This window comes from Cervus canadensis, chromosome 12 (assembly GCF_019320065.1).
Source record: "Cervus canadensis isolate Bull #8, Minnesota chromosome 12, ASM1932006v1, whole genome shotgun sequence".
Taxonomy (NCBI): Eukaryota; Metazoa; Chordata; class Mammalia; order Artiodactyla; family Cervidae; genus Cervus; species Cervus canadensis.
The window spans coordinates 25,182,195-25,470,552 of NC_057397.1; the positions used below are offsets into that span (position 1 = coordinate 25,182,195).

At 45.4% G+C, this 288,358-nt stretch overlaps 1 protein-coding gene and 1 non-coding gene across 5 annotated transcripts; both read left to right on the top strand.

Annotated features, from left to right (window-relative positions):
- The first annotated feature begins 13,413 nt into the window (after window positions 1–13,413).
- CHD7 (chromodomain helicase DNA binding protein 7) lies at window positions 13,414–197,910 on the top strand. 4 transcript variants are annotated; one of them, XM_043483121.1, is made up of 38 exons: window positions 13,414–13,536; window positions 73,084–74,930; window positions 112,516–112,946; window positions 126,183–126,324; window positions 131,147–131,284; window positions 132,355–132,420; window positions 141,039–141,094; window positions 147,307–147,421; window positions 150,740–150,823; window positions 152,763–152,900; window positions 152,997–153,118; window positions 153,491–153,734; window positions 154,922–155,098; window positions 159,916–160,059; window positions 161,495–161,750; window positions 166,611–166,821; window positions 167,374–167,569; window positions 167,854–168,021; window positions 168,535–168,714; window positions 172,020–172,130; window positions 172,216–172,421; window positions 175,131–175,330; window positions 175,486–175,645; window positions 179,950–180,039; window positions 180,511–180,614; window positions 181,949–182,078; window positions 182,503–182,575; window positions 182,737–182,794; window positions 183,701–183,929; window positions 184,176–184,384; window positions 184,598–185,248; window positions 185,996–186,156; window positions 188,362–188,589; window positions 188,791–189,234; window positions 192,597–192,818; window positions 194,120–194,260; window positions 194,463–194,567; window positions 195,995–197,910. In XM_043483121.1, the coding sequence occupies exons 2-38, from the start codon at window positions 73,260–73,262 to the stop codon at window positions 196,910–196,912; spliced, it is 8,979 nt and encodes a 2,992-aa protein (XP_043339056.1). In that variant the 5' UTR covers window positions 13,414–13,536; window positions 73,084–73,259; the 3' UTR covers window positions 196,913–197,910. The 4 variants fall into 4 exon arrangements, with proteins under 4 accessions (XP_043339056.1, XP_043339058.1, XP_043339059.1 ...); XM_043483123.1 differs by having other exon boundaries at window positions 185,999–186,156; XM_043483124.1 differs by having other exon boundaries at window positions 141,042–141,094.
- TRNAC-GCA lies at window positions 102,765–102,836 on the top strand. The gene has a single exon. It is a non-coding gene; the product is annotated as a tRNA-Cys (tRNA).
- Window positions 197,911–288,358: the final 90,448 nt, after the last annotated feature.

Consider the following 288,358-nt stretch of genomic DNA (forward strand, 5'->3'; position numbering starts at 1 on the left):
AGAGTGAGCACTACATTTGTTTTTACCCTATTATTATGGAATATTTAAACAGAGAGAGACAGAATTGTGTAATGACCCTTTACCCTGTCCCCAGGTAACACCACCCAAGTCCAACAGTCATCCACTGATGGCCACTCTTGTTTTGTCTGTACCCCACCATTCCCCATGCCCTCCCCCACCATATTATTTTGCAGCAAATCTCAGAAATCATATCAGTTCATCTGTAAATATTCCAGTGTATTTTTAAAATGTTGTTGTTGTTTAGCCTCTAAGTCATGTTCGACTCTTTTGTGACCCCATGGACTGTAGCCCACCATGCTCCTTCTGTCTGTGAGACTTTCCAGGCAAGAATACTGGAGTGGGTTGCCATTCCCTTCTCCAGGGAATCTTCCCATCCCAGGGATTGACCCCATGTCTCCTGCACTGGCAGGCAGTTTCTTTACCACTGAGCCACCAGAGAAGCCCTTTTAAAATGTAAGGACCCTTTAAAAAGCCTTAACCATGAAAACATTAATATGTCTAAAAATGAAAAAGAATCCCATAATATCAGCAAATATCCAATCAGGTCACATTTCCTCAGTTGTCTCATAAAGTTTTTGAAGAGTTGGTTTCTTCTTTGTTCAGATCCGGATCCAAATAAGGTCCACACATGTCACTCCTTAAATCTCCCTTCATCATTTGATTCCCCTTTTCTCTTCCTACACCCCCAGCCCCCGCAATTTATTTGTAGAAAACACCCATTCCTTGGTGCCCAAAATCCACCCTGTGAATTTTGCTGATCACATCCCTCTAGAGTTGTTTAACACATTGATCCCTCCACCCATCCAAATTTCCAGTAAACTATAGTCAGATGGAGAGGTGTGAGCTGATTCAAGTTCATTTTTCAGCAAGATGATTCCGTAGGTGAAATGATGTACTTCCATCAGGAATATTGTTTATTTAGGTGGCTTCCAAGTCTGTATCCAGCTTCATTCCTTTATCTTAGGCTAACTGATATTGGCCATCATCTCAAAATCAGCATGTCTAAAAACAAATTTATCTTCCCCCACACAAGCTTTCCCTCTTGACACCTTCTCTGTTTCTGCCATTTCTGCTATCCTTTTAAATGTCTTGGGCTCCCAGTCTCAGGGCCAAATTTCACTCTCCCTTTGCTCCCATATTCAGTCACAAAGACCTGCCAGTTATCTCTCTATAGGGTGTTAGCACCCTTTCCCCTTGCTTCCCCCACCCATTGCCCTTGTCCAGGCTTTAAAAGTATTACAATACCTGACCCCCGCCCCACTGGTCTCTCTTTCCTCAGTTCCATTCCATAAACTACCATTGGACCAAGGTCATACCTGACATCTTCCTTCAGTGTTGAATATTGGAGCATCAGATAAACAATTACTCAAGCTCTGGAATAGGCAAAGCTTCTCTCTGAGGATAATCCTGGATTTGTCTCAAGGGACACCCGTGGCCCCACACTAGGGGGAAGGCAGAGTTACCTGTCCTCCTGGTGAAACTCTGCTTGCTAGCAGCTTTCTCTGCTTTCCTGGTAGGACGTTCACACTTCTGTTTGTTGTTGTTCAGTCGCTAAGTCGTGTCTGACTATTTGCAACCCCATGGACTGCAGCACACCAGGCTTCCCTGTCCACTGTCTCCCGGGGTTTGCTCAGACTTATGTCCATTGAGTCAGTGATGCCATCCAACCATCTCATCCTCTGTCACCCCCTTCTCCTCCTGCCTTCAATCTTTCTAAACATCAGGGTCTTTTCCAATGAGTCGGCTCTTCACATCAGGTGGCCAAAGTATTGCAGATTCAGCATCACTCCTTCCAATGAATATTCAGGGTTGATTTCCTTTAGAATTCACTGGTTTGATCTCCTTGCTGTCCAGGGACTCTCAAGAGTTTCAAACACTTGTGTTTGTCCGGTCTTAAAACATATGCCTGGCTGTCGACCAGTAATACAGATCGCCAGCCTCCTCAGCCCTGCTCTCACGTCACCCGCTGGCTGGCTCTAATTACAAGCCAAGCACACAAACATCCAACAACACAAAGAACTCCCAGCCCAGAGAGGGACGTTCAGAGAAAGTTCCCTCAGAGACACGCTGTCTGTCTACTCTTCCAAGAACTTCACTGAGTTAACCAGTGACCCTCTGCATCCTGGATGCCCTTCAACCAAGAGACTCTTGAACATTATCCGGCTGATACTGCTCCTGCCCACAGCTCACCATCTGTGAGAATTCCCATGTGACACTTTCTTGTAAAATTCGACAAAAAGATCTGGTATTCACAGAGCTGGTATACCATCCTTTCCATAGAAAAAGCTATGAGTTTATAGTTTCCCTTTTTACGCTGGTTATCAAGAGGCTCAGATAAAATTGCAAAGTCCTTTTCATTAGAAATTTTACATTTTCTCCGAGGTTCTGATTTCCATTTGTATTTCTCCTTTAATAATTTTGGGTTGTTAATTATCTCATAAGCATCTTAAAATGCACTTTGGAATGATCCCGTGTGTGCGTTAAGTGAATAAAATGCTACTGCATTCCTCCACCCAGGCAGAGGTTCATTGATTTACCTCATCTGACTCCCAGTTTACTTATTCTGTACCTTCTGATGGGGACACTGCCCTGTTCTATGGTCCCACCAGCACCCCAAAGCCCACCCACCCCAGACACCTCAGTTCAAATGTCCCCATGAACCATTCTGACTCCCCAGCCTGGAGCAAGCTTGCCCTCCTCTGAGGGCGTTTCATGTTGTGTGTACACTCTTCATCCTCTACTTCCCATGCACTGTCTTTTATTGTTAGTTCTATAAGCTATTTTTTAAATTAAAAGTAATTTGTACATACAGTAGAAAATCGAAACTGTACGAGACAGGTTGCACAGGAAAAAGTATCTGCCATCCACAATTGCCTTAGAGGCAATCACTGTTGCTAGTTCTTTTTGTATCATTCCAGACACATCTGTGCATTTACAAACATATGGATATAGGCATATGCATACATATATGTACATATATGTATATATGTGTGTATATGTTTTCTTACAAATTCTTCTGTCCTTTTCTCCACAGCTATGAACATAACATACATTCTTCTGCATCTCGACTTTTTTTTTGGCTGCACTGTGCAGTTTGTGGGATTTTAGTTCCCCCACCAGAGATGGAACCTGCACCCCTTGGAGTGGAAGCAGAGTCCCAACTGCTGGACCACCAAGGAGGTCCCTAGACATTTTTTTCCAATACAACAGTATGACTTGGCAATGACAGCGCATCAGTACACAAATATCTACCTCATTCTCTATAATACCTGTGCAGCTTCTGTTGTAAAGATAAACCTTAATTTATTTGATTAGTTATACATCATGGTTGGCATCTCTCTGGCTTAATGTACTCTTTCTGAGGGCAATGCAGTGAATATAACCACAATTAGTATTGTCCTCCACAAATCCAGGGTATGGTATCTTCCACATAGGAAAAACTTAATAAGTAACTGATGGTCAACTTTTATCAGTAAATAGTCAAACAGAAAGTAATCCTACTTTATAGAAATGTTTTAGGAGTAACTTGAGAAAGTCTTATAGCATCAGCCTTTCAACTATGCCCATCTTTCAGTGACATTATCTGTGGTCTGGGCTTGACCTTGAGGTGTACTGTATCTCAGCTCATGAAGAGATCGCTGAGGAGGCCTGAGCCTGGGGCAGGGCCCCCAGGGAATGCACTGGGTCCAGCCAAGGTCCCGCCTTCAGTGTCAGGAGCAGGGAATCTACAGGACTGAGAGAAGCAGTCCGAGCTTCCCTGATGGGCTCAGTGGTGAAGAATCCTCCAGCCAATGCAGGAGACACAGGTTCCATCCCTGATCAGGGCAGATCCCTCACGCCTCGGAGCAACTGAGCCTGTGTGCCACAACTACTGAGCTTGTGTTCTAGAACCCGGGAGCTGCAACCACTGAAGTGCCCTAGAACCTGTGCTCCACAATAAGAGAAGCTACTGCGATGAGAAGCCTGAGCACCACAAGTAGAGAATAGCCCCTGCTCTCTGCAACTAGAGAAAAGCCCGTGCTGCAATGAAGACCCAGCACAGCCAAAAATAAATAAATCAAGGTTTGAGGCAAGGGAAATGCATATGATTATAGAACATGGTATCACTTCCCCCAATTCATTCTTACCCCACTGCCTTGATCTGTACCCTCTCTGAGCCCACATGTACTATTTGACTCTTGGTAGGAGATGTGTACTAATATTACATTTTCTCTTCTTGAGAGAGGTAATCAAGAAACAGGTTTTGGGAGAAGTATGTGTAGCTATGCTTCTGCGAATTTCAACCTAGGTAACTTAGATGTGACTTGAGGGCAGTGGCCCCACCGCAGCTCTGGGAGGATGGGACGGGGACCCAGTGGGTGAGACAGAGCCCCGGGTCCACTCAGCTCCCACCGCTGAGATCCCAGGAAGCTGTGCGTGCCCAGGAACCGGAGTCAGCCCTTGGAATGACATCCAGGGAAACTGCCGAGAGGAAGGCTTAGGAGACGGGTTAATAGGGAGTCTTGCTAGCTTTCTAAATGAAAAGCCCCAGCATAGTAGCTCCACCACATTAGAAACACATTAGAAACATATTAACAAGTAATTACTTTGGAAGAAGTTAACTTTGTAAAATTACAATTTAAGACAAAATTAGGAATATTTCTCCTTTCAGATTCAAGTGCATAGGATATGTATAGTTTTAAAATGATTCCTTTTTGTATCCAGCCATCCTCACGCTTTAAATGCAACGCTCATTCCATAACCATTTGTCACGTGCCTCATCTCTGTCAGGCACCCTGGTAGGTGCTGGTCTTGCACTAACCTCTCACAAATCTGAGTGCGATACTGGATGGGCGCATTCCCACAACCATATTTCACTGTGCAGTGGTGAGCAGAGAGGAGTTGTGTCTCCACTCAGGAGAAGGCATGATTCATGGCATCATTCTCAAGTCCGTCTTACCCAGAGCTGCAGCCTGAAGATCCTGTGAAAATCAGGGTGCGGACTCGTCTGTCAAATGTCTTTTTCCCCTTTAGAGCAGAGGTGAGTGTACACAATCGGATGTAAAGGAGTTCAGTTCACAGTGGATCGCGAGGAAGTCACGGCATCTTTCCACCATCACTGGATTCCTGTTTGGCGTTGAGAAGACCTGGGTTTGGATCCCACTTTTTCATTCACAGCAGGGCAGTCTCTCACGATGCAGATGCCTCATCTGTTGTATGAGCATGATCTGCAAAAGCCAAATCTAATATTTTTTTTCTACTGGGAATATTTTGACCAAGGAGGAAGAGGGCTGGAGCACCATGTGCTTGCAAGGGTTATTGGCAAATACCTAAACCAGAGTTAAATGTAGGAGCATCATGAGGTCTGACACATGCGGTATGGAATTAGGCAACCTTAAATTATGACCTGTTCTCATTTTACATATCAGAGTACAACTTTGAGTTTGACACAGTTCAGCCTAGAACTGTCCAAGAACTTGCAATGATAATATTATGTACTTTTATGTCCCCTGTATGATACTGACACTGCTGAGATCACCGGAACAAAAACAGCACCCGTGGCCTTGACCTGGTTATCACTGGAATCCAACCAGATGAGCCAACCAGCCACCCTGGAACTTAAGGGAGTAAAAGGAAGAGGAGACATACTCAGTTATTTCTCTGTTGTTGTTAATATCTTTCTTTCCCCAAAGAGGATTTGAGATGGCCAGTAATCTCTGCATAATATAATCACATACAGTCACGAGTTGTGTGCGATAATATGTGTGTGATTCAAAGAAAGCACACGTGATTGTGGCTACTTCATGAACCATACAAGGTGATCTTGCCTGGTCCCTGGGAGCCTGCTCTGGTGATGTGACCAACTATCCTCTTTGGTCCCAGCAGATGGCAATGACTCCCCCGTGTGAAGCTGGCAGTTTGGCAGTTTTCCAGTCCGACTCCTTTTCCCCAGGGTTGAACATCACTGAAGGAAGTTGCACAACAACCTGATGTCTCTGTAGTCCCAGCTCAGGACTCAGGGAGTCCTAGGACTCCAGAAGGGTCCTTTCACTTCATTTTCACAGCTTCTTTCTTCCCTGTAGAGATTGTTCCAAGACTTGAATCCTTGTCTCAAATCTCCTGACCCTCCGTGAACATTTGAATCTCAAGAGATGATTAACCGCTGAATTGAGGGGGGAAAGAAAAAGAAGCTTTTATAAATGCATTTGCTTAACTTTCTGACATCTCTCTCTACCCCAGCCTGTAATCTTACTGCCATTGTTGCCAGCCTTTCTTTGGTTTCAAAAAGCCTGGTGTTGCTCTTTCCATCAACCCTCTGCTGGATGCTTCTTCCTCCCAATAGGCCTGAATCTCCTATGTCATTTTCCCTCTGCCTCCTGGCTCCTGTCTCTTACTCTAAAGTAATGCAGATCACTGTCATTTTTTCTTTTTTTTAAACAACTATTACTCTCCCTTTAATGAGAGTTCTCCTGTAGATGCTACTCCATCTCTTCATTTCATAACTGACCTTCTAAGAAAAGAAGTCTGCAGTCTACACCATCTGCCTACACTTCCTCAACACCCATTCACTTTCTCTCCCCTCTGTGATTCAGTTTTTACTCTCAACTCTTGAAACTGCGAAGGTTAACAAAGACCAAGTCCATAAACACTTGTTATTCCTTCCATTCCTGTTCTCTCTGTGACACTTGGCACTACTGCCCCTTCCCTTCTAGAAACTCTGCTTCCTTGATGTCTTACTGGGTCTTTCGGACAGTGATTCATGTGTCTTTCTCCAGTGGCTTCTCTTTTTCTGCCTATCTCTTAACATGTGTTTTACATGGATAAGTAATGTTCCCAATGAATCACTCCTCCCTCTGGGCTCGCCTGGTGTTGAATCTGGGACCATATGACTTGCTTTGGCCAATGAAACATCAGTGAACATGAAGTCAGCAGAGTCTTGACAAGGGCTTGTTTCTTGGCACTTGCCTTCTTGAAACACTCCTCAGAAACTTCCGTGTCTTCTGGATGACTAAGATGAAAGACCAAGAAGAGAGAAAGGAGAGAGGGAATGTCAAAAATACCAGATTTTTCCAACTGAGTCCAAAGCCAGCTCACCCACCCACCAGATGAATCATACCTTTTTTTTTTGGTTCAAGCCGCTAAGGTCTGGGATGGCTTGATATACAGTAATAAACAACTGAGAAAACCTGGTATTTTAAAGATTCCTATTGTTGTCCTGCATTCCTCTAATGTTGCATATTTTTCCGGACATCCATTCCAATGGTACCATTCATATGTCATAATTCTTACACTTACGTTTCTAGACCAGATCAGTCTTCTAAACTCCTATCTCTTACTGGACATCCGCACATGAATATTCCACAGACCACTTTGAATTCCCACACCAAAGCATCAGGTTCTTCCACAAACTTCTTCCCGCTTATTACTTATCTTGGTTAGTGATGCATCTACTTACCAGTCACTCAAGGAGAGAACTTAGAAGTGAATCTTCAACCCCTCCCTTTCATTCACTTATCAACAATCAGTTGTTCACCAAATCTTATCAAGTATGTCACCTAACTCTCTCTCACATTTATCTCTTTATCTCCAACACCTCGAATGCTACCCTGGTCAAGGACTTCAACATGTTGTACTTGATCAAAAACCTCTACTGTCTCCCTGCTCTGAGGTTTGTTCTGATCATTTTCCAGCTGAAAATCCTTTTGTGGCTCCTCACCTATGGAATAAGGTAAATATTTCTTAATATGCTACTAAGCCCTTTCTGACCTGGCCTTCCTCATATTTCCATTGTCATTTTCTGCTCTTTCCCTGTGTATACCGTGCTCTGAGCCAAATTACTCACAGTGCCGACACTAGCCATCTGCCCCATGGATGTCTCAGACAGTTTTCCTGCCTGGTACCTCCCCTCCCCTGCCATCTGCAGAGTCCTTGAAGACTCAGATTAAATGTCACATCCTCTGTGAAGCCTCCCCTGCCTCTCTGGGCAGAAGCAAAATGAGGCATCTCTTCCGAGCAATCATGTACCCAGTCGTACCACGACTGTACACATTTTTAAAATTGTGGTGATGTGCTTGAATATCTGTCACCCCTGATAGAGTCAGAGAGCTCCTCCGGGGTAGGGGTGGCTTTATTTTTGTTTTCACAGTGCCCAGCACAGTGTCTGATACATGGCAAGCGTTCAATAATTACTGAATAAATAAGACACTGTATTTTCCCACTTGTAATGTTTTGTTAAAGTGCCTTATAATTGGCTAAGTTAGCACCTTGGATTTCCATTTATTAGTCTCAAAATAGAGACGGGAGACTTTAAGTGTTGTTGAACGTGACTTAGGATAAGTCTGGTGATAAGCCATGGAAGTTGGAGCTGGTAACTGAGGGGAGAGGAGGCAAGTGCCTTGTTCCAGGTGGGTGGCGGGGCTGTGTTGGAACCACTGCCTCCATGCCCCCAGCAGTGCTCATTTCAGACTGAGACCACCTTCTTCCATCACAGGGGGAGTGGTCCACCATGCTGCTCTGTTTTCCTGTGGGATGATGGCCCAAGTGACAAGCATTTAGGAACACCTTGAGTCTGAACAATAACATAGGAAGTGTGGAATTGATTTTATTTCTTCCCTTTTCTTTCCTTACGAGGGTTTCTTTTCTTTTTCTCCCTGCACCCCATTTCCCACTGTCTGCACCCCATCACAGAGGTCTTTCAAAAGAAAGATCTGACTTGTGACTCTCTGAAGTCTTCAGTGAGCCCCCACCCCCACAACACTTTTGGGGTTCAATCAAGGGCTTTCCTTGGTCCTGCCTACTTCTCCAGTCTAATCTGCCACCCCCTGACTCTACCATTTCTGTAAGCAGGTAAGCATTCATTGGGTACCTTTCTGTGAAGGCTCTGTGCCACTTGGGGATGCCAAAGGACAAAGCATAGCTGGTGTCCCCAAGTAGCTTACAACCTAGTGAAAAGATAGGAATGAATTGTAATTTAATGCAAACCACTATTAATGGGGACAAGTATTGAATGGATGAGAGGACAGCCAGCCATCTTGGGGGCTCAGAGAAGACCAAGCAGGACCCGCCCTCCATGTGCCACTTAGTATGGAACCACTTGCAATGACCTCTGCACACCAGGCTTTGAAACCTCTGGACCTTGTGGCCATCCATCCTGCTCTCTTTGTTCCAAGGAAATCTTCAAGCCCCCTTTCTTCGAGGAAGCCTGTTCTGCTGTCCCAGCAGCCAGAACCACTCCCTTCTTTCTGCTGCCACCGAGCGTGAACTCCATGTCAACAGGGAGCTCGCTGTGACCTCCACATAGTAGGCACTGGATCAGCGTTTGCTAAAACAACTAATGATTCTCTTAGGGAGCCAACAGTGGCCTGATTGCAGCCCTAGTGGCTTCCTTTCACCTGGTGTCTTCACCATTCTAATCTGGACGGTTGCTAGCAAAGGCAGTAGCAGCCAGGCCCATGACCAGTGGAATATGGAGGCTGAACTTGCACATCCAACCAGATTCTTTCCCCCATAAAAAGCATCAGCTAGGAAAGTTATGCAATCCTTCCAGTGATGTAGTAAATGCTTTTCAGGCTTCTCTTTTTGGTGCTTTCTTCAGCATTTATAGCCCTCTAAATACCTATAGCTTTATTTTTCTCTACCTTTTCTTTTTAAAAAATTTTATGGATTAAACATACTCAGAATTTATTCTAGTCAAGTTTTTAAAACTTTGTGAATAGCTATCACATATACTATTTAAATTCTATATATTTCCAACGACAGCAAATCATTATTTAATGACAAAATACCCTTCTGGAGCTTGCCAAAATCATTTGGAACCAAATTTGATCAATGATAAAGTAGAATAATACAGTTTTTAGTGGAAAAAAAGAAACTGGGCCCTAAAAAGGGTTATTTTCTATGACTTACAAATTGGCTCTGAACACAGTTTCAAAAGATGAGTTCCAAAAATGCATCAGATAAGTCCTCAACACTGGAATTGGTGTAACTGATTAGCGTAATTGATTTTAACAATTCAGAAGAACACATAGGGAAAAGCAGACAGCTTTCAATTGAGTGTATTCTAAATAAAATTTGGGTATTAGAGATTGTTACATTATTATTATGTTCCCAGAGACAAATATATATTTATCTAAGCAGTAAGGCAGATACACTGTAGGTCAGTTAGCATTAGTTTTGAGTTCCTGAAAGAGACTGTTTTCATTCATTTCATGGGGCCTAGAAAACATTTTTTTTTTTTGTTAGAAAACATTTTTGTAACAGGTCAAGTTGTCCTTGGAATTTTTCTCAACAGTTTTCTGGGGGCACCCACTCCATCCCACCTCTAGGCCCACCTCCAGGCCTTTTGCACCCTTCCTCTGCCCTGTGGCTACAGTGAACTCAAGCCCATCCCTAGGGACTGAGACTCTGAAGTTACCCATTTCTCTTAGCACTAAATCAAACCCACCAGCCCATTAGATCCTACATTCCACGAGGGCAGGAACCTTGGTCCGTTCTGTTCTTACTGTATCTCCAGCGCCTAGCACAAGGCTTGGAACTTCTTAGACACTCAACGTTGAATGAATGAAGAAATCTCTAAATTTGTTAGTCCCAGCTAGGTGCTGGGAGGAGAACAACCCATTGAACTAATTTGCACTCATCTGTGAATGACCAGGAGGAGTCCCTTATCTGTCCCTAAGGTATTTGCATACTCAAAGGGAAAGCTTGTGAATTCAAATTATTCTCAATGGGAAAACTTCAATAGTGGAGCAAATGGAGAGAAAACATTGGCGGGGAAAGGGTAGGGCTGGGGAGGGGGTGGAGAGGTTATGACTCCTAGCTAGGGCTGCCTAGGAGTCTGACCCTGAGGCCTTTCGCTTTCCAAGGCCCCACAGCTCTGCACTGTTAACCACTTCCGAGAGCTTAGAGACTCCTCCGTCCTGTGGGAACCAGGAGGGAGATTAACCAGAGAGGGGCTGCAGGGCTGCTGGTCTCCACCTTGAGCTTTGTTGTACTATATTACAGTCTTTCATATATTTCAAAGGGACGTGTCCTCACTTTCTAGTTAAATATACAAGGGCATGGGGGGATCTCCTCATAGTCAAACCTATTTGTTAATTAAAGGTTAACATATATTTTTGGGCTTCCCAGGTGGTGCTAGTGGTAAAGAACCCACCTGCCAATGCTGGAGACAAAGGAGACACAGGTTCAGTCCCTGGGTCTGGAAGACCCACTGGAGTACAAAATGGCAATCCGCTCCAATTTTCTTGCCTGGAGAATTCCATGGACAGAGGAGCCTGGTGGGCTACAGTCCATGGAGCTGCAAAGAATTGGATAGGACTAAGCACAGCACAGTATACTTTTACTTTATGTAGATATCATTTTTTTTTAAAGTTGGTAAATTGACTTGAAATATACCCACATCTGACAGAGAGCTGGGTATACTGTAAAGGATAGAGATAAACCCTTGTATGCCACATTTGAGTCCTCTAACACAATCTGTTACTAGTGATTTCTCTGCAGAACATGTGTCCTGTCTTTAACCCCACCCCCACCCCTACTCCTACCCACCCACCACACCCCCAAGCATCCCCCATAAGCTTTCACTGAGAGATGCAAACATAATGGAAATGTAAACCTGACCTCAGAATTCTGATTCTTGGTTTATGAAATGAACTATACAAAATGACAGAAGTTGACTTTAGTGTTTCCTAATTTTTTAACATAAGAATTTTCTGTAAGATCAGCCTTCTTTCTGCTGTTTATTTGTACATTTCTTGAATGAAACATTTACCTCTTTCAAAAGACCATTTAAATGTGTGATAGAAAAAAGCCCAAACCAGTGCATTTCAATAAATGACAGTATAACACATATTTAGAAAATCATTACTAATGTTAGGAAATGTTTGAGTGATTAAAATCTAGGATAATCAAACTTAAGTTATTGAAGAGTTGTAGTAGTAATGTAACAAAAGAATTTTGATTAATCTTTGCTTCAAAGAAATATATTGTGATAGCCTTAGCTCTACAGGATCTGAATGAAGAGAAATTATATTTTCTGAGTTTGTTTTGGAGTCCATTTTAATAGCAATTGGCTTTCCTCTGTATCTGTTATAGGTCCCTATTTGGTTGACAAAAGTTCCTTTCTTGATGTGAAAATAATGTAATCTTTAACCTAATAAAGTCCTCTTAATGTGTACAACTGTTGACGGTTTAAAAAATTTATAATTGCTAGGTATTTTGCAGATAAAAGGTACTTGATAAAGGTTGGTAGACCTATTTCCTGAAAAGAAAATTAGTAAATTTCTCCTGGTTTAATATCCATTTTGTACCGGGAAGGGAAACAGAGTAAGAGAATTGGGTATTTAAGGCTAGGCGATCATACAAAAGTGCCATTTTGGCCAAAGAATGATTAAAACACTCTAGTCCTGACACGTTTAATAATGGGCACACAACCTATTTCTTTGTTTCATAATCATTGCGCGCTCTCTCCCTTTTTTTGGCAAAGCAACAAATTCAACAAAATCAACGCCATCTAGTTAAACTTTTTGATTTAGCGGTGGATCCGGCTGTCCTGTCAACGAGGAGGTAAGACCAGCAGTGTGCAGAGGCAAGAGAAATGTATCTGAAATGGACAGAAACGTGCCCATTCTAAATAATTTCCTGTGGGAAAATCGTTCCAAGTTGAAGGATAATTACAGGAGAGACGTCCCAACCCTCCAAGTCGCTGCGGTCCGTCCGCGCAGCGTCGCAAGCCTTCCCCGCGGCCCCGCCGCCGCCGGGCCGCCCTTCCTGCCGCGGGCGGCGCACCCGGACTCCGGGAAGGTGCCGCGCGGGGAAACGTGGCACCGTCTCCAGCCCGCGCCCCGGGCGCTGCCGCGCGGCGCGGAGCGACCGCTCGGGGAGCCGAGCCGGGAGGGCGGCGCGGCGGCCGCGCACGGGCCCGCGGGGAAAGCCGCCCGCAGCGCCGGCGCCCGCCCGGGGACGGGAAGTGGCGCCCGGCCCGCCCTCGCGGCCCGCGGCCCCGCAGCCCCGCGCCGCCCCCTTTCTCTCGGCCTCTCCCTCGGCCTCCGCCACCCCGGCCGAATTCTTGCATAAATTATGCCAGGCGCGCCTGACGTCAGGTGGCGGCGCGCGGGCGCGGCGCGGCGCGGAGGGAGCCGGCGGCGGGCGGGCGCGGCCCCGCGGCCTCGGGCGCGCGCGGCGTGCCGGGCGCGCGCAGGCGCTGGCGTGCTGGGGCCGCGGCGGCGGCGGCGGCGGCGGCGGCGGTGGCGGCGGCGGCGGCGCGGGGGTTGAGCCGCGGTAGTGCGGACGCGCTCGTGCTCGGGAACTATCGGATTAAACTTGAATCGAGTGAAATTACACAAAGGAGCGCCGCGGAGGAGGCGGCCTGGGGACCCGGAGACCCTGAAACTCGCCAGAGCCCCGTTCGCCCCCGGCCAACTCCGCGCCCGAGGATCCAGCCCCCTGGCCGCGGCCGCCGAGCCAACTCCGGAGCCCGCTCTGCGTTTTGTCCCCCCCTCGGCACCGGGCGGCGGAGGAGCCCGCCCGCCCGCCCCGGTAAGCGCGAGAGTTCGCCGGGCGCCTCCGGGAGGGGCGGCAGCGGCAGGAAATCGCTCCGGGCGGGGGCCGGGGCCGCGCGAGGAGTTGGGAGCGAGGAGTTGGGCGTGTGCGGGGCGAGGGGCGAGGACGGGCGGGGGCCGGGGCCGGGCGCAGGAGCGCAGCGCCGCCGCCGCGGGGCCCGAACCCGCGCCCCGAGCGCCGCCCGGCGCCCCAACTTTTGCCTGCGTCCGCGGGGCTGGCGGCGGCGGGGGCGCGCGGTCCGGCCGAGGGTCACTTCCTCGCATGTAAATGGCTTTTTGTTGTGCTGCCGGCCGTGGGGGGGGGACGGGGGACAGGAGGGAGCGTGTCTGCGCGCGGGGGAGCGCGAGCGCGTTTCCTCCCGCCGGCGCCGAGCACGAGTTGCCGGCTCCATTCGGAAGAAAAAGGAAGGAGGAAAAGTTGGGCTGCAACTCCAGTGCGAGTGGGCGATGGGCGCGCGGGCGCGGGGCGGCTGAGCGGCGGCGGCTCGGGGACGACGGCGACCCCCGCCCCCCGCCCGGGACCGACCACGCCGCGCTCGCCGGGAGCGGCGGCCGCACCGGCGCGAACAAAGTGCGTCCCTCCCGGCGCGGCGGCGCCGCCGGCCCGCGCGGGGACGGCCACCGGGCGAGGTGGGTCGGCGGCGGGGAAAGTGCGCGGGGCGCCGCGTGGGGCGGGGGCGGCGCGAACACGCGGCGCGGGGGGCGTCCCGAGCCCGGCCGGTGCCGGCCGCGGGCGCGGAGTTGCGAGCCCGGAGCCGGGGGGCTCCCGGGGCTCCCCAAGTTCGCGAGGAGGAGAAGAAAGGGAGCGGGGCCGAGGCGGGCGCGGGGCGGCGCGGCGAGGAGGGGACCCCACCTTGCCGAGCTGGCCGGGCCAACGGCGGCGGCGGCTGCATAATAGCGACTTTAAGCCCCCGGAGGCAACTCGGCTCCCCCACCCCTGAGCCTCCCGGGGGTCAGCGCCCGCGGGGGGGGGAGGTCACTAGGTGCCCCTGAGGTGGCTCGGGTGCGCTCTGACCCCGCAGAGATCCGCGGCTCGGAGCGTGAACGGTCGAAGTGGCTGGAGGCCAAGCGGTCAGCGGGGAGAGGAAGGAGGGCGGCGGGGGACGCGTTGTTTGTTTGGTCGGCACCGGGGACGGGACTCGCCGGGGGTGCAGGGGCGCGGGCACCGGGTGGGCTGCCGTGCGGGGCGGCCGCGTCGGCGCGGGGCGAGCGCCGCCCGGGGGAGGGGGGAGGGCGGCGATCCCGGGCGCGGGGGTGGGGGGGGGGGGTCGGGAGGCTCCGGGGAAGGAGCCGCCGGCCCCGAGCAGCCATCATTACCGAGCCGCCTTTCTCCGGATGGCTGCGCCTCGAGGAGCCCCGCGCCGTGGGAGCGCACCCCGAACTCCCGGCCGGCCGCCCGCTTTGTGAGCGCCCCCGGGGAGCGGCCGGGCGGGGAGTGCCTCTGCTACCGGGCGGCCGGTTTTCCCGGAGGTCACTTTTAGAGATTGTTCACGCCTCGATTTTAAACTAGTTTTTTTCCCCCCTCTTCTGAACAGACAATGGACAAAAGAAAAGTGGCAATCCACATGGAGACTTTGCTTTTGAATTGCTAGAATTAGATACACTATCCAGCTCGCCACTTGCTAAGTATACTTTCTAGTTTCCCATTGTATATTACCTCGCCGTCGATTTAGACAACTCATCTTGAAATGTGTCCATCCTCTGGGCTTGATTTCGCAGCTGTATTAAATATTTTCATTTATTTCTAAAGGATTATGTGAAGGCCCTGATTTTTATTTTCAGAAAATTGTAATTCACGCTGTCTTTGCAGTGGGCAGCACCTTTCAAAGAGGTGGAGTGTGTGCTCTCTCCCCCCCCCATCCCCCCAATTCTCTCCCGATAAGGGGAGGGGGGGAGTACTCCCTAAACGTAATAATCAAATAGTTTAAAAAAAAAAAAAAAAGGCAAAACCAAACAAACTTCTCTTTATTTCCTCACATATCTATTCTGACGATGGCAAAAAAGAAATAAAAATCGTAGTGACTGTGATCTTAGCAGCATGGGAACCCGATTTATTCCAGTTAAAATTCCATTTAGGTAGTAGCAACGTGTGATCGTAGGTAATTCTTATTTCAGAGATAACTCGAGCAGTGATTCTCCGAAGTTGAACCCTCCTCCCAGCCCCCGGAGTGCGACATCTGTCGCGGAGTGTTTTTGTCTTGCTGTTGCACAACAGAAGCCCTCCAGTCTTTACCCTAAAATGGCAGCTTTCATTTGACTGGGGCCCATTCATTGACAATGATAATAAAGAGGCTGAAAGCTAGATGCTTGGGGCACGGAGCAGGACTGGGTTTGCCTTTCTAGGTGCTAGTAAGTGGGAGACATTTTATGTCTTCCAGATTTGCTCAGGAAAAGTTTCTTTTTCCTGAAAAATCTGGACTGTGGAAAAAAGTTACAAAGTAAACAGAATTTGGAAGTGGAAAGGGACTTGCAGCAAATTTTAGAAACTTAAGTTTTCTTGTTTCACCAAATAGTGAAATTATGACATCTTCCCTTCCCACTTGGTAACCAGATCAAGGGAGGTAATGAATTTTTGTGAGGCTTGTAACAGGTGAATTTCATCACTATAACACTCAAGAATTGTTTTCTAGCACTTTAGACTTCATTATTTATAGTCTGCTGATATTTTCTATTTTTTTTTCCTCCCTCTGCGCAAATCAGTAAATTGAAGCTTGGTGAATTCTAGGTTTTTCAGGATTCAAATGTGTTTCTTGGTAAGAAAAGAATGATAATAATAAAGGGACTGGTATATGAATTCCAAACTCTAATTATACTGGTTTAATCAGTGAAATTATTTTTGACTCAGTTAAAATAATTGCTTCCTTTTCTATGTCTTAAGGTGGAAGTTAGGATAGAGAGGTCGTTTATAGGTGATGGTGATAGTTAAAAACTCAAACATTATTTTCCTCTTTCGAGGAAAAAAATAACAGTTTTCTCCAAGTTGAGAATATATAAGTTGAGTTTAAAATAGCAGATCTTGTAACTTGGTTTTGAAACAGTACTTTCATAGATTCTCCTGTACTTGGTCTAGTTGTTAATCACTTTGGCTTACAGGACTATTTCCAGAACTTTTCCACCAGAGTATAGAGTTAAAATTAATACCATGGGGAGTACGTGTATAAAACTGTATCAAAGAAATGTTACACGTTTTTCTTCATACAGATGCAGTCAGTAATGTATTACCTGTAGTGTATTTTTTAAGCCATTAGGTCAAAAGAAAAAACGCATTTTCATTTATGAGAAAATAGAGTGCTTAGGTATACATGCCATGTAACCCGTGAGAGCAATCTCAGTGCCAAGGTTAGAGTAGGCATTTCAAACCTGGATGGAAAGCATTTTATTCCCTGTGCTTGAGAAAGTTGGCCTGTTGTGCAGTCAGCATTCATTTGGTTACTTTGGATTCAGTAATCACTAGTGAGTTTTCACTGTGTAAAAAGACAGATAAAAGGCAATGCTTTCCCTCAGAGGGTTCACTGTCTAGCAGGAGAGGGCCTTTTAAAGGTGCACAGATACCCACGTTTAACTTTCAAGGTCAACTTTGGAGGTAATAGTTATTCATCTTTTATTATCCATACATGGCCATCTTACAAACATCTACTATAAATAAGGCATCACAAGAATAAACATGCTTAGTCAGGGCTGAGCATTTAAAAAATGATTGACTTCAAAAAATGACCCTTAAAATTTCAGCTTTGAAATAAAATGATTTAATTCCAGTATTCAGATGGTTTCTAGATGTAAACAAACTAGCACTTGGATAGATCACATAACTAAATTAACTGGAGGTAGGAAGGGACATTTGGGGATGATGTTAGGAACATACTGGTCCTATGTGATTCTTTAATTGTCTTTTTCATTCACAAGGACACATTTGTATATCTTTAAAAGGGTATTCTTTTTATGCCCTTTTAGAAATTGAGAATTTTGTGTTGTATCTTTCCAGGTTTCTCAAACCGTTATGGTTTGGAACGATAAAATTTTCCTTTTTCTCTGGAAAACTTTATAATTCTTAGTTTTTTGTTTTTTTAAAGAAACTGACATTCAGAGATGATGGATGATGTTAAAATATAAAAGAAATTGGGAATAAGTGATCACTTAATTTTTCTACCAAAAAAATGAAGATGTAGTGATTTAATTTGGGTATTACTCAGATTGGGTTGCAATTATGGCAGAAGCCCAGAGCTGATCTTGGTGGTAGTTAAGAGTGGGGAAAGTAATTAAAAACACTACTGCCATTCTTTTATATTTAAATTCTATCAGTATATTAAAATTCTTAAATGAAACCACACCTGTGTGATAAAAATAATAAACAGGAAAGCACAATGATATTGTCAAGTAGAAATTCGTCTTGTGATCATTAGTGAATCTTTGGATATTTAGAGCATGAGGACCTTGCAGAGCTAGTCGAACTTTCTCGTTTTACAGATTAAGAAACTGAAGCCCAGAGAGATTAATTAAAGGAGTTGCCTCTGGCTGGCCACCCGGTTACTGCTGGGCAGTCTCAGTCATGGTTGTCTTGCTGGCGCCTAGCTGGGCGCTGCTGCAGGGAGATGCTGGGTTGGTCCTTGCTGGATGACAGAGCTGGTTCTGGAAGGGTCTAGCTCTCTTCCTACTTATATCTGACTCTGAAGCACCTTTTGGCTTAAAAACCCTATAACCCATGCTACCAGAGCTCTTAAAGGTGTTCCTAAATCAACAATATTGTGTTTGTCTCTACTGTGTAGTGGTTTGGAGGTTTTTTGGGGGGTCGGGTAAGGGGAGGTATGATTATGCATCTAGAGAAAGGTACAGAAAAATTATTCCAAGATTTGATTACTGTTTTCTCTTGAGAAGCATGTATTCCTTACCATAATTAGATTCTTATACCTTTTAACTCATGTTAGGTGACTGCAAACATGATTTTTCTTAGTGAAGTATTTTTGGAGGGTTTTGTCTTGTTTTTACTTCAAAAAGTAAAAACTTACCTTGTTAAAAATGAAAATAGCATAGAACAGTAATGAAGAAGGATTACTGGGTAGTAGGAGGCTGACTGGTCCCTTGGCCCGTTTGCTTGTGATCACGTGGCATCAGAGATGCTTGCTGTCTTCCATGGTCCTTTCGGCCTCTCACTACTGCTGTAGGTGCTAGGCTCGGCTTGAGTGGCTGGTGGCTGGGACTGTGATCGGTTTTCTGTTTCATCTGTTTTCTTGTTCATTGATTCAAGTACTTATTGGGTACCTGTTACCTACAAGGTGCTGGGCTGTACCTGAGTTAGGAATATAATACACGAGATGACATAGGAGACCCATGTGAAAGAGAAATAGAACTGCCACAGTGTCGTAGGTGCTATGTGCTAGATACCGGGAGGAGGGAAGAACACTTGTTACGTCTTAGGAGTGGCTTCAGCACTGCCGTCCAAGTGGTGCTAGAAGAAGGGGGCTCACCTGGAGGGTGGCAGCACATCTGAGGTCTACGGAGAACGGCCAGATGACACCCTAAGAGGTAGGCAGAGGCCAGCTTGGGCGGGGCTTACGGGATCTGGAATTTGGGATTAAAAAAAAAAGCAGCAGAGCCACCGATGAGTGCAAAGCAGTGCTTGACATGAGCAGGCTTGTGTTTTGAAGGCTGAATTGGCGGGTGGGGCAGAGGAGGGAGACTCAGGATGTTCCCCCTGGTGGTGAAGGAGCAGTGGTTTGGACTGGACTGGTGACCGTAGGGAGGGAGAAGTGGAGAGGTTGGAGAAACATTTAGGAGGCTCGCTGGATTGGACTTGAAGATAGATTTGTTCTCAGGGAGAGGAAGGGGTCAGGGAAGGTAGGTGTTCTGGTGTGTTCCAGGCGTGGCTGGCTGGCTGGTGATGCTGCTCACTGAGGTGGGGGGCACCTGGTGGGGCCAGGTCTGAGGAGGAAGTTCCTGGGTTCTCATCGCGTGTGACTGAGGGGGCCGATAATGGACCATGAAACCGCTGTCTCAGCCTTCTTTCCGTTGCTAGCGGCATTCGAAAACTTTCCAAAACAGTCTGCTAGCTTCCCCCCAAAGATGGAGGTATACAGTGAGCCCACCAGGAGACCTGACGGAGAGGGGAGCTTTGTTGCTGCCTCCTCTGTGGCACTCTGCTTGTTACCTGTTGAAAAGGACTTTGCTTGCTCATTCAGAGACGAGAACCCCTCCAGAAAGCAGACTTTGCCACATTTTGTTCTTCTGTCTCCACATTCCGGTGGCTGCTTTGTGTTGCTAGTTATGTATTGGGATGAGGTCCTTGGTCTCCCAGCAGTAGCTGGTGGGTGTCATAGTTAGCTCTGGTTGAATTTTAGGAGCTGGTTGCAGCCACATGTGGGTGTGGTAGAAATGAATACAGTACTTAGTGGAGGGAAGTACCATCCTTGGTCTGAACACTTAACCTGCTCTGGGTGGGGAAGGAGGGAGTATGTATAAACTAGTTTAATGTATCTTAAAAGTCACTTTGCTCAGTTATTATAAAAAATTGTTGTTCAGTCACTCAGTCGTGTATAAGTCTTTGCGATCCTATGGACTGCAGCTTGCCAGGCTTCCCTATTCTTCACCGTCTCCTGGAGTTTGCTCAAACTAGCATGATTGGTAGCAAATGAGAAGGCCATTTCCTTCTCCAGGGGATCTTCCCAACTCTGGGATAGAACCTGGGCCTCCTGCATTGCAGACAGATTCTTTACCATCTGAGCCACCAGGAAAGAGGTACTAATTGATAAATCCAGAAGTGTTTTGAAGTTTCTGAGAAAAAGTATGAAAAGCCTGAACATTTATCTTGAAACATTTTTTTTTTTTTTTTGAGGGAAGTGTTTGTATTTGATGTGTGTGTTTATAGAGTAGTGGTATTGTTGTTTAGTCTCTAAGTTGTGTCTGACTCTTTTGTGACCCCATGGATTTAGCCCACCAGGCTCCTCTGTCCATGGGATTTTCTAGGCAAGAATACTGGAGTGGTTTGCCGTTCCCTTCTCCAGGGTATCTTCCTGACCCAGGGATCGAACCCGAGTCTCCTGCAAGTCCAGTGTCACCCGTTTATTTTTGTTACAGGTCCAGCTTTGGTCTTGGTGTGCAGAGAGATCCTTCCTGGGTCTCATTGTCTTTGGTTGGGGTTCATTTCAAAGATGCTCTGCCTGACGCCGGTCCTCACAAGCCTTTTGGTACCACTGTGACTCCATCCCAGCTTCACCAGGGCCTGCCCCGCCTCCTCTGGGGTGGGCATGATTGTCCTTTGCAGGTTTTTCAGGGACTTGCCTTAGCTGTAGGGGCTGCTCCATCTGCAGGTTTTGCTCTCTCCTCTAGTAGTCTTTTGGAATTGTTTGGATACATTTAAACTTTAGGGGCAGTAATGGTCGCATGTGGTGAAATAGTATAGAAATGCTGGGTATGCTGACTTCAGGTGGACTTGGCTGGCGACCCTACAACAGTTTTTATTTCTAACCCTAGTTCTTCGCCTGGTTAGTTTCAAACATTTCAAAAAACCTTTAAAAATACATTGTCTGGCTTGTTCCCATCAACAGTATATTGGTTTAAGAAACCGTTGCCTTGTCAGGTGCATACATGACACTGGATGTAGGGTTGTGCCGTGTGGCCTCCAGTGGAAGAATAAAGGGGATGTTATCCCCACTCCTAACCCCCACCCCAGCTTTAGCCTGTGTGTCCTCAGCATGGGGCGGGCAGAGAGCCGCAGCCACTGTGCATGGGGCCTGGGTAGCCACACCAAGCCTTTGTGCAGGGAAAGGCAGGGAGATGACGTGCGTGCAGTTCTGACATGTGAGGGACTCTCCCTGGGATCCTCCACTCACATGTCAGAGATCTCTACACCATATTTGAGGTTCATCTGATAAAAGGGTGCATCGTTCCTCAGTAATTAATTTCCCCCTCTTTCTTCGGCAAGTTAGAGACTGCTTTAAATGATTAAAGAATCCACTTTGTTCTCTTTCTGTCCTTCTGAAAGAAGCCATAAACACTTCAGAGTTGGTCCTTTGATATTTAAAACATAATTAGCAAAAGTACATATTTTTTTAACACATGTAAAAAGAATGATCCCCTCTACCATGATTCGAAGCCAGCAAGTAGCAAGAAGCCTCTTATAGAATTACAAGTCTGCCTTATTTTCCAAGCCAGGCCTGTCCTGGCACTAGGTGAAGAATAAAATCAATTGGAACACAGGTGTACAATCAGCGTATGCCTTAGTTGTGACGTATTTTAAAGTGTGTGGGTCTAGAAATTACTTTATTTATGGATAGGACTAATAATGGATTGTAACTGTTAAGCCTGGATCCTCAAGGTGAACTTTTCTTTTTTAAACATCTCTCTCACAGTGTTTTATATTCTTGTATACTTGACCTTGTTTGTGCTTGGGATTTTGCTTTGGCCAATTGCAGGTGTATTGATCTTGTCAGAAAAATCATGCAGACTCATCTGGAGAATGTAAAAATCTTGATTAAATTAGGAAACTGTCTATTTTCTCTGTTAGCTGTGTGATCAACTGAAATAGTGCAGAAATAACCCATCAGCATTAAAGATATCATTAATCACCATAACAACTATCAGTTGATTTTTGAGCATTTCCAATTATGTAGGGCTTCCCCGGTGGTGCAGTGGTAAAGAATCCTCCTGCCAATGCAGGAGACATGAGTTTGATTCCTGGGTAGAGAAGATCCCCTGGAGGAGCAAGTGGCAACCCACTCTAGTATTCTTGCCTGGGAGATCTCATAGACAGAGAAGCCTGGTGGGCTATAGTCCATGGGGTCACAGAGTTGGACGCGACTGAACATGCATGTGCGTGCGTGCACACACACAGTCAGATAGGCAGTTGCTAAGTGTTTCGCTTACTCATTAGAGCAATTCTAGTAGGACAGGGGTCCCCAACCCCTCTGGTCCTTGGCTTGTTAGGAGCCGGGCCACATAGCAGGAAGTGAATAGTGGGCCAGCTGGCAAAGCTTCATATGTTGCTCCCCATCACCCACGTTACTGATGAGCCATCACCCCCACTCTTTGCCCAAGGCCCATGGAAAAACTATCCTCTGTGGAGCCAGTCCCTGGTGCAAAAAGGCTGGGGACCACTGCTCTAGGAGATAGAATGTTTACCCCCATTTTATAGATTCGGATGCTTGGACTGAGAGGTTAAATTGCCCAGAAGCACACATAACTCTAGTGTATGTTGGAGGAGGATTTTTTTAAAAAATAATATTTATTTTTATTTATTTGGCCATGCTGGGTCTTCGTTGCAGTACATGGATCTTTGAGCCTCATTGCCACACGTGGGATCTTTAGTTACAGCTTTTGCGAACTCTCAGTTGCAGCATGTGGGATCTAGTTCCCTGACCAATGGTCGAACCCAGGATCCCTATTTTGGGACCATGGAGACTTAGCCACTGGACCATCAGGGAAGTCCCTGGAGGAGGATTTTGAAGTTCACCAGTCTCCAGAATCTGTATTTGTGATCCATCACCAGGCTTATACCACTGCTGCCTTAATAGATAAAAGTGCATTAGAGATGCCAGCAACGCCCTGTAATCCTGTGTCTCCAGTCAGCTCAGGGTTTTCCGGTCACACTTGCTCTTTTTGTGTGTACTATACTTGGAGCGAGGGAGCGTATATTAATATCTTGGGATGTCTTGACTCCCAAGATGACCGGGTTCCACGCCTTGCAGCATCATACCCTTCCTATCCCATGAAGACACTGAGAGCAGTTGTTCTCCAGCAAGGTTTATTCTGTGGTGGCCGAGAACTTGAGTTGTGCCATCAGACGGATCAGCTCAGTGAATGATGAAACTGGGAATAATAAGTCTCCACCAGCCAGGGTTAGGGCGGAAGATGGCGTGAGATGCTTCAGCTTCAGGCACTCGGTATAGCTTATGGCATATTTATTGAGAAGTCACTAGTAGCTGACTCTTGGTCGTTGAATTTATCAAACCATGTGCCTTGGTTTTCTTTTTCACTTAAAAAGTCCCCATAATCCTGAGTCATGAGAGGCCCACTGTGGAGTCCAGCTGAATGGTTTGCCTCAGGAGTCGCCATCAGACTTCACAGATGTGTGCCTGTGTCCAGGTACAGAACTAGTTGTTGTTCCCCTGCCCAGAGGGGACTTGGATATCCCAGGTGCTGACGATCCTGCCTTTGAGGGAGCAGTCCCTTCCTGGCTTTGGGGATTCCTTCTGCTGGCTGAGTCTTGGTTGTCACGCCAGAGACCCCGTCATTTCTTCTTTTCCCCAAACCTGCAGTTCTCCAAAGCTGTGGGCACGTTCCATCGGCTCTGGCGTGGACGAACCTCCCAGTGTAGACCAGAGAGGCACAGGGTGTTCTCAGAACCTGTAACTCTAGATCCTTGAGCCTCTGAACATTGGAGTTAGCCCTCCGCTGCCCCAGATTCTGTCTTTTGCTTAAGAAGGAGACAAGAAGGACTCTAAAATGAGAGTAGATTCAGGGTGGGGTCTAGGACAGGAGTAGCTGCTGTTAACAGAAAATGAGAAGGTTCCTTGCCCCTGGAAACGTGAGGCTCTGGGGTTGGCTTCCTTGGTATCCCACTGCTGTCAGGACTGGCAAGGTGGTGCATTGATGGCTTTCATTTTACTTTATTCCTTTTTATTTTCCTTTAAAAGTGACTCCTAAGGGAAAATGAGATGGGGCAGGGTGGAAAGAGTTGACAGACATGGGCCTGTGGAAGTTCCCCGTATTCTTCGGTCCTTAACTGCAGGGTTAAAAACTTGTAGAAGCTTCTTGAGTCACGTGGACTTTTAAGAGCTTGACCTCCATAGCTACCATGTATGGAGCGTGGGCTTCATGTGAGTTTGCATTTTGCCAATAACCCGTGTACTTCATTAACTGTTGTCCCTGATGACAGAAGTAGGATTAATCAAAACGGTGAGGTGGGAACAGTAATTGCCATTTTGTAGGTGACAAAATGGAGATTTAGAGATTGTTTAATGCATGGTGCAGTTGGGACTCAAATCAGAACAGGTTTGTTTAAGAGCCTGTGGTGTGACCCTCTCTGCAGAAAGTGCTTGGGATGGGTGGTCACATTGGAGTGACCTTGGCCTCGGAAAGCCTGGAACAGCGTCTATCAAGACGTGCACACCTGTGCTTTCGAGGCCCGGCTCCCCGAGCCACACTAAGAGGCCCAGAGCTGCCCATGAATGGCTAATAGTCAGGGGGGCGTCTTTTCCTCCTCACAAGTCATATCTTATCAATTGCAAACACTTTCCACCTAAAAGACACTCACTCATTGTGAGACTCACTAGTGTTCCACCCTGTTTTTGTTTATCAGTCCAAAACGTGACCAACCACAGAGCATTCAGCTTGCTACAGAACTGGCCGTTTCTTTCCAGTGTTTATCCAAGATGTATTCATTCACATGGACTTCCCAGGTGGCGCAGTGGTAGAGAACCCACTTGCCAGTGCAGGAGATTCTAGAGACATTAAGGTTCCATCCCTGTGTTGGGAAGATCTCCTGGAGGAGGAAGTGGCAACTCACTCCAGTGTTCTTGCCTGGGAAACTTCATGGACAGAGGAGCCTGGTGGTCCAGGTGGTCCATCTGGTCACAAAGAGACACGCATGTGCACACGTGTGCTAAGTTGCTTCAGTCATTTCTGATTCTTTGCTACCCTGTAGACTGTAGCCCACCAGGCTCCTCTGTCCATGGGATTCTCCAGGCAAGGATAGTGAAGTGGGTTGCTATGCCCTCATCTAGGGGATCTTTCCGACCCAGGGATTGAACCCTCATATCTTATGTCTCCTGCATTGGCAGGTGGGTTCTTTACCACGAACCTCCCATTAAAACTTGGAAGTTTTGCTCTTTTTGGTGCACTTAGAAATTCAGTTTTTTTTTTTTTTTTTTGTGCTTTGTTTCATAGAGCTAGGTTTATCACCAGAATTAGCATTTTAAGGTTTCCATTTTCCCCTCATTAGAAGACAAACAAAATCCAGGTTGGTATTGGAAGCAAATTTTAAGCTTACAAGGAACTGCGTAGCTACTGTGGGCCGGTGAGAGCCATTCTGTTTAGCTGCCGAGGTCTGGCAGGAAAGGGGAACTGGCTCATGTCCGTCAGATGCTTAGTAGGGATGCACCGCTGTGATGCAGTCAGGTAATTTCCCACGTGGTTCACCCTGTGGGTGGTGACACAGCTGTGCCTGGATTGCTAGCAGGCAGGCATTGTCACCATAGACTAGCTGAGAAACCTGGCGTTTGTCTCCGTGTGGACGGAAGGAGATGTACTGCCTGAAGATCTGCACAGAAGCCTGGCTTTTGCTGATGGCGTGGTGACATCGGGGACTGACGGTCAGTCTCTGACTGTATGTAGCTCAGGCTTTTCAGAACTTGAAGAAATGCCCACATCACCGGTGTTATCCTTTACGGATCACTACCACCGTAATAATAACATTAAGAAGAATAATATCCTCACTGGGCAAACCTGAAAATGACTCAACTACCTGTGCCTTCTCTAAACAAGACTGCTTGAGCCAGCTGTTGAATTTGGAACGTAATCTGATTTGTGTCACCTACCAGCTCCAGGCTAGGGGTGAGAAAATGGGTCTATTTATTCAAAGCATTATAGCATTCACTCATATCCTTATGAGATTTTCTTGTGTGTCTCTTAACTCTTCCAATATTCTGTTGTGTGAAAGGAAACCCTGCTTTTCCTTTCCTTATCGTTTTGAGACAGGTGCATAGAGACTGAGGTCCCTCATTCCCAGGCAGAAAAGCTAACAAAGTACGTGGTGGATTTTGAGGAGGAGGGAGCACCTTCTCAGCAATGTCCTCCCCTCCCTTCTACCCGCCAGGATTCACAGGGACAAGGTGGTTTTGCAGAAATAATATATCCTTTGGCCTTTAAGGAAGAGGAGATGATGAGCAGGACTGAGGTCGCTTTTTCATCTGTTTTCTCCAAGTGACCTGTAGAATGGGTCTGTTCATGTGACCTTGAGGCTCTTATATAATTATTTCAAATGTTCATCTGGTAAAAAGTGATGGGTACAGTAGATATTTATTGGGCCTTAGAATGAACACAATCATCTGGTGGTATGTACGTGATTAGTTACTCAGTTGTGTCCGACTCTTTGCAACCCCTTGGACTGTAGCCTGCCAGGCTCCTCTGTCCATGGGATTTTCCAGGCAAGAATACTGGAGTGGGTTGCCATTTACTTCTCCAGGGAGTCTTCCCACATCTCCTGTGTTGGACACGGACCCTTTACCACTGAGCCACCTGGAAAGCCCCACCGTCAGCTGTGCTGCTTGTTGAAGATGCAGATTCTGGGAGCCCAATGATTAGCACTCATCACTTTCACTGCCAGGTCTCAGGTTCGATCCCTGGTCAGGGAACTAAGATCCCACAAGCCTTGTGGCGTGTTACAACGACAGCAACAGCAAAATGCAGGTTCTTCAACCCTACATTGGTTTTATTCCTGGATTAAAATCTCTGTGGGCCATCTAGAATCTGAATTTTTATCTTGATGCTTTTGGTATACTCTAAAAGGCCTCACGTTAGACCAGTATGTTAGTTATACAGTGAACGTACCATGGAGGTACAGAACAGTTCAGAAAAATGGTAGCATGTATTTTTACAGTATTTTTTTGAGCTTTGCAGGTAATGTTATTCTCTTACATGTGAGTGAGTGAAATGTAGCTGCTGTTTGGGATACCAGCTATATCAAGGGCAAAGGTGGACACATGGTTGAGCTTGGGAGCATAGTTTCCCTTAAAGGCTGTAAAAGGGATGGAGAACAGCATGTGTTGTGTTTACTCATTAAATTGTATTTTCATTTCTGCCACAGAATGCTTAGAAACTTGTTTTACGTGTAGTTCCAGTTTACATGGTGTGATTAGTGAGTGGATTTAGGGGACTTCACCAGCGGTCCAGTGGTTATGACTCTGCCCTTCCAGTGCAGAGGGGGATGGGTTCGATCCTTGGCTGTGGAACTAAGATCCAGCATGTTGCGTGGCCAAAAAAATTAAATTAAAAAATCTAAAAAAAAAAAAAAATGTGAAGTAATTAGCCTCCAACTAATAAAAAAAAAAAAAGAAAGAAAGGAAAAAAAAAAAAAAGTGAGTGATTATTACTACTTGGGGGCAGCCCGTTCCAAGGCGGTGTTATTTCCAAGAGCAGCTCAGACGTGAACGGTGAGAGTCGGGTGGCAGATCATCCGGTGGACTCGGCAGTGTCCAGCTCCATGGGACCCAGGTGCTCCCACAGGAGGTGATGGGAAGCAGCTTCTGGCTTTTTTCTCAGCCCTCCTCCTCCCTTCCTTTCCAATTTCTTCCTCACTACCTGCCCCATCCTCTTGCCCCACCGCCTCCCTGGGCATCAACTGGGAGGCTCTGTCAGGGTCCTGGGCCTTCCTTGACTCTTCCTGCTGCTTCCTGAACGCAGCCAGTGTCCTTCTGAAGGCTCCCATCTCGGCTTCTCTAGGGCCCTGCTCAGACCCACAGCTCCAGATCCTATTTCCAGGTGATTAGCTCCTAAAACTATTTTTATTCCCAGTATCATCCCCCAAGCTTCTGTTCTTCATCTTCGCAGCCTGTCTGAACCCGGAGTCTTCCCAGCACCGCCTCCTTCCTGCTTGAAGCCCTGGCCTCTCAGCCCCACGTTGCGCTCTGTGCCACCCTGCATCCCGGCCGCCTCTCAACTTCTGCGGGCTCCTCCGAGTCCAGGGGGCTCCACACCCTTGGGTTCTGGCGTCCTGGCTTCTTTGACTGCACTGCACCCTCAGGACACTCGCCTGCCCGTTAGCACACAGCGCCAGGCCTGCTGAGCCCTGGCCGTCCTTGTTCTCGTCGTCTGCACTGGAGGAGACGGCTGCCTGCCCTCTCTGCTCCCGGCGTTCTCCTTCATTCATTCCCGGGGCAGCCGGCAGCCTGGCTACGGGTCTGGAAGCTCCCAGGCTCCCACAGAGGGGTCCTGCTCATCACCTTCGAGTGCAGTGGGGCTGTTGGGTTTAAAGTCGAGACTTTTGGGGTAGGGGGTGAGGTTTCCCTGTGCCTGTCCCCCACCCCCACCCCCCCACCCCGCCACCTCCCCAGTGACAAGTGGTTCCAGCCATAGCTGGCTGTCCCCCAGCAGGTTCAGAACGTGAGTGGGAAGAAGAGGTGAGAATTCCTCCTCAGACCCCATTCCCACGTCCCTGGTGTCCAGTCGGAAGGCCTTTTCCCTGGTTGCTGTGTCCTGACTAGGTCCTTAAGATGCCCTTTGGTCTGTCTCATGATCTTCAGGTTAGCCCAGGAATGTCCGTAAGATATGATCTTGTGTTGAGGGAAAACTATTAAACTGGCAACTGAAATCCTTTTGTGGGAAGTCAGTTGTGCTTGAGCATGGCCTGAGGGACTGGGAGCTTTCAGAAATGGGCCTCCAAGTTCATGACAGAGTGAACTTTCTATACAGGCCTTCCCCAAGTCTGCTGTAGGAAGGACTTCAGTGAATGCAAAGACATGGCCAGTAAGGGTGGGGAGTATTCAGCGGTGTTTCCAGTTTCTACCTCTATAGGATAAACGGTGATTTCTGTGTGAGGTTGACTGTGAAGTCGTCTTAGGTTTTGGAAACGTGGATGTGTCTGATAAAAGCTGTTCTTTTATTAACACCTTTCAAAAGATCGGTAAGAATTACAAGCACGCAAATCTTAAGAATATTCTTGCTGACTTTTGGGGATGCCACTAATGTTTGCGAAGTGGTGCTCCTGGAAAATTGTAACTGTGCTGAGTTCTGCAGGAGATCTAAAACTGCCGAGTGTGGCTGTGAGGTGCCGGGTCGCACACCTGTGACACGGAGCAGGCCAGCGCCATGTGTAGTCAGGCGCTGCAGAGATGTAATGCTCTCAGTGGAGGAGGACATCGGCAGATGCGACCCGTGCTGCCTCGTGATAGGCTGAGAGGACTGAGAAATGACAGGAGCAGAGTCACAGAGGTACAGCCAGGCCAGGCCGCCAGGGCAAGCTGCGGGGCCGGGCAGGGATTGCGCCCCAGGGAGAGGGGCACCCTGCCGCACACCCGCCCTCCTCCCGAGCTCGGGGAGGGTCCGAGGTGGCCGGGGGGAGAGGGCAGGGGATGGACAGACAGGGTTGAGGGTGGACTGTGGTGAAATTGGTGAAATTGAAATAGTGGTGTAATTGGTGACATGCATTTGCACTGAGTGGGGGAAATGGCATGGTTAGTTTGGCAGTGTGTGAGGGTTTGGTGGTTGAAGAGGGACTGGAGGTGAAAAGTCAGCAGTAGAGCTCCACCAGGGGAAGGGGATTGAAAGGTGGAGTGGGGAGGTGAAGCCGGTGGGAGATGAGGAGAGGACCAGTCCTGCCAGGGGCCAGCGCCCACCTGAGAACGGCTTGGAAGCCTCTTTTCAGGAGAACCAAGGTTTGATGTTTTGAACTTAGATTAGATCCAAAAATAGGAAACATTTGAGGAGGGTGAGATGTATGAAAAGATAAAAAGATCACTTTAGAAAGCTTCCAAAAATAAAGCTACATCGCTCATGAAGTTGTACCACCAGCAAGCCAAAAAAATATCAAAATAGTAAACCCCCCCTCCTGGCTTTTTAAATTAAAGTCAGTGTCTTATAAAAATGATTTTGGAACTGTTTTCACATGTAGTTTGACTTTATTTCTTTAAATGTCTTTACTACTTGGGCACAGCATAATGTGAAAGAGTTCTGTAGGATTGTTCATATTGCTTTTTCAGAATCAAAATGGCACGTTGGTAGTTAGGGAATTTGTAAAAGTCTACACAGTTACTACACACGGATGTTGATCTGTTCACTGGGGTCACGCTTTCTTCTGAGTATGTGTTCCGACTTTTGGAAGACCTGCCTCACTGTGTGTACTTACCTGCTTTGATGGGTGCGTGTGGATCTATTAAAAAGACACATCAGCAAATACGGTAGAGAAACAGCTCTCGCCCATAGAAAAGCAGTAAAGGATGTGGCAGATAATTCATAGAAAGTTTAATGGCCAAAAACATGAAAATTTCTCCAGTTATGAAGTAATAAAAATGCAAATTAAAATGAGACCCTTCCCTCCTTATCAAATTAGCAAGGATTTAAAAAACATTCTTGATGTTGATGGAATGTGGTGAGACTTGCAGGCTCACCGCTGTCTGGGGTTCGGTGAGTATAAACATTTTGGAAAGTAGCTGGAGATTCCATATTTCCAGACCTTCATGAACAGCCATGCCAGTCGTATCAGTCGTCCATCCAAAGGAAAGATCTGCAGTCCAATCAGCTATGATAAGTTAGAGGTCACAGCATTTTGTTCTGACAGTGAGAAGTCTGGAATGGTTTGATTTGTGCTGTGTTCATAAGCTCAAGTGTGATGCAGGTGTTAAAGATCGTGTTTTTGAAAACCATAAAGCCTCAAAGAGTAGAGCACAAAATAATATATTAAGTATGGCTCCATGTTGATGCAAATTATTACCACAAGCCTAGGAAAAAAAAAAAAAACTAGGGTAAATACATCAGTTTTAAAAAATAAGTAGTTTCAGGGATTGGCAGTTTCACTTAGTTAAAAGCTCCAATTGCAGTTACGCAGGTCAGATTTGAATCCTTGCCTGGCCATTTACTGGCTGTATGAACTTGGATACGTGACTTCATAGCTCTGTGACCACAGGCAAGTTTTAAACTCATGAGACTCAGTTCCTTCGGCTGAGGCTGGGCGGGATGGTGGCAGTGCTCAGCCCCTAGGCCTGTTTTTATTCATGCAGTGATGTCTGAACTACCTCACACAGTGCTTACTGCGCTGTTTGCTCTCCACGAATGTCGACTGAGGGTTGTGTTTATTTTAATTTGTATTTTAAATTTTATTTTAAATATACTTTGATTCATCTTTACATTCAAATTTACATTCTTAAATATTTTCTTAATTTTATACTGAAAGGCACTTTGCATAATCGAGAAAAACAACTGTCACTATGCCGAGAAGCATCTCTTACTCCTGAGGTGGAATGAGGAAGCCTGACAGTTTTCAGTGTTTCCTGGTATAGACAAGAAAATCTTTAACAAGTAATTTCAACTACTTATTTTTCTGAAATTATTACCCCCAAATTTGCCTCTTCCCTTTGTTTTCTAGGTCACTGAGTGGTATTTGGATTATTTTTTTCTATCTTAAATTTTGTTCTGTAGTAAGTTGAATTTACGAGACCCCTGCCTCTTTTTTTTTTTTTAAAGTTTTCTGAAATCCAGGAAAACAAGAATCATCTTTGAAAAAACTTCTGTAGATGAGATCTGAATTTGGTTAGTATTTATTGTGCCCTTAGCGTTCAGATTACAGTGCTAGCTTCTGTACATCTCACCTAATTGTTTAAATATGTGAGCATGATTTTGGTATTGGGGAGGTGGAGGAGAAACCAACCTCCTGAAAGTGTTTGAGCTTGAGTTAAAAGGCTTGCTGTGTCTTGGAGTGAGTTGATGTGTGCAGGTGGGAAGTCTTAAGCATCTGGAACCTTTCTACCTTGGAACTGTGTCTTTTTCACAAAAGAAGCACACTGAGGTTGCGTGCAACCCGGAGAAGCCTTCAGGCTCTATTTTCTTCGAAGGAGGGCAACAGCTTTGCGCTTATAATAAAATAGCTTCAAAGCTTTCGTCTCCTTGAAGTTATGTTACCTTTCATTTATCTCAAACATTCTTTTTTATGTCTTCTATGGCAAACAGAGGAGAATAAGAAAAGGAAAAACAGATTTTTAACACTGTCTCCTAAGTTAATTATGAATAAACGGGTTGATGGTAAAACTTAAATGATAGGATCCGAAATACACACAGCCACATTGTATCACTGTGTTTCGTCACACTAAGATGGTGCCAGTTGTGAGACAGGTCCTGTTTCTGACCTGTGGGCACGTGAAATAGAAGTAGGGTTAGAATCAGTGAAATACAGTAATGAGTGAAAAAGGAGCACACCTCCACTTTGCAGTCACTCGTATTTTTCACTTTTGTTTACCGAACAAAAAGGAAAGTCGCCTGAATGCTCAGGAGTGGGAACTTAAGCCTCCAGTCTTCAGCAGAAAGATTTCATGGTGCCTGTCACTTGACTCACACCTGGAGCCATCCCCTGCACACCTTGCTGTGCCCCTTGTGAGCAGCATGTACAGCGCAGCCTGGATGGGCTCATGAATCAGGCATTTCAACATGAAGCTGCGTGGCTACCGGACCTAATGTAAGCAGACAGTGGACCACTTTTTATAGCGTTAATCTGCCAGACTGCTGTCAACACATTGGGTACCATAAAACAGAGTCACCAAGGCTATTCCACAAGGGTGATGCCAAAATCTATTAAAACTCCCAGTAAAACAAGAAACGTGCTGCTTAACCACTGAAAGCCTGACTTGACAAACAATCAAGTATTTGGGTATAGATTCCGAGTTTAGTGCTGGGTTAGTGCCCACGCGCTGCAAATGCAGAATGAATGGATTTTGCTTATGAGTTTAAAAATCTAATTATTCAGCGATAGAAAGCAAGGAAAGGCGGCCTTTCTTTCTTCTTTTTTTGCATCTAGGATAATTTCAGAGGATTTTGCATCAGGTAGTGTGAAGCTAGAATGAAGAGAACGAACATAGACCCCAAAGGGGACCCAGCATGACAAAGTCAGAGACGCGCTCTCCACCAGCCATAAGAAACAAAAATCTCCAATGAAATTATCACAATGTACAGATTCTTTAAATGCCTAATTGGAGGTCAGATAAGCAGCATGGTGGGAAGATCAGAGCTCTGGAGTCAGCCTGGGTTTAACTACCTTTGGAACCTTGAGCACGTTGCTTAACGCCCAGCCTCAGTTTCCTCATTGATGAGATGGGTTAGAGTAGCACCTGCTTCAGTACCAGCCCCTGATTAAGACCAGCAGTTATTTACACCGTCATGGCTTGCTTTGCTTCTTAGGAAAGAGAATGTGAAAGTGAGAGGTGTAAAGATTTAAGAGCCTCGGTGTCTATTAGTATGACTGTAGAGGTTTCAGATGAAGGTGAGAGAGAACGCCCTTTTGGGCGCTGCAGCGAGCAGTAGACAACTTGAGAGCAGTTAGTTATGAAGGAAACGCTGAGCGTACGATTGTGGCGACGACCTGTAGAGCATGTTCTTCTGATATCTCGGTCGGGGTTTTCTGGATTTCCCCCGTGTCTTGTGGTTGAATAAGGAGTGGTTTTAACATGGTGATGTGGACTTGGGTTATAACGAAGGGGGCAACAGGACAGGGCTCTCTCTGTCTTACACCACAGATTCTTCTCTCTTGGGTGATACGAACAATTACTTTAATGTCACCAAAGAATGATGTCCAAGAAGGACTGAGATGATTTCAACATTGCCAAATGTTAATATTTTAACTGGTTTGTTGCTGGTCACCCAGAGGGGAGTCAGGGGCGTGTGATAGATATGTTTTATTACATGATGCTTTTTTAAAAAAAAAGACAAAAAACTAGGATAACCTGTTCAGCTGCAGCCAGCCTTGCGTCTCCCTCCTGGCTATGAAATATGTCCCAGCTTCCCTGCTTCCTTCCTGAGAGCCTTGTCTCTGTTGGATGGGGTGGGGGTGGGGGCATAGAAAACCAGAGTAGGAACTAGGGCAGGACTGTGAGGCACCATCATCTTCTAGGGTCGTCCTTCACTTTCTGCTCTTAGTGCATCATGTGTTAGTTGAACTGGGTGTCCCCACCCCCCTTGTTTATTGTTATTGTTTCACAGCCAGAGCTTGTTTTTGTGGAATTATTTTATTATAATTTCATTTATTTTTTCTGTGCTGGGTCTTCATTGCCGCAGGCTTTTCTCTAGCTGTAATGAGCGGGGGCTCCTCTCTAGTTGCGTGCATGGGCTTCTCACCGCGGTGGTTTCTCTTGTTGGGATGCACAGGCCCTCGGCTGTGCGGATTCTAGTTGAGGCACGTGGCCTCGGCAGTTGCGGCGCCCGGGCTCTAGCGCACAGGCTCAGCAGCTGTGGTGCATGGGCTTAGTTGTTCCAAGGCATGTGGGATCTTCGCAGACCAGGGTCGAACCTGTGTCTCCTGTGATGGCAGGCGGATTCTTTACCACTGAGCCACCAGGGAAGCCCTGGAATTATTTTAGATTCCAAACATCCAAGTTTCAAAATATCATTCGGGGGACTTCCCTGGTGGTCCAGTGGCTACGACTCTGTGCTCCCAGTGCTGGGGGCCAGGTTTTGATCCCTGGTCAGGGAACTAGATCCCACATGCTGTAACTATGTCATTAGGAGTAAAGCTAAAGACTGGATCGATACTTGGTGATTGCTGGCCTTAGGCTCTTTCCGATCGTGCTGGCAGCTTTTACCTTCACACGCTGTGTCTGGGATGTCTCTAGAAGCTTACCACGGCATAGCAGTGACAGCTGTAGGAGGTGCACAGCCTTGTCCTTTGGTGCTTGGCATCACAGCGCATTGACCTGATGGAAACCACACCTGGATGAAGACAAGCGGAAACCCAAAGGAATAAGGACCACAGAAAGAGGAGACCACTGTGCATGACATCACACGATGGGGTTACACCGCATCGGGTGGTGAAATAGTCACGGAGACTTAAACACGTGGTCGGCTCCGGGGCTAGTCTCGAGGTCTCGCTTAACCCAACGGAAGGGGTCTACGCACCGGGGAGGTGCAGCCGCCGCCAGCTCTGCTGCCGGTGACCGCCGGAGGCAATGTCACCTTACAGGTGGGGGCGTGGGCTCTGGAGTCAGAACCTGGTTCTTACGTGGCCCTGGGAGAGCGCCTTGAACTTTGCAGGCTCGGTTCCCGAGGGAGCCAGTGCTGGGTGCACCCAGCAGGACCTGGGGGTGAGGAGGGTGGCGAGGACCTTCCAGAAGCAGGGGGCTGGCCTCACAGGTTGGAACAGTGTGTTCATGAGACTTGTGAGCTGAGTGAGGTTTGTGGATGATGTCTTTTTGGGCCGGAAAATAATCTGATGGAAAGTGAGGCCGCATGCAGTCATCACCCATCACATGCAGGCAGGTGACTGCATCTCGGCCGGGTCTGCAGACCAAGGCTCAGATGCAGAGTTGTGGTGCACACACCTTTATCCGCAGCAGCAGCGATACGGGGTTAGTCTCCGCCTTGTGAGACAGCCCTGAGTGTGAGGAAGTGCCAGTGAAGGGTCGTCGGGATGGACAAGATCACGGACATAGAGTAGGCCTTCAGTCGTGGGTGTCACCTGCAGAATGTCTGACGTTTCATCCTCAGCATCTTCATTTCTCTGAAGAAGTGTGAGTCCCTTGAGGTGAAGCAGGTCCTTGTTCCTCCTTCCTCTTTTCTACATAAACCTGGCCCTGTATTTGGGAGTGGATGGGACTTACTCGTAATGGAGAGGGTGTTTCTTAAAGGTGACACTGTGGCTTCTCCACAAAGCACTAACTGTCTGATTGTACCAGGGTTCTTCCTGGCATAGTTGTCTACACTGTATAATGGGAGTATATCTTAATATGAGTCACTAGGAATAGCTTTTTATCAAGTAACTGCAATTTTTAAAAAGAACTTTATTAGGAGAGGTGGATTTGGTGAGGGGAAACAAAACAACAGAAAACAGCTCTTCTCTTTGAAAGGTATCTGGTTAGGTAACAGCTGTATGTGAATTTAGAAGATATTTTTAACCTTCCTGGGGATTTTTACAAGCATCTCCCCCACTCTTTTTCGGGGCAGGCAGCGTCACCACTGAGGGTTGTTTGATTTCTCTGCAGAGGATGGCTACCTACTGCAGGCAGAGGCTGTTTCTGCCTCTTGAGCAAATCCTTCCGCCCCTGGTTGGGCTCTGTGCAGGGTGGGTGGGAGGAGGCCTGTGTTTTCTCCCTTGCAGTGTTGGGTTTTGGAGACCAGGCAAAAAAAAAAAAGAAAAACCCAGTTCCTCCACTTACCACTTTTGTGATTCAGAGAGTTGCTCGATGGCTTTAATGTCCTCTTCCTCATCTACAAATTATGGGCAGGTACTGCCTTAGGGGTTGTTGTGGGGATTGTGTGTGTGTGTTTGTGTGTGTGTGTGAAGCCCAGTGCTCAGCCCATAGTGAGCACTTTGTAAAATGTTAGTTACTTTTCCCCTATTTTAATGCTAATTTCCCATTTGTGTTGGGTATATAATCTCGAAGATTCGGGATTTTCTTTTTCCAAATGTTACACTTTAGACTGAATCTCCCCTCTGGTGTCCACCATAGGTTGCTGTATTCACATCACACCTCGACTCTTTTAGCTCTGATTGTGGTTTCCTCTTCAACTTAGCTGTCCCTTCCAACTTCCTAGACCAACTGGAATCTATTGAGTCCACTAACTAAATAAAGCTTTTTATATTAAGACCTCCTAGTGACAAGCACATGGGGAGGAGGAGACTGTGGTTTCAGTTGTAAACTTAAAAACAAAGTCTCTCACCTCAGCCCCTCCCCATCACAGCTTTGCAGTTGCCCGAGATCAGCTCGTTCTCTTAGGACCTGGAGCTTCATGGTGAGTCCAGTTACCTGCTTACCTGGCCGGTGATGGAGAGGGGTGCTCAGGTGAGGCACAGAGAGATGGGGTTATCCTGCAGTTTCCGCAGAGGATGTGCCATCCCCTAATTCTGCTGTGAAATGTCTTTGGCCAGTGGACTGGTGATGGTGCTGAAACTCCAGGACGTTTCCCTTCCTCTCCCATTGGTCCAGGTGGGGTTACGGGTAGGAAACAAAAGAAGACAAGGAAACAAAGACAAAAAGTTGTGCTTTCAGCCTCTCCATTACAGTACTTGAATCTTGGACACCGTTTCAGGGTAAGTTCTTGAAATCCTGTTTTGGTTAAAACTCTGACCATTGAAATGACAGTCTCTACCCCGTTGGCATCACCAGAGGTCAGAGACAAACTCAGGACGCCCCAGTGACTGGAAGCAGGGCCTTGGCCCTTTTGGTGTTTGTTTAGCTGCATCGTAAAGTTCCCTCTATTTTCTTGTGCACGCGCTGAAGCCTGCCTTGCTCACCCCTCCTGGAAGGGCCGTCCCACCCATGTTCCTACCACGGGGTGCCACCTTGGTTCCAGTCTCCCAGACCGCCCCCCTTCCCCGCATTGAGTCAGTTCTCCAGCTCCTGCTCTGTCTCCTCTCTGAAACAGCCCATGACCCCTGCCTCTTCCTGCATCTGACTTCATTCTGCCAGATTCATCTTGATCTCAGTCTGTCTCAGCTCCTGGGTCGGCAGTGTGAAATTTCCACTTACCTTTGAAGACTCTCGCCACCCACCCTCCCCTTACCTGACTCTCCTCCGCTCCCATGAGCTCATCTTCGCCACCACTGATCTCCTGCTGCTGTCTGATGGGTGCAGTCTTGGGCCCCCTTTCCTCCTGGTTCTCCCCTCTGCTTTTGTAAAAATTGAAGTATAGTTGAATTACAATGTTGTGTTAATGATTACTGTACAGCATAGTGACTCAGTTATATATACGTGCTGTGCTCAGTCATGTCCCACTCTTTGCGACCCCGTGGACTGTAGCCTGCTAGGCTCCTGTGTCCATGGGGATTCTCCAGGCAAGAATACTGGAGTGGATCGCGATGCCCTCCTCCCGGGGACCTTCCCAACTCAGGAATCGAACCCAGGTCTCCTGCATTGCAGGCGGATTCTTTACCATCTGAGCCATTAGGGAAGCCCCAGTTATACATAAATATATACATTCTTTTTTATATTCTTTTCCATAATGGTTTATTACAGGATATTGAATATAGTTTGCTGTGTCATACATCAGGACCTCGTTTTTTTTCCATTCTGTGTATAGCAGTTTGCATCTGCTAATCCCCAAATCCCAATCCAGCCCTCTCCCACCCTCCTCCCTCTTAGCAACTATCGGTCTGTTCTGTGTCCCCAATTCTATTTCTGTTTTATAAATAGGTTCATTTGTATCATATTTTACATTCCATATATAAATGACATCATATGGTCTTTGTCTTTCTCTTTCTGATCTACTTCACTTAGTAGGATAATCTCTACTTGTGTCCAAATAGCATTCTTTTTTCCCCTGTGGCTGAGTAGTATTCCATTGTATGTATGTACCACATCTTAATTCATTCATCTGTTGTTGGACATTTAGGTTGCTTCCTCGTCTTGGCTGTTGTGACTAGTACTCTTAAGAACGTGGGGGTGTAAATGTCTTTTGAATTATAGTTTTGTCTGGATATATGCTTAGGAGTGGGATTGCTGGATCATGTGGTGATTCTGTGTTTAGTTTTCTGAGGAACCTCCCCGTACTGTTTTCCACAGCTTACATTCCCACCAATAGTGTAGGTCCCCTCCGCTTTTTAAAACTTAATACACCACGCATCGTAAAGTTTTCCCCTTGTTTGAGTTTCCGCAGTGCTCATATGCTTGATTATATATTTTATCTCCCCCTCCCTAAAGTACTGGCCATAGAATTAGTTGTTTCTTTTAGTGTTTTATTGGCTGATCCAGAAGAGCAGTTACACTGTTTGTTGTCAGGGCTCTGTGCCCAGCGCTGGGCACACAGAGGTGGGCAGAACGATACCAGGGGCCCATAGCCCGTGGGATGGATGGATATGAAGCAGGAAGCCGCACACAATAACAGTCGTTTAAAAAAAGAGGAGTGCGTGGTGCTGTGGGGCGGGTCGTGGGCGCTTGACTGGGATGCACGACGGGCTCACCCAAGGAAGCTGAGCGTGAGCCGGGGTCCTCTTGCTTGGCCTGAGCCCACCGTCACGCTGTGCTGCACGCAGGTTGGTGGGATTCGAGGGGGTGGGGAGACCACTGCCTAGTCATGAGAGGAAGTGATGATCCCGCCTCGAGTGGTGGGCGTGGATGTGTGGACAGAGGCAGGTGGGCTGAGGTGGATTTCACAGGTTAACTGGGTAGTTGGGTGGGAGCCGTCAGAGGAAGGTGTCTTGGGTGACTCGCGGGCTTCTGGTTCACCTGCCTGGCCAGCTCACTGGGTGACTGATGACCGTGGGGCCACCCGGGCACCTGGGGTGCCTGTGATGCTAATGAGAAGGCCTTGCTCTAGGGCACGTGGTGGAGTACTGGCTGGATCTCCAGACCCACTTGTTCCCGCAGCCCCCTGGGTTGTGAAAGGTCCACACAGCCACACACTGGCTGTAGCAGTCACCACGGGGCAGGCTCACCAGTGTGTTCTCCCGTGCCTTCCAGACCAGGCGACATTCTCTCTCTCTGCTTTTTCTAGAATCAGATGGCAGAGACTTAGCAGGTGGGAAAGATCCGTTTGAGAGATTATGTAGGACGGTATGGGAGAGCAAAGGGCCAGATTCCCGAGAGCGGGGGAGGGGACGCAGGCCAGGTGTGGGGGACCAGCCCGACCTGTGGTGACAGGCCGGCAGGAGCAGTGGATGGGGGCCGATGGGAAGGGGCGCCTGTTTGCCCCACAGAGTAGGAAGTGAGGTTGCCTATTTAGGCCTTGCCCATTCAACCAGAGCATGAATTCACTGGGGACAAAGAGGTGTATAGGTGTAAACATGCTTATTTGTTTCTTTCATAGCTCTAGGTTGATGGTTACTGAATTGTTAGGCTTCATTGAAAAATTGGGCTCATTGAAGATTTAGACTTGTTACTTGGGCTTATGCACGAAATTTACATGTGCAGGATAACTTGCTGTTTTACCAAGTTTGCAAAAATATTAAATGCTGTTAACATAAGCCATACTCCATTATTCCTAACTACTTCCTGAGTGTTACTGACTTAATTTATGGTGAGGTATCCATAAATAAACCTCATGGGGTGAAAATGGCAGGATTCTTCCTAATGGTTTGATCCACGGGCTTCAGAGAAATACACGCCACCCCCTCACTGAGATGTAGATCTAAAGTACAAGGATAAAGATGACACACATAGAAAACAGAGGGAAGAAAACCACATGGTTCTTTACATCAACTCATGTGTGTTGATCAACGTTATGTAATAGAGTGAGTCACATTGGTACTGTGTTTTATTGCTTATCAGGCGCCTTAAAACTGGCATTGTAATCCAGATGACATTTTAGAGATGAAGAAATTTAGGATTTGCCCAAAGCCGCACACATAGTGGGTAGATGAGACTTTTTAAGAAATATATTCATTTTTATTTTTTTGGCGGTGCCAGGTCTTAGTTTTATTTGGCACACGGATTTTCCGTCTTCCTTGTGGCACATGAGATCTCCCCCTCACCCCTTTTTTTAGTTGCGGCGTGTGGGATCTAGGTCCCTGACCAGGGATCAAACCCAGGTCCCCCTGCATTGGGAGCGCAGAGTCTTAGCCACTGGACCAAGAGGGAAGTCCTGATGAGACATTCTTGACTCCAAAACAGTCAGCTGCCTCCTCACTGTGGGCATCCTGAAAGGATGAATCCCATTTTGTCAGCAGACTCCAGCTCTGCAGTTCCAAACAGCACGGAGTATTTACTACAAACCCGCAGACTTTTACGTGGTGATTATGCTCATTCCATCTGATTGTTGTTGGGTGATGTGGCAAATTTTCTGATTAATCTTTTATTTGTTTTCTAATTACGACTGTGCAGAATTATTTAAAATGGTTCATGTTTGAATGTGGATTAGGTAGTTAAGTCATTTTGAATTCTTAAATTGGTGTGACCTTTATAAAGTAGACAGGAATAATTTAGTATGGCACTTATTTAGAGTATATAATATTTTTAAACATTTGATAAAATAGTGAATTTTATGAGACCAGGGAGTATTTTTATGCTTGACTAGAATTCTGCATCTGGTTAAGTAGACACAATGTAAACCGTACGCTGAAACCAGGTCTGAGCAGCCTCGGTGATGAAAGGACCGCATGGGTTATCCTGGGCCACGTGTTATGTGATCGCACGTTACAGGCCTTATTCATGGAGGATCTTGCTCTAACTTTTGAAGAGTCATTATAAAAAGTAAGAATTAGAGTTGTAACACACAAAAAGATGAATTAGAGAGTAACACATTTATCTTCACATTACGAGGACAAAAGTATAGTCATTTCATTATGCTTTGCTGATATAAGATGTCTTAAATCTGTCTGTTAAGATATTTTGTCATGAGAATAAGCGAACATGCTGAAAGTTAATTTTCATACGTGAAGAAGAGGGAAGTTCTTTTAAACATTGTTTACCGTTAAAATCTGGAGTTCCCGGAGGCAATAGTTTTCATGCAGGATTGAAGGAGTAGAGTGGTCCTGGAGAGGGGGAGGGAGTAAAACAAAGCTGTGAATTTAGGAAGTAGGAAGAGTGTGGTGTGGGTGAATTTAGAGATGTGAAGTCTCAGGAGGCCCCCCGCCCCCGCCCCCCCCCGCCGCCCCCCGCCCCGGGAGACTCAGGTCTTTCATTCTTTTTTTTTTTTTTTTAAGGTCTTTCATTCTTAATGCCAACCTGACTTTGTGGCCATGGTATTTGTGACCAGGCTTGCCTGGGCCCTGAGCACCCAGCAGCTCCTGGCCTCTGTGCCTCTGTTCTCTTTTGCCCCTTGTCCATTCCACCCCCCCCCCCCACCTTCACCTGTCAAAATCCTATTTGTCTTCAGGTTCTGTTTCAAGTGCTACTTCTGTAAAGCCGTTTCTGATTCTTAGCCAAAGAATCTGGTGTCCTTACCTTATATCATCTTCTGTGTAGTTCTTGGTGCTCACGCCCCCTTGTAGATGACTCAGTCAGTAAACACACAGGGGAGACACAGCATCATCTTGCCTTCCAGTCGCTCGCAAGGCCCCCATGGGGTCCTCGCTGCCCGATCCTTCCCCTGGAGGGCCACCTCTCTCTCCTTGGTGCTAGGCTCTGCCTGTGGCACACTGCTTTTGCAAAATTTTTAAGATGACATTGCCCTGACATATCTAGACTCCTGTTTTCTTTTATAAGTTCTTTGAAGACAGTCTCCGTCTATTTTAGTATTTTTTTTAATTTTTATTTTATTGTTTTTTTAATTTTAGTATTTTTTTTATTAGTACTTTCCTGATTGTGCCTATTAAGGGTTAGGTCTGATTTCTAAAATAAATAGTTGAATTGTACATTCCCTAAGATGCAACCAAGGTGTTTTTGTACAGCTTGCGATATTTTGATTAACTTTGTGAAACGGATTCCTTTAGAGGGGGCAGTCCTGTGTCTAGAATTGATAGAATTCATCGTGACATTAGAAGAAGGTGGGGAAGGTAAGTATAGTATAAAAACCACAGAAACTCATTCATCTTATTTCTGTATCCCCATAGCAGACAACCTATAGGAGTAGGTTTACAGGTTTTGATTTAATTGAAAAAAAAACAAAATCAAAAGCAAACAACAACTCAGGTAAACGCTGTTATTTTGTAACTGAGTTATTCGAGTGCCAAATCGTGTTGTGTCCTGTTAGGGTTCATCAGGAATTTCTTGTTTACTTTTTATTCCCAGGACCAAGCATGGTGTCTCTCACATCCTGTACACTATTAAGTTTCTAAATAGAAATTGAAACTGTGTTTAAGGGTGAAAGGAAACTTTAGTTCTAATGACAACAACATAGAGATTGACATCTAAAGATAAGAATTTTCTTATAGAAGAGTTTAAAAGTGTCTTTTAGTAGTACTTTGCATCATCTCAAATATTTTAAATTTGTTATTAGCGTTGGGGTGTTTAAGACTTAGAGATTCACACATCCAGGTTAGTAGGAATACTTTTAGAGATTCTTTTAAATTCACAGTCTTAATTCCCTTAATAATGTTGTTCATGCTTGTTCTTGAAGGCGTTACAAAAATTCACTCTTAGTTTTGGGGAAAGAATTCTCCAGATTTCAGTTTCTTCTTTATATTTTGTGTAGATGTAAGGTTCTCTTGTTGTTATTTTTGGCCGTGCAGCGTGTGGGGTCTTAGTTCCCCGACCAGGGATTGATCCTGAACCCCTTGCGTTGGAAGTGCAGAGTCTTAACTGCTGTTTCTCCAGGGAAGTCCCTGAAAGATTCTCTTACGGCGTTTCAAAATCTGAATACATTTGAGATATCAAAATACATGTTCTTAATTCATTGTGATTCTCATGTAGGCTTTTCAGTTTTAAAAACCTTGTCACTATCTCCCTGATGATGGCAGTCCCAGCAGCAGTGTTCTTTTCAGTAACAAAACCCTAAATGCATGCCTGATGGGGGACAGATGCTGTGACCACCATGTGGATGGCTGAGTGGTGTGCACGCCACTTAGCTTTCTCTGTCTGCCCTATGAGAGATAACATCCTGTCTGTCTCTAATGGACCACCTGTGCTAACGCTGGTAAACTGCCATGCTAACAGAGAATTGACTTCATCAAATTTAAAATCTAGTTCTAATCAAGATTCGGAAACTCGATGTCTTCTTGGGTTGAGCTCGAAGGTCTGTTTTTATCTGCCCTCTACTGCTCTTGACATTGTCTTAGCAATCATACAATGCTGTACCTGAGTCCTTAATCTCCAGGTGTTCTGGGTGTGCATATCTATGTCACGGATGACGAGCCTGACGCTTTTAGGACTTAAAGACGGTGCATTTTTCTGAGACTAGAATGAAATGTGTACTTCAGAGAGCAGTGTGGTTGCAGGCGGCAGCCCCAAAGCTGCCTTGTGGAGTGGCTGCAGCTGGCGTGTTGACCGGCGGCTTGGATGTCTGCCTCCCAGATTCCCGCCCGAGAAAGGGCTAGAAAGATGTGTGTGCACTCACATCTGTGTGCTCATGTAGGCAGTAAAGGGCACACAGGAAACTTAATTGTCTTTGGGGAATGAGATCAGGGTCGGCGGTGGGAGAGAGAACTGAAACTCATTTTTCAGTTTTTATTCATCTTGGGACTTCCTTGGTGGTCCGGCAGTTAAGACTCCGTGCTTCCACTTCAGGGGCCACAGGTTTGATCCCTGATCTGGGAACTAAGATCCTATATGCCACTCGGTGTAGGCAAAAAATAAATTAGGTCATACTCTTCTGATGTATGTATGTGCACACACTAGATGTGAGTGCACACACCACATATCTTCTTCTCTCTTGTTGGATTCTTTCCCTCGTCATTGTCAGGTTATTTTCACACAAAATCAACCAGAGCCAGTTAACATTTGGAGAAACAATCAGTGTGATACTGCAGTGGTCCTGTCAGTTCTGTTCCACTTACTGGACCCCCAAAGTTTTGTCCACGTGGTGCTGTGAGAAGATGCTGCTGCCCATCTTCACGGCAAAGTGTAAACGTGAGTTGGAGGAGGTCGTGGCAACCCACTCCAGTATTCTTGCCTGGAGAACCCCATGGACAGAGCAGCCTGGCGGGCTACAGTCCATGGGGTCGCAAAGAGTCAGACACGACTGACTGACTTAGCACAACACAGGACTTTTACTCATAGACTCCCGTGCAGTCCCACATCTCAGTCCTGAGGGACGGATGTGGTCACCCCTGGGGAGAGCGTCTCTGAGGCTCACCAAATCCCATTTCAAATTCCATTTCAAGGAGAAGGTTATAATGGAGTCCAAAGCAGTCTCAAGGCAAAAGTGTGGCAGCCTCATCAGATACAGCTTTGCGGCCTGGTGACTTATAATGAGGGTGGCGTGTAATTAGAAATCGTCCCTGTCTTTTCTGAGTGCTGATGAAAACCACGGCTCAGAGGTTAATTCAAACAATAATTAATATTGGTCTCTGTCAGTGCAGGGTGGTAATGAAATCTCTCGTTATTTGATGACTTTGACTTTAAACATTGAGCGAGGAGTAACACTGCACACACATTGTGGGGAAGTGCAAAATGGGGAAGTTTGCTTTTCGAAAATTGTTGCGCACAGAATTTTGTTGCATCCTGCGATTGTCTATGATAGAAGCTCTAACACAACATGGAGATACTAATGTTGTTTTGTTTTCTAAGGTGATGCTTCTTTAGGCTGATACTAGGAAGGGTCTTCCCATTTTCTACTGTGTGTGGTATAGGCAGCAATGAAAAGTGAAAGTCGCTCAGTCATGTCCGACTGTTTATGACCCCATGGACTGCAGCTTGCCAGGCTCCTTGGTCCATGGGATTCTCCAGGAAGGATAAGGAGTAGGTGCCATTTTCTTCTCCAGGGGATCTTCCCCACCCAGGGATTGAACCCTGGCCTCTTGCATTGCAGGTGGATTCTTTACCTTCTGAACCACCAGATTACCGTCTGAACCCTGGCAGGTTACACATGCATATTGATCTAGAGACAAAAACCTCAAATGGCTGGCTGACTTGAACCTCCAGTGTCCTTTGCAACCTTGAAAGTAATGACTCTGAAAGTCATAGTGTCACGTTTACTGAACATGTTTCCTATGTAGAGTTGGGAGTTAACAAATGAAGCAGAAGATGTATTGTGAACGTAAGGAGGTGGTTTGGAGATGCAGTAATACCTGTTAATGCAATCACCTCTAGCTTTGCACACCTGTCTGTGCTGAGTAGAACTGTTTGACTAAAATAGTTTCTTTTCAGTGGCAGGAAGATACAAATGCACCATTGAGCAACTTGCTCTAAAGTCTGTTTTCGTTTATGAAGCGTGTGTTGGTGTATCACTGTAGCTTAATCTCTGAGGGTAATGTTTGATGTCATCATCTTTTATAGGGAAAAATAACAGAACAAATGAAGGGGATTTTTATGAAGTCTGACTACTTCAGGATGCCTAAGCAATAGAGGCTTTCTAACACATGAAAGTAGACAGAAGGCTCGTGTGGGCCATCACAGACCCTCCACCAGCTTCATTATTAACTCAAGGCTGGTCTTATTTCATTCACACACACCAGCTTGCCCTGTGCTCTGTATTATTTAGAAGCAGATCCCAGACAGCACAGTATTTTATTTTAAAATATTTCAGTATGCATCGCTGAAAGGAAAGATTTCTTTCTAAATTAAATTCCTGTAGAAGCTCGTGTGGACATTTTAAGGAAGTTTTTCTCATTTAAATTCAAAGGCCATCCTCCACTTCAGGAACAGTGTACAAACACCTTTTTTTTTTCTCCTTGTGCTGGAGCAGAGTGGGTGACTGGCAGCTGTGACACCTTTAGGAGCAGTAGGTTTCGTTTGATTTCAGGAGCCGCCACAATTCTGTTTGAAATGAGAACAATAGGATCAGAATGCTGTTTTGTTTACAAGGGTGTCAAGACCGTTTGGAGCCCAGAGGCTTTGGGGGAGCTGGGCACAGCTGATGAGACCTTTTCTGCAGCGGTCGCTCTCTGGGGTGGACCACAGCAGAGGTTCCCAGAGAAGGAATCAAGAGTAAGCCTCGCACTGCACTCAAAGTGACCTTTCCCTCCAAAGCCCCGTCTTGTCACTTCTCTGCTGAATACCCTCTGTTGGCTTCTCATTGTCTTCACACAGGCCAGGGATTCTGGCGTGATTCTTAGGACTTTCTCATCCTTCAGCCCCTCCAGGACCCTGGTGTCTCTGCCTTGGCCTTGAACCCTCTGCCTGCTTTCTGCTCCAGCTGCTGTGCAGGCCACGCCCTCTGCCGGAGCCCCGCCCACCCGCCTGGCCTCCCCTGAGATTCTGGTTCTGCACCCTGGTTCTGCCCCTCCTTTGCCTCCAGCCACCGTCTTTGCTCCAGGAGACCTACTCTGGCTGTCTATCGCCCAGCATAGGCCCCCTTCTCTCGGCCTCAGTAGCCTAATCTGCCTTCCTGGCCACCATCATGCTCTAATTACCCACATGGAGATGGACTTGCTAGCGACTAGAGTGGCTTAGCACCAGTCAGAACCGTCCTCTGTGCTGGGTGAGCAGACGGACTGAGGGCCCGAACAGCCCAGCAGGGCGGTGGTGGGGCATCGAGGGTGCAGGTGCCACAGAGGGAGGGAAAAGGAAGGACACCCTTCTGGCAGCAACAAATGAGAAAGAGAAACATTCTGTCTGGAACATTTGCTTTTCGAGTTTACGGGTTAGCTGAGTGCATGTCTCCTGGGGTGAGAATCGTGTCTGGGGAAGGATGTGAGGGTTTCACAGGTGATGGTGAGAAAGACCGGCCTCCTCAGGGAGTGCAGAGCTGGGAGCTGAAGCCCGAGGCTCGGCCCTGGAGCGTGTTCCGGTTCCCAGGACTGGGTGGGCCGTTGTTGTCCTCCTAGTTATGTGGCTCCCTTTCAGAATCGCCGGTCTCCCCTGTGCGAGGCGGGCATACAGAGGGCCCACCCGTGCCCGGTCCAGGGAGCTGTCTGAGCGCCAGCCGCAGGTAAGCTCAGGTGAGGCGGCTCGTGGGTCCGGGCCAGCTTCAGAGACGCCTCGGAACAAGGCTTCTCCATCTTCCATATATGGTAACACTCTACCTTAAAGAAACAAACGGAAGACCAAAAAAAGCCACATGACATAGTGGAAAAACCCTACACTTGGGAAGGAAATCCAGGCTCCTGTTTTGTTTCCAGCACTACCTTATACAGACAAAACCCTGGCCAGTTCAGGCTTCTTCCCCGCGGTGATAAAGGGAGGGAACGCCACCCTCACAGCCTGCTTCCCGGGACCGTGTGTCCTGCGTGCGACCAGAGCTGGGATCAGATCAGAGGCGGGAGCTGTCTGAGATGGAGGCCTGGGATGCTCTTTGACGCCTCCCTTGCTCCCCCTTCTCTCGCTGCATCAGATGTGTCCTCAGAGCCTTTTGGCTCTGCTGTCAGAACTATGTGCAGAGTCCGACACCGCCTGCCTCTTCTTCTGCCACCCGCCCACGTGGCCGCTCTTCCTGCAGGAATTCCTGCAGCAGCTCCCTGCCTGGACTCTGCATCCGCCCGCCACCTCTGGACTGTTTCCTGCAGAGGACCTAACTTTTGGTCCCTGCACCCTCTGCCCAGCGACCCCCCACCCCCCATTCTACTTCTAGACCTTCAGAGTCCTCTTCTGGGGGCTTCCCCATCCCCACTTTAAGATCACTCCCTTTCTTCCAAATTGCCTGTCTCCCTTGTGCTGCTGTAGTTCTTCTTTTGTTTTTCCTTTCACTTATTTTACTTGTATTTTACTAGTTGACTCTGACTCCTTGCTAGACTGCAGCTCAGCTCCGTGAAGGAAGGAGTTGCTGTCTCCCAGCGCTAGGGACAGTGCTACGCCTGGGGCAGGCACTCTAGACACGGCTCTGCCTAAAAGTTCACGGGAGTTCGTCACTGGAGGCAACGAGGTCATCACTGTGCTGCTCTGTGGGTCATGTTTTTGGCATGTGCAGCAGGTGAAACTTCATGGAAGTTATAATGTGGTGACTTTCAGCAATCAGGAATTTCTTCTCTTTGTGATAAGTCACCTTATTAATAACAACCTGATCAGCAAGTTATACTCCCCTGCGCCTGACATTGGAGCTTCCCTGGTGGCTCAAATGGTAAAAAATCCACCTGCAATGCTGGAGACCCAGGTTCAATCCCTAGGTCGGGAAGATTCCTTGGAGAAGGGAATGTCTACCCACTCCAGTATTCTTGCCTGGAGAATTCCATGGACAGAGGAGCCTGGCAGGCTACAGTCCATGGGGTTGCAAAGAGTTGGACACAACGAGCTACTAATACACTTTGGGAACACACACCCACCCCGTTCAGACTTAGGTTAAGGCTTTTTTTTTCGATCAGAGTAATCTTCGAGCAATGGTGTGTCTGTCTTCAGGGCATTGTGTTAGGGAACATGATATCTCTTGTCCCATTTACTGCTGAGGTTTGATTTGATCATTTGATCATTCTGTCTTGAAAAGGAGGTTATTAGAATTCCATGCACCACCTTAGTTTATGGTCAAATTAGAATTATAGTGATTTGCCTGCTTGAAAATGAAGGCAAGTGTGTCCTTGTAGTGTTTTCATTTAGTTAGTTGCTGTTGGTTATAATGTAAACACTTCGGTTAGTTCCTGGACTTGGTGATTGACGCCTTTGTGGAGAACCTCTCCTCTAAAAACTCAAAATAATTTTGCATTTGTTATTTCACTGTATGTTTGGTTCATCTGGAGAGAGAGTGGCTGGGGTCTTGATGTGGATGAGGCCTTAGTGGTGGTTCAGTAAGTGGCTGCAGTGTCTTCGCTGGCGCTGGTCTCTGGCCTCACTGTCACGTGGCTGCTTCTGCAATTAGACCTTAGCCGTGCAGGGCCGGTGGGTGGGAGGACTTGCAAAATGAGAACTGACGAACTGTATGAGTTGGAAGTCTGATTATAGGTTCACGGACAATGTCTTGCATTCTGGACCATCCCTCGAGAAATGCATAACACTTTGTATTTGGGAAAGAATTAGTCACGGTAGGAAGCTTTGGAGTTGATAGACTTCCTTTTTGATTCAGTTAAGTCTGATTTATGATTTCAAATGAGTAGACTGAAAATACTTTTTAGGTTTCTGAAGCAGGAATGTAGAAAATTTGGACATCTTTCATTTTGACTGTCCACTGTTGTTAAGAAATTTAGACAGATGAATCAGTTTTGTACCTTAAGAATGTTTGGAGTGTGTGTGGCGATTTCAAAGATTCATAAACCTTTTTCTCCAAAATTCCCTTGAAGGTGGAATGTGTTTCTGCCTTGGATTGACACGTTCTTATATCACTAGTATTGATTTGATATGCTCACTCTAGATTGCCGTGTTCACTTGATCAGCTTTTTGTGTAGGCACTCAGGGGGCCGTGGGATAACAGAGGGGCACTGGGCTTCCTGTGGCTCAGATGATAAAGAACCTGCCTGTGATGGGAGAGACCCAGGTTTGATTCCTGGGTCGGGAAGATACCGTGGAGAAGGGAATGGCAACCCACTCCAGTATTCTTGCCTGGAGAAGTCCATGGACAGAGGAGCCTGGCAAGCTACAGTCCATGGGGTTGCATAGAGTCGGACACGACTCAGTGACTAACACCGATTGTGTGCCCAGGTCTGCACTCAGGGGGCTCCCTGCCCACAGACCCTCGTCACCATGCACAAGGGTGTAAGTGCAGTGAACGGAAAGCAGGGGGCGGTGAGTGCAGAGCACAGGTGCCCCTGCTGACCTGTGAGGACAACAGGGCTTTGTGAGGTTTAGCCAACAGCATCACCAGTTTGAAGAACTTGGATGGAAGCTAGATCAATTTGACATAGGAAAAAGAATTTTAATAAACTATTTTTTCCTACCATCTGCCTGATCGTAAGTATGCTAATTCCAAAATATTCACACCGTAAAACATGTATAAGGTAGAAGGTGAAAGCCCCCACTCCAGTAAACTCTGGTCCACGAATTATTCCTCTAGGTTTTTAGCGGGAGGAAGGTTATCACAGTGCAGACACATTGTAACTCCCTTTTCTCACAGTACCTTGGCTGATCTTTTCATATTAACACATAGAGCTCTATTTCATCTTTTCCAAGAGCTCAGACAGCGACATCCTATGCCATGCCACTTCATCTGCCCATCCTCCTTGAATGGGCATCTGGGTCATTTCCTGTGTTCCCAGTTGAAATCAGTGCAGCCGTGAGGATGCGCCCTTCTCGTCCACCTCCATGTCCCTTTAGGGCATATTCTTAGGAAGGGGTCCCAGGCTGTCAGTTTTCTGCAGGGTGCCCGTCCTCCAAGCTCACAGTTCTTTCCGTGGTGTGGGGTTGCCCATTGTTTCTGCCCTTGCCAGTTTGGGACTTCTTGTCCTTCGCCAGTTTGGTGCACTTCTTCCATTGTCAGTGAAGTCAGGTGTTTTCCTTGTGTGGCTCGGTCTTTTGTGTTGCCTTAGCGCCTGTCCCCGACACCATGTGCCGTGTGGCCTCTGGTGCCTGGAGTCCCTCTCTAATTGGAGATCAACTGTGAGCCTGTGCCCCTTTTCTCCCTTCTAGGGAGACAGAGGATAAGGCTGTGGCTCTGAGAGCAGCCTCGTGATTGTTGCCACTACTGGTGCCTCCACCACAGTGGCTCCTTGGCAGCCTGCTTGATCTCTAAGCCACCCATTTCCTTCCTGTAATGGGGGTGACAAGGATGAAACGAGCGAGGGCATCTTGGCCTTCCCGCAGGGCCTGGCACCTGAGTGGATGCCCACCGCCAACATCAGACACCAGTGTGGGGGTGCCTTTCCTTCCCTCGGCCCCTCCTGTGGGAGCTCAGTGTCCTGCTCAGCCACTCTGGGTCCCCAGCGGGGCTGGGGTTCCCTCGGCAGGTGCTGCAGCTCCAAGTGACCCCTTTCTCCACGCCCTGGCGTGTTGCAGGCTCTGAGGCCAAGGGCCTGAATCAGCAGCACCAGCCTCACCTGGGGCCTGAGCATTCTTCCTTCTGAAGCCGGCCCCAGACTGCATTGTGTCCCTCCACATCCGTGTGCTGAGGGCCACCCCCCCAACCCCAGTGTGACTGTTTGGAGACCGGCCTTCCTGAAGGTAGTTAGAGTTAAATGAGGTCACAGGGGTGGGGCCTTAATCCAGTAGAATCAGTGGCCTCATAAGAGGAAGAGCACTATTTCTCCCTTTCCCCTCTTTTGCACAAGGAGGTCACGTGATCACACAGTGTGAGGACAGCTGCTTACAGGCCCAGGGAAGAAGCGTGAGGACGCAGCCTGCCTTGCCATTTCCTCAGTCTTGGACTTCTGGCCCTCAGAGCTGTGAGCCGTCCATCCTGGAGCGCCGGCCCCTGGTCTGTGCCATTGATACTTGGCGGTAGCAGTTCTAGCACCTGAGATCATTGTCCTGGCCGATGGCTGTCTGCCTGTGGCATCGTGGTTTCTTGGCCTTTGGTCCAAACATTGGAACCACCAGGAGGGCTTGGCGAAACCCGAATTCCTGGGCTCCCCCAAGAACTTAGAACTGAATAGGTTTGGTTGGTCTGGGAGGTCAAGTTTCTGCAAGTTCCCAGTGGTGGTGGGGCTTCTGGAGTAGAACCACACTTGAGAACCACTAAGCAGTGTGTGGAAGGGTTTCAGACAAGACCCCAAGAGACTTGAGGTCAGGGTGTTGGTGCTACCACCCAGTTACGGAAGTCCTTCTAAACTCAGTTCTGCTGTTTGTGAAATGGGGATAATGTTTACATCACTCATCTCATAGGCCTACAGAAGCTAAGACACATGAATCGAAGCTTCGGGTCCTCCTGATCTTCAGACAATAGGGTGGGAGCAGGAAGTGTCACATTCCTGTAAAAAGAGAGGAGCAGATGGATGGGGGCCTGAGGATTTTAATAGTAACCTCGAAGCAAAGGAAACTGTTCTGCTCCTCTTGCACCCTGGAGGCCACCCGGTCATTTGATTTGCTGGCTGTGGGGACTTTCTCTTCTCCCACTTCTCTTCTGTGCATCCCTCACCCAACTTGCCTTGACAGCCAGGCAGCCCAGCCAAGAGGCTTGGGTCGGACAGTCCGGTTCTCTCTTGTCAAGAATGTCTAGTTCTTTGGTGATTGTAGCATCGGAAACTGCTGAGTTTCTAGTTCTCCATGGGGAACTCTTGCTTTCTATGACCAGGTATTATATTTGAAAGGTGTTTTTGTTTTGCCATGTTTAAAATGTTTTATGGTATTAAAGTTTCAGGTGTGTATATGGTTACTGGTATTTTGCATTTTGAGCAGTGACTAGTAATGAGGGTCTTCATTATCAAGTTAGAGCTGTGGTTCTCAAATTTTGTGGTTTCACGGCCACTTTATACTCTTATTGAGAACCCCAAAGAGCTGCTGTTTATGTGGGTTATATCCATTGCTATTTACTGTATTTGAAATGAAAACTGCTTAAACATTTTATTTAGTTAATTTAAAATAACGTTAAATCCATGGCATGCTAATATAAACAATATAATTTTTATGAAAAATAATTATTTTCCCAAACAGAAGTTTAGTGAGAATGAAGGGCTTTACTTTATATTTACTTTAAAATATTTTAAATTGAAGTATAGTTGCTGTACAGTATTATATAAGTTACAGGTGTACAATATAGTGATTCACAATTTTTAAAGGTTATTCTCCATATATAGTTATTATAAGATGTTGGCTATATTCCCTATGTTGCATATTATATCCTCTATAAAAAATCCTTTATTTTTAATTGAAGTACATAGTTTTGCTTTACATATCTTATTAGTGTGTTGGCTTCAGGTGTATAGCACAGAAATTGTTTGTACATATATAGAGAGAAGGAAATGGCAACCCACTCTGGTATTCTTGCCTGGGAAATCCCATGGACAGAGAAGCCTGGTGGGCTACAGTTCATGGGATCACAAAAGAGTCAGACATGACTTGGTGACTAGACAACACCAACATAAATATATATTTCTTCAGGCTTTCTTTCTTTATAGGTTATGAGAAAATGTTGAATATAGTTCCCTGTGCTATACAGAAAGTCCTTGTTGATTATCTATTTTATATACAGCAGTGTGATGTGTTAATCGCAGCTTCCTAATTTATCCCTTCCCCACCCTTTCCCCTTTGGTAGCCATAAGTTTGTGTCTCTGTTTTCTTCTTTTTTTTGATTCCACATATAACTGATATCATATGATATTTATCTTTCTCTGTCTGGCTTACTGCACGTAGTGTGATCATTTCGAGGTTCATCCATGTTTCTGCACATGGCATTATTTCCTTCTTTTTTATGGCTTAGTGTACAGTATATCCTTGTAGCTCATTTTATACCTAATGGTTTGTACCTCTTAGGCCCCTGCCCGTATGTTGCCCCTACCCTGATTACTTTTTATTTTTGTAAGTCTCTCTTAATGTCTGGTTCAAGACAAGACAGAGTCTGATCGCTGCTGTACATTCCATCTGTTGTAATATGCTGTTTTGGTTGAAGAACATGAAGAAAATCTGGTATGCAGATTTGTAATTGAAGAGGGAGGAATATTTGAATAGCCTTTTCAGATAATTTGCTACTACACTAAAACCAAAAGGAGTGGTTTCTTAAAGGTTAGTTGCAGTGTGGACTCTGATGTCGTATGAGTGAAATTTTTGTTTCTGGTTTCATTAAAATTCGTTGGTGTGTTTTGCCCTTTGAATGGGTCTTTTCTCTATGCGTGGTTTTGTAACGTCATGTGTTGGTAATTTGGAAAATATTGATTCAGTGAATTACACAAATCGTTCATATGTTGACACATTTTATAAGACAATATTTTTAAAAATCACATTTGTTAATATCAGCACCCATTTAATCAGGAAAGTCTTTTAAGTTCTGGGAGGCTGTCAAGTTCACCGTGGTGGATAGAGATTTTCCAGAATTCTGGCTTTTGGTTTGGAAGCTCAGATTTTATCATTGGCAACAAAACTGTCAATTGTTTTCCTTGAAGTGACAGACTTATTTTGTTCACTTTTGAGAAGAACGCCTGCCAAATGCCTGAACAGCTATAGTTTGTCAGCTTCCTTTCCACTCCAAGTCAAAATGGTGCTCTTTGAAAAAAAGCTTGCAACTTGATTGTATGACCTCTTTCTGTATCTGCCCTGAACTGGATGTTTTCTTTATTGTCTGAGCCACCAGGGAAGCTTGGGTGGTTCCGAGCATGCACCACCCTCTGGAGGGACACGGGTTCAAGAGAGGTGGTGCAGAGAGCAGGTGTCTGTGAGTGTATGAAGGGCTGTCCAGAAGCATTCTGGAGACGCAAGTGTACGCTGCTGGTTAAAAGAAAAAATCCTCCTATCACAGTTGACTCAATACACCAGACATTATGCAAATGAACGTTGTTTTCCTTCAGCACAGTGACCTTGGAGAGAGAACGCTGCGGTCAGTGATAACAGGACGGCCAGGATGTTGAGAAGCCGCCTTATTTGGAGTTGCTGCAAGTTATGAGTAGCGCTCACGCCACAGGTCGTGTCTGGATGTCCTGTTTTAAAAACCGGATTGCTTCCCTGTCTGTTACCATTGGCCTGATGGTGTTATAAATACTGCTTGTCTAGTCTGAGAATGGGGGACTCGCTCTTCTGCCCTGTGGGGTATTCATTACAACAGCACCAGGCCCAGTCTAGGGGTCTGAGCACTAGGCCAAGTCTTCCTTCTGACCTCGACTAGCTGGGTGACCTTGAACAAAGCAGGTGCCTCCTCACCGCTGCTCTGTATGGTCAAGCAGTCGGACTAGGGCTCCGGTCTTTCAGTGCTCCCATTTCGAGTTTCCCAGGTTCTGGAGACGTGAAAGCAAGATTCCCAGCCCCCTCCCCATTCTGGGAAAGTGGCCTGTGGGGGGCTGGTCTGCAGCCTTCCTGTCCCTTCCCGCCAGCCCTGTGTCTGCCCCCAAAAGTTGCAGGTTAAGGTGGGTGTCTGTGTTGGGGGACAGGCAGTGTCATTGTCCATCCACCGCATGCCAGGCAGTCTGCAAAGAGCCGCCTGCGGCAGGTAAACGAGATCATGTCTAAGCAGCCCTTTGGCAGTGAGGGCATGGTTACGGTCATGTTCTCCTGGAGGAGGAAGCTGAGGTCCAGAGAGCTGCTTTAAGTTACCTGGGGCAGAGAGAGTGTCGGGGGCCGGATGAAGCTGGTTTTCTCCAAATTTATTGATGCTGCTTTTCTGCCTCCCCACCTTGGCCCCGACATTTCTTCCTTCATTTCTCTGTGACTGTTTCTCTTGGCTTTTCTAATGTGTAGACATACGTCACGATTGGGCATCGTTCATCTTTGATGAAAGGTGGTAATTTTATAAACCACCTTTAAATTTGAGAATAGTCAGTGGAAATTAAAGATGGTAAATGTTTATGTGAACCTGTTGTTGTTCAGTTGCTAAGTCGTGTCTGACTCTATGACCCCATGGACTGCAGTGCATCCGGCTTCCCTGTCCTGCACTGTCTCTAGGAGTTTGCTCAAACTCATGTGCATTGAGTCATTGGTGCCATCTAGCCATCTCATCCTCTGTTGGCACCATCTTCTCCTGCCCTCAGTCTTTCCCACCATCAGGGTCTTTTCCAGTGAGGCAGCTCTTCGCATCAGGTGGCCAAAGTATTGGTGCCTCAGCTTTAGCATCAGTCCTTCCAATGAACATTCAGGACTGATCTCCTTTAGGATTGACTGGTTTGATCTTGCAGTCCAAGGGACTCTCAAGAGTCTCCTCCAACACCACAGTTTGAAAGCATCTATTCTTCGGTGCTCAGCTTTCTTTATGGTCCAACACTCATATCTGTACATGACTAGCTTGTGTTGAAATGGGGTCCACCCAGGGTGCTTAGACACAGAAAACCGAGTATGAACTTGGGGACGAGTCTTGTGCGGGGCTCTGGGGGCCGTGCCTGGGGTCTCCCAGCTCCGTGGGAGGGGGTGGTCCATGCAGGGACCCGTCAAGCAGAGGGGACCCGCTTTGGACTCCAGACTTGGGGAAACGTCTGGTCGTCATGGGTCATTAGGGAAGGAGATGTTCTAAAGAAATGTTCTGTGATCTCTTCTGTGTTACAAGAGTGGAAGCCGAGGTCAAGGATGGTTTGAAGTTGACATCTCCTATGGCTTCTTGACGAGGGAGGCTTCCCACCTGCATGGTCAGAGCATCAGAGGAAAGAAGCATCCCAGGTTAGACCTCCGAGATGAATCCGAGTGGAGAATAAGCATTTTAATACAGTTTTTATACAAGGAAATGTATTATTGGCTAAGTCACCCTCACAGCATCCCTGAAGAAGACATTTGATGGTAATCTACCTTGTTACTGGAAAAGGAGGTTAAAGAAGTTACATCATACTGGTTTGTTCAGCAGATGAATGGGAAATAGAATGTTCCAGCACCTGGTTCTTACATCAGCGCTTTCTGGGGTGCCTGGAAGCTGTGTTCGGCCCTTAGGTTGGTGATTTAATGGGAGGCTGCAGTTGTGTGGGCAGCTGTGTCTCGTGATGGTGCTCAGCTGGAAGAGTGCATCTCCTGTCCTGTGGAGAAGAGGAAGTATGAGATTTCCTTCTTCTAGAAAATTCACTTCCAGCAGCTGTGGGGTCTCCTAACATTTAGGAAGGATTCCGGGGGCTGTCTGAGGTTCTCCTGAAAGTGGTGCCGGCTGGTGCCCTGCGGCCTCCCCTCCCTTTGTCCAGGTGGGCTGAGCCTGAGGGATTATTTGTGATGCCCTTGCATGGCATGACGAGCGAGCGTGTTCTGAGAGATGATATTTTCCTAACCCAGTCCCATGTGCTGGCTTACCTTTGGGGAGCAGTTGCTTTAGGATTACTAGTGAGTCCAGGCAATTTCACATTGAGAACTGAAGCTTCACTGAATTATTTACATAGTGTATGTGTGTTTGATTTATCTTTGTAATCACTTTATCAATTATCTGTGCTTCTTGAAATTTTGATTATTTTTCTCCCATTAAAAGTGTGAGTTTTGGAAGAGGATGGCTGTACTTTAAGTATAGCTGAGTCTAAGTGTAGACATGAGTCTCATTGCAAAGCTACATAGGTTAGCACCTTCAAATGGGGGGCCCCCTTTCCACCCCTGACTCCAGCCCCACAGGTGAGAAGCCGGAACAGAGAGGCCAAGTAACTGGGTCAGGGTCACTCAGCCTGGTCAGCATACTCTCTGTATCTAAAATTTCTCATTTGCGTAATGGATTGTGTGCCAGATGCAGTGCCAGGCGCTTTACATATACACTCCAGTCTTAATGAAGTAGAGTCGGTGGTCTCACCTGTGCTTTACAGATGAGAAAAGGAAGCTCGAGAACAGGATGGCATTTCACAGCTGGCTTCAGACCTGAGGTTCACAATGCCCTCTGACCCTGCCCCTTGGTTCTGTCAATTCTTGGGGTTTCCTGTGGTTCCATACAGATGTTAGGGTGGTTTGTTTCTTTGAAAAATGCCATTGGAATTTTGAGAAGGACTGTGTATAGATTGCTTTGGGCAAACTGGACAGTCTAGCAGTATTTTTTTTCTTTTGAACTTTCAATTTTGTATTGGGGTATAGCTGATAATAGAATCAGCTATTCAATTATAGCTGAATTGAAGAATTGATGCTTTTGAACTGTGGTGTTGGAGAAGACACTTGAGAGTCCCTTGGACTGCAAAGAGATCAAACCAGTCTATCCTAAAGGAGATCAGTCCTGAATATTCATTGGAAGGACTGATGCTGAAGCTGAAGCTCCAATACTTTGGCCACCTGATGTGAAGAACTGATTCATTGGAAAAGACCCTGATGCTGCGAAAGATGAAGACAGGAGAAGGGGTGACAGAGGATGAGATGGTTGGATGCCATCACTGACTTGATGGACACGAGTTTGAACAAGCTCTGGGAGTTGATGATGGACAAGGAAGCCTGGTGTGCTGCAGTTCATGAGGTCGCAAAGAGTCAGACATGACTGAGGACTGAACTGAAGAGCTGATTAACAATGTGATGTTTCAGATGAACCGCAAAGGGACTCAACCATACGTATATGTGTATCCATTCTCCCCAAACTCCCCTCCTGTCCAGGCTGCCATGTGACGTTGAACAGAGTTCTCTGAGCTGTGCAGTAGGTCCTTTCTGGTTGTCTGTTTTTATTTTTTAACTTTTTGTTTGTGTTGGGGTGTAGCCAGTCAGCAGTGTTGTGGTAGTTTCAGGTGGACAGCAAGGGATCTCAGCTATCCATCCAATCCACGAGCACAGATCAGCTTCCCATGTTTTGTCGTCTTTAATTTCTTTTTTCACAACCACTGCCTCCCTCCGAACTCAAACCCATTGAGGTCACGGGGATGAGACCACATTCTCTCATTTACTTCTCAGGCTCTACACCCTCCCCTTACTGTCCTGGAGGAGGAGGCAGGTCTTGTCTCCGGTGCTCTGGATCTCGCCCTAGCATCTCCCCTTCCGTGTGCTCCTCCTCAGACCCTTTGCTCTCCATGCCGCCTCTTCTTAGCATTTCTGTTTTACTGAGCAGCAGGCACTGTTCTCTGTGCTTTGTAAATATTCATGTACTTAATTCTAAGACCCCCCATCACATAAATACCCTTATTATCCCTCTTTTATACTGAGGCACAGAGAGACTAAGGGTTGCCTGACCTGTGATGGAACCCAGCATCATCTTTCTCACGCTAGGGAGATTCTCGTCCTTAGTCCGTCCACTTCCACCACTGCCTGGCGTGGTCTCCTCCTCAGTCCACAGCTGGGAGCCTCTGTACTGGTTCCCTCCTCCCGTCATCACTGTGACCGAGTGCTTGAGCTTCTGCCTCCAGTATTTCATAGAAACCAAAGTATTTGTATGAGCACACAAGAATATTATAATGCAGCAAAATAATTTTATGAAAAGTGATTTATCCAGTACCAGTTATTTTTAGCATGTTCACAGGGTTACTTTTTTAAAAAATACTGATTTGGCTATGCTGGGTCTTCCTTGAGGCATGCAAACTCTTAGTTGAGGCATGTGGGCTCTAATTCCCTAACCAGGGGTCAAACCCAGGCCCCCTGCACTTGGGAGCACAGAGTCTTAGCCACTAGACCACCAGGGAAGTCCCTGTGGTGACTTTTTAAATACTAGATTTACATTTGAAATTCTTAAATAGAAGCTGTGGACCAAAGAGGCCAGGTGAAATGAATAACATAATTTCTTTCAAACATTTTGTTTTGGGGTGCCAGGTAAGGTTATAGTTTTTAATGGTACTTGATACTGGATTGTTAGCATATATCGATGGAACTTAAAATGGGTGAGAAGGCAGTGTGTCGAGAACTTTGGACTTTTGGAGAAAAGATGTTTCACCTGCAATAAGCACTAAATAGCAGTTAATGCACTCTTTTCTTGGGTGCGCAGCGTATAGGTAGCACCTGAAGCAGGGAGAAGAAACTGCTGGGTCCTCTGGTTTCCGTTGATGGGAACACAGCAGGTCACGTTGCTCTGGGAGGTTCAGTCTGAAGGCTGGGGCAGGGCCTTACACAAACAGGGAGCTGTGACGCTAGACAGTTGTCCGCAGCTTGTGGCTCTCCTTTTAAATGGTTCAGCATCCATGGAGAGACAGAAGGTGCTCTCTTTCCCCCCGCCCCAGCCCAAGCCTCTCGCCTCCCTTGTGTGAATAGAACCTTAGGCGGCAGTGTTGCTCGGAGATTTCTCCCTGTGTTCGTGGGGAGGAGGGGGTGTTAGGAATATACTGGGATGTTACACATAACAGCTAATTCCTTAAACACTTTGGGGGCACCTGGTGTGGCATTCGGGGTGTAAAATGACAGATGGAAAATGCAGGGTCCTTTTTGAGGCACTCACCTCTGTGGGCATGCTGGGCATATTTATAGTCAACAGGGCAACAGTTAGATGTTTTATGATGAAAGAAACACTGAAATGCAGTCTGTTCATGAGTTAACCTTTCAGCAGGACAGAGAAAAATAGGGAAAAGCAGAAAGAATTCTTTTAATGGTAAAATAGCAGCATTAAAATTCATTTCACAAAAAAAGAGATAAAATATAAAAAAAGATAAATGATTCTGGTAGGTTAAAAACTTAACTATGAAGTTGATAGGCAGCCCATAAAAATTAATTGGATATTGATGACCTAAGCAGTTTCTCCTTTGGGTGAAGATTTTCTCCTTTACGTGGTCAGAAAAACCCTTTGTCCTCACCACTCTAGGACGAAGCATCCTTGGCAACTGAACGTGCAAAGCACTTGACAAGTGACCAGACCAGAGCCCCAAGGGCTTGTGAGGGTATTTCTGAAGTAGAAGCATGAGGTGTGTGGTCTGTCAGAACATTTTCTGCTCTTTCTAGGTGTGCAGTGTGGTCTGCAAAGTACAGCGTAGGCAGTTTTCAATTTAATGGGGCACTTGGATTTACATTCGGAATCTAGAAGGCTAGATTTAGAAAATCTGCCATCTTTTTTGTCATTGCCGCTGATCTTTAAAGACACTAAATTCTCAGTGGTAGCATGGTTTAAAACCTTTCTTTATTATTCTTCAGAATTATTTTATAGGAAAAATTGTGAAGATTTTCAAACCACCTCTGAGAAATGGGCATGAAGTGGAGAATATGCTGTTTAGAGGCCTCCTAGACGTGGGGCAGAGACCTGAACAGTGCAGGGTGGGTGTCATTGACGTGGACACCACCATGAAATGTAACTACTCAGCTTTCCTCGTCAGGATCATCATTTTATTAGCAACGGATGTCGAGGAGTTCAGCTCATGAAAGCCATACAGCTAGGTGGATTCCTCAGTAGACTCTTTTAAAGCAGGGTAGGTGTCTGGTCCTTTTTGTATTGTTTGATTAAACCAAGTAAAACATTCAATTATAAGGCGTCATCAGTAGCCTTAAATTATCTCGATTGTCCTCATTATGTGAAGCAAACGTCACACCTGGTCGTAGCTCATCTTCCCACTTTGCCTTTTCTTACATTACAGTCTACTTGCTGATTTGAGGTGAACTTAATATTGATCTGTGATCAAAGCGGACACAGTGTTGAAATTTATAACTACATACTAGGATCCCCTTTCAAACTGAAATGTAAAGTTTACCTGCAAGTTAGAATGAGGTCCTCTTGTGAGGGATCTTGTACACTGAGGTACTGACACTGTGAAAGTGAAGACTACTCAGGTAGTCACTCAAGCGAGTCTGACTCTTTGCGACCCCATGGACTGTGGCCTGCAAGGCTCCTCTGTCCATGGGATTCTTCAGGCAAGAATGCTGGATGTGGGTAGCCATTCCCTTCTCCAGGGGATCTTCTCAAACCAGGGATTGAACCTGGGTCTCCTGCATTGCAAGCAGATAATCTTGACCATTGAGCCACCAGGGAAGCTCAGGTAAGAAGTACTTAAAGCTAGAATTGGCTGATTGATTTTTTTTGGGAAATATGCGTGGCAGATCTTTACAGGTAGCTCTCAATGACACTGAAGAGTTTGGTGGTACAGTCAGACAGTAAAAGGAATGTGCTATGAGCGTATTGTAATCTTTTTGTAAACAGACATAAGGTGTGAATTAAATTACTTAGAATAATATAAAGAGTGTTTCATAAAGTGTATTTTCTCTGTGGCACACAGCTCATTGGGGAAAAGGCTCAGAAGATTTCAGGGTAATGAGGAGAGGGGTCAAGTTAGGGCTGAGCCTTTGCTCTGGGTGCGGGAAATACACACATACAGAGTTTGTGGATACAGCTTTCATCTTTTATTATATGCAAATATGAGTGAAGACATTTAATTGGCTAGAAGAGATATTAGCTTTATTTAGCTGCACACAGTGGATAGTTTAAACAATAGTTGTGTGTGTTAGTCGCTCAGTCGTGTCCGCCTCTTTGCGACCCCATGGGGTATTGCCCGCCAGTCTCCTCCATCCATGTGATTCTCCAGGCAAGAATAATGGAGTGGGTTGCCATTTCCTTCTCCATAAACAGTAGTTATTTTATTGTGATAGTTTTTGATAATGGTTTTGATTGGCAAATAGTTTTATGGTGGCATTGTGTTGATAGAATCTGCTTGTGTTCATATGTGTACTTATGGAAAAAATTTCCAACTTTGTTATATAAGTCAGAATAATTATGAAATAATGCAAACTGTTTGCTGTATATTCCAGCCTTAATTCCATTTCCTTCATCAAATATAGTCTTTTTAAAAGAGTAATTTAATACTGTAGTCACTGAGTAAGTAAAGTTTGTTTTCTCCCATTTTTCTGTCTGTAGATTTACCTTTTTGAAACGATGTATGGTTTCCCAAAATACTCTTTAATGCTCTTCCAAAGCCCTTCTCAACCTTCCTTAACAGTTCTGTTTCCCTTTAATATTGCTCATTTCCCTGATGGAAATTTGAATTTATGTAATTCCTTTGTATTTCTCCTTTGCATGTAATATTGTTACCAAAAGGAGGTGTGTGTGTGGCGGGTGGGGGGGATGGGGAGAGCCCTCTGGTTCAAAAGCCAGTAAACAGGCTAGGTTGGTGGAAAGGAAAGTTTGCTTTATTTCAGATGCCGGCAGCTGAGGGGGAGGGTGGTGGACATTGTCCGAGGGCCTACTCCCACCCTGACAAGCAGGGCCTGAGAGCTTTTATAAACATAATGGGGTGGGGGGTGCTCCATGCAGAAATATAGTACAGTCATCTCTACCGGTCATCTTCGATTGGTCATGAGTTGTCTGACTAGCATCATCTTGGTTGTTTTAGGTTTAGTTAATTTTAAGTTCCGGGATGCACTTGTTTCCATTTTTTTTGCGGTCAGTTCTTGGAACTGTGGCAGCTCGTGTCCTGGGTACAGTCTGGTCATCATGTAGTTAACTTCTCCACCTGGTGCTTTAGTTTCTACAAGACAACTCACAGGATATGGCTCAGAATATTATCTGTAGCCCTTGAGAAAGAACTAAAGGTCCTTGACTATGCTTAATGACTATATTATTATTTAGTCCTTAGACAGTTTTTTTGTTTCCATATTTTTCATTTTTCTGATTAATCTTATTCTTTGACTAAAGTTTTTCACAGGCAAAAGGCATGCAGAGGACATGGTTGGGGGGCAAGGACTATATGGTGCTGCTCCGTTTCAATATGGCATCTTAGGACACCTCCAGGTTACCCTGAGACCTCTGCCCTTAGTTGGCCTGGCTGTGTTGTTGTTTAGTTGCTCAGTTGTGTCTGACTCTTTGCTATTCCATGGACCGTAGCCAGCCAGGTTCCTCAGTCTGTGGGGTTTCTCAGGCAAGAATACTGGAGTGCGTTGCCACTTCCTTCTCACAGGAGATCTTCCCAACCCAGGGGTTGAACTTGTGTCTCCTGCATTCTTTACCCTCTGAACTACCAGGAAGCCCGGCCTGGCTGTGAGCTCAGGTTGATGGGTAAGGCTCCCTTCTCATCACATGTGCTCTGTTCTCGGAGGAAAATAGATAAATTATTTTCAGCTGCGGTATTGCTGAAGGTTTTTTTTTTTTTTTCCCCTTTTCCTTGAAGGAAAAGAACATTGGAGGTGTGTGTCCAAGGAGATTGTTTAACCACACTCTGTCTCCCTACCTTTCAACCAGGCTGAACTGGGGTACAGTTTTAAACTCTCTGAAACAGGATCCCCCTTACAGCTTTCCAGAACCTTTTAAAATGCAAAAGCATGCAGGAAATTGCCAGATCAGTTGGTTAATCAGTGACAACTGCAGTAAGTATACAAGAAGCGAGATTCTTCCAAGAGCAGTTGGCTGTGCACTGTCTTTTCAGCCTCTCAGCATGTTGCCCTTGGTGTCCTCCTGTGACTCAGGGTCTCTTTACAGGGGCAACCCTGGATCAGGTGGTCCCGGGGAGCCCCTTCCTTCCTTCTCTCCTTTTTTCACTCCTTGTAGGCTTGGCCCCCCCCAGATGTGTGTGTCTGTGTGTGCACACCTGTGCGTGCCAAGTCAGTAGCTTGAAATAGGTCTAGAGTGAGTGGGGAAATACATTTTCAAATGCCATTTTTTTAAAGTGGGTTAATAAGCATGTGGCATCATTGCCTTTATACACCAGTCAAATTTTGTTTGTCTAAACAACCCCAGGTTGTTTTACAGTATTCAGCAAGACACACTAAGCAATCACCACATGTCATAAAATTTGTGTTACTCTTCCTTTAGTCTGCCCGCACATACCCTTGCTAAGTGGGTTGAAGTACATTTCTGAAGTTGACCTTTTCCCCATCCCAAATAAATCACACAGAATTTCCATTTTCTTATTTCTGGACCTGGTTCCTCTTCATTTGCTTTCTCCTTTATCTACAATACAATTAAGGTAGCATTAAAAAGATAAGGGATAGATCGACATACTTCTTTCACATAGATGTTTGCCTGTGTGGACATGGGGTGTGCAGCTCTGTATTTGAACATTGTCCTCACCCCTTGTCTGCATGTAGTGTTGCTTATTTGAAGTGTTACTGGGACATGAACTGGTCTGTCATGGGGCACTCCGAGCTGCACGTGGGAAGATCACCATGGATGTGTTGTGTCTGCAGTGAGATGAGCAGTTCAGCTGTCTTCTCAGTGGCCTTAGTTCTTGGAAGGGATTAATTCAGGGGTGATGTTTCCATGTTGAATCACAGGTAGTAAAGGTAGCTCTCTAAAGGACATTGATTCTTGTGCTTTAGTGGGCAGCTTACGTATAGGATACTCTGCGTCTTTTGACCAATTTAGAAAAGGAAAAAAAAAGTGCCGAGACTGGGCACTTAGTATAAACTGTGAGATGAGTGCTGTTTAATTACTTGCCTTCAAAGAAAATTTATTAGCCCCAGGACTCTTACATAGAAAAAAAACCCACCTTTATCTGAAAGGCAGCTCAGAATGTCCAGACTCCTCAAAGTTATGTAGAAATAACTGAAGTATTTCTGCAAGAAACCTGTGAAATAGGGTGTTATGTAACATAGCATTAGATATTAATGTTAACTGCACTTTTTTTTTGTCTTGCAAAAATGATTGTCAAGCAGGTGGACGGATGTATCTTGAAAATTAAACCACTTTTGGATGTCCACTGTTTGTAAACCCTTACAGATTGAGACTTGGCACTAAGGGTTGTTCCTAGTCCTTTGGATGAGGTCAGTCTTGTTTCTTTGTGGGTCACGAATGCCAGGACATGCTTCCCTTAAATATAAGATGGCATGTCTTTGTTTTATGCGTGGTAATTCTTTGAGACCTGTTACCTGTTGTTGAGGGCTTCCCAGGTGGCTCAGTGATAAAGAATCCACCTGCCAATGCAGGAGATGCAGGTTCCATCAACACAGTCAGGAAGATCCTCTGGAGAAGGAAGTGGCAACCCACTCCAGTATTCTTGCCTAGAGAATCCCATGGACGGAGGAGCCTGGCTACAGTCCATGAGGTAGCCAAAGAGTCAGACGTGGCTTAGTGACTAAACAACAACCTGTTGTTTGTGGTTCCTTCTTAGTTAATCAAGGAGAATCGCAGCTGTAGCTCAAGAGGCACTCAGGGTCTGTGAGCAGGACTTCCCAAACTTCCACAAGTGCAGGAATCACCCGGGTGCCTCGTTAATAACACGCAGACCCTGGGGCAGGAGGTCAGAGTGGGCTCAGGATTCCGCACGTCTCACCAGCTCCCAGAGGGTGGGAGCTCCCAGAGGGTGCCGGCGGTCCCAGTGTCCTGCTTCAGTGGTGAGGCCGCAGTCTGCAGGGAGAGAGGCAGGTAGAGAAACCAGAACAAGGCCTGCTTGGTGCCTCTGTAGCTCCTGCGCCAGCGTGGTGGGAGTTCTAGGGAGGACTTTGGACTCAGCCTGCAGAGGGAGGGCTGAAGGGCAGGACACTTCCCAGGTAGGCGGTCACGGCCGGGGGGTGAGGAGGCAGGTGTGGAGGTGAGGCAGGTGTGAGGAGGTGGCCAGTTAAGTAAAACACAGTACTGGCACTGCTTTGACGGACCCAGCCTGGGTACTGGTGAAGGTTTCGGGGCGGAGGGAAGGGAACTGGGGAGCAGAGGATGGGGAGGCCAATGGGGTCTGATCACAGAGTGCCATGCAGTCTGCTGGAGCCTTTGGGTTCCATCCTGGGAGCTGAGGAACCGCTTTAAGGCTTTTAACCGGGGCGAGAGAGGACTCATGGCGTGGCCTCGAAGATCCTTCAGTCAGCCGTGTGAGCATGTTGAGACCCGACTCCGGAGAACCCTCAGCCTTAAGGTTTTATCCTTCACCAAACCACCACGCCTGATTACATCAGAAACAGCGTGAACCGGAGGAGACAGTAGACAGTGAGATGTTTGAGAGGAGCATCCCCAGGTTGGATGGGCAGGGTGTCCACAGGGCTTTATTAGGACAGCAGGCTACCTGGAACAGGGGCCCCGTCTGCTCCTTCAACTCTGTTACCCATCTCTATTAAATGCTTATGCAAAGTAGGTCCTCATTAGATATTTTTTAAATGAATGAATGCTGGGAAGGATTGAGGGTGGTTTTCCGTCATCTGGCTGGGTGGAAGAGGTGGGTGGAGGCAGCTGAGCCACACAATGAAAAATGTGTCTCTTCAACTATTATCAGCAGCGTTGGAGGCTGCCTAGTGATATAAATGGATATAAACACAGCTCTTATTTCCTGTTTTTGGTTTTATTTTTCATGTGGTTCTTGGACTAACGTAGACTTCACATCCTTTTTCATTCTTTCTGCATCTTTTTCTTCCAATAAAATAGTTAATGAAAATAATACACAAAGCTACCAAGAAAGGGAGTGGTGTAGATTTTTGGTTGTTAAAATTAAGCTTGCAAATACTTTATTTAAGCACAACTATAAGTGAAGAGGGCTTTGAAATTAATTATTCTTAAGTGTCTGAATTTTGTGTAGTCGAGAATCATTCCTCACTTAATAAAAATCATTTATTAAGAAATAGAAATATATGTTGGTATATATTACAGAAAGGATAAATTTTATAATTAAAAGTTAATTAGCATAAACTATGATATATGGAAAGAATACTATAAATTTCATCACAAGGGGTAGGTATGGACCTTTGAAAAAGAACACTAATCTCTGAGCAGTAGAAAATATTTTTTCATCAAAGAGAGTTGCTACTATTTAATATGGTCTTCGTCTAAGAACATTACCTCTAGGAAGAAAACTCTGTAGCTTTGCCATCCATAGTATTTTCTGCCCTGATAGAAGTGTTCCCCGTGTGCACTGCAGCCACCAGCCATGCCGGCCTGTTGAGCACTTGAAAGGCAGCTTGTGCGACCGAGCAGCTGAATTTAGAATTTTCTTTAGTTTTTATTCGTTTAAATAGCAACACGTGGCCAGTGACTGCCGCGTGGTTCAGCACAGTCATGGCCTGGACACACAAATGAGGGAGAAAATGTGGTCTTACCACGGGGGTGGGGGCTCCAGGAACGGTGTACTTTGGTCCATCCAGGAGGCAAACCTGGAGCTGACCGGCGGGGAGCTGATGCTGGTCACTTGGAGGTCTTCCTGCCGCTCCATCTGGGTCGGTGTGTGGGCTCATTGCCTCCTCCCACATCAAGCGGCGGCCTGGGCAGGCCCCTGCTTTCCCTGGCGGTTGCTGGGGGCCCATAGCATGGTGCAGGGATCACCGTCCACAGACCTGGTGATGGAGCTGGAAGGACTCTCTGTGAGGAGCAGCCCAGCCATTTGGAGCCTTCTCTGTGCATCCCTGCTGTCGGCTGGGGGTCCTTCCCCACTCTGATGTGATCTGTGGTCTGAGACATCGCCGTGGTTGTGCTGAGGGTGAGGAGGTGCCTTTTTTTCTGCCACTCCACACTCCCTTGGAAATGCTGCCAAGTGCTCCCCTCAGTCCTGAGAACAGCAATCAAATTATATCGCAAACCTCAGGCTCCTGGGAGGTGGGGGAGAAAAATGCAGAGAGAAGGAAGCGCATCAAGCTGTGTTACACTAAGGTGGTCACTGGCTCTACAGGGCAGCTGACTTCACACTTGCCCCATGGGTTGGATTCTTACGAAAAAGTGGGTGGCACCCGGATGGCATTTGACTGCCACAGCCGGATACAGAGTGCTTGACCTGCAGTGAGTATTTTGCCTGGGGAAAAGAAAGGTGTTCTGTGTTCACCTCTCTCCTGTCTGACTTTCCAGGTCACTGAGACACCAAATTAACACCTGACGACACAGACGCCATCCTACCTGAACCAGAGCATGGCAGTAAATTGTTGTTTATGCAAGCTTTGGAAAGTCAGAGATTACCTTCAAAATATTAATATGTATTTTCAGACAGCTTTTTCTTTCATTCTGGTGTGTCTTACTCCCTGCTTTTGTCCACCCCCCTTTCCTGGGTGCTGTTTACTTGCTTTTTGGAGTTGCTAGTTTGCAGCCTACTTACTCCCCAAAATATTAACCAGTAGCCTCAATATGGTGCTAGAATGGGCTTGCTTCCTAAACATTACAGACCGTATAAGTGAAAATTATCTTGAAAGGAAACTCTCTTCTGTTTGGTGGTTTCAGCAGTTATTTTAGTGACCAATCTCTGAATAAATAGGACCCCGTCTAAGACCTTTAATCTTTTGCCCTCGCTGACATTTCATCTGTACATTTTTCTTTGATCTTTGGGAACTGTTTGTCGTTAAAATATTTTGTATCAGAGGTTTACTCTTCTCAGTCCATAGAAGTGTTCTTCATCTGTAAAATGAAGAGAGGCTTAGATTAGGAGATCTGCAAAGCACTGGCCAGCTCTAAATTTTCATCACTGGTTGCACAGCAAGCCTCAGGTCAGGTGTCCACGACTCCCTTAGCTGGGCTGTCTCCTTGTGCCTCTTTTCACCCCAGACACACCCCCAGATACCTTCTGAACTCAGAAAATACTTGCTAGTAGGGTGCTGAGCAGAAAGACCTGATTGTGTCCTCATTATAGGTGTCTGTACTAAAATGTATATAATATCAGACACAGTTAAAGCACTTGTCATCATGAATTACCAAGAAATATTTTGTAAAATGGTATCCTAAATTTTATACCATAACCCATGAATCTTAATTTTTATTTAAAAAGTTTTAAATAAACTTTAAAACTACAGATGAATGTAACCTCGAAGAGGACAAAAGGGAACTTTGTTTTTATTTATTATTATTATTATTTGACAGCTTCAGGTCTTAGTTGCAGTGTGTAAGATCTTTTAGTTGTGGCAGGCAAACTGTTAGTTGCGGCATGTGATATCTAGTTCCCTTGACCAGGGATCGAACCCTAGCCGCCAGCACTGGGAGCACAGAGTCTTAGCCACTGGACCACCAAGGAAGTCCTGGAACTTTGTTTTTATTCACTGATACACCTCTGGCAGTTGTGATCAGTGCCTGGATCACAGTAGGGACTCAATAAATATGTTTTGAATACATAAAACACGATTTGAGATTTAACTTGATTTTCACTTAAAGCCAAATCAAACATAAATACATCTTGAAAATTTATTTCTGAAGTGATAATGATGAGAATTATTTGATAACACTGATAACTTGTATTTCTGTTTCTTATTTTTAATAATTATACCTGTGCCATCTTGTGTGGTGGCTATTGCACCCATGTGTTCCTTTCTGATTTGAAATGTGGCTCTAGTAGGAATTAAGAAATACTGTATGTGTGAAGTATAGATTGGGTTTCAAAGACAGTACTGAAAATGTAAACTGTCTCATTCATATCAGTTACATGTTGAAGAGATCATATTTTGCATATGTGGGATAAATAAAAATTATTAAAATTAATTTCACTCTTTTGGGGGCTACTTTTTAAATGTGACTACTAGAAAATTCAAAATCACCTATGTGGCTTCGTTGGACAGTGGTGGTGTAGACACAGAAAACATAGACCATGAATGGAGACAAGGGCCAGCCCTCCTGAAAGGAAGCTTATATGAATATCTTTGATAAGAACAAAATTAAGTGTTGCAGCTGTGACTTGGGAAAAGTGGGCATTCAAATGGTCTTGATCAAATTAAAAAAAAAAAAGACCAAAATAAATTAATTAGATTAGCTCAGATCAGAAATATGAAGTCCAGCTACCAGATGGATTCCTCGCATAGTCGCCAGCAGAGTGAGTCTCGAGGTCAGGAAAGGGGCAGGCTGGGTGGTGGCTGCCCCAGCAAGTGCAAGTGGTTACCAGGGGCAGACTGGAGCCGTAGTGTTTGGGCTCCTCTGCCTGGACTTCACCTGCCTGGGGCCGCAGCTCTGGTAGGTGGCACATTCACTGTGCCCCATAACTGCCGTTTTCCCTGCTGCTGGGAGGTGGCCCCTGGGTGGGAGGAGCAGGGAACCAGAGACCCAAGTGTTGGGTAGGATTACTCGCAATGTGTGTTCTGCTCTGTCCCTTCCCTGGCCTGAAGGCAAGTTCTCTTTCCCTTGCTCCTTAGCCTTCTAAAGTGAGTGCCAGCTCCCGGCTGCTTCTCCAGGCCGGCAGTGCTCGGAGTGTGGTGTCCCAGGTCATCCACTCCTCCAGGCTCTTTTTCCCTAGAGGCTAGCTGAGAACCCCATACAGTCCTCCTGTGACATGTGGAGGGCCTGGGAGGATGAAGCCATTATCCTATAAAATAAGGCCATCCAGGACATGCAACTTAGACGCTACCTTCCTTAAGCTAATTTGAAAGGTTATTTTGGTAAGTGGTTAGTCTGCACGGCTGGTTTAAGCTATTATCAAGTCCATTCCGGTATTTATTTCCTTGAAAGCCAGAATGAGCCTTGAATAAATGAAGACTGACTGTGTAGGCTTTTTAGGAGTAAATTCAATTTATAAATATTTGTTTCATTTGGCACTGGAGATTTCGACTGCTCCTGAGTTTGAATTTTAAAGCAGCTGTGTAGTGAAGCAGCGTGTCTGTAAATAAAATGGCTTTCATGCTCACCTTATTTCCACCCATCTGACCCCTGTTTTTGGAGAAAGTAAGATCAGAAAATTCACGGCAGTTAGCGGCCAAGTGAAGAGACCTTTGGCTTCAGCTGACAGCTGTCGCCTGAGCACTGCCGACCTGGAGACCCTCTCAGGTGTTCTGTCTGTAGCTCTGACAGCAAGCAGGAATGCTGTTTACATTTTCTGTAGGCGAAGATCCCCCCCTTGTTGGGGGCGTGTTAGAATAGGACGGGTGGAATCTGAATTTCGATCTGTCTTGGGGTGAGTTCTCAACAGTGCTGGAGGTGCTGGCCAGCCCTCCAGCCGGCCCCTTTCCCATGCTTATGTGGATGGGTGTCAGTAGGATTTATGGCCGGGCCTGTTTATAACATCCCTTTTGAAATTCTTCAACAAGATACTGTTTTTTCAAGTTGGGCAGTATCACACAATGCTTCGTGTGCTTATGAAAGAGGGGAAAAAAATGAGTTAAATTCCAAAGATGTTTAAGATTTTGGACATTTTTCCTATGTGAATTAGTTCTTTATTAGGCCTGTCGATTTAATTAGCATTGAAAAAAAAAACTTTCCTGTTTTGATTGTGGAAACATTGTTTAAATCCGTTATTTTCATCTGATACAGAGTCCTTAGGAAGTGTTTGCATAAAGCACAGAGTGTTACTTAGTATCCACCACGTGCTGTGACCCTGGGATGCAGATGGGCCGGCCTGCTCCCCGTTACCCTACCTGCTCTGGCCTGCCTGGTCCCAGAAGAGGTCAGGGCAAGGGAGAGGGCTGCAGAGACATTTTGAATTTTATTCTGTTAAAAGTTTCAGTTTTGAACAGTTTGGGTGAAGGCTTTCTGTCTCTACCAAAGAGAACGGTCATCGTTTAGAAACTGTCCGTCCAACTAGAGTCTGTCCGAGCAGACACACGGTGGTCCATTCCTAGAGCCTGGGGCTGGTGGGTGAGTGATGAACCTGTGGTGGGACTTCCTCTGGTGGGGGTGAGCGGGGGATGCTGGAGAATGAAAGTCTTCCTTCCGGTCTCTGTCTGGCCTCGTCTGTTTCTGCCATCAGATTTAAGGAAGTGATGAGTGGTCACACCACCTGCAAGCGGGCCTTCCAGTATTTTTGCCGCCGCTGTCTCCTTCGACGTCCCTGTTGCCATTTCCTCGTTGGTTGTATGTGGGCCGTAAATATCCAATTTGTACGAAATGACTGATTTTGGTATTTGTATAATCCTCTAGTCAATTTAACTAAGTTGAGCTTTTCACAGCCCTCGGTGCAGCGGCTGCTCATCTGATTACACTGCTCAGGGGAATAAGGTTAAGGGCGGGCTGTTGGTAACCGGAGCATTTCCAGGGCTTTAGTGCAGCAGATGGGCTGCTTGGCGATAGTCATGCATCTGCTGGCCTGCTGTGGCAGCTGCTGCTGCTTCATGTTGTGTTCTTTTGTTCTGTTCCATCCAAGAATGGAACGCGAGGAAGTGTAGTGAATGGATTAATTTAAGGTTAAGGTTAGTGTTTGCTTGCTTTCTAAGTAACCGATCATAACAATGCTTCTGGTAGAAGCTAATGAGTTTCTCTTAAAGTGAACTAGATTTATAAAATATGGCTCAGCGAGGGGGCTAGATTAGTATTGTTGGTGGAGACCAAATTCAAACGCGTAAAATGCTGGCAGGTTTTTTTTTATTATTATTATTATCATTTGTCCCTAATTCTTTGTTTTCTTCCTTCCTCTCCACTACCTCCCGATCCCTTCCAGGACCTCGATCCAGACTTTGCCTGACACTGCAGGGTCCAAGAGAATTAAAGAAATATGGAGTGACATGAAGAAGATTAGTCAGGATTATAGGCTCTGAGGACAAGCCCTCAGTGAAGTGAAGCACAGACGAGCTCCCGCGCTCTGGTCTGGAGGAGCCAGCCGTGTGCTGGGAGAAGATGGCGGATCCAGGAATGATGAGTCTTTTTGGCGAGGACGGGAATATTTTCAATGAGGGCCTCGAAGGCCTGGGCGAATGTGGTTACCCTGAAAACCCCGTGAACCCCATGGGTCAGCAGATGCCTATAGACCAAGGCTTCGCCTCCCTGCAGCCTTCCCTCCACCATCCCTCCACCAACCAGAATCAAAGCAAGCTGACCCACTTCGATCACTATAACCAGTACGAGCCGCAGAAGATGCACCTGATGGACCAGCCCAACAGAATGCTGAGCAATGCCCCCGGGAACGGACTGGCTTCTCCTCACTCGCAGTACCACACCCCTCCCGTCCCCCAGGTCCCCCACGGGGGCGGCGGGGGCGGCGGCGGCGGGGGCCAGATGGGCGTCTACCCGGGCCTGCAGAACGAGAGGCACGGGGGCCAGTCCTTTGTGGATGGCAGCTCCATGTGGGGCCCCCGGGCCGTGCAGCTGCCCGAGCAGATCCGAGCCCCCTACCAGCCGCCGCCGCCGCCGCCGCCACCTCCGCAGACCCAGCCGGCCCCATCGGGCCCCCCCGGGCAGGGCCACCCCCCGCACCTGCAGCAGCTAGGAGGTTACCTGGCGCGGGGGGACTTCTCCATGCCGCAGCACGGCCAGCCGCAGCCGAGGATGGGCCAGTTTCCCCCGGGCCAGGAGGGCCTGAGTCAGGGAAACCCTTTCATCGCTGGCCCCAGCCCGGGCCACCTGTCGCACGGCCCCCCGCAGAGCCCCGGGGTGGCCCCGAGCCTGCGCCACGCGGTGCAGCCCTTCCACCACCACCCCCCCACCGCTCTCCATGGGGACTCGGTGGCCCACAGCCCCCGGTTCTCCCCCAACCCCGCTCCGCAAGGGGCCGTGAGGCCGCAGACCCTCACCTTTAGTTCTCGGAGCCAGACAGTCCCCTCACCCACTATAAACAACTCAGGGCAGTACTCCCGCTATCCTTACAGCAACCTAAATCAGGGATTAGTTAACAGTACAGGGATGAACCAGAACCTAGGCCTTACCAATAGCGCTCCCCTGAACCAGTCCGTCCCGAGGTACCCCAGCGCGGTGGGATTCCCGCCCGGCAGCGCCCCAGGACTCCTGCACCAGCAGCCCGTCCACCCCAGCGGCTCACTGAACCAAATGAATGCGCAAACTATGCACCCTTCGCAGCCTCAGGGATCGTACGCCTCCCCGCCTCCCATGTCACCCCTGAAAGCGATGAGCAGCAGCGCGGCGGGCACGCCGCCCCCGCAGGTGCGGCCCGGCAGCGCCCCCATGGACGTGGGCGGCTACCCGAGCATGCCGCACCCGCAGCCCGCTCACCAGCCGCCCGGCGGCGCCCTGGGGCTCGGACCGAGGAGCCTGGGCCCGCGGAGCCTGCCGCCGGCGCGCCCGTTCCTGGGCATGTCCCCGGCCCCGCACCTGAGGCCCAACGGCTGCCCCGGTGTGGGCCTCGCCGACCCGCAGGCCGTCCAGGACCGCCTGCTCCCCGGCCAGCAGCACCCCGGGCCGCAGCCGGCCTTCCAGCAGCTGCCCAGCTGCCCTCCGCTGCAGCCGCACCCGGGCCTGCACCACCAGGCTTCACCCCCGCACCCGCACCACCAGCCTTGGGCGCAGCTCCACCCCTCGCCCCAGAGCACCCCGCAGAAAGTGCCTGTGCCTCAGGTAAGGGGGCGCGGCCTCGCGGTGACGCGGCTCTCCTGAAGTTTCCCTCTAACTTTGGGGAACGCTGCTGCACTTCCAGGTCCTTTGTCGTCTTGTAAGCTGCTCCAGAATCTCTCTTTTTTCCCTCTATTTCTTGTTCAGTCGTATCCGACCTTTGTGACCCCATGGACTGCTGCACGCCAGGCTTTCCTGTCCTTCACCATCTCCTGAAGTTTGCCCATGTTCATGTTCATTGCATTAGTGATGCCATCCAGCCACCTCATTCTCTGACACACTCTTCACCTTCTGCCCTCAATCTTTACCAACATCAGGGACTTTTCCGATGAGTTGTCTGTTCGCATCAGATGACCAAAATATTGGAACATCAGCTTCAACATCAGTCCTTCCAGTGAACATGTAGGGTTGATTTCCCTTAAGATTGACTGGTTTGATCTTCTTAGGGTCCAAGGGACTTTCAGGAGTCTTCTCCTACACCACAGTTTGAAGGCATCAATTTTTCGGCGTTCTGCCTTCTTTACTGGTCCAGCTTTCACAACCTTATGTGACCACTGGGAAGACCATAGCCTTGACTGTGCGGACCTTTGTTGGCAGAGTAACGTGTCTGCTTTTCAAACTGTCTAGGTTTGTTATCTCTTTCCTGCCAAGAAGTAATCGTTTTCTGATTTTATGGCTGCAGTCACCATCCTTCTATTAGTTCCTTAACTTACTCTCTCACTTAGTGGCTGTGCATTTATCTACTTTTTCAAAAAAATAAATGAATAAATCTTGAATCCTCCTGTCCCAGGACTTGTGCTGGAGCTAAGAGTGCATAGAAAAGCCAAACCCAGGTCCTGCTTGCAAGGAGCTCTGTTCTCATTGCCAGTGGGGAGGTGGATATTGGACCCAAGTGTTTTTCCCTTCTCTTTATTCTTCTATGCTGTTCTCTCTACCCCTCTCTCCGATTTAAAAATACACTGAGCCTTGGTTTCCAGCACCATTTCATGTGTTTGTGGTAGTGCTTCCCACCTCTTTTAGGAAATCATTATTTTTAAATAATTTTTATCAATCATATTTTCAGTTCAGTTCAGTTGCTCAGTGCTGTCCAACTCTTTGCGATCCCATGGACTGCAGCACACCAGGCCTCCCTGTCCATCACCAACTCCCGGAGTTTACCCAAACTCATGTCCATTGAGTCGGTGATGATTTAATTAAAAATTATAAATAGTATTTTAATAAATATTAAATTTTATTTTGTTGTTATTTTCCCTACAACATGTGGTCTTCTGAACCAGCTGTTGAATGTTAGTGTGAACTTAACTTACACCCTGCAGAAAATCATAGTAAACGACAATCCACAGAAAGGGTTCAGTCTCATAACAGATTTGGATACCTAGCACTGAAAGCAGAGGTCTTCCTTTTTGTCAGCTGGGATTTCATCTTACAGAATTTATAAGCAGACAGATTTAGGTTTTAAGCTCTAGTATTGCCAAAGACATCTTTCTATTATAAGTGTTGGTGTTTGTGCCCTAGGTCTAGGAAAAATAAATTAATGTCTGTACATAGAGAGTATTTGGAGTGCTGTTCAGAAATACATATTGATCTTCCACTGTGATTGCAGCCCTGAGCGTGGATGGCACAGTGTGATTTTAGAGCTGTAAGGCACAGTGCTCATTCCTAACGAACTTGTAATCAATTTGGGAAAACATGATCGATACGTGAAAGTATAAACCAGAGGGAAAGACCATGCATGGTTACGCGACAGGTGTGCAGAGAGGCGGTGCCTGTTGATGAGGGCGCTTGGAACCTGGTCAGGACTTAGCCAGGGGTGTGAACTGAGGACGCTTTGCAAGTACATCAGAGGGGGCATGGGTTGTTGAGTTCGCTGCAGGCAGGGCCTGGGCATAGAGGTCTATATTCTGCTTTAAAGAATTTGGACTTCACCAGTGATAATGGATAAGACAGTGCCTGGGCTGGTGGGGGAACCTGGAGATGAGCTGTGAGGCTGGAGCCCAGGTCTTGTGAGGACAGTGTGACCAGGGACCAAGGATTGGGGAATAGGAATGGGAGAGAATGAAGCTACATGCAAGTAAAAGGGTGGGGTCTGGAAGCAGAGCCTTTTAGGGGGCATCGAGGGTGGAGAGGCATTTAGATCAGAGACTCAGAATTTCTGCCTTGGTGGGACTAGGGAAGTGAAGGTCAGGAAGTCTCTGGGGGACTTCAGGACACAGTGGGGGTTTGGGGAAGCTGTGCTCACAGGCCTGACACACTTGGGAATTCTCAGGAGGGGTCCGGAGTTTGGGGGGTCACAAGGGCCTCAGCCACCTGGCCTGTGCTCCCCCAGAGAGAGCCGCTTCCTGTCCTGGAGCCTCACCTGCAGTGCTGGGAACGGGCTCCCGAGACTGTGGACGGCAGGGAGGGAGGGCAGGAGGGCTGTCTACCAGCTGCTGGGGCCTTGGCCCACCTGGGTGGCTCCTAGGGCCGAAAGGAGCTTGACCTAGTTCCCAGGAAGTATTCCCTTCTTGTTCCCCCTAAAGTTTGTTACTGAACATGGGATCTTCTCAGAGCAATGGTCCTTAGACATCTCCTGGTCCCAGCATCTTCTCTCCTCCCTGGAGGACAAGCACAGTGTGGGGGAGACTGTAATCCCATCCCTGGGTGGAAACTGCTGGCCTCCTCCAGCTTTCCCTCGTTTTAAGAGCTCAGATGTCTTAACAGAGGTTTAGAGGACATAGATGAGTGTGTGGGCTCTGAGTCCCCTAGTGCCTGGGGTCTGTGCCCTGGCAGATACCGGTGGCCACCAAGTGCATTTCCCTTTATCACCAGCTCCATCCTCTTGAGCACACCATCATAGACTAACCTGGAACTGTTTATGAGGTATATTAAACAAGTAGATTTGAGGTATTTTTATTATCTTAGTTGCCTTTTAAACATTTTTTTGCATGGTATTTGCTTTTTTTCCTTTCTCCTCAACTTTACAGAACCTCTTCAGCTTTTGAAGCACTCGGTTCTGAAAATTGTACTAGAGAAGCGTAAAGTCTCAAGATGACCGTAGGCTTTGAAATCAGAAGGGTGTTTGAATTACAGCTCTCCTCCTTATTTGCTTGGTGACCTGAGATAATTTCTTACCCTCTCCGAACCTCAGATTCATCATCAGTAAGATAGGAAGAAGTGCCCATCTCAAAGGGTGTTGAGGTCAAGTAGGGCAATATACTCATATCGTGAGAGTGTGATCTCTAGCCTGTGGTTGCTCAGTTTTGTCCGACTCTTTGTGGCCCCATGGACTGTAGCCCTCCAGGTTCACCTGTCCATGGGATTCTCCAGGCAAGAACACCGGAGTGAGCGGCCATGCCCTCCTCCAGGGGATCTTCCCAACCCAGGGATTGAACCCAGGTCTGCTGCATTGCAGGCAGATTCTTTACTGTCTGAGCTACCAGGGAAACCCGTAAATGTCAATTCTCTTTTAGGTTCTACTTTCTGATCTGCTGCAGTGAGAACCTTACTTTGTAATTCATGTCATTTCATGTGTACTGAATACGATATAAAGTCACTTTTATTTTTAAGGAACAGGCTACATGTTTATGAAATATGGCCTTAGTTATGAAACATTAAATTTGACTTGTGCAAATATCACCCCCCTTTTAGCCCATGTTTCTGGGTGTGGTGAGTTTAATGGAGTGGATAGTTGAGTAACCCCAACACCTCTCTCTCCCTAGGACTGACTCACATGCCACTCAAGCAAATCGTCTATCTGGTTATGTTTTGCTTTAAAACTACTAAAATTATTTTACACTTCGTATATGACACAATGGTGGTTCAAAACCATGCTGTGTAGCAGGGAAATTACCAAATTAAGTTGAAATATTGATGTAATTTGCTGAATTAGCACATTCAGATAGGATTATTGACTTTTTTATCTTGAGTTGTTTTTTTTTAATGTTTGAATAGAAGTTTATGTTTTTTAGATGTTTCATGGGTAGTGAACAGATATTTTTAAAATTCTATCACGTTTAAGTATCTTTGAAGATAAGTCTAACTTTATAATGAAGAGTCAGCAAAGGAGAATATTAGAACAGATGCCAGAGTTCATGGGGCCATATGTTCATTGTGTGGACACAGTCTTTAATGTTAGCTCCAGACTAGCTTGATGATTTGATGACACAACTTAGAGGGAAAGAGAAAACCTAGCTTCTATTTCTTTTCAACAGCTGATTAGGACAGTAGTTTCCCTCTGTATCTCAGACCACCCACCCTCCCTCCCTCCTTCCTTCCTTCCTATCAATCATTGAATAGTTCATTTATATTTTAATTTTTTTCTTCCAGTTTTATTGAGATATAGTTGACCTGTAGCCCTGTATAAAGTGTACAAGGAGTATGGTATAATGATTTGATTTACATACGTTATGAAGTGATAGAATAAGTTTCGTGAGCACCCATCATCTAAGTCCAAAATTAAAGAAGCAAAAAAAAATTTTTTTTTCTTGTGATGAGGCCTCTTCGGCTCTCCGCTCATATCAGCTTTTACATATAATATACAGCAGTGTTTATTATGTCGTACACTGTACCCCTGGTACTTATTTATCTTATAACTGGAAGCTTGTACCGTTTACCACCTTCCTCCAATTCCTTCTCCTCTAGCCCCTGCCTCTGGTAACCACAAATCTCATCTCTTTTTCTATGAGTTTTTTGTTTGTATTTCAGGTGTAATTGACCTACAGCACTGTAGTGTTAGTTTCTGTTACACGACACGGTGCTTTGAAATATCTGTGCATTTCAAACTGGTCACCACAGTAAGTCCGGTTACAATATGTCACCATGCAAAGAGGTTAGGTAATCGGGGGCCGTGTTCGCCACACTGTACCTTTCACGGCTGTGGCTCATTTGTTTTGTAACTGGGAGTTTGTCCCTCTCAGTCACCCTCACCTATTTCTCTTCCCCTCCACCCACTTCATTCCAGCAGTCACCTGTGCGTTCTCTGTGTCTATGACTGTTCCTGTTTTGTTATGTTTGTTCATTGGTTTAGCTTTTTTAGATTCCACATGTAAGTGAAATCATACAGTATTTGTCTTTCTCTGCATCTCAGTCCCTTTTATGCTCCTTAAAATTGTTGGTGCCTCTCAGGATTCTTTCTGTTTTTATTGTTTTTAACACCAAGAACATTTTATACTGGGATATAGCCAATTAACAATGTTGTGATAGTTTGAGGTGAACAGTGAAGGGACTCAGCCATATATAATTGACTCTCAAGATTCTTTATGTGAGTTTTATGTGTTAATATTTGTTGTCTTAGAAATTTAAAACAAGGACAGTTTGAAATATTTGTTACTTGTTTGCCAAATGAGTAAAAAATAATAAACCATTATGTGTTAACGTTCATCACATCTTCAGCTGCCAAGCAACTGTGTTCCAAGAGAACAAAACCTCAGTGGCACTGTTCACCTTTTCTGAGATGTTACGTTCCGACAGCTGCTTCCTCCTGCAGTCTGCAGGCAGGTCATGAGCCGCTGTCTGGCCAAGTCCACGTGCGTTCGGAGAGAATGCGTGTGAGAGGCTTGGTGACATCTCAGTGTCACCTACAAAAAAATGCCCTGAGCTCCCCGAGCCCTGCTCTGACAACCAGCCATGTGGAGGCGGCAGTGTAGACCTTGGAGTCCACAGTTTCTTGGTAGGAAAACTACCAACTGATTCCTGACCCCACGCCCCCAGAGCAAGCGATTCCACCTAAGCGGAGAGACAGAGCCCCTTGCTTTCTCTCCAGAATGAGGGGTGACCCACCCTCTTGGTTAAAGGCACAGGGGGAGGAGTGGGAACGTCCGTTAGAATCTAACCTGTTGTCAGACACTTGGTGGGGACTCAAAAGTGACCCATTGTCGTCGGGCAGGCGTTTAGAATTGCTTGCTGCGGAGTTGGGGGAATGACCCCAAGCATTCATCCCAGGGTCGCGTATGGTCAGAGCTGTTGGACTCCCTTTCCTTGGTTCATGGGAGCAGTTCGCAGACGCTCAGGCTCCCCATGCTGCTCCCTGGGGGAGAGGAGGAGGGCTTGTTGGGCGGAGGGGGTGCGGGCCGCCTCTGGAAGGCACACTGTGGGGGTGAGCTTGTGTGCTGGGGGCAGCTCATCACCCAGTCTTAGGAGGCGAGGTGGGGGCCTGGGAGGGTGTTCTGGGCAGGTGATGTGTCTGCTGAGCTGTGAAATACCAACTGAGTTGAGTGGAGGGTGGGAAAAGGTAGGCGAGGAGAGAGTTGGAAGGCTAGGAGACGTGAGGGCAGAGAGAGAGGGAGTGAGCCCAGGCCCCTGCGTGTCCCTCAGTGTTACTGGACTGTGGGACCAGGGCCAGGGGGACTCCCCTTTCCCCCGCATGACCCTCAGACCAGGCTCCGTGTCCACGGGTGCACTGGGAGGGTGCAGAGGGACCCAGCACCACCCTTGGGAAGAGGGAGAGAGTGGAGAATGGGGCTGGGTGGACGCCGGTGAGAACTACCCAGAGGGAAAGCTCCGGTTGTCATTTTCCTCTTGAAGAGCTTGTGGGTTGTCCTACAAGTCACCGGTGTACTTCTGAGTTTCTGAATAACTCATCCCGCTCAAATCTACAAAGGTGTAGATTCATTGAGTATACCCTGAGGTGGGCAAGTCCTGGTGAGGTTTTTAGGATATGCAACACTTGTGTGTGTGCACGGTCAGTCATGTCTGAGTCTGTGACCCCACCAGGCTCCTCTGTCCTTGAGATTCTCCAGGCAGGAGTACTAGAGTGGGTTGCCATTTCTTCCTCTGGGGATCTTCCTGACCCAGGGATTGAATCTGCGTCTGTCTCCTGCATTGGCAGGTGGGTTCTTTACCACTATGCCACCTAGGAAGCGCCACTGTGTCCTTAGAACACATATGTTTTGGATGCATTTGTGCTTCTCTCATTAATTTGGTCCTGAAATACAGTCATGGTGAAGGAGGACAGAAGCAGAATGCATCTTTAAAGGACCACTTAGATTGAGGTGATGGATAATAATGCCTGTGTCCTAATTTTCCCATGGGAGATTAAAAAGGATCCAAAAGAATCAGTGGTGCAGCTTTTCCCCTTCTGTCTTCCGTGATGTGTTATGAATAGCTTAAAAAAAAAAATAGCTTTTCTGGGAAACCCTTTTCCTGGTAAATGTCAAATAGAGAAATCCTCTCAGTTCACCCGGTACATAACAGAATTGCAGACACAAGCAGAGTAATTGGCAACTACTAAATACATTTCATGGAAAAAGTGGGCCTGCATCTTTTGCCTCGTTTATGAAAATTGTGGTCAGGAGTAGAGAAAAGGACCTTTTTCATTAAGAGTGGACGTGTCTCTGTGAATACCACTCCGGACAGACTTACACTTTGACACCCCTGATGATGTCTGGTGGAGATGAGGAAACAGACCAGCTCCGAAGGAAACGCGTATTTGACCTGAGTGGTGCCTGGGGGCTGTGGTCAAGGTGCCCACACTGAGAGACAGGCACACAGGGCCAGGCCTGCTGGAGCAGCCGCCCTGCTGAGCCCACCCCCTTCCCTAGGCTCTGGTCTTCAGGACACCTGGGGTTAGGGCAGTGTATCCCCCTCCTGGATGGATCCCAGTAACCCCCTGTCTTTCATGAAGCCTGAAGGTGCCTCTTCTGACCACCCCGTCCGGATATTTTACTGCTTAGTGAGCACCGCCTGCGTTTCCCCTGAGCACAGCTGGTTTATTCCAGAGGCCAGCTATTCAGGGGGTTAAAATGGAAAATGCCAAGTGTAGACTTAGAGCAAAGAAAACATTCTACCCCATCTGTCTTTTTGCCCCATACTCTGAAAGCATGAAATGAGCCGAATGCTAAATGGTAGGTAGTCTTGCCTCTGAGCAGCTTTTATTTTCTACAAGGGTATTATTTTCTGAGACTCTCAAAACCATCATAGATAACAAGAAGTTCGTTTTTAAATTGACTTTATGGATCAGCCTGCGTATGATCCATGTGCTAACTGTCCCAAGCAGTCAGTGAATTTTCTTAACTTTTAAGAAGTCACTTTTAGATACTGCTTTTTTACGTTGTACCTTGGTTGCCTTCATTCAGCTCCATCAAAGAAACATTTATGGAGTGCTTGTTAGGTGCCACGCACTGTGTTAAGGACAAGGTTGGTGGTGTGGCAGGAGGCAGGGAGAAGGCCAAGGCCTTCACTGAGGTGGATAGGGAGTTTTGTCATTGAGGTACAATCTCCTGGCCATCATTTCTGTGTGTACTTACTATGTTCTAGACCAGTGCTGTCCAGCTGAAATGCAATAGGAGTGGTGAATGCTAGCCACATGTGTTATTTTAAATTTTCTGGTCGCTACATTAAAAAAAGGAAATGATATATTAGTATTATGTATTTAATTAACCAGATATATCCAGGATATTATTCCAACACATAATCAGAATAAACCATTACTAATGGGGTACTTTGCACACGATTTGAGATGTAGGATGTGTATACAGGCAGAGCCCATCTGCGTTTGTATCTGCATAAAGCAAACCAGTAGCCCGCGTGGACCGTGGCCGCCATCCTGAACTCTGCAGTGCTCCAGTCTTTCCACAGCAGCTGCTTCCGGTTCTCTTGGAAAACAAGTCAAGAGTGTAAGAAAACTAATGCACATATAAATAAATTTAAAATTGTTTAGTCTAATAATGACAGTCAACCTCCAGTACAAGTGTCAGCACCCTCATCATAAGGTTGGGAAATTAGTAACCTTTTTAAAGGTATGAACAGTACACGTATTGTTGCAGGGGTGTGTGTGTGTGTGTGTGTGTAGTATTAGTATCAGTTCCTAAAAAGAGATTATCAAGGTGAAATTTCCTTTATTTGCACTTCAGAGAAAGCTGTCTTTCTACTTTATTGTAAAATAATGTAAAAGTAACATTTTTCTCAGAAAGATGAATTACAGCCATTTTTAAGATTTTAGTTTCAAGTGGTTTGGGGATACTTTTCATAGTTATTCTCTCCTCTCTTCCCCTTTAACTTTTCTTTGCTCCTCTGTGTCTAATGCTTGTTTCTTTATGAAACTGGTCCTTTATTTTCACTGTTACACATGCACTGCCACTCTTCCACCTCCACCCTGTTTTTTTTCCTTTCACCTTCTCTTCTCTGCTGCTTTTTCTTCTTCGTTTTATCAGTCGTTCAGAAAGGCAGCCTCTAGCACTGCAGAGAGGTAGTTGGCTAGGGAAGGAGAACTGGGAGAGGCTCAGGGGGACAATTAGGAAAACAGCATTGCTGGTCCTGACTTGGAGAATTTACCTTAATCTTGACATCTCAATATTAGTCTCTGTCCTCTGTAGTTACAGCTGTCGGTCTGCAGATAATCTCTAGGTAACCACGGGGAGCTGACCCTTCTTCTACCCTTGTTACTGGCTGCAGCTCTTTATCAGCGAAGGAAGTCAGTAGCAAACTTGTGCTTTTGCCTTGCGAAACCTTAGTAGGTGATGGTGCATCACCATGAGGGAGGTTTCATTTTTTTCTTCACTTTTAAAAAAACAAAAACAACAGAGGACCTTCTAGTGCCTGGGCCATGGCACTGGGTCCAGGTCCCGGTGGCAAACTTAAAGGGAAGTTGGCAAAATGCTAAGCTATAGCAGCACTTTAAAAAGTTGGAAGTCAACACTGAGGTGCTTGTGGTTCTACTAGCCTGTGCTCTGGTTTGGGTTGAGTGATGAGAATGATGATCTGGTAAGACTGGGTGGGATCTCCTTAATTCTTCTTCCAGTGATTGAATTAAAATCAGCACCCAGGCAGTCACTTGAAGGAAACACGTCATGTCGATGCCCATTTGTGAAGAGCATGGCGTTTGTGATCTGCTTTATAGTGTTTTGGGTCTGTTCTCCGTCACCTCCTGTGTTTAACTCTAGACAATTCCATACCACTGATTGCAGGAGAATTCTTAGACTTGAATGCTAACCAGGTGGAAGCAAAATCAATTGTTTTAAGTTGTAAGGAAGAGGTATTAATCTTGAGAGCTGTTTTGTTCTGTTTGTTTGCTTTGGCCATGGGTATCAAGTGCTGGAGAATATTGAAGGCGGTGCAAGTGGTGGTGGTGGAAAAACCTAGTTAAGAGTTCTTGTAATGCTGTTCACTTGTGCTTGCCTTCCTGGCCGTGGTCTGGTTGGACAGGTGGGCAGTGTTAGCATGAGAATCCCACCCCCAGGGAAAAGAAAAAAAGAATCCCACCCGCTCTCCCTGAGATAGGCTATGAAGCCCCTACCTTTTGCTTACCGTTGAGGGTTATGAGCATCACAGGGTGGATTTCCCTGTGACTGACTGTGTGTGTGTGTGAAGTCAATTCAGTCATGTCTGACTTTGCAACCCCATGGACTGTGGCCTGCCAGTCTCCTCTGTCCATGGGATTCTCCAGGCAAGAATACTGGAGTGGGTTGTCATGCTCTTCTCCAGGGGATCATCCCTACTAGTAAAAAGACAGTGACTTTTCAGATCATCCTTTCCCCAGATGCTAATGCAATGATATTTCTGGATGTACTTTTTAATGAAGGGATGGTATGTAGACTTAAAGTTCTTATCGAAAATATGAATACTTGAAGTTAAAGTTTAATATTTAGGTCAGGCTCCTAGATGGCCTTGTACAATGTGAACATTCTCTTTAACTAAGAAAAATATTATATAAAATTGTGAGATTATTCAGATGTGCACTTCCCTGGTGGTTCAGACGGTAAAGAATCTGCCTGCAATGTGGGAGACCTGGGTTCGATCCCTGCATTGGGAAGATCCCCTGGAGGAGGGCATAGCAACTCACTCCAGAATTCTTGCCTGGAGAATCCCCATGGACAGAGGAACCTGGCGGGCTACAGTCCACAGGGTCGCAAAGTCAGACGTGACTGAGCTACTAAGCACATGATGTATTTGTTTTCACTGTTAATGTAAAAAGCACCTCAAGGGACTTCCCTGGCAGACCGGTGGTTGAGACTTCACCTTCCAGTACAGAGGGTGCAGGTTCAATCCCCGGTCAGAGCGCTAATATCCCACATGCCTTGTGGCAAAACAAAAACAAACAAGACATAAAATAGAAGTAATATTGTAACACTTAAAAAGTGGTCCACATCAAAAAATCTTAAAAACAACAACAAAAGAAAAAAAAAAAAACCCTCAAAATGTCAGTGTGAAGAAGGGGCCAAACTTGAGTCGTACTATAGAAGTGACTAGAAATGGACGGTGGGAACTTACAGAGAATTTACCTTCATCCTGGCATTTTGCCATTACTGTGGCCCTCTGCAGTTCCGAGCCGTAAACCTCTAGCTGACCTGGGAGTGACCGTGGGCAGCAGGGGCATCGGGACCGTCACCGCTGTGATGTGCTGGCGCTGCTTTAGACCCCTTACTAAGCTCACTGTTTCTGGCTGTCCTCACGCTGCAAGGACATTTTCACGAAGGAGAAGTCACCAGATGCGTGGAGGCGCGCCAGGGATTAAAGGAGATAAGCGAGAGTTCTTTAGGGAAAAAGTTGGGTGATCTGATGAAAACTTTGGTAGCATTTTATCTTTATCAGCTATTCCTCCAAATGTCTGAGGTCCGTTTCACTTTAGCCGCATTACCTCAGACTCTGGGGGTGCTAACAGGGCGCCCTCGTCCTCCGTGCTGGGGTCAGAGGCCACAGTGGTCCGTGTGCTCAGTGTCTTAGACTCAGTCTCTGACTCCGCCCAGCATCTGTCTGCCCTGGAAATGATGGTGGGAGACCTAGCCTAGGGAAGGAAACATCCCAGGCTCTGATTTTGGAAAAGGTTTGTTCTTAGAGCTGAGCATAAAGCTCACAGCTTTAGTTTTCGCAAGCAAGTCGAAAACCAGTATTTTCTTATAAATAGTGGGCTTCCCTGGTGGCTCAGACAGTCAAGAGTCTGCCTGCAATTCGGGAGACCCTGGTTCGATCCCTGGATTGGGGAGGTCCCCTGGAGAAGGAAATGGCAACCCACTCCAGTATTCTTGCCTGGAAAATCCCAGGGACAGAGGAGCCTGGTGGGTTGCAGTGCATGGGGTCACAAAGAGTCAGATATGACTGAATGACTGATAACTTACAAATAAGGTGTCTAAGCTAGGGTGTCATTGGTGAAGGAAAAAATAACCAAAAATACCCAGTAGGAAACAAGTCATTTATAGAGCAAAAATGAGCCAAGTGTGACAAGCTTGTGTTTCCCTTGTTGCAGACTTGAGTGGTCATCCCTTCCATGCTGTGCCACTTTAGATGCTAGAATAATAATTCATATTAAACATAAATATAGTTCCAAGAGTAAGTTAATGGGAAGAGTCATCCGCTTACTTGTTTCATCTAGAGTTTACCTCCTCATTGCTTAGACGCTTCACACCTGCTTTTGGGTCTCATGGCCCCACCAGGCTCCCTGGTGAGGAGAGGGTGCTGGGGCGGGGGGAGGTGGTGGTGGGGGCTGGGAAGGGGGGAGGGTGGCATACAGGGACAAGGAGCTCTGAAGACCATGGGCTTCAGGACCCAGGCGTTGCATTTGAATCTCGCTTCTCCAGTGTTTTGCTTAGTAAAACACTTAGCCAAAAATTGGACACATCCCTAAACATTAGTTTCCTGAGAATAATATTTGTACCAATTGCACAAGTTTATTGTGAGGATTAAAGAAGATGATGGCTGTAAACTTTTTAGCATAGTACACAGCATGGAGTTAAGTCCCCAAGGAGCGTTAACTATTTTATTATAACTTTTGTAAATGTAGTCATTGAAATGAGCTCTCGGAATTTTTCTCCCCTTTTTCTACTCTTTCATCTTAACGCAGAAAACCGTTCCCTTATTTTGTAAAATAGAACATTGTGTTTCAGTGCCTTAGCATCCAAGATATCAGATTCTCCATAAAGCAAATGCAAATTGATAATACTTTGAAGGGGAGGGGGCAAAAATTGCTACCACATTATGGTATTTCCTTTTAATTGAATCTCAGGGAAATGGGATTGTTGTTGCCGTTTAGTTGCTAAGTCATACCTGACTCTTGCGACCCCATGGACTCTAGCCCACCAGGCTCCTCTGTCCATGGGATTTCCCAGGCAAGAGTACTGGAGTGGGTGGCCATTTCCTTTTCCAGGGGATCTTCCTGACCCAGGGATCAAGCCCTCATCTCCTGCATTGGCAGGCAGAGTCTTTACCACTGAGCCTCCTGGGAAAGCCCCGGAAACTGGATACTGTAGATAAAAGACTGACTGCTTTCTCAGTGTTGAATTTCTTCTCAGTTGTAACCAAGGTGAAAGCCATCACTTGGCGATCAGCACCTCGAGGCTGCTGGGGTGAAGTCAGTATCCTGTTTTGTGTTGCGAGGGGAGTTGACTCCTGTTCCCTCCGGCATCCAAGTGGTTAACCCTGAACTCTGTTTACACCTAAATATAGTAAGTCCTGACCTGGTTAAATACAAATGTAAACTTACAACTGTTAACCACACTTGAAGCGATCCTCTTCACCCAGTCATCCTGGCCCACATCTTGCCATGTCTCCACCTTAGGCTCTGACCCACCTTGAGCTACAGTGTTGAGTTTATTTGGTGAGTGTGTACCAGTCGCCTGAAGCTCTGAACGTGGCTTCATGTTTTACAGTGAAACAGTCACAAAATAGTTTGTTGTAGTTTGGCTTAGTAGCTGGATTTTAAAAGCCTTGCCTAAGAAGGTGATTCACATTTTAGAGTATGTGAGGTCTGCCACGTTGTCGACGGTTTTTATGCAGCTCCTAACACTGCAGCCGCTTTTTGAAGTTTGCTATTTTGAGCTGTGAAACTTTAGAGCCCCGAAGAGGCTGGAGCCCCAGTCTTGTTCTTCAGGAAAGATCACAGCTGCATCTTAGCTCCCATTTGGAGATAAGGAAGAAGCCCTTGGCTTATCATCTTCAAGCTTTATGCACCGCAGTTTTCTACATTTTATAAAAATATTGGTTGAAAAATGAGATAGGAAAAAAGTAAACGTAAAACCTCTTGGTTATTATCTAATGTCTAGATACAATGTGTTTCTCCAGTATCATGTGCAGGGTGTGTATACGTATTACTTTTTTGAACCACATTCTACAACCTGTGTGTAAAATGACGTGCTCCCTTCACATTTGTTTGTTGTTGTTTAGTTGCTAAGTTGTGTCCGACTTTTGCGACCCCATGGACTATAGCTGGCCAGGTTCCTCTGTCCATAGGATTTCCCAGGCAAAATACTGAAGTGAGTTGCCATTTCCTACTCCAGGGGGTCTTCCTGACCCAGGGATCGAACCTGCTTCTCTTGCGTCTCCTGAATTGACAGGCAGATTCTTTACCACCGAGCCACCTGGGAAGCTGTCCCTTCACATTGTGGAAATATTTACTGTAGAGTGGCTGCAATCCAGGCATGTCATATTCTTTCATTTAATTCATTGTTTAAGGGGGAAAAAGTCTCTAAGTATATTTAGCTGTGTACCGAAGTTTGTCAGAAAGTAGTATTTTCCAAATTATTTTTGAAAGAAAGTTTGCCATGTTTTTGCATGTCTCAGAGTAACCTATTGGTAGCAAATGTCTAGCCTAGTGCAGTCTGCGGACTTGCTTTGATGCTGAGAATTGTCACTCTCTGCTCTGTCCGGTAGAGAAGCCACCAGCCATGTGGGGCCCCTGAGCATCTGAAAAGAGGCGAGTGAGACTCGGGCATGGAAATTTTAATTTAATTTTATTTAATTTAAGTCTAAATAGCCATATGTGGCTGGCGACAGGCGTGTTGGACGGCTCAGTGTGTATAACCAAACAAGACAAATTATTTAAATCACAGGAAAATAAGATGCATCGTGTAGACCTAGAACGGGCAGTGTTTTGTTGGGTGTGTAGCTGGTGTCAGCTTTAAATTTCTGCTACTGTTCTCTCACCTCTCACTGCGTGGGCCTGGCTAGATGGTGAGATGATACAGTGGGAGAGAGCCACGCACGCACACGGTGATGCCGATGAGGTTCACCTCATGATCCTTGGAGTAAATCTTTGCTGCGTACCTGCCAATTATCACTTAACACTGTGTGGTCTCCTTAGTAATGTGAGGAGAGCATCTTGTTTTCAAGTATAAGTGATCTTTTAGAAAGCTGATGTTTAAATTTTCTTCCCAAAGACATTCCAGTCGAAAGTACTTTGTATAAAATGTGTGCTGTTACTTGTTCTGTTAGTTGAAAAGCTGTTCTTTACAGTTGGTAAAATTGTTTTTTTTCCTTGAAAAAGGTTTTTTGCAATTTTATGTTAAATTTGATGTTAAACTGTAAAATTTCAGTCCCCTCGTTCCTGGAAGAAGAAATTTCAGAATGCTTTCTCCAGGGTTGTGGCTGCTGGCTGCGTCCTGACCATCAGCCCTGCAGGCTGTATGTACTCACATCTCGGGGTGGACATGTGTACCCGTGTGGACCTCTTGATCAAAAACCCTAGGCCTTCATTTGGCTCTGAAGAAAAACAGAGAAACTTGAGTTGTTTTAAGATGTTACTTTAGGGTGAATTAGTTCTATTTTTAAGATTAATATTATTGTTCTCAAATTTTCTAATGTATGGTTAGTGGCAGAGGGTAAATGGAATCAATAGAAATCTAGGCTATAGTTCTTAGTCAGTATTTCTCCAAAAAGGATTTGAGACATTTTGACAAAGTGTGTGTGTGTGTGTGTGAGAGTGTGAAATAGAAACAGGAAATTGGGTTCTGAAATGGAGACCAAGGAAGCATGCTAATTACAGCCTCAGCTGCTGGGCTGGGCATCCTGGTGAGTGGACAGAGGGAAGCCGGAGAGGTGATCACTCTCATCATCAGAAAGAAGGAAATTTTTTTCCTCCTCAGAGATTTTTGTGTGTGTGTGGCATGAAATCCTGAGAGAAACTTTTTGCTTGGTATATTTTATATGTAGGAGGTGTTGACAGGCATCACAAATACTTTTTTTGACAAAAGTGGTCTTATAACAAGTGTAGGGATAGTTTTGGTTTTCCTGGTTGTTTTTCAGCTTCTGGTTCCTCCCTTGACCCCGGATGGTTCCGCCCGAGGGGGTGGCACTCAGGACCACAGACTGTCCTGTGGGGGCTGGGTTGCTGTGGCCCAGGGGACGCTCCCAGAGGCGTACACGGACCAACGATGCCTGAAGTGGTGGGTTGCACATCTGAGCTATCTCCACATTTCGAGACTTCTGGTCTGTTAATTAGGTCATGGATAGGCTTTTGGCAGATTATTTGACAGAAGATTGTAAGTTGTTTAGGTAATCAAGAATCTAAATTATTGTCAATATCTTCAATACCGCTGAATTATTTATTTTACATTTATTTGTTTTTTGGCCGGCTGGGTCTTTGTTCCTGCGATCAGGCTTTCTCTAGTTGTGGCGAGCAGGGTTGTTCTCTAGTTGCAGTGTGCGGGCTTCTCACTGCAGTGGCTTCTTTTGTTGAGAAGCACAGGCTCTAGGCACACAGGCTCAATGGTTGCAGCTCATGGGCTCACTAGTTGTAGTTCCTGGGCTCCAGAGCACAGGCTCAGTAGTTGTGGCTCACGGCCTTAGTTGCTACATGGCCTGTGGGATCCTCCCGGACCAGGGATCAAACCTGTGTCTTCTGCGTTGGCAGGCAGGTTCTTAACCACTGGACTGAAAGGGAAGTCCCTGAATTATTCATTTTTAAATAGTGAATTTTATATCCATGAGTCTTAACTCAATTTTAAAACAAAGAGTCGAAAGCACTAATTTGTATCTTAATGGTGGAAAGCCAGAGCCCTATTCTTCAGAAACCAGGTAAGAGGATTATCAGGTAAACAGTATGTCTTGACAGTTGGGTTCCTAGTAGGCATTGTCACCTGGATGGAAATCTCTCACCTGCTGCTGGCATTTGTGAACATAAAAATGGTTGTGGGAAAATCCAGAATTTCCTCTAGAAACAAAGTCAGTTAAGCCGTGGATCAAGACTCCAGAGCAGCTTTGCCCAGTGGAATTTTCTGGCGGATGAAAGTGTTTTATGCACTGTCCATTATGGTAGCCTGTAGACATGTTGGTTACAGACACTTGAACCGTGGCTGGTGTGACTGAACAGTTAAATTTTATCTAACTTTAAGTAATTTAAATGCCACATTCCCCCAGTGACTACTGCATCCAACAGAGCAATTGTAGAGTCGTAATTGATAAGGCAGAAGTATTCAAAGTGTTTTGTTCCCTACAAGAATATTGAAACAAAAAACTTTGAAAAATTGTAGTTTTTTTTTTTTTAAGTTCAAATAAATACCTTAAAAAGTGTTCACCTACATGACTGTTACCACTAAACAAGCGTTTACCCCAGCACTGCCCGCTGTGATATTTGTTAGTGGAACTCTTTGCTGCCAAGACTCTCCTGCCCTGGAGGTGACACTGAGCAGAACACCTGGTAACGTAAAGGCAGCAAGTCTTGTACACGCCTGGCGGAAGCCAGGATAGCCTGTGCAAAGGCCCTGGGGCAGGGGTGTGCTTGGAACGCTTGAAGGTGGCAGAGAAGCCGTGTGTTTGGAGTGGAGGGAGGGAGGGCTAGGAACTTTGGTTAGAAGAGTAAATAAAGCAGGGGTTGGGGTGGTTGTAGATCAAGCAGGGTGTTGTGAGCTGTGGTGAGGAGTTCTGAGTTTTACCATGACTGAGATGGCAAGCTGTTGAAGGGTTTTGAGCTTGAGAGTGGCACGAGGTATTGTGTATGTCAGCAGACTCACTCCGGGCGTCTCTGAGAAATAGGTAGAAGGGCAAATTCGGTTGCACAGAGAGGCTGTCGAGCAGGCAAGATGCAGTGGTGGCCTGGACTAAGGGGCTGGCGGTAGGAAGTGACAGTTTGTGCCAGTGGATTGGAAATGGGGTTTGAGAGAATGAGAGCCATCATGGTTCTGACTGGAGCAGTTGGGGGATCTGAAGAGGCGGGTTAGTGCAAGAAACTCAGGTTTAGCTTGGACATGTTAGTGTAGAGGTGCTCCTAGACTCCAGTTCGGATAGGCAGTTGGATACGGGAATTTGGGGATGAATTTAACAGTTATAATTGTATAGATGTTGTTGTTTAGTCGCTAAAGTTGTGTCTGACTCTCTTGTGATCCCATGGACTGTAGCCCTCCAGGCTCCTCCATCCATGGAATTCTCCTGGCAAGTATACTAGAGTGGGTTGCCATTTCCTTCTTCAGGGGATCTTCCTGACCCAGGGATTGAACCTGTGTCTCCTACTTTGGCAGGTGGATTCTTTACCACTGCACCACTTGAGAAGCCCTGTGTAGATAATATTCTGCCATAGGCCTTGACAAGGTCATTTAAAGCAGATGGTTAGAAGAGGAAGGCGAGGCCAGGGCCCCTGGACCCATCGTTAGTACTCTAGGCTCGAGGATCCCAGGGCATGCAGTGAGCAGAGACCACCAGGCCTTCGTCCTGGATCCCAGGCGAGGAGAGAGCTGCCAGCAGGGACCCTTTGATGGTGTCACACGCTCTTACTGTGAGGTGTCCCATGAGATGAGGACTGAGTCCTACCAGCTCCAGGCTCAAAGGTAACTCTTCTCATAGCCTTACATAATTCTCACCTACAGAACTCCTACTGTTAAGTTGTGAAATTTTAGCGGACTTCTGAAGATGATGTTGCAGTGCACCCAGAAATGGTTGTCATACTTAGCAGCTACCGTGTACCAGGCTGTGTTGTTGGCTCCTGAGGTCGAAGGTGGATAAGCCCCGGTAAACTTCCCAGACTTGCAATCTCAGGAGAGAAGGTACCTGAACATCTTAGTGCTGCACTTGGCCTGATAACTGTGTGGGGCTGGACTGAGTGCCTTGGAGGAGCTAGTGACAGATCAGTGAGGTGTGCCGAGACCGGAATCACCTGGCATACAGTCTACTCTCCTTCTTCCGGTGAGTGCCATCCTCACACTGTAAAGAGTATCCTGTGTCGAAGTTTACGAAGACATTTGTGGGAGGATGTGCACTTGAAAAACAAAATCACCATTCTTCCCAGGTAACCAGTGGAAATCTTTGCTTATTGCTCATCCCACTTTACTGCTGTCTGCTGTCACCAAAAGGAAAAAGAAAAAAGAGAACCTAAGAGTGGAGGGGAGTCCTTTGATGTTGCTTGAATTGACAAGATAAGCATTTCTTGTAAATCTCACATTTCATCTTTACAATGAATGTGAACTTGCAGTCTGCTCAAGTATGTCATGTCTGCTTGGCTGTTTGATCATTTAACTCCCCCTTGGCCACAACCCCTTAAGCAACGATTCTGATTCTTAAGGAAGGTGTGCTTTTAGGGTTACTTTGGATCCCTGTTGGCTACTTGCCATGTAGCCTTGGGTAAACTCATAGGCTGGTGGTTTTGTAACATTTCTTCTCTGTAACTTTGTCATCAGAAGTTTCCTTAACATCTAGGTAGGTGTACCTGTCCATTGGATGAAGGTAGTACAATATTGAGAAGCCCTTAGGCAGGGCCTCGAGAGTTCCTCCCAGGGGGACTGGGTTTCTCGTCCGTCAAGACAGTAGGTCCAAGCTGACTCATCAGACAGAGTGAGCACTGCAGGCCCCCTGATCTTGTGTCCAGGGGCCATGCAAGGGGCCAGGCTTCTGGGTCATCCTGTCTCATGTCTTCAGGGATCCCATGCAGGTCCTGTAGAAAAGTTCCTTCTGCAGCTGCAGGGGAGTAGAGCCCCGTCCTCCTCTGCCTTCTCTCCTCTCCTCCCCAGACAAGGTGAATTGATTCTGTGGACTTCTGTTCAGAACATTCACCTATAGTTTAGAGATCACTTGCTCTGTAACGTCTTTTCTATGTTGCAGTCACTCATCTTGGAAGGCAGCAGGTGCAGCGTGGGAGAGCATGGCCTTGGCGTGCTGGTTTCATCACTATGGAATCAGCTGTGTGACTATGGGTGAACCGCATGTCTTCTCTGGGCCTCAGTTTTCTCATCTGTACAGTAGGAATCGTATCTGTTTAATGCTGTTGCTGGGGCCTTTCCAGTGGCTCAGCAGTAAAGAATCTGCTTGCAATGCAGGAGGCACAGGTTTGCTCCCTGGGTTGGGAAGATCCCCTGGAGAAGGAAATGCCAACCCACTCCAGTATTCTTGCCTGGGAAATCCTATGGACAGAATAGGCTGGCGGGTCAAAAAGCGTTGGAGACAACTTAGTGACTTAACAACATTAACAAATACTGTTGTTAGGGGGACCAACTGAGATCGTACACGTTGTGTGCTTAGAACTGTCTTCTGCATGATATGTTGTTTGTAAATTACTGCTGCCATTAATGCCTCATTATTATATTGTTACTACTTCCGTGACTGTATTGTTCCCAAAATACTCTGTATCCCCCCTCTGTGTTCTAAGTGGCGTGAGGTGACGGTTCCTGTCCATCACCTTCTATGCCATATTCCCAGGTCAGGGCACATTCGTTCTTCAGGTGCCCATGCAGTGTTCCGTACCTGAGGCAGAGCCTGGGAGAGAGGGGCACTGTGGGGCCATGGGGGGCATGGGGAGAATGGTATTGGAGGGTATCCTGTGGGAGGAGGTACCTTCTGGGCTGAGTTGTCCCTGCTGGGTGGAGGGCAGCCAGATCCGAGGGTCACAGAACACTCACCTGAGGACTCTGGGGAGGGCTAGCAGGCAGGAAAGAGCAGATGCGCTGGGGGGTGGAGGCAGCAGAGAAACTGAGGACTTCCCTGGGCAGTGGTGCCCAGGGGGGAACTGGATGTGAGCCCCAAATGTTGAGTAAAATTGCCTCCTCATCACATTGAAACAAAGAAACAAGTTCATTTTTTGTCTAAGTTCATTTTAATGTATTTAATGTGCGTGTGTGTTTAAGTTGTTTCACTTGTGTTTGATTCTTTTCGACCCCATGGACTGTAGTCCGCCAGGCCCCTCTGTCCATGGAATTCTCCAGGAAAGAATACTGGAGTGGGTTGCCATGCCTTCCTTCAGGGGACCTTCCTGACCCAGGAGTCAAACCTGTGTATCCTATGTCTCCTTCATTGGCAGGCGTGTTCTTTACCAGTAGTGCCACCGGGGAAGCCTATATTGAAAGTGAGATACCCAAAATACAGTTTCAGCATATAATAATTGAGTATCCTTTCAACAAATAATATTTAATACAAAAATATTAATAAGCTCATCCACATATTTTCCTCCTAAGCCTTTGAGCTCTGGTGTGATTTACACATGGAACCCCTTTCAGATCAAACCTGCCACATTTCCAGTGCTCTGAGGCCACGTGTGTCTGGTGGCCACCACCTCGGACACCCCAGGCCTCAGGAAAAGGTGGGTGGCAGGTAGTCCTGGAAGCAGAACTGCGGCATTGTGCGTGGTGGGGTCAGGGAGGGAGAATTGGGCTCCCACATTGCTCACTTAACCAGGTAAGTGGTGGCCTCACAGGTTGGTGGAAGAAGTCAGCAAAGAGAGCACAGGGTTTTTGGGTGCGTCTTGCTTCAGCAGTGGAGGGGCAGGAGGTGAGATGGTGAGTGAAGTTCTGGAGTCTGTGGCCAGGTGGGTCATCGGGCTTCATGGTGACCCAGCCTGGTCTAGAGCTTCATGACCTTGTGGTTGGGGACTAGACCGAAGCTCCTTAAGCCTGGTGCAGACCCTGGGTCCTTCATCCTTCCAGCCATCTCAGGCGCCTTCTTTAGCCTCCTGGCTTCTCCTCCTGGGCTTCAGCAGAAGGTACATGATCGTCCCCCCACCCCCTCAGGAGATGGGCTGTGGTCAGAACAAAAAAGAGAAGCATGCCTGTGTCAAAATTTGCAACCATGCCTTAACCTTCCACCTAAAGCAACTGAAATATTTCACAGCTCAGAGTCATTAGAATTTTAAAGTTTATTTTAAACATGTACATAGAGGAAAATGATAAGCTGTCTTAGATAAAAATATACGATCAATGTAGTTCAGCACTTACTAATGTTATTTTTGGAGGCCAGATTCTGAGAACTCTTTCTAGGTCTCTTCCCCAGGAGTGCTTTTGTTGGAAATGAGCTGAGGGATGGTGATCCATTCATAGCAGAGGGACAGCATTTGGGGCCTGTCGAGACTTCTTTAAAGATATTATTTAAAGATAGGGTGAGAACCTCATACATCTGTCCACCCATCCATCTACTCCATTTATTCATCAGGCAGCGTTGTAACGTGCAAGTCACTCCGTGAGGTCATGAAGATATAAAAAGAAGGTATTCTCTCCTTAAAAGAAGTCTAGTTAAACAGTGGTGTCCCTGCAATGAGAAGAGAGAAGCGCAGACTTGCATGGGAGCAGATATGCAACTTAATTGTTTTCAGGGTCAGGAAGAAAGGGGGTACTTGAGTCAGGGAAAGAGGAGGAATGAAGGAGAAATTTGTGCAGACAGTTGGCAGAAAGTGCGGCTTTCAAAGGCCATCAAATGTTTCAACATTGCCTCGGACCAGTCAGAAGAATGTGCACTCACTCACTTATGCATTTATTAGTCCACAGTGTCCTAGGATACCCTTGTGGGCACCTTGGCAGTACAGCAGTCGCCAGGAGCTCCTAGAGAGCATGTATGTAATCAAGACAGAGGCTGGAGGTGTGACGTCTGTATTAACATTTGGGGAAGGTTTCATAATCAGTAAATACTAGGCCTGTGGTATGTGTCAGTTCCTGCTTTAGGTATTGGAGAGAGAGACAGACAGGCACACATTCTTTTATATATGCCTCTGTATACAGTTGACCCTTGAACAACTCAGTGGTTGGGGCACCGACCTTCCACACACTTGAGAATCTGAGTATAACTTACCATTTGTCCTCCCTGTGTCCATGGATCCTCCGTATCCATGGTTCTGTATCTGTGCATTCAACCAACCTCGAGTGTGTAGTACCATGACATGCACTGCTGGAAAAAAGTCCTCAAGTAAGATCCACATTGTCAAGGGTCACCTGTATATAGACAGTCTGTCAGAGGCTCACAGTCCTCTGAGAACAGAGGCCACCTGTGCAAAGATCCTGAGGTGAAGAGCTTTTGCCCTTTGTTGTTTGACAGTAAGCAGGGGATCAACATGGGCTTCTCTGATGGCTCAGTGGTAAAGAACCCACCTGCCAATGCAGGAGATGCGGGTTCAATCCCTGGGTTGAGAAGATCCCCTGGAAAAGGAAATGGCAACCCACTCCAGTATTCTTGCCTGGGAAATCCCATGAACAGAGGAGCCTGGTGGGCTACAGTCCATGGGTTGCAAAAGAGTCTAACTTGATTGAGTGACTAAACAACAACAACAAAGAATCAGTGTAGTTAGAACAGGTTGGGGGTGGGTTTGCAGGAGTGAGGTTTGGGAGGTGGCAGGGGTCCATTTGAGGCCTTGTAGACCATGCTGAGGACTTGCCATTTTACTGTGAATGAGAGGAGAAGGTCTAGTGGTTTGGAATAGAGGTGTGTTTTGGTCCTATTTACATCTTTAAAGGATCACTGGGACTGTGTAGAAAGTAGACTGGGCTGGATGGCAAGCCTGGGAGACGGGTCAGTTACAGAGGTTGTGGCAACAGTGGTCCAGGCAGGTCTCCTGGTGCTTAGACAGGGTGGAGTCGGGGGGTCGTCAGGGGGTGTGTCCTGTCTGTGTTGCAGGTGGAGCCAGGAGGACCCCCATAGTGGAGTGAAAGTGGAGGGTGAGACTAAGCAGAGATCGGGGATGACTCCCCATGTCTGGTTTCTGTTGCTGGTGGAGCTGGAGTTCAGTAAAGAAATCAGGAGTTTGGTTTAGAATTCCTGGAGTGTGCGATGCCTGTCAGGGGCATGCAGGTGGCCAGGTCAGGTTGCCAGCTGCATGGGGATGTATGGAATTCAGGGGAGGGGCCTGGACTCTCGAAGGAACCTTGGGAGCCATCAGCCACGGGTGGGTGGTGTTTCAAGCCGTGACCCCTGCTGAAGGAGAAGGCAGAGATCCCAGATCCAGACGTGAGGGTCCAGAGCACCTCGGGAGTTATGGGTGGAGAGGCTGATGGGAAACCAGTGCTGAAGGAGCTCGTGAGGGGTGGGGAGGCTGTTGTGAGGTCCGTGAAGAAGCTGGGGGTGAGGCTGTCGGCTCCTGCTGACAGGTCAGGAGCATGGGGGAGGGGGTTCCCTGTGAGGAAGGTTGGCTGTTCAGGTGGAATACGAGTGTGAACTCGACCTACCCGGGGAAGGCAGCAAATGCTGTCGCTCCCTGGAGGATTCTGTCGTAAAGGGGAGTGAAGAGAGGTGGCAAAGCTGGAGGAAATGGGGACCCAGGACGGTTCTGTTGGTCACTGAGAACCTGAGCGAAGGTGCGGGGTGGAGGGCGTCAAGGTGGAGAGACCAGTGTGGGAGGCAGGAGGCTGAGCCAGAGTGAGGAGGGACAGAGGTTTGGAGGCTGCCATTGTTTAAATCGTTCCTGAGGCCCGCTTCTTATAAATGACAATTTTACAGTGTCGCTCCCAGGCTATCCCGCTGTGGGTGATCGGAAGCCCACCGGGGGCTGCCTGGCTGGTGTGGCCTGGCCCCGGGTGAGGAGTATCTGTGCTACACACCGCACTCAGCTGTGTTGTGAGCAATTGGGGGTCCCCACCTCCCTGAAGTCAGCAGTGCTCCCCTCGGACGTTCTCAGCGGACCTTCCGGGGCTGGGAGAGGTCCCTGCCCAGTGGTCCTCGTGTGTGTTCCTCTCCAGGTCCTGCGGCTGCTGCGAATGACACGCTTCTGTCCTTCCCACCCCACCTCTGTTCTTCCCCTTCCCATCACCTGCCCATGGTGTATTTGGTGTGGATCCATGACTTCAGGGATTCACAAACATGAATAATTTTTTTATACCTGATTAGTATTATTTGTGTATACCCCAATGGCACAGTGGTAAAGAATCCAGCTGCCAATGCAGGAGACTTCAGATGAAGGTTCGATCCCTGGGTTGGGAAGATCCCCTGGAGACGGGCATGGCAACCCACTCCAGTATTCTTGCCTGGAGAATCCCATGGACAGAGGAGCCTGGTGGGCTACAGTTCATAGGGTTGCAAAAGAGTTGGACACGACTGAGCAAAGTTCTCCTTTTTATAAATGGGGAAAGTAAATTGTTTATGTTAAGATTTCATTTGCATCTCTAATTCCGGTATATCGTATTTAATTTGGGCTTTCTATTGTAGGTTTTTTAATGTCTTACTTGTTTTTTGTGTTTATCTACAAAACTTCCTTAATAGTTCCCTCTGAAATGATCTTCACTTCCATTTCACTTTACGAGTGCTCATTTCTTGTTAGACAGGTGGGGTGGTAGTTTAAGCAGGGCTGACGCCAGATTTTAACAGAGAATATCAGACTCTAGAGTCTTAGAGTTATAAGCCATTACAGACCAGCTCCTCCACTTCTTCGTCTTATAGACAGGAAGCTGAGGCATCTTGAGACCATCAGTCTTCACACTTGATAAAGCCCCCACTGAGAAAAATGCTCAAAACCAAGCCTAATAGTGAATCCACTAGTCTACTGTTCTTCCTTCGGATGATTTATCTTGAAAGAGGTGCCGGCACCCAGAGGAACACGGCCAGGTGAGCACCTGGCTAATGCCGGCATGCTTGGTGGGGGCACAGATCCTCATCAGCCCCGAGAGACCTGACCGCCTTTGGGCCACCTGGACCAAGGCGGCTCCATGGCTGCCCCACCCCTGTTAGCTGGGTCCTTCCTGGTCGGGGGTAAATCCTTTCTGCATGTTGCTTCCTGTTTGCCTGCTCTCTCTAGGGATCAAGATAGTAACAGATACAAACACTTGTGAGTGAGATTGTTCCCAAGATTATTTCTGTTTCTGAATGTGCTATAATAGAAGCAAAAGAGAAAATCTTTAGGGTTCCTGAATTAGAGAAGTGGTTAGTGTTGGACTGGACATTGGGTGATTATTACATGTTTGCAAGTACAGAGCTTATGATCCTAATACTTTCAAATAGCAATGTCAAACTGCCATGAAAAACACCCCACTCCTTTGTTTGCTGATGTTCATCCATAAATACTGCTCAAACTTTACACCATCTTGTTGTGAATAATTACATTCTTATTCATACCCCTAATTACATTTTAAAAGGGAATATCAATATAAATATTTATTATTTTAGACACACGTGATATTTTGTCATAAGTCATCTGAAGTTAAGCATTTTCAAAAAAGTGACATTTTTAAATACAAATAAGTCAAAATAGAAACAGATACACTCAGATGTCCATCATGATGTAACAGCATCTTTGTAGTGTCTTCAAATTGTTCAAATAATTTCAAACAGACAGAAGTATCTGAGAACTTTGAAGAAGGCTGCTCAGCTGGATGTTGACATTAGGCGCGGGGTAGGTCATATGGCGGTTTAAACTAAAGCTGTTTAGTTCAGAGGGTACTGATGTTTTATCACCATATTTAAAAATCTGTTCCTCTTTTACTCCCTCAAACTGAGCTCAGGGATATAATGGATCCCATTATAGGTAAAAGGTCTGTGACTCAGCCATCGAGCTGCTCAAACTCTTGGCTGTTTTAATTGCCACCATTAAAGCTTTAGTACTTTTATCTCATAAAAATAGATATCATCGATGTAAAATGTGTGCCTGTCGAAAATACATTGGTACCTCTGCCCTGGTGGTTAGCTAATCATCCTTCCGAGTTTCAGGCGAGTTAGGTTTTAGGCAGATGGGAACCTGACATAGATCACAGATTTGTTGAGATGGAGTCACTTAATTAAGAAAAGAATTCATGTAGTAATAAAGGGTAACACCTAGTTAGAAATATCCTCAGAAAAGTAGCTTGTTTTTGCTTTGGTTTGTGTTTTAGATGCATTTAACTGATGGAAGGACGGTGGATTTTTACCCAGCTCATTCTTGAACCCTAGAGAATAATGATGCTTTTCTGATTCTGATGCTAAAACTTCGACAATTCAAGGGAAATGTACCAGTCGCTCTTCCGATCCTGTTAGACACACCTGTGTACACTTAAGTGCAGTAATTGGCGGTTTTTCTCTGCCTGTCTTCTGCAAAGGGGCAGATAGCAAGGTGGAAAGGGAGCTCCAAGAACACAGTGGGAGCCAAATGTTAAAATGTGAGAAGCGACTTTGTTCTGCTGCTTTCCCTCCAATGTGGCCCCCAGTCACAGTCATTCATTATTCATACAGCCATGCACAAACAAGGTGAAATGTCTCTGGAAGAGATCTGAAATGAGCACATCACGAGAAGGCGTCACCTCCTGCCCACTCTGTACACAGGGACCCCTCTGTAGTACAAACGGGAGCAAATGATTGGTGGGCAGTTCGCTGAGCTCTTTTCCCTCCTGCAGTTGTAATTGTGGAATCGTGTTCAGTTGAGAGAAAAAAAAAATCTTGACTGTAGAAGGGTCTCCATTTTGAACCAGCTCTAAAACTAAAACCTACCCACACAAAGCATTTGTGAGCTGATATACATAACCAGCCTTCTCTTCTTGCCCAGCTGTGTAGATTCAATTATAATAATTTTCTCAGTTGCATAACATTGCTGTTTGTTTATTACTGCGTTATTAGTCAGTGAATGAACCTCCCTCTTTTTGACCCCTCAGCAGTGTTTATAAAATACTTAATTGCTTTGGTATCTTCTGTTTCATGTGTAATTCCAGCTGGAAAGAGTCATGGGGACACAGTCCCCTTTAAGTGTTAAACCGACTGTTTCTAAGGTGCAGTAAACTTTCTGTTAAAATACACATCAGGAACCTTTCATATTGCTTGTAATGCAGTTTCTTTTCTTTTTCTCCCTTCTTTTTTAAAATTTGAGCAAAGCGATTAAAAAAAAAAAAATCTCCCTGTGGTGGTTTCAGTGCTGCTGAACTATCTCAGAGTGTCAGACTCCAGCCTGCCTGTAGCAGCCACACTCTTCATTTCATCTGGGTTCTTCCTGTCGGAGTGGATCCCACCTCTGTCCAGCTGGTACCTCCCACACGGCTGTCTGTTACGCCTTCCTCCTCTCTGAGGACCTGTCAGCAGGAATGGGCTTCCCTGGTGGCTCAGAGGGTAGAGTGCCTGCCTGCAGTGCAGGAGGCCCAGGTTCGATCCCTGGGTCGGGAAGATCACTGGAGAAGGGAATGGCTGCCCACTCCACCCAGGAGCCTGGTGGCATATAATCTGCGGGGTCACAGAGAGTCAGATACGACTGAGCGACTTTCACAGGAATGGGTGAGCTGCAGTGATTAGATGTAGCTATTAGGTGTAGTAGCTAATAGCTACACCTTAGCTATTAGGTGTAGTAGCTAAGACGTGGGCTCCGCAGAGAGGTGACCTGGCTTGAATCTTCACTCTTGTAACCAGCTTTTTGTGACTTTGGGCAAATGTATCACCTCTTTGTGTGCCTCAGTCTTCCCATTTATCAAAAGGAGATAATTTCCCCAGGTGATCGTGAGGCCGGAGTGGTGCTTGGCACAGGAGGGCTCAGTGTCTCTGTCAGCAGAGCAGCATCACGAAGCGATGAACAAGTCCTGTTGTGTTCTCAGTCCTCCTGTGGACGGGGGGATGTCTCCATGCAAGGTGGATCCAGGATGGGGAGGGGGAAAGACTGAAAAAAAATGAAGATGTGAGTGGCTGGGGATTTTAAGGTATGCGTTGTTGCTGCATAACAAATCGCCGCAGATTTCGTGGCCTCAGACAATGCCGTGTTCTTATGCCCCGTTTCTGTGAGTTCGGATCTGAGCCCAGCTCAGCTGTCTCCTATGCTTGGGGCCTCCTCATCAGGAGTCGGGATTGTGTTTACATCTGGAGTCTTGGCTGGGCAGGGATTGACTTCTGGGTCCACTGGGGTTGTGGGCCGAATTCACTTTGGGTAGCTGTATGACTCGGGGCCTCAGCCCGGGGTTGCCCTTGACCCCCGGAGGCTGCCCTTGGCTCCTGACCATGGTGGGTTCCTCCCAGCTGGCAGCAAGGAGTGTCTGGCCCTCAAGGGGGGACCCACACCGCCTTCACAAGCTCCCTGATTAAGTCAGGCCCACCACAGTCATCTCCCCTTTGAGTAACTCAAAGCCAACTGATTTGGGGTTTCTAATTATACCTGTGAGCCCCTCTCAGCTTGGCCACATCTGCTGGCCAGCGGCCACGGGTCCCCCTCGCGGCCAGCAGGTGGAGATTGTTGGGTCACCTTAGAATTCTGCCTCCTACAAGATGTGAAAGATTTTTTTTTTTTTTTAATAGAACCAAAGTAGTCTATCATTAAGCATTTATTGCCAACTAGATCTTTTGCTAGACTCATAAGCTCTCAGTCCTGGAGAACTTACTGGGTGTAAATTAGCTTTATTACTGGGCTCTTACAAATAGATTTTTTTCCCCCCTTAAAGACTGTTCTATTCCCATTTCTACACAAACCCCTGGGATTGTTCTGTGTTAGGTAAAGACACCCTTTCCTTTCAGTCTATTGAGGTTTGGCTTTTTAAGTTCATAGGAACAGCATTGTAAGTTACCTTTAACACTGACCTTTTTAGGCTAATAGAAGTCTTGAGTGCAAACGTGGAATGAATTGCTCTTCCAGGGCCAAGCTCCATACATTCCCCCTTTCTAACTCAAGGATCAACTAACTTTAGGTACACCAGTAATAGCAAAAAAAAACCCAAAAAACAAAAAAACAACAATAATGGAAGTGTACAGTAAAAAAAAAAAACAAACGATTGAATTGAACTAAACTATTTTTGGTATGTAAATTTGGTCTTTGTCCTTAGTGGCTTGAATAGGATCTATTTATGCAAAACATGTCGACCAGCCCGGAAGCACTGTTGTCTTGTGTTTTGCTGAGCTTGATCCCTAGTAAGCTCGGTGGCTTCAGCTCTGGGCGTCTGCTGCCAAATTGAAGCATCCAGACAGCCTTTTGAGAACAGTAGGGACCTTAGAGATAACTGGAAATAAGGAAGAGGAACGCCCCTGTAACCAGGATTAGTTCTACAGATTCTCATTCTCTGGTGATTGTGGAGTGGAGCCTGTTAAGGGCAGGGTGCCCCGTGCAAGGTGGTGAAGGAAGAAACAGGAGGGAAAGGAGAGACAGTACAGTTGACCTTGTAAAGGACCCCGAGCATATTCGTTCTCTTTCCTGTTTTTACTTCTAGGAAGTAATGTCCAGTACCAGATAACACTTGAGGATTTACTGCTTTTAGGAAGCAAGACCTTCAGAACAAGAGGGTGAAAGTTTGGCCCTGTCTCAGATTCCTCTAATGGGGTCAGAGTTTGGGTTGCTTACTGGAAGTCAGAGGCACTGCGATGCCACAGTTGCAGACCCTGTTTCTTTTCGGTGGGGGGATGGTGCGGCAGCTGTAGGAGGAGAGTGGGTGTCATCCTTACGGGTGGGTGGGTGGGTGGGCGGGCCTGCTGCCTGCAGGGACTGTCCCCTTGTGTGCCGTCCAGGCGGCCCAGGAAGTCACTCAACGGCTTCGAATTGGGTTGTGTTCGTGCTGGTTTCTGTTTCTCCCCTGCCCAGAGGAGTGAGGCTCTTCTCAACCCCCTTGCGTTTCCCTTCTATTACAAGTACTTTGGGGAAGGAGATTCTCAAGGTTAGGGGTGTGGTCTGATGACCGCACAGGCTCTTTGGAGAACTGACATGTTAACACAACATTCAAGTCTTGTCTAAACAACTAAGCTCATTTTCCCAGGCACTTGTGAAGTGATGGAGAAACATCAAAACAAAACAAACAGTTCAAAACTTTAACATCACTTTAACTCTGTGCGCTCAGTGTGCATGTGTGCGCGTGTGCGTGATTTGGCTGGGGCAAACATGTCATCTCACTGTATGCTTTTTAAATGTAAGGCGATTACTTGGTCTGGTGCTTTTTCTAAGCAGTAGAATTGACCTGTTACCCAACTGGCATGGTGGCCACAGAGCCGCACCCTCTGGCCGGCACCTCCCTCAGCTGCAGGGCGGCACCCAGCCCAGCGTGACAGAGTCTGGTCGCATGGACACAGAGAGAGGGCGGCGGCAGTGAGGAACCGTGGCCGGACACCCTGTCCTCCTCCTCCACTGGGAGGGAGTCCACGCCACTCAGAACTTCTCAGACGCTTAGGAAGGGGGCCAGCATGGCTGGAGTCTCTCCGCGGGGCTGCTGAGGTCCAGTTGACCGTGGAAACGCCATGCACACGTCAGAGGCCGGGGCCCCTCCCTGTGATGTCGTCTCACCCTGAGCACTGCAAGGCAGCCAGGATTCACCGTGCGATGGGGAGTTACTTAACACTGAATTTCACGCCACCAGTTGGTTCAGTATTTTCATTGTTTTGGACTCTTCTCATTCAAAATGCACTTACGGTGTAGGTGCTGTCAAAATGCCTTCAGATGATTTTTAAATGAGCTACTTCACAGTAACTAAACTTTTTTTTCAAGTCTAAAATTAATGATTCTGAGGGACACATTAAGATAAGTTATTATATTTTAAAATTAATTTTATTTAACTTATCTTCACTGCATATATATATTATAATGGAAATTGTACAAGTCACTTGATTATATGATTATACTAATGTCCCTGTTTTATTCCTACATATGGCCATAATTGAGTAAGCTGTTTTCAGTGCTTTTATATAAAATTGTATTTAATTATAGAGTCATATACTATCTTTTAAAATATTTGGTAACCACTGTTTTAGGACAAGCCCTCTTTCTCTCTTACATTCCTCCCTCAGAGATGATGGATTTGCTCTGCTTTAGCTGCTTAAATCCAGAGTACATTTTAAAGAACATTTTTATTCAAGATATTCTTGGACAAAGAATGCCATGGTTAAATATCTGCATGGCACTGTGTCCTGTCCCTCTTCAGAGTGTGGTAAGGGTTTGAAGAGTTTTGCAATAAAGAAAAATGCTTAACTTTGTTTAACCCAGAATTCTCAAAACTCCCATGACTTGAGTCTTTTTTTCTCGGAACACTTTTTAAAATCCTAAACTTAGAAAAAAATTTTTTTATACTTTTTGCCTTCTCAAGTCATATGACCAACAAGTATGATGCTGTTCATTTTTGTGTCTGTGTTCATAAAAGTGATCATTTGATATTTTTTCCCTAGAAATGGTCTTTTTAAACGAGCTGAATAAAACTAACTGGTATAGCAAAGGCTTGAGCTTGAGTCCCTGACTCTTGATACCAAATTTGGTCCAGCAGAAAAGATTCTGATCCTTGATTCTTGAGATTGTTCCTGTTCTTGTAATTTTATATCAAAGGATGAAAGCTAAAAATTACATCAGTTGAACATTCAGACTAAAACCTGTTCATCTTGATCTCCTCTCCAACAGTTTTGAAAACTTTGGGAAGTTTTGAAAGCTCCCTGTGAGGCATTTTTGTGCCTTTAGTCCACCACATCCTAGACGTGGTTTGTTGCTCTGGCTGGTCCATTGAGGAAGGAACCCCTGGCCAGCGTTTGCCTCCCTGAACCGTGTTTTTTCCTTGGTGTCTGCTGGGTGATGTGCTCTGCTCTCCCTCAGCAGGCACCAGGCTCCCTGGTTCCCTGTTACATCCTCAAATGTTTGTTGGTTGAATAAGTGAATTGAGCACCAGGTGTTACTGAGATGGTCTTTCTGTCAATGTCATTGACCAGAGAAAGATGTTTAAATCTCAGTGGAATTTACGAAACCTTTGCTAAATGCTCTCTTGAATCCTGGTACATTTAGACTGGAGATTGAGCTGTAGTGTTCATACCAGAATTCGTCTTTAAGAGTCTAGAGGGACTGAGAGCCTGTGGAATACTGGAAAAGTAGAAGTGAAGAAAACCAGTAATGGGAACATGTCTCCAAAGCCATTTAAAAAGTCTCCAATAAACACATTGTACTTTTCAGTTCGTTCTTTTCTCCCCCTTTCCCTTGGCCACTCCATGTGTCTTGCAGGACCCCAGTTTCCCGACCAGGGGTCGAACCTGTGCCTCTGCAGTGGGAGTGCAGAGTCCTACCGACCGGACTGCCGGGCAGGTCCCTGCACTTTTTAGTCTTAAATGGCTTCTTAATATTTGTGTTTTTACAAGCCATTGCAGTCAGAGTGGAGTGTTTTGAGCTTGCACCTGTTGTCACGTGGGGCTCAATTTTCCTGCCACTTCTCCCCCTGGATCTCAGTTTCTCTGAGCGCCCAAGTGCCTGCCTCCCTTCAGCCTACTTTGTGGGGCGGGATGTTTCCCCCAGAAGTGCTGTGTCCTCTCGTCTAGTTGGTAGTATCTTTTCTTTATTATAAAGTAGCATTTTGATTTTAGATGTATTGTGTCACTCGCTGAGTAGAATGTTTGTCCACAGACGTCCGGTATTACAGCACGGTGTTGGTTTGCAGGGATCATCCGTATTGGAAACACTGCACTCTATTTACTAACTCATGGTCACCGACCTTGAGAGCAAGTCGAGGCTTCAAGACTATAATTAAGAAAAAACATGGTTACATAAGATAGCCTTTGAAGTCAGAAAATGCTGGTTCATGTTGGAGGGAAGACACAGTGGAGATGGATGTAAAGTGTCATCTTGGGTGTTTTTTTTTTTTTTGCCTACACTGAGTGGCATGTGGGATCTTAGTTTCCTGACCAGGGATTGAACCCATGCTCCCTGCAGGGAAGTTCAGGATCTTAACCACTGGACTGACAGGGAAGTCCCTTATGCATTTTTTTAATGTTCTGTTGAAGGTTCTTGACCTTTGGGGTCACCTTAGCTTAAAGGGAACAGAGGGGTTGGCCTTGCCTCCCTCACACCATCTCTCCTTTGGTTAAATTTACAAACTGTCTACTCTGCTTTACATGAGGAAACTTGTTTATGTGTTTGCCTAATTTATATGTTTATGAAACTCTATCCTTAACATAGAGTTAAGCATAAAAATGATCATCTTTAGTTTATGGTAATTTTTTTGGATAGCACACACCTTTTATTTTTATTTATTTATTTATTGTTTAAATATCAGTCACTCTCTTTCAGTTCTGAAAGTGCCTGGCACAGTCCTTATAAGTTCCATAATTCTCCAACAGGCACATGGAACTATGATAGAAAATGCGTCAAGCAGGAAGTCCTAAAGGGTGTATTTCAAAATACCTTTGGTGTCTAACATTCTCTGCATTTGCCCTAATAAATGAGAGGTTTTAGGAATGCCCTATATGGTGATATCAGATGTTAATGGCATTGATTACTTGTCAGGCAGTGGGAAATGATGGGAAAATGTCTGCTGTAAAATTAAATAGCATTAGAGAAGACTGTACCATGCGTTTGGGGCGGGGGCGGTGAGGGGGCTGGACCTGGGAGACTTTGTCAGGGTATTACTCTGAGCTCCAGGTTTTTTCCCCTGCATGATTAAGGCAGGCCATCTGTTCTTTGTTAAATGTTTACAAAAACAGCTTTTCTCTAAAAGATTTAAGGAGATGTGGGTCTGGTAAACACTATAATATTTCCGAGCACCTTTCCCACCCGACTTCAAGCAGTGTTCAAACAGAATCCTGCTGCCTATCAAACAGCCTTCATATCTTTTTGTATTTGGTCTTTACGTCCCCCCACCCCCACCCCGCCACCCCTTCTTACAGAAGATTAAATTTTTAAGGGATACTAATTTATGGCTTCATTTGTTACTGAAAGGAGCATCCAAAATGATTTGTATGCTAAAGTACAGATGAATTTTCTGACTTCTGGTAGTATGTGTTATATGCTTTTTCTGACTCATCCATGGAACAGGTATCTCTCATCTGAAGCTGGCATCTGGTTACCCGAGTTAATACCATGCAGATTAGAGAAAGGTACACATACCTGGAATTAATTCACCATTCTAAGCTGTAAGCATTGTTTACTCAGAGACTTTCCTCTTTCCTTCCCCTTCCAGGAAATGCCTTCTCTTCCATTTCCTGACAAATAGCTTGTCCCAAATAAGTTTGATTTCCATGTGTCTTATGAAAAGATCTGGCTTTTTCCATTGTACTTACACGAGGAAATATTTAACAATTAGTTCTACTCCAGCAACTTAGATATAGTAAAACTGTTGAATCAGATGCCATTAATTCTCAGATAATAAAATTTTAAAAAAAACTTCTAATTTTGTATTGGGGTATAGGTGATAATGTTGGGAGTTTTTCAGGTGAATAACAAAGGGTCTCAGCCATATATACCCCTGTATCCATTCTCTCCCAAACTCCTGTCCCATCCAGGCTGCCATATAGCATTGAGCAGAGTTCTCTGCGCTATATAGTAAGTCCTTGTTGGTTAACCATTTTAAATATAACAATGTGTACATGTTCACCCCAAACTCCCTAACTATTCCTTCTCCCCATCAACCATAAGTTTATTCTTTAAGACTGTGAGTCTCTTTTGTGTTTTGTAAATAAGTTCATTTGTATAATTTCTTTTTGGATCCTGCATATAAGGGATGTCATACACTATTCCTCCTCTGTCTGACTGACTTCACTCAGTATGACGATCTCAAGGTTCATCCATGTTGCTGCAAATGTCAGCCGTTGACAGTCTGGTTAGGTCCTCAGTTGGTGTTTGCTGAAAGCGCTTGTTTGTTAGGGCAGGTGGGTGATGTTTCCCAGGAAGTGCTCATTTTGTCACCACTGGGCGTGCCCTGCAGCTGCGTGCATCCCCACTCTTCTGCCCCAGCTCCATTCTCCTCCTGTGCGTCCTTCAGGGTCTTCCCCTCTCTCCTTCAGGGTTTCCCCACTCTCCTTCTGGGTCTTCCCCTCTCTCCTTCAGGGTCTTCCCCTCTCAGCTCTGACTGAGAAACGGCAATATGTATTTGAAGATTTTCTAGTATCATAGGATGTTGGAAGAGACTTTGGAATAAACGCTTCCTTTTGCCAATGAAGAAAAAGTGACATGATTCCCCCCAGATAATACACCTCATGGCAAGTTTCGGGAATGTTCTCTGTCATCTCACAACTCTGGCTCTTTCTCTTACACCAGCACAGCTGCAGAACTGAATGTAGGATCCTCCAGTAACTGTAGTAGCTTGTGTACTGTAGTAGTTGTGTAGACACAACCAGTGTCTTTCCTGGCAGTGGTTTCTTTTCTTTGAATTTTTGGAGGGTCGCTGAACACCGGAAAGAAAGTGAAGCTTGCAGTACCTTTCCTAGGAGGATGATGCCTCAGGGTGAGCTTTGAGGAGCCAGGCAGAAAGAGCACTGGATTTAGTAGGAAACCTAGATTCAGATGATGCCTCAGGCCCCCCACCCTTGTGGCCTCAGGTAGCCACCTGGCCTCCTCAAATTCTACTTCTTCTCTGAAAAACAGGGGTAAATGATCACATTTTGGTTGTATTGGAATCTGAATTGCAGTCTGAGCTCCTCTCACATCCTCTGCAGACCTGGCCTTTCCGGCAGCTCATCTCTTGGGGATTGTGTGGGTGGGCATGGGCCCCAGTTCTGTCACTTGCCTCTGTCGCTCTTGGGCACATGCATCACACGAGTGCGTCTGTGTCCACAGAGAGCTCTCCAGGCTGGCGCAGGGATCTAACGGTGTCCCGGGCTAAAGTGCTTACCTAGCACAGGCCCAACATGTGGTAGGAGTTTTCCGTGCACACTTGTTGTTACTAGTGTTGCTCTTTATATTATAGTTAGTATCCAGTGTCTGGAGAAGCATATGAAAAAGGCAGAAAATGAATGAAGCTTGCAGATGTAACATTTTCAAGGATTGCGTTGAAATGTAAAGGCGCATTAGATGTCATAGTTTACAGTGGAGACAGGTTGTCCTCTACCCCTGTTGTCAGCTTCCTGTCCCAGGTATTGGTATTCTCCACTGTATTTAAGACCATCTCTGGATATGGTCCTAGTGGATGTCAAAAATCTCCTGCAAGTCATGTCAGATTGACTGTTTGGGGGGATCTCTTTCTCTCTCTCCTAGCCACTGCCCCCCCCCCCCACCCCTGCCCCGGTCCCTTCGTCCCTCCCTTCCTTTGTGTGAGATTTGGAAATGTAAAACTTTAATAACTTAATAAAAACTTTATCTGCCTTGCCTATCAGTCCCAGAAATCTAACCACCCTAAAGTCATTTAGCTGGTACATGTGTGCTGAGTTGCTCAGTCCTGTGCAACTCTTGTGACCCTATAGACTGTAGCCTGCCGGGCTCCTCTGCCCATGGGTTTCTCCAAGCAAGAATACTGGAGTGGGTTGCCATTTCCTTCTCCAGGGGATCTTCCCAAACCAGGAATTGAACCCGGGTCTCCTGCGTTGTGGGCAGATTCTTTACCAACTGAACTATGAGGGAAGCCCTATCCACATATAAGCTGGCATATATGCTTTTAAATTGACATTTGAATGTCATTTAAATTAAAAATGACTTGTACTGTATAAGATTTGTGTGTTTATACTCGGACTTCAGACTTTCACAGTATCTGATTCTTACAGTGTTCAGTTTACCTGTTGTTTTTAAAAGTGACTTGATTATCCATCTTTAATTAGAGTTCCCGTTCCTGCAGGGGGAAAATTCCACTTGAATTCCTTCTTTGTGGCTTAGCTTTTGCTGCTGTCTCATCCTTCATCAGTTCCTACACAGGTGCTAAGAACATGGAAAGTGTCTTTAAATTGAGAAATTTTCTTTCTCCTGAACAGAATTTTTTTTCTTTTACTGTATTACTAAGTTGCTCTCTTTAACTCTATTCTTATTTAAAAGCCTTCTTGTTGAAGAAATCTGTTTTTTTGGGATGAGACAGAATGATAAGTTTCACAACTGTAGAGTGGGTTATGTTTGCTACCTTGAGTGTAGAGTAAGTTTGAGAACTATCAGGACTAACTTTCAGTTCCTTTATAAACTACAAAGAATGATAAACTAATTTCAATTCCTATTTGTGTCTCTTAGCATTCTCCATCGGAGCCCTTTCTAGAGAAACCAGTGCCGGATATGACTCAGGTTAGTGGACCGAACGCTCAGCTAGTGAAGAGTGATGATTACCTGCCGTCGATGGAACAGCAGCCACAGCAAAAGAAGAAGAAAAAGAAGAACAACCACATTGCTGCAGAGGATCCCAGTAAAAACTTTGGTAAAGAGGACTTCCCTGGTGGGGTTGATAACCAAGAACTAAACAGGAACTCACTAGACGGGTCCCAAGAAGAGAAAAAGAAAAAGAAAAGGCCGAAGGCAAAAAAAGATCCCAAGGAACCGAAAGAACCCAAGGAGAAAAAAGAGCCCAAGGAACCCAAGACCCCGAAAGCCCCTAAGATTCCCAAAGAGCCAAAGGAAAAGAAAGTAAAAACTGCCACGCCAAAACCCAAATCCAGCAAAAAGTCAAGGTAGGCTGCGGGCAGAAACACCCGCCACCCAACAGTAGAGACGCAAGCACCAAACAGTTACAACCTATGGAATGGGGGGGAGGGGGGCAGCTCAAGGGCGGGGGTCACTCTGATTTTTGTCCTCACTGTTAAGCTTCTTTCTGTCACACCCAAACTAACAAGTGAAGGTGTTAACACATTCTAAAATTTAGGACTTCCATTATTATGAATTGTCAATTCGGGTGGTAGATTTTTAGAAATGTTACTGGGTAAAGAATAGTTTCTTATTTAAAAATCACTGTCTTATATTTTTGGGAAAACCTGGCATTTAACAAATAGAACCAGGTTACCAGCATAATTGTTTGTAAGCTTAGACCACCAACCTCATTTTCAGTGACAATGCCCAACCCGGCAAGAAGGATTATAGAAGCCAGGCGAGTCACTATATTTCACCAGGCTTTTCAGTTCTGCTTCCCAGAAGCTGAAACAGGAGAATTAATTCTCCCCATTTGGCAGGCAGAGTGATCCTTCCAGGGGCAGGGTGGAGATCCTAGCGGGCGACGTGGGACAAATCAAAGAGCAGTTACCCATTAGATATGCCTTGGATAAGACCGTGTAGTTTAGGTTCTAGGGAAAAAGCCTCCTACACACCCTCCTTCCCCTCCGTACTTCCCCACCGACTCTCTGACCCCCCAGGAGGCATATTTATTCAGTAAGAAAAACTGAGAGGAAAAGACATTGAAGACTAATTTTTTTCATTTGTACCGAACATTTCTTACAACTGTTCTGAACCAGTTCCAAACATCTGAATCTATTTTTCAGAATATGGCTCATGTTATAAAATATAGTTTCCAGATGGAAGTATGGTCAGACTTGGTTACCCCAAACCTGTTTGTAAAACTCGTGTAGAAAACACGCACCCCCACAAACCCCTACATGCGAATGTGCACGTGTGTGGTGCGCATGCGTAGTCAGCCCTGAGATTGATGCGCTGGATCCCCGTTTTGTGAGCTTGCGGCCCAGGCAGCCTTGGGCTTGTGGGCGATCCTGTGTATCAAGAGCAGGTACACAAAGAGGGCGTGGTTTCTGTGGCTAGAGAGATGCTGCAAAGCGGAAGGACAAACTGGGATTTTCAACTTCCCGCTGAAAATATCTAGACAACCCAGTGCATTATTCCGTAGTGTTTTGAAAATTTGAATCACAGTAATTAAAAAAAAAAAACAAACAAAACTTTTGTTGTCAATACTTTATATGGTGCCCAAATAACTGAGTTACAGTTGGCCCTCCACAAGGGACTTGAGTATTTTCGGGTTCTGCTGTCTGCCGGATCCTGGGACCACTTCCTTGTAGATATGAAGAACTATATATTCAGTAATCGGGTCTAATAGGTAACAATGTTTGCATTTACTTAGGAGCATTCTTTGATGCCTCGGTATGTGATCTCTTAATTGAAAGCCTTTATTTTTTTTCTCCTTAGGAACACTCTTCTAAACTCACAATCCATTATAAGTTTCGTTTTTATTTACTTAAGAAATATTTTATTGGGGGCATACTATTTGCAGGTACTGTGTTAAGACAGGGATGTGAGCCAAGAGTATGCTGTTAGAATTTCGGTCTGATTTACAAAGAGGGTTTTAAAAATACACAGTTGCTTAAATCTGAGTGTTGTGCTTTTGGTAGGAAGAGGCATGTGCTTTATTTCTGCAAAATCTAAAAAGAATTTTTTTTTTAAACTTAAAATGTGAAAACATGTTTCAAGAAGTTTTCTGGAATTCAGAAAATATGTCACCAAAACTAGCCTCAAAATATATCTGTCTTCAATTTTTATCTTAGTGTTTTGAATTTATTACCTAATGGTAAAAACTGATTTAAAAAACCCCACCGTATCTTGGATCCTGGTCATCAATTCCCAGCTGTATTCTCTGAAGCTCTCCTCTACCTCAGACTGACCCTGTCTTTAGAAATGGACTTTAGCACATCCTTAGGCCGTGTAGGATACATTGTTTAGTTGCTAAGTCCTGTGCTACTCTCTTGCGACCAGTGGACTGTAGCCTGCCAGGCTTCTCTGTCCATGGGATGTTTCAGGCAAGATTATTGGAGTGGGTTGCTGTTTCCCTTCTCCAAAGTTGGGGAAGATACTAAATTATCCTGTTTTAACAGTGAAACTTGTTGAAATATCCCTAGTTGCCATAAACAACCATTAGGAGCTTGGAGCATCAAATTCAGTCTTTCCCAGCCCCTCCCCCACCTCCTCGGTGCAGGTACAGACTCTGCCTTTATCCTCAGAAGACCCTTCAGTGATGCTCGTCTGTGGCCTCAGCCACCCAGCCTGATGTGTGTGTCCGCGCATGGGGAGCGGTCAGCATGCTTGAGACTGAGTGGCAGCCCTGCCCTAGAGCCACACGCTTTCGGCAGGACGAAGGTGTGTGATTATCTTCTCCCAAGAAGAAAGCCTAGTCCTTTTTTTTTTCTTCTTGTGACTAGTAGTCTCTGTCAGTGGCTGCCATAGGTGACAGTTGTTCTCCCCCAAGTGGTGTGGCGGTAACCGATGGGAGCCCTTCTGTGTGTCTGGAGAATGCCAGTGGGGAGGGGGCATGTCCTGGAGACATGGGCGGCCACCAGGAGGGCCACCAAGATCATCCTTGGCGCCTTTGCTGGCCCCAGTGACTTGACCTCCTAACCGGCCATTTGCCGACTTAGGATGAAGTGTGGTTGAGGATGTGCCTGAGAAAGGTTTTCCTGTTGTTGATGGTCTGATGAGTGTGGCTGTCCGAGAATATGGTAACTGAACAGGGATTGTCACTGACTTAATTAACAAGCCAGCCCATTGTTTTGCTGAGCTGCAGTGTTTCTGCTGGTCAGGTGAACAGAGACACTCGAGTTGTGGTCTCATTTAAGGCTAGGAGGGAAAAAGCGTCCCCCAAGCAAGGATAAGCAGATTGCACACAACTGCATGTAAATTCTGAATAGCATAGCAGAATAATTATGTAAATTGAATATGCAGTGATGAAGGTAATGGGAGGTTTGGGTTCTGTCAGTGCTAGGGTTGAATTGCTGGAGCAGGTTGCTGTAAGCCCTGGAATACAGCACTGGCAATTTTATTTTGCAGAACGTTATGTGATACCGGTTATTTCCATCCTTGAATAAGTTAACTTGATGAATTTGTTTATACAGAAAATAATTCTCCTACAGAGGGCTAGAGCAGAAGGGATAAACAGAAATGGAAGGAAACAGTTACTGTAGAACTGCTCACCTCTCCCGTTTGGCCCTCTCTACTGGGTCACTCACAAGATTTCTGGTAACAAACTCATGCTCTGAGTGTCTGGGGACAGCAGTGACCCGTTACTGGTCTGCGTTGTGGCCGGGCAGCCGAGAGCTGGCTTCGCGTCATTGACACACTTGTGCTAACATAGCACGTGAGAAAGGATGGTTGTCTTCAGTGGGACCAGTTTTCCTGTGTGCTTCCACGACTTCTTTCTCTCGACCTGTCATCCCACTTCATTCCTTTGAGTCTCTGAGGCTTAGCTTACATTTGTGACCATTCCTGGCAAACTGGCCCTTTTGGCAACAATGTATGATTGAATCTGTCTTGCCTATGCAGGAGAACCTAAAAGAACTGTCCAGAAGCTGTTACATACAATGGTGGTGGTTGTGGTTTGGTTGTCATGTCTGACTCTTTGCGACCTCATGGAATTTAGCCTGTCAGGCTCCTCTATTCATGAGATTTCCCAGGCAAGAATACTGGAACGGATTGTCACTTCCTTCTCCAGGGGATCGTCCCGACCCAGGGATCGAAACTGCATCTCCTGCATTGCAGGCATATTCTTTTACTGCTGAGTCACCAGGGAAACCCTGCATAATAGAACAGTAGTGAAACAGAAAAAGGTGTCAGCATTTCAGAAAGAGTCACTTAATATCTTACTGATGGGGAAAAAAAAAAAGACGGGCCATATTCCTCTTTTCTAATTAGAGCTATATCTTTTTTTCCCCCTTTCCATTTTACCTTAAATATATATTTTTCCACATGTTTTTCCTGTGAGCTCTCCAGGTGTCTTCATAGCCTTCAAATATTGTCAGTTAATATTGAAAATAAGGGCTAAGACATTTGTGGTTGGAAAGAATACTTTTTTGCATACGGAAGGGTTCACGGAGCTGAAATTCGAGGATTCGTGGCCTTCCCTTCAATGCGTTTTCTGTTGTGTGTGCTCAGGCCTTGTGCAGTGAGAGAATTTGGAGGAAGTGCTTCCTTTGAACGACTTTTGAAGGATTTGGTGGAGCATTTAGCTATATAAAGATTCTTTGAATGTACATAAAGAAGGGAACTTGGCCAATGGGTGTGACTTGACTGTTGAAGCTTCAGTTCAAAGAAGCCATGGAGATTTGCTTCTCGTGCAATTTCTAGGAATTCATCTGATTACTTGCTCCCCTCTCCACTCCCCTCTCCCCCCCCCCGCCCCAGTATTAAAGTTAGTAGGAAGCTAAAAATGCTACTTCTCAATTAAGAGTGAAGATATTTTATTTTAAAATGGAAAGCAACCATACTGTTCTTGTTTTAGAAAAATATATTAAGTACCAAAAACACGTAAAGTGTATTTTTTTGCATACCACACTTTCATTAATATTTATGTTGTGACTTTCTTCTAACAACTGTAGCTTTTCAGATACTATCTTCTCAATTATGATCCTAGAGAGTAGCAGCATTTACCTGAGAAATACTTTTGTTCATTCAGTCAGCAAGCCCAATGGTGGTATATTTCAACCAACTAATACATATTTTATAGTGTGCTCTTAAACATGTAAAATTACTTGCACACAAAAATAAACCATTAAACTCATTTTACTAATAAGTACAGAATTCCTTGATAGGTGTCTCCCCATCAGATAAACTGAATTAAGCCAGCAGCTCTTCTATTTATTTGTTCTTCTACTCACACGCTGTGACTTGGTTTTGACCTAAGACACTGAATAGTTGTACAGATGGAATTAGATGTTTTAGATACCGTGCCTCAAGTGGTTATAGATTTCTCTAGCATGTGGTCACAAAAGGACTGTTGAACCCTTCCGGTGTTGGTGAGGAATAAGAACTTCTCATGAACATCATGTGCTCTGCCTGCCCACGGGCCTGCACTGTCTGCTCCTGGTCAGTACGTCCAAGCTCTGGGCCAGGGGTGTAGCCAGGTACCCCCTTACCTGCTGATCTCAAAGACTGTCTTCTCTTTGTGTGTGCTGTCGCTCAGTCATGTCTGACTCTTTGCAACGCCAATGGACTGTAGCTCTCCATGCTCCTCTGTCCTTGGGGATTCTTTAGGCAGAAATTCTGGAGTGTGTTGCCTTTTCCTCCTCCAGAGGCTCTTTCCAACCCAGGGATCGAACTTGGTATCTCTTAAGTCTCCTGCATTGGCAGGCGGGTTCTTTACCACTAGCGCCAAAATTATTGTTAAAAGATTTCAGTGGTTATGAAAATGTTTTTGAAAAGTACGAAGTTTTGTACAGATGCAGAACCTGTCATGTGATGTGTAAAGCTCTCCCTGCTAGTTGCTTTCTGCCCAAAGGCCCCTGTGGGATGTTGAATGCAAAGCCACTGTGAGAGCATCAGGCATGTGAGAGGCCAGTCCTTGCATCAGCTATCCTCCCCATAGATGCCCGTGTGACTGAGCTCTCAATGTCGAATAGGGAGCTGGAGGGTACAGGATTAAGAAAAAAGACACTGCTTTCTCTGTCTCTTGCTCTCTGTCTTTTAATTTTAGAAAAACAACACCCTTGAACTTCCATAAGATGACTAATTTTATGTGTACCCTGATTCCTGTGGGAACAGTTGTAATGTCGTGGGAGTTGTGCCTCTCCTGTCTGGGTGGGTGGTGAGATTTATTTTTTTTCCTCACGGGCCGTAAATTTGCTGAGCCTAATTCTCCACCTCTGGACCTCACCCAGTTACACCGAGAGTGGGCTGCCCGTCTCCCAGGTTGACTCTAGCCACCCTGGCGCATCAGAGAAGATGCTCTTGAATCTAGGGGAGTTGGGCTCTGGCTGCTGCCGCCACCCACACTGTCCCCGTCCTGGTCGTGGGAATGCTGCTCATGAAACAGACGAGCATCTTAGGACTTGGCACAAGCTGCCAAATATCGGCCCTGCTGTTTGGCTCTTGGAAGAATATCCCATGGTAGAAGGGCAGTGAAAGGCCTGCTTTCTGCCCTGGTTGTGTGATGGGTGGTGTGCCCAATCCTTTCTGCTGTGTCTCAGTGCCGGGCAGAGCCGCGGGCTGATGCTCATGTTTGCTGAGCCTCTGGGATCCGACGACACATTAGCTCACTAGACTTTGCTTCTGTCTTACTTCTGATGGTGGTTTAGTCCCTCAGTCGTGTCTGACTCTTTGCAACCCCATGGGTTATAGCCCGCCAGGCTCCTCTGTCAGTGGGATTCTCCAGGCAAGAATACTGGAGTGGTTGCCATTTCCTTCTGTAGGGGATCTTCCTGACCCAGGGATCGAACCTGGGTCTTCTGCCTTGCAGGCGATCTCTTTACTAACCGAGCCACCAGGGAAGCCCTTATTAATTCAGTCCATAAAACTCAATAGCCTTTAGTCTTTTGGTGATAATTTGTGACTGCATGATGTCTTTTTTTTTTTCTCCGCACCTAGAATCTATTCAACATTAAAAACGGGTTTAGCTCTTTCAGGAGGACTTTCTGCTGTACTTTCTGTTTCATTTCTTTCTTTCTTTTTTTTTTTTCAACATTCTTCTTTATAAAATGGTCCGCTGGAGCTCTCCTCAGGACAGAGTGCAGTGTTAGTTACTCAGTTGTGTCCAACTCTTTGTGACCCCATGGACTATAGCCCACCAGGCTCCTCAGTCCATGCGATTCTCCAGGTAAGAATACCGGAGTGGGTAGTCATTGCCTTCTCCAGGGGATCTTTCTGACCCAGAATGGATCTCCTGCATTGCAGGCAGATTCTTAACCATCTCAGCCACCAGGGAAGCCCCTCCTTAGGACAGAGTTCTGATGTTATTGGAACCTGCCCAGGGATGAGTCCAAGTAACAGAAGACATTCACCAGGAGAGGTTTTCCCCAGGACCTGGGCTCTGGAGCCAGGCGGGTCTTGGGATGGCTGCTTACTAGGCTGAGCGTGTATTTGCTTTGACTGTTTCCTCACCCTTGGACAGTTTCGTAGTAAGATGTGAGGGTGAGTGGTATTGAGTCTGAAATAGACGTTTTAAATGAAAGTAGGTTAGGTTTCTGTATCTTTCCCATCCTTCTTTGCTATTCCCTTTCTAGAAATTTAGCACAGTTAAGGTACTTCAGGGGTAGTTGATGCTCTAAGATCTACTTGAAGTAATAAGTTAATAAATAAGTAATCAATAGCTTAAAAAGTTTATAGATTGTCATTGAAGTTTGTTGTTCAAAAGTATAACAAAATTCCTTTCTCTAATCCCCTCTCTTGTTCACTTCTCAGCTCTCCTAACTTTCTCTTTCTCAAACAGGAGCATTGGATGGAGAATTTGTGGGTGGCGTTGAGGAGCAGTCGGGGGTGGTTCAGCTGAGGGCTGCTTGCTAGGAGGTTGTTGGCAAAGGGGGCCTTGCTCCGGTCCTCCCATCCCACCCTGGTGCTTTCCTTGTGGGGAGTCTCAAGCATTTGGACTGGCTGCTGACCACCACTGGGCCCTTGGTCCAGAGAACCCTGATGGCCTTCTTGTGAAAGTGGTGATGTAAGGTTTTCTTGTCTGTCATGCAGAATTTGTCTTCACGCCTACCTTATTAGTTTATTCTGTCATTTGCAATTTTATCACATCCCAGTTTAGCTATTAAGTAAAAAATTTTTAAACGTCTTAGGACTCGAACATTTTTATTTTATTGAGTTGGCCTTACTTCATGATATGTTACATTTTATGTTGCCCTCATTGATCCTTTTGAACTTTCAGTCCTTTATCTTGCTCTTTTTTTAGTTTGCCTCTTTATCTTTTAATTTTCTTTTTTATTGTTTAAAAACTCAGAGGAAAACCTTAAGCTGAGGGGCCAGATGCTTTCCTCCTGCCATCCTTGAGCCTGCAACCTTAGCAGCTCATGGATTGTATCATATGTGATCTTTCTGAATCATAACAAGTCACACCCTTCCTGTGCCATGAACATTGCTCACTTCTCATCTATGACATTCAGTTTCTTACGGAAAAGCCTTTTGAATGTGTAAAATATAAGGATATGTTTCAATACTCTTTGTTCTCCTAAAAGACAGTAGTGTGACACTTGGGCTTGATTTCCTGAAAACAGGCCTGTTTAATGTTCACAAACCTCACAGTTGATTTTTACCAACGCGAGGAGGCCCTTCGCCAGTTGTGTCCTGTGTGAGGGTCTGTGTGGTGAATCCCCGCTGCTGTTCAGCTGCTTCACTAGCTGACTCTCTTCCTCTGATCCCATTTGGTTCCACAACATGGTTCCTTTTCAAACTTCCTTTCCTTGGAGGACTTAGATCCTTAGGCTAATGTTAATCGATGTTTACACTCTGTAACAAACCAGGGCAGCTAGTTGGCTTTCCTGTAAGTCCTGGTCCTTTGCATAAATTCTTGTTTTAAAAACCTGTACTCTTTCTCACCAAAGAAAATCCTCACTGTCCATGTGCTGTATCCAAGCTGGGGTTTATGCATCTAGCCCCTTTCCAGGGAGCATCCCTTGGCTCATGGCTATGAACTCTTCAGCCACATGCTGAATACCATCGTTCTAGGGGCTGATCCCCTCCTGTAAATCCCTCCTCTCTGAACCCACCACTTGTTTCTCGGAGTTCTCATCAGGGTGGTGCAGGCTTTGATCACATGGGGCGGGAAGAGAACTTTAGAGCTTGGTCTGTCAAGGAGACAGAAGTGTCACTTGGCCATTGACCCTGAGCACATCCCGCTGCCCACCACCATGACCTGCCTCTCATGGTGACACGTGATATGTGAGTAAAGCTGGTGCAGGGACAGTGGCCCTGCCAGCCACCAGCAGCATCCCCAGAAAGAAGTCCCCTTTCCAAGAATACAGGGGCCCGCCCAGCTTCACGAGGGGCGGCCCTACATCACCCGACACCAGTAATGATGGGTGATAAGGATCAGGAAATGAAAGAACTTTTGTGAGTGCAGAGGGGAAGTATACAAATGTACAGGGTTTGAGGCATTGCTGGGTTTCACTCTATTTGGGTAGTGCTTTAGCCTCACTTTACTGAGCTTCATAAAGATAGAATCTATGTGGGGCTATCGTAAATGTGTTAGCAAGCAGAGAGCTTGAGCCGCAAATAGTCAGGGCTGTGTCGGTGTTTGTTGTTTTCCCTGGTTTAGTTAAATCACTCAGCTAACCTCACCTGACCAGGCGTGAGGAATACAGAGATAAATAAGACACAGTTCCTTCTTGAGCTTACAGGATAGTTGGAGAAAAACATACACACACAGTGCTTTGATTTCACTGCATTGCAGTCATATTAGCCCCCAGTATTGTGTGTTTTAAATATGCCTTGTGTGGGGAGTACATCGTTTGGCATGTAGAGGGTGTGCGATGTGACTAATCCAGACTTTGGTGGCCAGAAAATGGTTCTCTGAGTGAGTGATGTCCGCCTGAGCCTTGCAAATCAGTAAGTGAGGGTCAGTGGAGGTTGAGGAGACCTGTGTATCCTTTCAAAAGTGCTTCTGTGTACCCATAGGGTGGAGGATGGGGGATTTAGGATGTGGGAAGAGTAGAAAAAGAAAGTTCACGTCGCCGACTGTAAAAAGCTGCGTGCAGAATCTCGGACGTCAATACACGTGGGACTGGACTTCAGCAGAATGACTTGGTCAGGTTTGCCTGTGAGGCAGCTGCCCTGGTGATGCCTGGAGGATGGGTTTGCGGGTGTTGTTCGGGTGGCAGGACCACATCTCAGAGCTCGGGGAAGGAGGTGGGCAGAGCCGGTCTAGGGTAGGCATGAGGACAGACGTGGCTTCTCCACTGAGGCCACTCAGGGGCGACCTCATGCAGGCCAGGCTTCCTCACCAGCCTTATGGATGGGGCACTGGGCCAAGGCCATCGCTGCAGCTGTTGGAGGCACCGTGAGGTTGTAGATCTGTGCCAAGCAGCCCAGGGGTCTCTTCCCCTACCTCGTAGTGTCTGGTCAAGGGGTACAGTGTCCTTGTTAATACCATTCCCTACTCGCCTCCTGGAAGAGCTGCCCTACGCTCAGGCTCTCCGGATTATAACTTGGAAGAGGAATGTGTATGTTTTGGCTTCGACTTCACGAAAGATCAGTTTTGCACCTCACACATCTGAGTCCCGGCTGTGGCCTTGGGATTCGTGTCCTTTTTCCGGCAGTCTGGGTGTTGTGACAGTCACGGTGGGATGTGATACGTGTCTATACTAAAGCAGTGGCTGCTGGGCTGGTCTGCTCGTTTGTCTTTTGAGCTGGTGTTGAGCTCTGTTGATACAGGATGTTCCTTCTCTTCGAGTGGCTTAGATGAGCAGTCACACTAGTGTGGCCTGTCCCTAAGTGTCCGCTGGTTATTCAGCCCTGTGGGTCTGAGCCACAGTTAGAGAACAATTCCCCGCCATGGGTGCCAGGCGTTGGAAAGATCGAGTCTTGGAGCAGGGTGCAATTAGTAACCTCATTTTGTAGTTGAGTAAACTGAAGCTCAGGGAAATTTAAAGACGTAGCGAAATTTAAAAATGTATCCAGGATCACAGACAGGTTAGCAATGACAGAGTTGGAAGGTGAACTGAGGGCTGTCTGAAATCAGTGCTCTGATTACCCTCATTGGCTGGGGAAAAAAAATTCTGATTCTGGCTTTTTGGGGGCAAAGCAGTTTTAATGTAATAGTTGAAAGTCCAAATGAGCTTACTGCAAAATAGTGGCAAAGGCAATCTGATGTAAATAACTCTCTCTGGTCCTTGACTGTCCTGTGTTGGGGTGACATGAAGACTTTGTAGCATTTGACTTCTTCGTGTGTTCCTGGTTTACATGTTGATGTCATGAGAAGATGTTAGCAAGGAAACACTTAGCTGCCTCTGAGCAGTATGAACAACACAGGATCTACTGAGATTAGAAATCCCCCAGTCATCCGAGCTGGGGTGGGCGCTTCCCTGGGCTGCCAGCGTTCTGTCCGTGCACTTGGAGGGGTCCTGTCCGACCTCGGGTGGTCTCAGAGCTTCCGTGGGGCATGTCCCCAGCCAGGGACAGATGGAGAAGCACGAGCACACCTCTTCTTCGGCAGACTGACATCTCCTCAGACCCGGGCTCCGGCGGGCTCCGGGACAGCGAGCCTTTCTCTGCTGGAGGATGGCTTACCCCGGGAGCAGTAACCCCACTAAATCACACGGTGTCCGGCGCTCCCGGGTGGAGAGGGCGCGGGCGGAGGACGGGCCGCCAACTTGCTTTACCTGGCAGCTGTTCAGCTCCGTGACAGGCCTACCTCTGATTAAACAAATTTGAGAAATATGTAAAGTTTTGGAAGCAGTTTTGCACTGATTTGATAAAAGAAACCACAAAACACTGCAGCGCAGGTGTTGAGAATGTTTGAAAGCTGATTGAGGGAAGCAGATGGCTTTAGTCAGTGGCATCCAGCCAAAAGAGCAGGTGCTGGTCATGTGACCGCTGGTTACCAGGGTAATCTGATTGCTCTTGGCGTGCAGATGAAAGGAAAGGGGCCCAGCGTTCAGCTGTAGTATTGTATAATTTGTGGCAGTTAGAGCGGAAATAAACGCTGGGAATGGAGCCTCATAGTAGGGGAGACTGCTGTCCATGTGTAGCATAAACACTGGGATAGTTGGGTGAGGAACTCTTGTATAGATTTTTTTTTTTTAATTTAAAAAATATTATGCTTTCTGTGGATCTTTCAGGGGCCTAAAGTTTTTAGGACACTGCCTTTTTTTTTTTTAATTAAAAAGGAGTCTATAAACCTAACTGCTGTTTGCTATAATCTTGAATCGTTGTTAAGTTTTTTCCTTACGTGCTTATTTATTAGGCTACGATATTAACAGCACAAAATAAAAACAAGCTCTGAGGATTTGAAAATGACTACTTTAGTATTATCAAATATCTTATTTATTCATTACAGAAATCCCTTTTAGGTGTGCAATTATATTAACACATACTTTTGAAATATTTTACATGACATGTGCTGTCCTGAAATAAAAGTGTGCAGGTATCCTGGCCTCTCTTCCTTTTGTAATAGTTGGGACTGAAAAAAAAAAAATGCTACTTAATGCATCCTGGCAGCATACTTTTTTAGGAATTTACAAGCTCAAACTTTTTAAAGGTTTTTGAAATGTATCTTTTGTTTTCAGTAGTAAAAACTAATTATTACTGAGGTTGGATTGTTTTAAATGTTGGATAGTAAATGATAATAAACAATGCTTAGGAAACCTTGAGGCTGGTTTGGAAATTGCTGTGAAAGTTAGCACCTAAGTGTGCATTCTAAAAGAATGGCAAATAAAGGTTCTAAAGGTGATGGTAGATTTAAAATTTAAAATCTTTTTTTTTTTTTCTTACAGTTCATTCTTGTCTTTTGACTTTGGTAACATTCAAATCCTGTTAACCTTTGATGAAAACATGCTATGGATCGTGAACTTGAATTATTGGGGTCGCTCTGCTATGTTTTTGTATTTCGGAGACCTGCCTTTTGAAAAACAGGCTGTTGTGACACCTTAAAAAAAATGCCAGCACCAAAATAAAGCTTATTTTTACTTAAGAACACAGCATTAAATAAAACTGTGCAGAAGAGGAAATTGTTATATATTTTGTTATATTTTAAAAGTTTATAAATTGGATTAAAATGTAGCTGAATGATGTTAAAAGAGAACATGCAATACTATTGGTCAAGAAAAGGACTTAGGAGTATTTAAAGCTATCCGCAGGAGATATGAAGAAATGATTGTTATGTTCTAGCTTTCCTTGAAAGTTTTAGAAACATATTCTGGTGCCTTAAAAACTTGATAGCAAAACAACTTCTTAATCCGATTTTCCATCAGGGCTTGCTGTATTGGCAGAGACTGTTCATTGTCTCGATGAACAAATGTACTCTGTGTGATTATTAGCAGTTTTTGCATGCCGTTTCTTTTTAATTAGGTCAGATATTTGCCGAAGGTCATCGGTATGGGGTTTTGCTGTAAAAATTAATTGAGAGTCAGTACTGTTTAACTCTCGATGGCCAACATGCATTGATTTATCCACGTTTATTGATACTTCGGGGATGTTTATGTGGGAAACAGGCATGGGGCGTGTGGAAAATCTCATGAGAAAGTGAACACTAAGTGATCCGCTTTGAATTCTAGTAATAAGAAACCTGATTCAGAAGCAAGTGCTTTGAAGAAAAAGGTCAACAAGGGAAAAACAGAAGGTTCTGAAAATTCAGACTTGGACAAAACGCCCCCACCATCCCCTCCTCCCGAAGACGATGAAGACCCAGGTGTTCAGGTAATACCTTTATTCTGATCCTGAGCCGTGGTTGTTGAGTGTGGGTAACTTTAGCTGCATATCAAGTGCACTGGACCTACCTGTCTTTGTTATAGAGCTGCTGTAAAGATGGGTTTTTGTTGTCTGGAACATTATATCCATTGTGATGAGAGCTGGGCCGCCAGCCTGAAATTAAACTCCTGACTTCGTGGTTTTGCCATCTTTGACTCTATGATAAATAAAACAGGCTCTTTACATGTATTTCTGTGAAGGTATCTTTTGATGTTTATGTATATGTTAGTGTTAATGTATTCTTAATATATTGGTTTGTTAAGACCTTCATCCACATTTCTAAATTTCTCCTAAGTTTGGTTCCCTGTCAGTTATATTGCAGAACAAAGTTGAAGATATACTCTATACCTCATCTTAAAGTTTCTGACATCTGACGGTCAGAGTCGAGATGTGTTTGTGTAATACTAAAGTTTCTGTGAACCAACTGAGTGACTTTCTGGATGGCAGCACTGCACGATTGTCCAGTGTTAGATTCTCCTGACTTCTGGACAATTTTATAGGAATCAGTTGAAAGGCTGGCCCTGAAATAGACATCAGGAATTCAGGTTCTTGCGTGTAAAGCACACTGCCTCCACTGAGAAGACTGTAAGTAAGGGATCCCTCCACGTGACTGTTGAACATTATTTCCTTGTTACGTTCCCTGGAAGCATGCCAGCGTGGTCCTCTGGGGTGCCTGGGAACGTGGCTTCTGTGAATGACATCTCCGCTGTCAAGGAGCAGTTACTGAGCGTCCTGCCAGGATAGAAAGCAGCCCCTGGAAGCAAGTTTGACCTTTTCTAATAGTTTGGTGCATATTCAGTACTCCTTGTACCTACTCATTTGCTTCAGAGTTAGAAACAAAGTACTTGCAATATGCAGTTCTGTGCTAAAGAATTTCAGATAGCTTTTGTTTGTGTGTGTGTGTTTAACTAGAACTCCCTGATACCGATAAAGTCACAGAATGGCCTAACCTAAGAGGACCTGAAAGGGCGAAAGAGAGAATGAATGAGTGAATGTGTTTTGGTTTGGCTTGGTTTGGTTCTATAACTAACATAGTGATAACCTCTGGCAGTTTGAGTTAATTTTGTAATCTCCTCTGACTTTATACGTCAGTGAAAATATATGGGGGAGGTGAGTAGATATTTTTAATTGTTTAGGGAGTTTTAAACTATTTTTAATGATTTTAATTTCTATGCTCACAGGTGTTTTTTTTTCCCCTGAATTTCTTTGCTTAAACTAGGATCTTCATGCAGTAGTATTTGGACAGTATGAGGAAGCCTTTCACACAGGTCAAGAAAATTCTGTAATTCTTTCACAAACACTACTGAATCTTAAAAATCCATTTGCATTAATGCAGACCCAAATGGACTTTATGAAATACCAGTGTTTTGTTTTTTATCCCCCCTTGTGCATTTCAGTTATAGAAAATGCTAATCAATGCAAATGGACATCGGTGCGTCCTTTCTCATTGGCTGGTGCTGAACTGCCCTGGGCCGCACGGCTGAAGTCAGCAACCACACGAGCCACTTTCTCAGTGTCCCTCCTGTCTCTGCACAGGAAGTGATGCTGCCTGCTGGTTTGTTGTGTTTCTTCCTGTCGCACACGCTTCAGCAAAGGGCGTGTAGTTCTTGAGTTTTATGATTGACTTGTTTAAACTCTAGTAAACGCCATGTCTTATTTTTTCTTTTAGCCAACTGAAAATTGTGTCACAAAGTACTGCCAAAAAGTGAGATTGTGCCAACACATTTGAATCTCCTGTTCAGTGTACCTATTTTAACTGTAAGAAAATTCTTAAAACAATCCAAGTTTAACAAGTTATTTTTGTGTTAATTCAGAAGTTTTGAGCTTTAAGTGCAATTCTTACATTTTATTTTGATCCCCCCCAATCTTTTTTTTTCTTTTTTTAATTGAAGAATAATTGCTTTACAGAATTTTGTTGTTTTCTCTCAAACATCAACATGAATCAGCCATACTCCCCAAATCTTCTAAATAATAATAATCTAACAGATCTTTAAGAAGCCTATTATGTAATAAATTATTTTATATTGGGAAATTGGAAAAGGAACCTTGATACCCAAAATAAATGAACCTAAGATCAGTTATTATTTAGAAGGTAGAGAAGCCATATAACATTTAAACAGTTCAGAAAATTGAGTTCTAATTGTTTTTTTTTTAATAATAATAATAATGAGGAGAAACTTTCATTATAAAAGTTATATTCACCATACATACATTTCTATAAAAAAAAAAAGTCCCTGTCTTATTGCACTGGAACATTTCTTCATTATCAGAGTGGGGTTGAAAGTGGATTTGTCTTAGACTCTGACAAGGACGTTGAGTTATTTGCACTGAGAGTCCTGGGGCAGTGTGGCCCCAGCCACGGAGACCTGGTGAAGCATCACAGATGTGTCATCCATAGCACGTTCTCCTTACAGTAATGACATGAAGATGAAAATAAAGATTAATCCGTTTCCATTTAGCGAAATTGATACATCAAATGAAATACAGAGATTATGCTAAATCTCACCAAATTAAAATGTTGTTCCTGATAATAGGCTCTTACATCTTAAAGAAACTGACAGCCAGAAGTGGGAGGTGATAAAGTGAGGCAGAAGAGCAGTTACTTCAGATGAGCTGTGGGAAGAGAGGAAGGAGGCTGTGTAATGCAGCCTGGCTTTAGAGCCTCACTGCTTCCTGACTTTCCTTGCAGAAGTGGAGCTAGTTACTGATGACCGTAATGCTACTAACTGCGTTTAGCATTGGCACGTGCCTTGCACCGTTTTGAATACTTCCAGTGAATTCCCTCCTGTGATCGTCACAGCATACTTACGAGGTAGCTACTACAATTACCCCTATTCTACAGATCGGGAAACTGAGGTCCCTAAAATAACTCATGCAGGGTCACACAGTGAGAGACCAGGCTCATTCTCATGGGGACACGCAGCGCCAGGGCTCACAAGGTGACGTGGGGCAGGATGGGCCGGGGCAGGGCCCCCGCTGGCCTCGGTGTCACCTCCACGTGGAACTGGTTATTCTGGAGAGGAGAGGGAGGTCAGAGGGGAAAGTCAGAATTTGGATGCCTCCCGCCACTCCCCCCAGCACCTCGATGTAGAGCTAAAAGTTCGCAGTCCCCAGTGACCCATCTGATGGTCCTCTTGTACCAGTTGTGTGTGAGCGGTACCAGGGTGTGAGCGGCCTCCCACCCCCTTGTGAGAGCAGGGGAAGACAGACTTCATTCAGTAAGACGTGGTGGGTCCCGTTCTCTGGTACCAGGTGCTGGAGCCTGGTGGTCCCGACTTGGGCCCTGTCAGTCTCTGGCCAGTGCCTCCCGAGGTCCATGTGGTGGGGTGATTTGCTTCTCTCTGCCTTACTGTCCCAACTTTAAAAAACTCACAAGGCTCTTCAGAAAGTTTTTCTTCATAACTCTTAGAAAGCAGTTTGTATCAGTGTTACTTTTCTCCGTATTCTTTTTATTCTGTGTGCTTTGCCAGCTCATCTGTAATAGTCTTGCCTTGGTCAGTGATTTAAAACTTACACAAGTCATTTTAGAGTTAGCTTAGAGTTTATCACACATATTAATGAGAAACTTATTTATCTCCATTTTTAATTAACAGACAAACCTATTTGTATATCAAAAAGGTCAAGCAGTCTAGAATTGTTTTGAACAAAAAGTACAGAATCTTTCCTTCTGTTCCCTTTATTTCACTTCCCAGAATTAATAGTTTTAACAGTTTGTTGTGTCTTTTCAGATTTTTTCCTATTATTGAAAATATGCACATATACATTAATTTTTTTAAACAAATATTCATTGGGTCATAGGAAAGTAAACAAGATATGCAGTGTGTTTCTCTGGAGGAGTTAATATATTGATGGCCCACACATGCAGATAGATACACAAGGTTTTTCTAATCTTAGAATTGTAAGCAACCAATTGTTATGTGACTTGCTTTTCTTTTTAGTTAATCATTTGTCTTCTGGAGGCATCCTGTAGATTCCTAGGAGTTTGCTTGCCAGGATGAGTGGGCAGGTTTTACATTTTGACCACACTGGTCCTGCAAAAGTGTATTAGGTTCTACTTTGACCACTGGATGAGACAGCATCTTGCCAGCGTTCCTACTAATACTGTTAATAGTCCTTTGCATTTTAATCAGTGCAGTCAAAAATTTTAAAAGTAAAGTTCCTTATCGTAGTTGCTCATTATAAATTCTGCCATTCAGTCTTTCATCTCTTCAGAAATGTTTAAACTGTTTCTTTTAGGACCAAGATTAAAATGCACACCTTCTATTTAAATGGGCCTCTGAAATCTTATTGGTACCTTGGATAATAATCTAACTGTAGTTAAATAGAACTTTCTAAGTCACAAAGTATCTTCTAATGCCTTCAGTTTTTTTAGACTTTTTATCATGGAAAAAAAATTTTTTTTAAATATACAAAAATAGGATGGCCTAATGAAGTCTTAACATATCTACCACCCAACTTCAGTATTGCCTTCACTTTTGAGCAACTCACCGCCTGAATGAGGAGGAAGATGTGTTGTTACTACCGTTGTGCAGTTAAAGGCCACGTAGCCGGGAGTGGCAGGACCTTGACCTGCCAGGTGTCTGACTTCAGATTTCCCCCTTTCCCATCATATCTGTCGCCAATGTGATGTCTTGTGTGCTTTACAAGGTTATAGTCACCGACTTTTCTTTAAGATCATTGTTATTTTATAATATAAATGTACCCTTGCCATTCCAAGAAACAGAAATGAGCATCAGCTTTCTAAGTCCTCCCTGGCGGGTTTTTGTTTTAGAAGCGACGGTCCAGCAGGCAAGTGAAGAGAAAGCGATACACCGAGGACTTGGAGTTCAAGATCTCTGATGAGGAGGCCGACGACGCAGATGCTGCTGGGAGAGACTCCCCCTCCACCACCTCACAGTCGGAGCCACAGGTGAGCGACCAGGTGTGCGGGGGGGGGGGGGGGTTCCCACTTGCATTTCAAAGAGTAGGCTGGAGATTTTATAGCTGGTATCTGAGAAGTTCATTTGAAGCATCAGACTTTGAGCTGGAAACATCCATCTCGTGTTGGTGAACACACTTTGGGATATCAGTGGTTTAGAAGTAGGTTTTTAAAAAAACCCTGTTCACTGAAATAATTATTTTAGTGCGAGCCTGTGATACACAATTTGACACCGTTTTGGGGAATTGATGGTCCCTGTTGAGGATGAGTCAGAGCTGGGCTGCAGGGAGACTGAATTTCCCTCCGAGAGTTCAGTGCTGTATAGCTTCTGGGACTTTAATAAGCCACTCAGGCTTGTCTCCTGCTGCTCAGCATCATAAGAACCCCTTTATGAAATTACTGCCGTGTAGTCTCCAGCAGGGCATACTTTATTCTTCATGCAATGTAAATGATGGATAAAAGAGCTTATAAAATATGGGTAGTAATGGAGGGTTGATTATTGTGAAGATCTTCCCCTCCCCCCCCCCTTTAAAGTCCTCTTCCTACCATCACTGTGCTTTAGTTAACAAACTGGTAACCCACTGAAAAATATATTAAATGCAGTTTTGTATTTCATTTGGTAATTTGCACTCTGTCTGGTTGTTCTGTAACGTTTTGTGTGACCTCCGTAGATCAAAGCTGCCTACAATAACAGAATGATGAGTATATTTACCCCATGGGTCCAGACAGGGAGAAGTCAGGTCTTTGCCATCATGCGGAGATCATTTCTCTTGGCAGCTGGAATTTCTGAATGCTCCTTGGCTTTGGGGACCCATGCTAGTCCACGCAATTAAACCACATAATCGCAAAGTAATAAACACAGATCTTCCTTTTTGCCTTTCTGTAGAGGGAGATTTTTGTTCTTTTCAATCGTATTTCCCACTGGCGATCCTGCCCAGTGATTTAAAGGGTATGAATTTAAAGGGTTTGGAGGGAGATGCGAAAGGGAATGGTTTCTCACCTTTATAGCTTAGAATGACATGCTCTCTGTTTGCGTTCATTCCCTCTGCTTTATTTTTTAGGAATCTGTTGATGCAGATGGTCCAGTGGTAGAAAAAATTATGAGTAGTCGTTCAGTAAAAAAACAGGTAAGCGCCATGTGGAGTTATCAGAACTTGTGGTGTGGGTATGACTCAGAATTATTTTTTGTTTTACAGTTTCCTTTTAAAAATTTCACTATTGTGAAATAAAACTTCTGCTGATGGTTCTAATCCTGTCTAATTGATACTAGTCCAATATCAATCTTTGGGATATTCAACCCCAAATGAAATTAAAATGTATCAGTCAGTACTTTATTACCCCATTTAGAGTAGGCAGGAACTCAAAACATCTCAAAAGAAATGTATAGGACTCATAGACTACCTTTTTCGTAAATATTATTCATATAAAATCATAGACATGAACCTGTCATCTCTCTTAGGAAGGTCCCTGCCCCCGCTCCCCAACCCTGGAAGCTCTCTTTATCATTTTAGCAAGTAGGTGTTTTCTCATACTTTTCACAGCATTTTTTCATATACAGTTGAATTCTGATTTCTTTTTTTGTTTGTTTGATTGGGCATTTTTGTTTGTTTGTTTGAGTTGTGCCTGCAGTATGTGGGATCCTAGTTTCCCTAACTAGGAATCGAACCTGCACCACCTAGAGTCAAGTGCAGAGTCTTAACCACTGTACTGCCAGGGAAGTCCTTTCATTTGCAATTGAAATATTCACTAGTTTTTTTGTTTTTTTTTTTTTGTTACTGCAGAAGTGAAATACTGAACTATTTTCAGTATAATTTTTGAAGATAATATGCCTTATCCTTCCAAATTATTTGAAATTCATGTTGATTCATCAAGGTGAGCCCTAAGTATCATTTATTAGCCTGGTGCCCTTGTCCCTGAGGGGCACACACACTGTGACCATGAATTCCAGGAACACTGCATCTGTTATTGATGGAGACTCCCTGTCAACCTTTCCTCTTTTTCATCAGTTTGAGAAAATGCTTTAGTTTGAAGAAGTACATAGGCCTCCAGGTACATTTACATGTTCTAGCAAACTGTGTTTGGTTTGTCTATCTCTAGAGATGGTCTCCTTTAGATACAAGTGTCTGTCTTCTGGTTTGAATCATCATAAAGTGCACAGTTATTTCTTTTTCTTTGCCTTCAAGGTGGGTGGAAGTATAGCCTCATTGTTTTGACATGTAAAATAAGCTTTTTTTTCTGGGGAAAAAAAATGTAAAGTGTATACAAAGTGTAACTTCCAGTGAGAGAGATGAGGAGTGGAGGAATTACATGATTTAAAGTGAGCTCCTGGGTTTATCAAATAGGAAATATTTAAGAGCCTCTTGATGAAGGTGAAATCTTTGAAAAAGCTGGCTTAAAACTCAGCATTCAAAAAAACATTCAGCGTTCAAAAAAATGAAGATTATGGCATCCAGTCCCATCACTTCATGGTAAATAGATAGGGAAAAAGTGGAAACAGTGACAGATTTTATTTTCTTGGACTCCAAAATCACTGCTGATGATGACTGCAGCCACAAAATTAAAAGATGCTTGCCCCTGGAAAGAAAAGCTATGACAAACCTAGGCAGTATATTGAAAAACAGAGATACCCCTTTGCCGACAAAGGTCTGTATTGTCAAAGCTGTGGTTTTTCCAGGAAGCATGTACAGATGTGAGAGTTGGACCATAAGAAAGGCTGAGCACCAAAGAATTGATGCTTTCAAATTGTGTTGCTGGAGAAGACTCTTGAGAATACCTTGGACAGCAAGGAGATCAAACCTGTCAATCCTAAAGATCAAGCCTGAATACTCGTTGGAAGGACTGTTGCTGAAGCTGAAGCTCCAGTACTTTGACCACCTGATGTGAAGAGCTGATTCTTTGGAGAAGACCGTGATGCTGGGAAAGATTGAGGGCAGGAGGAGAAGGGAGCGACAGAGGATGAGATGGTTGCATGGCATCACCGACTCAATGGACATGGGTTTGAGCAGACTCAGGGAGATAGTGAAGGACAGGGAATCCTGGTGTGCTGCAGTTCAGGGGGTCACAAAGAGTCGGACACAGCTTAGTGACTTAACAGCAACTCTTCAAATACTTTCTAGAGATCCTTGAAATGGTATTGTACCAGTGGTAAATTCTTCTTTGCCTTTGCTCCAGTACTCTTGCTGTTCTATTGTGTTATTTAAGGTGTAGATTTTTATCAGAAGATAGCATTCTTGTTCATATGAAAATAAAAGCAACATGTCAAGGTATTTTCAAGATGGTGCAGAGAGCTCTGCTGGGTGATGCTGAGCCAGAGTATTCAGTCAGACAAGGAGACACAAGCCCAGCTCACTGCAGTGAAGTGGAACGGATATTTCATTACCAACTGAGGGTGTCACTGGATGAAAATCCCACACACAGAATGTATATGTGTGGCTGAGTCTCTTCGCTGTTCACCTGAAACTATCATGACATTGTTCTTCGGCTATATCCCAATACAAAATAAAAAGTTAAAAAAGATATTTTCAAAATGAGTGTGAGGATGAAGATATATGGAGTTACCTACCTGGTGACTGTTTGACCTTGAGAATGTCCTCTCTGATGAATTTAAGATCTCAACCAAATTTCACTCCTGTTCAAGCATAAACGAGCACTATTAACCTAATTAGAAAAGTGGTTTTTTAGTCCTAATGACTCTAGAATTGTTAATTTGTGATTGTAGATATATGGCAGATTGTAAATGCTTGACATACTATAAAGCGTAATCCCCTTCACCAAATTGAAGTGACTTGTTTGAGTAAATAGGCTGTGGTTTGCATGGGATATATTAATTTTCATTCAATTGATAGTGCTTCAGTAGGCATAGTCAGCAGGTTTGGGGGTTGCAAATTATAATCAGCTCTATTACTCAGAGCTACTTAGACTATACATGATGGAGGGCATTGCTTTTTCTTTCTGTCTTGCCCACTTTAGGGCTAGTTTTTTGCTTTCCTACCCTTGAAAGAGAGCTACTCCCAGTTTAGGAGTAGGTATTACTACCATTTAGAGATAACCAGGTTCATCTTATCACCAGAGATTAAAAATCACTATAATTGTATGTGAGGGTAGTAGAGTGTTTGTTGAATTGGTGAATTTTAGGATGAAGAAAAGCAATGGGAAATTTTCTCTGGAAGGAGAGATATGCCTTGAGTTATGACTTGAAATATAGAGCTCATTGACTTGCTTGTAGATTACTGATATTTCATAAAGGGCAATAAAAAAACCATCAGAAAATTGTAAACATTAGCAGGTACTCACTTTTTAAACTGCTAATGTTCTCAAAATAGTTACTTTAGTTATCATCCTTAGTAACAGTGGAGGAAAGTGTGGCAAATAGAAACAAAAGGAAATTTGAGATTTTCCTGTGGATTCTAGCTGGCCCCGCCGGTCTGTTTCCTATTACCATGAATAATTGAAGACGTGGCTGTGAGAAGGTGCCTTTGTCTCCCCCTGGCAGCACTGTGGAAAGTGGCTGAGGGCTGCAGAGCTGCCCCTGTGTAGTGCTCACACGTAGTGGGAACTCAGGTATGGTTTTTACAGTCTGCTGACCTCATCCCTGTAGCTTCTAAAGGGTCATCCCTTATGATGGAGCCATACAAACGCCCAGAACTCACCTGGCAGAACTTCCCTAGTTCAGCACCTCATGTTACATGGGGATGGCTCAAGCATTTATGTTGTTCTGAACCCACATTAGGTTTTCCTTGGTGACTCAGTGGTAAAGAACTCACCTGCTAAGGCAGGAGACACCGGTTCAATCCCTGGGTTGCGAAGACCCCTGGAGAAGGAAATGGCAACCCTCTCTAATATTCTTCCTGGGAAATCCCATGGACAGGGGAGCCTGGCAGGCTGCAGTCCAGGGTCGCAAAAGTGTTGGACATGACTAAGCTACTAAACAACAGCAACAAACCCAAATGCACAAGCATGAGACCCAGTGGAAGGAACATAGGTGGCCCTTGTATTTGAATACTGAGATAGGTATAAGAATGGACTTCTGGATTATGTAAAGGTTAATTCTCTCTGCACAGGGAGTCATAGTGTAGCCCTTTCTGCCTTGAGCCATCTGTCCTTGGGGGAAAACAATTCAAATCCTTTTTGTATCAGAAGGTCAAAAATAGTTTTGAAAGTGAATTCTGTGTTTGTGATGTCCTATTTTCTTCCTAAGTAAACCATGATTTGATACCTCTGATAGAATACACAGTACGTTGGGCCAGAAGTAAGAATGGATTCATACCTTTTCTTTATTGTTACTTTTATCAAGGCACTTTCTCAGTCTTTTCTGCATTATTGAATAAGATTTCCGCCTTTTCACCCTAAAGTTTAGCTTTGTTTCTTCAATGCAATTGCTTAATTTAGTAATAGGGTGCTTGGGAAAGGTCTTTCAGGCTTGGATTATCATTTGCTGAATGTCTGTTATAGAATCCAGCTGGCTGAGGAGTTGATTTATACCTGGTTAAGGTTCTGTTTCATGGCAACAGTGGGACGAGTATAGCTTAATATGTTTGGAACTTTCAATTTCATGTGAATAATCAGGATTTTGATAGACTACTCTAGGCATCTAATAAAAAGATAAACACATTTCTCAAAACTAGTCTACTGAGTATGTAAAATTACTTCAGAGCACTCTCAAATTTTCCAGTTACTGTCCTAGAGATAATGGGTTGGCCAGAAAGTTGGTGGGGGTTTTCCATCCATAAGATTATGGAAAAACCCCAAGGGCCCTTTTGGACTAACCCAGTAAATTTGAGTGTTTTGTGTGTATGTGTGTGTGCATGCACAATAGTGGTGCCTTGACTCAGTTGTTCATTGGATATGCCCATTGAAGAAAGAGTTTTGAACATTGCAGGGTGAAGATAGGGGACTGGGGCTGTTTTCAACTGTCAGAGAGTCTGGTCAAACTGACTGCCATTTAGTGAATAATTAAAAGGATGCCCCTGAGAGCTGATGAATTCACATACTTTTGTTCATTGTTTTGCTGTAAGTAAAACAGAAGAGGCCAGCATGATCATATTTATATGATATGAAGGGCAAAACAGTTCTCTAGCTCTCCACCTACAGTTCTGGAGCAGGGAGACGATCCACCTACAGTTCTGGAGCAGGGAGACGATCGACCTACAGTTCTGGAGCAGGAAGAGGATCCACCTACAGTTCTAGGAGCGGGAAAAAGATCCACCTACAGTTCTGGAGCAGGAAGAGGATTCACCTACAGTTCTGGAGCAGGAAGAGGATCCACCTACAGTTCTGGAGCAGGAAGAGGATCCACCTACAGTTCTGGAGCAGGGAGACGATCCACCTACAGTTCTAGGAGCGGGAAAAAGATTCACCTACAGTTCTGGAGCGGGAAGAGCATCCACCTACAGTTCTGGGAGTGGGAAGAGGATCCACCTACAGTTCTGGGAGCAGGAAGATGATCCAACATGAGAATGGTCATTGACCAGATCACAGAGTTCTAGTTCAGAACATCCCAAAGAACTAGGACCCAGAACAGTTCTGCACCTGTTCCAGCTGCTGCTCAGTGAGGTCTGGAACCTGAACACCTGCTTCCAGAGAGCTCAAGACCCTCTTGTTGAGATCCCTGCAGCACACCCCCTTGAAGCATAGCTGATCACAACAAGAAAATGGGTCTACGTGACAGTCAGGGACACAGCGCTGACACCTTTAAGAGTCCGAGCCTTCTGGAGCAGAACTGAGGCAGAATGAAAATGACCTCTTTGTTCAAGAGATCATCCTGTGTGCTTTAAGACCCTCCTGGCAGTTCCAGTCGGTGAGACCACTTAGAATGAGATGGGAATGACAGCACAGGAGTAAGGCTCTGAAAGAGTGAAGTCAGGAGATGACAGAGCAGGGAAGGGACAAAGCTTGTCTTTTTACTGCCTCCAAGGTATGTCATTTTGGAAACCTTTTTCAGAATTGAAAGAAACATAGTTAACATCAAAAAAGTTAAAACAGCAGGCAGACATTTGAATTCCATTCGAGGTTTAAATTTCATGATATGCTATGAGAAGCACCATGAGATCTAGGCTCTTCCTGCCTTCTCATTCTCCTTGGCTGGCCCCTGTCTTATCTTTGGCTTTCTGCTGAAATCTCCGGTTGTATGCCAAGATAATGTGTCTCGAAACGATTGCTGAAATGTGGGTGTGGAACCGGGTAATACTAGGGCTAGAAAAATGTAAGGTGAGTCCGGGACGGTCGGACTCGAAGCAGCCAGAATTTATCAATACAGTAATTGCTGATGTATACTGAAGGGATCTAGCAAACATTTCATTTTGGACAAATAAAATGTCTGGGACATGTCACAACATTGTAAATCAGCTATACTCCAATAAAAATTGATATAAAAATAATAAAAGTAAATAAAATCTGGGACACAGATGGTTTTCTGTGCACATTGGTTAAGACGCTGCTGTAGGGGCATCCTTGGTGGCTCAGTGGTAAAGAATTTCCCTGCCAGCGCAGGAAACACAGGTTTGATCCCTGAACCTGGAAGATCCCACATGCCTCAGAGCCACTAAACCCATGCGCCACAACCATGGAACCTGTGCTCTAAAGCCCGGGAGCTGCAGCTGCTGAGCCCACGCACCCCGGAGCCCGTGTTCCGCAGCAAGAGACGCCCCTGCAGTGAGACGCCTGCACACCATAATTGGAGAGTAGCCCCTGCTCACCGCAACTAGAGAAAAACTCCTGCAGCAATGCAGACTGAACACAGCCAACAGTAAATAAATAAAGTTACTTTTTTTTTTTTTAGAAAAAAGAAGCTGCCGTTGCTATAGGGACTTCCCTGGTGGTCCAGTGGTTAAGACTTCCAGAGTGAGGATTGCGAGTTTCATTGCTGGTCGGGGAGCTGAGAACCCACCGGCCTCGAGGCCAAAAAACCCGAAACCTAAAACAGAAGCAATATTGTAACAAATTCAATAAAAAATTTAAAAATAAGTCTGCATTTAAAAAAAGCTTTAAAATAAATAAAATTGGTGATACTTTAAAAAAAGAAAATGTTTTAGGATGATGATCATTATAGAGGCATTAGAGCAGGACCAGATTTTAATTTTTGAATTAATTTTTTTAACTTTTTGTTTTGGGGTATAGCTGACTAACAGTGTTGTGATAGTTTCAGGTAAACAACAAAGGGACACAGCCATATCTACATGTATCCACTCTCCCCCAAACTTCCCTCCCAGCCAGGCTGCCACATAACATTAAGTAGAGTTTCCTGTGCTATACAGTAGGTCCTTGTTGGCTATCCATTTTATATATAGCACTGTGTACATACCCATCCCAAACTCCCTAACTCTCCCTTCCCCCAGTCCTTCCCCCTGGCAACCATAAGTTCATTTCCTAAGTCTGTGAGTCTCTTTCTGTTTTGTAAATAAGTTCATGCGTATCATTTCTTTTTAGATTCCACTATAAGGGATGTCACCCAGTATTTCTCCATCTCTGTCTGACTTACTGCACTTAGTATGACGATCTATAGGGAGGGTAGGACCACGTGTTAATGGCTTTTGGCCACATTCCTCAGTGTCCTTGGGGATCTCTTGGCAGATGGCAAAGCTGCTTGATATTTAAGTTTAACTGATACGTGTAAGAGTTTTGAAGAATAGTGTTAGTCTGCAGTCTCTGACAGAGGTTTGAAGGCTAAGGATTGAGGGCGACCCCAGTGTCTTTGAATGGACCTGGTGCCAGTCTGTCACCCAGCAGACGTCTCCGTTCCTTTGTTCATCCTCTGTCATGCTCTGACTTGCCTGAGTTTTCTCCGCGGCATCTCTGAGGCCGCTTAGCAGCCAATGCGACCCTCCAGGCAGGTGCTCTCGGAACAGTGTAAAAGCAATCTTCCAACATCTGTAAGTGGTGTTTATGTTTTACATCCCTGATTTATCTGATCAAATGTTCCAGAAGAAAATTACATATTACGACTTGTTTAACAGCCTAAAACCAAAAGGGAAAAAAAAATATTGAAAGAGATGCTTAAAATATCATCCACTCGGTGTCTTCTGCAGACATGATGGTAGGCAGAATCAAGGGAGAGATTCTATATAATCTGCCCACTGCACTCTTGGTCTGGCTGACGGGTCACCACGTTAACCTCACCTCAACATCGTATTTGGAGTGTTAATTTTATTTGGCTGCTACGTGTGTGAGACATCTTGTCTGAGAGATTTTAATTGTACCATCGAGTCAAACTAAAACCCTCAATAGTGATGCACTGAAATTACAGCCTAGGAACAAGGTTTAGTTTTATATGGTTTCTTGTTTAGAGTTATTAACTATATGGACGAATAAATGTCTTTTAAATATTTTAAAACATTACAAAACCCACAATGTAAAGTTGCCATGAGGCAGCCAAAAATAATACATATGGCATTCAGGAGAGCAGTTGCTAATTGGCTGCTGCCTGCGAAAATGGTACACTTGGCGTCTACTTAACACTGTGGGTTTGGCAGAAAGCCAGATTTGGGGTCAGGTTGTTGTGAATGAAGCTGCATGTGGTTAGGGAGGAGTTAAAGTGATTCATGTCTGAGAAGCCGGAGCCGGTCGGGTAGCGCCTGGCCGGTCCTCATCCGACTGCCTCCCACCAGCTCACCACGTGCTCATCCTTCCAGGAACGGCCCATGCCACTTCGGCGATGCCTTATGTGTGTCCACACGGGAGTAAATCATTACTTTCGGAGCATTCTAGTAGATGCTTTCAAGTATATGCCTGAAATTTTCCTCTGTTGCAGAAGGAATCCGGAGAGGAGGTAGAAGTTGAGGAGTTCTACGTGAAATATAAAAACTTGTAAGTAGATTGTGACTTTTTTTTTTTTTTAAATGGGGGAATATATTTTCAAGGTACCAAATTAAAAAGTAATCAGGAATTTTTTTAATTGGCAATGGGGAAATTCTGGTATGATTTATTCAGTGCTGTGGAGGCCATTGCCTCCTAACTTTTGTATCTTGGCTAGTTGATAAGTTTTATTTTTCTATAAAATGTGTAATTGGTGTAAAGGTTGACTAGCTTTTGTGCATAACCAAGAAGTTCTTTTTAGAAGAGATGAAAACTCATACAGTAACAGAGAAAGTAATACCTGTTGAGCTCTGAGGATGAATTTTGCTCTGTGAGGCCAGGTACCCTGCCGTCATCTGTGCCCAAATGAGAACTCGCTCCTGGGTGAAAGTGCTAGAAAAATCATGACATCATCTCACGTTTTGAAATGTAGCGAGCTACGGTTTTGATGATCTGTTTTTATTTCTGACTTGTGTTTAGTGACTTTGAATTGCTTAATTTTAAAAAACTGAGTCACAAACCACTCTGAGTTGTTGTCCTGATTCTCATAGATGGAGGCAGGATACTAGGACCAAGCACACTCATGGGACAGCCTAGTTCGAAGCATCAATATTCATCCTACCGAGGAAAGACCGCTGCCGTTCTCTAACCCAAATAACAATCGGAGAATAAAGACAAAAATATTTATTAATAATGTAAAAGTTAAATGTACTTTAAACTTTTTAAGTCCAGGAACTCAAGTGTCATATTAGTGAATTCTGGGGTTTCAAGAGAGGCTTCGGGGAGCTGTCAAAACAGCCTAAGAATATCTACCCTATCCTCAAAAAAAAAAGCATCAGGCCTCATGGTTTTTGTCATCACCCCCTGTCGCATTTGGCACTGTGTTAATGGATAGATGTCTTTCTGATATTTGTGAGCAGAACCTTCCACCAGGTAAAAAGATGAAGGAGTCTCTTTTATCAGTGTTACTGTAAAAGTTCAGTGAAATGAAAAATGCTCAGTAAACATCAGATGCCGTCATCATTTTATACTCAGAGCATGAGAAGTTTACATGCATGCCAGGTATGCACATGACATGGTTTCATATAGTCTTATAAGGTGAATGGAAAGACGTGATAAGGAGATAACCAAGTAAGCCCGAGAGAAGGCTCTCTGATGGATTTAAACAATCGCACTCCAAGTCAAGAAGTTTGAGTATCTTTTGCCAAGAAACAACTCCACTAGATAGACACCCATCCCTGTCAGTGTGGAGTGCCGAGGCCGTGGTGTTTGGTTCTCAGAAATCCTCTCAACTGGCCTGTGACCAACCCCAGCCCCTGGGGTGCCTCACCAGGTGCCGCCAGCCGGGGAGATGAGTCATCAGTCATGTGAGATGAAGCAGTGAGATGAGAGTGCTAAAAAATAGCTTTCTTCTCTGATGTTATAGAGCTCTAAAGGAAGTTAAAATTTCCATAAAATGAAAACTTTTTGTTAAACTTTCATTTTGACATAATTTCAGATTTACAGAAAAATTGCAACAGCAGTACAAAGAATTCCTGTGTGGAGTCTTACCTGATTCAGGGGGTCATAATCCCTTACTGTCATGTCATTATTTCCTTTGCTCACTTGATCCGAAATCTGGCCGGTGGAAGCCCATCAGACTGTCTCCTCCCTCACTTACCTTGTCCCTGTCCTTCTTCGAGCACTTCCTCAGTTGCTGGCTCCAGAGGATGTTCCAGACACATCTCGAAACTTACTGCTCAAGTCCTGGAATTGGTCCTTTCTCTAAGGAGCCTTGGTTATTTTTACTGAAGAAGAGCACTTAGAAACCAGGGTTTAACTAGGTGTGTTCATTGCCACTGGGGAGTCATTGCTTCTGGGCTTAGGAAGGGCATCCGTATGCGTGTTTATATGATAACGCGTGTATGTATGACATATACACATACATGTTACACACACATATAAATGTTCATTATATATACCCACACATTTCTGTCTACCTACCTACCTGCCAACAAGGAAGAACAATGTCTTTATAGTGATACTTCCAATTTTATTTCAGTACCACGGGATTCATTCTATTCTTTCCCCTTCTAATATTAATAACTCTGTTTTCTACTGTGAGAAACTTGTCACAGTAGACATATGATCCATAACATATTTTCTATGATCCATAATATGTTTTCTTATTTGTTAATCCTGGAATATATAAGAAATGGATTCAGAATTACTGGACCATATTTATGTAAAAAAGAAGCCTGCTAGCTTCATTCAGTATTTGTTAGTGTTTTTTGTTGTCTAAGTGCTTTTTCTAAGTGCTTTTTGCTCAGGTTAGCCCTTCTCCTTCCTGCCCCGCTTTAGTGGGCTGTTATTTATTTGATACTCAGTTCGTCTCATTATGGGCTTCTCTGGTAGCTCAGATGGTAAAGAATCTGCCTGCAATGCAGGAGACCCAGGTTTGATCCCTGGGTTGGGAAGATCTTCTGGAGGAGGGGATGGTAACCCACTCCAGTATTCTTGCTTGGAGAATCCCATGGGCAGAGGATCCGGGTGGGCTACAGTCCATGAGGTCACAAAGAGTTGGACACACCTGAGTGACTAACACTACTTTTGGCTCATTAGTTTCTGTTTGTATTTGTAATCCATTTTAGGCCCCACCCCATCCTTGTTGATTTTTTTTTTTTTTTTTTGCTTTTTTTTCAATGTTAGTATTTCATGAAATACTGAACATGGTTCAGTAGTCAGAATTGTACACAAGATGATACCCAAAGAAGTGCCATCTTCCCTTCCTTTCCACCCCATTCCTACTTACCTTCTCATTAATCTCAGATTTATCCTTCCTGTAATTTTTGGCATGAATATGGAGATAGGTAAATTGATAAGTTGGTTTATTTTATATGTTATTTTCCTCTCTTTCTTAAGCACAAAAGGACAGCATCAGTACACATTTGCCCTTTGCTTTTTTCACAATACGACGAGTACTTCGTTACTCAACATCAGTCCGTAGGGTTTTCCTCATTCTTTGTTACTCCTCTGCACGTCTGCGTGGTAACTTACCCAGCCAATCTCCCATGTGTGCTGGCTTGTAAATGGCTTCTGCTGTGTTATAGTACAGATAATGCTGCAATATATATTTTCATGCCTACACATATTTTTGAATTGTTGGAAGCATAGCTTCAGGGTGAATTTTTAGAACTGGGATTGCTAGATCAAAAGGCAAACATAAATGCAGTTCTCCTAGGGAATTTTGCAACGTCTAATAGTTCTGTTTGCATTCCTACCAATACTGTGTGAAATCACCCATTTCCGCACAGCATTTCCAATGTAGTATGTGTGTGTGTGTTTGTTTACTTTTTGTGGGAAATTGTATTTCAGTGTGGTTTTAAGTAGCATTTTCTTTTATTGTGAGTGATTTAGAACATCTTTTTGTAAGTTTAATGACCATTTTTGTATCTTGTCCTGTCAGTTATGTGTTTGGATCTTTTGCCCAGTTTTCTGTTGCGCTTCCTTCAGTTTTTAACAGTTCTTTATATGTATGCGGTATTAGTCCTTAATCTGTATTATATATTGCAGCTGTCTTTTCCCAGTTTCAGTTGTCATTTGACTTCATTTATTGTTGTGTATAGCATTGTACTTTTTTTTAAAAAGTTTTTTATATTCAGATTTGTTCATCTTTCCTTTTATTAGATCTTACTTTTGAATCATAGTTGGAAATCTTTTTCCTACCCCTGGCTAAAAAGAAATTTTCTGTCTTTTTCTGTACTGTTTGCATGTTTTTATCTTCTCTGTTTAGGTTCTTGATTCATTTGGTACATGGTGTAAAGCATAACTCTTAATTTTATTCTTTTACAAAAATTGTTGTTTCAGCATCATTATTAAAAAGTCCATCTTTGCCCTGGTGATTTGAGATGCAACCTTTATCATGAACTAAAGATACATATTTATTGGGTCCATGTCTGTCTTTATTCTAATCATTTGATCTGTCTCTTCACAAGTTATAGCATACTATTTTACTTACAGAGGCTTTATAATATTTTATTACCTGGTTTATTGGAGTTTTCCCTAAGAGAGTTCCTTTTTATGGTTTTTCTGGATGTTTAGCATGTTCATTTTTATATACAAATCCAGCATTCACTTGTCTAACTCCATTAAAATAGTTGTTTATATTTTTATTTACATTGTGTTAAATTACAAATTTATGACTTATGATATTGAGTCTTGCTATCTGAAAACAAGGATGTCTTTCTTGGTTCAACATGCTTTCTGTGTCTTTTAGGAGGATCTTAAATGCTTCCTTATACAATTTTCACATGTTCCTTATTAAATTTATTACTAAGTATTTTTTCTTTGTTAATACTGTAAAAGAGGTTTTCACTATCATTATTTCTTCTGTTTTATTTGTGTAAATGGAGACATTTGACTTCTGTCTGTTAATTTTATATTCTGCTATATAACTGAATTATTTTATTTTATTATTTGAATTAGTTTCCTAATTGATCCTCTAGGGTTTTCCAGTTATGCAGTCATATCATCTGCAAATAGAGTTCTTATTTTCCAATTACCACTCCTCTTATTTTCTCTTATCTCACAGCATTGGCCAATGCCTAGAATGTGATATTGAATAGTAGAGGACGTATCCTTGCCTTGGTATCCTTGCCTTGCTTCTGATCCTAGTGGAGAAGCCTGTGGTTTTTCTCCATTTAGTTGGAACTGATTTCACTGCCCAAAATTTCAGCCCAGTTTGCCAGAGGGAGAGCAGGGCTGGACCAGCTGTTGAAGGGCCTGCATCTCCTTCACGGCCGTCCTGGCAGCACTTTTAAAGGCATGTGTACCTCAGCCAAGACAAAGGTGCTGAGTGCTCACATACCTTTTTCTATCCAATAATTAGGAAACTAGACGAGGTGATGTTTACAATATTTGGTTTTGGTTATAACAGTATTGCATGTTATTTATTGAAAATTTGGAAAATACAAGTCAAAAGTAAAAAACATTTACAGTCTTACCACCCAGAATGATCATTACTAGCATTTTGATGCATTTTCATTGAGTCTTTTTCCCCTGAGAGAGAGAGAGAGAGAGTGTGTGTGTGTGCGCGCGCGCGTGCGTGCGTGTATAGGGCATCTATCAATTCATATCTATACAAGGCATATGTATTTAAAATCCTTATCTCCCTCAGTCCACTGTAGAAGGACTAAATCTGTCCTACCTATGAAAATGCATATTAGATGTTATATAAATAAAAATATGATATTTAATGTCATCAGCCTTTTCCATATCATTAATCATTTTTTGAAAGATTTTTGTATTGGCCACGTAATTTCTAAGAGTAGTAGTATCTTGATTTTGAAAGCACCTCATTTTTTTTAAATGTCATCACTAAAAAGAGAAATAAGAGACAGGCGAGGTTACAGGGGTGTGGGGTAGGGAGAGGATGATAGTCCTAAGGATATTGAAATAACTGAATGAAAGGATGTCAGAGGTACCGTACAACATTAACTGTATGCCTGTGAGTCTCGGGGATGAAAACGGAAAGGTGGGGTGGGGGTACTCAAGTTCAGGTCAGAGAAGACACAGCACGTGCTCAGAGCAGGCTGGTGGTGAGTCTGCACAGGAGGAGACTAGCCAGTGAGAGAAGAGCAGGCATTGGAGAGGGGAAAATTCACAAGGGACCCCAAGGGGCATCATCTCAGAGCTCCCGGCAGAGGGACTAGGGGTCAATGAGAGGACTGGGGGTACTGGCGTTCTAGAGCTACGGGCAGTCCTTTTCTCCCCAGTTGTTTTAGAAGGAGGAAATGAGGTTTACCTTTGCTGTTTTAAATTTGAATTCTTTAAATTTGACAGAAACCTTTTATTTCTCAATTAATGATAAAAAGGCTGAAAACAAATCCATAATTAAAGCCACCTTGTAGTGCTAATTGTTTTGTATTGGAGTAAAATCCATTCACTTATGAAAGCAGCTTGTGATTAGGTCTTTTTCTTTCTTTCTTTCTAATGGGAAATGGGTAAGAGAACTGCAGACCCAGCACAGAAGGCAAATTTTAGTATCTGTTATTGATTATTTTCTCTTATTCTTAACCATTAGTGGTTATATTGAAATGTGGCTCAGCAGCCTCTATGAGTAAGTAATTAAACAGGTTATTCTGTTAATCATCTGTGTAGTTGATTTTGGGGGGGAGAGTGATAATGAACATGTATCATAAAGATCAATTATTTTCTGTTTCAAGTATATCATTTTATTTTTTTAGCTCTTATCTTCATTGTCAATGGGCGTCCGTAGAAGATCTGGAAAAAGATAAGAGAATTCAGCAAAAGATTAAGCGATTTAAGGCAAAGCAAGGCCAGAACAAATTCCTGTCAGAGGTATGGAAAACCTGGTTAATTTTCTAAAGTATTTACATTTTTTAAATGTTCTAAATTTTGAATTTCACATCAGCATATTATTAAGAGAAACTAGTTTGCCTCATTTGGTGCTGTTGCTTGCATATTGGTAACTGGTTATTGCTAAAATAATTTGTAAACAGGAAATTTCTCATTCTTCCTGTTGCTTAGTCTAGAAGATACTGGTCCTTCTGAGATTATGTGGAAATATGGTGGTATGATTCAATCTTGTAGTGAAGTACAGTTAGTAGACAGTGCAAAAAGCAGTAGACAGAAGGCTTATTAAGATGTAGCAGGTGAGGGACTTCCTTAGCGGTCCAGTTAAGGCTTTGCTTTCTGCTGCGGGAAGTACAGGTTCGATCCCTGGTCAGGGAGTTAAGATCCCAACTGTCTTGTGGTGAAAAAACCAGAACATAAACAACAGAATCAACATGGTAACAAATTCAGTAAAGACTTTAAAAATGGTCCACATAAAAAAAAAATCTTAAAAAAGGTTAAGCAGATTAAAAACTACAGTTAGTATTAAGTTCTAGGATGTCAACGTTTATTTCAATTGGGAAAGGTGTGTGACATTTCTCTTGTTAAAGTCAGAGAGTTTGCTGACCTTCTTTTCACAGATGATACGCTGTGGTACAGGAGTTGATATAATATCTAATATCTTTACCTCCCTCCCCTTTATCCTAGATTATCAATTAAGATAAAGATACCCATATTTAGGGCTTCCCTGGTGAAAGAATCTGCCCCTAATGTGGGAGACCTGGGTTCAGTCCCTGGGTCAGGAGGATCCCCTGGAGAACGGAATGGCCACCCACTCCAGTGTTCTTGCCTGGAGAATCCCATGGACAGAGGAGCCTGGCGGGCTACAGCCCATGAGATTGCAGAGTCGGACATGACTGAGCAGCGAACACTGAGTGACTGAGTAATGTCTAGGGCAGGAAAGACTGCCTGCCTAGTTTAGGAAGAGCCATGGTTCTTTTCCAGCGGAGTCAGTTACATAAACAAGGCTCCCGCGGGCTGCCTCCAGGGGCCCCTAGACCTATGATCACCCACTTGCTTTCATTTACAGCCTCAAGCAGATAAAGAGAAACCTTCACGTTGAAAGACTAACCTGGCTGACTCATTCATTTCCCTCTCCGTGAAGGAGTTTAACAGAATGTAAACTGTTAAAAAAGTGTGAAATCTGATGCAAAATCTTACCTGTTTCACGACCAACTTCACACCCAGACCCTTTGTTGGAGATGGGGGAGGAGGTCACAGACAGATGAGTGTGCAGTACTTTTATATCATAGAGTCCAGACTTATCCTCTCAGGTGACAAGTCTCGGGTCTCCTGGAATCTGACTCCATGCCCCCAAAGGCGTAGTGTAAACTTGGCCACCTGATGCAAAGAGCTGACTCATTGAAAAAGACCCTGATGCCGGGAAAGATTGAGGGCAAGAGGAAAAGGGGGCAGCAGAGAATTAGATGGTTGGATAGCATCACTGACTCAATGGACATGAGTTTGAGCAAACTCCGAGAGACAGTGAAGGACAGAGGAGCCTGGTGTGCTACAGACCACGGGGTTGCAAATAATCAGACATGATTTAGTGACTGAACAACACCCACTTGTTGTGGGTGAAAGGCTGAAATACATTATCTTCCTGGTTACTTGGTAACAGTAAATCTTAAGCTTTGTCCTGAATGGAAGGAGCATAAGCTTGTGTCTGAAAAGAGGATCTGAGGGTTAACAGAGAAGGATACCAATTCCTGCTCCTTTACACACACACGTGCAGGTGTGCTCACATACATACCTGTTTGTCGTGTCCTACAGATGGTCCTGGCTTCAGGCACCCCTCAGTTCTGCTGCTTTGAGGTTTTTAGTTATGACTACTTTTGCCTTCTCTGATTCACCTTAGGCTTCCTTTTAAGCCACTGCAACTAAAACTCTCTATTCAGAAAAATTATTGAGACTGGAAATCACAGGTGTGGTGGCATAGATTACTTGCTTGAAGGATAAACGTGTTTAGGAGTAAAGCTAAGGATTTTAATTCAGATTTAATAAAGATTCTGTCTAATAAGTTGCCTTAGAGCTTTTATCATAAAATCCTAGTTTGTGGAAAGGTTTAGTGTTTATGCTATACATGAATAATATGTAGATACTGGGCATCTAAATCTAGAAGCTTTGACAAGCCAATGCATTTATGTTTCAGAGGTTTTTGTTGCCTTAGTCATGAACTCCAGGTAAAGACCTGAGGCAGTTGAAACACACTGTTGGTATTTCTGGGTTTTGTTTCATGATTCACAGTTCACAGCATCCAAACTGGGTGCATTAAGTGGGCACAGGACCCCAGAGAATGTTTGTTATCCTGAAGTCGACTGTGACCAGGCAGCTCTTCAACCTGCAACTCCGGGGACACGGACAGTATCTAATGTTTTTGCAAAGCATTTTAATGAAGTTATGTTGCTAATAAATTAATCTCTGGGAACACATAGTAATGTGTCTTTTTTTTTTTCTTTCTAACTTATCTGACTCTGACTTCTTTAAAGTATGGCTTAGTCTGTAACTTCCCTTTGAGCCAAATTCTCTTCTTTTACGTGAGATCAGTTTTCAGACAAGCAGCATTACTTGACTTCTGTAAAGGTTGTTAATGTCTCAGCTAGAGAACCCAGTGTTTAAAGCCTCATTTCTTTATCCTCAGTACTTTTAGCCAAATGCTCTGTGTTCAATAGAAATAAATCATGTGAGAACACTTCGATGTACGCCAAGATTGTATTCGAATAAGGCACTAATACTGATTGGCAAAGGTGACCAAACAACATAAACTCCGTTCACGCTTAAATGTGGAATTCACTGGTCTCAGTGTTTTTTTAGCTTTTGAATAACATTCTGCAAATGATGCTATAAGGCATCAGACAGTTGTAAGACTCCAGTAGCACTTAACTGTGCACAATTCTGATCTTTTTTGCAAACTGCAGTCTCAAGAATGCTAAATGCATTGCGTGCCATAAGCCTTTTGGATTGCTCATTAGTGAATTGTAATTTCACACTTGATTTAAAATATTCTTAAACATTCTCTCACAGTAAAAAGGTTTCACACAGTAATTAAAAGACCCAGTTAACAAAGTCTGAGAACTCTTGATTTCCTCATGGGGAGTGATTTTGCTAAATTATAGCATTTCAATTAATATAACAGACCTATGCCAAATATAAATTTTGTATTGCTGTGACCCCAAATAGTACCGCCTGATGAAAAGAGAAATAGTGTGTATTCTCAGGAGTTAAATAAACATTTTAACTTTTTTTTTCTCCCCTTTGGTGTAGATTGAAGATGAGCTTTTTAATCCAGATTACGTGGAGGTTGACCGGATAATGGACTTTGCACGTAGCACAGATGACCGGGGAGAGGTAACAGAAGATCATTTGTCTTAGGGGGCAGTGACTCAGACCGCTTACGTGTGTTTATGGAGAATGATCATGAACTCCCAAGATCTGGTCCTGCTCACAGCCTTGTATTATGACACACTTGGTCTAAACCAAACTGAAATGTACTAACTTACTATTAGTTTTAGGACTTAATAATCACAGTAAATATGTTGTTTGTTTTAGTCTGAGAGCTTTTTAAAAGAAATCAGTTTTCAATGTGAGGCAAAGAACACTGACATTTTGCACAGTTCCGGATAAGATCAAGAAGGAATTTACTGTATTTTGGTGAAAATCTGTTATGTAGCACAAATTTCCCTTTTAAGAGTACCCTTGTAGCAAAAATGCAGTTCAATGTTAAGTAACAGAAGACATCGCTGATGGAGTTGATGGGCCTCATTTAACATGGTACATGGAGGATGCTATAGAATCCTTCTTTTTATGAGATCTGAGTCTCAGCATGCCCGTTTTGCTTTGAAGAACCCAAACAGGTTGTAAAGGGCAGTTGGTAGGGCATCCTACTCATCGCGTAAGAATAAACACGCATCTAGTGACTTCTGAACATTGTGTCTTCGTAAGGATATTCCCACCCACCATGAGGTCTTTCACTTAGCTTCTTCTTGTAAATTAAACCACATGAAGTGTTTGAATGTTTGGATCTTGCATGCCTAGTGAGAGTCTGCAGTGAAGTCCCAATTTTACTCCAAATTCTGTATCACCAGGTCCATGATGTTTCAAAGACTGTATCTGTAATATGATGTTTACCTTTCTAGTTTTGCTTAGTTGTACTTAAAAAAAATTTTTTCCCACATATTTATATAGTTCAGCAAATGTTTGTAACATCACAGCCCAGTCAGAGCCGTGGTCTAAGTTTAGCTGAGATCTATCAACTTACTATTAGTTTTAGAGCTTAAATAATCAGTACCTTTGTCCTAAAATGAAGATCCAAAACTCCACATACTTGCTAGAAGAAAGGCAAAGGAGATCTTGATTTGCATTACCCAAGGTATTTTGCTCTCCAGTCTTCTAGAGCTCAAACACATTACTTTAAAGCAATTGCATACAGACAGTATCCCTTTAAGAAAAAAGCAGAAATCCTAATAAGTTCAAGCCTGTTTCTCATTGTTTAAGAAAGTAGCCAGTTAGGTAAATATGTAAACACACCAAGATGAGTTACCTTGTGAGTCTGAATCAGTTGCCTAATGATCACACAAATAAGGTTCAGATTCAGCTTTGTTATTTACTATCTATTTCTTTATACCTTTTGGCTTTTGAACATGACTTACCAGTGGCTTAGATAAAAAGCAATTTGTTCTGACAGTGTTTAATAATATTACAGTAAGTCCCCTACATACGAACCTTCAAGTTGCAAATTTTCAAAGGTGTGAACGTGTGTTTGCACGTCCAGTCACATAGGTTAGTTCGTGTGTCTGGCATATGTTGTCATGTGCTGCATCCTGGACAAATGGCTGACCTTCTGTGTGCAGCACTGTTACAGAACACAGTATCTTTATTTCAGACCCAGCATGTTTGGCAGCAGGTGTAAAAGCAGAGGTATGTATAGCTTATTGTATTAGTTGGCTACTTCCCAGGTGGCGCAGTGGTAAAGAATCCACCTGCTAATGCAGTAGATGCGTGTGCGCATGCACACACACACACACAAATTGGGTACTTAGGCTAACTTTGTTGGACTTATGAACAAATTGGACTTACGCATGCACTCTTGGAATAGAGCTCGTTCATATGTAGGGGACTGAACTGTATTTTTAGTTCTTTTAGACACTAACCAAGAGCTCCTCATTCAGCAGTCACAGTTTTAAAACGTCTCCCAGCTCCGTCTTGCTGTTGCTGGGGTAGTGTCTGTTGCAAGTGAAGCAGAGTGCGTGTTTTTCATACGTCATTCCGCTGTGTTTAAACCCCCCAGCCTGTGACCCACTATCTGGTGAAGTGGTGCTCCCTGCCTTATGAAGACAGCACCTGGGAGCTGAGGCAGGACATAGACCAAGCCAAGATCGAAGAGTTTGAGAAGCTCATGTCCCGGGAGCCAGAGACAGAGCGTGTGGTGAGGACTGGCGGGTGGCGGAGGGTTGCATTTGCCCACGGCCCGGTGGTGTGGTCTGTGAGAAACCACTAATGGGATTTCCTGTATTTGAAACAGGAGCGACCCCCTGCTGATGACTGGAAGAAATCGGAGAGTTCCAGGGAGTATAAAAACAATAACAAACTCAGGGAATACCAGTTGGAGGGAGTAAACTGGCTACTTTTCAATTGGTACAACATGTATGTAAAATGCATTTTTCTTCACCTTTTAAAGAAAGCCTATAATAGCTCTTCTGTAGTTATTGAAAGTATTGATCAAATATAGCAACATTTTAACTCGCTAATAAAAACTATTTAAAAAAGCAAACACTGGAAGTATGCTTAATATTTGTCTAATTCACATGTACTAATGTAGAGACTGATTGAAGTATGTAGAAGAAGTTTTCTATGTCTCAGAACATTTTGTTTGAAACTGTATCTCATTGTATTTAAAGAAGCAGTTAAGGCATGCATTTATAAGTTTAATGGATATATACACTTACCTTGTGAGGAGAAAGCGCTGTCTTGTATGTGTACTCATGAAAGTTTCCTTGTTTTATTTCCCTCCCAAAGGCGAAACTGCATTTTAGCAGATGAAATGGGTTTGGGAAAAACTATCCAGTCCATTACATTTCTCTATGAGATATATTTGAAAGGAATCCATGGCCCTTTTTTAGTAATTGCCCCATTGTCCACAATCCCCAACTGGGAAAGGGAATTCCGGACCTGGACAGAATTGAACGTGGTTGTGTACCATGGGAGTCAAGCTAGTCGTCGGACCATTCAGTTGTATGAAATGTACTTCAAAGATCCCCAGGTAAAGTGTCTCAGGCGGACAGTCCTTACACGTAGGGGCACTTTTAACACATTGAATGTTCAAATGGTTTCAGACCCTTCAGGGGTATGTCTAGATTTTGCAGAACTAGAGAAATTTTGGTTTAGATTTCTTACCCAATTTATGTTTGGATTATAATTTCATATCTTATGATGACAGGTCTTTCTTTTTATAGCCTTGCTGTTTCTAATTATTAGAACACATGAAATTTTTTTTACCTTGGATGATTGCTGAAAAGCATTCAATGCATTGATAGGCTAATTTGGTCTATTTTTTAAACCCTAAAAGAAAGTGAAACCAAGAAAAGAGTTATTAAATGGGAATGGGAAGAATATTGTGTTCTTTATTGTTTCTAGAAATGAAAAGTATTAGGCATCTAACATTAACTGGTACATTGAATATACCCAGAGGGAATAGTTTATACTTTGGCTCTTAGTAGCAGTTGCTGTGACTTTTAACTAATTCTAGTTATCTGTATGAAATTATCTTTGATGTTGACCCTGAAGCATTATAAGTGACAGAGAAAGAAGAATAAATAGTATGTGCTATAATAAAATAGTTTTAAGCAATAGGTGAAATGTAAGTCCTATAACTGGAAATAGGACAGAGTTTTGTGTTCTATATTTATTTGCTTTGAGTGTAAAATCTGACCTACAATTACTTAAAGGAGAAGAATATTAAAATGTGTTTTGGTGTTGATCTTTAGATTTGGAAAATTGTTGAAAGTTCTGTCCTGAGTTGAATGCTTTTTTCATGTTAGCACATTAAAAGTGAAAACTAAGTTACGAAATGGGGAAAAAAAAGATTTAAAAAGTAAAAACATTTTTTAAAAATTGCCTTAGTACATAGTCCCTCTGGCCTTTTGCCTTTTGGAGTCTGTAGGATGTAACTAAAATAGACACACTTACTGCATCTTATCTGTAAAAAAAAACTGGGTTGGAAATTTTACCAGCAAATTGCAAACTTCCTTAAAAAATGAAAGATTTTAAAACTCTGTTGTACCGCAAGAGCTTAAAACTTCCAAAAATACCTTGAAAACAAAATATAAATAAAGGCGTTCCCAAAAGGATAAATAAATATATATATATATATTTTATGCTATTTATTCATCATTAAAGTTATTAATGTAATCTTCAATGCTAAATAATAACACGGAGTCCTTATTGTAGGGTCGAGTGATAAAGGGGTCATATAAGTTCCACGCCATCATCACTACGTTTGAGATGATTCTGACCGATTGTCCTGAGCTGCGGAATATTCCCTGGCGATGTGTAGTCATCGATGAAGCCCACAGGCTGAAGAACAGGAACTGCAAGCTCTTGGAGGGACTCAAGATGATGGACTTGGTCAGTGGTCATACTGGTGCTTCCCTTGAACCCGGATAAGATTGTTAACCAACTCAGTATTCCTGGTGCTCTGAGTGCAGCTGATCCCTTTGAAGGGTGTTTGCAAAGCCTGTCAAATCCTGGGACATGTTTGCTCCTGAGTTTACTTAAAAGTTGCTGCCATCTTCCTGACTCTTCTGTTGATGGCTGGTGTTTTTGTACACTTGTTATCACAGCAGAGTATGTTCATGATACTTCCACTGAGTTTCAAGTGTTTGCATTTCCCTCTTGTTTGTAAGTACTGCCATGTTGTAAGCCGTTAGGCCAAACTTTAGCTCCATGGTGATGATCCAGTTATATTCCAGGGTTTGTAGGTTTTGCCTCCAAGGGATTGTAGGTGCAGTTTTTCTCACTAAGTTGAGTGGATATCTGGAATTGGCCCAGTTTGTGAAGACACTTAGAAGTTTAGTGCATGATAAGACCTTGAATTTGATCTGGAGTTTTAGACCAGGTCTATTACATACTTCCGGAGAAGGCAATGGCGCCCCACTCCAGTACTCTTGCCTGGAAAATCCCATGGACAGAGGAGCCTGGTGGGCTGCAGTCCACGGGGTCTCGAAGAGTCGGGCATGACTGAGCGACTTCACTTTCACTTTTCACTTTTATGCATTGGAGAAGGAAATGGCAACCCACTCCAGTGTTCTTGCCTGGAGAATCCCAGGGATGGGGTCGCACAGAGTCAGACATGACTGAAGTGACTTAGTAGCATTACATACTCCTCCCAAGAGATGGGCAAGACTTCGTGAGTAGATTTTTTTTATATATATTTTTTCCCCCAGTAGGAGTATCTTGGGATAACACATGGTAGAAATGGTTAGAGTTTGATTGACTTTCCTTTCCACACTGCTGTATGGTTTTCTAGCAGACATTATTATGTGACTCTGTCACCCTCAGGTCTCTGTTCACTCTGTAGTTTACAAGATGGGTTTTAATCACTTGTTTTTATTTTTAATGTACATTGAAGAAGCAAAGATATTGTTATTCAGCATGTCTTGGATGTTTAGATGAATTTTTCAAAGGTACAAAAAGATTTTTTAAATCCTTTATTGTTGACTTCTGTAGATTAATTTGATCTCTTGTTAATTGAGAGTTTGAGGTGGAAAGAAATATTCTGTATGTTATTGGCTGTAAATTTTTTTTACAAGACTGGTACCACCAAAGAGAACACTTAAAAGCTTTCTGTTGCAGCTGGTTCTTTGAATTGGCTTCTTTTATTCCTAAATTAAGGGGATTGGATTAGCCAGCTATTCTTTTAATTAAAAACAAACAAAATCTCGTTCTGTTTGAAGGAAGAAAATCTGACTGAATTATCCTATTTAGGGTGGAGTTTTCCATCTTAGGACCTTTCTCAGAGCAGTTTTTACTATTTTGGTGTTCAATCTAGAAAACAAATTAGAACACTTAGAATAATCTTGAAAACATGAGGAAGAGAAACACTATGGCTGGAACTAGTCTCTCCAGATGATACTGTTTTAGTCTTACACTGAAGAAATGGCTTATGATAAAGAATCTGCCTGCAATGCAGGAGACCTGGGTTCAATCCCTGGGTCAGAAAGATCCCCTGTAGAAAGAGACTGGCAACCCACTCCAGTATTCTTGCCTGGAGAATTCCATGGATAGAGGATCCTGGCGGGCTACAGTCCATGAGGTCACAGAGTGGGACATGACTGAATGACTAATACACTTTCAGAAACCCATTCAGGTTTAGGTGAACATTAATTTTCTTATGAAACCTAACTGTGCCTTCTGAGTAGGGGCCCATCTCCACAGTGGTCCATGTAAGAGACATTTATGGCACCGGAGGGCGTAGTCATCTGCAGTTCATCTGAGTTGTCTATTATTAGTTTCTGTGCTCCCAGATAGTGGATTCTTACTGCAAAATAGCCCTTCATTGGTGAGTACAGTTTGTTTAACTGTCAACATCCAATAATCTAATTGTTGCTGGGAGATTCTGAAGGATTTTCTGTTGTTTATAGTAACACTTCATTAACGGGTTAGAATCTGTTATCCAGATAGTTTTTCTGTTATATACGGTAGTGTTCCCTAACCATTTTCACACAATGGCACATATAGAAAATGATAATATTTGTATATCATACTAGGGTAAGCCAAGAAGACAGGCCACTGACACAGGTGACCAGTCCTGGGATCCTGACTGTCCCAGCCTGTCAGCTGCCCCAGGAACCTGGCATACCTACAACTCATTCATGTTTCACCATGGAAAGCTCTGATTAGCAAATGAACAAAATAGCTTTTTTTCCAACGATCAAGAGTTGTTGATGGAATGCAATATCATTGTTCAGATTTAGAATATAATTACATTTGTCCAGTTCTGAACTGCTCATTGGGGCTTCCCTGGTGGCTCAGCTGTAAAGAATCCGCCTGCAATGCAGGAGACCCCGGTTCAATTCCTGGGTCGGGAAGATCCACTGGAGAAGGGATAGGCTGCTCACTCCAGTATTCTTGGGCTTCCCTGGTAGCTGAGATGGTAAAGAATCCACCTGCAGTGCGGGAGACTGGGTTCGATCCCTGGGTTGGAAGATCACCTGAAGAAAGGAACAGCTACCCACTCCAGTATTCTGACCTGGAGGATTCAATGGACAGAGGAGCCTGGCAGGCTGTAGTCCATGGGGTCTGCTCATTGCCTGGTCTTTAAATCCTTACTTTGGCTATACATCATTAGAATGTATCCACTGACCAGTCTCTGTTCATCTTTCCTAGAATAAGTCATGGTGAAAATGGCAAATAATAACTCTACCCCACCATGGAGCAGGTCACAGAGAATGACTGTTAGCTGCACTAGACACAGTTGTGATGAAAGTGGTAGATTCTCAGAAATGGAGGACCAGGCAGCGTCTTCAACTCTCCGGTCACCAAGGAGACGCTCGAGAAGCTGCTGGGTTGAGGGGCATTTGTGTTCTCTGCCCCCTCCGTGGGAGTGCAGGAGGCAGGGCCATCTCCTTGTCCCTTATGGGCAAGGAGGGGACCCTCTGAAGGTGGTGGAGGGTCTTCATGGATTCTGTTAGCTCATCATTCATTGTCAGGAGGCCTCACACAAATTAAAGACTCTGCTGAAATGAAATTAAGTGAATGTCACTCCATCACAGCTAAAAGGGATGGTAACATTTTCAAGCGGAAAGCTTAGCTGCTGGCAAAGTTGAACTTGGATGTAGTAAGCCTGGTAGCCTGTCTCTTGCGTGACCTTTTGTGACACCTGTATGTAACTTGTATTTATGTTAATAATGACTTTCAGAGGGAAACCTAGTTTCGTATCGCTGCCTGTGCAACCTTACCAAAGGGTCCTCTGTATGACTGTTTGATAGAACTGGCTTTAAAAAGAACTTGAAGGGAAGGAGCGTAAAAAAGTTCTTTTCCTGTTTTTCAAATAAGTTAATTTTAAAATTAATAACTTAAAAGACTTTTGCTGAAGTATTTTGGTTAACAGCTGAGTATTTCACTTGATCATAAAGGATATTAAAAAAACTGAGAGATGATCTTTAGTATTGATACAGCTATTCCTCTGCCGTAACGGTTTTCCTGAATCTATGGCAATATTTTTAAAAATTCTTGGGTAAAGTAATTCAGGACTTGAACAAATCAGGAACTTGGCCCATGTTACCCACCAGTATGCTTATACATTAGAAAATCTTGCATTGCTTTGCAAGTTCCTTACTCTCTATGAATTTAATGAGTTAGAAGATGACAATGATCTGTGTATTTTCCTGAATCAGAGCCCTCTTTATTCAAAAGGAAGCAAAGGAAGAATAAAAGCAAATCTAACTGGTTCACCTTGGTTTCGAAGAGCTTCATTGACAGATAAGACTCAATAGATGTTGAAAAAATGAGCATGCCTTTAGGCGAATCACCATCCAGTATTTACTGAGCACATACTCTGCTCGGCAACCAAGCCTTGTCAGACTTCCAGTAAAGTCAGAATATCGCTTTTGAACCTCCTTGAAGGTATAGCCACTTTTGGAAATAGTTTTATTAACTGTGCGGTGTCCTAGAAGGCCAAAGTAGAACATGATAAGGCCTTTAAGATCAATAAATTCATTGTCATTAAGACTGGTCACCATGTTGGATACGTAGAAATAAGAGGAAAAAGGTATGGATCCATAAAGAAAGCTGAAGAAAGAGCTCGTTAACAGGAAGAAGTGCTTTAAAGAAAATACCTACCTTGGTTAAAGGAGACAAAGTAAGAAATAGCATCTATTAAAAAAACAAAAAACAGAAACATGATTGTGGCATTTAAAACCAAGCTGAAAAAAAAAAAAAAAAAAAACAAGCTGACCTCTTTGCTAGATTGAAATGTTTGCTGAACAAAATAGTTTTTCATATGCTGTTGCCTGTAGAAAACCTTCTTTTGTCTCTGAAGTGAGTCATGCAGGAAGCAGATGGGGAGGGCATAGCCCTGTAGAGAGCAGAAAAGGAGCACGTGAGCTTCATCTGAGCTAGGAATCTTAGGCAAAACTTGAACTTTGGTGGGAAAAGATGCCACAAGATGTAGGAGATGTGCAGAGCCACACCACCAAAACATTGACCTAAACATCCCAGGAGAAACCAAAATAGCAGACCACGTTTACAGGGTCTTGGAATCTAAGACAGAGACCACATTTCTTGTATCTCTGCCTTCGGATCTTATTCCTGTGTTTTATGCTGGGTGGATGCTGAATTTCAGCGACCAAGTGTGGAATTGGGGGAATGCTGATCCCGAGAGAGGCTTTGGCATGGCGATGGTTTTTGTTATGATTTGCTCAGTTATCCTCGCATCCCCGTAGGAACACAAAGTGCTGCTGACGGGGACCCCGCTCCAGAACACGGTGGAAGAGCTCTTCAGCTTGCTTCACTTCTTAGAACCTACTCGCTTCCCTTCGGAAACCACCTTTATGCAAGAATTTGGTGATCTGAAAACCGAAGAACAGGTACCTACCATGGCTCCTTTTGTATTTCAGTCATTGAATTGAGGATTAACTCCCAAAGGGCCAAAGCGTTAAGATTTAACTAAAAAAATGTAAATTATGTCAATTTTCCCCCACCTAGTAGACAGGTGAGCTTTACACCTCCTTTCCTTGGATGTTCTGAGTCTCCATTAAGGTGATGTTCTGGCTGGTTTGTTGGTCTCTCTGCCCTCCCGAAGGGCTGTTGGGATTTACAGAGTTTCCGTGCATGTTCATGTACTTTTCAGCTGCTGTCCTGTCGAGTTCAGTGGTTTTGCATTGTGTGCTTTTGGCGGTAATGTCAGGAGCGGCTGAAATTTCTCAAGCTGTGTCCGTCCTGAAGATCTGAAGTTCTAGTCTTAGTTCCTGCTTGCTCACATTGCTTATACTCTTCTTGAGTCTACATATTTTCATTTAGAAGCATGGTTTCTAACTACGTTGCAGGATTTCTATGAGAAATAAATATGGTGTTGGGTATGAAAAGTGGCCAGTGAAGGCAGTGGCAACCCACTCCAGTACTCTTGCCTGGAAAATCCCGTGGACGGCGGAGTCTGGTGGACTGCAGTCCATGGGGTCGCGAAGAGTCGGACACGACTGAGCAACGTCACTTTCACTTTTCACTTTCGTGCCCTGGAGAAGGAAATGGCAACCCACTCCAGTGTTCTTGCCTGGAGAATCCCAGGGACGGTGGAGCCTGGTGGGCTGCCGTCTTTGGGGTCGCACAGAGTCGGACACGACTGAAGTGACTTAGCAGCAGCAGCAGCATGAAAAGTGGCCAGTTATCTTATGCATCGTGAGAGTTACGTAGGTGTTGGTTATTAAGCTGTATTTGAAATAAACATGGAGATACGCTTGAAATCTTGGTCTTCATGTGCCCCCTCCCCTAATTTACTGTCTGAAACCTCTTCTCTTAGTTCAAGTGAAGTCTATTTTGTTTTGCCCTTCTTATTATAAATCAGAGCTGTCTGGTCTGCAGTATCCTATTGCCAGTCAACAGAGGCGAGAACAGAGAGGGACCAGAGAGCTCTTGGCTTACTCACACATTCTATCAGCTCTTTCTAGAAAGGAAGAGAACCGAAGCTTGTCATTCCTACAACTTCTCCCTTCCTTCCTCATCATCCTGAAGGCTTAAGACAAACAGAAGGGAAAACTAACAGAATGAATAGGGCCCTTTTCTGCTGTGTTCCGTTCAAGCCTCCTGGCTGTTCAGGACTCTGACCAGGTGAACTAGCCCATCAGAAACTGAACAGTCAGCTCTCACACGCTCCTGTTGTGAGAGCTGTAAGATAATGCCCTCGTACCCTTCAACAAATGAAAGTGAAAGGTAGATAAATAAGAGACTCTTGGTTTTTCGTGTTAGACTATGTTTAACCATGCTAGCAAGTCCCAACATCAGTATTTACTTAAGGTCCTTTTTTAGGTGCAAAAACTTCAGGCTATTCTAAAGCCAATGATGTTGAGACGTCTCAAGGAGGACGTGGAAAAGAACTTGGCCCCCAAAGAAGAAACGATCATTGAAGTGGAGCTAACAAACATTCAGAAGAAATATTACCGAGCCATCCTTGAGAAGAATTTCACGTTTCTTTCCAAAGGTGGTGGTCAAGCTAACGTACCCAACCTTTTAAACACTATGATGGAATTACGGAAGTGCTGCAATCACCCCTACCTTATCAACGGTAAGCCTGGCGCCTTGTTTCAGTCGTTGTCCAAACCCCAGAAATCCTTGCCTCCCTCTACACGTGTTATTGTATGGTGTGTAGTTGCCCCAGTGTGAGTTTCATCACCTTCCTGTTCTTCACAAAGCCTCCTTCTGTGAAGCCATAGGTGCAACATCTTTGTCCCTGAGGTCCCTGAAGCAGGACCTCACATCACCTGTCCTGCATCTGTGTCTCACCCCTTGAAAGGAGGTGTCGGTGTTCACTGGCTGGAAGTCATCAAACGTGCTAACAGAGAAATTAGCCCCCGGTGGGGTGTGTGTGTGTGTTTAGATCAGAGAAGTTAAAGAGCGCCTTTGGGGTGAGAGGCAGCTGTTGGATGTCTCAAGGCTTTGATGGGAAAGAACTTCCCTCAGTCGGGAGGCCTCCAGCATCCATTCTCAGCATTTAGGCTGATGTAACCACATGAGACAAGAGAAGGAGGCAGAACAAAGTGGACCCTGCCCAGGATATAAAGTATGTGTGCGAAACAATGGGACAGTGAACCGTAGACATAGTGAAACCTTGTTACGGGACACCTAGATGCCAGCTTGTGCGATTTTGCTGGAGCTAAGAAATGATTAGACATGGGAGTCAGGATGATTGATCTGGAAACGTCATATGAATAAACAGATGGGAGTAGGGAAAGACATACAAACAGAAAGCCCCACTAGGAGGTTACTGCTGTCATCCAGGTGGGAGTTAATATGGGTTAAAGAGAAGTGATGGCCGTCTAAATCAGGGTGTTTGCATGCAATTATGATTGGCCAGCAATGCAGTTAGGGTTCCTTCCAGGGGAGAAGGAACCAAGCCAGATTTTTTTGGTCATTATCACAATCCATGAGGTTCAAACGCAGCTGATGTCAGGAGTTCCCAGTCTCTCCCATTTTGTAATCTATACTCCTTGGGCCAGCTCACCTCTGGAATCTGCATTTACTAATGACAGAGTGGTCCCTGCCTGGAGCCGCCTCACCGTAGCACCTAAGGTCATGGCTGTGCTGTGACCTTGGCGCTTTTCTGCTTCAAACTTTCTGCTTGTAGCTTGGTCTTCCAAAGAGAGACTCACACATGACCGTTGTATGTTCAGTGCTGCAGCTTGCTCATCCTCATATGTGTAAGAGCCTGTGAGGCCATTGTGGTGTCTGCAGCCTGGTCCTGAGCTGGGGAGATGGAGCTGGGCCGAAGGTGGTCGATGGTGTGAGTAAAGCTGTGTGTGTGTGTGTGTGTAATCCGAGAGAGAGACACACACACGTTTTTTTTTCATTTGATGTCTGTGAAAAGAGGAGCAGTAGCCTCCAAGAGGCTCCATTCCAGTATTCTTGCTTGGAGAATCTCATGGACCGAGGAGCCTGGCAGACTCTGGCCCACGGGGTTGCAGGAGTCAGACGTGACTGAAGCGACTGAGCACACATGTGCATGTGAGAGTGAAAATGATGTTGGGGACTTGGTGGGTCCCCGATGGTTTGGGTGGACTTACGAGTCCTCCTTGTTGTTGGGGAGAAGGGGTGTGGAGAACAGTGGGCAGAAAGAATTCAAGACTGAGCTTGTGATGGAATGAATTTCAGAGAGAAAAAGGGTAATCTTCAAAAGAAAATAATTTCTTATTTGTTTGCGGTTAGTATAACTAGATAACATTGCAGCTCCTGCCCTCACAGTGACCATCTGCTTAAGGGAACAGACTTCCACACTTCCTTAAAGTTGTGTCTGCTACATACACACACAGGCGTGCGCACACACACACTTTTAAATATAAATGCAGGACTTTAATTTAGGGCAGTGCCATTGGAGTCTTTTTTGGGCTCCCCTGGTGGCTCAGTCGGTAAAGAGTCTGCCTGCAGTGCTGGAGACCCAGGTTCGATCCCTGGATTGAGAAGATCCCCTGAAAAAGGAAATGGCAACCCACTCCAGTATTCTTGCCTGGGAAATCCTATGGTCAGAGGAGCCTGGTGGGCTACAGTCCACGGGGTCACAAAGAGTTGCATACGCCTGAGTGACTAACACTGTTGGAGTATTTGGGCTTTTTATAGCCTATTTCCAACTTTTAATTTTCTGATTAGTGTTTACAGATCTAGCATCAAGGTGAACCTTTAGCTGATAACCTTGAGAATTTGGCCTTCTAATGGCTTAGAGGTCAGTTAGGTTTTCCTCCTGGACACCTTCCCTGCCCTCCTTTCTTCAACTTTTCTGGAAAATATGTGCTCATTCACTTCAGTTGTGTCCAACTCTTTGCAACCCCATGGACTGTAGCCTGCCAGGCTCCTCTGTCCATGGTATTTTCTATACAAGAATACTGCAGTGGGTGGCCATTCCCTCCTCCAGGGGATCTTCCCAACCCAGGAATAGAACCCGCATGTCTTATATGATTTGCATTGCTGGCAGATTCCTGACTGCTGAGCAACCGGGGAAGCCCGGACAAAATATAATTATAGCTAAAAGCATCACATAGGAAATATGTTTGTTGATATATTTAAAGGAAGCATTATTAGTGACAACTGGCTGCCACTTTAAGAGCCTGAATTCACAGCAAAGAGCTGAATTAATTATTAGAACTTTTGTCAGATAAGAAAATATATTTTAATTCTGACAATTTTTGACGATGTGTTATTGGTAGAATTGAAAAAGCAGGAAAGTTACTTTTCTCATCTAAATAAATTTAAAATGAAAAAAATTTACTAATTTGAATTTATATTTTCAAATTTTTTGCTAAAATAGTTCAAACATGTTAATTTTGTCAAAATGATTATTTCATTTTTGAAAACTATTCACTAAAATAGCTAAAATAGTATATTTTGATTATGGATTGGTATTAATATCTTTATTTTAACAAAAAATAACTACCCAGGTATTATAAGTGAAGTGTGTTTCTGAATTGCTTGTAGTATATTATCCAACAAGAAGAAACGTTTTGAAAAAACCTAATATGTGGATATGATCAGTTCCCTCTGTCTCCTGAGGACCTTCTTATCCTGAATCTAGAGCCTAGATTTCTAAATTTTCTGTTTTGGAAAACATTATTTGACTTTATACAAGGGCATTTGGTGAAGAACTCGCTTGCCAACACAGGAGATATAACAGATGCAGGTTCGATCCCTGCTTCAGGAAGATCCCCTGGAGAAGGAAATGGCTACCCTCTCCAGTATTCTTGCCTGGAGAACCCCATGGACAGAGGAGCCTGGTGGGCTACAGTCCATGGAGTCACAAAAAGTCGGACACGACTGAAGTGACTTAGCACACCTGTAGGATGCAAGGACATTTATTCAAGAGTGTGCTTCATTCAGGGATATTCGTGCTGATGCTCTTCAACAGCGGTTTGGTTTTCACCTTTTCCTAGAGAAACCTTTGCCTTTCATTCCCTTCAGATTGAAATCCCGAATACTAGCCTTTTATTCACGTGGGAGAGGGAGTGAGAAGCGGTAGTTCCCACCCCGCTGGCGTTTTCTGCCTGGCCCTTCCTGAGAAACAGCAGTGGCTTGCTCTGCACAGACCTCTGGGCCCAGCCCAGGCATTAGTGACTCTAATCTGGTCTCAGGAAGATTCTTTGTTGATTAATAACGAACAGGCTGTGTTTCTGCATGTGACCAGGTCATGACTTCATTTCCACAGGTGCTCTGAAAAGGGGAGTGGGGCACTGCCGTCCCGCCTGTGGCTGCATGCCCCCATTCTGTCCTGGCAGCTCTGGGGGCCCAGGTGACCTGACCCTTAAACCCTGGGAGGGTCTCGTATCCCCATCCTGTGTACAGTGCCTTCATGTTTAAAAACCAGTGGTTAAGAAGTCAGGTTCCTGGTGTGGTTTAAGGCTGGGAAGTAATCCCATCAGATGGATTTGTCTGTCTGTATTTCCCAGAGGAGAAGTGACCATGCTGCATCCCCAGGGCAAGGGTGGAGCACAGTGGCCGGGCCCTGATTAACACCCCCCCACTCCATCCCGGACCCCTGCTGTCTAATTCTAGTTAAGCCACCTAAGCAGCTGCAGGAAGCTTAGCCGGCTACTCCCTGGACAAGTGTGCCTGGGGTCAGGGGCGGAAGTGGGAAGAGTTTCCATCCTTAGGAAGGTGATAGTCTCTCTGATGCACCCTCAGCAAGCAGAAGTCTCTGTGGGGCTATTAGAAAAGAGGGTTAGGGATCGATGTCTTTCATGAAACAGAGGTTGGTTGTTTAAAGCTTTGGATAACTCAGGATAAAACTTTTGTACTTTAGGAAATTATCAGATGAGAATGAATATAGAGGGAGATGGAGAGATTGCAGTGAAAATGTGTGCTCAGATCTCCTGAAAAAAATCTCTAAATATTATCCCCGAAGCGGGACTCCCTTTTCCCGCTTCCCGCCCTCTTGGCCATGTTAGCAGGCAGTTTAGATACACAGACGACTGCCCCTGCACGGCAATTGTTAGAACTCTGTTCCCTCGCCTTTTAGTTTCAGAACAGATTTTGTTATGTGTGTTTATGTTCCACAAGTAAACAGCTCTTCATTTCTTTAGCATTTTAGGTTCCAAATTTTCTGTAGGTATCCGGCCCTTGGCTTGTTTCTGCCACTTCTAGCTTGACAGTCTGTTGTTGAAATTCAGTTTCTACAGACAGCAAACATTTGTTTGTTGGAAAATGTGGGGGTTCCCCCCGAAACGCTTGAAAATGTGTCGTGCTTAAAACTCTGATCCCTTTTCTACCTCCCTGGTTTCCTGCAGGCCCCACTCTGAGCCGGTGGATGGATGTGTGTTCGTGAACACGAATGCATTGTTCTGGGCCCTGCTGTTTGCAGTGGGTTTTGAAAGCAGGTTCGTTGTTTTCAGTAATAAAAGAAAAAAACCTTTTACAGTATTCCCGTTATGCTGTCCAATCTCCGCAGGTGCTGAAGAGAAAATTTTGGAAGAGTTTAAAGAAACACACAATGCCGACTCTCCAGATTTTCAGCTCCAGGCGATGATCCAGGCTGCTGGCAAGCTAGTGCTGATTGACAAGCTGCTGCCGAAGCTGAAGGCCGGTGGCCATAGGGTGCTCATTTTCTCCCAGATGGTGCGCTGCCTGGACATCCTGGAGGACTACCTCATTCAGAGACGGTGAGGGCCACGCACCGGGGGTGGGAGGTGGAGGGGTGCAGGACTGAGCTCCACGTGCTTCACCTCCAAGTGGCCTGTGTGATAAAGGGGATGGGTGGGGGGCTTGTGTCTTAGCTCTTCTTGAAAGCTGTGGATGGCCACGACAGTTGTCCCATATGATGCATGCTTTTTCAGGCAGTTCTACTTTTCCAGTTCTTTCTCTGGGCTGGGGCGGGGGACAGCTCTTTCTTGATGTTGAAGTAGCATCTGACACTTTGGTGACCCCCATGGACTATAGCCTGCCAGACTCCTCTGTCCATGGGATTTCTCAGGCAAGAATACTGGAGTGGGTTGCCTTTTCCTTCCCCAGAGGATCTTCCCAACTCAGGGATTGAACCCAAGTCTCTTGTGTCTCCTACATTGCAGGCAGATTCTTTACCACTGTGCCATCAGGGAAGCCCCATCCTGTTGATTTATATCCCATGTTGTAGTACGTTCTTAAAAGCACCAGGAAAGGAACACATGTCCTGTGGCCATCTGCCAGGCCTCTTTGTTGACACTGACATCTTCCAGGTACCCGTATGAGAGGATCGACGGCCGGGTCAGAGGCAACCTCCGTCAGGCAGCTATCGACAGGTTCTCCAAGCCTGACTCTGATAGGTTTGTGTTCCTCCTGTGTACGAGGGCAGGAGGCTTAGGCATTAATCTCACTGCTGCTGATACCTGCATCATCTTCGATTCTGACTGGAATCCCCAAAATGATCTCCAGGTAAACATGCAAGAAAACCTTCCTGGTGCCCCCCTCCCCCACTTTGGAAAGTCGTTCCGCTACATTGGACCAATAAATTGAAATCCTGCCGTCGCTCAGGCAGTGTCCCATGATCAGGGCAAATGAACCAACCAGTAATCAATTGATTGAGAATGTGAAAGTCATTTCTTAGCGTGTTAACCCTCCACTGTTGAATGGTACCCCTATTATCAGAACAGATGCTCTTGTAACTGGCAGCGGGGTGTTCTGTTCCCTGGTGGCCATGCAGTTCCTTTTTCTTTCAGGCTCAGGCTAGATGTCACAGAATAGGACAGAGCAAATCTGTGAAGATATACAGGCTGATCACCAGGAATTCTTACGAAAGGGAAATGTTTGACAAGGCCAGCCTGAAGCTGGGTCTGGACAAGGCAGTCCTGCAGTCCATGAGCGGACGGGAGAATGCTCCCAATGGGGTAAGCCGTGCCGCCTTCACCCTGCTCGCTGCACTCCTGCTCCTTGCTTCATTTAGCTCCCAGTGAGAAATCCTCTGCATCTGGTTATTTTTTGGCCTCAATATTTTAAGCATATTTGGTCGCATTTACTTCGTCATAATTGAGGTTTACTGTCTTGGAGAAAAAAGTAAGCATTTGTTCAGTCTCCAGACATTTCAGTTCTTTGTTATTGCTCAGTAGCTCAGTTTTGTTTGACTCTTTGCAACCCCATGAACTGCAGCACGCCAGGCTTCCCTGTCCTTCACCGTCTCCCAGAGTTTGCAAGTCAGTGATGCATCCAGTTGTCTCATCCTTTGTCATCCCCTTCTCCTTCTGCTTTCAGTCTTCCCCAGCATCAGGGTCTTTTCCAGTAAGTAGGCTTTTCACATCAGATGGCCAAAGTATTGGGGCTTCAACTTCAGCATCAGTCCTTCCAATGAATATTCAGGGTCGGTTTCCTTTATCTAAATCATTTTAAATACTTCTCTAACACAGGTACAACAACTTTCCAAGAAAGAAATAGAGGATCTTCTCCGGAAGGGGGCCTACGGTGCACTCATGGATGAGGAGGACGAGGGCTCCAAGTTCTGTGAAGAGGACATCGACCAGATCCTGCTGCGGCGGACCCACACCATCACCATCGAGTCCGAGGGCAAGGGCTCCACGTTTGCTAAGGTGTGGACCTACCCAGGAGGCAGGACTTCTGGGGAAGCGAAACAGAGGCTGTGTAATGCGCTCGTGAGAAGCACACATAACAGCTGCTTTATGTTGCATGTTAAGAAATTAGTGATTTAATCCCAGGGGGGCCCCCAACGCAGAAAATGTGCTTTATGTTCTGTGTATCTGGCATCGGGCTCACCCTCACCTGTCCCGTCCCTGCTTCTGGGCTCCCCAGGCTCGCCCTCTCTCTGTGTCCTGGCCCCCCTCCCTTCCACTTCTTGAGCCTCTGCTTTGTCATCACCTTCCTCCTTTCCTGGGATCTTGATTCCTGATCAAGCCTTGAGAACAATCAGCTCACTCCTGTCTTGAAAAAGTCCCCTATCTGCTTTCCTCTGTGGCTGCAACCCCATAACTCCTTTTGCAGCTAAAAACCACACCAGCAATCCACATAGCGCTATTGACCCTGCTGTTCCACTGCCTTACTCTCTACTCATTTCCCAACATCCAGCTTCTACCCTCCGGTCCCCCCACCCTGCCCCTTCTGAGGCTTCATCCACCCACCTCCAGGCCCAGTGCCACACTTTGCACTTTCATTTTGAACAACTTTATGGAAATGTAATTTACTTACCATAAAAACCACCTGTTTTAAGTGTACCATCCCGCACCTTTACCATATTTATAGACATGTACAAGTATCCCAACATCTAAGGCTAGAACATTTCCATCACCCTTTAGCAGTCCTCCCCCCACCCCCCTCTTCCCATCCGCCGCCCCCCCCCCGCCCCCCCCCCAAGTCCCAGCAGCCACTCCTCTGCTTTCTGTCTCTCTAGGTTTCCCCACTCTGGACAGTTCATACAAATGGAATCATACAACATGTCGCCTTTTGTGTCTGGCCTCACTCCCTTAGCCTGTTTTGGGGCCTCATCCATGTTGTAGCATGTTATTACTAATTTGTTTCCTTTTATTGCTGAATCACATCCCATTCTATGGCTCCACCTTATTTACCACTTGAATATGGACCTTGATTGTTGACCCATTCACTAGCTGGTGCTGAAATTTGGATTGTTTCCATTTTTTGGTTACTATGAATGATGTTACAAACATTTATATACAAGTTTTTGTGTGGACGTATGTTTTCATTTCGCTTGCTTATATACCAGGAATGGAATTGCTGGGTCTTGTGTAACTCTGCGACTAACCCTTTGAGGAACTGCCAGACTCTTCTCTAAAGTGACTGTACCATTTGTCCTTCCCACCAGCAGTGGTTAGGGTTTTAATTTGTCCACATCCTCACCAACACTTTTTGTTGTCTGTCTTTTTTAATGATCACCCTATTACCGAGTGTGACATGATAGCCCACACTGGTTTGATCTGCCTTTCTCTGATACTATTTTAGTGTCTATTCATGTGCTTGTTGGCCAGGTATTGATAAATATCATCTTTGGGGAGATGTCTCTTCAGATCTTCTGAACAGCTTTAAACCTTTTTTAGTTAACTTTTTTTTAATTGAGTTTTAAGTATTCCAAATAAAAGTTTCTCATTAGATAATTTGCATATATATCTCTTAGTCCTTTCTTAATGGTGTTTAATTTTAAGAAGCCCAGGTTACCCATGTTTTTCTCTTATCATGTGTGCTTCTGATCCATTGTTTAACCTATGAGCACAAAGGTTTGCTCCTGTGTGTTCTTCTAAGAGTTTTATAGTTTTCACTGTTAACTTTTATGTCTCCAATGCCTTTTTGAGTGAATTTTTGTGTGCGATATGAGACAGAGGTCCAGCTCCCTTCTTTTGCACATGGATATCCAGTTATCCATATCCAGTTATCCCACCTACTGCACTTGTCCCACCTGCTCTACTTGTCACAGCTGATCCACTTCTCACAGCTACTCCAGTCTTGAAAGGTTCTCCTTGTCTGGGCTTAGTGACCCAACACTTTCTCCCTCTTATCTTTCGTGCTCTTTTCAGGTTCTTTCCTCCATCCTCACGGATACTTCAAATTCATTTGGTACCAAAACAGGTTCATTATCTCCGTTCCTCCACCTCTGTGCATGCATGTGCACATACACACGCGCACCCTTGTTTTCTTCACCTGAGTCACACCTCTCGGATGCCAGAAATTGAATGCTGGGGTTTTCATGGCTTCCTCCTCCTTCAGGCTTTACGTGCCCTCACATTCTAGCCCCTTTAATTTTACCTTTTTAGGACTACCTTCTAGCCTGTCTCCTTCTTTGCATTTCTGCAGACGTTCCCCATCTCCCTAAACCCTGGCCGCAGCCTGTTCTGCTCTGTTTTACGCTCCCCCCACCCTGCCCCTGCGCCGGGACCTGGTGTGGTCCCTCTGACAGGTGACTTTGCATATCGTTTCATCCCTCTCAAGATTATTCCCGTTTTCAAAGAATTCCCTGCTGCCCGAGGATGGGGTTTGGACTCTGCTAACAGGACACGCGAGGCCCTGCTGGCCCTGGCCTCTGCCTGCCTCACCAGCTTGACCTTGGGCAACACCCCCCAACCACCCGAATCCCCGGCTACATGACACAATCACTTTTCTTCGCCCCTGCTCCATCCTGAACATTTCCACTTGCTTTCTTGTTCTATGGTTTTTTTTAAGGTAATTCATTTTTGGCTGTGCTGGGTCTTCGTTGCTATACGTGAACTTTCTCTAGTTGCAGCGAGCAGGGGCTACTCTCCAGTTGCGGTGCTCAGGCTTCTCATTGTGGTGGCTTCTCTTGTTACAGACCACGGGTTCTAGGCACACAGGCTTCAATAGTTGTGACTCAGAGTCTCAGCAGTTGCAGCTCCTGGGCTCCAGAGCACAGGCTCGGTAGTTGTGGGGCAGAGGGCTTGTTGCCCCCTTGGTATGTGGAATCTCTGTGGACCAGGGATCGAACCAGTATCCCCTGCATTGCAAGGTGGATTCTTAACCACTGGGCCCCCAGGGAAGCCCTGTTCTTTGGGATTTTAACAGGCTGGTTTGGGCACTGTGTTCTGGAGGGCATATTCTCTCTTCCCAGCAGGAACCCCCGGCTCACCTAAGCCTGGCCAGGGCTCCCCTCTGTATATTGGCTGCACCTGTACATACCTCTGTCACCTGACATCTATTAGACTGTGCTGTCATCTTTTATTTCCTGATCTGTCTCAACCCCTGGACAGTGAGCTGCCTAAGGGACAGTCCTTCGTCCCAGTCCCACTGACCATAACACCTGGCGCACATACAGTGGAAGGATGCCTGTGTGTTTGCGAGAATGAGTGAGTGAAAGCTGCTTTGCATTTCACCTCTGAGAAAACCATCGCAAAGTAATGAATATTTTTTCCCCCTTTAGGCCAGTTTTGTTGCATCTGGAAATAGGACAGATATTTCCTTAGATGATCCAAATTTCTGGCAAAAGTGGGCGAAGAAGGCAGAATTGGATATCGATGCCTTAAACGGGAGGGTGAGTGTGCCATCATGTTGACTGCCTGTCTGACCTCCCCCAGGGCTTGCTTTTCAGAAGTTTCAGAGTATCTGCTGTCTTTCAGAACAACCTGGTTATTGACACTCCAAGAGTGAGGAAGCAAACCAGGCTATACAGCGCGGTGAAGGAGGACGAGCTGATGGAATTTTCAGACCTGGAGAGCGACTCAGAGGAGAAGCCCTGCACAAAGCCGCGGCGGCCCCCAGACAGGTCCCAGGGCTATGCCAGGAGCGAGTGCTTCCGAGTTGAGAAGAACCTGCTCGTCTATGGGTGAGTCAAGCTCACATGAGAAATGGAATTTCATTCAAAAGACGGTTAGAATTCCAAGTGGTATAGGAAAAACTCTAATTTATGTTTGGGTTTCTGTGACTGCCCAGGGCACAAATGCTTTTGCCACAACCCAGGTGGTTAAAGAACTCAAAGCCGTGCAGATCCTCAGAGATTTGAAGGGGTTTGTCCTTTAAAGAATCATGTCAGATTCACTTGTTGATCACTAATAACTCAGAATGAAGTCTCAGAATTACAAAGTCTTTTTCTAGTGTTCCTTCACCTAAAATTACCACTCTTTCATCGTTTTTGGTACTCTTTCATCATTTTTCTGTTATAAAAATTTGTTAAAGGCAGTGGTCTCACTTGTAAAGCTCTTCCTACCCATCTGAAACGTGGAGGTCATTTCAGCCATCTGAACAGGTCATATTTCCCCTGCTCAACCGCAGGATCCACATTGAATCCATCTCTGAAACGCCACGGCACAGGGCTTCGAAAGACAGGGTGCTCGGCGCAAATCAGAATTCCTAAACAATATGCTCTCACACCTGGTGGGACTGGAAGCAAATACTGCTCAAATGGAAAGTGAAAGTGAAGTCGCTCAGTCGTGTCCGACTCTTTGCGACCCAGTGGACTGTAGCCTACCAGGCTCCTCTGTCCATGGGATTCTCCAGGCAAGAATACTGGAGTGGGTTGCCATTTCCTTCTCCAGGGGATCTTTCTGACCTAGGGATCGAACCCCAGTCTCCGGCATTGCAGGCAGATGCTTTAGCCTCTGAGCCAGCAGGGAATCCCCAAATGAAAAACCTGCCACCAAAACAGTGTTTCTATAGACCTGATGACTTCTGCTCTGTGATTTCTTTCTTCCACTAGATCATCATTAGTTTCAGAAGAAACAGACATGCTGCTAATGTGGCCGACAGGGATCTTACCTGGCCCTTGTCTGTCCTGTGGGTCCTTCCCACGGGCACTCAGGGCTGCGCTTAGGGCAGATCCTTCACCTTCTGCCTTGTGCTGTTTTCACAGGCCGCCCTGCCCCCACTCCCCCAGCCCAGACTTGATCTACCTACCACCTCCGGCACTTGACCTCCTAGCAGGCATCACCTCAGCATCCTGCCCCACTTCCTACCCCTAAGGGTTTCCTGCACGTGCTGTCACACTCAGCTGGTCGGGTGATGGCTCTTAATGGTTGCTTCCTGCTGGAGCCCCAGTGAAGGGCTCCATGAGGCCTGGGGCTCCTTCTTTGTCCTCGGGGCAGAGTTGCGGTGCCAGCAGACACAGTACATGTTGGGTCAGTGGTTGCGTACACAGTAAAGGCAGGTCTACTGCAGCCCATCCCGTGTCTTTGCAGCTGGGTCCCCTCTCTGCGTCATCTCCACACACCGGCGGTTCTCTCCTGGCCGTCTTTATGTGGCGGAGACCCTCCACCTGAGCCTTTTGCTACTTCACCTCTTTCCATGGTTCAATCTTAGTAGTCAAAGTTGGGAATCTTGCTGCTGACTTTAGCAACAGAGCATGTTAATCGCTGCCGAAGCTGGAAAGTATGCTTATCTGTCTTTCTGTAAAGCCCTTCCCTCCTGCCCTAGGCATCACGTGTGCCGACCACCTGCCATGTTCGAGGCACTGTGCTAGCATACGACCATGAGGAGTATGGTCATGGCACCCCCTCCCCTACCCTGGGCAGACAGGTCTTCTCTCCTTTAAGAGGCAGCTCAGGCGCTGTTCCCTACTTCTAAGTGGGGGAATCAAAGAAGGCATTCCACAGAGGCGGCATGAACAAACATCTTGAATTAGCTGAGGTAGGAGGAAGGGCGGGGTGATGGACAGGGAGAAGAGAGTTTCTGGCAAGAAGAGCTGTGTGTCCAAAGGCCCAAAGGCTAGAGCCAGCCTTGCAGTTTGAGGAACTAGGAGAACAAATCTGGAAGCTAGAGGACCAGGTGGGGCAGAGGCGGAGCCCCTGGTGAGCTGATTTCTGCCCTGAGCACCTGGAGCCCAGGGACGGTATGCTCACATGGCACTTGCCCGTGGGCTGCGTGTAGGGGCCTGTCCACGGCCCTTTCTCTCCCTGTTTCACAGGAGAACCCATAAGTGCTTATATTTGGGACTTGGTTTCAGAGGGAGACGTTTCGTGGCTTTCCATTAATTATTGATGTGTCCTTATAATTCCCTTTTAACACATGACACAGCGCCTTACCAAAATGAAAATCACATACAGCTTTTTTCTTCAAGCTGATGGATGATGCTTCTAATGAATGATGCTTCTAATAACTTCCTGTGTGGTTGGTCGTTAATCTTCCCCACTCCGGGCCGAGGGTCCGATGCAAGCCAGCAGACCACCTCACGTCTGGGTATCGGGAGATGCTCAGCTGCTTCTGCAGCCGCACCCTCATCACGGGCTTCCTGATGTGGGGGTGGTCACACCTGCCTCTTGTCACCTTCCATCTCAGATGGTGGGTCAGCATCAGATCATGGGAACCACGCCCTCGAGGAGTGGAGCGGAGGGTTTTCAGGTCCCTGCTGGGAATGCAGGTGTCAGCTCCCACCCTGAGGCTGTGTGTGTCTGTGTGTTTAGCTCCTGCACCTGGACTGCCTTCCCATCGCCTGATGTTGATGTCACTAGTTTTGACACAAGCCCTCCTAAAGCTGCCGCTTGCCTCTGAAACCAGAGCCCCAGGTCTCAGGTTAGAGGCACTGTCCACGTTTGCTTTGCAGCTGGGGGCGGTGGACGGACATCCTCTCCCATGGCCGCTACAAGCGCCCGCTCAGTGAGCAGGACGTGGAGACCATCTGCAGGACCATCCTTGTGTACTGCCTCAACCACTACCGGGGGGACGAGAACATCAAGAGCTTCATCTGGGATCTCATCACACCCACGGCTGATGGCCAGACGCGGGCCCTGGTCAACCATTCCGGTGGGTCTGCACCTCATGCACGGGGTTGCGGGAGCCTCCGCGGAGCTCGGGAGGAGCCCCAGACCCTGCGTGTCCCTGACTCCTGACCCTGACATAGTCACTGGGGTCGTGGATAGTATCTATTGTTGTTATCATCATGACTACTCCGCATTTAGGTTTGTCCGCCCCGGTGCCCAGGGGGAGGAAGGGCAAGAAGGTGAAAGCCCAGAGCTCACACCCAGTGGTGCAGGATGCCGACTGGCTGGCTGGCTGCAACCCGGACGCCTTGTTCCAGGAGGACAGTTACAAGAAGCACCTGCAGCACCATTGCAACAAGTACGTCAGGGAGGGCGCGTGCGGGGAGCGGGCAGCCCTTCTGGTTCTTAAATGTACGTGTACTCAAGTATGTGTATACACTGGATAGCTATCAGTAAGACTAGTACACTCTCATGGTGCAGCTTTACTGTCTTTTTTTCTTGAAACATGATGTCAAGTCACGTGGAAGCCTACCTTTAAAGGACTGTTTTTTTTGGGGGGGTGGAGGACAGTAGTAAAGATGCATAAACACAATTTTACTACTTCAACTATTTGTAAGTATACAATTCATTGGGAATAATTATATTCAGATTGCTGTGTGCCCATCACCACTGTCTAGACCCGAAGCCTTTTCATGGACCTTAATATAACCTCTGTTCTTATTAAATGATTGCTCATCCTTCCTGCCCTCGGCACTTAACAGTACCGTCCTACTGTCTGTCTCTAAGAATTGGCTTATTCTAGGTATCTCGTTGTAGAATATGCCTTGTTGTAGCTGGTTTATTTTACTGAACATAATGTTTTCAAGGTTCATCCATGTTGTAGCTTCTGTCAGAAGCTTGTTCCTTTTTATGGCTGTGTAATACTCCATTGTGTGTATAGACCACATTTTGTTCATCCATCCATTGATGGGCACTTGGGTTAACGGATGTCTTTGGCTGTTGTGAATGAGGGTGCTGTGGACATGTGGATAACTGAGTTTTAGCCAGTGTGTTTAGAGAATTGTGGTTAGCTTTATATAATCCTACCTTTAACTGACTGCTTCCCATGAAGGGGCTGGGGAGTTTAGATGATATTTTTTGCTTTGTAATGCCATGAACAGAGGTGCCTGGTGGACTACAGTCCATAGGTTCGTGAAGAGTCAGACACGACTGAAGTGACTTAGCACATGTGCGCATCCGCACGCACACACACACACGACTCCTCGGTTGTTGTCCATTTTTTCTTACCTGTGAGCTTTGGAATCCTTTTCCTCACCTTTATTTCCAGAACCTGATTATACATAACTGAAGGGAACTGGACCTGAATTAATTTCATTGCTCGGAGCTCTGTGAGCTGCTGACACATTGAGCCAGCACCCCCACCTGTGGATGCTTCCCCTCCTCTGAGCATGTGTTTTCAGCATCTAGGGTTCAGCAGCACGGCCAGTGCACATCTTGCACCCTTCCTGATTGGGGCGACCTGGGGCAAGCTTCTCATCCCCTTTCAGACTCACTTTCCTTACTTGTCAAATAGAGCTTCAATAAATATCTGTCTCTATATCGTAGCAACAAAAGTCTGAGCACCTGTTACTGGCTGCACGCCAAGTGCTTCCTATGGCTTTTCTGTTTGAATTGTCTAAGATGGGTCATCTTACTCTTTTATCCCCCTTTACCAGACAAGGAAACCAAGTCTCAGATACTCAAGGTCCCTCAGCTACTTGAGGGACACCGCCCTTGCTCTCGACCCCTCCCCCTGCCCATGTCTGAAGCCTGCCTTCCCTCACGGTTGTCGAAAGCCTCAGTGAAATAATTTCCTAGAGGACACCTGCTTCTGGGTTGCCCTGACTCATGGTTCTCATCCCTTTTTAAATGTAATGGTGCTTTCAGGGACCACCTTTGATCACGATTCTTAGATTTTGACTGACAAAGTTTTTCCTTTCTGAGTCTTCAAAACCATTACCTCAAACCATCTTGGCACCTCTGAAACCACCATTACTGTCATGGCATAGTGGTTCTCCCTAAAGTCCCGCCCCACTCATAGCTATTAGAAAACTTCTATTTCTTTGCAGTTTCTGTGAAGTTGGGGTCCATAACCTTAGGAGTTTTGCATTCAGAGAAACCGTAACTGAAGGGGCTTAGTGTGGGAGCAGGCTCTGTTCCCAGGCCTCAGAGAGACAGCGGTTTTTAATTTCCCACTCTGACATCAATCACAGACTTCCATCAGGCACCCACCCTGGTTAGTACGTGAGCTGTAACGCGTGCTCTTCACATCTTACCTGGGTCTCAAGAGAACTGGCCATGTCTCCACCTCCTCTCTGGGATGAGCAGTCAGACAGAAATACAAGACCCAAATTGTGAGATCTCCTGGAAAATATCTGGCCAGTTCTCTTCAAAAGTTTGAAGAGACAAAGACAGAGGCAAAGACAGGAACTGTCTTGGGTTGGAAGAGATGGAAGGGGTGGGACAGTTAAGTGCACATGTGGTCCTGACCTGGATGCTCATCCAGAAAACAGAAAACAGGTCCTAGATTCTGGGACCAGCCACTGGAATGAAGATTAACACTGGGGACTCGAGAGGCGTCCTGACTCACCACGTGCAAACCCCTTAGAGTCCGAGGCCACCTTCCATCACCTCGTTATCCTGCCAGGACCCACCATGTATCCCTCAGGGGCACTCAGCTTGCCTGTACATGAGTTTGAATTTTTTCCTCTAGAAGAAAGATGATATTCACAGTTAAAATAGTTCGTGGAAGCCTCCATCCACAAAACTAAAACTCCTCATGAGGTAGAAAACCTTGTCTTCTCCTGAAGGGAGAGAAACTGCTAGGGTCACTGCTGCTGCACTGAGGTTTGGTGCACGCAAGAAGATCCAGGTAAAGGTGGAGGGTGCATCCTGGCTGAGGTCTCTGTGAGGAGACCTGGGCTGCGACTCTGCTCGTGCCCACACTCTCACTTCGCTTCTTCAGGTTCAGTGTGGCGCAGCTGATTTTTAATCTTATCCAGAGAGAGAAATCTTAATAAAAACCAGTTTTTCAAAAAGATCTCTTACCTTGGAGCACATTCAGGTATTTACAGCTTTGCGTTTTGCCTGTTGAGAACCCAGGCTGGCCAGGAGCAGCCCCCATGCTTGACAGGCAGGCAGGTGATACAGGGGGTGTCTGCGTGTGATCCAGGGCGGGTGATACAGGGAGTATCTGTGTGTGATCCGGCGCAGGTGGTACATGGGGTGTCCGTATGTGATCGGGGCGGGTGGTAGAGAGGGTGTCTGTGTGATCGGGGTGGGTGATACAGGGGGTGTCTGTGTGCAATTGGCGGCTGGTGATAGAGGGGGTGTCTGTGTGATCAGAGGCAGGTGGTACACAGGATATCTGTGTGTGATCAGGGGTGGTCTGTCGTGGTGAAGCCACCCCTACTTGCCATTTTGATATGTTCAAGGACAGGGTCCACATCCCTAGAGACAGTACAAAGTGGTGGAGTCAGACGGCCTAATTCTGAGTGATCCATGCTTAAAGTGACTCTGTGACTTTGAAGTCTGTCACTTGTCTTCTGTTAGCTTAGGAGATGGAAATCGCAACTTGTCCCACTTTGCCCTAGAGTTACTGTGAGGATCAAATAAACCTAGTGGTAGTACATGTGACACGTGGATTGTGACGTGTTCTCCAAGTGTGTAATGGGAATTGCACTTGGTTTTGTCTACTCATGGACAAGGCGGTGGTCTTCAGATGTCTGTCCTGAATGCACACCAGGGCCAGTCCGGGAGATGCTAGACTTGAGAGTTAGACAGGCCTTGGGGGGTTTACCAGGTGGGCTTTATCCAAAGAATTAGTTTTACACCATTGACGAAATCCACATGAGATTTAAAATCTGGTTCCTAGAGTTCCATGAGTTTTTAAAAACCAGTTCCTTGAAAATGACTAAGAACTTCAGCAAATGGGACATACTTTAATCTCCTTTGTGATGTTGTATTACCATTTGTTAAGCGACAACTTGGGCTTCCAGGTTATGTAAGCTAGAAGGAATAAAACATGGGTACTGCCCCTTAAGGGGTGGCCCGGCGAGGATCCACCCCCACCACCATCTTCCTTCCTCGGAAGCAAAGTTGTATAATCTGGAAAACCTGACATTCCGTATTGAGGGTTTATTGTCAGGTAGTAAAACCAGATTTTATATCTCGTTTATTCCTACAACTTCTGATGTGCTTCCAAAAATGGTATTAAGGCAGCAGCTGAGGAAATTTTATGAGATAATGAAGCAGAACAGTTACTGAAAGCCATCTGCTCAGTTGTTTACAAACTTGCTTCAATACTTCAGAGGCAGTGGTGGGCTACGTGTCTAAACTTCACAAGCTGCGCTAGGTAGGGCTAAATGAAGTGCGCCCGGGCCGGGCTGAGCGCCGGCCCTCCCGTGCAGGGGGCGCGGTTGCCAGGCAGGCCGGTTGGAAGCCAGCAGAAAGCACACGCAGAGGTGATTATGTGGCACCATCTGTCACGCTTCAAGCCTACCATACAGCATGGCTAATCAGCCTTGGCAGGATGATGGATGAACAGCAGCAGCTGCCAAAAGCCACTGTTGGCAAACAGTCCCGAAGTTAAGAACTCCCCCCCTCCCCCGTCTCCCTCTCCAGGGTCCTGCTGCGTGTCCGCATGCTCTACTACCTGAGACAAGAAGTGATAGGAGACCAGGCAGAGAAGATCCTGGAGGGCGCCGACTCCAGGTGGGTACACGCCTGGGTTCCTCCTGGCCGTGACCATATGGGCGATCGGAGTCCACATCACGGGTGGCGGGGCATGCTTCAAACCTCCTACACCTTCAGTGCATCTCCCTGTCTGCATCTCGAATGCAGTGTTTGTCCTACCAGCCTGGGGACTTGAGGAGAATCGGGAGAAGCCTGTTTGTATGTCTGTGTGGACGTACAAAAAGGTGTGAACGGAATGACTGATGTTCTGAGGTGACCTTTAAAACAGAGTCCTGTGTGATAAAGTTCACTTCTGGTCCCGGTAGAAGGCGGCTGACTTCCGCCCTTTCCTGCAACCTTTGCTCGCACCGCCCCCGCATCCCCACCCCACTCCACGATGCTCAGGTGCTTGTCATGGGAAGGGGCGCGTGGCATGCTCCTCACTTAGCATTCTTTTCCAACAGTGGGGTGGGTCTATTGTAAATATCACATCAGTGGTTGTCTTTACAGTGAAGCTGACGTGTGGATACCTGAACCTTTCCACGCGGAAGTCCCCACAGACTGGTGGGATAAGGAAGCAGACAAGTCCCTGCTCATCGGCGTGTTCAAACACGGTAGGGCGTCTGCATCGGACCCCGTCTTGACCATGTGTCTTTGTCTTTATTTAGAGCTCTCTGCACACTCTTTCCAAAGTCATAATATTAATGAGGCTAGTTCCAAAGGACTCTTGGCGTCTACGGTTTCCCTGCACGAAAAATCTAATATGAACTGTAAATATCAGATGCTGTTTTTGAATGTTTGTTGAGTATTTGAGAAGAAAACATTTCTTCCTTGGCTGTAAATAGAACCCAAACCATATTTGTTTTAATAATAGCCAAGTTGTCCTATAGCTCTTTCGAAACTTTGCTTCCAGCACGGCTCCCCTCGAGCGCTCTGCCAGCCCATGTCAAAGTGGACGGTGGGCTTAACCTCTGCTATTAATCTGTACAAGTGCCTCCTGGGCTTTGTTCCAAGCAATATTTCACAAATGTCAGTGCCGAGAACCCGCGGCTCCCCTGAGTGGGACGCAGCCTTGTTAACTTTGAAAGGCCGGGGATGCAGAACTGGCATGATATATACAGTGAACGATTCCTGATTATAATCCCGAGTCTCTGGAGGTCGCTGAGGTATTCTCGGCAGCCCAGCCTGACTAAGGGGGAGAATGATGGCTTATAAAACCTTTCATGATTACAGTTTGGCTGGCGGCTCTACAGCAGTTAGGAGCTGGGGTGTTGTCGTACACACCCTAATTGAATTGTGCCGTTCTGCTTGTGTACTGCAGCCGTGTTTTGTGAGCTCAGCCCCAAAAACCATCTTCCCGCAGTGCACTGTTGGGATCTGCCATTTCCCATCTAGTCAACCTGGGCAGTCAAAAAGCAAATTGCAGTTTGAAAATCATAGAGGGAACAGTGTCATCTTACTGACACGCATCATCCTAAACCTGATCAGACAGGTTCGTTGGCCTGACGTAGACAGGGATGTCTCAGCCGGTGGTGGACTTCCTGCAGGACCGAAGCCGCTCACAGGGAGGGTGGGCTGGACCACTGCAGAGGTCATCGAAGAACATTACGCCGCCTTTTAAATGCCAAGCAAAATTAGATCTTGGGGACAACAGGGTCAGACCTCTTCCCGGGCATCTTGCAGTTACCCTGAACCTGTTTTTTCATTAGTATTTACTAAGGTCATTCTGATAACATCCGTGAAATGTAATCTGCCTTCCCCCTCCCCCAATCTGCCCTGGGAGGAGCGTTCCAAAAATGTGCTACTACGGCCTGGTTAGTTTAAATAGGGCATAAACCGTCATCTTATAGAGACGAACTTGGTGTGAGGCAGCCGTGCTGTGGTTCTGTGAGTGATGGGCCTTCGTTGTTTCTGTGTGTGTCCTCTGTGGGCTGGGGGGACGGCGCAGGGTACGAGAAGTACAACTCCATGCGAGCTGACCCCGCGCTGTGCTTCCTGGAACGAGTTGGTATGCCCGATGCCAAGGCCATCGCTGCCGAGCAGAGAGGAACAGACATGCTAGCAGATGGCGGTGACGGGTAAGAAGGACACTTTAAAATTTTAATAAACTTTATGTCAGTGTCAGAGTGTCAGATCCACTGGCAGAGTTCAGTCCTTACACAGCACCACGCACTGTGCCGCATCTGATTTGGACTTGAGCGGTGTTTACCAGTATAGTCTGTTTATGTATCATGATGACTATTTAAACACAATATAGGATCTAGATAATCTGCAACTTGTCTTTTTCAAATGATCATGACCCCCCCGCCCACCATACCCCACCGCGTGCACACACACCCTCCGCCCCTCACGGCTGCACATTTTAAATACCGACAGAGTCGCTTTGGATGTCAGGCTCAGAATTCAAAGCAGCATGAGGCGAGCTGTTCCTTTTTCTCAGGCTCCCTTTGGTCTCTTGCTAATCAGTGTGATTTAAACATTTTTTAAAAACGTTTCATACAGGGGAGAATTTGATAGAGAAGATGAAGACCCGGAATATAAACCAACCAGAACACCGTTCAAGGATGAAATAGATGTAAGAACTCAAGTACATTCACTTTTATGGCCCCAGTAAAATATTATATGCCCATATAAGACTTATTATTAAACTTTATAGAATACAGCCTTTCCTTTAAAAGACAAAGCAAAATAGAACCCCAAATTAAAATAACTTGTGTGTCTTGCTTTGCTTTTGAGGAATTTGCAAATTCTCCTCCAGAAGACAAGGAAGAGCCCATGGAAATACGTGCCCCAGGTACAACTCTGAAAGCTGGGGGGAGCAGAGCTGAGGAGTGGGACTCAGGCCGGGCCCCACGGCCAGGCTGTAGCTCCTTCACCAGGGTGGTGTCTCCAAATGCCACTTCATCTACTGCTCTCTGTTGTGAAGAATTCTAACTCCTGCTGATTCTTGGTTAATCATTATGTTCAATCTCTTTGATAAAATAACTTTTTTTGGACAAAGACAATTTATGTATTTATGATTTATACCAATTAATGAAAGCTCTTAAGCATCTACAGAAACATAGCTCATGGAAGCAGGAAATTTGTTAAATATATGAAATAACTACCAGTTTATTGAGACTACTACCCTACTTTTTCCCTAATGTAAAACCATTAGGTAACAATTATATGATTGTTTTTTATGTTCAAGATTATTGTATTATCACCATGTAGTTTGTGGCACAAAGTATGTTTCTTTATGTGTGATTGATATAGGAACTTGGCTTTTTTCCCCCCACAAAGAGTTGAGAAAGAATGCTTTATAAGTTCCATACTAATATGAAACTTCCGTACTTCCTCAGTAGTAGTGTTAGTCACTCAGTTTTGTCTGACTCTTTGGGCACCATGTACTGGAGTGTAGCCCGCCAGGCTCCTCTGTCCATGGGATTCTCCAGGCAAGAATACTGGAGTGGGTTGCCATTACCTTTTCCAGGGGATCTTCCTGACCCAGAGATGGAACCTGGGTCCCCTGCATTGCAGGCAGTCTTTACCGTCTGGGCTACAGGGAAGTATTAAGAGCACCACCATAGTTTTTCCCAGGCTATCATTTGAATGTTAGCAAGTCATCCTGTTTCGGTGGGAAACCCTGCGTACGGCAAAGGTCATAGCTGCACATTTAGGAATGCTCTCTCATTCAGGAATGTTCTCCCCGCCTCCCCAGGCAAGCTCAGCGACGGCAGTGCCGAGCTAGGCCAGCTGTACTGGCCCAGCACCTCCACGCTGACCACCCGGCTGCGCAGGCTCATCACCGCCTACCAGCGCAGCTACAAGCGGCAGCAGATGCGGCAGGAGGCGCTGATGAAGACAGACCGGCGGAGGCGGCGGCCCCGCGAGGAAGTGCGGGCTCTGGAAGCCGAAAGGGAGGCCATCATATCAGAGAAGCGGCAGAAGTGAGCATCTTAGGGTTTCCTCAGCCCCTGGTACCTTTCTGTCTCCTCTGCTCTTCCTGGCCTGCAGAGGCAAGAATCACATTCAAGAGGATGGCCATGAAACCCAGCCCTCTCACCAACCCCCCCCCCCCCAAAAAAAAGGCAAAAAAACCCCCACTGTGGATTCAGTTTAAAGGAGAAGCAGTAGTAACCTTTAAGCCTGTTTACTCAGGTACCAGTCCACAGCTAAGATCTCCTCTCTGACAGGTGGACGAGGCGGGAGGAGGCGGACTTTTACCGCGTGGTGTCCACATTCGGGGTCATTTTTGACCCTGCGAAGCAGCAGTTCGACTGGAACCAGTTCCGAGCCTTTGCCCGGCTCGACAAGAAGTCCGACGAGAGTCTGGAGAAGTACTTCGGCTGCTTTGTGGCCATGTGCCGGCGCGTGTGTCGCATGCCCGCCAAGCCAGATGACGGTAAGCCCCCGGGGACACGGAGGGGCTGGAAGGCTGGGCGTAGGTTCCCCAGGGATGCCGGTGGTGTGGGGATGGGAGTGTGGCGGGGACCGGAAGGGGCAGAAGGCTCCCCAGGGAGGCAGGCCGTGCGTGGACAGCCTGGGATGGGAGAGGCCGGGCGGGTGCGGGGACCTGCCTCTGCTCCCCTCGGAGACCCGCGGTCCTCCCGCGCAGAGCCGCCGGACCTGTCGTCGGCCATCGAGCCCATCACGGAGGAGCGCGCCTCCCGCACGCTGTACCGCATCGAGCTGCTGCGCAGGATCCGCGAGCAGGTGCTGCACCACCCGCAGCTGGCCGAGCGGCTCAAGCTCTGCCAGCCCAGCCTGGACCTGCCCGAGTGGTGGGAGTGCGGCCGGCACGACCGGGACCTGCTGGTGGGCGCCGCCAAGCACGGGGTCAGCCGCACCGACTACCACATTCTCAACGACCCCGAGCTCTCCTTCCTGGACGCGCACAAGAACTTCGCCCAGGCCCGGGGCGCGGCCGGTGCCCCTGCCCTGAACGCTCTGGCTCTGGGCTTTGGCCAGACCCCCGCCGCCACCCCAGCTGCCCCGGGGCAGGAGGACAAGGCGGGGGCAGCCGAGGCCAAGGCCAGGGAGGCCTCCGAGAAGCCTGAGGGGAAGGAGGACGAGGAGGCCGAGGGCGGCGGGAAGGACCAGAGGCAGGACCGCGAGGCGGAGGCGGGGGCTGGGAAGAGCGAGCCCAGAGGTGTGGAGGTCGGTGCGGACTCTGGGCCCAAGTCCATTTCTGAGAAGGGTTCTGAGGAGGACGAAGAGGAAAAGCTGGAAGATGATGACAAGTCAGAAGAGTCTTCCCAGCCTGAAGGTAAGAACTGACTGACCCTCAGGCCTCTCTTGGCCCCACCCCAGCAGCTGTCTTCATGTCATGTGATCTGTGTCCTCTTTGGGTGTTTAAAGGGTAATGAGTGTACGTTTTCATGAGGATGATATCGGGTAATGCTCAGATGTGTGTTTTGCCCTGCTACGACCTGTGAACGCACTACTTCCAGCAGCTTCTCAGAAGGAAGGTTTTACAGGCAATAACAATTTTAAGGCAGATGATGCTTAAGTTAGTTTCCGTTCAGAAATAAAGAGTGGAAGTAGAATCTAGGAAGAACCAGTTGTCTTTCTAAGTCCCAGGTAGGTTGCTGTACCTGCCAGGAAACAAAAATAAAACATGTGCTATACTTTTCTGCCTGAGCTTCAGCTCAGAATCATGGCCAACACGTTAGTCCTCTTTCTGGTGGAGGAGCAGAGGGCCCTGCAGGTCAGAGGCTTGGCTGTCACCACCCTCCCCTGAGACCTGTCCGCAGCAGGATGCCTGCTGACTAGTGACATAGCCCCCCAAGCTTCTGCTTCCTCATCTGTTAAACGGGAGTAATGCCAGCTATGTGCAAGGGCCCTTGCAAGCTTTAAGTGACAGGATTTGCAAAATGCCTGGTACCATTCTAGCCATAGTAGGTACCAGATACAGAGGAGCTCATCAGCATTCAAATATTAAATCCTTTCCCCTCTGCACTTCCTTTTCAGAAAGATTCTGGTTGTGGGTGATGCACATTAACTCATTTCTCAGCAGGGGCTGTCTCTAGAGGGAAGAATTTTGATGAAGAGAGCAATGCTTCCATGAGCACTGCTAGGGATGAGACCCGGGATGGATTCTACATGGAGGATGGTGACCCATCTGTAGCTCAGCTCCTTCATGAAAGGACGTTTGCCTTCTCATTTTGGCCTAAGGTTGGTGGGATTTTGTTGTTGTTTGGTGACCAAAATAGTAAATGAGGTGACGGAAATCATTCTAGCTTCATTTTTCAAATAATTTTCAGGTAAACTTTGACATAGTGTATGAAGATTATATACTAGATTTTTTTTTTTCTTATAAAAGAATGATCTGGAAAAGTGTGAAGAAAAAAATTCTGTAGAATACTTTGATATAGGATAGGAAAGGTGACAAGAAGCAAAGAAAGTAAGAAAAAAAAGAACTGTTTATAGAACTCTTTGGTTCCTTGATGTCTTTTAGGTTATTTGTCTAGTACAGTCTATGGATTATTGCTTCAAAAGACTCACCCATTGACAAAATGTGTGGATTTTTTGAGAAAAAAAAAATTTTTTTTTTTTATTGTGGTAAACACACCATGAAATTTACAGTCTTCACCATTCTTTAAGTGTGCAGTTGGGTAGTGTTAAATATATTCATCTATTCACATCATATATATATATATATATATATATATATATATATATATATTTCTGGTTTTTTTTTCCCCCATGCTGTGAAAGGGATCTCCAAGACTTTTGTATCTTGCAGGCCTGAGACTCTATACCCATTATCCAACTCCACTCCCTCTCTGCCCCTGGATAACCACTATACTACTCTCTGTGTCTATGAACTTGACATATCTCACATAGATAGAATCATATAGTACTTGTTCTTCTGTGACTGGCTTATTTCATTTAGTATAATGTCCTCAAGGTCCATCTTTGTGAAAGCATGTAACAGAATTTCCTTCCTCTTTAAGGCCGAATAATAGCCCACTGTGTGTCTGTACCATATTTTCCTTATCCATCTGTCCATCGTTGGGACAATTGGCTTCCTTCCTTCTCTTGGCTTTTCATGGTGCTGCTGTAAATGGGAATGTACTGATATCTCATTGAGACCCTGCTTAAATTTTTTTTTTTTTTTTGGGTACATACATACAAGTGGTATTGCTGGATCATATGGTAGTTCTGTTTTTAATTTTTGAGGAACCTCTGTACTGTTTTTCACAGCAGTTGTACCATTTTGCAATCCCAACAACAATGCACAAGGGAATATGTGTGGACTTTTAAAACTGTGTTTTGTTTTGTTTTTAATATTCTAAAGCAGAACTTTCAGATCTAAGACAGCTTGCTATATATTTGGAACCCTGTAATCTTCTGAACTGGGGAGAGGGTGGGCTGCTGACCCATTTGCTCAAATACATTATGAGATAATCGTAAATGTAGTTATCTATAACCAAAAGCAAAGTGGAAATTACTCTTTTGGCTAACTAGTATAATTTTGTAATAAATCTCTGTGTAATTTGGGTCTGTTTTTCAGGGTGGGGAAATAATCTTCCTAATCACCATAACAGGGCTGTCTGGTTTAAGACAGACAACACAAAAAAAGGTTTCTATGGACTCATCCCCAGGCTGGTCTCACTTAGTATCTGTTGGAAAGAAACTGTGAAATTTTTAACTGAAGACTGCACTATCAGAGATGTTGGCCCCTGCCCCCCAGCCCTGCTCCCCTTATCTCCCTCGTTTTGCTCATCTCCCTTACTGAGTTTAGAAGGGAGCTTCCCAGATCAGCCAGAAGGCCCCTAGTAGCAGGCCCTTTTAATCTGTGGAAACTGGGTCTAAGAGCTGTAATTAGAAATTTTTAACGTCCACGCTTCAATGAAACTTGAAGTGATAATAGGTGGAGGATGCAAATCGACACTCATTAGGTGTTCCTAGGTTGGTGCCCATTCGTAATGCTGAACTTTATTAATAGTGACGCTAATGATGTCCCACTTCCTGGGACAGGCTGCGGTCCAGCCCGAGGACTGCAGCATCAGCACGTGGTGAAGTCTGAGTGCAGGCTTCCATCCGTGGTCACCTGCCGACACACCAACAGTCTGTAGCCCGAACAGCAGTGACTTGTAAAACACGTGTTTTAGAGGCAGTGGTTATGTAATGCCCTCTCATTTATGTGCCTCAGTCTTCATAGCTGAGAAATACTGAGCGGTCTGTGTTGTAGCCACCTTCGGCCCTCGCAGCAGCCTAAAGCAGTCCTTGTGGGTTTGGTTTCTTCTCTCGCTCGTTTGCTTTCTGCTCCCTTTTAAGCCTTTTCCGCTCTTTGGTCAGTGGATGTATCCATCTCGTCATTTTCACCAGGTCTTTGTTACGGTTTTGTGTGACTTTTCTTCTTCTCTTGTCTAGGACCGAGTAATGATAAACCGATTAGACAACATCTGTGAAGCAGTGTTGAAAGGCAAATGGCCGGTAAATAGGCGCCAGATGTTTGATTTCCAAGGCCTCATCCCCGGCTACACACCCCCCACCGCCGACAGTCCCCTGCAGAAGAGGAGCCTGGCCGAGCTCTCCACCGTGGGCCACGCCAGCGTCAGCGGGAGCGAGGAACTCACCGCCTCCCCTCAGCTGTCCAAGGTCAGTAAGAGCGCCCTGCCCCGGCAGCCTAGAGATAAGCTCTCCTGACTCAGTTCCGAAGCTCGTGTTGGCCGGTCCCGTTTGAAATAAGAAGGCTGCTCTGGCCTCAGATGTTCAATTCTTTAAACTTCTCGTCCCTTGTTTCCGCTGTTGGCAGGTGCAGGCTGGGCTCACTGTTTCTGTGGGGATTTTTTTCAACAGGAAGATGCCCTCAACCTCTCCGTGCCTCGCCAGCGGAGGAGGAGGAGGAGGAAGATCGAGATCGAGGCCGAGAGAGCTGCCAAGCGGCGGAACCTCATGGAGATGGTGGCGCAGCTGCGCGGGTCTCAGGTGGTCTCGGAGAATGGACAAGAGAAAGTGGTCGATTTATCAAAGGCCTCGAGAGAGGCAGCAAGCTCTACCTCAAACTTTTCATCTCTCACTTCAAAGTTGATCTTGCCCAACGTCTCCACGCCGGTGTCTGATGCCTTTAAGACTCAGATGGAACTGCTCCAGGCCGGCCTGTCCCGCACGCCCACCAGACATCTGCTCAATGGCTCCCTTGTGGACGGAGAGCCCCCCATGAAGCGGAGGCGGGGAAGGAGGAAAAACGTGGAGGGCCTCGACCTGCTGTTTATGAGCCACAAACGGACATCACTGAGTGCAGTAAGTCCAGGGGCTAAACACCCCCCCACCCCCCCACCCCCCCGCCACCCACGTGCCCACACTGGCAGCCGGGTTCTGGCTCTGCTGCCCAGGCCAGGGCACATGCCCCTCGGTGATGTGGTGTGAAAGCTGCTCCTCCCACCAAAAGACCCACAGTGGACAGAGCCGTGGTTCTGAGCCGGAATATTGTGCTAAGCATTGGCACAGATCACTCAGCCTGAACCATGTGTAGCTTGAGGATTTATTCTTCCCAAGGCCCTAATGTATTGATTACTCTCGGCAGACTAGCCCCAAACACACACATGTTCTTCTGAGCCTATAACCTGTGAGCCTCGAGATGGAAACACTTCTGCTCTTAGAAGTATCAATATGTTTGGGCTCCAGCATTAATGAGATTTGTTCAGCTTCAGACTGAGGATTTGTGTTCATATGCAAAGCTAGTGATCGCAAATTCTCCCACCTCTGTAAATGGGTATTTTAAAAATATCAACTGAATTGAGGTCTGTGCTAGTTTAGGTTTGCAGGAAATATATGTGTCAGTGGATTTTGACATTTACTTCTTCAAAGGAAATGAGTGCAATGTAATCAAAATGCTGTGTGCCCTGATCTGTCTCAATCGCTCACCTAAACTGCCACCCCATTAAGAATGAGAGAGTTTCTCCCAGGAACCAGATTACACAAAGGAAGTCCCCTCTAAAGCACTGAGACTGGTACAAGGCACAAAACAGCAACCTGCTCCAGTATTCTTGTCTGGGAAGTCCTGTGGACCGAGGAGCTTACCGGGATGCAGTCCACAGGGTCAATAAGAGTCAGACGCAACTTAGAGATCAAACGATAATAGATTCGAAGCCTGATCGGCACAGAGGTGCCTGGTAAGCTGGCATGCGGGTCGTGGGCCCATCCCCTGGGTGGTAGACCCAGTTTAAGAAACGCCAAGGGGAGAAGTTTCTTTAAATATGTTTTTCCTTATTTCATCCCTATTATTATTTCCCCATTTTTGAGTTCTTGAATTTAAGAGAAGCTTAATAACCTAAAGGAGTAGGGAGACATGGTGGAATCAGGGTCTAGAAGTGACAAACAAGCTTCCATTGAAACTTGTCCCCTAGTTGGGTCTGATTCTGGAACAGGAAATGGCAACCCACTCCAGTATTCTTGCTTGGGAAATCCTATTATCAGAGGAGCTTGGCTGGCTGCAGTCCATAGGGTCGCAAAGAGTAGACACAACTGAAGTGAGCTAGCCATGGGTCTGAGTTTCAGAAGCATCCAGGTGGTTAAAAGGTAATTTATTTTCAAAACTTATTACAAATATACCAGTCATAGTAATGGTCATTTTTGTGGATCATGTGATTTACTTTTAGAATCTTGTAAAAATATACCTTATAGTGTATCAATTTTGACTAGTTGTTCCCCAACTTAAAGAAACACCATTGCTAGGTGTGTGGTCCCCTGCTGGGAACCACCCTAATGCTTTGATAGGTTTTATTCACTGAAAATCCTTTCTCCGGGAACATCAACAAATCATCTTTCCATTTGAATCTCATTTTGTGGACCCAGCATCAGGAATTAGCAATTGTAATTTCCTATTGTAATTATAAACCCCATATTAGACTTATGAATGACTTTATTCATTCACATATTTTAAGCTATCTCTTAAGAGTTTATTAGTTTTTTCCCCCTAAAGTCCTATTAGCAACCTAGCTCAAAACTCTTAACAGATAATAGAGAATGTATGTTTATTTTAATTTTTTTTTTTTCTACTTTTAAATGTTGGAATTTCTCAATTCCTCATTTGGTGTTATAGAGGGTTTTGTGCAAGCACATAAAACAGAAGGAGAATGAATCTGTAAATAAACTGAGTAGTGAAGAGCTGTAGAGGTCAGCAAGGTTACTTGTGTGGAATGAGACAAATCCTAAAATCTCATATTGGCATCATCCTGGAGATCACGGTGCAGCTGTGAAAAGTAAGAATACAGCCATTCTGCATTCAGCAGCATTGTGGGAGTCAGCCATGCCCTGTGCCAGGTACTGGGATGCAGAGAATAAAAGCCTGACAGGTGCTTACACCGGAGAACTCAGTGTTAAGATGGGCGACAGATAAATAACCTGTCATTGTTGTGAGGCGCCCCTGGAGTGAGAATGCAAAGGAAGAATGGGGATGGAAGAAGGAGAATGTGGGCAGAAAGAGGTGGGAAAGTTTCCCTAGAGGTGGTCATACCTCAAGTTAAATTTTGCAGGTTGTGTGGGAGTAAGCCATTTGAAAAGAGGGGGCTGGAAGAGCATGTGCAAAAGGACTGTGGCCAGGGAGAGCCCAATGTGTCCGGTGAACTGAGAGTTACTGGCCAGGGAGTTTGATGAGGAGGCAGCTTCAGCAGGGAGGAGCTTGGACACGAGGTGGGATGTAAACCACAGAGGGCTTTGGTGGCCGAGCTCAAGAACTTGAATTTTATCCTGAAGATGATGGGAATTCAATTATAAAATTAGCTTAACTAGGGGGAGTGATGTAACATAATCTTTGAACTAGGAAGGGTGCATTTCAGCAGATTGCCCCTTGTCTAACAGAGTGGAGACTAGATTAAAGAGGATGGAAGTAGAATCAGAGGGGCCGTTTAGGAGTACTTCAGTGATATAGGGGGCCAGTGACGGAGACCTGAACCAAAGCGGGAGCAGCATGGCTGGACACATGGGCCTCGTGAACAATTTCTGCAGGTTGAAATGCAGAGTTTGAGGACCAGTGGCTGGGCAATGGTCAGGTCTCAGCTTCAACTAGTTCATCTTTCCAGTGTTGCCACACATGCCTGATATGAAATATTGTACTACCAACAAAATTGTACTGAGCGCAGAATGCCAAAAAGCTACACATGAACTGGCTTTTGGAACATTCCGTGAATTATAATTTCTATAATTTCTTTTTTTTTTTTCCGCTGTACTATGCCACATATGGAATCTTAGTTTCCCAACCAGGGATTTGAGCCCATGCCCCCTGCATTGGAAGTCTTAACCACTGGACCTGCAGGGAAGTCCCCTAATTTTCCTTTCTGTAATGACACTCTCCAGGGATCCCCAAGAAAGACTGAGAGGCTACCCGCCCCTTCAGGCATACCAGACTCAGACTTCACTGCCTGTGTCATGTTCCTGGTGGGTCTCAAACATGGAGCAGAGATGGACTGTGCATTTTCTACCTTATTACTAACTGGACAGTGTGAAGAATAAGCTACATCTTCTGATTTAATCGCTGTTCCCAAACTGCCACTGTTGCAAGTAGCCTTCTTCCCTTTTGAGACCCATCCTGCTTAGCTACTGTTTTCTTGGGCTAGGACCAGTCTCTCCACTCAAGAATTGAGACCACTGTCTTCTCTCTGCAGGAGGATACTGAAGTGACCAAAGCTTTTGAAGAGGATATAGAGACCCCACCTACAAGAAACATTCCTTCTCCTGGACACCTGGACCCAGACACACGGATCCCTGTTATAAATCTTGAAGATGGGACGAGGCTGGTGGGGGAGGAGGCGCCTAAAAATAAGGATTTAGTTGAATGGCTGAAGCTGCATCCCACTTACACTGTTGATATGCCAAGTTATGTACCAGTGAGTGTCACTGAGCAGAGACTTGTTGGGGAGGACTCTTGCCCAGTCAGTCCTTTTCCTTCTCCCATACAACATGGAAATCCCTGGTCCCTCAGCCTGTCTTGTCAGTGTGAATTTTCCAGCTTTCATCACTCTGTATTCTACATTAGGGATTTTCCTGGTTGCCCAAGTGGTAAAGAATCTGCCTGCCAACTCAGGAGACATGGGTTCGATCCTCTGAATCGTTGGGACGATCCTTTGGAGAAGGGAATGGCACCCCACTCCAGCATTCTTGCCTGGGAGAGCCCATGGACAGAGGAGCCTGGCAGGTGGCACTCCATGAGGTCACGAAAGAGTCAGACACAGCCTAGTGACTAAACAAAAACATCAAAAATTCCACATTAGAGAAACTAACTTCAGGTCTGTCCAGTGTGAAGAGCAGCCTTGTAGCTATTTGAAGACGCCTAGTATGTGTTTCCTTGCTTTTTCCTTCTCCCACCAAATAGATGTGATTTTTTTCCATTACTCTTCACATGGTGTGGTTTCCAGGTGGTCCCGTTAATAGAAAAACACACCCCCTTCTCCCAACCAACACACTTTAATTGGTCTCTGGACTGGATCTGCCCAGCGCAGAATATTAGGAAGCTGTTCCCGAAGAGATCTGAGCGGCTGATGCAGCCTGAGGCTTTATTGGCTTCTTTCTTAAACAACTAACACTCATGCCATTTATTAAACATCAGACAGGAACCCTAGATGATTTGTCACTTAAACTGCTTGCTAGCTTTAAACAGTGCATGTTTTATGTCTTATACTTACGTGATTGAATTTTTTTCAAACTTAAGTGTGGGAGTTTGCATTTTATCTTGGTGAGTTCCTGCCACTCAGAATGCACCCTCCTGCATAGACACTCTTATTCCTTGGGCTGTTTCTCCTCGTGCACAGTCTCATGGCGTAGACATGAGATCATCTCTGTATCCATTCACGTCATCGAGTAGAGATTAGCAAAGGAGCTAGAGAAAGTTTCCTTTTAAAATATCATGTCTCAGTGAAACATTTGAAGACAAGACTTGAAGCAGGTTATTGAGAGATGAGAAGAAAAGCATATTTTCAGCTTTCAAGTTTGTTCTTTAAGTACAGGAGAAGGAGAATAGTTTTTCCTTTCAAAGAAAAGTGGGGTTTCTGATCCTTTCAATGATTCTTTGAAATTTCCATAGTAGTTAAAAATGGCCTGACTGTTCTGCTTGTCATCCATGCAGGAAAGAATAAGTATTAACTATGGTTTTACTAAATACGATTTGTTTTTGTTTTTTTTTTTTTTGCAGAAGAACGCAGATGTGCTGTTTTCCTCATTTCAGAAACCGAAACAGAAACGACACAGATGTCGAAACCCTAATAAATTGGATATAAACACTTTGACAGGAGAAGAAAGGGTGCCTGTTGTGAACAAACGAAATGGGAAGAAGGTAAACACTGGGAAAGAGAATTGATCTCTCTGGGATGTCTTTTCCCAGAAAGAAATGTTTTATTCCAACCTCTTTTATAGGTTCATATTTCTTCCAGAATACATGTGACGTGTGTATGTATCTGTGTAGATACACAAATGGGGATGGGGGAGAGGGAAGAATTTGTCACTTTCTAAGTCTTTTTCCAAATGCCTCTCCCCAGATGGGTGGAGCTATGGCGCCTCCAATGAAGGATCTGCCCCGGTGGCTGGAAGAAAACCCCGAGTTTGCAGTGGCCCCAGACTGGACGGACATAGTCAAGCAGTCTGTAAGTACAGACTCTGCCTCTCTGTCCAGGAAGGTATCTGTACAAAATTGTTTTCCTGAACTTTTCTTTATTTTCTGCTAGTCATTAATTATTCAGTGATAACTTATTCTTGGCTTAAAAGAATTGACACAGTACGTCATTTCCATAGATCATTAATACATCATCATTCCTTGTATCCATATGTCATTAATCCAAAGTGGATTAATATGACAGCTATGATTTAAAGGACTGTATAGAAATACACACTCATGGTATTAGAGGCAGACTTACTCCAGGGAGAAAGGCCCCAGGTAAACCTGGTTAACAGCATCGGTGGAATGGAATTTATGGTGGTTGAGATCCTTAAGATTAACTGTGATTTCTGGTTTTAAAATAAACAAATGAAAAATACAGCAATTCTGCCTAGACATTTATTTCACTATTTCTTTTTGCAATTAATTTGTTAATAAAGTCTTGATTCTTTTTGTTTGTCCAAAGTATATAGTAAAAGTGCTTATTTTTCTTTTGGTGAACAGTTCTATTCATCTTCACATGTAGATAGTTTCTTGAACAACCACCGTAATCAGAAGAATACAGACAGTTGCATCACTGCCCCAAATTGCCTTGTATTGTTCTCAGTCTCCACTCCCAGCCCAGGGCATCCACTCCTTGATCTGTTCTCCATTCCTAGAGTTTTGTCTTTTTGAGAATGTCATGTATACAGAAGTGTAAATTACATAACCCTTTTGAGACGGCTTCCTTCACTCATCATACTGAAATTCATCCAAGTGGTTACATGTGTCGGAAGTTTCACTGCTGATACACTCCTGTGCTTGGATATAACCCTGGGTGTGGTTCCCTGTCACCCATGGAAGGACTCTGGGCTGTTTTCAGACTGTGACAGTTACAAGCCGAACTGCTGTAAAACACTTGTGTACACATTTTGGTGTGAAGATGAGTTTTTGTTTCTCCAGGATAAATACTAAAGTATTATTTGAAAGTGAAAAGTGTTAGTCACTCAGTCGTGTCCAACTCTTTGCGACCCCATGGACTGTAGCCCACCTGGCTCCTCTGTCCATGGGATTTCCCAGGCAAGAATACTGGGGTAGGTAGCCATTTCCTTTTACCGACCAAGGGGTCGAACCCAAGTCTCCTGCATTGGCAGGTGGATTCTTTACCACTGAGTCACCAGGGAAGCCCCTACTGATAGAGTAGCCTTTCACATTGTTTTTTCCTGCAATTCAGCATAATCTGATGAGCTGTATAATGCTAAAAGAGAGAAGCTTTGCTTTCATAGGTTCTATCCTTGAGCTTTTTGAAGGGGAATAATTTGCTTGTGTATTTCCATTCTGAACCGTCAGTGTTCAGTTCATCACAAAGGCCCAGGTGGAAATGAGGTTTTGTCCCGCAACTTTGACAGCCCGTGTTTGCCTCTCCCTTCCCTTCAGGGCTTCGTTCCGGAGTCGATGTTTGACCGGCTTCTCACTGGACCCGTGGTGCGGGGAGAAGGGGCGAGCCGGCGCGGACGGAGGCCCAAGAGCGAAATTGCCCGGGCTGCCGCGGCCGCTGCGGCCGTGGCCTCCACATCGGGGATTAACCCGCTGCTGGTGAACAGCCTGTTCGCGGGGATGGACCTGACGAGCCTGCAGAACCTCCAAAGCCTCCAGTCGCTCCAGCTGGCGGGCCTCATGGGCTTCCCTCCGGGACTGGCCACAGCCGCGGCGGCCGGAGGCGACGCCAAGAACCCGGCGGCCGTGCTGCCCTTGATGCTGCCGGGCGTGGCCGGGCTGCCCAGCATGTTCGGGCTCGGAGGGCTGCTCAACGCCCCGCTGTCCGCCGCCGCCGGGAGCCCCGCGGCCACGGCCGGCCCCGCGGATCCTGAGGACGGTGCGTCCAGGGCGGAGGAGAAGGGCGGCGAGCACGAGGACGAGAGCAAGGACCCGGAGAAAAGCACAGACGCCGCCCCGGGCCCGGACTCCGCGAACGGATCAGTGGGTGCTGCTACCGGCCCGGCCGGCCTGCCCTCCAGCCCGCTGGCCTTCAACCCCTTCCTGCTGTCCACCATGGCCCCCGGCCTCTTCTACCCGTCCATGTTTCTACCTCCAGGACTGGGGGGATTGACGCTGCCCGGCTTCCCCGCGCTTGCGGGGCTCCAGGGCGCCGTGGGCGCCGGCGAAGACAAGGGCCCCGACAAAGCCGAGGGGGCCGCCTTTCAGGAAGAGGAGCCCCTCGAGGGCAGCGACGCCGAGGAGAGCCTGGACAAGACGGCTGAGTCCTCCGTCCTGGAAGACGAGATCGCCCAGGGCGAAGAGCTGGACTCCCTCGACGGCGGGGACGAAATGGAAAACAATGAAAATGACGAATAACCAGTACCAGTTTCCAGTTAAAGTGTTTAAAAACTTTTGACAAGTGGTAGTCCTACTGTTTACACTCACAGTTAATGTTCATACATAGTTTTATAAGCTGTTCTGTAACATAGTGTAGCAAAAGAAAGAAAAAAAGTCCCAAGTCATGTTATACAGGTGTGTTGAAAGGTATCTTGGTCATTAAGTATTGTGCAGTGCATTATTTATTATCCCTAGGAGAGATGAAATTTGAGAGGTGATCCTGTCTTTTTAAGGAAACTTACATAATGCTCTGCTTTTTTTTTTTCTTCCCTTGTTCTCTACTTTTTCTTTTGGTACCATTGGTATTATAATAAAGAGCAATTTGTAACCGAGTGGCACTCATGGAAGGAAGTGCTGCTCAAAGGAAGTATGAAGTTATATATTTAATTTTTTAATTTTAATTTTTTTTTTATTTTGCTGTGAAGGTCAGGATGAAATTTACCATACATATCATACTTGCTCTTTTGTTTCCCTTTATGACTGTATGGGGGGTTCCCACACTCACGCATCACACACATCCATACACTCTGACAATCTCCACCTTAGTGTGAACGTCTCTGTCCCGAGGCGCAGCAATAATAAGGCAGCTGTTGAATGTGAAGGGTCCCTTTGGAAATTAACCTACTGGGAGGGTTCTTGCCAGACAGAACTGCAGTTCCATTGTCTCGTGGTCTTGTAATGCACTGGTATAAACAAAATAAATAGATGAAATTAATAAAGAGTGAAAGAAGAGAGAATCAGGTACCTTTTTTAAATTAAAGGACTTTGTTACTTTAGCCACAAAGCTAAAACAGCGTTACCTCAGCTCTAAACTAGCCTTGAAGTTTACAAACATGACTTTGTAAATGTATTGTTTTTCTTTGTTGTGATGTCCTTTTATTTTTTTTTCTTTGAAAACTGCTATCATGTAAGATAAAATGTAAATTGCTGCCAACTGTAGTAATGATGCTTTTAATAAAAGTGGCCCATGATATGCAGAGATGTAATTATAGAATGTAGTAGGGTAGGGGAACTGGTGTTCACTCTATTTTTTGTATTCGCAATAGATGCAAATACAGCATTCTGGCCTTTGTACAGTTTCTTGATGTATCCTCCTATACAAGGTTAGCTCTTGGTAATTGTCTTCAGACTAGAGGAGAAGGAAAACCTTCAATTGCCTTTACATAATTCTACTCCGGATATCTCAACAGAACCACACGCAAAAACCTCCCATTATGCCCTCAAAAGGGCATCCAAGACTGAGGACACTTAAACATGTGTGCAGCATCTGATAATGTACACTGAGGAACAAAAGGGCAAAAGAAAAATGAGGCTTTCAATAGGCACGGTATCTGGGTCATTTATCCCCAGTTAATGGGTGGAAAAACACAAGGTGGGGGGTCGGCAAGGGACGCAGAGGCAGGCTCTCCAGTGTCCTGCGGACCCAGGCTGCGAGCCAGGGCGGTGGGGAGCCACGGGAAATGAACACAGACGCGTTTAAGCAAGTGCATGCGAGCGTGCGCAGGTATATTGACAGGTACACACACGCATGCCTATTCTCTCGCACGCACCAGACCTGGGAGCTGCTGATTGGTGCACCTCTGTACGACCTTTGATATTTCAGGTAAACCAAAGTTTGAGATCCACTGTTTTCATCTTATTTTGTCACTTGAGCAAACACAAAGCCCCTTGTCCTCGCCATTAGAAAGCAGAGGAAGAGGGAGTGGGGTTGGTGAGTGGGTGACGTTGGTCTGCGGGTAGCTTCTCTCCACACCCTCCCCCAGGATGCACACAGCCCGTCCCCCGCCCCACGAGGCACAAGACAGGCTGTCCCAGCTCCTTTCAGACAATGGGGTTCTGTGAGTTCTCATCCCAGGGTGAAAACATTCCCGTGATGGTTCTGGAAGAAGAGCCTCGTGAAGCCTCCACCTTAGAGATCCCATGGTGGTTTCACCCATCACTGGGACTCTTCTGTTTTTTGAAAGCACCTGGGTCGTGCCCGGGAGGACAATCAATGCCTTTAAGAGAATGGCTCCTGGAACGGAGTTCTTAAATCGTGGATACTAAGACTAGAATGGCATGAAATATAGAGAACGTAAATACTTAAGTAACTGGAATTTTTTTAAGCTTTAACATAGGCCCTTAGATAAGGAGAGAATGTTTCATAAAATGAGTCCTAAAGAGTCTTCTTCGGAAATTCATTATAGCATTTTAAGTTTTCCTATGACCTCTTGTAAACAGAGCACACAATATGACTCTGTCCATGTTGAAGGAAGATGCTGAGAGCAATGATGATCTTCAAAGCAGAGGCATGAATTGCTTGTGGCCAGAAGAAACCCTGACATGATAGGTAGGTCAGCAGCTGGCTCTGAGTCATCTGCGATTGATCTCTGAAGGTGACCTTAAAGTCATGCAATGTTCCATGTTGGAAAAAATTGCATTTCTTTCTTTTTTTTCTCTTTAATGGAATGAATTCTTGATATGAGATCTCGAATTTACCTAAGTAAGAAATATTTTAAATTCGGGCTGATCCTTTGTGACTCCTGTTGGTTGGGTGCCCTGTATAAATTAAGAACTAAGGTGCTAAGTGGTTTCCATGGCATTGCTGAAGGAAGTCCTGTTCTTCCATGAGGGAACTGAGACCTAGAGAATTTAAGTAACAGGCCAACAGTAAATACAGGAAGCTGGATTTGAATCCAGGCAGTCCAATTGTAGAGCCTCCTTAATAGTTTCTTGAAATACCACACTTGGGTTTCTGAAAGAAAATAATTATTTAGTGATGATTTGAAGTGTTAGGGCTTTGTATTTTTACATCCCCTCTCTTACCACTCCATGAAGTGCAAGTTTTGGTCCCTCAGTAATGTCTGACTCTGTGTGACCCCATGGACTGTAGCCCACTAGGTTCCTCTGTCCGTGAGATTCTCCAGGCAAGAATACTGGAGTGGGTAGCCATTCCTTTCTCCAGAGGATCTTCCTGACCCAGGTATCAAACCAGCATCTCCTGCATGTCAGGAGGATTCTTTACCGGATGAGCCATCTGGGAAGCCCTGCCCGTCCATAAGGCACCTTAAATCTCTGATTGGGATTTAAGAGACAGTCTATATAAAGCAGATCCTGGAAGACTGTGAGCTCTGACTAGGGAACTTGAATCTCAGTTACCTCTCTTAAATTTGGATTTATCTTGCCCCATGAATATTTCTATTTTATGAAGAAATCAAGTCTTTAGAAAAGACTAGGCATCAAAGCTAGTAAATTGCAAACCTGGTATTTCAACTCAGGTTGACCTAACTCCAGAGCCCAAGCGCTTAACCTGTGTGCTGGGGTAATTACCATTCATCCACAACATTTACCGGGTGTCGTGTGTTAGGTACTGTTTTAGTGGCAAGAATATAATGAAAAACAGAATAAGAATAGACTAGAGGCGTGCTGTCATTGGGCTTATATGCTAAAAGAAAGATAGGTGATAAACAGATACAAATAAAATTTTTGTAGGTGGAGTTGTTCAGTCGCTAAGTCAAGTCTGACTCTGCAACCCCATGGACTTCCATGTCCTTCTCTGTCCCAGATTTCCTCAAATTCATGTCCATTGAGTCAGTGATGCCATCCAACCATCTCATCCTCTGCTGCCCCGTTCTCCTTTTGCCTTCGTCTTTCCTAGCATCAGGGTCTTTTCCAGTGAGTCGGCTCTTCACATCCTGTGGCTGAAGTGTTGGCGCTTCAGCTTCAGCATCAGTCCTTCCAACGAGTGTTCAGGGTTGATTTCCTTCAGGATTGACTGGTTTGATCTTGTAGACGGAGGCATACTGTTAAATAGGAGATGGTCAGACAGGAGCTCTCTGTGGAGGGGGTGACTGTTTACAGCTGGGCAATGAGAAGCAGTGGCCAGACAAAGCTGGCTGGAGACTGTTCCAGGCAAATGGAAGAGTCACTGCAAAGGTCCACAGTTGACAGCTTGGAAGAGCAGGGGCAGGGAGCTGTCTGCCTGGAAGTTTTGGGAGAGAGCAACCAAACTGATCTTCGTGGAGGATTTGGATTTCCTAAGTGCCGTAGAAAGTCCTTGGTAGGTTTTATGCAGAGATGTGATATCATATTCATGTTTGTCTTTTCTTTTTAATAATCACTGTGACTGCAATGTGGGGAAAAAAAATGGCTTGCAAAGAAGAATCAGGAACTCCATCTGAGAGACTACTAGAGCAGCCTTGGGTTAAGGCAATCAATAACAATGAAGATGCTATTGTTTAGTTGTTAAGTCGTGTCTGACTCTGTGACCTCGTGGACTGTAGCCTGCCAGGCTCCTCTGTCCATGGGATTCTCCAGGCAAGAATACTGGAGTGAGTTGCCATTTCCTTCTCCAGGGGATCTTCCCAACCCAGAGATTGAACCCGTGTCTCCTGCTGGGCAGGCAGATTCTTTACCACTGAGTCACCTGACAAGCCCCACAGTGGGGATGGAAAGCAATAAATGGATTTGGGATATGTTTTAAAGAAATAGAGCTTCCAATCTGCATTACATGAATAACTCAAGTTAACTTTTCAGGATTGCTCCTGCTGGACTATACCCAAAGGTTAAACCAACAGGTGAAGAATGTACACAGTGCTTTTTTTTTTAAAATTCCAGGATTAGTGTTAATAGAGAAGATCCAAAGAACAGAAACCCTTCCATCCATGTTCTTAGAAAGTTATCTTTTCAGTTAAGTGAAAATTATTTGTTAATCCTCTTTGAGAAAAGTTTTTAGAAATGATTTCTAACAGGTAGTGGAGGTAAGAACGTGTGTATTGTTGAAGTGATGTGTGTGTGCAGTGAACATGAGTGTGTCTCCAGAGCCAACAGTAAATTTAAATTAAGAAGCAAAACTATGTAAATGACCTCTACTAACAAGCACTTAAAAGTTAGAAATATATCTTACTCATTCAATTTGGCTCTCTAATGAGCAATTTTATGTATCTTCTTAGCACAGGTAAGATTTACTATGGTTTTATAGACATTTTATGGTAAAGTAAACTACATTTGGCAAAATAGATGAATAAATTACCATTTGGAATATTTAATGTAAGACTTCTTTCTGTGGGAGTGTTTCGTCGTTTTATTTTTTTTGTTGTTGAGAGAGTTACCTAATTTGGAGATTTTTCTTGTAGGAGTTAGAATGGTGATTTTCAAAGTATTTGGGGCTCTACCAGTCATTTCTGGGGGCTTCCCTGTTAGCTCAGTTAATAAAGATCCACCTGCAATGCGGGAGACCCCAGTTCATCCCTGTGTTGGGAAGATCCCCTGAAGAAGGGAAAGGCTACCCTCTCCAGTATTCTGGCTTGGAGAATTCCATGGACTGTGTAGTCCATAGGATAGCAAACAGTCATACAATACTGTCATTTCTATGTTTAAGGTTTTTGTTGAACTTTCCTAATACTCCCATTCTTGAGTCTCTAAGCCAAAACTAAAACACTGTCTGTGTGTATGCCTTGGCAATCAATGTAACTCCACCCTCTTTACGGGCTTGTTGCTCTGTAGATCTTATTCTGAGTCTACCAATGTAGGGTTGAATTTTAATTTGCATCTTCTTAATGAATGTTTACTATGTCATTTAAATGAAATTGAAGAATAGGGTAACAACAATTAAAATTTCAAGTAGTCTTTCATCTGACATCTTTCTCTCCAAAACAATTGACTCCTATCATTTGTGTAGCTTGAAACCCAGTTGAAATGGTCATCAGTTGAACAAAGATGGCAAAACCCATCTCCAAATGCACTACAGACATGTTATTTAAGTACAGTGGCATCTCCTGGTAGGTTTCTTCCTGTGAACCTTTCTCCCTTACTCTTTACTGGGCTCTGAGAGAAATATGTCATGGTGAATTTGAGTTATAGATGAAGGACAGCAGAATAGGTTTCTAAGGTATAATAAAGAGAAACACTAAGTCAAAATATTGTTTGGGAATCACTTAATACTCCACTTTTGGTGGCTTCTTTCATTGTCCCTGGCCCGCCTCTGCATTTGATCTGAAAGCTCAATTTCAAAGTTAACCAATGAGAGAAACCTGATTCTTTTCTATGACTCAAGCCAGATACTGCAGTGGCTTCACAGCCTTTGCAGCCCCAAACCATCTCCTAATTGTCTGCTGCAGTTAAAGAGACTTCCACTTGGATGTAGGAAAATGACTGAAACCTAAGCTGGCTGTAAATGTAACATTTTGGGGGAGTATGCATCACACTTGAGAATGGAAAATTCATCTGGTTTAACATGTTTCACCATGTTTCTTTGGGAATCAGGAAGCGCTTACCATTTTAGAATTCAGCATTTGTGTTTGTTAATAGGCACTTGTGAGTTAATCCACACCACACCACAGTGAGTTAGTTCCAAGTTCTCGCCACCACCTGTTTACTGGCTGAGACAGGATCAGTTGCACAAGTCCTAGAGCTGAGACAAGTGTGGTGACAAGAATTCGTATTCAGGCGTCTCCAGTGTAAGCTGTGTCCAGCAGTGGACTGTCCATCTTACGTATAAACCTGATATTCACATTAATTCACATCTATGATCTTAAACAAAATCCCCCAACCTAAGGTAGAATAAGCTACACACTCTTTTAGTAACAACTGATGTTATGATCTGAAGAACAAGCCAGAAGTTACTAGAATCTCATGCTACGAGACAAAAGTACCCCAGGATAGGACTGAAAGATGTTTAAGTTTTAAAAAGTGTGCAATTGCAAGCTTGCTTTATTTACATTCTTGCTGTTTGGATAATATAAGCTAGGCAGCTGATAGTCTACATATCTTTGCACATTCTTAAAGCTGCTTCTCTAGATTTTGGATTGTGAGTCATGTATCTGAATAGCCCAGAACCGGCTGCCCCAGCTGAATCTAGGACTTGAAGACCCTGTAAAGGTGGATGTGACCCCAGCAGCTTGGCCGGGCCCCAGTCCCCACTTACAGGACTTTCTGGGCAATTGTGGCCCTCAAGATGGATTTGCATAAGTGTAGCTGCCAGCTCCTGCTCTCTCATGAGGCTGGAAGCCCTTAGAGGTACCTCCAGGATCCTTTCCATCTGATTGTTAAGAGTCCCTGGAAAAAAGAGAGCAGCCTCTGTATCTGACTGCAGAGGCATTGTTCTTGCCCGGACAGAGCTGGCCTGCTTCTCAGCCTCTGTGTGTCTGCTGCCTCAGCCTGGGGAGCCACTGGGTGACTCAGGAGCCCAAAAGTTGCCTAAAACCATTGAAAATTCTCCCTTTCCCCCTCACTCTCCAAAATGTAAGGCCACAGGCCAATTCCAAACCCTCTTTTCTTTCGAGCCTCATTCTGTGCAGCATCTGTGTGTTCTTCGAGAAAACAGAGTAGAATAGCAGTGGCACCTCAAGGACAAGGTGCTGGGCTCTGCCCCTGGGCCTCCCACCGGCTCTTGAGAAAAAACACCATTGGCATCACAACAGCTGGTGGAGGGGAGGCTGGATGCAGTTAAAGCAAAAGGTGTCCCTTTACCATTCACCTGGAAAGCTGTCTAGTGCTAGGAGATGCTCAGGTGTTACTTGTTTATTACCACAAAAATCCTCCTCCTGGGGACAGTCACTGCAAAACCCTGAGTACCATTTGTGATGTCAGGGAAATAAAGCTTTCTGTGTTTGTGTTATTGTTTCTTTAATGTGGTTTGGGAGCAGGTCAGCCGAGCCCAACAGCTCTGACCTGTGAAAGGTGAGAGGGCGCTGGGAGTCCAAGGTGTGAAACAGACAAACAGACTCAGGAGGAAAAGCAGTTTGCAATTCATTTGGTGTTTCTCCTTGTACCGTGCTATCGTGTGGTTGGTGGTGTCTGACTCTTGCGACCCCATAGTCTGAAGCTCACCAGGCTCTTCTGTCCATGGAAGTTTCCAGGCAAGAATACTGGAGTGGGTTGCCATTCCCTTCTCCAGTTTCTCCTTGTATTTGGAACTCAAATGACTAAATGGCCAAAAACTCATCTTCCTGTTGACATGTTCTTACTACCCTCAAACTTATTTCTCTACGTACGTTTGCATACACTGGAAAGCGCATGATTTTATTCTGTAGATGTTGTAGCACTGAGGCACGAAGGAGCAGGGTGCATGGTAGGGGGCTGGGCTGCTGACCGCCCTGCTCCCACCATCTGAAATGCTACTGATGAGGCTCATGGGTTACGGGAGCCCAACGTCTCTCCCTGACCTCAAGGAGACACGGGAATCCTCTGTATGTTGAGGGTTTAGACAGACTTACAGTTGCTTTTTAAAATTTTTATTTGTTTATTTTTGACTGTGTGGGGTCTTTGTTGCTGCTTTCGGGCTTTCTCCCGTTTCAGCTATTGGGGGCCACTCTCTAGTTGTGGTGTGCAGGCTTCTTGTTGTGGTGGCTGCTCTTATTGAGGACCATGGGCTCTAGGGCACGTGGGCTTAGTTGCCCTGTGGACTGTGGAATCTTCCTGGACCAGAGATGGAACGTGTGTCCCTTGCGTTGGCAGGCGGATTCTTAACCACTGGACCACCGGGGAAGTCCTGGACTTAAGAGTTTTACTAGCTGTTCCAGGTCAAAATACCCTAGCTGGTTGATTGACAGCTGTAAACGTGTTGACTCTTAAGTGTATTGAATATTCAAGGAGAGCCTAAGCCCACAGACCCTGGAGGAGGGCGGGTGACAAGGTGGGTTGTCCTCAGCTCCAGGTAGTTTTAGCTCCCTGCACCTGACGACCTCATTTCCAGAGTACGAGCAGCTTAAGCTGATCTGGTTAACTCGAAGGCAAGGCCATCTAGACTTTTGAATTATTATTGTTCAGTCTCTCAGTCATGTCCAGCTCTTTGCAACCCCATGGGCTGCAGCACGCCAGGCTTCCCCGTCCTTCACTATCTCCTGGAGTTTGCTCATACTCATGTCCATTGAGTCGATGATGCCATCCAACCATCTCATCCTCTGTCACCTTGTCCTCCTGCCTTAAATCTTCCCAAGCATCAGGTGCCACCCCCCCCAATAAAATTAGAGACTTCAGTTAAACGGCTCACCTATCAGCCCCTCCTGCGTGAACACAGTCATGATGTCACTTCTCTCGTTGGCGCACTGGCAGTGATCTGAAAGTGATGGCAATCAAGGCTGAGAACAACATTCCTGCTGCCTGTGTCCACAGCCGACTTCTTCCTGGACCTGGACACCCTTGTTCAGTGGGTTCAGGCAGCCATTCTGTGCTTGGGCTTCCTATATGAAGCCTCCTCTCTCTCTCAAGGACAAATGTCATGGAGTCTTTTTGTGTATGAAGGTCAGACACTTATGTAAAGCTTGCTAGAGAAAGGAAATAATAGGCATCACTCTTGTCCTTAAGTAGCCATCAGTTATGGTTAGAGAAAGAAATGGCCACCCACTCCAGTATTCTTGCCTGGGAAATCCCATGAGCAGCAAAGCCTCACGGGCTACAGTCAGTGGGGTTGTAAAGAGTCAGACATGACCTAGCGACTGAGCACGAGCCATCAGTTGGCAAATATTTAATGTGCAGCTGGAGGGTATGCCTAAGGTCGGGACGAGGGACAAAGAGTGTAGTCAGGCTCTTTGCTGTCTGGGCCCTTAGTGTGTTCCTGATGTAGTTTGTGTAAATAACACATATCTGCTTGCAGCTTACAGATTTTAAAGCATGTATGTAGGCGTTATCTTAACTGAGACAACTTTGAAACCGCAAGTTAGTTGTGACTTTAGAGATGGGAAAAGACCCTGATGCTGGAAAAGATTGAAGGCAGGAGGAGAAGGGGACAACAGAGGATAAGATGATTGGATGGCATCACCGACTCGATGGACATGAGTTTGAGCAAGCTCCAGGAGTTGGTGATGGACAGGGAAGCCTGGCGTGCTGCAGACCATGGGGTCGCAAAGAGTTGGCCATGACTGAGCGGCTGAACTGAACTAAACTGAAGGCTCAGCCATCCCAAGAGGTAGGAGGTGGCTTAGTTGGGTCTTACAGGCAGGTGTTTGGACTGTAAACCCAGAGATCTTTCTACCACATTATGACAGCCAACAGGCAACTCCACTCTGTACAGCGTGGCCGCCCTGCTTAGCCGGAGCTCGGCTCCCCTCTGAGCCTTACCACCCTCATTTGTAAACCGGGAATAAAAATAATAACAACAACGATCATGCCTTCCTTGTACTGCTGTGTGAAGATTAGAAATAGTGACTGTGCAGAGTCTTTTGAGCCTGGCACTGAATTGACACAATAAAGGATGCCTTTAAGACCACCCTCAGAAATGTTAGCAGAGCAGCTTGGGAGGCGCAGTTGAAAAGCAGTGGGAGGGCTTCCCTGGTAGCTCAGTGGTAAAGAATCTGCCTGCCAATGCGGGAGACATGGGTTCAATCCCTGAGCAGCTAAGCCCGTGCTAAGCTAAGCCATAGCTATTGAGCCTGTGCTCTAGAGTCCAGGAGCCACAACTACGGAGCCCTGGTGCTGCAACTACTGAGGCCCTAGGGCCCAGAAGCTGCAACAGGAGAAGCCACTGCAATGAGAAGCCTGTGCACCACAACTAGAGGGTAGCCCCTGCTCACAACAACTAGAGAAAACAGCAACGAAGACCTAGCACAGCCAAAAATAAATAAATAAAATTATTTTTTAAAAAAGAAAAGCACTGAGGAAGTGGCTGGGGTGACTTGGTCTGCAAGGAAAGCCCCACAGAAATGAGGCTGATGCATGTCCTGAAAACACTGGTCAGTTCTCATCTAGCGAGAATAATACAGAGCCGGGAGGAAGCAGTCCATGTAGGGGGTGAGGCTTCCAGACTGCTGGCTCTGAGACACGAGAGAGAAATACGACTTGGCACACTGGGACCTGGAACAGATCCACAGTCAGATATAAATTTTTTCCCGAGCTTCACACTGTTCAACATGTCCTTCCTCTGATACACTCTTCTCTGTTGTATTCTATTTCATTAAAAATGATCACACCCCTCTAAATTGATTTTAGGATTCAATAATGATGGTGGCCTGCTTTGGGGAAAACTGTGCTTTAAAACAAGGGTTTTGAACCTGGGCCTGTGGCTGGGCTTTGGGCCTTGGGGTGAAGGTGGCCTCCAAGTTCCTGGAGTTGGATGCACAATGTGTGTGTGTGTGTTTCTGGAAAGGAGGTCCCTAAGTTTCATCTATTCCTCAAAGTATGTGACTCCCTCTTTGAGAGGGTAGTGAGAAAGAGAGCCAGGAAACTCGGATTGAATTGATCAGGATTTGCTTTTAATGCCACTTAGAATTGGAAAACTGACACAAGACCGCTCCCCAAAGAGCAGAACCCAGTTCACAGCTCAACTGAGCATCCCCCACATACGTCCGGGACGGAGGGTGCCTCTCCCCATTGTGTAACGACCAGTGGTCATGACTGCCTCCCTCTTCTCCCGCACCAACTCGGATGCAAAGAGCACCTACCATATAGGCCTGTTTTGAAGGCTGGATGAGATAATGCATAGAGAACCACAAACAGAACAGGCGCAAGATAAACACATGCACAATGGCCACCATTGTGCACGCTGACTGTGCGTGGTGGTGGTGGTACCACAGGGAAGGTTGGCCCCATTGTATCTGCTCCACTGTTGTATGAGTGTGTGTGTTTGTTTTTAGTGGGATGAATTATTTCCCTCATTCACTAGGATGGAGGCCCATAGATAGAAATTCAGGGTCATGAAATACACCTCTGGGCCTCTCCCCACTGTCCTGATACAAAACTAGAGGATAGCAATGAGTCCTTTCCTCCCTCTCTGCCTTCTGGACGGTGGCCCCCAGCCCTGAATGGCACACCTGCCAGGCTACCCCAGGTTCCACCTGGCAGATAACACCCACAGTCACCACCCCTTCTGCCCCAGGGCATCTAGGACCTGAACTCGGGACCATACTCGCCCTTCAGTATAAAACCAAATCAGAAGCGGGGCTTTCCTGGTAGCTCAGGGGTAAAGAATCCACCCGCCAATGCAGGAGACGTGGGTTCGATCCCTGGTTTGGAAAGATCTTACACGTCATGGAGCAGCCAACCTGTGTGCCACAACTGTTGAGCCTGTGCTCTAGAGCCCGGGAGCTGTAACTACTGAGCCCATGTGCCCCAACTACTGAAAGCCTGTGCACCCTAGAACCCGTGCCCCGCAGCAAGAGAAGCTACCTCCAAGAGAAACCCATGCCCTGTCCCTGGAGAGTAGCCCCTGCTCATCGCAAGTAGAGAAAAGCCCACCAGCAACAAAAACCCAGCACAGCTAAAAAATAAATAAAATTATTTTTTAAAAAGACCAGAACAAAATGAAATAGGCCCAAGAGAGTTGCCGTCCACTTTCCATTCTTGTGAAGAATAATGTGAGTTGAGAAGGGAAAAAAAAAAAAGGCCTCTGTGTGTGAGTTGCTTGCCTTTTGGGGAGACGGGATTTCCACCTTCGTTCTGCAAAGTCTCCCACGTAATTTGCTGCCACACTGCTCAGTCCAGACACTGGGCTCCAATAGCAGTAGCGCCTCTGGACGCAGTGGAGGCCAATGCCACAGCCCCGGGCCCACTGGATACACATGGACTGTGGGGTCAGCTGCTGCTCCCAGGAGGGGCTGAAATGCAAGCGAACAAGTCCTCTGCCAGAACCAGCTCTTCTTTTCCAGAGCCTGGTTTCAAAGGATACACTGACGAAGGTTTGCTGGTTTTAATAACTCACACCCAGTAAAGGATGACGCTGTATATACCCACAAGAATTAGGCCTGTTTGTTTTAAGTCAGGTATTTCGAGAGATGATTTAAGGGAAAACAAGGATATATGGGTGGGCCCTAATCCAGTGTGGCTGGTTCTTTATAGAAAGGGGAGATTGGGACAGACCAAGGGAAGGCCTGGTGAAGACTCAGAGAGAAAATGGCCACAAACAAGCCAAGGAAAGAGGCCTCCTAAGGAACCAGCCCTGCAGACACCTTGATCTTGGTCTTCCGGCCTTTAGAATGGTGAGAGCATAAATTTGTTGTTTCAGCCACCTAACCTGTGGTACTCTGTTACAGCGGCCCCAGCAAACGAACACCCTGTGTGCTTTATGAATTCATAAAGTAACAGTTTACGAGTCTGGCCAGCCACATCAGGAAAGGAAAAAAATAAGAACTCATCATGGGGAAGTAAAAAGCATAAAAAGCAATGGTTTGGGGTTGGAGTGAGTCTGCCGGTGTCCTACTTGACTGTATACAAGTCCATGCCCACGGCAAGCTGCTCCACCTTGATGGGCCTGTTTGCTTAGACTTGATAGTGGTGATGATGGTGAAGGTGTTGGTGATGATGGTGGTGATGACGATGGTAACGTTGGTTATGATGATGGTAGTACCCATTTCACAAGCCTGCCGGGAGGATTCAGTGGGTTAGCATGTGTCTAGCACTTAGTACTGAACCTATACTTGGGAGTACTAGCTGAATGATTATTTTGTTGCTATCACAAACCTGACAGTCAGCTCCAAAGCTGGAAGCTCCTCCTTCCCAGACGTGTGACCTTGAGGAGATCAACACCCTCTGGAACTACTTCATCTACACAGTGAAGACCCAGTGACACTTGAGGACCCTTTCAGCACTAACATTTTATTATTATAATAAATTTTGATATGAACCATTCTACAGAAGCAGTGGAACATCTTGGTGAGTTGTGAAAAGCATAACAATTTGGGGGGTTTCTATACTCTATTTGTTCATGGTTGACAAACCCAAGTAAATGGGGTACCTTTAAAGGAACGACCTTCCAAACGATTCCCTTTAAAAAAATCTGTACCCTTGGATTCTGTAGGCATTAACATAGAAAGGAGGGGGGAAAAAGCAAAGTTCTACTTTTAAGCAATGCAAAGTGACTGCAGTAAATCTGTTTAGGTATCATCGTGTTTGACTTTAAGAAAATGGCTGAGCTATGGGCAAGGTAATTCAAGAAGATATAAATGGCTGCATTATAATAAGCAGACACCTATTTTAAGCATGATCTATGTTTTTGAGAAAATTCATTACAATGAGTCTTACAATACCAACCTCTTCAATGAATTTTTCATGTCTGCATACCAAGATATATATAAAACGATCGTAATCATATACCTTTGGGGCAATGCTGGGCGCCAGCTGTTTTGGAATGATTTATAGGTTGCCATGCTCAAGGTTAATAATCAGGAGAAACAGGTTACAGTGTGCAATGTATTTATGTCAGGTTAGAAGTTCAGTTAGTGAAGATAGCACGTTGTAAGGAGGCACACACTTTTAATTATTTTCTAACCACCCTCCTCCACCCCATTTCTTTGCAATAAACTGAAAAAAAAAGAGATGTTTTACATAGGGCATCCTCTCTGCCAAGCGCATTTTCTAGTTACTGGTGGCTTTATTTAAAGGGAACCAGCCTCTACGAGTTATTAGCTATACATATGAAAACACAGCTTGAAGGTAGTTAAACATCTGTGCAATGGGCCCGTGTAAAGGGCATGATGGAATTTTGTGAGCGTCAAGTTAATTACGCCTTCTTGAAATGACAGCATTTTGCTGCTGGCAGGATTTCTAGCAGGATTTTCAGAGATGTGACGCATAACAGCCACAAGTCCATCTCCAAAAGCACTAACATAGGACTTGTCTCCCTTTGGAGATAAAATTATTGCATCAAAAGTATTTCTGAGATTCCAAATACCTGTTCTGAATTGAGACAAAAATGTATTTTGTCCTAGGAAAATTTTTTTGTAATAAATAATGAGGAAAAAATTTTTTTTCTGCAGAGGGTTGAGTTTATTGTGTTCCTCATTCATCTTCATTGGTCTCTAAATGTCTCTCTCTTCTTTCATTGCTTTTTTTTATTCTCTTCTATACCAGTATTGGTCTCTCAGCTCCCACTCACCTAGGAGATGCTTTCTAATGTGTTTGTCACAGATATGTGTGTTTATTTTTACAAAATGTTCTTTTGTGTGCACACATATATTTAGTTATGCAAATGATAGTCATGTATCTCATTCTACTTTTTAAATTTTGTGAGTGTATCTTATAGTTAACAGCTTTATTGAGATATCATTGGCAAATGTTATAACAGACATGTTTAAATAAGTTTGGACACCTATGAAACCATCACCAAAATCAAGATAATGACACATTTATTATCCCCCAAGTTTTCTCTGGTTTCTTGTAACCGCCGCTCCTGCCCCTTCCCACCCCCTCATCTCCAGGAAACTACTGATCTGCTTTCTGTCACTATAGATTAGTTTGTGTTTTCTAGAATTTTGCATAAATGGAATTTTATTTTATTCTATATACTCTTTTTCTTGCCTGCCTTTTTTATAAAGCATAACAATTATGAGATTCCTTCCTGTTGTGTGTATCAATAGTTCATTTCCTTCTGTGGTAGAGTACTGTAGTATTCCATTGTATGGATATATCAATTTATGTACCTAGATACCTGCTGATGGAGACTTTGATTTTTTTCCAGTTTCCAGCTATTACAAACAAAGCTGCTTTAAGGTTTTGTTTTTTTTAATGGAGATACACTTTTGTTGTGCTGTTCTGTGCTTAGTCACGTCTGATTCTTTGGCAACCCCATGGACTGTAGCCTACCAGGCTCCTCTGTCCATGGGATTTCCCAGGGAAGAATACTACAGCAGGTTGCCATTTCCTTCTCCAGGGGATCTTTTCGACCCAGGGATCAAACGTGTGTTTCTTTCATGTCCTGCATTGGCAGATGGATTACTTTTGGAAAAATGCATAGAAATTGAAGTCTGGAAGTGGTAGGTATAAGTTTAACTTCTTATTAAGCTGCCAAACTTCATTCCAAAGCACTGGCAGTGTTTTTTGTTTTCCTGCCAAAAGTGTTCCAGTTCCTCCACACACTTGCCAATACTTGGTGTAGACAGTCCTCTTAATTTTAGACATTCTAGTAGGCACGTAGTGGTGTAGTCATTATGGTTTTAATCTGGATTTCCCTAGTGACTAATGAAGTTAAGGGCATTTTATATGCTTATTTGCCATGTGTTTATCTCCTTTGGTGTGGTGTCTGTTCAAATCTGCCCACTTGTGAAGGAGGGTGTTTGTTTTCTTATTATTGAATTCTGAAAGTTATTTTTATAATCTGGATACAAGTGCTTTATCACTTACTATATAATTCATATGTTCTCCTGGTCTACAGCTTTCTATCATTCTCTTAATAGAGCCTTTGGAAGAGCAGAAGTTTTTAGTTTGGATGAAGTACAGTTTATCAATTTGTTTTCTTATGGGTCATACTTTTGGGGTTGTTTGTGATCTCTGTATTCTGTCCCATTAATCTACTTTTCTTTCTTGATGCCAAAACCAGACTGTCTTGATTACTATAGCTCTATAATAAGTCCTGCAGTCAAGTAATCTAAGTCCTCCAACTTTATTCTTCTTTTTCAAAGTTGTTTTAGCTATTCTAGTTCTCTTGTCAGTTCAGTTCAGTTCAGTTACTCAGTCGTGTCTGACTCTTTGCGACCCCATGGACTGCGCCAGGCTTCCCTGTCCATCACCAACTCCCAGAGCTTGCTCAAACTCATGTCCATCAAGTCAGTGATGCCATCCAACCATCTCATCCTCTGTCATCCCCTTCTCCTCCTGCCTTCAATCTTTCCCAGCATCTGGGTCTTTTCCAATGAGTCAGTTATTTGCATCAGGCGGCCAAAATATTGGAATTTCAGCTTCAGTATCAGACCTTCCAATGAATATTCAGGAATGATTTCCTTTAGGATTGACTGGTTTGATCTCCTTGCAGTCCAAGGGACTCTCAAGAGTCTTCTCTAGCACCACAGTTCAAAAGCATCAATTCTTTGGCACTCAGCCTTCTTTATGGTCCAACTCTCACATCCATACATAACTACTGGAAAAACCATAGATTTGACTAGACGGACCTTTGTTGTAAAGTAATGTCTCTGCTTTTTAATATGCTGTCTAGGTTGATCATAGCTTTCCTTCCAAGGAGCAATTTTAATTTCATAGCTGCAGTCATCTGCAATGATTTTCGAACCCAAGAAAACAAAGTCTTTCACTGTTTCCATTGTTTTCCCATCTGTTTGCCATGAAACTACAAGTTCCCTTGTAGTTGCATATAAACTTTAGTATATGGAACTTGTATATAACTTTAGTATATGAAACTAATATAACTTGTCAAATTTTACATAAAAGGCCGCTGGGAATTTGATTAGGGTTGTATTAAGTCTACAAACCAATTTGAGCAAAAAGATACCTTAACAACATTGAATCTTACAGTCAGTAAACATATCTTTAAAAACTCTTTTCTTTTAACATTGAAAACTTTAAGCTTAATTTATGTTGATGTGTGTATATTTACTACATTGCTTCTAACTCTTGCATTACTTCAGCACATTTTAGTTTTCCTGTTAGAGCTGTAAGAAGTTCAGTTCAGTTGCTCAGTCATGTCCAACTCTTTGCGACCCCATGAGCTGCAGCATGCCAGGCCTCCCTGTCCAACACCTACTCCTGGAGCCTACCCAAACTCATGTCCATTGAGTCGGTGATGCTATCCAACCATCTCATCCTCTGTTGTCCCTTCTCCTCCTGCCCTCAATCTTTCCCAGCATCAGGGTCTTTTCAAATGAGTCAGCTCTTCACATCAGGTGGCCAAAGTATTGGAGTTTCAGCTTCAACATCAGTCCTTCCAATGAACACTGGAAGGACTGATGTCCTTTAGGATGGACTGGTTGGATCTCCTTGCAGACAAGGGACTCTCAGGAGTCTTTTCCAACACCACTGTTACACACATCTAAAAGCTGACAGAAGAGAATACACAAATGTATTCTCTTATGGTTCTGGAGGTCAGAAGCCTGAAGTCAGTTTCACTGGGCCAAAGTCAAGGTGTTGGCCAGACTGGTTCCTTCGGGAAGCTCCAGGGGAGAACCTGCATCCTTTTTTTTCAGATTTAATGATTTCTTATCTTCTTTGGCTGTGGTCCTTCCTCTGTCTTCACAGCACATCCCTCTAGCCTCTTCTTTTGTCCTCACATCTCTTTCTTTCACTTTGACCCTCCTGCCTACCTCTTTTTTTTTTCTTTTAATTTCCATTGCTCTAAGAGACAGGTCCAAAAAGATATTGCTATGATTTTTTTTCTTTTTTTACAAAATTTATTTGTATTTGGAGGATATTATACAGTGTTGTGTTGGTCTCTGCCATATGTCAACGTGAAAATGTTAGTCACTTAGTCGTGTCCAACTCTTTGCAACCCCATGGACTGTAGCCCATCAGGCTCCTCTGTCCATGGTATTTTCCAGGACAGGTATTATACTGGAATGGGTTGCTATTCCCTTCTCCAGGGGATCTCCCCAACACAGGGATCTAACCTGCATCTCTTGCATCTCCCGCATTGGCAGGTAGATTCTTTACCACTGGGCTACCTGGGAAGCCAGTATCATTATGATCATATATTAACTGTGTGTGTGTGTGTAATATTCCATTAACATCTTTGTTCTTCTACTGGTCTCATATTTCTTCTTACTGTGGCTTATGATACACTTTATTATTTAGTGTGAAAAATCCTCTCTCTACTATTTTCAAGATGGATCTAGATGTTTTATTCTTCCATATACATGTTAATATAATTTCCTCAAAAATGCAATTTCTAATCATGATTATGATTCCATTGCAATTACAGGTCAATTTAGAGACACTTACACAACTATTAAATCATCTATCTGAAAACATGGACTATTTCTCTACCTTTTTTCAAGTCATCTTCTATGTTCCACCTCAAATTTTGTTTTGTCCACAAAGCATTTCGGGATTCTTCAGGATTCTAAGACACTTCGCAGATTTTGTTGCTATTGTAAGTGAAGGCTTTTGTTCGTCATTAAAATTTCTAGTTAGTTATTTTCTGCCATTTAGTAGGTTGATCACATTGACGACCTGGCTAAACTCTTGATGAGTTCTAATGGTTTGTTATTGATTGGTTCCCCACCCTCTCCCAGGTGAATGATTCTATCATCTGCAAACAATGCCAATTTTTCTCTTTAGGACACATTTCCCCCCAGGATCCTATGCAAGCTTTATGGCCTAAATTAGGGAGTCCTGTGCAAGACCTCTTCCTAAAAAGATTTGAAATATACTTAATGACACTCTCTTACTGTCATCTCACTATACCTCTGAACAAGACAAGAATGAAAGAGCTTTAATTTACAAAGATGTAATTACCCCAAATCATGAAATATAACCTTCTTGCTGGGCCTTTCTCTTTAGAATTTTTTGTTTAGTCAACACTTTTAAAATTTAGTTAAGAAATATAATGAGAGGAATAAAATTCAGAAAACTTCCAAAATTAAAGCTGAAACATTTACAGTAATGACATCATGTCCCCATTAATTATCCCTCTTTCAACATTCTGGGGATGACTAAATCTTTTCCTTTCTCTTCAAGTTATTTGTTTAATATAGTCAGTAAACTACTCAAATCTAACATGTTCTATAAAGGCTGGGTCATTTTTTCTGAGTCAATTTCACATTTTATTTTTTACAGGGAACAAATAACTTGAAACTTTTTTTTTTTTTTTTTTTCACTCCACACATCTAGGAAGTGTGTGGTATCCTAGTTTATACTTGCAAGGCTGTCCCAATGTTGTTCTAAGTATTTGCTATGTCTTAGCTGATATGAAAATTATGATTTCTTTGACTGAAATATTTGAGGGGAACTGTCTTTAGGTCTGGTGCTGGGATAAATTGGAACGTGAATAAATTTCTATTTTATGCAACACCTATCCAACACTCCATTGCAGAACATACCCCAGAGATAGGGGGTCTAAGAAAATGTAGCCTGTAGCCCTTCCCCTTATATCTGAGCTTGTTGGAGAAGCCCAAGCCTCTTTTTTTTTTTTTTTTTTTTGAAGCAGAGGAAATGCATTTTCTTTTTTTTTTATTATTATTATTTTTTTTTCCAGTGGGTTTTGTCATACATTGATATGAATCAGCCATGGATTTACATGTATTCCCAATCCCGATCCCCCCTCCCCCCTCCCTCTCACCCGATTCCTCTGGGTCTTCCCAGTGACCAGCCCGCAGCACTCATGCATCCCCTCCTGGGCTGGTGATTTCACATTAGATAGTATACATGCTTTTCTTTTGAAACACCCCTCACTTCTCCCACAGAGTTCAAAAGTCTGTTCTGTATTTCTGTGTCTCTTTTTCTGTTTTGCATATAGGGTTATCGTTATCACCTTTCTAAATTCCATATATATGTGTTAGTATGCTGTAATGTTCTTTATCTTTCTGGCTTACTTCACTCTGTATAATGAAGCCCAAGCCTCTTAAGTTACTGATGAGGAAATTGAGTGTCTCCAGCCCACACAGTGAGAAGCAAGTACCAATACTCAGGTCCACTAACTCTCACCCCAGGACTCCTTCCAGCAGCACAGGAAATGGCCTGCCTTCCACATTTATGTAGGCATTCACTAAGGATGACACAGAGGGAAAAGGAAAGGGCAGATATAGCCCAAATAATAACTAACACTGTATAATTTTAGATCATTTTCTTTAAGATTCACATCAATAATAGATGTAGGTAACAATAGCTAACATAATGAATCCTTGCTTATACATTTTGTACAGATTATCTCATTTAATTCCCACAAAAGCCCTATGATATGGGGGTACGTTGATTGTCATTTCTATTTTATAGATGAGAAAACAGGTCAGTAACATCAAAAACGTGCTGAAGAGGCCATAGCTGGAAAGTGACTGGGCAAGGACTTGAATTAATGTCATGAGCGTGTGTCCCTAACCACTGCCCTATGGTGGACAATTTTCTCACCTCCATTTCACAGTTATGAACCTGAAGTCTGGCCCAGTGTGGCAGAGTTCTTAGTTACAACTTCTAACTACCAATTCTGTCTCATTTAAGTAGAAAGAGAAAATTTATCAAAACTCACAACTCCAGTTTCCAAGAACATTGCAGCCTTTGAGGTTCCCCAGGGAGCTTCCTGGAACCCACCTCTCCTGCATAGAGCAATGACTCCATTTCCTCTTTCTAAGCAGATTAATTACTCCAGCCCAAATCCATAACACCCCCATCACCAAATACACACACACTTTTTTTTTTTTTTGCCTCTTCACCCAGTGGAAGAGGGTCATAATCCAGGTACAAGTCTCAGCTTTGAGTAGAGTGGAACCACTTCTGCCTCACCTGGAGGAAGTGCACTCGTCTTGTTAAGGCCTCTAAGCAAAGCCCAGTACTGTGGAATCAGAAAACAGAATGGTTTCCAGTGATCAGGTCTTCCCATGCTCATGTCCACCCTTCACAGGTGGGGACACCACGTGTTGATTGCTGGCTCAGCACATTCCATACACCATAACTCATTAGGTTGGATGTTATGAATTCACCATATTTGTAGGTCAAAAATGGTTGCTTACTGGCAAGGTCATTTAGTTCAATTTAAGATCAAGATTTCTTTTTTCTACTTGTCCTGTTGCTAGAACTAAGTCTTCAGTAGATTCTTCTGTGAGGGCAGCTGCTCCTGAGAAGTGGGTGACACGGTAAAATTGGTGAGGCTCATGGCACAGATGGTAAAGAATTTGCCTGCAATGTAGGAGACCAGGGTTAGATCCCTGTGTCTGGAAGATCCCCTGGAGAAGAGAATGGCAATCCACTCCAGTATTCTTGCCTGGAGAATTCCATGACAGAAGAACCTGGTGGGCTCTATTTGGTTGCAAAGAGTTGGACATGACTGAGCGGCTAACACTTTCCCTTTCACTTTCATGGACACGAGCTCATTGTCTTGTCTTTTGCTCAGAGTGTGTGCTTTGGTAAGAAGTAATTGTATATGACTGTGCAGACCATCATGATTAGTAAGGCGTCCATAAGATGGTGTGGGTCATAGAAGAAGAAGTGTGGTAGGAAGAAGAGCATTTGCAATCCAAATCCACAAGAAGTGTTTATTCCAGTAAGGATGAATTGCTACGTCTTTGATTATGGAAAAGATCCAATGTAATTAACCAGCTACCAGGAGGCTGGCTGCTCCTCCTGGGAATGGCATTGTATTCACACTCAGAGTTAATCAGTACTGCTGCTGACAGTCTGGTTACTCAGCCAGGTGAGGACATGCCCTATGTTCCTGAGCCCATGCTTAGCTTCCTGTGCACCCTTACTTCATGAACCTGTTGAGTGAGCATAGCTGTTGACTTATCCAGAAAATAGGTCATCGCATCCACCTTAGTAAAGAAAGCTTCATCATGAGGGACTTCCAGTGAGTACTTACATGGTACTCTCTGTGCCTGTTCTTGCCAATCCATAGTCTTTCCCTAATTTGGTCACCAACTCTCAAATTTTACTCTTTTCCATTTCCTTAAAACTGTGAGTTGCTCAGTCATGTCTAACGTTTTGCAACCCCATGGACTGTATGTAGCCCACCAGGCTCTTCTGTCCATGGGACCCTTCAGGCAAGGATACTGGAGTGGATTGCCATTCCCTCCTCCAGGGGATCTTCCTGACCCAGGGATCAAACTCAGGTATCCCACATTGCAGGCAGATTTTTTACTGTCTGTGCCACCAGGGAAGCCCATTCCTTACCCTATGGCTAAACCATATGGCCAAACAATGAACCACTGCCTATAGAGACTAGCCTAAGCTTCTGTCTCCTTCCAGGTGAAGTAGAGAATGGAGAAAGTCAAAGTTACAATGATTGGGAAGATTTCTTAGCCATCCTTCTGGGCTACCCCTCAATCAGGTGTAACTCTTCAGTGCTCTATTTCTGGCTGACACCAGCATGTTGTCAGGAGAATGCTCGCAAGGCCCAGGTGTATGTTGAAGGAAGGGTTGTAATATTGGAGGAGGATTCAGACCGGGAGCCTGAGCCATCTGCTCATGCAATTTTCTGATGTCTCTGGGATCCGTTCAACCTGAATTATTGGTGCGTCTGGGAATACCTGATTTTATGGCCTGGAGGATGAGATGAAACCCATTTCATGATGTGCCATTGAGGTTTACCTGGTGTCTTAGGCTGAGATTTTTCAACACCCGTAAGAGTCCAGAAGCAATGCCTGTTTCTCAGAAGAAAAACCATTCCTGCCAAATGGCTGTGGCTCTACTTCTCACACCCAGAGGCCTCTGCCGTGATGCTCTGTGGAGCCTGGCTGATATCTCCCACAGTATCCCCATCTACTGTAGACATGCTGGGACCACTGTGTCTGCCGTCACAAGGCTCACAGCGCAGGGCTGTGTCTGCCGCTGGTCCAGGTGGAGAATGGGTGAGCCCTGCTTACCGCTAGTAGCCTTTCAAGTGACATGGTCCATGAGGGGAACCACACTACCAAATGTTACCTCTAGACTCCAGAGAAGTTCCCAAGGTGTTGTGCTGCTTTCTCAGGGGTCACAAGGGACAACAATCAATTCTCCACTTTGAGAAGATAGGCTGCATTCCTCCTAGACCACTAGAAACTGTCCTGATATGGCCTTCATTTTCATGGGGTGTATCCGATAACTTACCCAAATATCTTGGCACCTGCTCTTTACTGCTCTCTAAGTTGTGTTACTATGGTGTTCTCAGAGGAGTAGACCAGTGGGAATGAAAGATGATCGATAACCCTTTGGCTTGTAGCAAGGTAATGAAATGTATTGCTGGCCCACCAGGCAAAGCCAAATTTCAGATGTCTCTACTGATTGAAGTAAAGAAAAAGCATTGTTTTTTTTTAGATTATTACCTGCATAGAAAGTACCAGAGGCTCTGTTGACTTATTTCTGTAGGGGGAGACCACTTCTCCATCTATGGAGTGTTGGCAATTAGAACAACCACTTTATTAACCTTGTGATAATCCACCATCAGTCATTCTCCAAAAGCCGTCTATCCTCAGCATCACCCTGAGTCTGTTGCTTGTGACCACTTTCGGTTCAACTCCTTTACCCATGAGCGTCCTTAGTCAGAAGCAACGGACACTGGCTCTGGCTGATGTATGTACTTGACGACCCCCTAATCTCAGGTCAAAGAACTTATCTCTGCACTTCTCCCAGAGGTAAGGCACAGTTTGGGATTTACTGTTTGCCAGTGGCAGTCAGTAGGAGCCTGGCAGGCTACAATCCATGGGGTGGCAAAAGAGTCAGACATGACTGAGGGACTAAACAGCGACAACTTCAACAAGGGCCCATCACTATGTTTCAGGGATTTCCAACCAATTCATTGACCCAGTAGCCTTTGCTCCTATCCTATGGAAGAGACAAAGTGAGGAGTCTAGAAATTGTGGAGATGACACTCTTAATAAAAGGTAGGGATGCGGGCAGGGAAGGATAAGGTTTTACTGAATCTCCTGGGAGAGGATTTTGGTCAGAACTCTTATTTCCTACCTCTCTCTCCGAAATCTCCCTTTCTGACTCCTGCAGGGGTCCCCAACCTCCAGGGTCTAAGGCATGATGATGTGAGGTAGAACTGAAGTAATTATAATAGAAATAAAGTGCACAATAAAGGTAGTGTGCTTGAATCATCCCCGAAACATCCTCCCACTTCCTGGTCCATGGAAAAATTGTCTTCCACTAAACTGGTCCCTGGTGCAAAAAAAGTTGGGGACTGCTGGACTAGAGTGATGTTCTAGGTCTCCAGGAATGGGTGTTTTCTAGAACCATCATCAACCCAGCCTACAGAAAATGGCAATCCTAGTGCCATACAGGTACATTCTAGTCTAGTACATGCATGCGTAGTTGTGTCTGACTCTTTTGTGACCCCGTGGACTGTAGCCCGCCAGGCTCCTCTGTTCATGGGATTTCCCAGACAAGAATACTGGAGTGGGTTGCCATTTCCTTCTCCAGGGAATCTTCCCAACCTAGGAATCGAACCCGGGTCTCCTAATTGGCGGGCAGATTCTTTACCACTGTGCCATCTGGGAAGCCCACAAATACTGTTGGCCTTCACTTAACCCATGTATTTCTCAGTGTGTTGATGAAGGGACACTTTTCTTGGGATCTTCTTTGGTACATCTGAGGAAATACATTTCACTTATGATAAATCTGCTTGTATTAATAACAGTCCTCTTCCTCCAAACTTGAGCCTCTGGATCTATTCCTTCAACTATATCTACCAAATCTGAATATCAAAATCTCATTCAGCAGGTACTGTTAGTGAGTACAGACTTCAGTTGACTAAATAAATAAATAACTGACACTGTTCCCAGCTGCCTGAGTTACCTCAGTGAACCCAGACTCTCCTGTGCCAACTAAATTTAGTTCAGTCTACAGATATGTATTAACACTCCTCTCCCTGGTGTGGATCTTTGTGGAAGGTTGAGGGGGAGCCAGAGGATCCTACTGGATCCTCCCCATGTCCCCATTTCAACCCCTAGGCTTTTACTCTTTGCTAATCTATGCTTTAAATTCTGCAAAAAATACCTACTAAAGCTGTGAATTCACTGTAGTTCTTTAGCATTCAGGATCCAACTATGAATCTGGCTGTTGGTTGGCTTCTTTACTTATCTGCAAGTAATAAGAGTTTAGTAACAGTCAGACAAGTCCCATGTTTTTCTGACTCTGCTTTGGGCCAAGAATGTACATATGTGAGCCCTACCCTTAGATCTGTACTTCCCTGTGGCCTTCCTACCATTGTTTGGCAGGAGTTGCGTGTCCCCCAGAAGCCTGTCGTGAATGGACGCTTCATTTGGAGGGCCACAGGTCACATGAACCATTTTGCCACCATGTGTTAGACCAGACAGAGTCCCATTCTTACCTGCACTGTTATCTGCTCTTGCCCCAACTCAGCCTGATAACCAAACCCAGATTTCCCTCATTACCTCGAGCTCTGTTTCCTATAACCACCTCTGGTTCCAATTTCTCCATCTGTGCAGTCTTAATGGTAAGCAGCAGAAAGTTACTGAGGTTGATTTAAGCAGAAAAGAAACTGATTAAAAAAAGATATTGAGGGGGTTTCCCTGGTGGCTCAGTGGTAAAGAATCCGCCTGCCAATGCAGGAGACACGGGTTCAGGTCTGGGAAGATCCCACATGCCACAGAGCAACTAAGCCTGTGCGCCGCAACTACTGAGCCTGTGCTCTAGAGCCCGAGGGCCACAATTGCTGAGTGCACGATCCGCAGCTTCTGGAGCCCATGGGCTGAGAGCCCGTGCTCTGCAACAAGACAAGCCAGTGCGATGAGAAACCCGCATGGTGCAACAGGAGAGTAGCCTCCACTCATGGCAACTAGAGAAAAGCAACGAAGACCCAGCATAGCCAATAAATAAATTATACATATGTGTGTGTGTGTGTGTGTGTGTGTATGGGCTTCCCTGGTGAGTCAGACAGTATAGAATCTGTCTTCAATGCAGGAGACCCAGGTTGGATTCCTGGGTGTGGAAGATCCCTTGGAGAAGGGAAAGGCTACCCACTCTAGTATTCTTGCCTGGAGAATTCCATGGACAGAGGAACCTTGTGGGCTATAGTACATGGGGTCCATGGGACCACAAAGAGTTGGACATGACTAACATATATATATTTTAAAAAGATATTGGGAATCCCAGAGAATCTAGAGGGATGAAAGAAGGAATAATACCACCAGATTACCTTTCAGGATCTACCTGATGAAGACCCCAGGGTTCTCGTCTCCTAATACCATCTTTTGCAACTCCCACCCCTGACACCACGGAGTGCAGATGTAAGAATCAGCAGTGTTGCATCTGCATTCTCAGGAGCTCCACTTGCTGCAGTTACCCCTGTGCCAGAGAACACATGTCTACCTCCTGATATGAGGCACCATGGAAGATATGTTATCTCCAAAGATTCCTTCCCAAAGATGCAGGACCTCATTCTAATCATGAGGAAACATCAGACAGAGCCAACTGAGGATGGTTCTAAAAGATGACTGACCAGCACTCTTCAAAAATGTCAAGATCATGAAGGACAGGGAAAGACTTGAGAAACTGTTACCGATTGGAGGAGATAAGGAGATGTGACAACTGAATGCGCCATGACATGCTGGGACTGAGGCCCTGGACAGAAAAAGGACATTGGTGAAATCCAAATAAAATCTTCAATTTAACTAGTAGAATTATGTTGTTGTTGTTTAGTCGCTAAGTTTTTTGTGTCTATTTGGGGACCCTGTGGACTGTAGCCCACCAGGCTCCTCTGTCCGTGGGATTTCCCAGGCAACAGTATTGGAGTGGGTTGCCAGGCCCTCCTCCAGGGGATCTTCCAACTGAGGGATCAAACCCATGTCTCCTGCACTGGCAGGCAGATGGATTCTTTACCGCTGAGCCACCACGGAAGCCCTCAGTAGAATTATACTAATGTTAACTTCTCAGATTTGATCATTGCAGTATGGTTCTGTAAGATGATGAAGCTGCATGAAGAGCATATAGGAACTCTCTTATTTTAGCAACTCATCTGTAGTCCATCTAAAATCATCTCAAAGTCATCATCAAACGTTAACACCAAAGACAATATTATGCCGTATGACCAATGGCACATTTGAATGGAGGGAACATGCTCTATTTTCTCCTCTTAGCTGCTGACTCCTTGAGTTAATATGTCAGGGTTACTAGATACCAGGGATCAGCAGACAGAGGAGGAAGCTGGCAGCGGGGGAGGGAGAGAGAAGTGGGAGAGAGTGGGTGGGGAAACCCCATGACAAACTCATGGGGAAGGTATTTTTAAGCAGACATTTGAGATGCTCTAAATTCTACCCCCCAGAATGACTGTTTGCTTATGGAACTGGCTTTGGAGATCTTGATTCACCAATCTGGGATGAGGAAGAGGAATACTCCTTGGAGTAGTAGCCAGTCTTGGGCATCTGAGCTAATCTCTTATTTAGAAGCTGTGCTTCTAATGACAGCACTGGTCCACTAGAAATTTCAGTGATGGTGGGAATGTTCTGTATCTGTGCCACCTTGTTCTAACTGTTGCCACTAGCCATGTGCAGCCATGGAGCACTTGAAATATGGCAGATGAAATCGAGGAACATATTTCCATGTAGACAGCCACCCACAGTGACTAATGGCTCCTGTGTTGGAAGGGGCAGCTCTAGTAACTAACCAGCTTGTCTTTTTTTCCTGTTGATCATGACATGGTTCAGTACAAGCCAAGAAATGTAATTTTAGAGATGTGTATGTATGTTTGTAATAAACTACCCGAACCGCAAAGACATAGTGAAATAAGGACTAGCAAATGAATAGTTTTACAATTGGTTAAGCTGGTATTCACAGAATTTCATAGCTAGAAGAGACCTTAGAACTTGTCCTTTCCAACAGCTTCTTCCAGGATCAAGAGTGAGATAAGAACAAAGGCAGGATTAGAACCAGGTTTCCCCAGACCTGTTCTGGGGCTGTGCATGCTTGCATGTGGCTTCACACACATAGAACTAAAGATGACACTTGCAACCTCATTCACACTAAACTTGCATCCACACCGCTGAGCTAGGGTGCCCCACTCCACTCTTCCCTCCCCACCTCGACCCTCCCCAGCCCCCACTGTTGAGCCTCATGAAAATGCACCAAATGGGATGCTTGATGAACAGTTTATTTTTAACAAAAAGTGACAAAGCCACTGTCTTTCAGCCACACGGTCTGTCTTCTGGCCCCAAGGGAAGAGGAGAACCGAATAATAAATCCTCCAGAGGACCCAGGATCAGGGACCCGAGAGATCTCTCATAAATTGTCTCTCCATTACAATTTGAATGTATACACAATGGAGAACTCTAAATAAGATGAGGGAGAGCCTAATTCATTTTATAAACATTACTTTACATCTCTTTGTGTACCTGAGCCACGAAATTAATTATGTCTATGATGAAATATAGTCATCTTCAAGCAGCTGAAGTTATTTGGGGGCTTCCCTGGTAGCTGACATGGTAAAGAATCTGCCTGCAATGCAGGAGACCCAGGTTCGATCTCTGGGTCAGGAAGATCCCCTGGAGAAGGAAATGGCAACCCACTCCAGTATTCGTGCCTGGAGAATCGCATGGACCCAGGAGCCTGGCAGGTTACAGTCCATGAGGTCACAAAGAGTTGGACACAACTGAGCGACTAACACTTTCATTTTCATGATGAAATATGATGGTGGTGGTTTGGTTGCTAAGTCGTGTCCAATTATATGAAATATAGTCATCACCAAACAGCTGGGGTTATATGGGGGCTTCCCTGCTAGCTCACATGCTAAAGAATCTGCCTGCAATGCGGGAGACCCAGGTTAGATCCCTAGGTTGGGAAGATCTCCTGGGGAAGGAAATGGCAACCCACTCCAGTTTTCCTGCCTGAAGAATCCCATGGGCTGAGGAGCCTGGGGGGCTACAGTTCATAAGGTTGAAAACATTGGACATGACTGAATTGACTTAGCACACACCCACACATGATGAAATAGGGGGAAGAAAGGCGTTCTTTAAAACTGTAATGAATATGACCTGAGCTACCTTCTTCATCAGTTTACTTTCCAAAGATGAGTACAGCAGAAGATTCCATAAATGTCAAGCCTTATGAAAAGGCAGGAGATGGCAAACCACAGTAAACTGGGTAATTTAGCAGAAAATGTCTGTGAGAGTCTCATTGTCAAGGATGCCTCTTTGTTCTAAAACAACCAACACAGTTTAAGTCCGTGAGTGGTACAAACATTGGGAAAACCCACCCTCAAATGGAACTATGAAATTGCAAAGATCAGTAACAACTTCTCAATAAGATTGTGTGTGATGGAGTCTGGTATGGAGATATTCTAGACATTGTTTTTTTCTGGTGTGAATTTGGGGTTTTTGAAAAGGCCCATTTCTTACAACTTTTCTCCTGAAATGTTAAGAGCAAAGCTTCCACCTGATTACCAAGGGAGACCATTCTAAGAACTTTCACGTTTGCTGTGATTTCATTTGAGTAAGAGCACACTCTGGGGAAGTTCCAGAATCACTTATTGACATTGAATGTTCCTTTCTTTTGTTCAGGGTCTTTTCTAAGCAGGACCTGAAGCCTATGGCAACTGACACATCTAGCCTATGAATTAATTTCTGCTGACTGTAAACACACACGAGATCAAAGTGACATCCCAAGCTTCTCTCCAGCCTTGGGATGCCTGAGGAGGATGGCGCTTTGTCAATAATCTATACACACGTCAGTTATCGAGGGCCCTGGATGAATAATTAAAGATGGGGGGAGAGCAGCAACTAATATTTACCAAATGTTTTTCTATGTGACAGGCACTATTCAACCATTATCTCTTATAATCCTTTGAGACAGATGATATTATTATCATTTTCATTGATGAAGTTGAGGCAAAAAGAAGTAACTTGCTCCAAGTAATGAGGCAACCAGGTGATGGTCAACATTTGCATCCAGATTATCTGGCTCAGGGGCTTCCTAGGTGGCACAGTGCAGGAGACACGGGTTCCATCCCTGGGTCAGGAAGATTCCCTTGGAGAAGGACATGACAACCCCATCCAGTATTCTTGCCTGGAGAATCCCATGGACAGAGGAGCCTGGTGGGCTAAGGTCCCTGGGGCTGCAAAGAGTCAGACACAACTTAGTGACTAAGCACACAGCACCTATCTGGCTCAGACCCTGAACTCTTAACACTTCTTTTAGTCTGCTGTCTTTTGAAGGAAAGAGTAGAGAGAGACCCAGACCAATTGGAGTCCCCTGCTTTGTGATAGATGATTTCTGATCTGGGCTGCACCCCCTAATCTCCCAGGTGACAGATGTGTCTGCGGGAAATTGATGGGGATATTTGCCTTCAACAGTTTTCACTCCGTATTTCACCTCCTTCCTGTTACCCCATCTTCATGCCTGACCCCTACTCTGCGGTCTCAGTTCTTCCTGGCCCTTCTGTGCTGGGCTTCGCTTAGTTACTCAGTCGTGTCCAACTCTCTGCAACCCCATGGACTGTAGCCCGGCAGGCTCCTGTGTCCATGGGATTCTCCAGGAAAGAATACTGGAGAGAGTTGCCATACCCTTCCTCCAGGGGACCTTCCCAACCCAGGGATTGAACCCAGGTCTCCCACATTGCAGGCGGATTCTTTACCAGCTGAGCCACCAGGGAAGCCCCGGGTTCAGTGTATAAAGTGAGTGCTAACTGACTCCAGTTTTCTCCTTTACGGTTACTGTAGGTGCTCTGAGGCCAGGATGCCTTTACCCCCCCTTCCGACCCTGTGGTTTCGGGGGGTGGCGCTTTGTTGCCACTCTGCTTTCTCCTGAGCTGGACTCCCACAGAAGTGCTCACCCTGTGAGGTCAGGCCAGGGAGGTGGTGAGACGTGGGCAGCTGTGGTCATCCATGATTACAGTTTCCTTGGGAAAGCCAAACCTTTGCGTTACTACACTTTTACTCTTTGAAGTATCCAAGAATGATATTATTTTATTTTTCTTCCAGTTTTATTGAGATGTAATTGACATGGTGCTGTGTGTAAGTTTAGTGAACGTCCATCATCTCAAATAGAAACAACATGAAAGAAGTAGAAAATATATATATATTTTTTCCTTGAGATGAGAACTCTTCAGATTTTCTCTCTTAGCCACTTTCCCATGTAACATACAGTAGTGTTAGTTGTCTTTATCATGCTGCACATTAACATCTCTAGAATTTATCCCTGGGAGTTTGTATCTTTTGACTGCCTTCATCCAGTTTCCCATCCTCCACCCCTACCTCTGGTAACCACAGATCTGATCTTTTTTTCTAGCAGTTTGTTTGTTTTTGAAGTATAATTGACCTGCAATACTACATTAGCCCTGGATGCACAACATAGCGATCCAATATTTCTCTGCATTTCAGAATGAGTCCCATGGTAAGTCTGGGTGCTGTGTCATCATACAGACATACTATGTCATTATTGACTATAACCCCACACTGTAAAGTTCATACTCATGACTCATTTACTTTCTAACTGGAAGTCTGTACTTCTTAATATCTCTTACCTGTTTCTCTCATACACCTACCCCTCTCCCCTCTGGCAATCACCTGTTTATTCTCTGTAGGGATAACTCTGTTTCTGTTCAGTCATGTTTGTTCATTTGTTTTCTTTTTTTTTTAGATTTCACATTTAAGTGCAAAAATACGATATTTGTTTTTCTCTGTCTGACTTACTACACTTAGCATAATACCCTCAAAGTCCATCCATGTGGTCACAAATGGCAAGATCTCATTCTTTTTATGGCTGAGTAATGTTCCACTATATGTGTGCATGCTTAGTTGTGTCCAACTCTTTGTGACTCCATGGACTGTAGCCCACCAGTCTCCTCTGTCCATGGGATTTCCCAGGCAAGAATATTGGAATGGCTCACAGCAGGATCCTCTATGATCCACCTCCCAGAATATTGGAAATAAAAGCAAAAATAAACAAATGGGACCTAATGAAACTTAAAAGCTTTTGCACAACAAAGGAAACTATAAGCAAGGCGAAAAGACAGCCTTCAGAGTGGGAGAAAATAATAGCAAATGAAGCAACAGACAATGGATTAATCTCAAAAATATACAAGCAACTCCTGAAGCTCAATTCCAGAAAAATAAATGACCCAATCAAAAAATGGGCCAAAGAACTAAACAGACATTTCTCCAAAGAAGACATATAGACGGCTAACAAACGCATGAAAAGATGCTCAACATCACTCATTATCAGAGAAATGCAAATCAAAACCTCAATGAGGTACCATTACACGCCAGTCAGAATGGCTGCTATCCAAAAGTCTACAAACAATAAATGCTGGAGAGGGTGTGGAGAAAAGGGAACCCTCTTACACTGTTGGTGGGAATGCAAACTAGTACAGCCACTCTGGAAAACAGTGTGGAGATTCCTTAAAAAACTGGACATAGAAGTGCCATATGACCCAGCAATCCCACTCCTGGGCATACACACTGAGGAAACCAGATCTGAAAGAGACACGTGCACCCCAAAGTTCATCGCAGCACTGTTTATAATAGCCAGGACATGGAAGCAACCTAGATGCCCATCAGCAGATGAATGGATAAGGAAGCTGTGGTACATATACACCATGGAATATTACTCAGCCATTAAAAAGAATTCATTTGAATCAGTTCTAATGAGATGGATGAAACTGGAGCCCATTATACAGAGTGAAGTAAGCCAGAAAGATAAAGAATTTACAGCATACTAACACATATATATGGAATTTAGAAAAATGGTAATGATAACCCTATATGCAAAACAGAAAAGAGACACAGATGTACAGAACAGACTTTTAGACTCTGTGGGAGAAGGCGAGGGTGGGATGTTCAGAGAGAACAGCATTGAAACAAGTATACTGTCAAGGGTGAAACAGATCACCAGCCCAGGTTGGATGCATGAGACAAGTGCTCAGGGCTGGTGCACTGGGAAGACCCAGAGGGATAGGATGGAGAGGGAGGCGGGAGGGGGGATCGGGATGTGGAACACATGTAAATCCATGGCTGATTCATGTCAATGTATGGCAAAAAAACCACTACGATATTGTAAAGTAATTAGCCTCCAATGAATAAAAATAAATGGGAAAAAAAAATAATATTGGAATGGGTTGCCATTTCCTTCTCCAGGGGATCTTCCCAACACAGGGATTGAACCTGGGTCTCTTGCATTGCAAGCAAATTCTTTACCATCTGAGCCACCAGAGGATTTCATTCCATTATATATGCGTGTATAAATCCACAAGTACATACACGCATACATGTATACCAATTATCTATTGATGGGCATTTAGGTTGCTTCCATATCTTGGCTATTGTGAATGATACTGCAGTGAACACAGAGTTGTAGATATCTTTTCCAGTTAGTGTTTTCCTTTTCTTTGGATAAATACCCAGGAGTGGAATTACTGGATCATATGATAGTTTCGTTTTTAATTGATTGAGGCATCCCCATACGGTTTTTCAAGAGCTGTCTTAGAATTACCACAAAATTTGCTTTCCAAATATGCCCTCTTCAGCTTTAGTTATGTGCTGGGGAAAAGATAATCCAAATGTCAAAGCATTTTCCAGATAGATGGACCTGGCAGTTCACATTTGGGTGCTGATCCACGTAGTATGTGATTTGATGGTGATAACTTAGCCGGGAACAGACTGTAATATTGTACTGTAATTGCCACATGTATATGTACCTTAGTGAATTTGACAATAAAGGTCAAAAAGGAAAAAAAAAAAGTGGTGTGGGGGAGTGCAGAATAGCAGTATGACACTGCAAGTAGTGTTGTCTGTCTGTCCACTCAGCGAGGCTGAGACGGGCAGCAGAAGTCTGTCCTCCTCTCGGGGGTCTCAGCTACCACACGCCTTGGTGATCTGCTCCCTGTCACTCTGGCATTTAAACAGATGGGCTCCCCACAAGTGCTCACAGATAAACGCTGAGGAAGCAGAGAGAATCCAGGAGAATCTGGATGTACTGGACCTGGGAAAAACACCTTCCAGCGTGGCATCTTCCTAAAGGGCTTTCAAGGGTCCTTCTGAAAATCTGTGACTTTGCCCTGAGAGCTAGAGAGGGGACTCCACTGGGTGATAAGGGCTGTGTCACATCCTGGTAATAAACTATCGCCTGCTAAGAAGCCAGTGCATTCCCAGCTCCTTTCTTTCAGCAAGCATGGTGTCAGGTTCATACAGTGCACAGTAGACAGGATGCGGGCTGGTCCTTCCAAGCTGAGCCCAGCTATGCCACTGTCCCCGGAAGCAGGTGCCAAGCCATCGGCACCCTGTGGACGCCCCATCTGTGGCAGAGAGCGATGGGCCTCGCTTCCGTGGCCCAGGCTTCCCTACCAATGACCCCTTGGCTTATTTCACGTCAGGACCGACTTTCTCCATAGGGTGGCTCCTGGCAAGGTTGACTTCACAACTGCGGCAAAGAGAACTCTTTGCAGTTTTAGTATCGCTTCTGGGAGCCAGTGCCATTGGCCTCACTGACCTGGTTTGGGTTGCAGGCCTATCCTCACACCAGTCCCTGCAAGGCCAGTCCTGCAGCTGCAGAGCTGGGGTCCCTCCGGCCACTCTCTAAAAACAAAGCCACAGGATGGGGGTGAAGAAAGTGCTCCAGGGGTGATCACACCTGAAGAAAGGACAGGGAATGCTCACTGCAGACACAGCCTCGGTCCCCCTCTCCTCGTCCCCAGTTGCTTCCACCTCTCCTGTCACTGTCATCTGGTGCCCCCTCCCATCCTCCTCCCCACACCCTCCCAGATTCTAGTACCTCATGGCTTTGCTGCCTCCCAACTTCCACACAGGGGATGAAGTGGTTAGACAGCATCACTGACTCAATGGGCATGAATTTGAGCAGACTCTGGAAGATGGTGGAGGACAGAGGCGCCTGGCATGATGCAGTCCATGGGGTCACAAAGACTCAGATATGACTTAGTGACTGAACAACAACAAACTTCCACACCTTCAGGCCTTCTGTTTACTTCCTTCTCTGGCTTTCTGTCCATCCCTTCTCACTCCACTGTCTGTTGTTGTTCAGGTGCTCAGGCACGTCTGACTCTTTGTGACCCCATGGACTGCAGCAATGCCAGGCTTCTCTGTCCTTCACCAATTCCCGGAGCTTGCTCAAACTCATGTCCATTGAGTAGGTGATATCATTCAGCCATCTCATATTCTGTCGTCCCCTTCTCCTCCTGCCTTCAATCTTTCCCAGCATCAGGGTCTTTTCTAATGAGTCAGCTCTTTGCATCAGGTGGCCAAACTATTGGAGCTTTAGCTTCAGCATCAGTCCTTCCAATGAATATTCAGGTTGATTTCCTTTAGGATTGACTGGTTTGATCTGTAGTTATGTCTTTTTTTTTTTTTTTTTAATAACAGCTCACACTGTAGTTCCCTGAAAGTTACCTGTTTAGCATCTCATCCAGCAGGTCTGGACAAGCAGTGTTGTCCTATCAGGACACCCCATAGCCACCAAACAGCCCACAGCTCATTTCCTTCAGGTCAGACCCCTTTCCCTGGAATCTTCAGCCAAGATGACAGAGCTGTGCTGTGTTACAGATCAAGGGGCCTCCGCAGAAGGCACAATCTTTGACGTTTTTTGCTCAGCACAGTGATCAGAGCTTTGTGGCTAAAGATTACATTCAGTATTTCCCCCACCATGGTTTCTAGTATACACTATATAAACCTAAAACAGTATTGGCTGTAAAGAGTGGGTTTGGGGTTTTTTTCTTGACATTCTAAGTGATACCACTGTTGGGTATAAGTGTCTAAATGGAAACTAGAAACCTACCATCTCAATGACAAAAGGAAAATGGGTTTGATAAGAAAAGGTGAAAGGGGCTGAAAGGTGACCACATGATGCTTTTAGGAAAATGAAGGTTAAAAAAGATATTGCTCAGCTATTCCATATGTAACAGGGAGTGCAGAGCTTGGCGGTTGGGTTTCCATAGTGGCAAGAAGCAACCTTATCAAACCACAGATTGCAGTCCGGGGATAAGCTTCTAAAAGCTTCTAAGAGCATGTTCCTAGATGAGGGGGTGGAGTCAGGGGGTTCAAATTTATAGTTTTATAGTTCGAGTTCTAAAATATAATAAAAGTGGGAAGCCCAATGCTTCTAAAGGAAATCAATCCTGAATATCCTGTTGGAAGGACTGATGCTGAAGCTGAAGCTCCAATACTTTGGCCACCTGATGTGAAGAGCTGACTCATTAGAAAAGACCCTGATGCTGGGAAAGATCGCAGGCAAAAGAAGCAAGGACCAGAAGAGAATGAGATGGTTGGATGGCATTGGTGACTCAATGGACATGAATTTGAACAAACTCTTGGAGATAGTGAAGGACAGGGAAGCCTGGCGTGCTGCAGTTCTTGGGGTCACAAAGAGTCAGACACGATTTAGTGACTGAACAGCAACAATATTTCTCTGATTTTATTTGAATGGAAGAGACTTCATGGTATCTGTTGATACCACTCCTCCCACCCCACAGTGACTGCTAGTGGCCCAGAATCAGAGGGAGGCACAAGCCCTGAACTTAAGGAAGCCCTCCTTCTCCCTCTCAAGTGCCAGCCCTGCACTTGCTTCACAGCAAGTACCGCCTTAAATATTGTGTCCTGGGCTCCTCCTGCCTGTCTTATGGGCATCCTGGCCCTCTTCATGGAAGAATGGTGGTTTCATTTTCCTAAAAGCAAAAATTTTTGGTAATTCAGATGAGATCAATCACTTTATCCTGCTTTTTATGATGCAGGTGAGTGGACTTGAACTAAACAGTTTTGTTTGTAAGTGTGTGAGATAGAGAGGATCAAAATGCAGATTTTTCTATGTGTAGAAAGAAAATCTTGATTTTAATGTTGTCTTACTTTTTTTTAATCCCTGTGGACTATCAAAACACCTCCTGTCCTGGCTAGATCCATCCCCAGGACTGCCAGGTGGCTGCTCCGAGCATTTTCATGTTGGCAATGTTTGCTGTGGCCCAAGCCCTTCTCCAGACATCTCATGTTCAACTGTCTTATTCATAATTGGTTTCAACCTTTTCAATTTTCCCCTCTAATAGGCTCTCAGAGTTGTGTTATTTATCACTTTATGAGTTCAGTTCATCTAGATTTTTACATGAGTCCTCTAATGCCTTCAGGTAAATTGAAGAATCACCTGAGTAACTTGATGCTGATGAGGGAGGCTTGGAGACCAGCAGGGACCTACAGGTGGGGCCAGGGTGTTCTCTGGACACCTGACTTCATTGTCTCTAGGCTGCTTGGCAGAATTGCAACATGTGTGGCTTTCCCCCAGCAGTAAAAAAAAGTCCTGTGAACAACTGAGTCTCCCACGCAAAGCAATGAGGTCACATTACCACTCATATTCTCGTTGTCTGCGTGGTACCATATTCATTCATTGATTCACCTTTCTACTTCCTAAGATAGCTTTTTCTGAGTTCAGTGTACCTCATAATTTTAAACATGGAATTTCTTCTCATCTTTTAGGAAAATATTCCAGGCTTCTTGCCCCAATAGAAATAGTTACCTATATTTTTATTCAGGAAAATCAGGAAATTTTTATTCATACCTTTATTTTTTGAGGGAAAATCCCTAGGAACTCTGGCTTTAGGGTGTCTACTTTCCAGATTATTGAAAAATAACTGCTTTTTGATTAGCAGTAATGAATCAATGTGAAAAATATCAAATGTCAGGGTCGCAGCTGTGGGCTGAGGTGTTGGGAAGAGAAAGGTACTTTCCCTCCCTGGGGTTTTGCCTCAGTTAGAGAGATGCTGGACAAATCATCTGGGGGCCAGTTGGCTAGGTGGTTGGATTCCCAGGGGCAGTACCCTGATGAGTCCCCAGTCTGGTCCCAAGCTTCTCAGGGCAAGAAATGATTAGTTAGGTCACCTGGAGTAGTGGGCTTAGAACTGCCTCTTTAAAAAAAAATTATTCTATTTTTGGCTGTGCTGAGTCTTTGTTGCTCTGCATGGACATTCTCTAGTTGTGGTGTGCGGGCTTCTCATTGCAGTGGCTTCTCTTGTTGTGGAGCACAGGCTCTAGGGCATGCGGGTTTCAGTAGTTGCAGTACATGGGCTTAGCAGTTGGGGCCCATGGGCTTAGTTGCTCCAAGCCATGTGGAATCTTCCCGGATCGGGGATCGAACCCATGTTTCCTGTACTGGCAGGCAGATGGGAAGCCCTAGAACTAACTGCTCTTGCTTAACCAAAACCCACATGAAACTGACCCAGAGTTCAGCTAATTCATATTTAATGCAAAGCATGCCAACCATATGGTCAAGAATATATACAACATGAGGCTCCAACGTCTGTCCTTCCTGCTTTGATCCCCAGTGGTAGGGCATCGATCCCTGAGTGCATATTACTCATCGGTCAAGTCATCTTCTTCCCACTTTCTCCCAACAATACTAAGGAGACAGTGACAATTGCTGGATCTAAAAGTCCCTGTGATGATTGTTTCAACTTGGTAGAGACTTCCTTGGGACTAGTCTTCTTCGGTGACTTGATGTTACCTTCCTGAGAAGTGGGCTTGTCACTCCGAGGGACTGGGCCTGTCCACTTTCTGTAAGTCGCACGTTCAGTGGCCACCCCTGAGAACCTGTCATTTCTACAGACAGCTGATCGCACCTTGAGAACTGAGGTTCCCTGTGTCACAGGGTATCTTCTTGAAGGACTGAGCTGGTCTCGATATTGCCTGCACATACAGGCAATTTTTACAACTGCCACATAAAAGAGAAGAAATTGTACACACATGTATATGTATGGTTGAGTCCCTTCACCGTCCACCTGAAACTATCATAACATTGTTAATTGGATATACCCCAATACAAAAGAAAAAGTTAACAAAAAAGAAACCAGAGCAAACTGAAGGTTCACTTTGCCCATCTTTGCTGAATTTCAAAATCATTTAAGTATAACAGCACATGCACATTGCACAGAAGCTCAAGATTCACAAACACCACCCTCAACACACACACACACACACTTCAACATACAGAAGACTAAGTGAACCAGTGAAAACAAAATTGTGTACTTAAAAACAGTGACAGTGCATATAATCTTTCTTCCCTATGTTTTCACAGTCAAGTTTGGATTCTTGATGACAAAGTTCTCCAAAAAAATCTCAATTTAGTCTGAATATTTCTATTAAAAACCCATCTGATAGAAAGATGACGTCTCACTTTAGGCTCTAAGTAACATGGCAACATGCATATCAATGCCAGTATGTGTGGGTAGACTTTTCTTGTTAAAACTCTCACAACAGGCAGAGATGATTGATAATAAGATCAACTCTAGGTTGTTTCTCTGCAGCTCACCTTCTCATCCCCTCCCCCTGCAAGCACAGGTTGGCTTTCTTTCACAAACACAGACTCAAGAGTGAAAAAAAAAAAACAGCACTGGTTAGTCAGAACGCTCTCCCCACTGGAAAACCACCACTGGAGGGGCCAGGAAATGACAATTTTCAGCCCCCTGTGGTACGTGAATTATAAACCATACACAGTGTCATGTGAAACCAGGGAAATTCATATATTGCAGGAAAATCTCCCCCTCCCCCTGGACTTGTCGTGTTTTGTTCCATGTGAATCGAATTCCTGTATTTTCCTACGGAGCATCTATGGTTCCCGCCGGAAGGGAACAGAAAACTTCAATTCTCTGAAGGGAAGTACCACATGTGCAGGGTACAGGGCTTGGCTGGAACCTGGGTGCACTTCCTCAGGGGGACCCAGAGATTTTTCTCAGCTGTGAAAGCAACAAAAAGATAAGACCAAGGACATCTTCCTTGTTACAAAAAAGCCGGTTCCTTACTGTCTGCAGAAACAGTGACTCCTTAATATTGAAGGGACTCCAGCAATTTGAGAATGAAGCAGCCCCTCCTCTTTTTGAATTTCGCTTTTCTCTTGGGTGAGGGCGTCTGATGATTTCTTCAAAAATTGAAAAGTACGCTAAGTGCCTTACATACAACCAAGTTGCGTTCCAAGAGCATGTTTGTAAGTCCAGTTTGTTTTTAAGTCCAACAAAGTTAGCCTGCTGCTGCTGCTGCTAAGTCGCTTCAGTTGCGTCCGACTCTGTGCGACCCCATAGACAGCAGCCTAGCAGGCTCCCCTGTCCCTGGGATTCTCCAGGCAAGAACACTGGAGTGGGTTAAAGTTAGCCTAGATACCCAATTAACACAATCAGCTATATAATACTGTACTGTAATAGGTTTATAGTATTTTCCACACAAATAATACATTAAAAAATAAACATTTTTTCATCTTGCAGTACAGTAACTTGAAAAGTACAGTAGTACAGTACAACAGCTGACATACAGGGGAACATTCACATCTTTGAAAGTTCATATGCAGGGGACTTACTGTACAGGTAGGTCCCTTGGTATCTGAGAGGGTTGGTCTCAGGGTGTCTAAGGATGCTCAAGTCTTTTATATAAAACAGCACACACACACACATATGCACATCCTCCTTTAAACTTCTCTAGAGTAGTTAATATGGGTTCCCTGATGGCTCAGATGGTGAAGCATCCGCCTGCAATGTGAGAGACCTGGCTTCAGTCCCTAGCTTGGGAAGATTCCCTGGAGAAGGGCATGGCAATCCATTCCAGTACTGTTGCCTGGAGAATCCCTGTGGACAGAGGAGACTGGTGGGCTATCTAGTTCATGGGGTTGCAAATAGTCAGACACAATAAGCGACAGAAGCACGGCAGAGTAGTTAGAATACCTAATACAATGTAAATACTATGTAAATAGCTGCCTACATGGAACAAATTAAAGTTTTGCTTTTTGAAACGTTCTGGAATTCTTTTTTCCCCTGAATATTTTTGATTTGAGGTTGGTGAAATCTGAGGACCCAGAACCCGTGCACTGGAAGAATAGGTCACTGGGTTTGTGGCTCCATTTGTCTTCTACTATTGTGAGATAAAACCACGTTCTGCTGGTTTCCGTAGGTAAGAGCAGAAATGACTGGATGGAACGCCTGTCAGCCTGTGAGATTTGAAGAGACATAGTTTAAATCCTCAAATACTTTGAAAACTTAAAAACAAATTAGAATAGCAGGAAACACTACATCAGAAGCCACAGAACACTTTAATATTAACCTGTGTGGCTGGTGTAAGTGTGCAAGATGATGGATTCATCTCTGATGTATTTGGAGATAGTGCCCTTCTGTAAATTTAAACAGTTCCAAGTCCCTCTTCTATAGAATCCAGTTTGGTCTTAACAGTTCTTCATGGTCAAGTGTGTTCGTCATTTTGTTTTTCAGTTTCAATTGAAGTTCATAAACTGAAACAGCCATCACCCCATTTCAGCTATAGGACTTTTGGGAAGTTATTCACACCCTGCACCTCTTCGTTTATAAAGTGAGGGTAATAATAGTATCTTCCCTTGAGGGTGCTTCTTTACTGATTAATTTAACGAATAACACTGCGCATCCCGGAAGTGTCAGAATGGGTCTGACAGCAACATTGAACATGTGTCCCATCCATCCTGCTGGGTTTTGTTGCTCAGGGAGAACAATGAAAAAGTAAGCAAGCAAACAAACAAAAAAGCAATTGACGTTAAGAGTGATGAAGGAAAACAGGGTGATTTGTTTGAAAAGAGGTCTCTGTGAGGTGGGGACATTTCAAGAGTGAAAAAAATTAGTTAGGCAAAGGCTGGATATTCCAGGTGGAGGGAGGAGCATGTGCAAAGGCCCTGGGGTACAGATGCTTTTGAAGGTTGAAGAAACTGAACACTGACCTCTGGGTTGGAGGACAGTGCTGGGGGCCATGGGAAGCACTCAGAGCTCAGTTCTGGAGCACTCTGGGAGGCCCCTGGAGGACTTTACTCAAGAGCCACACTTGACCTCACTCACATTTTAAAAAGCCCTGGAGGAGGAAATGGCAACCCACTCCAGTACTCTTGCCTAGGAAATCCCTTGGACAGAGGAGCCTGGCAGGTTACAATCCATGGTACTGCAAAGAGTCAGACACAATTGAGTGACTGAGCATGCATGAGCACATTTTAAAAGGAGCTCTCTGGCTACTGCTGTGTGAAGTGAAGACTGGGCAAGGAGTGGAAGCCAGAGTTTCCTTTGTAATCATTAAATGAGATAATGAATGTCTGGCATTTGGTGCAATACTTGACACAAAGTAACTGTCCAGGGGCCGTGACTGGCTGCTATTAGCAATTATTACCAGTGTTAATACCAATAATGCTTCAGTTTGACATCATAGTCTGATGCTATACATTCAAATGTACACCTGAAATTAAATGTCCTCTCTGATTTTAGTCACTATCATGCCAAAAAGAATTAAGTCAGGAGTTGGGCCATGAGTTTATCCACTTGGCTGAGTCTCAAAGCCAACTTTGAATCCTAAACTGTTTATGATTGTCCACATAATTAGCTGCATGTGTCGAAGGTCAACTTTTTAAGAAGGAAGTTTGTGAAACATTTTCCACTAATTAAATTACTATACCAACCTATAAAAGAAACCACTTCTTGAAAACACTTTATTTTTCAGAAATGCAAGCTAAATCCTGTGAGGTCTGCTTCTGACCTGAGGGCTTCCCTTGTGGCTCAGCTGGTAAAGAATCTGCCTGCAATGCGTAAGACCCCAGTTCGATCCCTGGGTTGGGAAGATCCCCTGGAGAAGGGAAAGGCTACCCACTCCAGTATTCTGGCCTAGAGAATTCCATGGACTGTATAGTTCCTGGGATTGAAAAGAGTCGGACACGACTGAGTGACTTTCACTTTCACTTTCTGACCTGAAGGAGGATATGAGTGGGGAGAATGTGTGTTTGGAGAACCAGCCTCTCTGCGCTACATCTCCAGCTTCAGGAAAGGGCCTGTGCTGGCTGCAGAAAATCAGGATGTGTGTTCTCTATTCAACTTGCTCTCTGGTGGGCTTCTAGTGCCCATGGCCATCTCCTCTCCTCGGGGCTTCCCAGGTGGTTCACTGGTAAAGAATCTGCTTGCCAATTCAGGAAATGCGGGTTTGATCCCTGGATCAGGAAGATTCCCTGGACAAAGAAATGGCAACCCACTCCAGTACTCTTGCCTGGAAATCCCATGGACAGAGAAGCCTGGTGGGCTATAATCCTTGAGGGTCCCAAAGAGTGGTACAAGCCTGAGCGTGAATAATGATGGCCATCTTCTCACCTTCCAGGCATGGGCAGGACTGGTGAGCTTGGAGTAACACTGTGGACCCTCACAGGCCTCTCTAAGGCTCAGCCTTGTATCTATCAAATGGTGTGGTAAGTGTCCTCCTTTTAAGGCTGTGAAGATCGAGACACAGAATTCATCAAAGTGCTTGCATAGCGTCTGACACATAAAAAGAGCTCAACAACTAACCGTGGAGGCAATTATTGTTATTTGAAGACCAAAGTCCCCTTCCCATTATTCCACCGGTTTAATTCCAGATAAAAAGGATGGTTCTAGTTTTCAAAGTAGCACTGCTCTGGCGATTAGAAAAATTTTCGTGATGACATTTTATCTCTGACCCTAATTTGACCTCTGAGCTAAGAGGAGACCTGGAACGGAGCCTCCGGGGAACTGGTTCCAAGCTGTCGAATCTAGAGTCACAGACTCGCAGCTTTGTGGGAGGCGGCCTCCAAACCTGGCTGGAAATCGCACTTGTAACCTGGGAGTTTGATAAGCCGAGGGGCCAGGGGTTTCAGTTACCCGGCTCCTTCGTTTTTCTAACCGGCAGTAATTACCTCCACAGTGCTCCGATGCTAAACAAAGATGCTGCTCGAGCGCGATTTTCTCAGGCACAGGTGCCAGCTGGTACCTCGCCGGGCAGCTGACCGCCCGGGCGCTCCCAGGCGCGTTCCCGTTCCCGGGGCCCAGCCCCTGCCCACCAGAGCCAAACAAAGACAGCCCGGCCTCCCCGTCCACCCCGCCCTTCCCCCGCGGCCTGGAGGAGCCCCGTCCCTCCTTCCAGCCCTCCCTCCTCCCCCGCCCCTCCCCGGCTGCCCTCCCTCCCTCCCACTGGTGGTTTCTTCCTGCAGCAGAAATCCAGGAAGCCGCCCCCCACGTTTCCTCTGCCCGCAATTTTCTCCAGGGCCTAACTCACACCCGACTCGGCTTGATCTGGGGTTCCCTTTTCTCTGCCCCAGGAGAACCCCAACTCTGGGAGTGGGGGCTTGCTAGAGAAGGTGTCTTATTTTTGAGTCTCATAATTGACCTTTCACCAGCATCATCATAAAAAAAAAAGCATATTTGAAGACAAATTACAGAAGAACAACTGTGAGGCTTGTGTGTCTCCGTGTCGCACACACACACACAGCCCCTCTACACGTTGGTCAATAGAGCTGCAAAATGAGTGGTTTTTCGGTAACTTTAATCTCCTAATTCATTGTGTCTGCGGGGCGGGTTGCAGAGCTGAAAGGGTGTAACAGCAGGCCGGTCTGGCACGCAAACACATTTAAATGTGACCGGGTGGGGGTTGCCCACCTTACGAGGAGTGGTTGAAATGCTGCCAAGAAAACAAAAACAAAACAATAGGTGGGGTGGTTGAGGGCTGGGGGGCGGGGTGGGGGGATCGGAGTTGCAGTTTCTCCGCAGGGCGGAGGCTCCTTTAATCCCGCCGGCTCGGAGGCTGCCGGGGGTCACGGCCCAGCTGCTCGGCAGGAAGGACAAAGGGCAAGGTGGGCGCCCCGGGCTGGCGGCGGGGCGCTGGGCGGGCGCGACCGAGGCCCTGATCTGGGCGCCCACAGCGCGCCGCCGCCGCCGACCTTGACTTGTCCCTCCCGCCGCGGGCGCGGGAGGGGACCCGGGTCAGATGGGCGTCCCGCGCGTGACGCCCGCCTCCGCCCCCGCGCCCTCGCGCAGCTGTCGCCGGCCGCTCGGGGCCCCCGCGCCGCCCCCGCACCTGCCTGCCCCGCGAGCCCCTGCGGTCCCCAGGCCCGGCCCACGCTCGGGGATCCCCGCCAACAAAGGCGATCGGGGCTCGGCCGGCTCGGGGCCGCCGTCCCCTCGGTCCCGGGGGGCCTTGGACTCGTCGCCCCGCGGGGGCCTCAGTGGCCCCCGCCAACCGCATGCCCGGACCACGGAGGACACCCGCGCCTTGCGTGTCCCTGGAGACGCCCCGCATAGGGCCTGGCCGGAGGCGGCTTGGGGAGATCCATAATTTATGATGTTGTTCTTACCAGTCCGGTTTGGGATTTCACAAGCCTGGCCTGTTTTTTTTTCCCCATTTGTTGCTTCCGCCTGTGCTTTCGGAGACAATGCGGCTTCCCCTCCCCAAGACAGTAGTTACCTTGTAGAATTCTTGTGATAAGAAAGGAAAAAGTGAGTTTCCACCTGAGGCGTTGCTGGGGTGGGGGTGGGGGGGGTAAGAGGAGCCCAGGTAAGGGGGCGGGGCTGGAGGAACTGGCGGGGTCCCTTGCGGATCTTCCCCTACGTCACCCCAACTAGGTAGGATAAAACCCTCTTTCCAGAGTTGGGGTGGGAGGTTCCTGTTGAGAAGACGTGAGAACAGATCCTTCGCTGCTCTCATTATTAATACCAGTCCTTTTCCTCATTTGTAACTAAACCTCTGGGCCCTGAGTGGGTTTTTTTTTTAGCACTGCAAGCCCGCAAAAATGTTGATGGTAGGCAAGAAGGAAAGGGGTTAATTGTTTCCCCCTTATACCCCAACCTGGCACCGACCCCAGCATTGCAGCCAGGCAATCTCAGGTGCTCCTAACTCAGGATACATTGAGGGGACCCTTTGGCAAAGGATGCTTCTGTTCTGAAAATTCCTTAAATTGCTGTCGTGATTGGGGAAAGATTTATGGATTTTCTCACGTCTTAGTGCAAAAAGTGAGTAAATGATAAACAAAGGACCCCACAGTAAGTTGGGGGAAGTCCATTTTCTTGTTCCCTTTCCTTTAAAAAAAAATCTTGAAACTTTTTCTAGGCCCCTTCTTTTTCTCATTTGAATTCAGTGTTGCTAAATGGACATGGGACCAGAGAGGGCCTGTTGCCAATGCTTTTTCTGAGACTGGAGCCTCCAAAGACCTGGCCGAGAGGGGCTCTGAGGAGGTTGGATCCCTGAGGCCCCAAGCCTAGGGCCTGGGAAGAGCCTCGAGCTCCAGAGCCTGCCTGTGGCTGGGTCATTTCGTGGTTCACAACCGACAACGCAAGTTGAGGCCACAGTCGCTGTGGTTCTAGGCAACCATGATTAGTCACACAGTCAGTGACCCAGTTACGGCACACCCTCTTTTAAAAGGACATTCGTCCACATCTTGCTACCCTGAACGCAGAAACTATTCATGGATACAAGGAGAATGAAGACTGCAAGGGACAGGGAATTGAAATCCAGGTTGTAGGATCATATAGGCCAGGAGCTATGTTTTCTGAAAAGGAGAAGCTCTGGGGTGTGACTTTCAGGACAAGTCGAATTGCACTGAGCTTTGACGAGAGAGTGCTAACTCAGGTATGGTCTCTGAAGGAAAGGGAGGCAGGGAAAGAAAGAGTCACCTCCTGAGCGCTGACTTGGCTTACAGGTTCGTGGCCATCTGTCACATGAAGGTGGGGAGACAGGAAGAGGAAGAAAAGCCCTACATATGGAGGCTTGTGTGGGTTTTTGCTTTTTAAAAATAGCATTTCTTTTTAACCGCAGAGGCATAGGAACTTGTAAACATGAATCCCCAACAATAGTAAACAAATTCTAGGTTCTTTCATCTGAAAAGTAAGTAGAGCAAGTGTCTCTCTGGTCTCTCTCTTCTCTTTTTACAAAGGGAAAATGCAAAACAAAAATCCCCCATCCTCTTAAAGGCTTCTTTGCTGGTGAGTGTTTGTCCAGGAACAAGCAGTCTTTCATGCGAATGGTCTCCAAAAGTTCATAAGCAAAAAAAAAGAAAAAAAGTGTCCGATGTCTGGTTACCCACAATACAGTCTCTGGCTACATAGTGGAGCTTTTCTGTCCTGAATTTGTGATCTGCTATCAGAGTCCTTTAGTTTCTCTGAACAGAAGACTCTTTGGGAGAAGAAAGCTTGGGGGTGGGGGAGCCACACTGCAATCAGTCTTTTTTTTTTTTTTCGTTTGCTGTTTTCTTCCAGTCAGCGAGGAGTGCTGGAATTCTTCTGATCTTCCCCAGCATCTTAGTGAACTGAGGGCCACGGAAGGGTTAAACCAGGCTATGGCAGGTTTCCCCGCTGGCCTATTTTCCTGGGGTGGAGCCGCTGGCCAGGCACCACCTAGGAACTCTTCATGAAAAGGAGCCGCCCTGCTCCTGACTGATGCCCTTTATCTCCTCCGGAGCTCTTTCCTTTTACTGCTCCTTTTATACTAGCTTCAGTGAGAACCATCTTTTTAAAGTCACAGGTTCCCTTTAACCAAGGGAAGTTTACAGATGTCCCTGACATCCCAAATGTAGTATCTGGTGAGATGAAAGAGGCAGATGATGAGGGAGAAGAGGGACAGTCATTCTGAGAGATCGGCAGAAATAATTACTGTAGCTGAATTACAACTGCTTAGAAACAAATCATTGGTAGCATTTGACCACTTGTTGTGGGTCAGAGCTTCAGTGCAAATAAATTCAGCTTGATATCCTTTGATTGAGCAGCCTGACCCCAGCCGGGTGCTTTCCTTGGTGCCAAGGATACAGAGAGGCAAGGTACGCCAAGACCGCGCTCTCATCGAGCTTACATTCTGTGGGGGAGAGACAGCTAAAAGGTACACTTTAAAATGACTTCTGGATAGGGATGAGAGCTTTGAAAATAATAACATCGGACAGAGGGAAAGACCTGTCTGTGTTGCTGATATATTTGAGCAGAAATCAAGACCAGGCAACGCATGAGACGTGGGTTTGATCCCTGGGTCAGGAAGATCCCCAGGAGAAGGGAATGGCTACGCACTCTAGTATTCTTGCCTGGAGAATTCCATGGCCAGAGGAGCCATGGGGTCACAAAGAGTCGGACACAACTGAGCAACTAACACACAAACGTGCAGTGGTGCAAAGAGGGAGAAGAAATTTCAGGTATGCTCAAACTAGTAACACTAAATATATTATTAATTTTGTTCTCTGGCCTCATCTCCCACCTTCAGGATTTGTATCAGATCCATAAAAGGTGTGGGTTTTAACAATAATGAGTAGAAGAGCTGGTTCACTAAACTGTCTTAACAATATGTTGTTAAGAACCTAACCCATCCATTACTCCAGTCCTTCCTAAGCATGTGCTGTGGGCTCAGTGTTGGGGATGTGCCTACATGGAGCTTATAGTCAAGCAGGGAAGACAGATCATACAAATGGAATGACCAAGAAGGTTGGTAAGTGCCCTGGGTGGTCAGAAGGTCACAGGGCCACACACGGGGGTTCCTTAGTCTTGTGTCTTGAGAGTAGGAGCCAGCCAGTAGAGGAAGAGTTCCATGCAGAAGGAAACAGAATTCACAGAAGTCCCTCAGGCTGAGAAGCATGACATTTTTGAGGAAGCGAAAGAGGTTCAGCCTGGGCAGAGCGTGCGTGGGATGCTGAAAGGCAGGACAAGAGAGGATGCATGGCCAAGCCTTTGCAGGCTGTGCTCCGGAGTTTTGATTTTACCCTAAAAGGCAAAGGAATGCCACTAGACGGTTTTACATGGCTCTGTGTGTATGTGTGTGTGTGTATGTTGTACGTGCAACAACTGGGACTTGAGCATTAGAAGAGAATGGCCATAGGAGGTTGCTGTAGCTAGCAGATTCCAGGAGATGGAACCTGGACTAGGGCAGGGTAGTGGAGGGGCAGAGAAACGGGTGGATCTGATCCATATAGGAGAGGACTTGTAGTAGGTTGAATGCGGGAAACAAAGGAGAGAGAAAGGTCGAACTCCTCGCCTTCTGACTTGAACACCTTGGGGGGGTGTTAACTTGTTGAGTCTGGGAACACCTGGGGAAATGTAGATGAGAAGTGGACAGGTCTGCTTGTGTGCACGCCGGGTTTGAGAATCCTGAGAGATATCCACAGGGACCTGAGCTTGGGGACACTGGTCATCACTGGTGAATTGAGACAATCACTCTGATAATTTGTGTGTTTATAATCTGTTGTGGTCTGAGACCTTTCGGTCATAAGGAAAGGGATTCAGTCAAGCTTGCTCAGATAGAATGTGGAACTCTTGGCATACAGAGGGCTTCCTGGGGCGTTGCTCACGGGGCAGCTGTGGGGATGGGCGCAGCCCTGCCAGACGGCAGAGGGTGACGCGGCCGCTGCTGCCTTCATTTCTTCCTCGCTTCCCCTGTGGACCAGCCTTCTCTGCTCATGGAGAGGCTTCCGTCCTCCAAGTCCTTGCTCTCTATGGAGCTGGCTCCTGCTCTTGCCCCCAGCAGACCAGCATGAGCTGAAAAGCTTATGATCATTATATGTCACCATAATTTATGCATCTCTGTATTCAGATTCTTGAGAAGAGAGGATCTGATCGGCATTTAGAAGTTAAGAGCATAGTGGCTTTGGGTCAGGTGACCATCCTTGGTCCAAGCAGTGACAGCAATGTGTGTGTGTGTGTGTGTGTGCATATGTATGTCTGTGTCTGTGTGTATATGTATCTATATGTGCATGTATATGTGTATATGTGGTGTGCATATACATATGTTCTTGCATGTCTCTGTATATATGTGTGCACGTATGTGTATATATGTGAGCGCATGTGTATACATATCTGTATATGTGTGACGTCTGTATGTGTACATGCATGTCTTTCTGTGTATATGTGTGTATGTATGTGTGTGCATATGTGTATCTGCTGTGGGGGTGATTTTGTGTGAGAGGAGTGGTCGGGCCAGTTGCCCTGTCAAGCAGAAGACAGGCTGGACAGATGTGGGTACACTTTACTTGTCTCACCTGTCAAATGCTGATTCTGCTGCTCTTCTGTGTCCCATGCAGCAAGCAGGACAGAGCCTGCTTATGCAGACCAGGACTGCATGTTTCCTCTCCCATGAGGCCTTGGGTGGTGTGGAGCCTCTGAGAGAGCCCCAGTTCCGGCTCTGTAATTCAGTGATCCTGCCTGCCCGGCAGGAGAGGGGATGGAATGAAGTGACACTGTGGATGGCTGGCAGTGGGGGGAGACACCCGGTGGCTGTCCTCCTTTCCTTTATGCTTGTTCAAATCACCCTTTTCCCAGAAAACAGGAACAGTACTTCCATCACATTTTTGTAGTAATTCCTCTGTGTTAGTGTGAACAAATGTTTATAGAATGATCATATATTTTACACCATTAAAAAGTAGTTGTAACTACTCCATAACATTTTGGAAAACAGAAACAGAAAAAATCATTCACCCACAATCTAAATAAAAACACATAAACCACTTGATTTCTTTCTTTTCAGCTTTTCTTCTAGGCATCTTTTTTGTTGTTGTTACATACATGGAATCATAATTTACATATACTAAAATATAGTGTTTTATGTTTAAACATGAATTATTTGCATAATGAAAGACATATACTTTAAAACTGTTTAATTTTCATAAATCTAGAATCCATATTGGCATCTCACTCTAAGTTCCTCTGTTTGGTCCAGAACATCTCGCACATGGGGCATTGTTGAGTTAGAACTGTATTTATTTCTACAAATTACAAATATATTCCAGGCAAGAGCTATGTCCCTTCAACTGTACTTGGAGATGTTATATTTAATGCAGGGCTAATGAGGCCAAGCCAGAGGTTTCATGCTCATAGGAGTCAATTAGCCTTACTCACTACTATGGCCACAAGTTTCACCCCAATCTTGGTTTCCTACCTTACAAATGAATGGCAGGAGTCATCAGGGAGACTGAAAGAGAACGCAGAATGTTCAATGCAAATCTATTACCATTACTAGACAGCCAACCTAAAGACTTCTTTTTTCAACCATTAGGTGAACTTGGGGGCTTCCCAGGTGGTGCTAGTGGTCAAGAACCTGCCTGCTAATGCAGGAGATGCGGGTTTGATCCCTGGGCCGGGAAGATCCCCTGGAGGAGAGAACGGCAACGCACTCCAGTATTTTTGCCTGGAGAATCCCATGGACAGAGGATCCTGGCAAGCTACAGTCGATGGGGTCACAAGGAGTTGGACACGACTGAAATGACTTAGCCTGCCTGCATGCAGGTGAACTTGGGCAGAAGAATGCCGGGTAGGTACAATTAGAATATTTCATGTTGGACAGTTGTTGGATTCTAGTATGAAAATTACAGATCCTGCTAGAACAAAACCAGTCTAGACCCATCTCTTTTCAAGGATGGTACCTGAAAAAAATCTCTCTAGCCTCACAGAAATAGGGGTTGGCCGCTTCAAACAATGATGGAAACCAGAGAATTCTTGTAGCAGGTTCTCTTTCTTTAAATTAGTTGGAGTTAGTAATTCTGAGAGAAATCTAGTTACTGGTTGGTGAGATTTGAAAAAATGCCCATTCACTTATTTTACCTGAGGTTATCTTAGAGCAGACACAGAATTTCAAGAATTCCATTTGAGAAAGCTGCATCAACGTGATTGGGGAATTTTCTACAGTGATGCTAAATGTATGTCTCTGGACATCTGCATGGAGTTTTACCAGCCTTACCTCTACAGCGATGCACTTTCTGTGCGCTCATGTGCTTTCTTTTCAAAATGACTTGTACACATACCCTCACTGCTTGCAACTCCATAGAGAAGATGCAGGCTGTCGTGTGGGTCCTGGTGACCTCTTCCACCCTGGCAACAGAGGTTTGTGCCACATTGTTTTAATTGTGAAGTCTGAAGAGGGAAGGGATCTTAGCTCTTCTGTGTGATGGTTGTTCATCAACAGTTACACGTCTATCACGTGGGTTTAGTCTCACATGAAAGGGGAACATTTCAACCACCAAAGCTCTCCGGCTGCTTTTTGTAGCTTCTGAATTTTTTACTCCAAAGTCTCCTTCCTCCTCTTTGCAAGACCAGCCTCATGGTTCAGGCTCAGAGCTTGCCTTAGAGGCCCGGTTGAGCGGCTGTTTGATATTGTGCTTGCTTGTTACCACATTGCTGGCATCAAATGTCCATATTGATTTGTTCCTGATTGGTCCAACCTGGAACAAGATCGGCTTCATAGACGGGACATCTTGTGGTCTGAAATAGGAGGTTTGTTTCAACAAGCCACTCTTAACCATCATCTGTCCCAGGGAACTAAGCAAAGGCAATTTATGAATTTCTTCTTGGTGGTCTCTCTGGGGACCCTTCTCTCTCCTTCTAATGTCCTCTTGCCTCTTTCTCCCACTGCTTACCAACAAAAGCCCCCAAACAATCCTCACTGAACTCTCAAGTCATTCCCTGGGCCCTTGAATCAGACAGAACTGTGTCATTCTGGCTGTTGATGGAGTGGAGGATATTGGGGGGAAAGTACCATTGTGTAAGTTAAGGAAAAGGTCAGAGAACGGAAAAGACAGCAGCTATATGGGTTGGGATTCTCCTTTTCAGCTATAAAAAGGCATAAATGAAGGACCACAAACTTGAAGATGTGGCAAATCAGCAGAATACGAAGGTTTTGTTGTTTTTTTTTTAAGTGAAATTCCACTTTTCCCAGGAATGCCAATATGAGGGTTTACATATTTTTCATGTCAGCTCTACTCCCAGGCACCTTTGTTTTCCAGGCTGCCTGCGTGCCTCCCCTTAACAGCTGGACACATCACCATTCCATTTTTCTATTGGCTGTGACTGAAGTAGCTTGAGGTCAATTATTTCCCCAGCAATTGACAAAGAGTCTTGACGAAGAGGAAAGTGACATTGTCCCTTGAACAACACTGCCCCCTCCTCCTCCCCCTGCCCTCCTGGTTGAGAGGCAGGCAGACTCTCTTTGCTAGGAGCCCAGCGGGGCAGTGGCGGTGGGGTCTGTGGAAGTGCGTGGGTGACATATGGCAAGTGGAGAAAATATTTATATTCATGGGGACAGAGCAGGAGATCCAAAGAAGGTCATACCACAGAAATTTCAAGCAGGAGACAGACGCACAGACTCGATACTCTGTCTTTGGTTAGACACGACAGAGAATTCAAAGAGTTTCGTTGCTTTCACTGTCATCTTTGCACTTCTAAACAAACTGAATGGTGGGCTTTTGAAAAGGGGAATATCCTTTCTGCCTAGGCTCCAAGAAAGCATCACAGGGGACCTTCCTGGGGCCTGCTGCCACCGCCCTCCCCTCCTGCCTCTGTTCCCAACCCGAATTCAAAGCCACTTTCTCTGGTTCTTGTGCCTTGGGCCCATAGGAGTTTCTTCCCTGGTTTTGATTGGGAGGCCAGTTCAAAGCGGGCATTTGGGCAAATGGTTCTTGGGGGGAGGTATAAATAATTAACGGGTGTTAGATTACTCTCTGATGAGACACCAGAAACCTCCAGTGTCTTCTCCAGGGCTTTCCAGCCGGCGTTTTGCGCCACAGCTCCCGAAGAAAGCTAAAGCCGTCCTGCCGTCCAAGCGCCCGTGGGGCCCCGCGCAGACGCTCCACGGCTCCCCGCGACCCTCAGACACGTGGCCTGACGGACACACGTGCGCCTCTCTCCACGCCCGCCTTCCCGCTTGCGTTAAGCGCAGAGGACTTGGACTTGCGTGGAGAGTCAGGCCCGCGAGAGGGTCAGTTCCCAGGTCGTTGTCACAAGGGAGGTGTGAACCGGGAGGACAACACCCTTCCCCCCAGCCCCCGCCCCAACACACACATCCCGCGAGCGGACACTTAACTCTGGTTTGGTTCCAAGCATCTTACTCTCCACTCCTCCCTCCAACCCCCTTTCCCAGTTCCAGGCGGGGGGTGGGTGGTGATGGTAAGAGGGGGTACAGGTGCGTCTGAGTCCTGGCTGGGGAGGGGTCCCCCCGGGGTCCCCTGGTGAAGCTGCCCGTAAACACTGCGCGGAGGCCACGCTTAATGGATTCTTGCAGATAAAAGAGGCCGGCTACCTCTCTTTCCCATAATGGCCCCTGAGGCTAAGGTCTTCAAGAGGAAACCCTGGGATTGTTTTACAGCGCACGGGGGGTGGGGGGCCGGCTGGTCGGGAGGGGGAGGTGGCCGCTGCTTGTTAACCCTTCCCCTCCTGGGGCCACTCAAGCCTGCTCGCCTGGCCCGGGCTCCGAGAAGCAGAAACCGGAGGGAGGAGAAGGCGATGATGGAAGAGGCCTTACTCCCTTCTCGGTCTTCTTTCCAAAGAACTTCCGAAAGAGGGACCGGAGGTCAAGGGGCTGCAGTTTGAGAGTTAGGTCGGGGACGTTTCCGGGAGCCCCGGGCTGACCCCTAGGATCCACGCGTGGCAGCGCCTCTGGGTCCCAGACCCCTGGGGGACCCCAGGAAGGCCTCTCCTCGTCCAGCATCTCGCCCCCGGCGGTGGGACGGCAGTTCCTGGACCACTTTGGAGACCCAGTTCTTCAGGTGCGAGCGCGGTGTACCCCGCCGCCTGGGCGCTTCTTACCGGAAGTTTACATTTGCAAACTGCAGCGGGAGAGGGAGGGAGAGCAGGGTAGGCAGTCGCATCTGCTTCCTGGCTTTTTGTTCTGGCTCCAGGAAAAGATCAAAACAGTAGTTAAATAGCAATTGAAGACAAGCCATGTAAGAAATAAACAACGCGACAACAAAAATGCCGGTAGCTATTTTTTTTTTTAAGAGCCTTTATCATGGAAATTATGGGAGAGAACTTGTATACTATCTTCTCAGATTTGGGTCTCAGATTTGAGCAGGCTTCGGAATCAGGAAGCTGCAGCCTGTGAAGGTTGGATGAAAACTCTAAAGGCTGGGCCCATCCCTCAGAGGTTTTTTTTTGGTAGATCTGAGCTCTCTTGCCACAGCCTGAGAATTTTCAGATTTCCACTTGATCCTGCTGCTGGTCTTGAAGGTCTCTTTGAGATCTCTATTGTTGTTTAGTTGCTCAGTTGCGGCTTACTCTTTGCGACCCCATGGATGGTAGCCGGCCAGGCTCCTCAGTCCATGGGAGTCTCCAAGCAAGAATACTGGAGTGGGTTGCCCTTCTCTGGGGGATCTTCCTGACCCAGAGATGGAGCTTGCTTCTCCTGCATTGGCAGGCAGATTCTGTACCACTGAGCCACCTGGGAAGCCCTAGTGGTATTGTAAACTCCCTTGTAACCCTCACCAGCTTCAATATGTAAACTGTACAACATTTTGCCTATCAGGTTTCTTTTTTAAAACCTTTTATTTTGTACAGTAGTACAGCTGATTGACAATGTTGTGATAGTTTTCAGGTGGACAGCAAAGGGACTCAGCCATACATCCACATGTATCTATTCTCCCCCAAACTCCCTTCCCATCCAAGCTGCCGCTTAACATTGAGCAGAGTTCTTTGTGCTGTACAGTATGACCTTGCTGGTTATCCACTTGAAATATAGCCGTGTGTACCTGTCCATCTCAAACTCCCTAACTATCCCTTCCCCCCATCAGGTTTCTTCGATCCCTTCTCCCGTCTTTCAGTTTGCTGTAGACTTTTTTTTAACTGGTGGAAATTTGCTTTACAACGTTGTGTTGGTTTCTACCATACAACAATGTGAATCAGTCATAATTTTATATATATATATATATATATATCCCTGCTGAAGACTTTTTAAAGCAAATTCCAGACATCATATCATTTCACCCATATGGATGATTTTTAACTCAGGAGTGACTCAAGCCGAGAGGAGTAAACGCTCTGAGAGGTGCTGGAAAAGCCTTTACGTGCGTCCAGGAAATTCAGCCTCCCTTCTGGTCATTTCATCCTGGGGCCTAGTCCAGAGGCTCTCTCTGTAAAAGCCCCACCTGCGTCTTGGGTCTGAGACCATCTTTCAGAAGTTCCTTGCCAGCAAAGCTCGTCAGGTTCCTGGGACGCAGCTGGATTTTCCCAGCAAGCTGGCCTGGTCTGGGGTGTCACCCAGTCCCCATCTCTCAGTGTGAGTTCATGATCCCATCGTCATCATGTATTCCCATGACCATCATTTACCCTCAGGGGTCTTCCTAACAAGGCACTTTCCCCCAGGACTGAGCTTTGAACCTCAGGGTTTGGGGTGGTACCCACAACACTGCAAGTCTGCAGTGATACTTTGAATTGGTTGCCTCATTCTTTAAGAATCTTGGACTCATCCCCCAAGCGAAACCACTCACACCTGCCCCTTCTTAAAATCACTGGTGTTGAGAAAGGGAGATTCTAGCCCGTAGCTCTGGAAATGGCCATCATTGAAGCCCATTTTCACTTCCCTTCATTGGCGGGTCTTGTACAGTCTGGCTCTGCAGGTTGGTTTTGTTCAGAGGTGCTGAGCTCCCTCTTATGTTCCACTCGGCTCATCCTTAATGTGAAGCTTCTACTCAGGCTTCTCAACATCCCTTAGGCCACTCCAAGATCACCCCCCCGCCGCCCCAATTTAGGATCCCTCCTCCCCCACCACAACTTTCTTACTCCAACCCCTGGCAGGCCTACCTGACCCTAACTCGGACAGCTTCCTTAGGCTGTTGCAAAGTTCACTCTCTTATATGTTGGCTGTTTTTCTTTTTCTCTTCTGACTCTCCAGAAAGCTGTTTGAATCTTCCCTTTCTCCATCTGCTGCTAAGGAAAGCCCTAGGGACCGAGGTGGCTTCTCTCCACAAGCTCTGTGTCTATTTTCATGTCGCCTCCTTTTCCTATGTTTTTCTTCTTCTGCCCGCCTGGAATCAGCTGTCACTTTTCTGTTGTCTCATGGGTCCTTCGACTTGCCTTTGCTTTTCTAGCCTTTCTCAAAGAAAATGTGAACAGCATGTGTTTGCTCTCCTTTGGGTCCTATTGGCGTAATTTTGTCTGGCTGTCCGTCTCCCAGGCTGCAGCTGGTGTAGCGGTTTTATTCCATCTCCCAGGAAGGGAGGCTGCATGGTGCTGGGGCAAGATTTGATATTAGGAGATTTGAGATCCATCACTGGTTCTGCCTTTTCACTAAATTAAAAGATGCTTGCTCCTTGGAAGAGACGCTATGACAAATCTGGATGTATTAAAAAGCAGAGACATCAATTTGCCAACAGAGGTCCAGATAGTCAAAGCTATGGCTTTTCCAGTAGTCATGGATGGATGTGAGAGTTGGACCATAGAGAAGGCTGAGCATGGAAGAGAGTTGATGCTTTCAAACTGTGGTGCTGGAGAAGACTCTTGAGAGTCCCTTGGACTGCAAGGAGATCAAACCAGTCAGTCTTAAAGGAAATCAACTCTGAATGTTCAGTGAAGGACTGATGCTCAATCTCCAATACTTTGGTCACTGGATGAGAAGAGTCAACTCATCGGAAAAGACCCTGGTGCTGGGAAGGATTGAGGGCAGGAGGAGGAGAACAGGGCAATAGAGGATGAGATGCTTCGATGGCATCATCAACTCCATGGACATGAATTTGAGCAAACTGTGGGAGATAGTGAAGGACAGGGAAGCCTGGCATGCTGCAGTCATGGGGTCACAGAGAGTCAGACATAGACATACTTAGTGACTGAACAACAACAATTGCTGGATTCAACCTCAGGACTTCAGTTGCCGCCTTCATTCATTCATTCAACAAATGTGATGAGCCCGCACTGTGTGCTGAGTGCTGGAAATAGAGCTGTGAACAAAACAGACATAATCCTGCCTTCCTGGAGCTTTTATGTTTTTTCTTTTTTTTTTTTTTAGTTCTATCAGTTTATTGCTACCAACCCATCTCCCTCCACTCTCTTGCATGCGTGCTCAGTCATGTAACCCCATGGACTGCAACCCACCACGCTCCTTTGTCCATGGACTTTTCCAGGCAAGAATACTGGAGTGGGTTATAATATATGATTATATAGAAATTATATATTTGAGTTGGGAAAACAGACATTAAATAGGCGAAGTAAGTAAAATAGCATGTTAAGAGAGTGGAAAAGTCCTATATAGGGTGAAAAAGCAAAGCAGGAGAGGTATCAGAATTGTTCCAGCCGGGGTTGCCACTGATGTTTTAGGGAACATGTCCAGGAAAGGCTGCACTGAGAAGCTGGCATCAAGTGAAGGCCTGAAGGAAGGCTCATCTGCCAAGTGGGGGTCTGAATATTTCCCAAACCTGTGAGGAGCAGGTGGGGCAACGTGTGTGGAAGGTGGGGCAACGTGTGTGGAAGGTGTGCCCACAGGGACTGAACCCATGCCTTTGTCCGGTCAGTGCCTTCTTCTAAAATCGCCATCCTTAAAACATTCTGAACAAGTCCAAGGTTAGCATCTCTCTAACCTCTCTCCCTGTTACCTGCTTCTGGAGGGCAGCGCTGGCCCAGAGGGCGTCTCTATGGGAAGCCTAGCTAGTCCCTTCCTCAATTTCCTGCCTCCCCACCCCCTCCCCCCACCACCCCCAGGTCTGCCAAGAGATGACAGTCCCCGGGGAGGCTGGAGGGAACACCCCAGGGCAGGCCCGCACGAGTGTCACTTTTCCCTTAGTTTCCGTGGCCTCAGTGACAATGCAAAGGAACTGATAATGCAGAGGCGGCTCTTTAATGAGAGGAGGTGACAGTGGTCATGGGAGAGTTCCCCATGAGAAAGAAGAGGAACTGTCTGGTGGAGGCACAAGATGAAACTGGCTTGTAACCGCAGCCTCAGAGCTGATGCTCGTTCAAGTTGCTCTGCCTTTTAGCAATTGTCTTGGTACTGTTCTGGGTTGTTTGACAGACCAGACATCCTCAGGGATGTCCAGGCTCCAGCCTCTTTTGTGCCTAGCAGGTGCTTTTCGGCACTTGGATGTCTAACACCCATTCAAGCTTCCTACTCCTTGAGTTCATCTGGATGCTGGGCTCAGCTGTTTTCAGAAACCCATATAGTCTGCTGCAGAGATAACCATGTCCCTTGTGACCTTCACTATCTCTTTAGAATGTTGCAGGAATAAGGAAAGGGTGGACTGTTTACCTTTTTGACTCTTGGTGGTTCCTGGTTATACTGATTCAGAATTGCAGGGCCTGCTCCCTTGAAGAAAAACAGCCCAACCCTCTGTGCTCCCTTGGTGGTGGTTGTTTAAAAGCTGTACCGGTCACAACATAAACAGGTTTCTGTGTGGCTGCCACCCCCACATCCAGGTCCGGACAGAAGCTGATGCTTTCCATCCCAAAGCAAACATCCCAACCCAGAGCCAGGAAGCTGGTCCCGCAGGCCAAAGGGGCTGCTCTCCCCGCAGCTGGCGAGTCACTGGAGGCTTGATCGGGTGAGGGTTGAGGAGATGAGCCATCCAAGGATCTGATCCCTGAAAAAGACTTCCTGCTTGTAGCCACTCTGAAGGCTGCATACACGCCAGTTGCAGGGGCTGTCATCCATTTCCCTGTCAGCAAAGTGGCGGGACTGGTAACCGGCCCTTCTTGGAAAGGACTGGAGAGGAAGTCTCCAGCTTCACTCCTGTCCTGGGCTCACTCTCAGGGCCCCTCTGTGAGTGAAGCTGGCTGGCAGGAAGGGGGAAGGAGCCGGGGGACCGGATGTGGTTACCCTGCAAGACCCTGTTCTGCTACAGGATCAAAAAAATGATTGTAAAACACACTCGTGTTACAGTGTAACAGACCTGTAGCTATGAAAATTGTATGTGTGTGTGTAGGTGTTTTCGTGGGTATTATTATGTGGGCCCTGTGGTCAATGACCATTTAGTGTGATCAGTAGTTTATCAAGAAAGAGAGTCATATCTCAGTTGTACTTCTTTGTTAGGGCTACCAGAACAAATTACTACAGACTCAGGGGCTAGATGGACTTTGGTGCTAGAGAAGATTCTTGAGAGTTCCTTGGATGGCAAAGAGATCAAACCAGTCAATCCTAAAGGAAATCAACCCTGAATATTCATTGGAAGGACTGATGCTGAAGCTGAAGCTCCAGTACTTTGGTCACCTGATTCGAAGAGCCAGCTCATTGGAAAAGACCCTGATGCTGGGAAAGATTGAAGGCAGGAGAAGGGGGTGACAGAGAATGAGATGGTTGGATGGCATCACCGACTCAGTGGACATGAGTTTGAGCAAACTTCAGGAGATGGTGAAGGACAAAGGAAGCCTGGCATACTGCAGTTCACGGGGTTGCAGAGTCAGACACGATTGAGTGACTGAACAACAAGGGCCTAAACAACCGATATTTATTTTCTCACAATTCTGGAGGCTGAAAGCCTGAGGTCACTGTTGGTTCCTTTTGAAGCCTCCCCTCTTTGCAGTCGGCCGTCTTCTCCCCCTATCCTTGCTCAGTCTTTCCTCTGTGTGTGTCTGTCCAAATTTCCTCTTCTTAGAAAGACACCCGCCATATATACCAGTACACCCGCCATACTCCAGTACCCTTGCCTGGAAAATCCCATGGACAGAGGAGCCTGGTAGGCTACAGTCCATGGGGTTGCAAAGAGTCGGACACGACTGAGCGACTTCACTTTCTTTCTTTCTTTAATGACCTCTTTAAAAAATTTCCTAGGGACTTCCTTGTGATCCACTGGTTAAGACTTTGACTTCCAATGCAGGCAGTGCAAGCTGGTGCAAGCGCCCTGGTCAGGGTGCTAAGATCCTACATGCCTTGCAGCCAAAAAAAAAAAACCAAAACCCGGAACATAAACAACAGAAGCAGTATTGTAACAAATTCAATAAAGACTTAAAAAATGGTCTTTAAAAAGACTATCTGAAATATACTCAGTTTTCTAAGATATTGGGAATTAGCACTTCATTAGTATATGAATTGTGGAGCATGAAATTCAGCCCAAGAGTCATCATGACAAGGAAGGGCCTTGCAGTTTAGAAAGTAAAATGGCTTGACCATGAAAAAAAAATCAAATGTATTAATAAAATTGTTTTCTGGAAAAAAAAAAAAAAAACAACCAAACAAACAAAAACCAGCTAAAAACATTTTAGGACTTTTCAGAACCAGTTATACTGCAAGATTTAAAACATTTAAATATAAAACTAAGTGACCTTTGTTAGGACAATAGGATTATAGGTAATTAATTTTGTTCCCATGTCATAAATTTTATTGTTGTTATATTACCTTTATCATTAAAAATTATAAGGGCAACATGAATGGCGACATTGCACACATATTACCCTTCAGTTCAGTTCAGTTCAATCGTCAGTCGTGTCCAATTCTTTGCGACCCCATGGACTGCAGTACACCAGGCCTCCCTGTCCATCACCAACTCCCGGAGTTTACTATATTACCCTTACAAAGCACCTATTTCAGTGTCTTTTGTTTGGAGCAAGGAAGCAAACACTCGTGTGGCCCGCACCCAGGCCTGCGCGTGCGTGCAGGTAAACCTTTGCAGCCAGGTTGCAGGGCGGAAGTGGATCGGAGGTATTCAATGAGGTCATCGTCTGATCCTGGGTTGGGACTTTTGCTACGTTTTCAGAGAATACTTTCCTTTGTTTGTTTTTCTAATCAATTTTGAAACCAGTACAGACTCTTCCGCAGCCCCCAGGTTCCCCAGATGAGACAGGCCGGTCTCATCTGCCTTCTCATCTCCGCCCACGACACCCACACACCCCAGAGCAGAGACGGCGGCGTATTGGCGAGTACTAGAGTCCTTCCTGAGTCTTCTCATCAAGGACTTGATTCCCTTCTCAGTAGAAACAGCGTGCCAGCAGCCCAGGGGGGTGCAGCAGCTCGGTTCCACGGGAGGCGGGCGCGCGTCCAGAGAGGCCGGAGCGGGGCTCAGCCTCGCCGCGGGGGCAGAGCCGCTCAGAGCCCGGGAAGCCTGCCCGCCGCCGGCCCACAGGAAGCACGTGTCACCGCGCATCGGTCAGGGGCTGCGCCACACTGTACACGGTCCAGAGGGGATCTGATGAGAGGAGAAGTCTTAGGTCCCTCCATGTTCCCCGAAGGCCGGGCAGTGACTTTATCCGTCCACTGCTTACTTAGTGCAGTGAGTATTAGGAGGCCCGGATGCTATTCACAGGTTCCAAGAAGGACGCGGGATGGTCTGATCTGTTTTGAAGGTGATTCCCCAGAGTCCTGAGGTGGATGGTTTGTTTCTGCGTGACATGTTATCCCTGGCCATTCCTCGCTGTCGTGGCCACACTTGCCATCTGCTCTGAGATGCTCTGGGCGTGTGCCCGGGGTTGCCTGGCAGAACCCACATCCTCCGCTCTGCATCTTCCTCTCCCACACGCACCCCCCACCCCTCTCTCCCTCGCGGCTCCTCCTGACACTCTCTGGGATCTTGATTCATTACTTCGCTCTGAACACAGGTCGCAAAAGTTTTCCGGTGCTGGATCTGGAGTAGCAGGGTTAGTCACTGATACTTTTTTCTTCTTTTTTTGGTGACTTAAAAGAATGGTGGTAAAGTGTACATAACACAAAACTTACCATTTTAACTGTTTTAAAGTGCACAGTTCAGAGATATTAAGTACATTCAGAGTCAGGCAACCCTCCCCACAACCTGTCTCCAGGACTTCTCTATCATCCCAAGTAGAAGGTCTGTGCCCTTAAAAAGTGATTTGCCATTCTCTGTTCCCCCCAGCCCAAGCTAATCTCTATTCTACCTTCTGTCTTTGTGAATTTGCATATTCTAGGTACCACATATAAATGGGATCATACAGTGTTTGGCTTATTTCATTCAGCATAGTGCCCATGAGTCACCCATATCGTAGCCAGTGTTGGACATGCAAAGTCCAAAAGACATTCCTTTTTAAGGCTGAAAAAAATCCATTTTATATCAGCTGAGCCACCAGGGAAGCATATATACACACACATGTGTGTATATACCACATGTTGTTTAAGCATTTCTCTTTTGATGGACATTTGACTTGTCTCCGTCATTTTGTCTGTTGTGAATAATGCTGCTCTCGTTAGTGTACAAAAAATCTGAGTCCCTACTTTGAATTCTTTGGGGTATATAATTAGCCAGGTCATTTGGTCATTCTATGTTTAACTTTTGAGGAACCATCGGCCCCCCAAGTCACCGAGCATAGTGCCCTTGTGCGTTTATTTGTGAAAGCAGGATCACTGCCTCTTAGGGACAGGACCTCAGAGGTCATTCCACCTACTTCCTTTGACCAGGGGGCTGAGAACCCCTGGGCCAACCAGGCAGAGTTAAATTCCAGTTCTGATACTTGATGGATCTGTAATCTTGGGTGAGTAACTTAAACACTCTAAGCGACAGTTTCTAATGAGGAATATGATATCTACTTTTGGGGGCTGTTGTGAGAAAATACATAAGACAACGTGGTAAAACGCTTGGCATAGATCCAGTGACAGGCAACTCTTTAATGAATGGTAGCTGTTGTGGTTACTGTGAACATGTTTAGACTCAGAGGCCCAGGAAAGAAAAGAGTCCTCTGTTTGTTTCTTCCCATGGCTGGTTCTAAATTTCTCCATACATAGCTCTTTTGATATGTCCCTGTTATTGTTGTTGTACAGTAGCTAAGTTGTGCCCAACTCTTTGCAACCCCATGGACTACAGCATGCCAGGCTCCTCTGTCCTTCACTATGTACCAGAGTTTGCTCAAATTCATGTCCATTGAATAGATAATGCCATCCAACCATCTCATCTTCTGTTACTCCCTTCTCCTCCCTGCCCTCAGTCTTTCCCAGCATCAAGCTCTTTTCCAGTGAGTTAGCTCTTCGAATCAAGTGGCCAAAGTATTGGAGCTCAGCTTCAGCATCAGTCCTTCCAATGAATATTCAGGGTTGATTTCCTTTAGGATTGACTGGTTTGATCTCCTTGCAGTCCATATATTACATTATAATGTATGATATGTCCATACATTACAGTGCAGTGTAAGTTGAAATTCTCCTGTGAACTTTGTTCATCTCCCCTGCACTCCTGGCTGTGGTTGGTTGATGATTCTGATCCAGCTCAGATATTCCAGGAAGCAGGGTGACTTGGCATCATCCCACACTGCTACTTGCTCACCAGGTAGCCTCAGGCAGTTCACTGAATTGAGTTCCATCACAATATGGGGCATCATATGGAGTGTACAGGACTGTGGTTAGACACACGGAAAACATTTATGCAAAGTTCCAACACAGAGGCAGGCCCTCAGTGAAGAACAATTTCCATAGTTCATCCAAACAAAGACACTGACTGCCAGATGGGCAGTTTAACTACCACACAAAGCTGAGGTACCACAGGCTGTAGAGTGCATCTCCATTTCCCAGATGTTGAATGTGAGGAAAATGTGTATCCTAGGACTGTTGAAATATGGGATCTGCCTTTTGGTGAGTCCCTATGTAAAAGGTCATAAAAGAAAAAAAAAAAAAGAAAAAGAAAACACACAAAGCAGAAGCTCACAAGAAGCCTCACCTTTTGGAAAAGGAACAAAGTAATTGGAGCCGTTCTGCCCTTCCTGTGATTAACTTGGGACCCACACCTGGGACCGCTCTCTTACCAACTCATGCCCAAAGAATTCAAGGAGGAAAACCAGTCGTTGGAAATGCAGGCTCAGCTTTGGCACGACAGAGTGGGAGAGGAATGCTTTGGGGGAGGGAAGGGATGCTCTCCCTTTTTCTGTCGTATGAAATGGAAGCGTTGTCCTTGAACCTGTGGCTGCAGCTGGTGGCTGGTGGTCTGAGTGGGGAGAAGAGTCACCTTGGTGGCCCCGGGTTAACCAGGTCCCTCGTCCTCCTGGGTGTCTTACACAATAGATTCATTTGGAGGTGCCAACTACAGGCGAGTGACTCACTTCCCAGCCTCTGAAACACAACTTGTTGGATCTTGATGAAACTTCAGAGGTGGCCTTAATAGTGGCCCTGCCTCCGAGTCGCTCAGGTTCCCACAGCTGGGGGCGGCTTAGGACTTCTCCACCCGCCTCCTGCATGCACACTGGCTCTCAGTTTTATAGACAAGCCTGAGCATCTGTTTGAGGTTGAGTGGGATCACTGACAATGCTCTGCAGCTCGCTTGGACCTGCAGCCCAGGGTTCACCACGGTTTTACATGTTCGTTCGAAGTTCAACTTTAATAGCTGTGAACTCGAAGCAGTTCTGTGGTTAACAGTCTCTACTTCATTCCTCAAGCTCTTCACTCTCATGAAGCCAACGCCTGCTAAGCATTTGCTATGTTTCGGGTGCAATTCTAAGCACTGTTACCTTGAGGAAGGTCCCATCACAGTCCCATTTCATAGACGGTGGTTAAGCCCTGGAGTCATGCAACCGGTATTGCACAGCAGGTTTGAACTCTGGAGACTGAATTCTCAACCTGGTGCTTTAGGAGCTCCCTTAATCGGCTTATCCTCCCCAGAGAAAGTGTTTGTTTTTGTTTCGTCCCTAAGTTGTGTCTGACTCATTGAGACCCCATGGACTGCAGCACACCAGTCTCCTTGTCCTTCATTATTTCCCAGAGTTTGCTCAAACTCATGTCCATTGAGTTGGTGAACCATTTCATCCTCTGCCACCCCCTTCTCCTTCTGCCTTCAATCTTTCCCAGCATCAGGGTCTTTTCCAATGAGTTGGCTTTTCCAACAGATGGCCAAAGTATTGCAGCTTCAGCTTCAACATCAGTCCTTCCAATGAGTATTCAGGGTTGATTCCCTTAGGACACTGTCCCCTGCTTAAAACCCTTTAATTACCTCTCATTCACCTGAGGATAAGACCCAAAGTCCTTAATGGGCCAGTCAGACCTGCTGTCTTCTGGCTTCCTCCCCTGTCCAGCTCCTCTCACTTCTGGCCTTGGTGCTATCCATCCTTGTCACCTGGAGTCCCCCCTCCCCCCCAGTCCTTCCCTCTCTATTAGCCTTGCTCATCTGTTGGGTCTCAGCATCCGCGCCAGGTCTCTGGGCAGCCTTTCCTGCTCAACTGTGGCCCCTCTCCAGCCTCCACTTATTTTCCCTATTCACATCCTGGACTCCCGTGTCCACGCCACGCCACACACAGAGCGGGCATTTCTCGTTCCCTTTTCCTTCTTCTCCTCTGAACTGTAAGCTGTGTGAGGTTGCTTTCAACACCATGAGTCCTCAAATAGTTGTCAAGTGCATCAAATGATAGATGAAGACTTGGACCTCAGCCTACACTTAAAAATATTCCCACCTTCATCCATCGTGGCGACATCCAGCCTTCTCTCTTGATGTCCTCTGTTCCAGTTGGCAGACCATTTTAAATCGAAAGTCATATATTAACAGAGGCGCCTTTGTTTTGGGTCATATTTCTTTCCTGTTATGGCCAGTCCAGCTTCAAGACGTTTCCTCGCTGCTGACATACTCCAGTGACATGAGCGCGAGGATGTCACCTATTTCCTCCTTCTGTGATGTTTGTCCTTTAGCTGTGTGATTGGAATTTTGTAAAAATAGCTGACCAACTGCAGTACATCTAGTTCCATAAACTCACTGGGAGTAAGCCCCTCTGTCCAGCCTCTGAGGGGCCCACACCTGCTCCCAGGACATTCCAGGAGATGCTGTCATACACAGCACAAAGGGCATCTGTTCCCTGGGCCCACTCTGGAAGGACAGCTGAGGCTGTGCCCAGAGATGGGCAGGTCAGCCTGTTCCTGAGACCAGGGCTGGTGTCACACAACAAGCGACTGAGCTTGACTGACAGGTGTGACGTGTGTCCTTTATCACCAGCTCTCTTCACTTCTGCCTGTGTGGAGGAGGCAGACTCTCCTGGGAGCCCAATTAGCATGTCATGGTGTGTGTGTGTGTGTGTGTGTGTGTGTGTGTGTGTGTGTGTGTGTCTGAGAGAGAGAGAGAGAGAATGAGTGTAAGTGTAAGAGAAGGAGTAGTAATTAGAGGGAGAAAAAGAGAAAGGAGAAGCAAAACTGAGACAGAGAAAGGGATGGGGAAAGAGAAACTCCTGAGAGAAGAAGGCTGTTAGAAATGGAGACAGATGGAAACAAGGGAAAAGGAGAGTAGAGAGCTGGACAGATAGAGGGCTTGGTGACGCTGGCAGGCAGCTCCATTGGTGGCCTTTCGGTCTGGTTAAGTGCACACAAATGGGTGGTGTAGGATGTCAGCCCATCTGGAGGACCATGTGTGAAGTCAGGGCAAAGTGAACGTCTGCATGCTGGTTAGTTTGCTCCCAATGGGCTGGGATGGACCCTGGGAGGGCGACAGCCTGGGTAGATCAGACCAGGAGATTGTCTTCATGGCAGGGGGCTCACTCTCAGCTCCAGTGGGCTCTCTTGTATGTTTGGATGTGGTTCTAGCACACAGAGATCCCAGAGACAAGCAAAGCTGTTTGAGACCATCCATCGGCTTTAGAACCCCATCGGGAGGGGCAGGGTGCTATCACTTTTGCTCTTCATATATGAATTGACTTAATCCCCACAACGCCCTCCAAGGGTAGATGCTCTGGCTGCCCCCATTGTGTCGATGGAGATGGGGAGACATGGAAAACAACCAACTGGCCCAGCTCTGTACCTCTGGGAAGTAGTGGAGTGGGACTTTGAACCCAGGATTTCTGGTTCCAGAATCAGTGCCTTTAACCACTGTCCTGCTAATCAGATTCAGCTTGCAAGCTACAGTCAATTCTTCTATTTTTCTTCCTAGAGCGCTTTCCAGAGAGAAGAGCAGAGGCGTGCGTGATTGCTTAGTCGTGTCCAGCTCTTTGTGACCCCATGGACTGTAGCCCGCCAGGGTTCTCTCTCTCCATAGGACTCTTCAGACAAGAACACTGGTGTGGGTTGCCATGCCCTCCTCTAGGGGATCTTCCTGACCCAGGGATCGAACCCGTGTCTCTTGTGCCTCCTGCATTGCCGTCAGAGTCATTGCCACTAGCGCCACCTGGAATCCCGCAGTGGAGAGAACTGGAACATTTATAGCTCTGAGATGAGATTTCCTGACAGTCTCTTAAGCTTCAGGTGGGGCCAGTGACTGACTGCCTGGATTCTGGAGCCAGACCAACCTGGGGTTCACACCCCAGCACTGCCACTTCCCAGCTGGGTACCCTTGGTCCTTTAAGGATCTGATCTAGGTCACAGGCTTGTCTTCTGTAAAAATGAGAACAAAACCAGGACCGTCCCTGTGGGGTTGTGAGGGTTAAACAAAGTCATGTATTTCACATGCCTGGCCTGAAGTAAACCCTCAATAAATATTACCCATTATTATCTTTCAAATGAAGGTCCTTTTTATTTTATATCCTTATTGCAAGGAGAAAATAAGATAATAAATGTGCAAGTGCTTTGGAAAATTTTTTCACCATTCCAGTGTTAGGTGTTTTTATTGTTGTTAAATACTCAGTGAGTATAAAGTCCATGGAAGGCATGTGGGTGAATACTTTGCCAGATAGGCCAGCAAGACACAGAGATCACCATGGAGGGGGCTGGAGGAAAGGGCTGGAGGAGAAAGATAGACAAGTGACTGTGATACCAGATGCAATATGGGAAGTCCCACAAGAGAATTCCAGCATCAAACTCTGGGGTCCAGCAGAGAAAGGAATAGGAAAAGGCTTAATTAAAACACCAGTTTTTGAAAAGATATGAAATCCATTCACTCAATTCATATTGAGTCCTTACCCTTTGCCAAGTCATTGGCTGCTAGGGATACAATGATGATTAAGACATAGTCTGGGTTCCAGGAAATGATCCTTGGCTTGAGTTTTCGATTGGAATTGGTTGAAAAGGGCATTGCAAGAGGAGGAAATAGGGTCAGCAAAGACATAGAGGGCTTCCCTGGTGACTCAGCAGTAAAGAATTCATCTGCAATGCAGAAACTGTAGGAGACACAGGGTTTGATCCCTGGCTGGGAGGGGTTCCCTGGAGAGGGGCATGGTAACCCACTCCAATTATTCTTACCTAGAGAATCCCATGGACAGAGGAGCCTGGAGGCTACAGTGGCCATAAAAAGAAGTCGCAAAGAGTCGGCCACGACCAAAGTGACTTAGCATGCACACATGCATGTACGCAAAGGCATAGAGATAAAAATGTAAGCAAGCTTTGTGAAGCTGCCAGGAGTCATCTAAGTGAACCCAGAAAAGATGTTTGGGGCTTTATTTGGGCAGTTTTGATTTAATGACAGTTTGTAATTAACTTAGAAGGAAATGGGGAGCCATCTAAGGGCAATAATATGATTGAGTCACATAAAGACCACCCTCAAGCACCAGTTCACATCAGTGCCACTTATTTTTGCTGGTTTAGAGATAACGCCCTAAATACAGAAGATAGCCTATCCCATTAAAGACTTACCCCAAACGTTCTCAGGGTGTGAACATATATATTCAGTCTTTGAGTGTGACAGCAAGTCAACTTCAATAAACCCTCTGTACCTTGTACTTTTCTCAGATTTACTGTAGTGCACACACACACACACACATTAGTAGACTACATTGTAAAGTCAGCTTTGCATTTGAAGGTATTTACATGTGTCATTTTCTCGTTCAGCTCCAAAATGTAATGTGTCAATATGTAACATTCAAGAATAAATGTATATGGCAGGGTAATTGTTCAAGAATTAAAATATATGCCAACAGAACACCAACAAATTTTATTTCGTGACATTTGGGGCTCCTTTCTTTGCAGTGTTTCCTTGTGGTAAAAGAGGTAGATTAAAGATCATTGCAAATCAAAGCGATGCTTTCAACTTTTGAAATGAACGCTCGCTTGTCTTTTTCCACTTTTCACACATTTGCATAGATGTCAACTGAATTCTGAATTCTTTTCAGAATCATGTTTAATACAAAGTTATGAACACCCGCGTGCCACAAAATTGCTTTGCCCCTCTCTTCCTCACCTCACACCCCCACTGCCCTTTCCTTCACCCCCTCTAGAGCACAGTTCTCCTGGAAGATTTCACAGGCGCTTAAAGAGAGGGCATCAGAGCCTTAAAAAGAAGCCAGTAGCCGCCACACAGACCTGCAAGTGGGAACTGACCCCTCCCTGCCGCTGACCCTCCCTTGTGAGTTTCTGTTTGTTTGCAGTTCTGCAGACGGTGGTAGAAACTGTCCTGCAGAAATGCCTTCAGGGTCTCCCGGTGTGATCCCGCGGTCAGGTGAGACTCTTCTAGGATAGATGATCTGCTGTTGGCTTGCTCAGTTGCTCTGTTGTGTCCGACTCTTTGAGACCCCATGGACAGTAGCCTCCCCCCCACCCCCCCGCAGGCTCCTCTGTTCATGGCATTTCCCAGGCAAGAATACTGGAGTGGTTTGCCATTTCCTCCTACAGGGGATCTTGCCAACCCAGGGATCAAACCCCTGTCTCCTGCATTGCAAGTGGATTCTGTACTGCTGAGCCACCTGGGTGGCTTGGGCAGGGTTAAAAGGTCTTGAGAGTGTGGGAGGGTGGAAACCCCAGTTTTTCCTTCACTTGGTTTATGGGTAGTCTTGGTCTAGGGGTGCGTTTAATTCTGATTGGCTGCTAGCTGCCAGACTCCACTAGGTTTGCAGGCAGCTCTGCTTGCAGTGGGTTGCTAACCACAACTGTTGCGGACTTGAAAGGAAACAAAACCTCGGGCAGGGCAGGGTCTTGGTTCGGTCTATGTTTTTTTGTCTGTTATTTCTAATTCCAAATTAATAGCATAGATCAAGCCCAACAGTTAAATCATACATCTGCCTGGGGTTTGGGTAGCGATTCGCAATATGTTTTTGTTCATTATTGCTTTAATTATGGCTCAGACTTCTTTTGAATCGCTCCCAAGTAACAGGTGGTTTTCTGACCATGATAAATGCTAAATGCTGCTGTGGATAAGGCAGTTAGGCATTGTTTGCCTAGCTGTGGTTACACCTAGGCCCCAGGCAGCCTCTGAATTAGCAGTCTGCAACAGATTGGAATTCCTAGGGGACTTCACTTAACCCTTAGTTCTCCCAACCTTGTTTTCCGTTTGCTGTGGGGTGGGGGCTCCCCGTTATACCCAGCAGCTCGGCAGATGTATTTTTTGTATCCTGGGAGGTTGCGGGAGGGTTCAAGTAGGTCAAAAAGTTAATATGTCAATGTTCTGAAGGTTGATGGGAGTAAGAACTTGGTGTGATATTAAAGATGATTTGAATTTAGATTTTTTTTTAGAATAAAAGCATTCTTTTATATATCTGCAATAGACTATAACAATTAAATAAGTCACACATGAATCAGAAATTAGAGCAAGGGCAAAGACCTATTAGATCATCGAACCAATCCCCAGCTGACACAGAATTATTCCCTACGGTATTTTCAGGAGAGCTTTATACAGTCTTTTTTGAAAGACTTGAGCAATTGGGGCCTTCAATTATTTCCTTAGGGAGACACTTTCCCTTATAAAAGGCCACAGTGTTTTTCTCCTTAGCCTGATTCAAGCTAAAAAAAAAATCTATGCTACACACAAAATCATCTGCACAATGAGACTGGTCGGAGGTAGAAATTATGTCCCAGTCTTTCAGAAAACTGTGCTTATGCTTGGCATTCTTCTGTGTCTTCTTATTTCTGGGTTTTATGCTGGAATTTTTGTACCCCATGGAGGGGATAGCACAGAAATATCCATTGGAATATTTCCTGTTTCCACTGTCACTATCACAAACCCATCAGAGGTGACATGGAACCCCCTTCTTAGTTTGAAAAAAGGGGAAAAGATGTTTTTGAATAAAATCTGTTCAGAGTATCCATGTTTCCAGGGTAGAGTACTCAGCCATCCAGGAAATAGCAACTTCTTGTCTCTTTGGAACAAACTGGTATTGTCTTTAAGACTGTTTGTGTTGGAGAGGTACCGATGGTGTGCATCCATGGCCTGGGGCTCCAGAGCGGGCACCCTGCACCAGATTCTCTGGAATCCCAGGCTGGGAGCTTCTGACCCAGCAGCAGCAGAGTGGCACCCACAAAGCTGCCCCCTGAGTGGGCGTAGTTTGTGTCCCAGTGCCCTTAAAGGGGGAGAGGCTTCACTGGTGGCTGAGTGGTAAAGAATCTGCCTGCGAAGCAGGAGAGGAGGTTTGGTCCCTGTGTTGGGAAGATCCCCTGGAGAAGGGAATGGCAACCCACTCTAGTATTCTTCCTTGGAGAATCCCATGGACAGAGGAACCTGACAGACTACAGTCCATGGGGGTTGGACAGGAATGAATTGACCTAGGATACCCACACTGGAAGGGACAGAAGCAGGAGGAAAATAAAGAAGTTCTCTTAGAGTTCATCAACTCCTGTGATTACTCAGAATGACTCACACTGAGGCAAAACAAGTGCCTTCTGCAGACTGGCTACCCTGACCAGGGCTGAGTCAGCGGGGCCAGCGGTGGGCACCCTGAGCCTACGGCTGTGGCCAGAGCAGACGCATAGCTCTGTGGCTGTGGCCTTCCAGCAGGCATGTGACACACGGGGAAGACGTGCGGAACTATCCCTGCTCAGAACTGGGGGAGGAGGAGGAAGACTAAGAGGCGACAGCAGCCTGAGAGGCAGGTGTAGGTGTGGGTGCACCATCCAGTGCGGTGGTCCCACTGCTGAAGCCACCCTCCCAGACTCTTCCCCATGCCTCCTCAGTCCTTTCTCACCTCGGATGCGGCAGTGTTTTGGTAGAATTGTTGAGGCTGTAGGAAGCCAGTGTAGCATCTTAACCCTTCGCCTCTCTCCAAGATTTGTTATTTGTTGTTGTTCAGTTGTGTCTGACTCTTTGCCACCTCATGGACTGTAGCCCGCCAGGCTCCTCTGTCCATGGGATTCTCCAGGCCAGAATACGGGAGTGGGTTGCCATTTCCTTCTCCAGGGGATCTTCCTGACCCAGGGACTGAACCCATGTCTCCTGCACTGCAGGCAGTTTCTTTACCACTGAGCCATCAGGGAAGTCCAGTTGCCAACCTGCAAATATCATGGCTTTCTGGTGCTCTGAGGCTGGGTTTGCTGCTTGCTGTGTGCCTTTTGTGACTTGCAGGGTACAGGGCAGTGGTTTGAGCTCTTTTGGTCCAGATGTGGGGTCTTCCATTGTGAAGAACCACCTGTGGCCATATCTAAACTCTGGTGTCCTGTACAGTCTTACTAGCAATAAAGCTGCCATGTTGAACAGCTGGATCTACTTTGAATTGATTCTCATAGATGGAGCAAAGAGCTGTGATGATCATTGCTATAACACTGTAAATTTTTTTTTTTTTTCCAGTGGGTTAACACTGTAAATTTAATACTAGCTTTTGAGACAGAGATAAGTGAGGACTAGGGTTGGAGATGGGGCAACTTGCTTACCGACGTATACACATTAGATACACATGTTAGATTCAGAACAAGTTCCATTGTCCAACAGTAAAATTTTGGTTAAATAAATTATTGCATGCATGTGTGGTTAGTTGTCTCAGTCGTGTCTGACTCTTTGCGACCTTGTGGACTGCCAGGCTCCTCTGTCCATGGGATTCTCCCGGTAAGAATACTGGAGTGGGTTGCCATGCCCTCCTCCAGGGGATCTTCCTGACTCAGAGACTGAACTCAGAGTATCCTGTGTCTCCGGCATTGCAGGCGGTTTCTTTACCACTGATCCACTGGGGAAGCCCCCCAAATTATGGCATATCAATATAATAAAACATGATGATAGTAAAATGATTCTATGTGTATTTAGGATTCATAAAATATTCACAGTCTATAAGAGGCCAAAGCAGATTATAAAACAGTATTACTGCATTTTTGGTTAAAACATGCACACCTAAGAAAAAAATCTGGAAAGGGGCTTTCCTGGTGACTCAGTGGATAAGAATCCACCGGCCAATGCAGAATACATGGGTTCGGTCCCTGGTCCGGGAGGATCCCACCATACTGTGGAGTGACTAAGCCCAAGCATCACAAGTATTGAGCTTGCACTCTGGAGCATAGGAACGGCAACTACTGAACCCACATACCGCAACTACTGAAGTCCGTGGGCCCTAGAGCCTGTGCTCTGCAACAGGGGAAGCCACTGCAGTGAGAAGCCCTCACACCACAACTAGAGTAGTCTCCACTCCCCGAAACTAGAGAAAAGCCCATGCCGCAACAGAGACCCAGCACAGCCGTAAGTAAATAAATAAATCGAATTAAAAAGAAAAAAAAATCTGGAGAAATATAACTTAAGACATTAACAAATCATCTCTGGGAGAGGGATTAACTGCAAGTTTTTTTTTCCTTAACATAATGTTATGTTAATTTTTTCCTAAGATGTAGATGGATTTCTTGAGTAACTAAAGGAAATAGAAGATTGTAGGCATCTTGTCATACAAAAGAGAAGGAATGGTGGAAGGAAGTGGCACTGGCTCTAGCACAGGAAAGAGCTGGTTTTGAATCCCAGCTTTGCACCTACTCGCGAGGTGGCCTTGACACTTGGGTCTTTCGTTTCTTCGTCTGAGCACTGTGGACTCACAACAGTGCACAGAGAGACAGGCTGCCATCCGATGGGTCCCTGAAGGTCCACAGGGGCTGATGTGTGAACAGAGCAGCTTTGTGGGTTAAAAATCTTGATTTTATTATTACCCAAGAGTATCTCAGAGATTGATTTCCACTAACCAGCTCCCTAAATAACTCACATATACATTAGTCTCTACTTTTATTTGACTTGATAGGAGTAGAGTGAGATGGCAAGAGGCAAGAGTCTTTTTTTAAAATTTCTTTCATTTTTGGCTTGTGCTGGGTCTTCACTGTGGTACATGGGCTCTTCATTCAGCGTGTGGGCTCTCTAGTTGTGGGTCACAGGCTTAGTTGCCCCATGGCATGTGGGATCTCAGTTCCCCAACCAGGGATCAAACCCGTGTCCCCTACATTGAAAGGTGGATTCTTTACCACTGGACCACCAGGGGAGTCCCAAGGTATGAGTCGTGAGTTTTCTGTTTGATGCAGATTTTCCATGCAGCCAGCTTACCTAGGAAGCCAAAATATAATAAAAACCTTGCTGTGCTCAACAAACAATTTCTAATTACCTAAGATGCTCTAGACTTTGGGCTAGGTGCTGCAGGGGCAGTAGTAGCCACATGGACAGTTTCTTAGTGTGTATAATATTAGAATATTAGTAACTGTATAGGTAAGTTTAGGAGCTTTGAAGTCAGCTGGTTTAAGACTAATTCTTCTACTTGCCGCATAACCTTGGGAAAGCCACTTACTCTTTCTGAACTTCATATTCTCTTTACTAAAGTGGAAAGGACACCCACCTCACTCATAGTCTTGTTTTGAACACAGCCCTGAATAACGTATATGAGGTGTGAAGCACAGTGTCTGGCACGTAGACATGCTTGATCAATGGTGCTATAGCAACTATTGATACTCAGCTTTAGCTTGATGCTTAGTTTTGCAACAGGTCCTACCAGGTCTGCTAAACCTGGACCTTTGTCAAGCTAACCTCACAAGTTAGTACTTGCTTGGGAACATCTGGCTTTCATTTCCTTGACTTTTTTCACTTGAAATACTCACTGACCTTTTTGATTGTTACCTTTTTTCTTCAAATATGTTAATACTATCAATTAGACCAGGGTTTGGTAGATACTTTCTGTAAAGAATCTGATAAATATTTTGGGCAAAAGGAAAAGGAACTAAAGCTACAGAAGAAGATGGGGTACATGTATCAGATGGGGGTATGGGGGAACCCTTGTTGCTGCAGAGACATTATTTCCCCTGAAAAAACAGTCTCAGCCTCTTTCCTTGCACCTTCTCAGCCTCTACGTTTTCATCTCTATTACAACCACTCAACTCTGCCATGGTGGAACAAAAGAAGTCACAGACTAGACATAAATGAATGAGCATGGCTGTGTTCCAATGAAATTGTGTGGCTATTGAAATTTGAGTTTCATGTAGTTTTATTGTTGCTGTTGTTCAGTCGTTAAGTCGTGTCCGACTCTGTGACCCCATGGATTGCAGCGCGCCAGGCTTCCGTGTCCTCCACTATCTTCTGGAGTTTGCTCAAACTCATGTCCTTTGAATGGATGATGCTCTCCCTCCGTCATCCCCTTCTCCTTTTGCCTTCAGTCTTTTCCAGTGAGTTGGCTTTTTGCATCAGGTGGCCAAAGTATTGGAGCTTCAGCTTTAGCATCAGTCCTTCCAATGAACATTCAGTGTTTATTTCCTTTAAGATTGACTGGTTGGATCTCCTTGCAGTCCAAGGGACTCTCAAGCGTCTTCTCCAGGACCATTGGAAAGCATCAGTTCTTCAGTGCTCAGCCTTCTTTATGGTCCAGCTCTAACCACTGTACATGATTACTAGAAAAACTGTAACTTTGACTATACGGAACTTTGTTGGCAAAATGATATCTCTGCTTTTTGAAATGCTGTCTAGGTTTGTCATAGCTTTCTTTCTAAGGAAGCCTGATCTCAGTGAAAATGAGGATGGTACCTTAACTTTTCATTTGAAAGGCTCTTCCTCCTATCTTGAGAGGTAAATTCAGCTCCACAAAGCACTTGAGAGAAATGTATACTTTACTGAAGATATTTTGGGAATACAGGGAGATGAATTCATGATCCATCTCACACTGCAAAAACATAATAAAATACCAGTTAGACATTCCTTCTGACCCTCACAAAGTGTTGCTGGTTTGGCCAGCTTTCTTATTTCCCTTTCTTCTCTTGCTTCAAAAGCTTCTCTACTTTTCTGAGCAAGGCAGCTCAACATTTCTTATACTATTCAAGAGTATCTTTTAGGATCATTTTATTCTTCTAGATGTTGGTCTTTTAGATGATTTTTTGGTTAGTCTATTGATGGTAAAGTGTCTCAGATTTGTTTAGCCAATATTTTTATTTTAATTTTTTGATAGATAATATTTCTGAGAACACAGTTCTAGATTGACAGCTATTTTCTTTCAGTCTCTGAAAATGTGGCTCCACTGACTTTTGGTTTCATTGTTTCTGTTGGAAGCCCACGGTCACACCACAGTCATTCTGTTATATGATCTGTTTTTCCTTTCTTGTTGCTTTCGATATATGATCTGTTTTTCCTTTCTTGTTGCTTTCAACATTTTCTCTCTGGCTTTGGTGTTCTACAGTTTCACAGGATGTGCTTGGTGTGTGTTATTATTTTAAAAATTTTACCCTGCCTGGATATATTATACTTCCTGTCTCTGTAGATCCATGCCTTTCATTAGTTCTGGAGTTTTCTTAGCTATTAGTTCTTCAGTCAGGGTCTCTCTCTCTCTCTCTCATTCTTTCTATTCTCTCTTGTGTAACTCTGGATGTATATTAGAACTTCTCATTTATTCCTCCCTTTCTTTCTCTGTTTTCTATTTCTTTTGTGTGTGTGTGTGCTTCATTCTGTTTTCTTCAGATCTATCTTCAGTTCACTAATCCTCTCTGCATTCATGTTTATTTTGCTGTTTCACCTATCCATTAATGTATATATACACATACATACCTATATACATGTATGTATGAATGTATTTACCTCATGTGTACATATAGTTCTATTTTCACTTCCATAAGTTCTATTTGATTCTTTGTCAGATTTCTTGGTCACTTTTGATAGTCCCTTTTTTAAAAACGTGTTCATTTTTCTATCTTTCATTTCTTTTAACATTTCATGAATAGTTATTCTAAGGCCTACGTCTCATAATCCTAATATTTGAAGTTCTTGGGGGTTTAAATCATGCTCGGTGTTTCTATTGGTTCTCATTTATGATGGTAGTTACCTTGTGGTTTGGTTCTCTTTTTAAAAAGTTACATGTAATCACACTTACACTGTGGGAATCCTCATGTGACTGAGTTAAGAAGGCTTTGCTCTGGAGAGGATCTACATTTCCTCTTGCCAAGTGCTGAGGCCTCTTTATTTTTTTATTTGGGCTTTTAAAGATTAGGTGGGTAGAAAAAAAATTTGTATCTGCAGTTCATAGGAAACAGATCCATAGTTGTAAATTCCCAAGGGAGCCATTATTATTATTTAAAAATTTTTATTATTATCACTATTATTAATTACATTTTCCACCTGGAGCTGTGGTGAAACAGGATTTACCTCTGACTTGCTTTTACCAGCTGGTGTGTTTTTCCAGCCCATCATTTTCCTGAAGAGCAAACCCCTTTGAAGGTTCAAGCTCTGATGACTCAGGTTCCTCTCCCACTTTGTATGGGTCCAAAGACCCCATTTCCTTGCATGACTATTAAGGGTTTTCTTAAAGTATCAGAGTAAATATTTTAAGCTTGTAGGCCATATGATCTCCATTGCAACTACTCAGCTCAGCTGTTGTAGCACAAAAGCTGCCATGGATGATACATAAATGAATGAGCATGGCCACGTGCCAATAAAACTTTATTTACAAAAACAGGTGGTTGGCCCACATGCTGTGGTTTGCTAATCTCTACTCTAGAATCCTGACCTTGACATTCGTTTCTTGAGCAGCCCCGGCTTTTGAATTTTCTTACTGTTCTGCTCATGGCTTATTTTGTTTTGTTTTATTTTACTTTATGTTTTTGTGAATTTCCCTTATTCATCAACTCATTCATTAATATTTTCAGTTTATCCGGCATCTCAGTGTTTCATAATGAAAGAAGTTTTGAAATATCTTGTCTTCTGTGTTTCTCATAGTGGAATTTAACAATGTATCTCTCTCTTTTAGCTTACATACCCTTTCAGCTAGGCAAAACCTGGTAAGCTAGCTAAAGGACAACATCTATTTTTCCTTAAGCATATCCTCCAGTCCTTCAGCATCTTGTTGCACTAATTTATAGCTCCTCTTCCATCTGCGAGTTTGTAGTCACAGGTTAGTAAGATTTCAGAAGAAATCTCCTAAGATTCTGACCCCTCTACTGTCATGTCGGAGGATAGAGTAGAAGAAATTTTAGGTGTTCTATATGAGTGTGGCCTCCTGTAAGCTCTTTTAGCCTGTTTACTGGGCTTCTCCTACACGTCTTTCACTGCTCTAGGGGCTGAGTTTATAGGTGGAAAAGAAAGAAAAACTCCTCTCTTGTACTTGGCATTTTAATGGGAATAATAAGAGAACAAGTGAATAAGATAAGTGAAGAAAACTAGAAAATATCAGGAAATGAGAGTGTTATGTTGAAAATAAAAGAAGTTGCTTTACTAGCAAAAGACTGTGAGGTTGTTTTTATTTATTTTTTTGATAGAATGGTAGTGGAGGGATGGTCGGTGAGGGGGTAACATTTAAATCTGACTTAAATAAGATAAGAACCAAGTTGGGTAAAGATCTGAGGCAGGGGAGATGAGCATTAAACATGGAGCAGAGCCTGTACAATGGGGATTTTTTGGTATTTTTGGCAGTCAGAGAGAGCGCTAGTGTGACTGAGACAGATTAATCCAAAGTCAAAACAAAGAAGTCTCAGAAAGAAAAATGGGAATCTGAGAAACAGTGGAACAGACCCAGGAGTGTCCTGAAAAAGGACCCTGGATGACAGCTGTATAGCAGTGTTTGAAAACAATGGATCCAAATGAGCACAGGACGGCAGAGGGCCCAGGAAAGAGGGCTTTCATGAGAAAGGGGGTGACGTCACACGCATTGTATGACTAAGAACCTAGACTTTCAAGATAAGACGGGTACCCGTGTCTTCTGTTCATCAGAAAACGAGAATCCCTTGGACAACAAGGGGATCAAATGTGTGTACATATAGCTGATTCCCTTCATTGTAATGCTGCAGTGGGTGATATTTATATAGTAACGATAATATTATTTTAAAACATTTCTTATTGGAGTACAATTGCTTTATAATGTTGTGTTAGTCTCTGTTCTACAATGAAGTGAATCAGCTATATGTACACACATATCATCTCCCTCCCCGACAACCCGCTGGACACTATAAAACTCTTAGAGGAAGACATAGGAAGAACACTGTATGACATAAATCACAGCAAGATCTTTTTTGCCACACCTCCTAGATTAATGAAAATAAAAACAAAAATACACAATGGAATGTAAATGTAGAAACTTCTGCACAGCAAAGGAAACCATAAACAAGATAAAAAGACAACCCTCAAAATGGAAGAAATTATTTGCAAATGAAGCAACGAACAAAAGGTTAAGCTCTGAAATACAAAACCATCTCCTGTAGCTCAATATCAAAACAACAAATAACCCAGTCAAAAAGTGGAGGGAAGACCCACATAGACATTTCTCCAAAGAAAGCATTCAGATGGCCAGGTAGCACACGGAAAATGCTCACCATCTCTAATTATTAGAGTAGTGCAAATCAAAACTACAATAAGATATCACTTCACGTTTGTCAGAATGGCTATTATCAAAATATCTATAAACAATAAATGTTGGAGGGGGTGTGGAGCAAAGGGAACCCTCTTGCACTGTTGGTGGGAATGCAAATCGATATAGCTACTCTGGAAAACTCATAAGCAGAGTACATTATGAAAATGCTGTGCTGAATGAAACACGGTGAACTGGAAGCAAGACTGCCAGGAGAAATATCAAGAACCTCAGATTTGCAGGTGATACCACTCTAATGGTAGGGAGTGAAGAGAAACCAAAGAGCCTCATGATGAGGGTCAAAGAGGAGAGTGAAATAGCTGGTTTAAAACTCAGTATCCAAAAGACTAAGGTCGTGGCAGCTGGTCCCATCACTTAATGGCAAATAGAGGAAAAAAGTAGAAACAGTGACAGATTTTATTTTCTTGGGCTCCAAAATCACTGTGGATGGTGACTGCAGTCATGAAATTAAACGACATTTGCTCCCTGAAAGGAGAGCTATGACAACCCTAGACAGCCTATTAAAAAGCAGAGATACCACTTTGCCAACAAAGATCTGTATAATCAAAGCTATGGTTTTTCCAGTAGTTGTATGGAGAAGACTCTTGAGATTCCCTTGGGCTGCAAGGACTCTCCTAAAAGAAATCAGTCAATCCTAAAAGAAATCAGTCCTGAATATTCATTGGAAGGACTGATGCTGAAGCTGAAACTCCAATACTTTGGCCACCAGATGCGAAGAATTGACTCATTGGAAAAGACCCTGATAGTAGGAAAGGCTGAAAGCAAAAGGAGAAGGGGGCAGCAGAGGATGAGACAGTAATTAATAGATAGCATTACTGACTCAATGAACATGAATTTGAGCAAACTCCAGGAGAGGGGAGCCTGGCACGCTGCAGTCAGTGGGGTTGCAAAGAGTCAGACATAACAACTGAACAACAACAACAGCTATAGGAAACGGTATGGAGGTTCCTTAAAAACAACAACGACAAAAACCAGAACTACCTTATGACCCAGCAATCCCACTCCTGGGCTTATACCCTGAGAAAAACCATAATTCAAAAAGATACATGTACCCTAATGTTCATTGCAGCCCTATTTACAATAGCTAGAACATGGAAACATGAAGTTTAGAGTCAGCCTGAAACAACGAAGCAAGAAGGGCTCAACCACAGTTAAGGACAGAAGATAAACAGAAACCTCGACACTGTAGGAGGGTTCATGGCAGCTGAACAAGCCTGGGGGATGCACTCACACTAATTTCCTCATCTTACAAAGCACATTTGAGGGGTGAGAACGGAGGCAGAATTTAAATGTTAAATTCTTTGACATGCTTTAAAACTATAAAAACTTCCTGCCTGTGTTACTTTTATAACCTTTATTTTACCAAGGATTATCCTTTGGTTGGACATGAACTTGGGCAAAGTCTGGGAGATGGTGGGGGACAGGGAAGCCTGGCATGCTGCAGTCCACGGAGTCATGAAGAGTCGGACATGACTTGGTGATTGAATGGCACAACATCCTTTGGTTCTTTTATTTCACAATATTTATGGAACGTTGCCTGCATTTCAGATGCCATGTGCTGTAGAAAACTGGAGAACAAGACCAAAAAATTGTCCTTGCCCTCATGTAGCTTCTATTCTAGTGGGGGAGGATGGGCCTTTCTATGAGTACCCAAAAGACCCAAGGTAAAGAAATGGGTGTCAGTAGCATCTTGGCCACGCTTGCTAGTCCCCCAGTTTCAATTGCGCATGCCAACAGCTCCTCACTCGCTATCTTCACAGCAGATCTTGGTCCTGAGCTTGAGACCTGTGTGTCTACCTGCCTAGGGAGCATCCCTGGACCTGCTCTTCTCCACCTCCTGCAGTTCCATCAGAGGACTTCCTCCGCACATGCCTTTTATTATCATCATTTGTGGAGACTGCGCGCGTGATCCCAGGAATGGTCTGCCAGAGCTTTCCCAGTGTGGAGCCCAAATTTGGTCCCACAACAACCCCTGGTTCAGTGGAGAGCTCCATACATAGTCAGGCTCTGTTAAAAAAAAAAAATGGGTAAGGGAGGGACTGGGATAGTTAATGTGACTTGACTTTGGAAAGAACTTTCTGACCTTGAGACTCCTGAGGCCCTGGGCACAGCTGGAAATGCATCTTGCCCTTCTAGAGTTTAGGAGAGCTTTAAAATGTATTTCTTTGTTGACTTTTAAAAAAATACTTGTTTTTAGCCATGTTTCTAAATTAGAGACGATTAGGAGATGCCCCCAAATCCTGGGCCACCTCTCCTGGCTGATGGCAGAGAGGTTTAGAGCAGGCTTGCAGAGACCGTGCACTCTGAGACCCCTGTGCCTCTCTGCCTGTGGGGGTGGGGGTGGGGTACTCTTTTAAGAGGCAGTGCTGTTCTGCAGGAGACATAAGAGATGTGTGTTCTATCCCTTGGTCAGGAAGATCCCCTGGAGGAGGGCATGCCAACCCGCTCCAGTAATCTTGCCTAGAGAATCCCACGGACAGAGGAGCCTGGTGGGCTACAGTTCATGGGGTCACAAAGAGTCAGACACGACTGGAGCCACATTCAGCTCCCCCACCACCCGCACACCTATCACAGGATCACCCAGTGCTCCTCCCTCGACGCTGCTGCTCTGCCCAGAGCCTGATAGACCAGTGTCCCAGGGGGTGTGTGTGACACACGCTCAGGCGGTGATCTGGCGCCTTTAAGAGCTCGGACAGGCTCCGGGAGCCGGGAGTCGGGTGGCTCCTGCCGTGGGCAGGGGCAGCGGGCAGCAGAGCCCAGCTGTCACCGGCCTGCGGGGACCTCACTGTGTTTACATGGATGGTCATGTGGTAGCCTCTCCCGGCTCACGGGCCGGCTGCAGAGTTACCTCATCTGCAGTCCAGTGACCTCATGCACGTAAAATGTGGCAAGTGGGAGACAGGAGCAGGACAGCCCTGCCTCTCCCCGAGCCCGGAGCCCGGGCGAAGCGCAGGAAACCAGCTGGAAAGCTGTCCTCTCAGTAATTACACCCAGCCAGGGGCCGATTCATAAAGTCAAGTGGACATGACTTCCAGGGGGTGGGGCTGGGGGGTGCCTGTGCAGAAATGCCTGCACCCACCTTGGGGAGCTGCTCATCTCATCTCAGGGTATTTGCGTGCCCACCCCACCCCTCCACACCCCCTCCCCCAGCCCCAAGGAAGGACCAGTGACCTCCCGCCAGGCAGAGCCGCCATCATCCCCCCTCCCCCTGCCCCAGCCCTGAAGCACTTTGAAGATGTTGACGCACAAACAGGATGAGAAATACACCACAAAAGCAGAGAAGGACATGTGTTCTCGTGACTTGATGTGGGGGGTGGGGGGGTTGGAAGCATCACTCAATATTGTGGGTTTTTTTTTTTTATTGTTTATCACTTTCTTTGAATTATATTTGCTCTCCCCCTCCAAAAAAATATTGCATGTGATGAGTAGGAATATAAAATAAATTACCTTTGCCATAGGCTGCTGGGTTTATTAGCCCCTTTCAAGCTCTTCACGATGTAAAGGACAGGCTGACCTAGAGTGGTCCCCTTCCTCCAGTCAGCTCCCTCTCCTCTCGGTAACAGGAGCTGCTATTTGTGCACTTAACAGCTTAACCCTTTGGACTACCCAGAGCTCTGTACTGTATTCTTTCTGAGCTTTTCTTTTGGGAGAGTGTCCAGCTTTGGAATGGCACTCTAAATTTTAAGGCAGCTGATTTATATTATCTGCAACGTGTACATTAAAAAAAAAGACAAAACAGAAAAACAAGATTAGGAAATATAAATGAAAGAAACAACACGAAAAGTTAAATAGCCTCAGAGGTCAAGAATTTGCCTGGATGAGGTCTGCATAATGAAAGTCTTGTCAAGTGGGGCAGTTTACTCATTTTGAAGAATAAATGTTAATAAACTTACAGAGACTCCCCCACCCCCACCCCACTGCCAATTACAGGGAGATCACTTAGCCATACGGAAGCCATTGTGCTTTTCCTTTAAATGCCTGGACAAAACCCGTTGTTAAAGGTGAGATCTAAGTCTTCCAGGGAGGGTAGCAAACACTTGGCTATAGTGATCAGAAGAGCAGAGGTCATTGTTTCGATGCGGTGTTTTGCTATTTACTTGCAGTCACGCACTTGACATATCCTTCCTTATTAGCAAGCCTGGGGATGAGCTGGAGAGTGTGCAAATAATTTCCCCCAAATCTGGATTCCAGAACTCTCCTCCTGCACACAGATGAATGTCCCCTCCCTCAAACTGCAATCCTGCCCCCTTCCAGCTTGCCCAGAGTCACCCAGGCTGCTGGCAAATGGTTTTGCAGAGCAAGGTAAGCATCACGGAAGACCTGAAGCTGTCTGTTTAAACAATTACAGCCATGTGTGTGTGTGTGTGTGTGTGTGTGTGTGTGTGTGCCTCTGTGGCCCAGTCCAGGAAACGATGGTGTCCTGTGTACATTTTCCATGTCAATGGCCGAGGAGGCTGCTTCCAGATGGTTGTACCTATTTCAAAGCCACCTTTTTATGCAGAAGGAAGACTGTGTGACCTCCCTCCAAGTAAATGTGTTTTGTAAGCCCTGGGAATGACTGCTTAAAAAAATGGTCCCGGGCTATATTTCATGTCCAGTCCAACGTGCGGTGTGTGCACAGCTGTCCGCGGCTGGCATGTGGTAGCATATTAAAAGGAAGATTACCATTTCCCATCCCCCGCTTCTGAAGGCTGGATATGCATATATGAAACTTGTGAAAAAAACTAGGCATAATGAGACGAGGAGCCCGGGTCTCCAGGCACTCAGGCTGCACATCTGGAGTTTGCAGCATTCTAGAGATAGTTACTTATTCCCAGGAGCCGCCAGCGGGGTGGGTACGGTAGCCTGGTCTCCATGGCAGCTCCCCTATCTCACCGCACCAGGTGTGCGCTATGCTATTTCTTGGAAAGGCTGTCCTCCGAGGCAGCGGGGAGGGGAGAGGATCACAGAGGAGAGGAGGGGAAAACAGAAGGGAGGTAATTAGGCACCACCTTGCCCAGCGGAGCCGGCTCAGGCGGCTGAAATCAGGAGCGGGTATTGGGAGGGCGCTGGCAAAGTCAGATGGTGCACAGCGCCGGCTCCCCACAGGCGCCTGCTCCAGGCTCGTTTCTATGGGGACCAGAGAGGCCCGGGGGTCAGAAGAGACACAGATAGCAACACCAAATAGGACGGGCCTGGGGAGGTCCTAGCCACTTGCCTCGGAGGCAGTGTGATACCAGTCTCGAACTGACATCCTGAATTCTTGCTGGTATTTTTCCTAGTTAAGAAATTGGAAGTGTTTTCAAACCTCTGTTGGCTGTTACATAGAATGAGGCTTCCTGGGGTGGCCTTTCTCTGGGCAGCTGACTGGGTGATTTATTCCCATTTGATGGAGAGAGAAAGTGGGGAGTTGGGAGCTGTAGGAACCGGCTTACAGTAAGAGGTCAATCAGGAGCTAGTCTGGAAAGTTTTCCCAGGAAGAGAGTTTGGTCTAGTTTCAGAGCTTCATGATATTGGTGGATTTTTTTTTTTTAAGCTGCAAGTCTGTGAGGTTCCAGATGCCCAGTGTAAAACCATGCCTCCCAGGGGAGAGCCGGGCACGGGAAGTGTGAGGTCCAGCTTGAGGCCACCCTAAGACAGGGCTGTAAACAGCAGCTGCTTCTATTGTGCGTGCCAAGTGCTGCCTGTTAGTGGAGGTCGCCAGCCTCCTTGTTTCTTTCTCTTAAACCAGATGTGACCAACAGGAGCTTTGTCTGTTCCTAGGTGGATCCCAGATGGTGGGGATCAGGGGAAGGAAGTGGAGGGGCACATGCGGGGGTGCGGGGGGCCCAGGTGGGAGATGGCCGTCTGCCCTTTCTTGGGGGCTTGATCTCTCTCTGCCTCTACATCTGATCTGCAGTCCTGCCACCCAGCCCTCCAGGTGCCACCACTGAGGCCAAGTAGGGAAGTGCTGCCAGGCATGTCTGATCCTTGAGCTCAAATGTGGGCACACGGAGGGCGCAGGGCACACTTGTGGAGGGTGGATGATGCCAAGGAGGACTCCGAGGGGCCATAAAGCAAAGAACTCCACGCTGCTAGGACCCTGGAGACCCTGGTGATGAAACATGAGGGTACGGGCAGGAAAAGACAGACAGACTTGCTCAGCCACATCTAGCACAGGGGTCATCAATTCTCAGGCTAGGAGGAGTCCTTGACCTTGGAACCCTTTTTATTGTGTGTGTGCGTTTACCCTTTAAGAAACCATGGATTCAGATATTGTTCGTTAATTTCTTCTTGTTTCTTTTTCCCTCTTGCTTTCCTTTCCCTGGCTAGAGAACATTTTGGGATATGAATCTGTTGATTTAAAAAAAAAAGAAGTACAATGTGAGAATTGCAAGTTAAGTTTCATTTGGGGCAAAATGAGGACTGTAGTCCGGGAGACACACCTCAGATAGCTGTGAGAAACTGCTCCAAAGATGCCGGGGGAAGGTCAGCATATATGTGATTTTGGTGAAGAGGAAATACATGCAAGCAGACACATATTTTTCCAGAAGATTTCTACTAGTGCCATGAACCTTTGCTAGTCACGAGAAATAGTCATCACTATGAAAGGTTTTAGTGTTTTTCTAGGTATGGGGAGATACAAGAATTGGGCTCATAAAATTGGCTTGTGAAAATATTGAACTATCTGAAGACCTGTCCTGCCAGTTTTTCTCCCTGAGCACAGAGTGTCTCATTTCTGCTCTCCATATGAACTCCTTTCAGGGGTTATTGAAGGTCAGCAGCTGCAGCAGCACATGATTTAATCCTTGTAGAGGTGGATGGCAAGTGCCCATGCCAAGCGCCCATTTGTAGCTGACACATCAAAAGCAGGGTTTGAAATAAGCTGAACCCTAGCAAGCACAAGTGAGATGGCCAGGGAAGCACAGGTCCCCCAGGGCTCATCCTTGGCCCTATATTAAAGGGTTGTGATCCAAGGAAATGACCCACCAGAGCAGCCGCTGTCTTCCTGTCCTCTACTTCTTGTGGGGATGCTAAGAGTCACGTGAGAATTACCTCCCCTAGGTGCTCGGCTGTCCCAGTGTGTCTGACTGCTCTTCCTGTGTTACACAGCAGTAGGTTCTCATCTACAGCTGGTGGAAGCGAGATGGGTGTACCCATTCTGAAGAGCAATTCAGAAATTGTGTATTACACGTTTTACATGCTACGATATGGCAGTCCCAACACATATCTAACACACGTGTCTAAGGATGCTCCTTACAGCATCCCTTTGGATTCCAGGGGTTGGAGGCAACACAGGTATCCATCATTTGGGGAATGGATAGATGAGATGTGGTAGAAGTTTCTGGATGTAAGGACCATGCTATAATGAAGCAATGGATAAACATAGTGCTTTAGAAAGAATATTGAATGAAAAACGAAGATGTAGAACAAGATCTATAGCATGATATCATTTTTAAAATGTTTTTTATTGTGGTAAAGATCACATAATATAAAACATACTATTTTAACCTTATTTAACTGTACAGTTCAATAGCACCAAGTTACAGTCACATCACTGTGCATGATTATCATGAATAAAGTTAGGAAAGGCATACATGCACTAACAACACTCTATCTTTAAGATATGTATGTTTCCAAGGGCAAATTAACACTTTAGATGGGGGGTCTATTAGGTGGGGGGAGAAGAAGAAAGCAAGTCATGAGGATTAATGATACAGGGGAAGAATTCAAATAAAATTAAAGGGAGAGGAGTTTATACTGACCAATTATAATAACATTCCCAGTTGGAGCCATGATAAAGAATCCACCTGCTAATCCAGGAGACATGGGTTGGGATTTCATACCTGGGTTGGGAAGATCCCCTGGAGAAAAAAATGGCAACCTGCTCCAGTATTCTTACCTGGAAAATTCCATGGACAGAGGAGTCTGGTGGGCTTTTAGACCATGAGGTCATAAAGAGTTGGACATGACTGAGCACACGTGCAAAAAAAAAAAAAAAAAAAAAAGCAAAAGCATGAAATAAAGAAACAATGAACTCAACTCTGCACCTGATTCCTATGTATACAAATTTATCACTATCCATCCACCTACCTGACTAATACCATAGTTTCTGTCATAAGCAGTACTGTAGACATTTATGCAAGCATATACAACATCATCAACCATCAGTCATCAGGCACTCTTTAAACCCATGCTATATGTTGGGTATGGTGGGGCCTGCTGAAGCACGTGGGGTTGATCTTGATCTCACCACACAACTTGGAAACAGCAGTGTGCAATTTAGAATAGTTTATAATTCAGGCCTAGATGGGGAGAGATATCCCACATGTGCTGTGTGAGACTGGAAAAAAAACAAAACAAAACAAGAAAATATCATTGGTGAGGACAGTAGAAATCAGGAAAAATTACTGTGGAAAGAAGCTCTGTCCTGAGCCTTGAAGGATGGTGGGCTTGGCTTGGAGGAGGGGAGGTCGTCTTGCCCATGGAGCTACCAGGCTTCACAGATGGGCTGGTTTGAGATGTGGGGAGAGTGGGGTGTAATGCAGGCCTCCTGTTCATCCCCTGAGAACTGTCCTGCCCCCCTCCGAGTTCCCCAGCCCCATCCTCCGGGGGCTGTGCCCGTCTGTGTAACTTCTTAGGAGCCTGTGCTGGGTGGGGGAGGGCACTGGAGAGTGAGATTTGGGATCTGGCCAGAAGGCTGCATCTGCCATCTCTCTGCTCCCTTTCACTTTATTTTCCTCCTAAATTAGGGGCTGTGCCCGGCCCCCCCCACTCCTGTGTCCCCCTTTCTCCTTCCATAAAACAATGAGAAAGGGGCACAACTTAAAGTGGCAATCCTATGCAAGAATATTACATAGAAAATTTCCAGTCTGCACACCTTCCCAAGATCATTTTTCAAGATCTTTTTAAACATCAAAACCATACATGCATGAGGTTAAAGAGTCAACCAATACCATAAAGTTTGCTAGAAAAAACACAAATAAAAAAAAACCTCACGCCCCTTGCCCTTCCATTTCTCCTTACTCAGGGGCCATCACATTGAGCTAGGTTGATGGAGTCCTTCTGTATCTATTTCTATGCTCCTATTTAATAGGATTATGTTGCTGCTTTTTCATTCTTCAGTTTCAGGCATTTAGGATTTAGCTTTCTTTCCTCTTCCTCCTTTGACACAATGAATATTTCCCATGCCCACCTACCCAATGTAATTCATGTTATAATTTTGATTAAATGAATATTCAGAGTATGTTATTCAAAATCAAGCCATGGAGTAACTACAATGATTTTTTCCTTTTTCAAATAACTTTTTGATCTCTCAGGATTTTAACTGTCCAAGAGCTTCCCAGGGGGTGCAGTGGTAAAAGAATCTACTTGCCAATGCAGGAGACCCAGGAGACTCCTGTTGGATCTCTTGGTTGGGAAGATCCCCTGGAGAGTGCCATGGCAACCCAGTCCAGTATTCTTGCCTGGAGAATCCCATGGACAGAGGAGCCTAGCAGACTACAGTACACGGGGTCACAAAAGAGCTGGACATGACTGAGCATATACGCATAACATATAACTTTTCAAAACAATAGCAGTTATCCACATGGAGCTTTTGAGTACTTAAAATGTGGCTATTGTGACCAAGAGATTAATTTTTAATATTAATTAATTAAATATTTATTTATTAATTCCTTTACATCTAAATTAAAACTTGATGGCTCTTGGGAAAAACATTTAGGTTTTTGGTATGTGAATCACTTTTTCAACTGCAGATTTAATGAAAACTAAATACAGCTGAAATCAAGCATATGTGAGAAATTTCCATGTGCAAGCTGAAATGAGCTATAAATGCAAAATACAACACTGGACCTCAAAAGATTTAATACGAAAAAATATAAAAATCTTAATAATTTTCTACTGACTATGGTGAAATAATGTTTTGGATGTGTGTGTGTATGTGTGTGTGTGTGTTAAGCTGCTTCAGTCATGTCTGACTCTTTGAGACCCTGTGGACAGTAGCCCCCAGGCTCCTATGTCCACGGGATTCTCCAGGCAAGGATACCTGAGTGGGTTGCCATGTCCATTGAATTAAATAAAGTATACTATTGAAATGAATTTAGTTCTTTCCTTTTGAAATGTTTATTTATTTATTTATTTTTGGCTGCTCTGGGTCTTCGTTGCTGTGTGCAGGTTTGCAGCGAGTGGGAGCCGTGTCTGGTTGTGGTGTGCAGGTTCTCATTGTAGTGGTTTCTCTTGTTGTGGAGTACAAGCTCTAGGGCGATCGGGCTTCAGTAGTTACAGCATGTGGGCTCAATAGTTGAGGCTCTAGGGCTCTAGTCACGTGGGCTTCAGTAATTGTAACACCCAGGCTTAGTTGCTCTGTGGCATCTTCCTGGACCAGGGATTGAATTCATGTCCCCTGCATTGGTACGTGAATTCTTATCCACTGGACCACCAGAGAAGTCCCAGCTCTTTCTGTTTTTAATATGATTGCTGAAAATTTTAAAATTACATTTGGGACTCTTGAGGCTGCTACTCTGAGTTATATTTGTTCTGTTTGTTTATTTATTTGGTTTTCCATGCATTTGTCAATCCCTGCTTCTATGCCAGTGTTCCAGACGTCTCTTGAAATGAGCATTCACATAAGACATCCTGTGTCTTCATCTTCTGGGGGAGTATGTCCAGGAGTCTCTGACAGGCTCTTGTGTTGACTGACCACTGTCATTCTGAGGTCCCCCTTCATTAATAGCCTGGGAAGTTCCTTTATTGTTCTGCTGTGCTGAAGCCACATCCTTGCATCTCATCTTCTTTCTCCTTGGTTCATTCCTTTGTTTTACTGTATTTCGTACACTCCCACAGTTTCCTAAGAAAAAGTGTGTTGGTGGTTAATTTTTCCTTTGTCTGAAAATGTCTTCCTTCTACATATGCTCTTGACTCATAGTTTGTCTGGATAGATAAATCCAGTATGGAGATCATTTTTCAGCATTTGGACGGCACTGCACCATTGTCTTTTAGCTCCCTGTGTTGCTGTTGAGAAATCCTGTCATTCAACTTCTTATCAAGGGTGCGTGACTGTCTCTCAATCTCTTTCAATCCCTCTCCTTCAGAATCTTGTTCTCACCACTGTGGTGAAGGTTCCTGGTAATGTGAGTTGGTGTGGCTCATGCCCTTCAATTCTGGGAAATCCCCTTGAATGAATTCATTGGTGATTTCCTCCTCTCCATTTTCTCCATCTGTTCTCTCTGGAACTCTATTGTTTGGATAAACAGATGACTGTCGGTCTATTTCCGTCCTCTAATTTTCATGTCTTTTACATTTTCCATCTCTGTCTTTTGCTCTCTTTTCTAAAAAGTTTCCTCAACTAATGTTCCAAAACTTCTGGTGAATTATTCATTTATTTAATTTCTTAAAGCTCTATTTTTGTTCTTTGACTAGTTTTTCTTTTTGATCGCATTCTGTTTTGTTTTATGGGTGTGATATCTTTTCCTCTATTTCCTCTCCAAGGACAGTACTGATTGTTTTGCTTTTTCATCGTATTTTCCTTGCATAGCCTCTGTTTCCTCTAA

Excerpts from the sequence above, each read along its gene's own strand:
- CHD7 (XM_043483121.1), top strand. The coding sequence starts at position 73,260 with ATGGCGGATCCAGGAATGATGAGTCTTTTTGGCGAGGACGGGAATATT. Across the intron at positions 132,421-141,038 it reads GTCGTTCAGTAAAAAAACAG|AAGGAATCCGGAGAGGAGGT; the intron begins GTAAGCGCCATG and ends CCTCTGTTGCAG. Across the intron at positions 175,331-175,485 it reads GGCCCTGGTCAACCATTCCG|GTTTGTCCGCCCCGGTGCCC; the intron begins GTGGGTCTGCAC and ends CTCCGCATTTAG.